Source organism: Clupea harengus, chromosome 25 (assembly GCF_900700415.2).
Source record: "Clupea harengus chromosome 25, Ch_v2.0.2, whole genome shotgun sequence".
In the NCBI taxonomy this organism is placed as follows: Eukaryota; Metazoa; Chordata; class Actinopteri; order Clupeiformes; family Clupeidae; genus Clupea; species Clupea harengus.
The window spans coordinates 10,315,220-10,603,577 of record NC_045176.1 but is presented as its reverse complement, the minus strand read 5'-3'; the positions used below and the strand labels follow the sequence as shown (position 1 = coordinate 10,603,577).

The window sequence follows — 288,358 nt, the reverse complement described above, 5'->3', positions numbered from 1 at the left end:
TGAATACCTGGTCTGCTCGCTGAACATAGGAGACCTCTGTTACTGTTTAACAATAAATCTCGATGAGAAGTTGCCCGGATGGGAGTATTTCACAACAGGGTGCAAGATTATGATGCTCTTATTAAAGGAGGGAGGTTTTTAGTCTTGACTTAAATATGGAAAGGGTGTACGCATTTTGGATTGATATGGAAAGAATACTTCAAAAAAGAGGGGCGCATGGCAAAAAGCTCTGCATCCTATTGTCATTTTTGATACTCTTGGAATTACAAGAAGACCTGCTCTCTGGGAATGAGGAGGTCTTGGTGAGCAGTAGGGGGAAATTCATTCCTTGAGGTAATTTGGAGCGACATGGAGCCAGTGTAGAGAGGCAAGTACAGGTAAAATGTGTTGATATTTTGCAGTTCTTGTGCGAGCAGCAGCATTTTGTCTCAGTTGGAGGCTCTGTAGGTAGCTGTTGCTACATCCAGACAGTGTTGTGAGTCGTGAAGTGATAGACGAGATTAGTTTTCCTGCATCTTGAAGGGATAGGACTTTTCTGATTTTGAATGAAATAATGATGTCTTTGAGATCTGTTATATGTGCGATGTCAATAGTTACATCAAGATCTTTGACACTTGTGTTGGATGTTAGTGACATGCCATCAAGTGTGAGTAGATGGCTGAGTAGTGTCATTCTCAAATGTTTGGGGCCTACAATCATAACCTCAGTTTCATCTATGTCATGGAACAGGAAACTGTTGCTTCAATGTTGCATCCATGCTTTGACCTCTTTAAGGCAGGCTTCTGGGCGCTTTGACCTCTTTAAGGCAGGCTTCTAGGCGCTTTGACCTCTTTAAGGCAGGCTTCTGGGCGCTTTGACCTCTTTAAGGCAGGCTTCTGGGCGCTTTGACCTCTTTAAGGCAGGCTTCTGGGCGCTTTGACCTCTTTAAGGCAGGCTTCTGGGCGCTTTGACCCCTTTAAGGCAGGCTTCTGGGCGCTTTGACCCCTTTAAGGCAGACTTCTAGGTGCTTACTCTTGTATGACTGGATGATTTATTGTGAACACGTACAAACAGAAGAGAGGTATGACCTAAGCCAGACTAGGGCACAGCCTTTGATACCTACATGGTGTTCAGATTGGTCTCTGAAGTCAAATATGATGATCTATAGTGTTGATAGAAGCGCTAAGGTCTAAAAGAGCCAGTACTGAAATGTATCCATTATCAGATGCAATGGGAAGATCTTTCAGAACTTTGACTAAGGCCGTCTCAGTGCTGTAAAGTTAGATTATAGTTCCATATTTTAAAATGTAAAGATTTCTACCTAGGGCTTTTATTGCTGAGCTTGTATGCCATACCCCCATTTAATGGGCACTCCCCTGCAACTTGCAGGACAATATGTGGGTGAGACTTGTGGACTGCAGGACAAACTATATTTTTTCAGCAGCATATGTTCTGTTGAAGAATTTCTGAGATCCCACTTGTGGAATATATTATGTCCCTTAGAAGGCCTTTTCTCATGTCTATTTCGGCAGCCATTTTGATTTTCTTCTATATCTCACTTTCAATTTGTTTCAGCACGTCCAGTAGTGTGTCTAAGGATGGCTTGAGGAGCCCGAGGTGCCAAGCGGCCATTACATTTTTTTTTTTTTAATTCACTTCCTGTTTAAGGTAGTTTGGACAGCCTATGTGCGATATCTTATGGTCACTACAGGGACATGTCTACCAATTTTCACACTTTTATGAGGTTCTTTAGATGTCCTTTGAATCAGCCACCAATTGTATTGGTGGTCATTTTGAATGTATCCAAAAGCTCACTTGCTGGTTGGTTTTCTGGCCATCCCTCCTGGGATGTCTTGGGATCACCCAAGGTACATATATTCACATGTTTGTTCTCCAGGGCTCTCTTTTCCACTCTTTGAACTACTCACCCCATTGTAACCACTCTCAGTAAAAAAAAAAAGCCGTTCATCAGAGCACAAATACAATGAGATTTCACATACTTTGAGTAGGAAAAATGTGTTCCTCTAAAGAAAAAAAAAGTTCCACTACTTCATGCTAGAGTGCGTAGACTTTTGCATTTTGGATGCCAAGTTAGGCTCATAAATTCAAATACAAAGCTGAAGGCACATCCTGCAGCAGTGGGTAGTGCCGAGGAGCATTCATTAGTGAAGATGCGGTGCTGAGAAAGTACGGGATCTTCTCACAGCATCCATCCCCAGGGAAATGGAAGACTCTTTTTTCCCCCATGCTATGGCCATCACCAAGCTTATCATGGGAAGGAAACAATCTGAAAGCTGCTTCCCTCAATTGTATGTTCTTTTTTTTCTCTCCAAAAGGCAAAGCAGGTCTCCGTCTCTCAACAGAAATACTTAACATGCGTGAGGGTAGCTGGTGGTGTGCACCCAAGTCCAGGCACACTTTTGAGCAGAAAAAAATAAACAAACATCCAATTGCATTTAAGCAAATTGATGATTAGTTACCTAGGCAAATCACTTTGATGACAGGATGCAGTGCACGTTTTGGGTGTGTAAATCACAACATAAATCCAGTTTAGGGTGCAGGGAAGGTCCAAGATCTCATTACAATTTAATGATTGTGGCAAATAAAACAAGACCAGAATAGCAAAATGTAGCATTTATATAGTTAACGTTGAAATTTAGGCTAATTCCTACCCACAAGAAACTCTACAGACTATGGGCACATCTACTGCACAGGTCCACAGTTGTGTGTCTTGGCTGAGCTCCATTATGAAAGACAAATTTGTCTCTGTGTAAAAGCTGTGCCTATTCATACAACTTGGCAGTCAACCTTGACGGGAACTGCCAAGCCAAGTAGGAACTTCCGCATGTGTTCCAACAGCTAATGGACATTCTACAGGCACTCTGGGCACGACTAGGGTGAGAAAGAGGTAGCTGAAATATCCTGTCACAGTTCCTTTTGTGACAGGATGAATCTGTGTACTACAGTAGTACTAAGTAGCATTATTTATTATTGTAAGATTGAATGGCAATAAAGCCCCCAAAATATATAAATCTAGAAAAGTTGGCAATATTGAATTATATGTATTAAATGTATTTTAAGGCAGTGCAATATTTCCTCAAATTGATTAAGCTTTGATTTTGTATTATTCTTTCATTCAGTACTTATCAAACTTCAGTAACTGATATAACTGTTTGCTTTTTACAGGTTAATTACAATTCAATACAATTCTAGTTGAAGTCCAGCACACTGAGAGGGAGTTTCAGTTGCTCTGGGAGGATAGCTCTTTTTCCGAGATACAAAAACACAGTTGGAGTCTAACAATCCTGCAGGAAAGCTCCTTTATTGGATTAGACCCTCTTTAGTAAAGGCACGGCACTGCCCTCCCCTGGAAGAGGTGAAGAGCAATACAGCAATTGAGGTGCCAGTCTTGAAATGAATGAATTAATTCATTACAGTTTTTCTCGATTGATTACATTCAAAAACTGGAACTTATGGCACAATGACCACAACCTGTAACTCATGTGCCAACTCCTTAAACCAGTTCTGCTAAACTATTAGCACAATTATGTGCTTTAGACACAAATTTCAATTGTTAACCGCACTTTCTTCAAAACACAACACACAATTATGTGCTTTAGACACAAATTTCAATTGTTAACCACACTTTCTTCAAAACACTAAACACCATCCTCTCTACTTTGCACACTTCATCAATGCCAAAACCTCCTTGTGTTCAGACAGAACACACTGCTATTCAATTGGCAAAACTTCCATTTCAAAGGCTGTTGTGCAATTTGAAATCAAAGCTTTAGCAATATGATGGCCACAGGTTAGCTCCTGGTTTGGAGAACAATTGATGGCAACATTGAAGTGAGAGGTGATCAGAAAGGCAGAGAGTGAGAGTAAGAGGAGGAGGAGGAGGAGGAGGAAGAGGATGAAGAGAAAGAGCAAGAAGGAGAGCCATTATCTCTGATGAGATTCGGGCCACTGTGGTCAACCATATGGTCAACCATGGTTTGACCATGCAGGAGGCTGGCCAGAGGGTTCAACCAAATACAAGCCGCTTCTCAGTTGCATCCATTCTCTGGACATTCAGAAGAGGGAATAGGTAAGAAACACTACTATGACAGGAAAACACTAGTTTGAATGCCTTATCAGGAGCATAGTATTCTTGTATTTTCCATTGTACTGTATCTGTAAAATTACGTAAACAAATACAAAGTGCAACCATTGATGACCAAGACTAATTCCTAAACATCAATACAGTGAGCCTAGCCACGGTGGACTGTGTTCTAAGGCGGAACACTTTGAGAATAAAGCAGGTGTACAGGGTGCCTTTTGTTAGAAACTCCGACAGTCAAACAGTTATGCTATGACTATGTGCAAGTAAGTCATATACATTTCCACAACTGATTGCGTCCTATCAGCACTGACACATTACTGTACTGTATTGCAATCCAATCCAATGTTACAGTTTTTCTCGATTGCTTACACACATGAAGCATGCCTCGTTTTCTCAAAACTCTAAACACAAATCCCTAAACCACTCACACAAAATGCAACAACATTCACAACACTGTGTAGGTCTATTTCTGATAGCACATTGTCAATATTGTCTTGAGCTAGAACAGGATGCAGTAGTTTTTTGTCCTTTTTTATTTTACATTTTTCTTTCTTTTTTTTGTTGACTGTACTGGTCTATATCCTATTGTCTGTTCTGTGCAAATCATTTACACATTCATTTGTGTTTGCTGTGATGTATAGGCTACAGCACTTTTGGAAAAAATAAAGAAATATTTTAGTTGTTACTGTATGTTTGTGTGTTGTCTTATATTTGCGTAAAAACATTATACAGTTATATTTTACTACAGGAGTAAGCGTATAGTAACATAATGTTCCTGATAAGGCCTTCATACTGGTGTTTTCCCATTTCATAGTAGTGTTTTCCATTGAGCACATCAGTGTTCAATCGATGCTTAGAATGTCTACTCATATAATGGGCTGTGTTTGTCATTAGAAAACAAAGTACCCTTTTGAGGTGACATAACACTGTTTTGAAAGCAAAGTTGCCTTTTGCAGGATGTATAAAGGGTTTTGCATTTTGTGTGAGTGGTTTTGGGATTTGTGTTTAGAGTTTTGAGGAAACGAGGCATGCTTTCAAAAAATGTGTGTTAGCAATTGAGAAAAACTGTAATGAATGGAGACTCTATTTACAGGATGGAGTTCTTAAGTTTGGACATTTTGGTCCAACTACATTGTACTCTGCAATTAATGAAACACTGTGTACTTGTTACCCAGGGATTCACTCCTTGCCCAGTTACTTTGTTGTCAATGTCCACCTCTGTTTGTAGCGTATTTCCTGAGTAACTGTGGCTAGCACCACAAAATGATCAGCACAGGACATACTGCTTTCACCAATACCCAAAGCCTGTTTTAGACCTCATAGTGGAAACATCTCATCTCCACCAAGGTGTGCCACCCAGATGAATGATGCAAAGCATCCCCTGTGTGCCAGTAAGCTCACAAAACATTTGGCCTTCAGCAAGAGAGCAGGTGTGCGTCGTTGAAAAAGCCCCGACTTCAAATTCTGCGATGCTTAAAAAAAAGGCTCTGGAACTTGCCCATAGGATTGTGGGTGCTTTAAGAACGCAGAAGTTACTCCATCTGCATCCTTGACAATTCTCTGAACGAAGGACTCGTAGAATTCGGTGGGATTCAATGACGTAGCATCCTTGAAATGCAGACGTCATTGACCCGTCCTTGACTTTGAGAAACACCCATTGACTCAATACCACTTCCTGAGGTGGTGCAAAAATGTTGCCTCATTTCACAACTGAGAAGTGCTGCGATGAGCAAAAACTTTTCTTTTTTTTGCCTATGCGCGGCGAAATAAAAAGGTTGCAAAAAGGTTCCAATCCATATCAAATATTTCGAAATGTTCCAAATACAGTGAACAATATTTGTTTTTATTTCTAAAATAAAAAAAATGTGTTCAATCAATTGCCATAAAGGCTTGATGTATCAATATCAATATTGGGCGTGTCAGTCTTTAAGTCAGTTAAATTACAGATATATATAAATAAACATATCTTTTTATATATATGTTTTTTTTCCTAGTTTAATTTCATTCTTGTTCATTCTCTCACTTTATGTGGTGGTCATATTAGTTCATCTAGTTCAGTTACCTTTTTACCACATATTACAGACAATATCTCAGTAAAAATCTATTTACTCACACAATTCATTCCTCTGTTCCCTACTTTTAACAAGAAAAGTAAGAGACATGTCATAAAACAGAAGCTAGTAACTGTCCCTGAATGAACTCAGGACTTCATGTCCATCATGTATCCCTGTGGCTCACAATGATGTAATGTGTTATTAAGGGATAGTGTCTTATCTAGTTTTTTTGTGTCAGAGGTCAGTCATTAATTAAAATCCCATAAGCATTAAACAAGGTGCAGGAGTACGAGCAAGGTTCAGACATAGTTGCAATAACTTGATTAGAAGCTGCATGTATGTCCCCCAAGTCAAATGACAGGGATGGCACAAACAGACAAATGATGCATTTGAAAACATGGTATTGGCCTCAAAAGGCTTGTGGTATTGGAATCTTTATTTGTTTTTTCAGCCCCATATCAGCATGGTTGCATACGCATGCTGGAGTTCAGACCTTGGGGTTTGTCAAGCGTTTTGAGGCAACATATATAGTTTGCACTATATATAAATCAATCAAATATAATTGTATTTAATCTGTCTCACTTTGTATATGACACACATCTTGGGTTCAGCATTGCAATGATCCATTATCATGGTAAGAATACGAAAGGTTCCCTAAATATTGTTTCTGCTCATTGCCATATGGTGTCGTCACACTGAGCTCACTTGTGAATTTTGTGAATTAAAACTACTGATAGTGAGTAATCTAGTCAGGAGTAAATACTTCACATATAACATACCTGATTGATTAAAAAACGAATCACAATTCAAACAAATCGTCTTTCACAGCTACACACAATGAGGGAGGCCCACAACAGTATAATAATTGGTCTGCTATTTATCATCAACAGTGTCAAACTAACTATACAATATTCAGCAACTATAGTCAGACCCGTTCCGAAGATATAATGTTTGTTTAATCAGAACCTCCATGACATTATACTGACACGAGAGGAAACACAGCAGGAAAAAAAAACAGAGGAAACTCTACTTTTGACAAAATGGCTTGTATAAACTTTACCATGTATTGGAGCTGAACTGAAAATAAGGAGGGTATGCAACATGAATGTTTCTATAACCTTGCATCCTGTCATTGTAAGACACGGCCCAGTGGAAGAAAAGCAAATGCACCATCCACAAATTTCGTTGGGCCTTGTCAAAATAGATTAGAGATTAGCAGGCTGAGCCTCAAATTTAACCTCACGTTCTCATGTAACGCGGTTCCTGATGATGATGGCTACGGTTCGCCGTCTGATCTACGGCGGCTACCTGTCAGCCTGTTGTCAAATGAATCCCTGGCTTTCATGATGTCTTCAGTTCAGACAACCAGTGTGCTTCATGTAAGATCTGCATGGGCCTCCCAAACCTGGGAGTATGGGCCTCTGAGTGCAATTAAGTGTAAATGTATAGCACAGCATATCTTCCGTGATTATGAGAGCAGCCTTTATATGCTGACTCCAAGAAAAGAATGTCCTTAGATAACCAGATCATAGACCACCACCGCCTTTATCACGGTACCAGAACATGCATATGTGTTCTATTCACAAGAGGCCACCCAAGAAGAGTCTTACCATGTGCTTTTCCATTTGAGATATTGGGAGCAATTCATTCTCATTTGCCATTCAGAGTTATAGTTCTGGAAAAGCATGTGTTGGATTCTCTGTGTTTGTTTCAGCCAAACCCATCCTCCGCTAAAGGTCTTGTCAAACGAAAGGTTATGATCTTTGTTCAGATACTGATCAGCCATGGATTTGGACATGAGTGAAGAGCAGACACACTCACTTTCCATTGTTTTAACAACCCACCGAGACAGAGGTTGTTTTCATTACGTCAAACCATGTTAGCACGTCAACAAACATGTCATCAATCAATAGTGTCAGCCAACAGAAATGTCCTTACAGTGCAAGTGTATGGAATGAATTTGCCTTGGGAAATGTTAGCAAGTCAAGCATACTGTTCTGATTACACTAATTTACTGTTGAATACATAATTACTTAATTAAATAATTAATGTAACCACGAGATGCATATATAGCGTGTGTGTGGTATGAAGGGTTACGCAAAATAAACAACTAAATCACACATTACGTAAAAATGGTTTTGCACAGATGTTTATTGTGGCATTAATCCCTATCTCAGTATATACACTGGTAACATTCAGAGAGGTCTTGCCATTAGCATTTTTTACCTCAGCAGTTTGGGTCATCATGACACAACACAAGTATGCCAGCTATTTCAAGCATGCTTAATGTTGACATAAAACATTTCTCGATGACTTGTAAATAAGGAGTGTACCGTGTAGAATCTTGTATCGTAACAACAGGAGTTCTTTTCCAGGATTATGTTTAGCAATAACCCTATGTGCATAAAGATCAGGCAGATGACTACTATGAAACAGGGGTCACTGATCTTTGGCTGCTGCTAAAGTAATTAAAAATGAGAAAGAATCGGTTAGCAATTACTGCCCTCCTGAATTCCTGATTGTTATCTGGGTAGTGATGCTGTACAGTGTTCTCGGCCCCCGCCCGTCTCGGACCCCCGTCTCCCCCTTCCCCACACAGCTGGGGGATAAGAATGAGAAGGAGCAGATTCATTGAAAAAGAACATCTTTTTTTAACCCTCCTCTAGGAAATGCATAAAGCTTTGACCTTAACGAAACAGCACAATTGGGAGTTGCCGTGGGGAACTTGCTCTCCCCACCTACAACAGATGGCTAGGCCATTCTGTGGTGTAAGACATTCACAGCAGTGCTTAAGGAGGATAGGCCTAGTGGACACAACACGCTTGAAAATGTATGTCTCTTTTTCACTTCAGTAGATCTTTCAGTTACCGTAGTAACTAAAGGAGGGAGAAATACTATGGGCTCTGCCTTGTGGTGAAATTAGGTGTGTCAAAATGTCAATAACACAGAAGCATGTAGTGACATACTGCCATGTATCATTGTTTCAGGCAGGTGAGGGGGATTCAGAGTAGGAAATTACACATATGCTGACTAACAAAAAAAAAGGTATGTTTATATTAAAAGCCAATAACTCACCTTGTTATGTAATTTGTCAATAACTCACTTGTAAGTGCCAAATGACTTGCTGCCAAATGACCTTCCCCTCAAGGGACCCTTGCTCCTTCTTTCTTCACTTATGTATGCACTTAAGTTAGTAACAGTCCCCTGTCCTGGTGAAGGAACACCGTAAATTAAGGGTTACACTATATTCCATATGATACTACACTTTCCATAATCCACTTTAGAAATATTTCAATGGTTATTTTATTGACTCACTCAGAAATATGTATATAGAAATAAGACACAAGAGCATTCAAAGCCTTAGAGTAATCTTACAGTGATGTATCACAGTTGATTCTAGATGCGACAGTTTGAGCTAAGGCTCCATCTACTGGCCATACACGCCATCCTCCTCATGTTACCAATATGACCGGCCTAACAGCTGGACATAAATGGCATAAACACAGACTTAGACAAAAACGGTTCACACGTTAAAGACAAGAATACATATTTCGGTAACAGTAATAGATGGCCATTGAGATTTTTACTATTCACTGACCTCCCCTTTGTGAAGAGGCAGGCTAATGGTTCTCATTGGGCATCTCATGACATATCTGGCAACAGCAGTCGTTCCAGTGTAACACTGGCACTGAAATGTAAGTAATGTGTGAGGCCATGTTGATGAAATTGCTCAAATTCAGCATGTATTCACTAGTATGGAGAAGAGAGACTATTTGAAGCGCATGAATGCATTCATTTGCCACCCTCTGGGCTGTACCAACAGTGCATCTCTATCGCAGGGCCTGCATGCTGCGAGAGGGTTTATTTTGTGTTCAAAGTCAGACACATCCTGTTCTCTTTTTTTCAGATTGCACATAGCCATTCCGCTTGTGTTGATTATTATTATTTGTGTTGGGATAAGAGAACAAAAACTGCAGCATTCCTGAGGACACTGATAAAAAGGGCAGGGCATCATTGTTCAAATGCAAATATGGGCTTGGGAGTAAATTAAAACAATTTCCTTGCTGTTGCAGATAGGATCTATATGGCAATGCTTGCAAAATCAAATAAGAACTCCTTTTCAACTCCAAGCCATTTCCATTCTATTAGGAAACTTTTCATTAAAGTGATTATTTTCATAAATACCCACTAGGTTTCTGATTTCGTCAGCAGAGGGCAATGATGGACTGCACGGATAAGTATGACCAGTCACATATTAAACATTTCCACATGGAATAAATATGTAATTACCTGTACTGAGTCAGACTCTCAATCTACATTCTTTTTAACAACTGTTAAAAATGACACATTTCATCATGAAATAATACATTTCATACAATCTATATGCTCACAGCAGTGGCACACAGACATTAATGGAAAAGACAAATAACATGTGTAAGATCAAAATCTGAGATGAAAATATTTGTGCCGTTATTTTCTTTGCTTTAAATGTGATTGGCATTCAGCCCTCAGAATAGCAGAGATGTTCCAAACAACAAAAGGAGCAAAAGTAAGACATTTGGAGGTAAGAAAGAGATTTGCCATCGGCAAATAATATTACTCTCTTGCCTTCGTTCAAAGCTCACCGGGGGACACATTTTTCCCCCCCTTTTTTCTCCTCGTACTCCTCTCTGTATTTGTTACTTTTTAAGATGTGCTGCTGTCTCTACCGGAAGTAGGAGACGAAGATGATTTAACTCTAACTAGCTCAGGTGTCAGCTTTCAGCCTCTCATCAAAGAGAAAAGATCACACGAGAGGAAGTAACAGAAATACTGCCTACGTCTTCCCTTTCAAAAAGAATTTCTCTCCCCCATGGCCCATGGAGGAGACCCAAAGACGCCTTCAAGCAAAGGAGCAGGAATCCACACATCTGAAATGTAATGTAGTAACTAACTTCTTGAGCTCGGGGATACGAGTGTTGGGCTTGTGCAATAGCCTTTGTTGTTCATTCAAATCAAATACGATTTTTTTTCAAACAATAAAATGTTTTTTTTTTTGCGTTGCTAATTATCGGGTGGTCTGTGTTGTTTTGCATGGTCCCTCATGGTGCCACTGAGCCCTGGTATGTGCAGCACAGTCTAAAAACCCAGGGCAGATGGTGATGAACAAAAAAAGTCTTTCCACCAAGGAATAATATGAGATGAGAGAAAATGAGTGAACAGATAAAACGTCTTCGCATTACACATCACTCTATAAGTGATACATTAGCAAAGAATGGTTGTATTGTTTCTAGATTGTATTTTATTATACCACTACCAAACCATGTGGAAGATGCGATCAGATTCACAGGTATTTCAGCATGTAATTTGGGCGCAGTCTCAATCAGCATAACACATAAAACCTTAAAAGAAAATGTTAATTCAACCCTGCTCTTTCCACACAGAAACACCAATGTATCACTCTGCTGAAGTGACTTTGAGAAAGGTTTTTATCCAAAACATCAACTGGTTCAAAAATTATTCATTGATTTATATATAGAGCCAAAATGTTACAACCTGCTGCTGTAGACCACACGGATGTCTAAAAGGCCAGTTCACCTGGCCTTTTTTTTCTATTTCAAAAGATCAAAAGCCCAGGTTGTTCACTATTTCAATGCACATCAATAGCAGTCACTGTTTGGCTTTGTTGAACAAAATTCTGTTTATGTTGAATATAGACCAAACTGCAACACCCCTGCTTCCTTGAAGGTCACTGCATACTTCTGGAGAGAGAGAGTTTCCAGGGTTTGGCTTTGTCAGATCCAATAAAGGACACAAATATAGAAATTACTTCAACAGCAGTGGACATTCCATTGTTGGTGAACATAGTCCAACACTCCAATCCACTGATACAGACGTCTACAGTTTTAAAGGGCCAGTACCACGTGTTAGCGTCAGACTCCAATTCATGTATTTCCAAAGTTTGTCTGACACTGCTTTAGTTTCTTTAACACTGTAATCCCTATAATTACGCATGTATGTATATACGGAAAATGTATATCTAGACCTAACTGAAAGTCACAAATGTAGATGAATGAATGTAGATGTAAAAATACACGGTCAGAAATTTGTGTGAAATATGCACTTTTTACTGTGATTTTTAAAGTATATCATTGTGTAACTGATTTATAGTACATCACTGTGAATCATAAATGCATTAAATGGAAATTGTACCTAAATAAAACAGTATCTTACTGTAGAAGAGATGTCCTGAACAGTACTGTACAAATGCATTGGGGGAAATGATAGCCTTTTACTGTAAAAAGCTTGCTTGAGGGGGATAGGCCTCTATAAAGTTATTTGGGACAATGTCCATTGTGAATGGTGCTATATATTTAAACAAATGCAATACATTTTAATTGAAATTGACCAGCAGGAAAATAGCAAAAGTGACAATTAAGCTATTTATGTTAATAAATAAGGTCATAACTTGACCTATGACCCTTGTGCAAAGGTAGCAAAAGTGCAAAAGCAGAATAGCACTCAAATATGCACACATATTAAGCTGTGTGTCTGATTATGGTGCAATACAGGTGTTTTTGAATGCCACATACAGTATGTCGTTAAATGAGCATATATATCTCAGTACATGACAGCACAGTAGATGAAGAGATAAAGCTGTCCAGGTGCCGGTCGGTTTACAGATGTAGGATATGTAGAGCTTACCTCCCAAAGAACCCCTGCAGTGTGGTTTACAGGTGTAGGATATGTAGAGCTTACCTCCCAAAGAAGCCAAAAGCGCTCACATTTCCACTACTTAGCCATAACTTAGCATGCTATCTTGGGTTCTATGAAGTGAAAGTAGCATACAGACTTTATCATTATGCATCTCTCAGGAATCAGACTGACTCATGCTGTGGCTAACATGCTGCTTTATTAACTGCCCAACCTGTTGTATGTATGTATGTATGTATGCATGTATGCACACATATATGCATGTACGTATGTACTGTAGGTGTGTATTGTATATATGTATTTGTGTATGCAAGTATATACTGTATGTATGTGTGAATGTATGTATGTCTGTAAAAGTCTTTCACTGTCTGAGAGTGATCTAACAGCTGTGGTGTGTTGTGATACAACAGCTAATAGTTATCAGCATGGGAACCACTGAGTCATGAATAGGTAATAAAGGTAAAGTAAAGGTGTGAGGGACCGGACGGTCACCCCACGTTCTTTTAGGGATGTGGCAACTGGAATTGGTGGTGTAGGGGAAATACAGTGCAGGAGATGGTGGTTTTGATATAAAAAATATATATATATTTATTTACAGGGGGGACTGTCAACCCCAACACAGTGCACACAACATAAACACATATAAATCAAATAGATAACAGATACAGGCCGTACTCACCCGGGACTGAAGTAACCTGGCACCCTAGGCACCTGCTTGGCCGATTAGGCCCAAATATCGGCACCCTCTCAAGGCCCAAGCCAGGCCCAATTTAGGCCCAGGCACTCAGCCCGAAGCTAAGTACATAGCTAGCCGTACCAACCAAACCAAACAAAACAAGCACACAAAAACAGGCACAATATACAAGACACAAAGACAAAGCCACCGTGTCCACACAACTAGACACCAAAAACACTTCCTTCACTCCGGTAAACAGGGAAGTGTTTTTGTCTTAATACCTCTGTCCGTGCTCTCATGCCTCTCATAGACAGTCTCTCCCTCTCTACACATGAGGCACCCTTTAAATAGGGCACAGCCACTTGGGCTTAATTATATCCAACATCTGACTCAGGTGAGCCAGGACCCAACCATTATGGGGGAGGAGTTCATGAGTCTTAAAGGGCACCATCCCTTTTTGCCACGGTGAGGAGGGGGAGAATTCACCTTCTCACAAAAGGTCATACAGCATCTCTAAATATAGAATTAACAATACACTTCAGTCTGTTATGCAATGATTGTTCTCCAAAATTCAGCAATGAAATATGGTTTTAGATACACTGCAGAGCCAAGAGACTTGTCCCCCATGACAACTGCTACGAGTGCATTCAAAGTTCAACACAAGGTTGTAGACAGTTGACCTTGATGTGTTAATCTAGTCTGATTCCTAGTCTAGTCTCTCAAAAGCATCTAATTTTCTTCAGTTCATCCAAGGGGTGTTTTTATCCCCACCCATCACATCACAGCAGCTGCAACCAAAGCATGACATCCACCCAGCCCCCTGTCCTCACTCCTCAGCTCTCCCACAGTCCTCTACTCCATCATGGATGCACATGGATGAGGCACTTCACGCACTTCAGAGGGTGGGGAACTGATGCACATGAGGAGGCTGTGGTAAATATCTAGCTGGACTGCTTGTTTTGAGTCTTAGAAGATGGTGGAGTAGCATAGGTAAATGCATGCATGCGGATGAAAGCATGGTATTCATTTGGATGCAGCCGTGGGGTAATTGGGCTTTAATGTGGATGGGGACGATTAGACTGAACTTAGCTGAACTTGAAATTTAAATATCTAAATCAACCCCATCCAGAGCCTCGTGAAATCAGTGCTGGAAGTAGTGGCAGTACTTCAAATAGAAAAAGTGCAATTGTGCTCTTGTGAAGTTGTGGGCTGGTTTTAGGAGACGAGCCTGAGGGAACTGATTTGCCAGTAATGAATTTTGCCAGACCCTACTACCAAAATGTATACAGGTTAACTGAAGGCCCATACTTTCATCCCGGAGAGACAGAGTCACGTCTGGACCTACGAGACAAGGGGGCGTACTATAAATACTGGCCGTAGACAGATCATGCTGACAGATTCAACACCCTCAAAATGTAATGTTTATGTTATTTTGCACGTTATTTGTTTGTCTAAGGGCCAGGTCATTGCAATGCAATAAACTAAAAGTAGATAACACTTGCCCAAAAATACTTCCATTCCAACTTCATATGTAAACACTGACAGCCTTCGGGTTTGTATTAGTTCTGGTTCCTCCCTCAGACTGCCTTACACAGCCTTATGCCTCACACAGTCTGAATAAAGACATGCTGATAGAATCTGATAGTCAGACTCATTCACAGAAGCCTTACTGCAGCAGGCCCGACTGGGAAGTGTTTCAGACGAAATGTACAACAGGTCAGGCGTCTGTATGACTGAATGCACAACTAATCTAGTGAGATAACAACTCCCTGCATCACGTGAGTAGAATCAGACATCTCCTGACTTCACACAATACCTAAAAATAATTGATGAATGTGAAATGAATGTTTTCACGCTGACAAACACAGCATGTTTACCCCAAACTGCATCCATTAAACCAAAAATGGGTGTGTGTTTTTGTGGACAAACTCTTTAGATCCAGTGCCTTCAGAATAAGACAATGTAGACAAAAATATCAGGAAAAGGGTTGTACAGCTTCCAAGAAGACACAGGCAGTTGTTACTAGTGCTACTGAAGTAATGGGTTCTTTTGATCAGATCATCAAATATGTCTCACATTAAGGTACCATACCTCTGATTGGTGGGCATTGAGTTTGGGATTTTACTTTTACTTAACACAAAAACACTGAAATACATCAGTAATTATGCGTCTTCTAGACGTCCTTCCCCTGAGCTGCAGTTGATTGATAGTACCACTGTCTTTCAGCCACCCCCTAGCTATGGCAGGGATCGGACCGATCAAAGGCATATCTGATGCCAAGCAAATCATTATCTGACAGGGATACGATCCCAGCAGAAGGGGTGAAAATGCAGAAAGCACATTGGCAGTGGAGAGCCGTTGGCAGTGGAAATCCAAAGTAACATTAAATGCAATGCTCAGGCAAACTAAATATAGTCAAGAGAGTATATTATATTATATTATATTATATATTTTAAATGTGTCCCCTGCAATACATAAATAGAATGACAATTCTTTTTTATATTTAGGGTGCTATTTCAATCCCATTAAGGCACAGGGCTCAGGGCACAAACACAGCCACAGTCTTATCGCAAGGCAAATGAGGGTGGGGAAGGGAAATTGCCATTTCGATTCAAGTGTGCAGGGCATAAAATGATTGGATGAAGTGAAAAAGTCAGTGGGAGGATGTAGTGGAGGATTTTCTTTGTCAATCTTATAACTTGATAGAAAACCAGAATTATGACCACAGTGAAACAAAAGTAAGGGGACATTCTAATGTGTGTTCAGTGATGAACCATGAACCAAACCTGCTGTGACAAAACAGACAAGATTGACTATTAGTACATTCAACTTTTGTCATCATGAATGACAATAAATGAATGATATATTTTTTAGCCTACAAATGTAATAATCCAATCATCATAATTACTTTAAAACATATAATAATAATAATCAAAATTTTATTATATGATTGATATTCATTCATGTTGAGAGTGCTCTCGAACACTTGAAAAATGTTCTCTTGCCTAAGAAAAGAGCAAAAATAAGAAAATATTGGTGGATCCCAGAAATCAATGGGTACTAACAAAACAGAACATATCTAGCCTGGGTGCCAGCCGAACTTAGCCCCGCCCACAACATTTAAGGTCAGGAAGTTCGGTCTGGCATTGCTCCGTGGGGACCAGAGCTGTTCGTACCAATCAAATTGTCAGGGCGGGCTTTATGCGATGATGGACAGATGATCAACAGTAACGTAATCAACCACGTCACCAAAGAGCGCTTGGGTTGAATTCGCATTCACCTTTACTGTTTCTCTCAAAAATGCTGATCGTGTTGGTAAGTACTCCGTGTCTCCTTGAATTCTTTTTACAACACCGGCAAAAATCGTTTATACTCATCGTCTTCTTCTACTTCTTCCAGCGTGCGTGCAGTTGAGTTCTGTTGACAACAACTATGAGTCGCTTAACATACAGTACGTCACATACTACGTTGGTCTGATTGGTTGTAGGTCTATCCAATTGAGCAAGCATTTTTTTTCCTGGTTCGGTTGAAACACGCCCCATAATCACAGCCCAATGGAGCAGTATCAGACTCATATTCTGACTAGAATTATGAGTATGACAACGTCAGGCTAGAACATATCATGAATACGAACAGAAATATGAGGACATTTGTTTATATCACTTCTGCACAAGGCCCATTGTATTATATATTATATATTATAATAAATACATAATGTCTATCTTAAAGGGAGTATTTTATACAAGAGAACATGGGATAGAGTGTGTTATCAGAAGTTGTGTCATGGGTGCTAGTTTAAACGTACTTACAGTACATAAGCTGTGCCAACAGTTCTGTACATAAACAACAAAAACTCAACCTCATCAAGGTTCAATGTTCATAAAAAGAGAGCGGAACAGAACTAAACTCAGGACAGGAAACAACCAACACAAAACTAAAGAGGAAGCATTTAGAGTGGAACATAACATGACATCACATCATAACATGACATCACATCACATAACAACAAATGCAATATGTGACATAAAACATGCTGTTATGCCACATGAAAAACGTACCGATATTAGTGCTGTGACACCATCATGTCATTGGCACTGAGAGTTCAAATATCGTGTTTTTCAGAAACGCCAGAGGTCCCGGAGGCTGTCAGGTCCTTGGAGTTTTGGGAGCTGAGATCAAAATGCCTAGCCCTTCCTTATGTTTAATTAGGTCTTCAGCAAAAATGCAGACACTGAATTCAAATAAGAGAATAAATTGCAGTTACAGTTGGATCTGTTGGATGACACGGCCCTTCTGGTGCACTGATTAATCACTCACAGATGAAGCTGCGCCCAAGTGAGTAAAATATGCTGGATGAATTCTGTTAATGACATCCTGTAAAATGCTGCTTTTCAAACATAAAGGTTAGCGCACCCTGAGATAAACACCTGTTGCTACCACCTGCTATTCATAATATTGTTTTAAGGTGTGTGCATTAAACTCCCCAAAAAGGTGAAAACTACTTTTATAGCATGACACCCCCATATGTAGCAAATATAGCAAACGTATTTGTCGGGCTGTTACTCCGGCATGCTGTGTTTATGCAGAGACAAAGACTGACCAGAATAGTGGTGTGAGTAGCATAAGCTACTCAGTGTGGCCTAGTCTACAAGGCTGTGCAAAACACATGAAATACTGGTCTGTGGGAAGGAACTGTGACAATAGCTATGTACAGTATGCCTTCGTATAATTAGTCCCTTTATAGTTGTTCAACAGGTTATTATAGGGACTTGCCATTTTAACATTCTGTGTTTGATGTAGCTCTATTTCAAACTAATACAAAACAACATATATAAATGAATGTATTTATTGTTGTGTCTACCCTTATTACAGAACTCTGCCAAAGCGCATCGGTTGGCATGAGTGATGTTGCTGGATGGGATCTCGACAATGACAACTAATTCTCCCATGTAATCCCAAGTATTTGTTTCTTGGCAATGATCTTCATGACCTGCACGTCTGCACTGCAGAGTTCATATCCCCACACATTTCCAGAAATACAGTTTTTCAGTTTTTATCCAGTTAATATTTTCTAATAATTACCCACTCTCCAGAAGCTTATCTATGTCTATATAGGTGTTTTGAGGCTATGTATAGAGGGTGCGGGAGAGTGCGGAAATGTAAATTTTTCTCATTGATAAGTCTTTCTCAATTATACTTTTCTCTGGCTTGTATAAAACGTGAAGGTATGATAATGATAATTATATGAACATTATACCCTAGTAATTACGTATTTATTTACAAAGACTCATGAAAAAGAAAATGTATGGTTTTGTATTAAATTAGACCCACAGGGATACATTATTTCTAAAGGGTTGTGTGTATACAACAAAATCCTTAAAATAGAAGCAATAATTTGCTTCTTCTTTCTAATCGAATTAAAATATTTTCCTACTACAAAGTTAATATTTGATGAGTGAATCAGCAGTGTATATGATGTCTCAAATGTTTATTTATTTATGACAGTTAAAAGGCACAGTCTGCAATTTTGGTGAATGGTTGTTTGTGACGGACCGAGCCTCGGGTTGCCGTCAAAATGTTGGTGTGTGCATCTTTGTGTGTTTGTGTGTGGATGTGTATGCAAATCCGGGTGTGCGCTAGCAGTTGCAAATATGGGGCAGGAATGTGTCGTTCATGTGCGGTCGCACCACGGCCGTCACATTGTTGATAGTTGAGCTCAACAACACAGTCAAATAACACCCTCCCTTGCATGTTCCTGAAGCAACATGTGGACTGGCTGGGATTGTGTATGGCTTGGTCCAATACACTTTGTTTGTTTCTCATTTACAGAGCCAGGACTGTGTACGAACACCAGCGTTTTTCTTTTTTTTTTGAGAGCACACACCAAATGGACAGCTAGAGGACTGTGAGGAGTAACTCGCTGAAGTGTATTGGATTAGAATAACTGATAGCGTTTTTAATTAAACAATGTAATTGATATATGTATTTGCTGTTACAAGGGATTTCTCTCTGAATTTTTTAAAAAAGATTAATAAAAAAGATAAGATAAACAGGTACGTTTCTGAATTTGTTCAAACTGGCTACCTATTTAAATATATACCATTAAATTAGCACAGGCATCAACCTCACTGTTCCCTTTGATTGACATGGTGTAGCCCTAAGGAGGAAGTAAGGTGAATTACCAACTGTTATAAAACGCTTCAATTATGGATTTAGCATATTTGAGGATAAGCTTTTAATTCAATTGTCAGGCCTGAGCATTGCTGTGCATACATGATTGGTTGTACTGATTTCAAGGGCATTCATTGTGAAAGGATTAGCTTTGGCCCTGTTTATTGATGTTTCTTCATGCAAAGTATAAGTATGCTATGTGCAGCCTGCCAATAGAAGCTATTTGTCTTGACATCTGTGAGGTCACTGAGTACTGCAATTACAATTTGTACAGCCTGACCTACCATGTTGACTCAGCAGTGTTAATATATAATTGGAGTACATTGTTGAAAAGGGATGTCATTGCATCTCCCTTCCTAATGTCCCCCCCCCCCCCCATCTCCATTGCTGCATGCCAGAGTCTGTGCATGCCTGGTTTACCTGAAGTAAACCTCAGTGGTAGCAATTTCACTCGTTTGGCTCATTATGCATAGAGCATTATGTTTTAGAGATCTGCGATAATCCCAGAGGACTTTTAGAAGAAATCCGTTTTTAAGGACAGACTACAATTCCAGAGGAAAATGTAGGTGTGGTTAAAAAGCAAAGTGCACACAGATTGGTTATTTGCTATCAGTCCTGAAAAACGTTTGAGTTTTGTTGTTAATATATATATATATATATATATGTGTCCCATTGACCATGGATTCTTTCAGTAATGTACAATTATATGGGTCCAGTTTAATTGTAATGATCACAACTGCTCTAGCAGGAGCATGCACATGGTTTATTATTTCATAGTCCTGCTCTATTTACTCGCTGAATATGGCAAAACATAGCTATTTGAACAAAATATTCTGTGCTGCAGTATTTATATTAGATAAACTACCAATTCATTTTTAATTCTGTGTGAAGGGTTTGGATTGACAGAGAAACCAGCTAAATCTCGGCTATATACGCAGTACCAAACTGATGTGATAACTCGCGTCTGTTTCAGTTTGTGTCAGATGTCTTCCCAAATGTATACTAAATCAATCTTGACAGGGTCTTGGTTTTTCTGTAGAGAAGGTCATCTGTGGGTGAGTTTTACCCTTTAATTTCCTCTCCTGCTTATTTCCCAAGATGTTCCGCAGTGCTGTTTTTCAAATCATCCATACCGACAAGCATTTAGGCTTCTCTTTTTCCAAGATCCACACAGAGTCTTTCTCAAGTGAATGGATAACATTCTGATTCAGCAAAGACAATAAAAACAACGTTAAGGTCTGAACTCTCTTTCTGGTCATTTAGCCTCATGTCCCCTTGAAGTGGGTTTATGGGTACAAAATTAAAGTAAGTATGAAATTTAAATATCTGAGAGAATAGATCGAAGTGGGATGTAGGGAGCACTTAAAATGGCATGTAATGTGTTTGAACTGAAACCATATTCATAAAATGTGCTAGGTGGATATAAAAAAAAAAATTGGTCAATCCAATGAGGGGGAAAAAACAAGTTCTAGGGTTATATCGCCGTATCTGTAACTTCCAATGTAGAGACTGCTGTCCTTTTCAGGAATGAGAAGGTATACCGAAACGAGTGTTTTTTTTTTTTCACAGCAGGAATATTCCACAGAGTTAGCGTGCAACATTCATTCATCTTCAACAGAGAATGGGCCGAGGTCATCCAACCGGCTGTGCCTCAGATTTGGAGCAGTCCCAAGCTGCTACAGACGCACAGTCCTCACCTCTGGTGTCCTGAGACGCACAGTCCTCACCTCTGGTGTCCTGAGACGCCGGGGGTGGCTCAAGGGCTGGCTGACCTGTCTGGCCCCACCCCATGCTCAGGCTCTGTCCTGGTGAAAGGAGGATAAACCAGGAAGTAATGTGTTTTTTTTACAAGACCTGCTGTCAATTCACTGCTCCTTTTTTTTTAGCTCACTGAAGCACAAAGCTTTTTGCGCTGAGAGGGCGAAGAGCATTGTAGCTGAATGCTGCTTCGTACTACAGGGCTGCACATTAGAGCTAAGGAGGGAGTTATGTCTGGCCAGGAGCTCTATGTGGTGGCTGAGGTGCATTGTATTACAGTGTACACAGGGGTGTACCATCTTCAAATGGGGAAGACCAGATCCCCCGCGGTGCAGCGGACCACAAGAAGAGGTAAATGGTAATGTGCACAGCGTGGTTTAAAGCACTTGCAACCTGTCATAATACCTTCTTTTGTTGTCTGTTCTTGTATTCCCATCCTTCTCCACTAGAATCTCAGCTCAGCTCCTTGTGTGCCATCTCATGAAGCGTCTAATATTTCGACAACTCTCTCCCACAATTTTAAACACACCCACAGGCCAAAGAATTGCAAGACACTGGGTCCTCTTCTTTGGAAGCCTTCATTATAGGCCCATAAGGATTCTAACCCTTGCTCAGTGTCACTGGACCACTCTACTGGCTACCCGGGCCTCATCAACCACAAACCTCTACACCTCGAGGCCTCTTCAGTTTTAGTCCTCTCCAGTGGCACTGGGTCAGTAACTGTTAATGGATGTCACCCCGATGCAACTTGATACTATAATTGTTAGGTGAAAATGAACTGCCAAGAGCCTATCCTATAGTTATAGCTTGACTATACACAATATTTAGCATCATTACATCAGGCTGCAGGGAGGCTTTCTCTGGTGTATGTGAGAACTGGCTTAAGGCCATCATGTAACCTATATATGAACCACGAAACCCATAGCTCCTACTCACGGCTCAATTTTTTTCAATTATTAGTCTTCATCTACATTCATTTACATTCTCTATATATCAGCCATGCGCTATTCATTGAATTATACATTGCTCCAAGCTGTTCTGACCCAAAGGCCTTCCCTCCTGTGCAACGAGGCCTTGCTCCTCTGCCACTGGTGACAGTTATGGACGGTCAGCAGACATCTCCCCGAGCTGCTCATACCTCACCCCTGACCTTTGACTTGCGAATCAGAAAAGTCCAGATGCTCGACAGCTGAAAGGCAGTTAAACTGCCTCGGTGAGAATCATTTCCTTTCCCATGCCCTTATTGACATGTTTTATTGATACTATGCTCAGTGGACAGGGCTAAACGTAGCTAAACGTAGCTGACTTTCTTGACATGGAGATTTGGTTAAAGAAGAGGTGCAAGAATTGTTAGCAGTTCGAATAATTTACTATTTCTTTTATAGAGATTCTGTCATTCAGTAACACCCCTTTCAATTGCTATTGAAAGAATAGAGATTTTTTATCAAAATTACACATACAAACACTACATACATAGTTGCTATTACCTGTTGCTATTTCCAAGACCTCTTGATTATTGACTGACGTATTTTTTTTTTACACAGGTGATGTGTTTAGGGGTTTGAGTTTGCATAGCGGTTTGAAAGTAATCTGCACATGTTACATTGACGCCTTTTCAGTTAAACGCTGACTGGGTGGGGCAACTACAGAATATAGTGATTTCTTTTCAATAATTTGTTGTAAATTCAACAACTACATAGTAAAGTCATATGTTGCAAACAGAATGGGCATTTTCATCTTGTGGTATATGATGATATGATTCGAGCTGATGTATGTCAGTCAGTAGCTGACTTTTTTTTTGCCTAATAACGTGCACCTTTGGGTAGAAGACATCAAATTATCTGTGCTTTCCTGAATAACGTATTATATCTTTTATCCCTAATACAAATACATTTCCACTACACACACAAGGGAAACATAAACGGAACCATAATAGTCTAGGGCTAAGCAACTACACGTCCATTACCCAAGGCATGCTGGGAACCCCCCCAACATTCTACAATATAGCTGGTATATCTCAGTGAAGAGAAGCATTTAGAGAATCAGACAAAAGACTCATCACAACCCAATCAGTTTTTGTTCAAATGTCTTCTGAACTCATATTTTTTAATATGAGTTCAACGGTCTCGGAAGAATAATCCTGGCTAAATCTTTCCACACTCTGGGAATATAAACACTGACTGCATTGCATATTAAACGTATTATGTTTTCAATATGTGCATCTAAGGAAATAATGAAATAAATAGAAACGTCCTGAAATGTCCTCTGGGATACTAAATCCCTGCTAATGGACATAAAATTGACACGGTTTATGAGATTTCAGCAGAATACGATTGTTTCTCTGCACTTACACACCGGTGTCCAATCCTGATCGAGCTCTCCAACTATTACACACGCAACTTTCCACGCTTCTTTGGTCACTAGTTCAGTTTGGTTTAGTTCTTGTAACTAAAGTTACTCCAAAATGCCACGATTCCACCAAACTCATGAGTGGCACACCTAAAGGTGAGAAACAGGCCTCAGCTCACACTGATTTGCTAACTAATTGTGAGCCTTAAAGTAACATTAAGCTACAATTTTACCTTAAAATACCAGCTTCAAAATCATTTTGGTTGTACACTGACTTGTAATTCAGAGAATGGCGTCTGTGCCACTGCCACAGCATGCCTGTAACTTGTAACTTTGGGGTACAGGGCATGGGAACTCTCGCGAGAACTATGTAATGCTGTATGGCACCACCTCACAAGACCCATGCGCTTGCTATAAGAGAAAGCTAGCGCAGTATTCTCTGTGTGGACATCATGGCAGAGGCGACAGAGAAACCGAGGAAGATGTTGTCAGAGGATATGAAGAGAAAACGAGAGAGTAACCCAGGAAGAGACCGAACAAGTAACTGAGCAAGTCAGATGCCGAGCTGGCCTTCTTTCTGTTGGACTTGTCAGTAATAACTTATTAGCTGTCTTGTTATGTCTTGTGTTGCGCTTGCTTGATGTTTGGCTGTGTTAGGAAAGTTGTTGACTTGCTAGTTTTCATCATAAACATCCCTGCCAATGTTATTCATGAAATAATTTGACTAAGGCTGTAACCTTATTGGGGTCCTATCCTGGCTCACAGAAATGTGTTGTTTTTCCAGATGCCCACAGTCATCGCCCTGTTTTGTCTCAGGATAGCATTAGAATAAATTCATCTCACGTACAAAAGTTTGATCAGCCTTTGTCAATCTCATGCCAATAAGCCTTGGAAGTTTGCAACCTTGAAAACCCAAGTAGGCTATCTTAAATGTCCTTCTGTCTCTGTGCCTTGATCACTGTTAACAATGGTAAGCCATCCAATTCATTCTTTTGCCCTGATTTTGTCTCTGCTATCATCTCCTGATTCTCTTCCCTCAACAGTATATCCACTCTGATACATTTGCTTTCTCTGTAACCCTGACAACGGAATCCCCTCTGGCATTAAGGGTACTGCCACTAATCTCGGCACTGTCTCATTTCGGGACTTGTGGCCACTCTGGCAGGCTTACTCTTCTGTTTACTGCCTCCAGATCTGAAGTAGTGCCATTTTTCATGCTTTATTCTTCCCAGTGTTTTCTAGGATTTGTGTGTTGTGTGTCTCTAGTCATTTGTGAGGTGAGTGACTAAGGTTTTGTTTGAGGCTGTGACACTGGACACTGGACAAGACTAATCAAGAGTGTAATCATGTCTGACAGGAAATGATCATGGACAAAAGAGCAGGTGGAAATACTATGATTGGTTTTCAGCAAACATAGAGGCCATTTGAATTGAGAACTTTTCATAAACCAGTTGTATGTCTGTGAAAGCAAATATATGAATAAACAAATAGTTTTCCAAATTAAAGTTGGGAACAATATTAAATACATATTTTGTATTCATGTCCACAATCCCCAAAAGTGGTTTCCAAAAAGAGGGATGCTTCAAAACAACAACAAAAGGCAGTAATACAATGGTATATCTTTGTAAAGGGTATTACAAATGTTATTGGATGTTATTGGATGAAATGTTATTGATGAAAACAATCTATGCAGGTTTTAATTATGTCTTTATAAAAGAACATTCATTGGAGGCAATATGCATGGTAAAACTGCCCATAGTATGTTTTGGCTATCAGTAACAAGTCTTTGTTTGGTCAATCAGTTTTTAACAAAAGAAATGGAAATTGAATCTGCACAACAGGTGGTCAATTCAACACAAAGTTTTCCATTTCTGCACTGCAGCCAGAAAGCTCTCCCCTTTTATTTTTAAGTCATCAGACAAAATAAATGCTTCCTTTTGTGTTACTTTAAATGACCAACTGCAAACAAGGTGATGATCAATGTGTTAGACGTGACACAGCCACTGGGGCCCTCCTAGGTCAGAACAACCACACATCCTCCAATGTCTCTTGGCCTTGCTTAAAAACTCACTTATTCACTTTCAACTGAGGGCCAATATCAGTAAAGCAACCATGTTCCCCTGTTTTCTCCTGATCTACCATGCTGCTTTACAAAAACCTTTTTCATCTGAGAAGAAGAAAGAACCAAAAACCTGAAAAATGAAATACCTCGGTACATCTTTAAAGGCCAAGAGCACAGACTATTGTCCTCTTCTTTCACGGGAACCTGAGGCCACTGGAAAGGACCTCATTACAATCTGAGCAATCATCCCTGACCTTTGCCTTTCCCTCTTTCTGTCCATACAAAAAGAGTCAGGCAGAGAGAGAATATACAGATCATCATTCTCGTCCTCCTTTCAAACTCTTGTTTACAACCTAGAGTGATCCTTATTTTTGTGGACTCCTGTTGGGTGATTCACATGATTTGTGTTGACGTATCACAGTTTCCCATGCACGAGGCCTCCAGCACCCCGGTTTTCTCACTAAAGAGGATACACATGCTTTTGTGCCTGACACATTCATTATACCCAAATGGGTTTGCTTAGCACAGCCCCAGCTGTAGAAGTTCAGCTTCAGTGTCTATGCATGCAGTCATAGCAGCTCATATAAAAGTCACAACCTGGATGTAAATTTGAGAGGCACGCGATTATCCTCACCCGTCTGCATAACTACAGTTTTGTGTGATTCGGGCAAAATGAGACGCAAAACCCTGTTACAGCTGAAAAGAGAGATAAAACATGATATAATGGTATTTTTGTGGTGCTGAATTATTTTAATTCTATTCAAGTTCGGCTTACAGGAAGAGTAATGCTGGAATGCTGTTGGAGTTGTAAATAGATGGGAAGTGACACCAGACACATTCAGAAAAGTAAAACTGGTAGAGCAATGAATAAGTTATACTATTCTACATTCTTTGCTCCCTTGTAAGGCGCACATTTTGTATCACATTCTTTTTGTAGTCATACTTCCATGTTGCATCAGTCCCACCACAATAGAAGGCTGATGTCAAAGTCATTTTACACCTTCACAAAACGGCAAATTTCATTAAATCTCATGTTGAATGACTGAACTAAGGCTATGAAGCCAATACATTAATTATAGTGTGATCACTAAATAGATGTCAAAGCATCTCCTGGAGACCATGGTCTGATCACTTTCAATTTGAAAACAATTTTACTGCTCAGCCACACAAGTAATTTGCTCTTTACCCAGCCATCTCTGTTTACACATGGAACACCTTACAATGTGTCCAACAACACGAGACAATGAAATAGTCAAATTTTTCAGAGGAAGATAGCATCTTCATTCCTGTTGCAAACATGAACCCACAAGGAACTATGCTGGCAAAATGTCTCTACTTGCCATGGAACAGTTGACTCATAATATAATCAGTGTCTGTTATCCTGTCACCCCTTCCGTCCTTCCACATAACCTACATTACCTACAGGTGTAGACTGTTTCCCCAGATGTGAACATAGTCACACACTGATACAGAATAATAACTATGCCACACAATTGCTGAATTCAGGCCATTTTTGATACTTCAGAGAGTATTCAAAGCGACATCCAGGTTCCGTATAAATAACCTCCAGACACCTCCTTTGACGAGAGCATACAACATTTATTTTGGAAACGTCTGAACATTGTAATGGCCCCTTAGGGGGACTGCAGTATTTGTAAGGTCATGATACGTTCCTCAAATATAGCTACTATTTTTTTCTGTACAAAATGTCTTATGATTCCATTGAGGACTACCTAAAGGTCAGATGGAGGGAAAATCAATCTGGGTTTAATTCAGCATCCAGTGCCCCAGAGGACTGATGTCAAGAGATGCATGATGTTCAGATGCTCATACAAAGTCAGTACTGTTACAAGAACAGAAATGTGTACTTCAATGAATGTGAAAAATGTTGCTGCTTCACAATGACTCCTGTTTTTCTTCCTTTATATGTTACATTTAAAAATTCATGTTAACCTTTTCAATTTTGTTCTCAGTTTTGAACATTGTAAAACTGTTCTGTTTCTGTATTTATCAATATCTAAAAAAACATCTTATATTTAGTCATTTGTATGGGAATCCAGCCATCACAAGCAGTACTGATAGAAACCCATATTTGTCTATAGCATTATGTTTTGACTGGCACTAACACCAGATAAATGTGTTTTCATTTGACCTAGGTAAACACCACAGGCATCTTGAGATTCCGTGGCTGATTAATACTGAAATAAGACAGAGAGAAAGGGGCTTTGGTATAAAGTATATATTATTTGTTTTTAAATATTCGATATACAGACCATGTGTTGGATTGCTAGAAAACATTTTTATGTTCTGTTATACAGAGTCAAACTCAGGAAGGAATTTGTCATTTGCCAAGTACATTTTATATTTCAATTTCAGAAACGACCTTTTCTATAACTCACTGCAGTGCCACAGTGTGAAGAACCATCAAGTGTGAAGTATCATCACTTCATCTTGAACATTTGGACTGGATTACTGAGCTAGTTTTGCTATTACCCCACCGAATTATACATATTTATACATACAGACAATTGCATGACACTGTATTTATGCATCCAAAAATGTACACATCCACACCCCCCTAAACCAAATCTAAATCTGTCATATATTTAACTGTCTAAAGATTCAGTAACAAGAATGACCCAGTATAATAGGACTCAAATGTTCTGACCGCATCCCAACGTCCTTCGTCGTTAGGAAAGGCTCAGTGCATGTGACACAGCGTGTGTATCTTCTGTGAACATGAAATCACACTTGTTTTGCTTACAGTGACCTACTGAACTGTGGTGCAGTTGCATTTTTTACAGCGACAATCACATGAGCAACTTTGCATGGATCATCCAATGTTGACCGCATTCGGTAGATGAGAGGTTTGGTGACTGTAAGGCTTCTGAGTAAGTGCTAGGGGTGGTGGTGGTGGTGGTTTAGTGGTTAAGGATCTGGGCTTCCAAATGGAACACCGGAAGGTTGTGAGTTCTGCACTGTGCCCCTGAGCAAGGCACCTATCCCCATGTTACTCCAGGGGGCCCGCCCCTGTAGTTAAGTCGCTGGATAAGAGTGTCTGCTAAATGACACGTAACCCACGTAACAAATATTTATCCTCAAGTAAAATATTCCATTATTATGTGTGAGCAATACAGGCTCATACAGTAGTTCCTGCCCAGATGCTGTTCGTGATATGCATTATCTTCATTCTTGCAATTGACCCCCCATCCTCCAAAAAATGAAGACTCAGGCAAAGAGAGCACCTCACTTTCAGTCTCCCCGCAGCGCTTTCTTGTCAAGGAGTCATGGGCGTCAGTCAGCACTGGCACCTTTGGGAGCAAGTGCTGATTTGCTGTGATGGATGTGGTATCAAAGAGCGTGCCGAGCCTCTCAGGCTTCTTTCTGATGGGATCTGACTGCAGGTGACAGGCTGCTTGGTAGCGTGTAGCAAGGCGAGAGGGGTGTGTGTGTGTGTGTGTGTGTGTGTGTGTGTGTGTGTGTGTGTGTGTGTGTGTGTGTGTGTGTGTGTGTGTCAGGAGGATGGGGGGCTGTGCAAGCACACACAGATGGAAGAACGGATGATCTCTACCGACCAGATGCTCTCCACCCACCCACAGCATACTGGGCCTGTACTGGTTGCACGTCTTCCTTGTTGTTTCTTTCTTTTTTCCTCTCTCTCTCTCTCTTTCCCTTTCCCTCTCTCTCTCTCTTTCTGGCTCTTTGATCATGGCAGCTCCACAGCTCAGACACCCTCATCATCTCAGCACTGATAGTCCTCATTAGTGTTGCCATTTTAGCAAAAGAGAACACAGCGGAGTCTTTGACTCTTTAAAGCCTTATGCAATGCAATGGGTGCTAACGTGAGACAAACGCGTATTTTTAGAGGTTGTCTACAGTGAAGATCGATGCTTTATTGTGTTTTTTTTTTGTTGTTGTGACTGCAATAGCTTGAAATGCTTTCAAAAACAGAATGATCAAATAATCTAATCAAAATGTGGTGATGTGTGAAAAATTTAAATATGGCTTTCGCTGTGTCTCAAAATGTAATATCTGAACAAATTAAAAAGTTGTTATATAGAGATCCTTATACTTTACTTTAATTAATTAAATCCCTCAACAAAAACGTTTAGAGTTGGAATTTGTTTTATTTGATCAAAAACAAGACATTTCTCTGTGATATCCAACCAACTTAATATGATCTAAGTGATGTGTCATGCCCCAATGTAGATCTGCTGTATATGGATTAGAATGGACACTCCATATAGCATACGGGTAATAGGAGGAGGCACTGTTGTTTCCTTGGGCGCTCCGACTGTCCCACTCATAGGAAGTAATGTGATGAAAACCGCATGGCTGTGTCCAAAGGAGACAAATCTACTGTGAGATCATCAGCCAATCTCTCATTGCACGGAACGGCGTGCCTAGCAAGCTCTATGACAACACCGAGCACAGGCGCTGAGCGTCAATTCCGACTCGTAAACAGAGGGACCTGCCACAAGAACTTAGCATAATCATTAGATTCCAACATCCACTTTCACTAAGCACTGCACCCAAAGCCTTTGTGTACACAAAAGCTCTGTGAAACAGCTCCTCAAGATTTCCTCCTGTCTGAGACTCGGATGTTGGATGAATGTATGATAATTAGCACATCACTTTTCCCTATGCTGCATCTTTTGTTTGACTTAGACGTGGCAAATATCCTCATTTTCAGCAGCTTTGCGGACAATGAATCGTTCTGGGCGACTGATGTAAACGTGTCTGTCTGTAAAATGGTGTGCTTCAGAAGTGTTTTTTTTTCTTCTTTTTTTTTCAGCACGGCTATTTTCTTCTGTGTTTGCTGAAATACTGCGAGAGAACTGCAGGCTAGTTTGTCATTAGTGACACAGAGGGCTGCACTGCCTCTGGTCAGCCTGGATGTAGCAGCGGACACTAAAGTAAAGGATAATCACTCTGTGGATTTGTCATGCCTCGGTGGGTCGAGCCGTGCTGCCAGGCTTTACACAGTCCCGAGCTTTAGCTTGGAAACACGGTGTATAGTCATGCCCTGTGTGGACACAATCACTATGAACTCTTCAGAGTTTCCACACAACAAGGAACAAATCGAATAATTGTATCTAATAACATGCTGATCTAATCTAATTACAAGCTGAAAATCTGGAAACATGCCAATCTAAAACTCCCTTTTCCTTTTACTGGTAGAACCAAGTGGGAACTAAAACATCTAACTTTATATTGTATAACACACTTTGTGATTAAAATGATAACATAATGAATCTTTAATTAATCTCCAAAAATAACATTTCGTCTCAAAAGGGGAGAAACATACAACACAGTCCATACAAAGATCTATGAGATCATTATTATAAAGGGACACATGTATTATCCAGCTATAGTCTTATGAGATCTTTTTACAGTTAATATGATGTAACCCAAATTTTTAGGATGTAAGCTACAAATGCTTCTCCCTCCAAAGCAACGTTTCAGACCAGTGTTCTGTATGCTAAAATTACAAACCCACATGAGCATGCATTTGTAACAGTATACCAGCTCGAGTCAGAGAACAATATACTGCTAACAAAATACCAAGAGATGCTGAATATTTCTAGCGCAGGTCAACTCAATTCAGATAATTAGCTTAGACACCCAATTTATTCAGTGATTTCCATTCAGATCTAAACAGGGTTAGTCCCAGCTGAAACAGTGAATGGAGGGACATCTGAAGCCATGGACTGATGAAGCACCTGGGTCCTTACTTCAGTGCAGCAGTGCAGAATACTCTTAGCTTTGGCTGGGCAGAGGGATGGCAAAGAGGTAAACCCACACTGACACGTTTTCTGTCTTCTTGGGGTAATAAGCATGTCTGCTGTTTCACAGATTTGGATATGCCATTTGTGACGGATAAATATTCATAGCAAATACTTGCAATGTGCAGAAATATTTAAATGTATTGTACTATATATGTCAATTGTGATTGTGTTTCTTTGGGATAAGATGTTTTTCTTTTGCAATCTCCGAGACTCACAATCTACTCTGTCCGTCACTCATTGTGAAATGCTGTCCTCATGAAGGTTGTGCTAGCATTGAGTGCCTCTTGCATGCAAAACATTTCTAATGTCTAAAATGATAGACTAGTCACAGTGTGACTTTAGTAAGCACAGAATTGGATCAGTGGAATTCTCTGTGTGGCACTACTAAACCGTCTCTTCATTAGCCCAATACCGTTCTACCAACATCAGACACCCGCTTCCAATGACCTGAAAGTTAACTGGCAGCCTAACGTGCTGCCGTCTTCGTAAATACTGCATGTTTGACAAAATGACAAAAAGGGACCGGGATGGAGGGTTGTACCTTTACATGATAGTGTGTTTCTGGGCAGTGAAATCTCCTCTAATCTACTTGGTTATGAGTGAGTAGTTTGCAGAGGTTAGCTTTAAGTTCTTGCCTGCGGATGTTACAGAATTAGCCCTGTCAACGATGAACAACAAGTGTAATTCTAACAGAAACAAGAATGTTCCAATGTAGACAAGGAAAACATCAGATAGAAGTGCATGTTCCTTCAGAGGACACAGACAAATAGTGTGGTTTTAACATATGGTGGATAACAGTCAGTGAAATTAAGCACAGCAGAAATTCTGAATACATTCTGCCTTGGAACACCACACAAGTAGTTTTTGGCAGGGATAAGATAATATACAGCAAACTAGGAATCTCAAGGCATTTCAAGTGCTTTGAGAGTTTTAACATAGTCTACTGACCTGGGTCACATTGGAACATTTTCTTTTCACCGCATAGGATTTTTTAACCAATGAGAAATTCATGTTTAAAACAAACATGAACACAGGCAGGAGGAAAATTATCTTTAAAACAACATGGAGAGGACTGGCTGGTTGGTCATTTTTCTAATACCACAGATAAGTGGAGACACGGAGAATGATCAATCAGTAAACAGGACTTATTCTTGCAATGATGCGCATCTAGGGAGAGTGGAAGGTTTCACCTAGAAGATTCACCTATGTCTCTGATTAGATATTTGAAACAGTCCAAGTTTAAGTATCCTAAACAGAAGAATGATCCAGGATCCAGCTGTGAGCAAATGTTTCAGAGGCCTGTATCATGGGGGTAGGGGTATAAGGAATGCAATGATATTGATATTAATATAACCTAAAATGAGAGGTTGTAAAAGACACCTATTCTATCATACCTCCTGCTATCCATCAAACACAGTATTCCAAAAGGCAAGACACTTACAGAGACCAGAGACCCTTACATTCCAACCTACATTCCAAGTCTAATTAAGGGGTAAAATACAAATGAATATGAGATTCATTGGATTACTGATTATTGTCAATCATTATTAATTTTCATCTTTAATCCAGGTTTGCAGCACCTTCAGGCCTTACTACAAAAAAAGAAAGAAGTTCAAATATAAGACAATTCCATAGATGTGTGTGAATGTTACTCTGAGCATGTTAATATAAACACAACATTTCAGCTTGTTTTGATTGTCAGTAGTTTTTCCCCTGATTATGTTACTTCAGAGCCCGGAATCTCCCACAGGTTGCTGTGAATCTGTGCACAGCAAATATCGCTCAAAGTCCTCAAAGGTCTGAAGATAGCGGTGCACAAACACTGCATGAGCAATAAAAAAAAACATGCTGGACTTGGAATGCAGTCGTTGGAAGACAGGCTGATCAACCAGCTGACCAACTGTCTGACCAGCCCTAAATGTGAAAGAAGAGGCTATCCAGAAGTCAATGGTCCTCAACTGAGGCTCAGTCTGTAACTGCCATTACTGTATATATAAATATTTGTTTTTCTTCAGAAGCCAAGGATATATGAGATGTGCATGTGGTCTTATTTCCAAAGGAAACACAGGCTTTGCTCTTGCTGAGATGTGTTGGGCAGAGTTTTACTGAACTTAATGAGCACAGCTGCTGTTACTTTTGTTTTTCTTTGAGTTGACGTTTGCCCATGACAGGCAAGTGCGGACAGGCATTTTTTATTCATTTTGCATCTTTTTAATAAATGAGGATATTCTTCAAAACCAACTTGACAGATTTCACGAGTACTTTAAGACACACTGGAAAGACCTTTTTTTTGTCTTGTTCGTGAAAATGTGAGCAAAGCCTAATTGGAGTCTGACCTGGGACGGCAACGCAATGAATATATCAAAAATCTTGATGTGCCTTCTTCTTTTCTACGTAAGTACATATCTACACTATACATCATGAATCTGTATGTGCATATCCACACGACACTTAAAATTCTTATATTATTTAGTCTATCTTGGCAGCTTCTGAATAATTACTAATAAGCAAACAGAAAAGGTTTGAAATGTATTGGCGGTCCTACAATTTGTGTGGTGTATCAGTGCGTATGCTGATGAGAATGAAACTTCAAAGGAGTATATTCTTGGTATTTCCCTAGATCTGTTTTTACAGTGTAATTATATTATGTATGCACATTAGACAACCAGTTAGATTTAGAAATGCAAAATGACTCATGGAATCATAACGGACATGGAGCATATTCTTTTAACGGCATGGTCAAGCTAAAAGCAGCTTGCACACAGTAAATCTCAACACATATGCACGTCATGGAAAAGCAAATGGAGGTCCCCCAAGGACATGTGTGTGGGAATGATCTGCTCTGAAAGCTACTACGGGCTGCACAATGACATAAACATGGATTTTCAAGTAAAAAATGTGTCAGTTAGTCAGCATGAAAATGTGTCAGTTAGTCAGCATGGTTGGTTCTGAAATACCCTGAAATACCTGAATAGCATGGTTGCTTCTGAAATACCCTGAAATACCTGAATATTATGCTTTTCAATAGTTGACTTGTTTATTCTCATTCAAGTATACACACAGAGGGTGCGAAAATGGTAAACATGAAAATGTGTCAGTTAGTCAGCATGGTTGGTTCTGAAATACCCTGAAATATCCTGCCAGAGCCAAGAGGACAGTCCCCATCCCCTCCCTGACCCAGAAGAGCCTTTCAGACCCCTCCCTGACCCTCTTCAGACCCCATCTTCCCCCAGCAACCCTGCACTGAGACTGGCTCTGCTCAGCTGTCCCATGCACAAGCCTTCCTGTCTGGCCCATCCGTGCCCTCGTCCTCAAGAGAATTTCCCTGCTACCACAGCTGCTCTCTCTCTCTCTCTCTCTCTCTCTCTCTCTCCCTCTCTCTCTCTCTCTCTCTCTCTCTCTCTCCCTGAGAGTAAGACAGGGTGCCGCTGGGCTGCCCTTGCCTAGTGAAATGCCGTGTGAGATACTGGCCTAAGCTCCTCTTTTAGTCAGTCTGCACTCCGGCTGTTCTCTGCCGAAAGTTGCTATCGTCCACCATAACTCTTGATGGGAAAGGCTAAGGCCTTGGGGTGTCCAGTGACCCAGGGGATAATGTCAATGGACTGGACAAAGTTCTGGTCCCCACTAGACCAATTAGCCCACTGAGGGGACCATAGATATAGTACAGAAGTCTCCTGAGGAGAGGACAGACATATGGTCCACTGCTCACACAAACTGACACGCAAGCCAGGTTCCTGCCCATTCAGACACACAGTATAGCAACTGAAATGCTGCAAAAAAAGACATATGATATTTAGTATGCACATGGTATCATTCAACAGCTTTGATATTGAGATGAGCACTCTTAAATGCTTGAGACCAATTGAGAATGAGAATTTGCTCATTTGAAACCTTGGAGTGTATTGTGATTGGTCTTAGAAAAAAAAATCATCGATTGCTTGTGATCCGCTTGTTTCACATGAAGTGGCCAATGTATATACAGACATGCACAGTATGTCCACCACCATTTTACCATTTGGCTATCAATAATAATACTTCATCATTACTGATGCGAAGTTCAACACTTTCTTCCTTATTTCTCTATTTTGTATGTCTATCTGGCTGTTTTCTTTCCTTTGATTTTTTCTTTCTTTTATTTTAGTGCAGCCACCATTCTCAATTCCTGCAGTGCCCGGGTGATAATAATCATTAAATACAGAAACTGAATTAGCTGTTTTTCGTAGCCCCACACCTCCCCTGTTCTCAGTGTCTATGGTATTTCTCATCGCACTGCACCCTAGTGGCATAATCATGCACAGAATTCCTTTACAGTAATACTTATAATTAGCAGAATTAAGCATGTGTGGATATGCCAGTGTTAACTTGATAGTCATGTACAGATTGCATATCATGGTACTGCTTCACCTGTCCTCGAATGTTGCCATTAATAATCTGCAAATGTCATCTTACAACAGTATGCTTGTCCTTCCACTCACAGCGAAACTGTCTTTGCGAGCTGTCTCTATCAGTGTTACTTCAGAGGTACTGTGAAGCTCTTTCCTCTCTCTACAATGTTACAGGTAAGTGTTCCTGTACTAGTTTTACTAAAATGTTTTAAATGCAGTAACATAACATGCTTGTTTTCATTTGTAGAAAGAGGCAGAAGTAAAGATTTTGATGTGCAAAGTCATTGTTTGTGGAGCCATGGAGATGGAGGGAATTAGTTAGGCTTTCCCTTCAGGAAGATAAATGAAAAAAAAATTTAAAAAAAATAAATTAAAAAACAGCGAATTAATTAAACTGACCCCCAGTCAGGTTGCCGGTACAGATTGAATTTGGTAACATTTGGTTGATTGGATAATAATTTGTTAAATAACTATTTAACAAATGTGCATGGTTTCAACATACTACTAAATACTTCAAGCAAACCAACTATCTGTCCAGTAACCTAAACCATAATCAGAACAAGCAGTCAGTGAAAGTAGTCACCAGAAAGTGACATAAAGAGCTGTGGTAGCTGTACTGACTTGTCTATCCTCTGAACGCCCCAATTATATTTCAAGGATTTTCATTTTTCCTATGACTTGACCACTACCTAATCATCAATTAGCACACAGTTCCAGCTCTCTAACTAGCTGTATAGCCTTCCAGATGTGACTTGAACATCTTGGCGAAACAATTCAATATCTGCTAAATCTTACTACTGCATCATTACCAGAGCCATCAGCAGGTTACAACTTTCATGGTATCTGCTGTATGTATGTAAAATGTGTGTGTGTTTTGAATTCCACTGGGAGCCACAGATGTCCAATCCCTGACTGACTTTGGTGCACGTAATGAGAAATCCACAAGGGTTTGTTTGTGAGACTGAGGTGAATTGGATCGCGGAGAGTTGTAGCCATGTAATTGGAAGTCTTTGTTCATGCATACATGCATTCATTCACTCACTCATTCATTCATTCGTGACAGTTGTGCCATTTCTGCTCAAGCTGCCGGTTGTTTCCAGGTTCCCCACTATTTGTGTATGGAGATAAAAACATCAGCCTCATCACATTACTCAGTAGTGATGAATGAATGTGAGCATCAGCATCAGGACAAGGTCATAGAGTGATGGTGTTATCAGCTCATTAAAATGCTTAGGCAGATGTGTAGTCCAATGACACCAGCCTGCCAGGCATCTGTGCAACAGTAATTGAGCAAAAAGAATCAATACATTTCAATTAACATTTGAAACATTATAGAAATGCACAAAATGCTTAACACCCACAGATTTCAGGTATACTATCCTGTCAATAAATACAGCTCTAATCATACACAATTTGCCAACATACAACTCATGTCTGCAGACATGTTTTGTGAATACAATACTATCGGTTAGCATTGATTAGTGTGGGTAAGTCAGTATATAAAGTCTAAATAAAAAGTGCCCGTATACAATAATCATCTGACATGGCTAGTGTGGTCTGTCATAGACCATACAAAACCCTCAATACACCACTGATCTCATTACTTGATGGCTGAGTGAGTCTGAAAAGACATAGTAGCTATGGGGTCTTATGGTCAATGCTAATATGATAGCTAAGTGAAGAAACCAGATAGGTACAAAGAGCAAATATGTTCATACAATAATGAATTGCTTTCCAAATGTACAACACAACTTTATTTTTGTTTAAAATTGTTGTTTAAAATGTATTTCCAAGCAATATGATACTCTGTTATACAATAATATGTTTAAGCTTACTGTTCTTGAGTGGAACTGATGTATTGCCCATAAAGATGTTCTAGGCAAACAACCCTCCTCAACACTTATTATATTTCTGTCACATATCCTGGTTCCAACTGAAGAAACCTTGTCCTTGGTGTCGACTACCTTTCAGGGCCTTTTGATTTCTTCTCTTAAATGGAGACGGTTCACAGCTAAAAAGAAAGACCAAACAAAACAGAGCTAAAGATAATGTGATGTGGCTGTGAGCCTTTTACCGTCATGAGTGAAGGACATAGTGGGTGGTTTAGAGGTCATGGAAAGCCAGTCAGGCTGTTCGATATTCAGATTTTAAGACCATCATGAAAGCTTTGATGAATGTTTGATTTTTTAATCACACTAAAATGGTGAATTGCATGCCTCGGGTGGAGTTGATGAAGTTATATGTAGCAGTGTGGTCAACATTTTATTTCTGTACCTATATTTGTATTACCATGTGGCTGAAGGAAACAGCCAAATGATCAATTTAAGTGGAGGAACGAAATGGATAATGCTTTAAAGCCCTCAATTACCCAGTTTAAACATGTACTGCACGGATTAAGAATATATTTATATTTTTCAATTATGTATTTGTTATTTCATGTTTAGTTTTCTATTCTACATGGACCTACGAGTATGCAGTAGTGCATATTTTTCATTTAGCAGTGCTATTTGTATTTCAGTGTAAATTTACAGCTCAGATTAAAAAAAAAAAAAACACATTACAACTCAGCTTGTCCTTCTGTTTTTTTTTATTGTCCTCAACTCATATGGCTTAGTGTGTGTGGACTTAATGGAAGTTGGTGTTCATCAAAGACAATGAAAGAAGTGCTTTTTCAACTGGATGAACTAAACTGCACAGAGAAATCAGTTTACTGTTTGCAGTGTTCTATTCTACAGTTGACTGGACACTTGTCTGTTCGTCACTTACTTGCTTTGAAGAGTACAATAGAATATACTTTATTTGTCATTGTGCATTAGATACACAACGGAATTTGTTAATGTGTTAAACAATGAGGACATTGTCAATTATAAACACGGCCTAATCCACTGGCTCACTGCCTTCTCGTTTCATGTAGCACTTGTTCCCAAATGGGGCTGTTTTTTTTAGCCCCCTTTATTTGATGCCTTGCATTTGAGAGGGATCCAGCAGAACAGTCATATCAGGTAATCTCACTGACACTCATTGACCACGGAACCAGTCGTAGTGAATCCATCAGCAGCCACATATGTTACACACTGCTTCCTTTTTGTCAGAGCATGGGAACAGACAGTAAGGGGAGTTTCGTAATGTCAGATACATCAGCCAATCAAATTGTTCTCTATTGTTGACCAATTAGAGATTTAGAAGATTCATCTCGTCTCTGGCTGTAGGCTGTTACTTGAGTAAGAAATAGGGTTATCTGTTTCAAAACTCATTAGCAAGACTTTAAGGGGTCCTAGGCCGTTTACGCCCAAAAATGTTAAAAAAAAAAACCCTATCTGGTTTTAGTACCACAAAAGAAAATTGATGACCAACTTAATTTCTCTGAGCATGTAGCTTCGGTCTTGAGGTCTTGTCGGTTAACACTATAATATTTGGAAGATAAGACCTTATCTCACACAATATGCTACGCAACTTCTTGTGCGGGTCCTGGTTCTAAACTAGACTATTGCAATTCAATTTTATCAGGCCTGCATGTGTTGAGACTATTGCAGATGATTCAGAATGCAGAATGCGTTTGGTCTTTCATCTGCCAAAGAGGATACCTGTTACTCCTTTGCTGGTCACCCTTCACTAGCTCCCTGTAGCTGCTAGAATTAAACGTACATTTTCTAATTTTCGCCAATAGAACAGCCACTGGATCGGCACCAGCTTATTTAAATGCCATAATAACAGCGCTATTCACCTTCTCGACCACTTCGCTCCTCTGATGAGCATCTGTTGTCTTTACCTTCTCTCAGCAGCAATAGATTGCAATCAAGACTCTTTTTTGTTAGTGGTACCTCGGTGGTGGAATGATCTACATAGTGCTGTCCGTTCCAGTGACAGCTTTGGTATATTTAAAAAGCGTTTCAAATCTCACATTTTGAAACTTCATCAGGTGAATTAGTTATAATTAGTTATACTTCATAATTTCAATAATAGTTTACATATGTAAATTAATAATTATGAATAACAATAATTGATTGTTTAAAATTAGAATTTGTATTTAAAATTGATACTTTTGTTGTGTGTAATGTTTTGTAAGTCGCTTTGGACAAAAGTGTCTGCTAAATACTTTAACCATAACCATGAAAACATGTATGGTAATGTATGACATCAGCACACCGCAAGAACGTTAGACTAGCTAATGTAAGCTAACATGCTAACATTATATAGTTGGCTTATAGATACCTTGCAAATCACATCAAACCTTATTGTTTGTTACAATAATGGTGTTATCAGATAGTACAGGGTCTATTTCTGTGTAACTTTTAAAAACTATAAGCAAAACAAAGTCAAACAAATTACATATACAAACATCTTTGTTGTTTGTTGAGAGCTGCCACACAGATTTATGGGTAATTTCACTGTTATAGAAGGCAGGATCATCTTCATCATGTATCCTCAATGCTGCCTTCAATACTGATCGTTACGGGGGCATTTTGAAGGCACCTTAGCAGACGGGAAAGAGAGTTATATCAGTTTGCCTCGCTGTCATGTTAGACACCCTGCCGAGATAGTATTTTACCCTGATTGGAACAGACCTGATGTGTGACCTGAAACACACGCTTGGTTTGCCTCTTGCATATGGCCCAGAACCTCTCAGGAAAATCCTACAGTGCAAGCTTGTGAAATCTTTGCAGACTCTAGTTCACAGCCACAGGGTCTCAGGACTGCTCTGTGATCAGTCATATATTTGCAAGCTTTTGATCTTCTAAACCGTGCAACTCTGATGTAACATTCTTTTTTCTGTAATTCCAAGACCCGAGTGGCCCAGACTGGATTTTACAGTTCTGACCTCTGAACAGTCAGCCAATTGAAGTGAAAGTACACTCGCAGTATTTAAGTGACAGTGATATTATGACTACAATGTTGCGCTACTTAACTTTGCTTATTCTACAAATGAGGCAAAAGGATAGAGAGCATGTATAGTGCCCCCTGCCATGTAAAGGGATCATTCAAACAAACTATAAATATAAAATGTAGGTGCTCTTTATCTAACATGACCATTGCATGTTTATGTTTCACATGTAGGCCTATCACAAGGTCTATGCCTGGCACATTCCATGCACATTTATAATAGCCTACTGAATCATAATTTCAATGACAAATTCTATACCAAAATTCTACATACTATTTGCACTAGTTTCAGAGCTTGCTTCTAGTAAATAGATTGACAGCTCTTGACCTAGACTTCTACTAGGAAATAACATTAAAGCATTCTGAAATGTGCCAAAATGCTATTACCTAGGCTTGTGAATAATAGGGACAGTGATTGGGCAATTGATAATTAGCACTGATCTCAATGAGTATCCAATCTATGAACTCTGCTGGGTTTTTTAGAGCTCTTCCCTGCACACAACTCAGCTGAATGCATTAACATTTAGCTATGCTATTAATAGTTCTAGGTAGGCAATTACAGCATCCCACATTATTAGGAATATTCAACATGCTCGCTAGCTCAATGTTTACTGACATTTCTCCCTTTTGAAAGCCAATATATGGAGCTAAAATTAGATATTTTTTTTCATTGGAAGTAAACCATAATCCTCGAATATGATAGCTGAAGAATTTATTTTTGCTTGTTAGTTCGCAATTGCAGTTGTGTCGAAAATTAACTGTGTTTCTTTAAGTGTAAATGGGACGTTTTGTCGATTCGGTTATTTCATTTACAGTATCCATGCCTTGGCTATGGGTAGGTTCACCATTCTCACCATCTCTGTCTTGCTAACCACCTTCACGAACCGAAAAGCAGTTTGCTGTACGTCTTCCAGAGTCACTCCTAACATCGAACAATCTAAGAATATAATCGATTCATTCGCTTGGGTTTGCTGCCTTGCTGTGATTTTTCAAGAAAGTTGAAACTATGTCTGACACATATAAAACCAATAGCCGCTGTCAGCCGAAAGTGTTACATTTTCAGCGTGTTTGAAAACTGAAAATAAAAAGGACACAGACTCACTGCGGACAGTGACTCCTCTAAACGACCGATTCGGTTGTCGTCCTCTAACCATCAACTCTAACTCTAATTTGTAGATCCAGTGTGTGAAAAATTCCGTCATACTAGAGCTCCGTTGTGAGCGTTTCAATTGGACGAATGGATAACCCGCGCGCGCACTGAGCGCGGCTGCCATCAGGGCATGCATTAAACTGATTCAAATGCCACATTGAGAGAGAAGACCGCAGACCACTACTTAAGATAGCAGTTTGTTCAGCTCAGTTTTTTGAAACATGGATGCCACGATTTTTCAAATCTTCATTGGGGAGTTTGGTGATCCCAACTGTAGTCTCATGGACGCTTTTCAGGACACCCTTTATGAGAATGTATCTTTCTCCTTAATGAATTTTGATGGTACGGTTCTGGGGTACTTTATCACTATACTCACGAACACATTCGTGTCAGTACACAAGGATATTACTTCTACTGATGTTTCATTCTTCTTTCTTTTGTTTATTAAAGGTCTTTATTGTAATGCCACAACCGATGAGATAGGAACTTGCTGGCCAAGGAGCAACTCGGGTCGAATTGTGGAGCGACCATGTCCGGAGTACATCAACGGGGTGAAATACAACACAACAAGTAAGTGGACATTGATAATAGTATTTCTTGGCGTTGTCTTATTGACTCTTCGGTTATGTATTGGTTACTAGGTCATAGAATATATTCAAGCAGTAGTACGGTCACACGAGTTGAGTAGATTGCATCCAAGTAGCTGCTTCTCATGTTATAGATGTGTCTTGGGAACGATGGGGTACAATAATGGATCATTTATATCTATCGCTATGTAGGCTACGCTATGTAGTTCATCTGTGTAACATGTCTTAGGTAGTTGTATAGTATTTCTCTATAAAAGCGTATTGGCTAGTGCAAGCTTTCCAATGTGTCAGGTTGAGGAGCATGACCTGAATGTGTTAGTCTGCAAAGCTGCCAAAGTCCTTCCTATCCACCCACACTTCTCTTCATTTTCCTGTCATGTTTGGATATTATCTCACCTCTGAAAATGCTGGAGTATAGTGATTCAGTTTGTTGCCTGGGTAAAGAGAGCTTATGCCCTCACAGGTGCCTGAGTGAGTGTCTGTGCACTGGAACTAATGCAGGTGTTTGCAGATAAAAGGTGGAACAATAAGTGCAAAATGGCAACTGACTGGAGTGTGATGGTACACGTCCTTAAATAAGAATAGATCGTATCTGTCAATGTCAGTTTATAAAGGGCACAGACCTAAATTACTTACAGAGGATACAAGGCAGCCTCAGAATCATTTCATGAGAACAAAAAAAAAAGGATTTGTTTATTCCAATTGTCATAGTTTTCTTGTTGTAAGCAATAGTAGCATTTTAGGTAACCTCCACCAGGCATAGCCTTCACAGGAATCTGCTTCTATCCCAGCAATGTGTAGTGCACACGCAAAATAATTGGCTGGCAAGCAGGGATACCCTTTGCTTTGAAAGTTTACTAAATATAGCACACATTTTTCATAACTGATTACAGGGATCAGGGGAGTCCTGGAGACAATCTTTTCTTAATGCATGTCGTTTTTCAGGATATAAAGTCACCTAGCGTAAATGTTTACTTTCAGGAACTACATTTGCAAAATAAAAGGATGACAAGACAAAGAATAGTCAATGGGCTATTTTATGTAGATGCTAGATACCCATAGACCATATACACTCAATCACCTAACTTAACCCTAATCTGAAAATGTATTACTTGCTGACCTTCGTGCGGCGTTTGAAATTCTGGAAATTCCTCTAAAAGGCCAATGATGACAAAAGTCATAGTGATTGTGTTATATATGCAGCACTGACAAAATATACATTTTACGAATCTTAGAGATTAATTTGTCAATCCTGGTTTTAAATAGCTGTCTAAAAAAGTTATTTGTTTTAAAACTTTATCTTGATGTAATTGACAGTAAGCTGCCACAGGCAATAACCGTGTTCCTGTGTCTCATGTGCCCTGTACTGTGTACAACAGAGTGTGATTTAGTGGACATTTATTTTTACTCTTATAGTACAGCTAAACAGGGCCAACCTTTGCGTCAAACACATTTTGCATTACTAGTTGTACTACCATCACTTATCTGTGTCAGAAATGCTTGTGGATTTAGAAGTATACCTGCATAAATTGTTTTTTCAAAGACGTGACTACTTATTTAGAAGTGTAAATCCGTGATTGCAGTGAGGTTGTATGTTATATCCTATTCCCAGCAATAGCTGTGTTTCTATTATCGGGCCAAATTAGGCTGAGCTAGTGTGTGCCAAGGCCTGTTGCGTTTCCACTGTCACTTCTGGGGCTTGATTGTGCCTCCACTGGGTTTACGGCCAGGGGTTTTGGGCCAAGCAGGACTTACTGGTGCTTGAGGCGGTGTCAAGGTGAAAGGCAGGATTAGTGGAGTCAGGTAAGAGAGGTTCAGCGCCAAAAGAAGATAAGTAGTCACAATCAAACAACCTTCACGCTACCAAATAACCTTAACAGATAATAAAAAATGGAAAATTGTTGGAGCTGGTCAGCATGCAAAATCAGGTCTCTGCTTAATATTTGGGTTAATACAAATGTGCAATGGTAGCTTGATCAAGTAGGGGAGACTGAACAACCAACACGTTTGATATACTTTAGATAGGTGTCCATTCTGACTCAGCTGATGGGCATAAAAGCTAAGACATTTCGAGTTGCACGACTACCAGGGTACGCATCAATAGGAACCCAAGTCTGCAAACCCAAAAACTGTGAACTTGCCCTTGCAGTGTTACATGATGCAGGCTGGCTATAGACACGGTTCACAACACTAGTGGATCAAATCTCAATATATTTCAATACCAAACACACGCACGATATGTATGGATGTTGAATCAAATTCACTTATGTAAACATTTGTAACTATCTTGCTATCTAACGGGAACTATGCCTGTAGCTGGCTTATATTTGAGCCACGTCTTCATGCTACCTGTGATATGGATTGAATTACTAAAATATTCAGTTTTAAGGGATAGAGGAATCTGATATCATTATATTCCTTTTTAAACGTATTCTGTTGTAGGTCGTAGGTGCCTGGCATCCAGTCTTCATCGCATGATATCTCAACTTCCCACTCGCTTCTGAAATGAGCGGTTGGATGATCAGGTTGTTATGGCTAGGTTTTAGGGCAATACTGCGATAGTAGAAGCGCAAATGTTTTTTTTCCTCTTGGCTTGAGGCCCCAAGCAAGAAGATAGCCCTAGCTTCCACTGGCCGATAGTGGAATCAAAGCTATTGAAAACTGTGATTTTGCCGGCGACATGCTGTGCTGGTAGCCTGGATGCCAGGCGAACTTAGCCCCGCCCACAACATTTTAGGTTGGGAAGTTCGGTCTGGCATTGCTCCGTTGGGGAGAAACTATCTCCTCACAAAAGTCTGTGAGGAGATAAATAGACCAATGAAATTGTCAGGGCGGGCTTTATACGATGATGGACAGATGATCAACAGTAACGTTATCCACCACGTCATAAAAGAGCGCTCGGTTTGAATTCGTTTTCACAAACATGGCTGCCGTTGGAGAGCTGAGATGTTTTGATTCAGTTTTCTAGTCTGTTTTGGAAGACATCGACAGCGCATTCATTTTGAAAGAGGAACAGAGAAACGCGATCAAGGCATTTGTAGATCGAAAAGATGTTTTTGCCGTCCTTCCTACGGGATTCGGAAAAAGTTTAATATATCAGCTGGCCCCGATGATGACTACGTTGCTCTGATTGGTTGTAGCTCTATCCAATTGAGCGAAGAGGCATTTTTTTTCTGGTTCGGTTGAAACACGCCCCATAATCACAGCCCAATGGAGCAGTATAACACTCATATTCTGACTAGAATTATGAGTATGACATCGTCAGGCTACTGTGTCGGCATTATGTAGGAATAGGAGCTGTAGTCAAAATGGTGGCAAAGTCGTTCCGGCATTCTATCCACTTTTGACCAAAACGTATTCTCCTTCATATACTATGTTCATACCAGAGCACTTGCCCCATTGATGCCACATTATTTCTCTCAGGATTCTATCAATAATTATGTGGAGCCATTTACCATTATCAAGTAGTTGTGTAGTAGTTGTGATCACTTTGAGGCCAAGACTGTCTTTTTTTTAGCAGGGCTCCAGACAAAAAAATATTTGGAGCCAAATCAAAGTTGCAGGAGCCAAAATTTCCATCCAACGTGAAGTAAGAATTTAGGCCTACTCCACAATGCGAAGTAGAGTTTCCTTGCGCCTTATCCAACCACCAGATTAACACAAAACAGTTAACTGAGGTAAGAAAATCCGATGCCTGCTTTTGAGGTTGTTTGTTACTAAACATGCGAAACGCCTTTTGACAGGTGAATAATGAATTGCCTATCGTCACATTATAGACATCGTCATATATCGCACAGCCATAACGGGAGGTCAGCAAATTATCATATTCCACTGAAGCATGGTTACATAAATGTTTTTGTGCTAACTAACTAATGGGACGATAGCATGCCTCAGGATGCATTTAAACTTTTCATAGTCAATAGGGTGCATCACTAGCCATGTCTTGTCTCCAGTCATGCCTGTGTTTAAAACCGTCATGGATATGGCAGCATTCTTTAAATCAGGCTTTGGGAGATGATCTATTTCTGTTTGACTGCCTGCATTATTCCCATAATGATATTCATCAAGTGGTTGACGTGGTTATACATAGGAGGGCTGAGGGTATTTATAACTGAAACACGTGAATAATTTATTCATTGCTATTTGATCCATCATCTTTATATGAAGCATCAGTTTTCTAAATTCCACATCTTTCCATTTAGAACTTTAGTGTATCCTCCTCAGGATATGTGCTGTCATGTAATATTTTCTTGATCCTAGCGTAGGTGTTGGCAATATTTTGGGATATGTTTTTTTTTTTGGTCAAGTAGAATGTTTTTATTCTCCAGTGGCATGATGAATTAATTAACAATTAAGTACCTGCATATCAGCTAACATATTAGTCTTTCACACACAGTCTAACGGCAGTGTAAAGATTTTCCTTCTCTTTTGCATTTAGTCGAAGTTGAGACCTGCACGAAAGGTGTACATTTCTGGAGCTTAAGTTAAAACTGTTTCTCAGACCGGCAAGTTGTGACAAAACCTGTTAAGATATCAACTATATCTGCCTTGGTTGAGCGTCTCTTCAGGCTCCATTTTTCATGGTTGCGAACCCACTGCAGCATTGCGCTTGAGGTTGCCCTTATCAAGTTGTCGTAGCCCCCCCTCCCTCCTAGAAGGCATTAATCACTCAGCCATCTTCAATTACTCAGTCCTAATCTTCAGCCTTCAGTGGTAGAACAGGGTCTCTAAGGAGCCAGACGGGACAGCAAGCCATCTGTTTTGCATGCAAAATGACTGACAGCTAACCTCTACAAACCGCATTTCGGCATTCGAAAGTCAGGGCTTTTCCCTTTATGTCTTTTAGTTATCATTGTGTTGTGTTGTATATTTTCCCGTAGTATTCATTGCTTAATGTAGCGTGTAATGACACTGCATTTTGATCCAGACTATTCATTTTCAAAACTTTGTTTATTTTGAGTCAGTTATTGGTGTTTAATTCAGAAACCCACAAATTACCTCTCCCTCTATCTCTTTCTCATTATTGTTATCATTTTCTCTCTCTCACTCTCTCATTCTCTTGCTGTGCATGTGTGGGTGTGTGTTTGTGCAGAAGCATACACATTTGACAAATCATTAAGAACATGTAGCGTTTTAGAGTAAAATGACTGTTCTAATTTTTTAATTTTCGGACCACCCTCTGTAGCTTGTGTTAGATTGTTGGATTCTCTTCAGTGAAGGATCAGGGGAACATGTGATCGCTGTGTGTCTGTCAACACATCCCTGGAAGATTTTAAGGTCATAGGAATCATTGTGCACAGAATGGTCTATAATCCTTGACTGGCTGGCCCCAGCAGGGTGGAACATAGCGGGGTCGCCCAGGCCGGCTCCTCAGAGGGTAGGGGGCTGATGTGCTGCTGTGTGACCCCGGCGACCCCTTGCTGTCATCCCCATTTGACTCAGGGGGGTGGGCAGATACAGCTGAGCTTCACTCCACTATCTGTGCCCCATCATGCTTTGCGGTTGTGTGTTTCACATCCGCCTTGAGGGAGGTACACTAGACGTTTCCTGCAGGCTGCTAGGTCTCTCGTTCCAGTTCCTGAAATGGCATCTTGGTGTAAATTTGGAACGTCTTCATTTAAGGTGCGAAACTCTGGAGGTTTTCTAAAATAAGCACCCTGCAATCCCCAATCTGCTGCTGAGAAAGTACTCTCTGATGAAGGAGCTACATTCATCAGCTTCTAAAATGTCTTTAATTATCCCTCCACTAAAATTGAAATATTTTTTAACTAGCCTTTGGATCTCTATTCAATTATATAATCCTTTTGACCGGGTACTGTTGAAGCTGCTCACATTGAGAAAGGACAGACATTAGATAACCTCTGACACTTTTCACCGTTTTCAGAAAGATCTACATTATCTAGCCTAATCTGAATGTATCTGTCAACACTGGTGACAGTGTCTTTTGCATTTAGGCAAGATATGTCCAACCAGTAATTGACTTGCAGAATGCAAGAGGAGGACCAGGCACTCCTCACAGTCATCTTTCTGGAAGATGGAAATTGCACCTCTCAGCTCTTAATGAAATGGAGATTGAGCAATCTCTGTCCAGGGTCTTAGATAAGGGTTAGTCACGTAAACTGATTGAAATTTTCTCATCTGTAATGATGGCGTCATTGAGCTGTTGAGACCCTCAACAAAAATCGAAGGTCTCCCTCAAGTACACAACCTTTCGGGTAAACCATTGTATACTACCACTTGCCATCCCTCCTGAAAGCATCAATATTACAAAGGCCTCAAAGAGGTTCCTTAAGAGCTCCATGTATTTTTAAAGACACGGCCCGTCCTTTTTTTTTGCCTTGTGTTTATCCTCTCCTATGCTTTATTCAGAGTCCGTTTTACTCTGTGTGGATGAGTTCTTACGTTCTTATGTCACGCAAGGTCCTTCTTTGTCTGTCCCTGTTATGGCCGTAGCTATGTCATTCAGTGGCTCTGTAGCCTATGGGGAGGCAGGCAAGCCCAGTCCTGCTTTGGCCAAAATATTAACACCTCTCCCTGGAACACCCGGGAGTCTGCATTCGCAAATACCACACAGTTACGGTTCAATATCTCCCGAGGCCTTCTCATGTCCTTTGTGGTAATTCAGTGGGCTGATGAAAGCATTGCCAAAAGGGATTCTATCTGATTGATCATCGTAAATTGTCAGCACTCCCATCCACCTCATGGGAGGTTGTGGATTGGACCTGTCACTTGTGTTTCTCGTTACGTACGAGGGCGAAATGAAGAGAAAGACAAACAGCACACTGATTTGTGTCAGTGCTTTTGAGAGCACTGCCTAGTCATGAAAACTTAAGGCGATGCCCACAGCATGTTAGCTATTCATAGCCAAGTAAGGGAGAAGGGTAACCACTCTAGTTACTTAGAACAGCTTTCTATGTATTCTGTATTCCACCAGTAATGCTAATATATATATATATATATATATTTATTTTGTCTTGTGTTAAGTACCTCATATTCATTATGTTGTTTATCATTTCCTCATTTTCTTGCTTGCTTCAGGAAGGTTATAAAAGAGTCTTATTTGACAACACGTGTTTGACAAGTTGACGTGGCTGTTATCCACTGTCATCAAGTTAATTGCCGCTAATGAAGTACAGAAGATGGTGGACAGTGATGATTCCGCATTGTCACATATTCTATTGCATGAATTGAAAGCAACACATGAGGCTATTATGCTAATGAAATGGTATGCCACAGGCTTAGGACAGTGAGTTTGTACACATTGATATAGAAGGCCCCAGCTTGAAAACACAGTGCCTTGGGAATTTAACATATCTCTAACTCCTTTGAATGTTTTGACAAATTCTTCAGGGCAGATTTTGCCTCTGTCCATGATAATTGAAGTCAACCAAGACACATGACAACAATGGCACCCTGATATGAAGCAAACTGACCTTGATGAAAAAGTGGTAAAAATGACCACACTAAATACATGTTTTACCTTTCCATGATTCAGAGAGCACACATACCAGGTGCATGGTTGAATGATGCCACTTACCTAGCTGTTCTGCCTATTGAAGTGTAACACTTCGAACCTCCCACCCACCACATTCTCTTGTAATGAAAGACACACCGTGAGTAGGCGTTGGTCATTAAAGCAAGTTTCAGACCGCACTGTCATGAGACAACCTCTCACTGCTCTCAGCGATCCAAGAAATATTATGCATGTTAGAGTATGAGAAGTTCACATCTGTGGCCAGAGGCCAGAGAGAGGGAGCGAAGGTCTCTACATCACGGCTCAATTAAAAAGTTGAATATTGCATGAAATATAGGTCACAAATCATCTACTGATCTATATTTATATATATACACTCCGTAGATTATAAGATGACTGGTAGCTTAGGTAGGAACTGTGAGAGTATTGTAGTGCTGTTCTTCAGTCACTTTAACTTGGGAGCAGGACTGGGCTTGCCTTCCTCTCCAGAGGATCCCAAGTTCTTCAAAGATTTTACCTTACAGTGACACCAACTTGTGCTTTCTCTGTTTCAGCTGTCTATACAGTATATAGTGTACTGCTGTGAATGCTATGAATCTTTGGCCACCTAATGCTTTCAAGATAGCACACATGGTGATAGCCTAATGTTTACAAAAAAGATGCAAATTATGTCCAAATATGCCACACTGTTTGCATTGCTTTTCTGCTGCATAATTCATCAATGAGCACCGAAACAGCGCTCAAAACTCGCCCTTTCGTGATATCAAAATGGGTCGCTGTTTTTACTCGTAGCACATTCTGTTTCTTTTCTTGAATACTTTTCACTCAGTGTGTGATCTGTACTCATGACAGGCAGAGACACAAATGAACACAAGGGTTGTTTGTATGTCCAATTGCTAGCATGGCTATAGCAAAACCATCATTCCCATCTTTCATATCCAGCATAGGCTTTCTTTAAATTGGATTGTTGTGTGTCATGCTATTATGTTGCCAGTCCTCCTGATGAAATGTGATTTGTGTTACCACTCCTTTCACCAACTGCAAAAACGTCAAGAGTATGTAGTCTGATGATTAATATAAAACAGTCCACAGTATTCTGCGCAGCAAAGCTGTGGTATTACAAGCACCACACAACAATATAAGCAAATTGTTATCTATTTAAAGCAGCAATAAGTAGTTCTGTTCCAAAACAAGGAAGCTAACTACCTAAAAGGCATCCAAAAATCTTGCAAACACCATCAACAGACCAGTTGGCACTGATAGAAGCTTGCCAACACACTAACTGGTGTCTTCTGGCAGTATAGTTGGCAATGTCATGCTGTGAAAGCTTTTATGCCATTTTTGCAGGGTGTTCCAGCCTGGAACACATAACTAAATAGTGCATATTCTGGATGTCTAGTGGGAAAGGTGTTTATCTGTGGGAGAGGTGTTTATCTGTCCTTCACATGACCATATGCTATCAAAATTAATTTGAGGATGGTACCAAAACTAGTTGCCTATAAAACCATACCTCAAAAAGTGTCAAATTGTTGCATAATGTTGCTTTAACTTCACAGAAATGGTTTACAGAAACCTGAAGAATGCCTTGGATTCAAAACAAACTCCATACCTTAGAACATGAAGCCTACTCCTCTTTGGAATGTTTAGTAAATAATTAACTTGTTTGAAAATGAAGTTGCAGGCCGTGTTTGTAATCCAACACGCTTTTTGTCAAATTCAGCGAATTGCTCCTCACGGTTCTTTGTAAATTGGAAGCAAACATAGTGGTTTGGATCAAGCCATACACTATTCCAGCCAATCAATACGTTGCTTCAGGAGAATGGATGAGAGGGATGTAGATTTGATTAGCTGTTGAGCTCAAATGTCAACAACCTGTCACCAGAATCGCAGACTGTACCTTTAAATTAAGTGACATAATAGAATGGACAGTATAATACATTTGTTGAAAAAGATTTGTACCTTTATTTAATTGGTAAAAATGGCTTAAAATTGAAGTGGACAATTAATGAATGACTATCATCTCTGCTCAGTATTCTTTTTTAGCGAAGTTCAGTGTTGGCCAAAACGTTTCATTCCAGTTTTCCCTTTTACAAAAACATCAGTGGATGTTGTTAGAGAAACGACATATAGTTTCTTTCAGCAGGCCTATTTTTGTCTGATTTGTGAGAATATATTTTCATCATTTAGTCATCATTTAGCCTTTCCAAAATAATAATTGAATATTTGACCCCTCAACACCCTCAAAGAAAATGTGAGATTGACTGCGTTCATTGTCAGCGTTGAGCAATTTGAGTCCTTCGTGAGTACATTTGTGCTGAAGAGAGCTGTGAAGGCTTCACTTGCTGTCAGACTGAGAGCCGTGAGGGCACTGCCTAATCACCAGCAGCGAGTGTCGGCGTGTTCAGCTGCTGGGGACTGACTGCAGAGAGACCCTTAGTCTATAGAAATATAATAAGCAGGATAATGTATAGTCCGGCGGTCATTATCTAAAAATAAACCCCTTCATATATCCCTTCACTATACATTATCCCTTACATATTCCATGTCACTTACCCTTTCCCATTTTTAAGATTACAAGACCATGCATCTTCAGAACCAACCAGCATGCATGGTTCATCATCCTGGCCTCAAACATGTGTGCTCAAATGTGTTCTTACCACAGAATGCATTCAGCATCTATAAAGCAGTTTTCTAAATACGATGTAAACCCTGAGACCTGCCCTTGATTGAACCTTGACACCTGGCTGGCTTGTCTGGTTGGTCAAACTGGGCAGTATCCACATACAGTATGGGGCTGGGTCCTGACAAATCTTGTCAAAGATGAGGTCCAACAGTTCATCCCCGTAATCTGTTATACAATACAACAACAAGAAAATTAGATAGATTAAATAGAAATAGATAAACAAAATCCAGTGACCCTCTTGTAGTGTTGCACATTTTTCACTTTTGAGTATTTATATTATTTGTATTATTCTATTTATTATGTCGCCCATTTAAAGACAAAAGTTATTTTATATGTTATTTATTTTTTGCTTGTTGTATAATGGCTGTCAATACATTGTTTGAGTTCAATAAAGCCTGTGACACCCACAGAAGGTTGGATAATGTTTTCACTGGCTTTGCTGTGCATTCTCCCTTCTTGTCTTATGGGAAGTTCCCTCTAAATAGTGGCTCATCGGCCGATGTTCTTGCTTGGGGACCCTTAGTACTTTCGTTGAAGTGTAGGGCTGCCAGATAGAGTCTTTAGAGGAGAAATAATACTTACATGGTAAAGAGCTTGTCTGTATATTTGTTTTTTTAAATAAATTATATGTAGACTCCATATTGTACATTAAAAAACATCTGACAGACCATTATCCTTGCACTTCAATGCATACAACATGGAGTAAAAACAAATAAATCTCTCATAAGCATTTGAAGAAATGTATCCCATTTGACCTACTATCATACTGTTTCACAACACAGTGGTCCCAGAGTCACGTTTATTTGAATTCTGCACAAGTTGAAGTACAATAACATTGACATACTATGCTGCCCCACTTGCATTTTTCACAGAAATCCCTATCAAATAATCATACAGTAAGAAGTATTTTTGCTGGAATATGTCCAAAACCTTAAACTTACCCACAGTGACAGTGAAGTGAAGTTTTGGTAACTTCAGGTGAGTCTTTAGACTATGTTCAGACTGAATGGCTCGCTGAATCACATCTTTTTTGACATATACAGCCTAGCCTTAACAAACTGGCTGAGTCGTCTTTTTTTTGGCTGGTAGGCACACCAGATACTCAAATCTATGTGCAGAAGCACTACAAAAGTGTCCTTGTCATAATATGGCCCCTTCAATGCACAGTTTGCTTGATATTATTTACTTTTTTCACAGCACAGTGTAGTTCGTCCATCCAATACACAGGCAGGAGGCAGAATATCACTGCACACTATAATGTTTAGCATATTGACACCCCCCCAAAAATATTTCATACATCAGAGGAAATGCATTCCTTAGAAAAACTCATTTTTTTTAGGTATTTTTTGAGTCCATCCTTGTATGTGTCAGTGTGGACAGTGTGAAAGGTAATCACAGGGATCTTGTGCAGTGTGAGGTTGGGCAGGACAAATCTAATCTGCCAGCCTACAGCTTACTGCTGACCAAACAGAAAAGCACACATTGTAATGCCATGGTAAGAAACTGATTGTTGTCTGGCGGGTGATGATCTTAATTTTGGCAGCGATAACTTTTAACCAAAATCCATGCCTGCTTGTTGATGATTTTAGTTTTTCATGATAATGGTGCTGTGAAGTTATCGACAAGTAGTCAAAAAAAAAAGTCGACAGAAAAGACCATGACAAAATATCTTTATTTTTCCTTTATTTTTTACTTAACTCCAGTAGGAATGTCTGAATTACAGTACCCTTATGATGAAATGACATGTCGCTAACCGGTGACAAATGTGCGTAACTTAACGCTAGACTAAAAATATGGTTACATTAATAGAGCCTCACATACACAGCCTGTGATTTGTCATGTAATTATGGACTCTTTCGTCCCACCTTGCCATTAGGACAAAGATGTCACAGCGTCAGGCTAGGAGTAGCTAAAAGCCTCCACCCACCTCTGGACTGCACAGAATACCTAACCCTAACCCCTAAGAAATGCACAGCTCTCTCTCTTGCTCTTGAGTTGTGTTGTGTCCGTCATGCTCTGTATGTCTGTGTGGATGGAATGGCTTCCTGACTTGACTGGGCAGAGTAGGAATTTCACCAACAGCACTAACCCTAGGAGTGAAAAAAATATTGACCTACCTGCCCAATTGTCATTATTTGGATGTTACGGCAAACTACCATATTTGTATGGATGGCTTCAGTTTCAGTAACCTCTACATGCATTTATGAGTCATATGGTTTGTGTAGGATGTAGGTGAAGTGAAAACATTTACATTTCATTTACATTTAGTCATTTAACAGACGCTTTTGTCCAAAGCGACGTACAAGGGACAGAACAGTCTAGCTAAGAGCAATAAAAACCTGGTGTAACAATAAATACTACTTTACATAAGAAATAGAAAAACGACATAGAAAGAAAAAGAAGTGCAGGAATGTAACTGCTGAAGTGCAAGTTAAGCACTAGTCAAGGTGCCAGTTAGGAAGGGAGGTGCTCTCTGAAGAGTTGGGTCTTCAAAAGCTTCTTGAAGGTAGAGAGGGACGCCCCTGCTCTGGTAGTGCTAGGCAGTTCGTTCGTGGAACTACAAATAAGAATAGTCTGGATTGCCGTGCTTGCACAGACGGCAGTGCCAAACGACGCTCACTAGATGAGTGCTGCGTCCTGTGTGTAACATTTGCCCTCACAAGAGCATTTAGGTAGGTGGGAGCAGAACCAGCAAGCACTCTGTAGGCAAGCATAAGTGACTTGAACTTATGGTGAAAAGTGGAAAGTGAAAAGATGGACATTGCCTCCAAATATACACTTAAAGCATATGGCCTTGTTCTTAAATGTCAAAAAATGTCAGAAATCTAATTAAAGACTTTTGAGCCCCAAAGCTACATCAGTGCCGAATAGCATTGCAAGTATTGAGGGTTTGAAGGGTTTGTTGAGTAATTTGAGTCACTTCTGGTTTGCACTCATGCTAGAAAGGCCATGACATGAAATAACAGAACTGAGTGCTATGGGCTGTAATTCATTTATGCACAATGCATCCCAAATGACACATATTTTCACATTGAAAGAATAATCATAACATATCATTCAAAGGAGTTTGAGTTCATTCTGTGTGGCATGACAAACTTGGTTGCAGACAGAAAGGCCTTTGCAAGGAGGCTACATTTAATTGTTTTTCAGTCCAGTTAACACTTTCAATCTCTTGGCACATAGGACGCCAACAGTGTGTCACTGATGACTCGTCTTTTAATGAGACAGATCATTGTAATTCAGAATAGCTGCGGTTAATACATTATTCATTATTTTCCCTTCTGTCATGGCTGCCATTTTTATTAGAATGAATTACTTTCACAGAGTGATTAAAGAGAAAAAGAAAGCTTGACAACTGCCATTTTTCCCTCAGCACATTTCTCATTGATTGCTTCTTGTGATGTGGGAGGTGTTTGCCATTGTTCTGGTGAGAAGTTCAGTAGAAGGTCTGAAGGTCTGCATTGACTCATATAGTCAATAACATCAGTGTCTGCTAAAGGCTTCAGGGATTCTGCTGGCTATGCTAACATCGATTTGACTGCCACCCAAAGCTCAGCATCCTAGAAGTATGTTCTTCAAGTTAGAATGAAGGTGTCTTAGGACAATACAAAAAAAAAGATGGCAATTGTTTGGCGAATATGCTGATAGAGAAGCTTGATTTTTTTTTCATGATGCAGCTCCTTGGCACTTATTGTGAACGCTTGATTCAAAGAGAACAGGAAGCTGTTTGATATGATTTAGTTGGGATCAGAACACCTCCCTCCCATCAAAGACCCTAGCCTTCGAGTGAAAGCATGTTTCTAGATTGCAATCGTTCACCAAGGCCTCATGATATTGGGAGGATGTGATTTATTCAGGTCAGTAACAGCATAGTTCTACCACTAATTTAAATCGCCCTCAGCAGGGTACTGCAGGAATAGCTGTAGAGTAGACTATATAAATAATGCTTGAATTATTTACAATTGAAGAGGGAACGAATCAAACAGGTTTGTCTTTTGTTAATGCTCCACTGAATAGATGGCGCAGAATGTTGGAACAGCAGATGCAAGACAGAAAAAACAGTTGTTTCTGAAATGCATTTTGTTTGTTTGAGAGAAAGCAAAAAAGTTCCCGAAGTGGAAGATCTTGATGCTTTGTGATTTCTTCAGAGTACAGTAATCTACTGTTTTGTAGATTTTGTGTTTGTAGTGAATGCAAATTGAAATCATTTAGACCCAGTAAAACGTGAAAAAAACTGTAATCAAGCATTTCAATGGCAAATGTTGTGACTGAAATACCAGTAGTGTTAGACGTCATCTAGTTAAAAGTTTAGTGTAGATTTTGTAAAACGTTATAGCTTATTCATTTGCAAATTTAGGAAGCATTACAACAGTATCTAGACTGCTGTGAATCAAGACCTAGTTCAGATCTATTTTCACTGTTTGTAGTGCACATGAGTCGATACATTTGGTACCATTCAAGCATCTCAGCAGGACTATTAAATGACATTCAGTGTTTTAATGCTGTGAAAAAAACACAAAGAAAAAAATAGGAATTTGAACAAGACTCCCCTGAGGTGGGTAGATGCTGTGGGACACTGAATGGTCTGCAAGCATACAGATTAGTGCTGTCAATCGATACAAAAAAACAATTAATTGCACAATTTGCTGTGTTTAATTGCGATTAATCACTTTTTTTCTTCTTAAGACTGAAGCTGGTAATATTGGATTTTTAATGTCAAATCACAGAATTAGTGTAGAATGAATACAAAGGAAGAATAGTTAAGCAGAGAAGAAAAAGATGGACTTTTGGGAAGGGAGATACTTTAGAGGGAGCTAGTGACTATGTCAGCCGGTCTGTAATTTGAATGTGGCGTGCAGCCCGTTGTGTTCGTTGTAAGTTGAAATGCTCAATGTCAGTGAAGATGATGACATGATGATTATGAGTTTAACAGCAGAGATTAAAAATAATTTTCAATTTCTTACTGAAGCACTTAGGTACTCGCATGCTTCTCTTTCGAGTGCAAGGAGGAACAGTTTATCCCATTATCAGCCATCAATCAATTTGACTCTTAAGCAGAGATTTAGTTGGCATTGCTAAACAGAGGAAGCCAATTTATAATTTGCTATTTTAGTGAGGTTGCTGAATCGCAACCAGTGAAATACCCTTCCCTTTACAAGTTTATACAAGCACTTACAGTGGCCGTCAAATGCCACAAAAACGCGAAAAGCCCTATCTCTAGCCGGTGTTTTGGTTTGTCTGTTCTGGTTTACTGTAGAAACATGGTGGCGCAACATGGTGGATTCCGTGGAAGAGGACCCATTCCCCACGTAGATACAAAGAGCTAAGAAAAACACGATTTAGTTAGTTAGTTAGTTACAGGTAATTAACACTAAAGATAACATAATTATGAAAACTATATTCCATTTCTACTAATAGATGCCACTAAAAACTACACACTGTACCTTTAAAAGTTGTTGAGTTGAGTTGAGTTGAGTTGAGTTGAGTTGAGTTGAGTTGAGTTGAGTTGAGTTGAGTTGAGTTGAGTTGAGTTGATCGGAACTTGTTATAGTGAAGTGTGTATTCATGTAATTGTGTGTTATCTTGCCCATCCATGGCCGACAAAGGTTTATAGAATATCTCTGGCTTTGTTTCAGAGCATAGAATTCTTTGTTTTTGTGACTTTAAACAGCTGTTAACCCTGGAACCAAGCTAAGAGGGAACACTATGATGAGTATGGGACATGTTTGTGCTGACAGGTAGGGCAGCAATTTCAGGATAATGCCCCAGACTATGAGGCCAGATAATGACATTTTAGCTGTCCAGGTCAGTCGAAGTTGAATACAGACATTCTTGGTCTCCAGGGCTGATGTTTCCGAGTACTAGGTGACTGCAGTATGTACATTTCATTGAATTAAAAGGCACGCTTTTTTCAGTATTACCCAGTTTTACCCTCCCCTTTGTCACACATAGACATGCGCTCAGTCAAATCACAGTTGCCGGGATACTTTAAGCCCTGAAAAGAATGTTACAAGAAAGGCCTCATAATCAGAAGACAATGACCTTTGCAGTAGATTTAACTGAGGCTATTCTGTGTCATGAATTAAATAATTTATTTAACAAAATAGGTAACCACGTTAGTATTAATTAAAACAGAAATTAACAGCTGTTCTTACACTGTCATTTTCCCTATAGAACATATACAGTGTAAAGGATATACAGTATAGAGTATACAAATGTACCGTCTCCAACCGCTAAATTGAATTGTTGTTGAAGTCTGGGATTTTTTGCTTTGACACAACCTATGCTAAACATCTTTTCCCAACTTGAAACAGATGTCAGGGGAGTTGTAAGGCTTTTTCTTTGACAGCAGTTCACTGGGAGAACATTTATGGGGTTTGAATATTTAATTATTGATGGAATACTCTGTTTTTTTTTCTGTGTTGCCAAACAACTTCTACGACCCACGGAAAGGAACATCTTAATTGGTCTGCATGCTGCCATCATGGAAACAGTGGATGCGATCTATGGTATTCATCCAATTACAGGACAAATGTCACAGCTTCTCTCCTCCACACTCAATTGAGCAGAACAGTGAGATTTGTCCACACACTCATTCTGTCACACGCTCCTGTGATGTTTCATCGTTCCCATGGTTTTTGAACGCTTCCACATGAAGGCATTGAATTTTTATGACACACATTACTGGCCCTATGTGCACACAGGCAAAGTAGGTCATTTGCGAGGTGTGTGCACTCTTCACTTCTCAGTAGGTTGCCCTCCTTCTTCAAAACATGGATTCCCTGAGTGCTCTCTTAAAACTATAATATTAGTCTTTGCCTAAAACCAATCCAGTGTGCATAATATTAAGTGGATATGCATTAATGTCTTACTTCAGCAAATCATGTAGTACAAAATGATTTATGAAAACCATGGAGCGCTGAGTGATTTTAAATGCATTCAAATACACCTAGGAGATCATTGGCAATGATGTGAAACCAGTCAGATGTTTACTCTTACCAAAAGCCGAAGTCCCTGTCGGAAATGTTTACGGCTGTGGTTGCCAGGAAAAGTGAGTTTGGCTCATTTAGGGCTGTATTTTCTTGGCGGCACACAAGGAACACCTGAGCATGTCCCCAGTCAGACTGATCAAATTACATCCACCACACTGGCACAGGCTGTTTATCGTGGCAGATACTCATTGAGACAAATTCAAGAAGTTGTGTGTGTGTGTTTATTTGTGTATGTGTGGGTGGGTGAACCTGTGTGTGTGAGTGCCTGTGTGTGTGATCAAGATGGTGCAGCAGGCCAAAGTGATTCTGAGAAAGACCTTGGGCGATGTCAGCATGCCCCGATGTTTACGCCTCGCATCCATTGGCCTAATCAGGGAGATAATTGTTTGTTATCTCACAGCAGTTGCTAAACATAAAGAAATGAAAGTGCTGGCCAGAATCAGATGGTTGAGTAATTGACCACAACCTCAAAAGTAGCTCGACGTCTTCAAAAAACTGCAAGCGCACAGGCAGGCACTAACTGACATCCTTTGTGCCTTCCAGATACAGTGTGTGCACAGAAGCCACAAATGCCATCCATTAGATCAGGCACCTTAGAGGCATGAAAAATGTCACTTTTGATTTTGCGCTCCCTGACTTTCTTACACACTGTGCTTAAAACCGGGCCGCTCAAGGGGATAGCCGTTAGCAGGCCATTCTTGTATACTGTCCTTTGAGCCCCTGCAACATGACTTTAGCCTCACCAAGCCCAGAGAGTATACTGCAGGGTCAAGGCTATGGGAGGAAAAACAAAGTCCCTGGTGGTCCTGATAGAGAAAACACACACACACACACACACACACACACACACACACACACACACACACACACACACACACACACACACACACACACACACATAAGTGGCAATGACCTTGGATCTAGTTAAGGTCACTGGCTGTTACATGAGCACAGTTCACCCTTTTGGCTCATACAGTTCATCCCCCCTTTTTTAAGGCCATTCAAATTAGCCGTGAGTCATGGCAGATTACACAAAATGTAGGTAGTGTCCGTGATGATGCAAACATTTCCCTGCATATACATTTAACACTGCACTATGGAAATGATGAGTTAGACACAGCGCACATTCCAAAACAGTACAAAATCACACAGGGAGTTAGGTGGCTTAAGGTGATTGTATTTTCATGGATTTTGTGATCTGTTTCAATGAATCCATTCATTGTATAAATGGACAATGAAACAGTTTGCATGGTACTGATATAAGTGCTGTGTAAACCCAAGAGAACCTCTTCATGATGACACTGAGAAGATAAAACCATCCTAGCGTTATGCTAAGTGAGCACTGAGAGCTAACAGCTGGCCCAATTTCAATGGCATGCCAGCTAAGCCTTTTCATTCTTCTGCAAACTGAGTCAATTAAATTGTTATCCAAATTATTTTTTGCCAAAGGAAAACAAATGTCCTGCTCAGTGACCTAAATAAGTAAGGGATAATGTACACAGCCAGCTGGTCATTATCACAAAGTAAACTCAGGCAATCAGGACTCGTGTTGTGCGATGATGACCCACTACATGTACTTTGTGACTTATATTACACTGTTTTATTATGTATTATGTTAATAGTTTTGCATTGTGCTGTCAAACTGCATAGTAAGCAATGAAGGAAACACTGGATGCCTGTGGAGTTATACAGATCACTGGCCTGTGCAGTTATACAGATCACTGGTCATTATTTAGAAATAATTGACTGCCACATCCCTCAATTGACCAATCAAATTGAATATTTCTTAAAGCTGTGTTATATAGCTGATTACAATAATAGCCTGAAACTCATACTGTAAATCTTTCTTCATGTGTTCCATGTGTTCTTCATACAAGCAAGATGTAATTTAAGTGTGCTTATTCAGCATTTTGGTTTTTAGGCCCTGTATCTTCCGGTCTGAAATTAATTTTTGTTGAAGATTCATGTTTATGAACCCTCTAGAGAACATTTATTCTCATGATTAATTGGAGGCACAAGTTGGATTTAACCTTCAATGTGCACAGTGAAATGGTTTCCATATTTAGAATACAATATGATGTGTTGTGGTTTTGAAGGATGGGTTCACATAGTACAATGACAGTTATTTTCGATAGCCACTGCCTTACACTGGCTTATACGCTGCTGACTATATCAGCTGCAATGAGAGACATCTGTGGCAGTGACTTTACATTAATTCACATTTGTAACACAAAAGTGTCTAAGCCCTTTCTGAGAGTCAGCTCTTTCCATCATTTACATGCACAAAACACCCAGTATTTAGAAAAGCAGCTGTGAAATACTTGTACTTATCATTTAGCCTGAAAGTCGTGTTCAGCGTTTTCTCGAACCTACATCATCACCTCATTTGCTTCATTTGAAGGTACAATCAGTATTAAATAGATCAGAAGAAGGGACAACATTCAAAAGACCACAACATGTATAGCCGGTCAAAGAGCTATTAGTAATAACCTAGAGACTTAAAGAAAACTATATTAGTTTAGAACAGAAGATACATACTGACACAGATCTTCTGTTGAACTGTTGTACTGCTGAGAGTTCTGTGAAGCTTATTGAATATCCTCGGCTTCAAGGCTTTTCTTTGCAGTTAAACTTTTACTTTAAGGCTTGTTTCACAGTGACAAAAAGGCTAACACATCTGCAGCGTTTTATTTTGATGCTAAAAGAGGAGGTTTTGAAAGGCTTTTTTTGAACAGAGACCTTTTAAAGTGAGTCCCCTGATGGATGAGTAACAAAGGCTTTCCCTTGATGTTTTGCCCCCCCCCCCCCCACACACACACACACCTAGCCCCCATTGAAAAAGAGCCTAACTTGCCATGTTAAATGAGTATGCTGCCATTCTCTGACTTGTAGGAAAACATCAAAGCAGCAATCAACATGTCTTATTTGTGTCATCTGTTTTTTCGTACATCCATGTTTTGGGATTTTCTGTTTGACCCCCTGGACTAGCAGGGGCTTGATCTGGTGGAGACACACACTCGGTGTGTCTTCGTATTGTCCATGTGTATGTTCGAATTGCCATCATGATGACAGCTGTGCCCTGATTCATTGCTGTCTTGAAAAGACATGCCAAAGTCACTTAAGCAGTGCGTTATCTCCAGTACATTTCAGTGAGTTGTCCCACTTTCCTCCACTTTCCCATAACTTTAATTCCAAATGTCTGGAAAGCAAGGATAGCAAATCCGACTCAGGTGCGTGACTCCTGAGGAGAGGAATGTTCAGTCCAAACATTTAGCAGGTGTATGTCACAGTTTGAGTATTGATGATAAACTATGTTGTCAAGGCACATGTTCATTCTCTAAACAATAACATAAAAAGACGTACACTTACCTTAAAAAAGAGAAACAGACAGAGAAAGAGAGGATCGATGAAAAACAGCCATACTGATTCCCTGAGGGGGTCAGTATGTACTCAAGGTAGATTATGTCTCATTTCGGTAGTTGTGTTTTGTGACTTACTGTACATGCTCAGTGTGAAAGGGAAAACAGTGGAATTCTCTCATTGTTCAGTTATACAGCTTGTGGATTACCCAAAGAAGATGATTAAATGACAATGTGTCAGCCTTTTTCTAAGGCTTACAGATAGTGACAAATTCCAAGCTTGTGTTCCTCACAACTGTGTATTAAATTAGTCATGGCAATGCAGAGAAGGTCACAACAGAAGCAACGTGCTCTTTTTGCTACAGGTTCGGGATCTTTCAAGAGAGCTCCTCAAACCAAGAGCTTCTGCAGGAGTTTTAATGCCAGAGAAGGAGGGTCAGTTTGCTGACCTACGGTGGATCACATTTAGAAACATTTATTGAATTGTTACTTTATATATTTTATTACCTCGTATATAAAATATTTAATCTGAAATGAAGTGCCTTTAAAAAGACCTCAGCGACATTTAGCAAGAGTTTTTTTGACTGCTTGCTATACTTCATCAGCAACATACATCTCAACTGATGTGGACTTTGTGCTCTAGGAGGAAAACATCTTCATCAGCAAGAGTCTGTAGTCAGTGGAGCTGTAGAGCTGCCATAAGTGTTTATCCTTGAGAAAAGAATGCGTGTCCATGCTATATGGTCGGATGAATCATCATTCCCACAGAGACTGGATTTTTTTGTAAATATACCACACAATCACAAAGCTCAGAATGCAGAGGGACCAATTCCAACAGTAAAGGAAGCTTCTGGTTCCATAATAATGTTTTGTGCCACCTTTTCACAGACACCTTTCAAAAGACATCAGTGTAGGAACATTAGGTCCTTATACAGGGGTACCAAAATAATATAGGTACATTAGCTCTGTGGACAGGCAACAAATACATGTGGGTGGTATTGTGCATTAATGTTAATACTTTCCCCACAAAGGCCATGAAGATATAAGATATATATTTTAGATTTTAAACTATCAATTTGGAACTAGGATTAATTATTAACTTAATAACTACAACCAAATTACCGTATCAATAACTAGTAAAGGTTGAAAGTCTTTGGAGTTCTGAATTGACCGATTGTAAGTCTTACTCTAAGGGCTAGGTCGGGCAAGCTTGGTCGAACAAGTTTGACAGAAACACGGCGACACCAGTTCCGTTTAGCCGGGAGCCACAGTGTGTATTAAATCGTTTCTGGGCGTCAGGCAATATAACTTCAAGAAGCCGGCAAGGACTACAGTATGCGATGATTTATCTCATCTTAGAAATATGTCAGAATCTGTCCTTTTGTTAATCTCTTACGTTACCACAGAAATAAGGAGGTGGCAAACCTTGCCGATGTTGGTGATCTTCCTCTTGACGTTAGCTATAATTTAGACATTAGCTACCTTAAGATGTGACTATATACAATGTAATGTGACTTTACATAGTAATATGACCTTTGAACAGATGTAGGTGTCCTTGTTGATGGTGTTTATGTTAAGCTGATGATGAGGTCTAACGCACAGCTTAATCCACTCTTTACATCGATCAAACTTTTCAAACTGTTTTCGGTTTTGGAAATAGAATTAACACAACGCTTTCCACATGGTCAGGGTATCAAATGTTGCTTTTTTTACAGGTCCCCCAGAGACGTCTTTTAACCAGGTTTAAAATGTCCTTTTTTTTTTATTTCAACACAGACGAGTGAGCCTAGCACATAGCATAACAGGAAAGGGGAAAGTTGACTAAGATTCTGCCGGAGTCCAAACTTGCTCAGCTGTTATTGGAGGACAGAATGAACGAAGGCGGGGCTTAGGAAGGGTCAATAGTAGAGGTTTGCAGCATTCACTCTTGTGCAACATTAAACAGACCAGCATATACAATGAAAAGTATTTACAAAACTATCAAAGTTATACGCATAATATGGTATCTAACTAAATATACCTAACTAATGAGCTAAAGGGGAGTGTGTGTGTGTATGTGAATGAGAGAGAGTGTGTGTGTCGGGTGCGCGCCAGGAAGAATATGTGTTTTTTGTTTTGCCTTAATATTTTCCACGTGCTTGTATGTGCACGGTCGTGAACACACAGGGGAGGTCAGAAACAAAGGAGTGTGTGAAGCAGGAGCTTTGAGTTTCCTCTCTGGGTGCGGGCCTGTGTTTAAGGCCAATGTATGTGTATGTGATTCGTGTAGGACAATGGTGCCAGATTAGTAAAGAGGATGGTTAGTCTGCATTCAAGACCCTGTGTCTGTGTGAACCACAACTAACATCAATAGCAACTAACAGCTACCCAACACCTAACAGCTACCCAATACCTTACCATGAAAATATATCACAACATTAATGGTCAGTGAACCAACCAAATCAATAAATGAACATTGGCAAAAGTTAAGCAGTCCCATGTTTAGCCATGTAAATGATTATACTATGCATAGCTAGATATGCTCAGTTATTATGTTTCCAGTCCTTGGGGGAAAGATGTTGCTTGGTGTGCTGCTTTATTAGCCGATGATTCCGTCGGTCATTGATGAGGTTAGGAAGAGTTGTGGTTCTGATGTCGAATGTTGTGCGGTGTTCTGTGGTCGGAGGAAACCGGTTGCTCTTTGTTCTCTTTGCAGAGTTAACAGTCATCTCTGACTTCTTCGTTACTCCCGTTGCCAAAAAAGATAGCTGGCAGGCTTTGTGTTATTTAGCTGCTGGCGCTAAATAAACTCGTTTACTCTTGGTTAATGATGCCTACTGACACAAAATCTTGGGTAGATTCTTGCATTGCTGCCAGGTCAGGGCTGTGGTTCTGGTGAATTAGTGATTGATTATAATTGAAGCCTCTGCTCTGTTGTTTTCATACATCTAGGAGATAAAAGACTAAATGTAAATAAAAGTGTCACATAACCTTTTTTCAGTTGTCTCATTAATTCATTTCAGTGAAATGTACATTTAATGGTGGATGCTTTTTTGTATGATCCATCACAAGGATGCACAGGGTGACACATGTCAAATGAACACGGTGCCATGGTGTTGTGGCACACTATCAGTGCTGGCTTAACTGGGTTGAACAAATGCCTCCAGCATCTAGCTCCATTGTTTAACTTCACCCAGCATACTAAGTTCATTTCAGTCCATTGAATTGAAATTGTGGCAAGATTAGGGTTAGGCAAGAGACATTTTTAGCTCTATTAAATTAACCTGCTGGATCTGCCCCGAGAGGGTTTGAAATACTGTAATGACCTAAAAATAGGCCTGGACATGGTTTTGCATAGGATAAGGCAGAGTCATGTCAGGTCTTGTTTTTGTGGGTTGAGTTTTAGAAATGTGCCAATTCTAGCTGTTTAATCTAAATAGATCTGGTTGACAGAATTATTCTTTTGCCACTCTGCCCATGTCAACTGAACTGAAGAAGTATGTGTTTAATTGCAGTCTCTTAAAGTGTATTGAGTGATATGGACATAATAACCAAATGCAGAAATGTAGAGGATTTGTGGGGAAATCTAATTTATTACATTTTGCAAAGACTCTCTAAGACGCCGATAAATTGGGCCGTGAAATGAAGAAAATGGAAAAGGAGAACACTCCAGTTCAAAGCTGATGACAGACAGAGGTATTAAAAGAAATGCAAATAACTCCAGGAATAAGAAGCTTTCCAAATCCTCTTTCATGAATGTTTTTCTCCCCTCAAAAATGTTATACGACGTGATAGAATTGGTAAACTCTGAACCTGCTGAGCTTAGTGTAGAATGCAGTTCCTGCCCCAACGCCATGCTCCAAGTGAATGAGTGTTACATAAGTGAAGTTCTTGTAGCTCACTAGTGTAGTGGCAGTGACCACTGCATCCTGTACGTTCTCACAGCTGTGACGGGATGTGAGGTGAAGCACTCTTGTGATGCCAGCCTGACACCTCCGTGCTCCTCTCTGCCACTCCATCAATCTCCCACTGCTGGGATGCATGATGGGCACAGCTGGGGTCGGGAGCTCAGACTTCATCCCTCAAGGCTGGCACATATACATGGGAATTAGTTGCTTTAGGTTTATTAATGTAAAGGTTTTACATTCTTTAGAATATTCAGAATAAATGAGCTCATATTACAATGTTCTCTTGTTCATTATGAAAAAGTACTGCTAAGCTTGTGCTATCCCTTGTTAAGCCCATTAAATTAGTCTGAATTGCTATTGTATTTTTAACAGTAATTAGATTGTTTATTTTATAGAATGACTTTGACCTTTCAGTTGGCAGTGACAGTAAAACATTTTAGCATAACCTCAGGCGTACTGATAGCGGTCTCCACTCAACTTCACTATTGTAGAATTTCTTATGCCACTGTTGCATTTCTAAAATGTGATTTTAATGCTCAGCCTAGTGGGAAGTCATAACAAGCTCAGCAACCAATAACTTATACTCTCAACTTAGACATTACAATTGGTTCATTGATCCTTTTGTCTTTTTATCCCAATGTGTATTATCTTGCTTGGAGATGTTTCTACATGTGCCCTATTTTTGTCTACATCAGATTAGTTCTCTTCACACACAATGTTGCACTCCCTGTTACAAAGGGACTAAAAGCTGACTGTGGAATTCTTTTTAGATCACACTTAGGCATATTATCAGCCGTTCACTCATCCTGTTTGCAACTGAATAGCATAAACCTTAGGGCTGCAAACTTTCATTTCATTACAAAGCTTGTTGTCTATGCCTTTTCACTGGAGGTCCTTTTCAGATACATCTGACTCCGACTCTTGACACAATGAAAAGCACAAAAAAAGCACTCTTTAATCCTAGCTGGCAGCAGAAAACCACTGGAACTAGCAGGTTCCACCAAGGTTAGCAAGCTTTTCTGTTGATCATGTCTTGTTATTCTGACTGCCGCTGTGCACAGCAAAGCGGTCATATGGTTTGTCAGTCTTTTCTTCTTCTTCCCACCAATTTTTGCTTGATGATTTCATATACTGAGACTTCACCAATCCACATGAAACTTGGTATGCTTGTAGCCCCACATGTCTGATATGGAATACACGGTTTGTATCCGTGGGTGTGCATTGCCCTTTGCCCCCTGAAGCGGGGTCGGGTCAAAGCACTTTTTGGGCAATAGTTCGAAAAAACCGTTTTGCCAAAATTCTCAAATGTTTATGGCAAGCTCACCTCTGGGAAGTGCATTACCCTAGCTCATTACGATTCATTTGTGGAGTAGCACCACCTAGTGAATGATGGTCAAAACAAATGTCTGGCATTTCACTAGCCAATATCTTGTGATGTGAAGGTTCAAGCTTCAGAATATTTGGCACCCTGCATCGCTACCACATTCTTTGGATGCACTCCAAATTTCGTGACATTTTCTCCATAGGGGGTGCTGCAACTGACACATTTCAATATCTGAAAAACCACTTAAGCTAAAATGTTGAAATATGGTATGCTTATACTTGGCTACATTTGCTCATATTTTCTGAAGTTCCATTCGGCTGGCTCAAATAATGGCTGTCAATGGCCAGTCACAATGTAGCAGCCAATACATTCTGTCACCTAGTGAAGTAGTCAAATTGTTCAGCCTTTCGCTATATTCTATACCCCTGTCCTGTTATACATGTCAAAGCATTTACTCAAGATTTGCTGTTGTAGTCACAACATACTCTTGATAATAATCTCACATTTTATATATTCATGCATATTTTTCAAAACTGTGAATAAATTCCAAGTACAGTTATACAATGAAGCGTGTATTGTATGTTTATGTATACATGTGCATTTCACAAAATGCTCATATTTAGCTCAAGAATATATCTGTTTTAAAGTCATACTCATCCTCATATTCACTAGTCAGATAGAGATACAAAATCGCAAGATAACACACTTTTCTTGGAACTCAACATAATTTGTTAATTCACTCAATTCTTGCTCATTTTCTCACTTTATGCGGCAGTCATATTACGCAATGCTATGTGCTATGTCTATTTTTTTTGCGACAGTTCTGTATCAGTTACTTGTTACTTGCGAGGTCACTTAAAGGAGTTATAGAATGGACTCCACCTCCAGATGAGGTAGGTGGTAAAGGCTATATTTGTATGACAGGCAGCCAAGGTTGCATTCGAGGAGAAAGGAGAGAGAGGTATGGGACAGCTGGTCGACAATACTGCTTCTATAAAATCTGCTGCTCACCACTGATATGAAGTAAATAATGGAGAGAGGCAAAGCTTACTTCACATTCAGTTCATACACTGATAAATACCACAAGCTCTATAGGAAAACCATTAAAGGCCAGCTGGAACATTATCAACATTATAACCAATTTAGTATACTGTCTACTAAGATGGATCGTGATAACAAGGTCAGGCACACCTTAATCATCTGAATGTAACGATTCGATATAGGCTGAACGATTTGGGAAAATAATCTAATTGCGGTTTTTTACCAAAATATTGCGATTGCGATTTAATATGCGATTTTTTTTTATCCTCTTTTTTTCCCAACAAAACGTAATGAATGATTTAAATATGACCAACACAATATTAAATACATTTAGTGTAAAATATTCTTTCCCACATTTTACATTTTTATTTAACTGCTCATTACAGAAACAAGAACAACAAATCGGGGCTTTGTCACTGTGCATTTAAGTAATTTAAACAAAGTCATTGTAAGTATAAACACTGGGCATGCACTTTTTAAACACTGTGTGCAAGATTTACCATCTTAAAAAAAAAAAAAAAACATTTTATTTATTATTTTTTTTTTTTTAGACCACGTTTTAATCGCGGACGTTGCGGTTAGAAAATCGCGTTTTACCATATCGTGATTTAATCGCAAATGCAATTAATAGTTCAGCCCTAGTTCGATGTGAGATTTTGCTTCATGCTTATTTTCTGTCTTCAAGGAAAGAAGAGTTAAGGGTTATTGCTATTTACTAGGGCTGTCAATAGATAAAAAAAAATTAACTAATTAATCGCACATTTTGAAATTAATGAATCGCGATTAATCGCGATTAAAAGTTTTTTTTCTTCTTAAGACTAAATCTTATAAATTAACGAGTAATCACTTCATACAGCATGTATTTTAGACACTGCTGTTTAATTGTAGCTTTTTTTTTAAACACAATGGTGCCCCTCGACGGTAAATCGTTAGAATTTCCCCTGAAGCAATTCAAATCACCTCAATCAGCCCACTGTCCTCAACTATGTTGATGGGCCGACAGTCACCGGCAACCCAAATGGCAACCTTTTCACGGACTCGTCTAGTTATTTTCCTAGAGAAGTCATGGAGTGTGGGTTGGTGATCATCTAACCTGGGACTGCTTTCTGTCAGGTGCTTTGCATTAAGGTGATAACTTCAAGACGAGCTGCTTCTGTGATAGCTAAATTCAGCTTGACAAATGCTACATACAACTTTAGTTTTGTCGATTGTTCCGTCATTTTGGCTCTTAAACAGAGACTTTCCGCCCCAACAATCCCTCAGCTCTCTCCATGTTCAACTACCACAGTGGTTCACAAACTTTTTCTGTCTTTCCCCACTTTGAACAAGGGGGGCTATTCAAGCCCCACCTGTCCCTCATCGCTCCCATAAAATGGTAGGCCAAGTCTGGCCTGATGTATTTCCCAATCCTCTCCCCACCTCTTCTCCGCCTCGCTTCCTGTCATAACTTCATGTCCTATCCAAATAAAGGCATAAAAAAAAAAAAATTATAATTTTTTTCTTTTTTTTTAAGTTGTGTTAATTGCGTTAAAATATTTTATCGCGTTAATCGCGGCCGCATTAATCGCATAGATTAACGCGTTAACGCTGACAGCCCTACTATTTACATGAAAGGTGCGGTAAAATGCCATAAGGTTAACAACAAAGGTGCCATTCTAAAATCTTGTGTGTCTGTGTCAAGAATTTGATTTGATTTGATGACTTTACTTTTTTCAGGCCCTGGAATATGTAAACAAATGTATAAGTAACAACTGACACAAACAAGCAGAGACAAACATGCAAATAGTAGGAAACACTGGGAAGCTGATCAATGTGATGCTGACATACAGCACCACACACGTGTTAGAACTAAAACTCTAACAAAAAACACGTGTTTTAGGGACACATGAAAAATATGCCTTTAGAGGACTGTATGCCTTGTGTTACAAGAGGAATAGCGACCTTTGAGGCAGAGGTAACTCAAGCTTTGTGCCCTGCCTCTTCTATTATTTTCATATGTCAGGACACCTCAGCAGCCGTCACTTCTCAAATAAAGCCCAGCAGGGTGACTGTCCTGATAAGAAGCGGATCCTGAATGTGCGTTATTCATTATACGACCTCTCTGACAAAAGTAAAATAAAAAAAAGAAAATAGTTGAAGCAATTCAGGCAAATGTCATGGCATAAAACACTTCTTCAGTAATATTCCCCTTAATGAATATGCTTGGAGGTACTCTGGGAAGGCAGAGGAGAAAATGAGACTCTCCTTGTTTTCTGTTACAGGAAGTGCATACAGGGAATGCATGGAGAATGGAACCTGGGCTTTCAGAAGTAATTATTCAAATTGCGAGCCGATTTTGGAAGAGAAGGTGGGTTATGCTTTATGTTTTTTTAATCATGAGCTTCTCACTTATGGCCATCCTCACTAAATAGTTTACCAAAAGAAAAGCCAGTCCAGCATGTTTTAACTTCTGTGGACACATATGTTGTACCAGCGCATAAGGGATCCCCGTACTCGAGTCACCATCTGGGTAGCATGTGACTGATGAGAATTAAAAGTGCATTCATTTTGACTGTAAATAAACCAGATTTGATGTAGTATAAAAGAAAATGCAGAAGGCTATTCCCAGTAATATGCACGAATTACATCACTGTTATAAGCTGCTCATGCAGCCATTACGACAAACCCCAGGCCAAATGATCTGGCTTGCAAATATAATTAGTTTTAGCCTACTTATCACACCATAACCTGGGATTATAGTATATTTATAGCATGTGCTCTATTTATAGATGCTGTTTTTTTCAGAAATGGCCTGTCAGCATCATCTGAATTTAATCTGCATTTAAGTCTAGTCAGGTCAAATCAGTGTATGAGCTGTGTAGCACATACAGCTGTCAGAACCACACTGATACGAAGCTAAAATGTCTATGTGTTTATCTGGAAGAAAGGATCTGTGTGAATTAGTGCTGTTAATCGAAAAAAAAAAATCTAAATAAAAAAAATTTAAAAGAATGAATCGCATAATTTGCTGATTAATTGCAATTAATCGCTTTTTTTCTTCTAAGACTGAAGCCTGTCATAATGGATATTTAAATCTAAAATCACAGAATGAATGTAGAATCGACACAAAGGAAGTATATTTAAATTCAGATACTATTGTTTAATAGCATCTTTTTAACTCTTAACACTGATACTTTAATGTGAACTATAGATTTCCAATAAAACTGTCAAGACCATCCAAATTGACTGTCAGCTTTAAAGGCATATTTAGAGTATGTGTAGCACCTTAAGTGTGCAGGGACCTTTGTTTTGAAATATGGATTGAGACAAAGATGCAGAGAAGAAGGGAGATACTCAAGGGTGTAATCGAGCGTTCGAAATGCGTGCCAGGTATGGGAGCGCCTCTCAGCGTGAGAAGCCCACCTAGCATTAGCCTTCCATTGACACCCATTCATTTAGGCTTTTGTTGACGTCAAATACAGTAACTTGGCTTCTGAAGCGTTCTGTCCCTTTATATAGTTCTTGTTATTTTCTAAAGAAACATAACACTGCATCACTTTCTGACCTCGTAATACAATTTTTTTCTCTCCAATTATATGAAAAATTACATCACGAACTTGTGACATCCAGTTACAAAGGAGAGAGGTAACCATATTGTTTGGATAAGAAGCTCTCGGGGAATCTGAAAAATGTATTTGGCCATCAGTGACATTTTGTTGGATTGTGTTCAATCAATCAATGTGGGCTAATTAAACAGAGCTAGACTGCCGTTTATGTAAAATAACATTTAGCCACAAAAGTAAATATACTTCAAACTGTTAGTCGGGGAAAATGTGTCAAACACTTAGAATCCATACTACTATATCAACCTGATGAAATTACATCTTAATCCATAATCAATCGCGGCTATTCTTTTGGAATCACAAAAATGAACACGTTATTTTGACAGCACTAGTGAAAACACAATGTTAATGATGTAATTGCATATAAATAAAGGCACAATTATATTTTGTTATCCAAGTTAATAGATGATTATGTGAATGAATTAAGTGTTTTTTGTTTTTTTTCATTCAATCTCATTATAATTACTATGCGATAATGAATGACATTGGAATTGTGCCTAGTGCATACTGCCAACTATACAACATAGCTTCTCGGGCCCCAGCCTCTGATTAGGTAGTCTTTTCTTTTTTCTCAGCCTGAATGATTTTGTTTGTGCACGTTGAGAGAACCACCCACAGGGAATCAGAGGAAAATGATCTAGTCTATGTTCATATTTGTATGTCACCTGTTATAATAACAGGTTGTGAAAATGTAACAGTGTGTGAATGTGTAAGTTAACCTCAGTTTTTATATGACATGGACTTTTGGTACTTTGCTCTGGGATCAATTTAGGGTCAATAATATTTTGAGCTGCAGACATATAATTTGCACATGTGTGTTGGGCAGACACACACATTTCCTACCCTATGCGACACTGGAGTTACAAGCTTGCGACACTTGTAAAGGTCCAGTATTTAGCAGACTCTTTTATCCAAAGTGACTTACGTAGGCATTCGGCCGTGGCCAGGAGCTGATGGCTTATAATTTGAGCTCACACATTTAGATGTGTGCATGCATTCGTTTTTCACAGGCACACAAAAGGTGAAGGCTTTGAAATGATCTCTGAACATAATTTTACAAGCTCACAATATTATTGAGCCTAATTTGATCCAATACTTTGCTAGCAATGTGGATATTAATCTACCTTTGAAATTGTGGAAGAAGCCTGAGCTCTTGGTAGCATATTTTTCTCACTTTTTTAAGATGACCTGTGTTATTCCTGCAGCTGTCTCTCGAATTTCTAATTGCATGTTGAGATCAAAAAATAGTAAATAGATGTACATCCTGCCCTATGTTTCTTCTACCCTCAGAGAAAGTATCCCATGCACTACAAGATTGCTTTAATCATTAACTACCTTGGTCATTGTATATCTGTGGGAGCTTTAGTCGTGGCCTTCATACTGTTCCTCTGCTTAAGGCAAGTTTATATCTGTTTTTTTTTATGTTTACTGATTCTGGAAGATGATACAAATATTCAATTATTGTAATGAAGACAATTATCCAACATCTTAAGTATTTCTAGATTCATTCATGTACCCAGTTAGTGACATAATACATCTGCTATTAGTTTGTAAAATGTATTTGCATGTCTTATATTCATATAAGTATGTTTGATGCATGACAGATATTACTGCTCTTGTTTCTGAGATAGTCGTTCATTACACATTACTCAAGCTCCAGAGCGTTTATTTGGACTTGGGCTGTTTTCCTTCTTGCATTTATGCATATTCTTAACTCATTTCAGGAATGCAAAAGAGGAAACTGACTCATCATATGCATAGCTGAATGTTCTATTTTCTTTTCATCTCTAACTCCAGGAGTATTAGATGCCTTCGCAACATAATCCACTGGAATCTAATCACCACCTTCATATTAAGGAATGTTATGTGGTTTCTGCTCCAGCTGATTGATCATAATATTCATGAAAGCAATGAGGTAACAGTTTGTATGCTGTTAGTATTTGTTATTCTGTTGTGGAATGTATCTTCTCATAACACCTCTACCTTAACACTGCTCAATTTCATAGGAGTATATTATCTTTTCTAAAGCTAAGCCTCAGAAAGCCAAGAGTCAGATTTTCTAAGCTTTCACCTTGTCCTGAAGATAATACCACGATAAGTAGTTATACTTCAATCCAATGAAATGTATTGAGGATGTGTATCTAGTAACATTGAAGCAGTACAGTTATGAGTTAGGTTTATATCTAGTATAAATCAATCACAGTTAATTAATGTTATGACTGTATGTATTCCTTCTTCCAGCCATGGTGCCGTCTTATAACAACAATCTATAACTACTTTGTGGTGACCAACTTCTTCTGGATGTTTGTTGAAGGCTGTTACCTCCACACTGCAATAGTGATGACTTACTCCACAGATAAGCTCAAGAAGTGGGTGTTCCTGTTTATTGGCTGGTGTAAGTAGGCAGCATGTTTATACCTTTGTGGTTGATTGCTGTTTTTAATGGTCCACCCAAAAATAGACACATACACACACACACACACACACACACACACACACACACACACACACACACACACACACACACACACACACACACACGCACACACACACGCACACACACACACAGACATATCCATAAACCTATAGTGATGCAGCCAATCAAAAGAAATGTTATTGCCCAGTGATCTCCATGACATGGATGAAGCTGTCCTCAGCATCATTGTTGCATTATTGAGTAGGAGGCAGGGGGACAAAGCTAACCAGAGTCATTGGAATGCATTGCCCACTGCACACTAAATGTAATAATTACGCTGAAAAGGTGTTCCATTACCAACCCTAAGGAATTAGTGGTATCAGACTTTTTTAATTAATTATATGAATTGTTGCATTTTTTCAGTTGAATGCTGCAAATAGGGATGCTTAATTGCTATTGAGTTCAGTGAACCTGGAATTGTAAAAAAACAAAGTGTCAAATTAATGATGACACCCAGGTCACAGTAATTATAATAATAGCATAAAAGCTTTGGTGTCTCCGCCGCTGTGATACTCGTTCGCGTCAGTTTGTGCAACAGAGTGTGGCTGAATGCTCTTCAGTACAGACAGTGTAGCTGTTCTGAATGTGGCCTTATGAAATTAAATATTGTGTTTGGAGACATTGATTATTCATTATGAAATGAAGTACAGCATTGTGAAATAAAAGTACATTGTGCAACGAAATGTAAACCAACATTTTACCAACCAACACAAGTTTTAATCATTTATGTTATGTAATTTCATGTTGACTCTTTTATTTATTGAAATTTCACAGAGGTTGCGTTCTATACTTCAGAAACCACCAGTGAAATGTGAAAGCGACTACACTCATGCGCTATCAGAGAGATATGGCACAAAACTCAATTAAATATAGATGTTTTAAAGAAAGTGAATCATTCCCAGGCTAGGCTGCATTGCAAGGTGATAAAAATCAGTAGCTTTCTGGCTGGTGTTGTGGTTTGGACACCCCATCCGAGAGGTTTATTTCTGGCTCCTGTTGTGTTTTTACATCTGAGGTTGTAGCTACAGCTCTAAAAAAGCCACAGATGCCCACAACCCTCCCACCAATGCATTATACATGCCCATCTTGGGCAGATGTGTTTGGGGGAAGTCAAGACTCTTATGTTGTTGGTTGTCCTGCCAAAGGATAGAAGTTGAAGGGCAGTCATGTAGCTAAACTACAGATGACTGTCACTGATGTTTTTTCTCCGCTTCAGTGTTTCAGTGCTAAAATGACGCATAACATAGGCCAGAGTGGATTGAGTCACTTGTGTGCTGTGGGACATGACTGCAGGACTGTCTTTCCTTATGATGAGATATATAGGGGGAAATGCATTAAATATGTCAGATCCGTTCAGATAATGGAATTTACGGGTACTTACTCAGTCTAAAGTCTAAAGAGTTTCATGTATATAAGGCCATTGGTTCCATTATCATCATAATGTGTTCTGAACATTTTCAAAGTGACAGGTCTCTAAAAAGCCATTTTTTTGAAAAAGGACAAGCAAAACACACACACACACACACACACACACACACACACACACACACACAAACAGACACACACTCAGTTTGCTTATCCTACATGTAATGAAATATTTCCACCAAATGACCTGATGCAGAAATAGAACATCTGTGTCAGTCCAAAGATAATCCCAGATGAAATGAACTTTGCCTTCCACAGTCGTGGATGGGGCATGAAGGTCACAGAGTGCTGGGGTTGAATTACATGTGTGGGTAAATCCTCTCAGTTCAGGTGTCTCTTACTAGCCCTTTTTTCCCTTTCCCCTCTCATTTAATTACTTTTCCGAGGGTATTAATTCATACATGCTTCTTTTTAATCAATTGTTTTTTATTTAAACAGAAAGGCCCGAGCGCCCCAGCTGAAAACAGTTCTAAGCAAATTTACGCTTCACTCAATGAGCAGCCATGGCTGTTTTTAGCTGGGCTTTCTTTTGCAACATATCCCCAGGCTCTAGAGCATTGTTGCTTTCAGAAAATGCAATGTTAGCAGCATTCATGCTTGTTTGATGTACAAAAGATACACTGTAGGTATTTTCCTCCATCAAAATGACCTTAACAATGGTGCTGTTTTCCTTAGTGGCTACTGATTATATTTTGCCTGATATAAGTCATGCAAGGGTAAACAGTTGGGCAGCTAGATCCTTTAAATTTGTAAGCCAGACAGCTGAAAGGTAGTCGCTATTGTAGCGAACTAATACGAACTGTATATGAACTAGCCTGCTAGTGCTAGCCAAATACATGTTTGAACCAGTCAAATTTCTCATAGTGCATAACTGCAGTGACATTTGAGCACAGGATAAAGCCAAAAATGGTCAAAATAAAAACACAAAAATGTGGGTGGGCTGTAAGGTTTGGTGGTCAAGGTAAGGTATTGGATATAGGTCTACTGTCTATAGGTCTATAGTGGTGACAAACATCATCATTATTATTTTTAGGAAATATCAGGACGGTTCAGCCAGTTGGATTGAAGAATTGAATTGAATCAGATTTTCATGAATGTTTAATATTAAATATTAAACAACGCCTCATGTGAATGTTTTCTGATGATAGTGTCTGACGCGTGACTTTTGAAAAGGCTTGACTGTAGTTTTTAAATGTGAAAACAGCCCAAAAATAGGGAATGATTATGGTGTTAAAGGCTCCGTTGATCCTCTTAACACATCGCCTATTTCTTATTTCTCTCGACCGGTCAAAGTGAAATAATCACTGCCCCGGCCTAGGACCTGGCATCAGAGGCACCAGGCCGCGGCTTATCTTAGCGGGACTCAATGGAGAAGGGCTGAGCTAATGTAGTCAGCCACATAGGAGCTCATGATTAGCGCTTACTCAGCATGATCAAAGGGGACTTAATCACACACTCAACAGCCTCTGTGCAGCCCATGGGTTCAGTGGATTTGCTCAGTTTGAGTCTCCACTCCTTTATGCTGCTGCTGGCTGCTCACGGGCGTCAGGAGGGGTGTTTTGTCTTATGAGGGGCAAAGGACGCATTCAAAGCTGCATTGATTTTCTGTCCACCACAAGCAACCAAATGTTTGGTCTTACTTGAAGTCTCCTTCAAAAACTCCCCCCACCCTCCCTGCAACATACTGGGTGTTTACTGAATCAGTTTCCTTGTGTGCTTTTGTTTAAAACATAGTTGTTTCCTCTCTTCTCTCCAGGTATTCCATGTCCAATAATTGTGGCGTGGGCCATAGGAAAGCTGTACAATGAAAATGAACAGTAAGTGCCTGATTTTAGTGAAGAACACCAAAATGGCTCTAAGCTATCCTATGAAAGACAGCAGAAGCAGTCAACATTTACCAAACTTTCTTTGAGGGGGTCTGAGTCAGGCTTACGCAGATGATGACTCACTGTTTTCATTTAACACAGATTTCCTTTCCCGAATCCATGAATAGGGCTTAATCCATCCACTGACCATTTAAAGCTGAATTATGGAGATGTGGCCACACAAAGTGTCATCAAAATTACTTGAATCCGTTTTGCACTGAATTTGGTGATTTCAGAAGCTGTAGAATTGACTAGTTTTCTTTCAAATAAAAACAAAATACAAAGTAAGGGTTTCAAGAACAGGGACCCCCAAAATATCACAAAATGAGCATAAGTCTACCTGATACCAGTAATATGGACAAATCACTTATCTAATGAGTGGAGTTTGGTGTGAGTGGAGAGCGCACTGCCACTCTGGCCAGTTCTGGCTATGATTAGACACACCTGTATAGAAGGGTCATTCCATGTCATTACAACTAAATTGGGATAATCTTTCCACCAAACCATCTCAGAATTAGCTAATATTTTTTTCCCTTGACAAATACACTCTCAGATGACATCCAAAATTATAGCTTCCTACTTGCAAAACTTTTCTGTTTAGAATGTATTTCCTGTTCTTGAAAGCTACCTTTAAAGTAAGCATTTTTGAAAGCATCTTGAAAGGTAGTTTTCACAAGTACTAAATACATTCTAAACAGAAAAGTTTTGGGAGTAGGAAGTTACATTTTGAGATATGTCATCTAAGAGTGTTTTTGTCAAGACAAAAGATTATCAGCCAATTGTGGTGTGGTGGATTACCCCTAGCTACCTAAATGACATGGGATGACCCATAATTGATCTGGGTTGATGGTCAGACTTTGGCTCAGTTGAATGTTGTGTGATAAAGCAACCCCCCTGAGCCTCCACATTCAAAGCATGTACAATCATCCCCACCATGTGCTGTAAGCAGGCCCAGAGGAATGATGGCCTCTGACAGCTCCACAGGCCTTTTTTAACTATAACTAGGTAAGACATTGTTGTTGATGATGACATTGACCTGAGCAGGAGACGATTGCGAGCATGTCTAGTCTGCCAAGATCCAAGAGCTTCTTGTTCCTGCAGATAGTGGAGTTAGACCTGGACTCAGCTGGTGGAGTTAGACCAGGACTCAGATAGTGGAGTTAGACCAGGACTCAGATAGTGGAGTTAGACCAGGACTCAGTTGAATGCTGATGAATACTCTACCAACTAGGAATACAGTTGCCCACCACGGGGATACAAAACATGCAGCATCTGCACTTTTGTGAATACGTCTTAACTGTCCTTTTATCATATTATTGCCTTGAAAGCTGTTTGATTTAAAATTAAGAAGCCAAGCCCAGAGGAGCTGTTAGAACGATTCTTAACCGTTTTAAAAGCATACTCTGTTACACCGCCCCCTTCACCACCCCCCTTCCTCTGCTCTCCCACACATACTTCAGCTCTAATTGAATAAGGGAATAAAGAGAATTTCTTAAAATATAACAAGTGCTGAACCATGTGGGACTCCTCCACAAAGTGTGTGTTTTCTGTGTGTATTGGTGAGCAAGTGTGTGTGTGTGTGTCAATGTGTTTCTCTGTCTGTGTGTGTGTGTGTGTGTGTGTGTGTGTGTGTGTGAGAGAGAAAGAAAGAGAGAGAGAGAGTGAGAGAGAGAGAGAGAGAGAAATTGTACACTTTCTCTGAATGAATACCCTTGAATAAAGTGGCACAGCAAGGGCATTCTCCTGGAAATGAGACCCGTTAGTGTAGGCTTCCACCACTTAGAGTGGACTACTTTCTGACCAGTTGGGAACAGCCTGTGCTTGGTGGAGGAGTAATCTAGAGGGCAGTTATCCAATATTAATGCATATGAATGTGCTCTAACTGAATGTCTTAATAGAAAGTATGGGGCATATCAACATGTATCACTATTGCAACGTCCATCATGACCATAATGGCCATGTGTGAATATGGAGAAAAATGAAATACAAGCATTTGCATTGATTACAGTGTGTGCTCTTCTAATGCATATTATTCCTTTACCTATGCAATGTCCAAATACCGCCTCAGTCGTAGCACTGTAATACATCTATATCTATATCTATACATCTGCAACACAGTTTGACACAACATGCAGAGACAGCATGTACAAATGGCTATATCTTATGACTGTATTGTGGTTCGTGACTTGAATTTTATTACATGCAGATGCTGGTTTGGGAAGGAACCTGGAAAATACATAGACTATATTTATCAAGGGCCTGTGATCCTTGTTCTACTGGTGAGTGAAACACATCTGAAACTCTCCGTACTTCAATTCTGTGATATTTTTTAGAAAGCAGTTTGTCTATAATTTCTCCACTTCCTTCGTCACCGAATAAAAAAAAAATCATGTGACTCAGTCCTGCTGCGTGTTAGCATGCAGTCAGTGGAGGAAGCAAACCGCACGTGGAAGTGCTGCATGCGCACAATCTGAGCACAAACCAATTTCTGAATTGGCTGCTGAGGCAGATAACAGAGGCAGAAATGTGGCGGTGCTAAGTGGAGGCCCAGAGGATTGGCGGACCTCGAAATAGTTTCATTCTCATTTATCTGTTTGTTTTGCCAGCAGCCCTCTCGTGTTTTGCCTCATCAGCATACATGTAGGTCACGCATATCAGAGTACATGTAGGTCACACAGATGCATCGATTTGGTTTAGACTAGTGCTGTCAGTTTAACGCGTTATTAACGGCGTTAACGCAAACCCATTTTAACGCCGTTCATTTTTTTATCGCGAGATTAACGCGATTTTTTTTTTTATTATTATTATTTTTTTTTTTTTAGATTAACATTCTTTTTGGCCTCGCAAACTGTGTAGTAGGCTAACGTTACGGTTTGAGTGAATGGTGAGCGCGATACGGCGAAATGGATGATAAAAAGCTTCTGAATGGAAAGTTTACTTTTAAAAGTTGTGTTGTGCAAAAGAAGCGAGCTTCACTGTTGTCTGAAAATGCATGCAGGCAGCTGGCTGAAAGCAAAGAAGTAGTAGGCTTACCTTTTATTGGTAACCTAACTGTTACGGTTCATTGTTTCTGAAATAAGAGGCCTGACTGCTATGTTCCCGGCAAACTTGAAAAAAATAAAATATTAAGCCATGGTTTAACTGCACTATAGGCTGAGTCCTTGTTTACCTGAAATGTGCACTTTATAATTTTATTTTGTACCGCCCTGTTTGGCAATGTTGGTTTTCAATAAAATAAAACATTTGCTTAAAGCAAGCCAATCCACTTTTCCATGTTGATAAGGGCATCAAAATAAAAATAAAATGATGGAAAAAATAAATAAACGAATGGACATTTAGAATAGATACAAATTTGCGATTAATCGCGATTAATTTTGAGTTAACTATGACATAAATGCGATTAATCGCGATTAAATATTTTAATCGTTTGACAGCACTAGTTTAGACTTTATTTATTTATCTTTATTTAATTATCTTTAACTCTAGTCCTCCTTTGTTTGCTTCTCTAAATCATTGTCTTGTTCCTCTGCATTGGCAGACTGCTGTTCAGACGTCACAGTGCAACAGCATCTTAGCATTAGTAGATGGTCATATGCAATCCATTCCAAGATTTCGTTAGTTAAGTTGATTATACACTGTCATGTTAACAGCATTTTGTAGATGTTTTTCTGACAGTATATTCAGTAAGTACTACTTCTAGGCTACATATTACTTCCTTCCATTTTCTGTTATGTCTTTTCTCTATATTAATCAATGATATGCATTAATGATTCTCCTGCAAATCACCTTTGTTTTTCTTTGCCTTTTCCTGTGCTAGATCAATTTTGTATTCCTTTTCAACATTGTGAGAATTCTCATGACCAAACTGAGAGCTTCCACTACATCTGAAACTATACAGTACAGGTAAGATAGATTTAACCATTTCTGCTAAATAATTGTTATTTTCATTTAGTTAAAAACACTTTCACTTTGAAGAATGTTGAGATCTTTCAAAGATGATATCATGTACACACTGATGCTTCCATTCAGATGTTTTTGCAGATGGAAACATTAATTCTGGGTAATTGATCTGTAGGACCCTTGAGTCATGCATTAATTGATCTGTAGGACCCTTGAGTCGTGCATTAATTGTCATTAGTCCTAATGAAGCAAATCTGTTTACTGGAGACCGGGTTGCTCTTGATTAATTTTGAGCACATCACATCAGAGAGGTTTTGGAAATATATCTAGTTTTATCACCATAAATAATTAAAAACAAGTGTTTTAATGCGCTCTTGTTAGATGTGAAAATGAAGTATATCAAAGTGTCTTCACTCCCATAAATGAGGCAGAACATAAGGCCACCGTCATGTGTCTTACACACAGTACATGTCATTTACACAAAGAGAATGGGATATTTTAAGTGCAGTGGACTGTCATTGCTTATGTTGAAAGCATTAACGCTTTTTAACATCTTCAAGGAATCTAACATAAAACAAAAAAATAATTAGGCCATCTGCCTGCATTAACTCGAAAACATCTTCATCAGTTGGCCAAGCAAAGCTGAAAGACACTGAAAGTGTGGTTTTGGTTTGCACCTACATGACAATCTCTATAGAGGAGCCATCACGTATCAGAGACAGACTGTATTATAAATCATTGTATGGCATTCACCTGCACTGTAGATTGGGTGGTCATTAAAGATGTGCACGTAATACTAACCATTTCCTTTGGCTCAGCCTTTGGCTGTGTGTTAACATGGTACAGCTAGTGTCCCTTTAATTATTAGAGGAGAGACAGTGAGAGTCTTTAAGTGTTGTTAGATTCTGTTTTGGGTTCATAGTGAATGGCAGATAACAGAACGTACTGTTGTGCGTCTCACTGCTCTTTGCATCGCTGCACACAGGCGTGTTTTGCCAGGTGTAATAAGTGGGCTGTGCTCAGCAGTGGCTCCAACATGTCCTGGATAGAGGAATCCCTGAAGGACCATCTGTTTCCATTTGACTTTGTGCCTCTGTGATAAGCTCCAGAGACAAGTGTCTTCCCTTGCAGCTTTAGCCGTTTTTAGCTGTCTGTTAATAATGATTTTGACCTTTCCAGAACTACCCAGTGCCACTCATGTAATACCAGTTGCATAGCATACGCACAGTAGTCCTTCTAATACTGCAGCCTGCGTATGCTAATGTGCTGTAGTTTTTCAACCACATACGTCAGTATGTATCAGTATGACTGTTATTCCAAATCTGGACTTTACTGCACCACCTCATTCATTCTGTTCAGTGGAAAGCTCTTCACGTTAATAGCAATTACACTTTGATAGTGTGTGCAATATTCCTTTCCTGATGATTCGCCATTCCCCATTTACATAAGCTCAAGGAGTGCTTAGGAGTGCAGGAAGATTATGGCCATTTGTGTGATGGGTGCCACTCTCAGCAACTCAGTCTTCAGACTCAAACAGATTTGATTCTCTGTGTTATAGTGCAATACTGTACAGTATCTCCAAAGGCCAGTTTAGGGTTTGGGCAGTCTAGCTTTTTATGTACAGCAGACTTCCACTCCAACCTTGATTAAGTTACATTGTACAAGTACAAGTCCTTTGTATATGTTACCTTTTTGTTGGAGATGTGGGGCAGGAGCAAGCTTCTGTCTCTGTGAAATAATCAAACTCATGCTGCCATGGATGAATAACCCAATAAATGAAAGGATAACTGATGTTTATAGATTACTTACAGTTTTTCTCGATTGTTTTCACACATTTAGCGAATCATGGGTCAACTTCATCTAATGCTCACATCTACTTTGCACAGCAAGAGTCTTTTCTGGCGAATGGGTTAACTATTTCTCATTGCTTTCACACAAATTTCTTTGAGTTTTAACACACTTTTCAAAACAGTTAACACACTTCTCAGAGAAAGACACAAAACCTTATTGAATAACCATGTCAACACATTGCAGACACTTAGTAGCAGCCTACTGAAACTGCTCTCTATATTCTAAATATCGTCAGCACCTGTGTGAACTCGCTGTGCAAAACTAATCAAGTAGTTCTCAACCTCTAAAAGAGGTCAACAGATTTAAGTTGATACCAAGCATGTTTCGAGGAGGTCGCCACCAACAACCTCAGCAAAGACTAGGACGAGGACAAGGAAGAGGTCGTGGTAGAGGTAGAGGGGCCCCTGTCAGGGACGTGGCATTCGTGTAAGATGCTCTAATGAAATTAGGGCAAGAGTCATTGATCACGTAGTCAATCATGAGAGAGGCTGGCCAAAGGGTTCAGCCAAACCTGAGCCGTCATATCAATTGCATCAAATGACAATGACACTTTGCTGGCCTTTACAGTCAATGTACCGTACTGTATTTCACTGTATTTGCACTCTTGGCAACAACCATTTCTATACTTTTGTAAAGTGTGTTGCCACAATACAATGTATACTGTAGTTTCACTAAAGTAATTTACAATGAATTCTGATTACTTTATATTTACAGTATTTATAGCCTATTACACTATTTTTACAGAATCAACACACTGGCCCACACTGGTGGCAGGGGAGAATGTTCACTGCAGAACAGATTTGACCTTTTTACTGTATATTGAAACCTGTCATTTTGACTTCTTACAGAATATACATGCACTGCAATAAATAGTTTTGTGTCAGAATGTTTGCCATTTTGTACACAGTAGAGCAAATGTAAATCAATGGTCCTTGTTTAGAATATATTTTATAGTGTTTAGCAATACAAAAACAGAACTACAATATTTTACTGTATACAAATTTTCAGATTTCAAATACTTTCTGACAGTATATTCCCTAAGTAAGAGTGCTCAGTGCAAAACCCAAATTGTAGTATGTTGGCAGTGGTAAAATGTTCAATACTGTGAGGGTGTTGCACAAAAGTTGAAGTGATGGTTACAGAGGTTGATATTGATAGCTGTAGTTTGAATTTTGTTATCCATTGTTAAATAAATGAAAAAACATACATTTTCAATTGAGCACAAATTGTAGGTTTTGATGGAAATCTTCGGTTTTGATGGGTGTGTAATGAGTTTTGAGAAGGTGGTGTCATTCTGCAAACATCATATAGTGTTTTGGTCATTTCAGCTTCTGTTAAGGGCTGTGTGTGAGCTGTTTTGAAAAAGTAAACAGTGAATGGAAAAATGTGCCAAAGCAATCGAGAAAAACTGTAAGATTTCTTTAGTTTATGCCAGTGGTGATTGTATTAGTCGATTAACTGCAGATATTACCAGATGTTTCAGAGGAGCTAGATTTTATAATCATTGCAAATAGAGATCTGATGTACATAGAAATAGAATGGGTTTGTTCATCATTTTAAAGCATATTTGAATATATAAATGCTAAGGAGTGGCAAGGAGCTATCCTGTACCATAGAGGGCAGGACTGTGTCTGTTGGCAGTATTGAGGGAACCGAGTGATTAGTCACCCTGAGATTAGTGGCCTGTCCATGGTCACAGTGTGGCATCCGCTAGGGCCGGAAGACTTGACACTTTGAGACTGCGGATGTTCAGTCGGTACATCACCGTGTCACAAACCTAAAAATGCAGCTTCGGCAGGGGTTTGACCTCATGCAATCCCTCTTAAAAATGAATAAATATATATTTTAGATTGAAAAATTCATTAGTCTCTGCTGGTATACTTCAGATCGTCCAAATCCATCCTGGTTTAATCCCAAATCCCTATTGGTGTATTAACATCCATATCTTGTGCTTGGAGCAAGGCAGTAGTGGGGGAAGTCTTACTCCATGGCGGTTTTGTTCCGCAATATTCTATTTTTCTCCATTTCTCCATTTGCTTCAGTTTGTCTCACTACAATCCTGCAATGTTCAAGTAGTTGTACCTCCACTGAAGTATCTACCTAAACTGTTAGAATTTTATCAAATAACATTTCCTCCCTGTTTTGTTGTTTTCAGGAAAGCTGTGAAGGCCACCCTAGTTCTCCTGCCCTTACTTGGAATCACTTATATGTTGTTCTTTGTGAACCCGGGTGAAGATGACATTTCCCAAATAGTGTTTATTTATTTCAATTCATTTTTACAGTCATTTCAGGTAAGGATGTGTCTTTTTTTACCAATCCACCTATGATCTTTATGTGGTGACCACTGTAAACTATAAACATTTGAAATACATTTTGATACATGTTTCATGATAACAGGTATAATACACGTGCACATTAGCACTGGGTCGTATCAGGGTGTTACGTTATACCGGGGTGTTTAGAAGTCCCGAGGGGTATGATTTTCAAAACCGTCAAAAGTACACTCCACTCCACTTTCTACTATCAGTCGCAAGCAGGGCTAATATTTAATATAACTCACGCAATCTCACCTATGTTCTTATGTGCTCACACTCACGTTACTGTAGATTAGTTAACTACATTTTCCATATACCCTTTGGGTGAATCCGTTGTGTGTTCTGCGACGATGAAGTGCTGAAATAAATGAAGGGTGATCTTTTGAACTCTTCAACAAGGAGATGTCTCCACATTTCCCTAGCACTCAACTTCCACACTGATGACCCCGTTTAGTCTCAGACGAATCCGGAGTTTACAGTGCATGATGGGTAACGCTGACTTGTCGGTATCTGCGGAAGTGTCCTCAGGTCCTCCAGCAAGGTCTGCTGAATCTATGGAAGAAGGGCATCTCATCTATTCATTATTCTATGGCCCATAAGTATTTAAACCCAGCAAGACTGGTCTAAGTAGGCTAATTGCTTATTAGACACACAGCATTGTAGGCTAGACAATGTCATACATGCCACAATGACTTCTGTCACCAGCAGCTTAAAAAAAAAAAAAAAATGTATGAATGCCGTCATGTACCTTATATCCTGCTGAAATGTCAGGAAGATATGAAGGTATGAAAAAATAGATACTGCCCAAGCCTAGTGCTCAGTACACTTGCTCTATTTGCACAATGTCAGTTTTAAAGAGAGGCAGTCATGCTGCATGGCGCACTTGTGATCACAAGGTTAATGCTGATCAGAACTCATTGTGAGCACACATGTGGAGGTGGGCGCTAGTGGAGTGGGCTAGTCTTGTGACAGGTAAAAAGCAATCAGCACGCATTACAGTTAGCTTCCACCACATGTGGGAGGTAAACTATTCTCCATTTTTATTTTTTATTTTTTTGAAAGAGAGAGAGAGAACAAGAGACAGAGTGAGTGTGTGTGTGTGTGATAGAGAGAGAAAGAGAGAGAGAGTGTGTGTGTGAGAGAGAGCGAGCAAAAGAGAGAGAGAGAGAGAGAAAGAGGGAGAGTGTGTGTGTGTGTGTGAGAGAGAGAGAAACGGGGGGAGAGATATCATCATTCATGCACCATGCGTAGGATAAGGGTCTGTGCAGAGTGTTGGGTACATTACCAAAATTATGATGTACGTAATTGCTGTTAAAAACTCTCCAACATGTTGAATCATCCACACGCCAGTTGAGGACATGTTAGAGAGTACACAAGTGGCAGTTGCATGGAAAATACTCCAGTCTGGTTAATTGAGAATTGTGAACTTAAAAGGTGGGCAGTTTACGCCATTAATATGTAAATGCACTGCATCAGTGCAAGCACTCCTATTTTTTGAGGATCGAATGCGAGTAGAATGGGTTTGAGGCCTGACGTAATACATCTGTGTTGCAAAGCAGTTTGAAGAAGTGCTGAGTACTTGTGTTCGCGTGTGCTGTGTGCTAGTTCCCCAGGCGATAGTGACAAAGCCGGACAACAGCAGCGAGATCATCTCTTTCTTACTAAAGTCGACTCAGAGGGTTGGTGCTTTTGCCAAAACACTTCACATGTCTTTAAATGCCAACTAAAAAATAACCTTTGACGCTTCTCAGACTTTTGCTTTTCTGATTTGTTATATCTGTCTTGATCTTCTTACGCTGTTGCGTTTTCGCCTTTGTCATGAAGTAAATTCGCTTTCCCTAAAGACCTGTGGTTGGCTTGCCATCTGCTCTGTTTACTAGACTAAGACAAAGGGCCTGCTTAAAAATCTGCTTTTGGTGGACTAGAATGCCCTGTACACAGTTCAAGTGAATCATCTATCATGTTACATTAATGATGTACAATATACCATGACTAAGTTAGAGAGTGTGGTCTTTCATTTTCCCCCTTCAGATCAGCAAATCGGAGATTTTAACAAGACAACTCGTTCATCTGGAGCATGCTATACACGTCCAAATCATTCAGGCAGTTATCAGTACATTTGCATAAGTCATATTTTCTTGCTGTCCATGGCTCTCTTTTCTGAACTGGATTAACCACCTCATTAATATTTCCTTTTATAACTCAGTTAATCTTTCAGGCCTGTAATGCTATAATTGGTCTCTGCTGATGCTCTTTTTTCCAAATCTTCCAATTCCTTTTCTCAAATTTCGACAATAGTGTCTCCACAAAAACAAGTAGGGTAGCCTGATGATCTTATGAACGAATCCCAACATTTCTAATCCCAGTTCTTTTTTTAAGGGGGTAGGGGAGCACTTCAGGCTGCCCACATCCTGTTGGTGAAGTGCCTCAGTGCAGCCTGGTGTTCTTGCTTCAGTATGGTTTACAGTCATGGTTATTTGCATAATTCTCCACCAAAATATGTTATTTGCAAAGCAGATCCCGACTCCATTAAGCTCAATGCCCTTTATCCGCTTCCTTTGTCAGACCGTTTTAATTTTCTTCCCCCCTAAAGGCGCATCTGGTGTCATATGACCAGTGAGCAAAAGAGACTAATTTGTCTTATTCTCCTTTGTGAGCGCAGTCTTTGCTGCAGTGGGCATGGGATGTGTTATAGGCTACTCCTCACTTCCAGCATCACAACCCCCAACCTTATTCAGGTCGAGATGCAGCATTATTTAAACCAAAATACAGCTCGGTGCAAAGAGTTTTGTTTTCCCCTCAAAACATTTGATAGGAGCTGCCTTTGATGGTTTGCTGAAAGCCCCCCACAGCTAGCTGACACCTCAGTTTCAGGATTTGCCAATTATTTATGGCTTGGCGTTGTCGTGTGTCCGGATGCGTTTGCCTTCACCTCATTCGCACGCCCGAGCAGAGCTGAAAGAAATAAATCTCTCTTTTCAGCCACGCCATGTCAGAGGTCTGCACCGCAGTGCCCCGCTTGCATTATGACTGTTAATGCAGCATACAGGGAATACTTCAGCCTGGTTTGGAGAACTGTTCATACTGAATTAAACATAGTACAATAGCACAGATGTTGATGAATACATCTACATTTCAGTCTGTTTTTCAGGACGTTACGTCATGTATGAAGAAGTGTGTCGGAATGTATGATTTAACTTGATACAGTTTTAGAAATATGTGGGTACATTGGAGTGATGTGCTAATGTGTGTGTTTTTTTCCTACAGTGGTAATGAGAGACCTATAGTTCCATGGCGGCTGTGTTGAGTGTTGAGATTGGATGGGCAATAATCTTTTGTTATTGTTTTCCAGGGCTTCTTTGTGTCAGTATTTTACTGCTTCCTTAATGGAGAGGTAGGTAAACACTGAGTGTAATTTCATGCATGAGTTCACTGGGTGGCAGGTCTGTCAATAAGCATGGCCAAGAGGCCATTTGGAACACATAAAGCCTCCTTACCCACAATCCCTCACTGCCTCAGATGGAGCAGGGCAACCCATTATTATCCCAGAAGCCATTTACACTAAACACAAGAGTGCAGATTAACAGTTACCAGTCCCATCCCCATCTCCTTTATAGGCACATTAGCCAAGAGAAGACATTTCATGTTTTTGTTTGTTTGTTGGTTTGTTAATTCATTTCATTTAGGATATTATCATCTCTATTGCCTTGTGCTATCATTCTTGTGTGTGTGTTCGTGTTGGTATGTATACAATACAAGATATAAGGCCACATGTATCAACACCACACATGCTGAACACTTATCTACGCATTAAAACGATATTTATGTAAAGATACTTGCTGGGAAAACATGCATAACTCATGGTCTCGAGGTGACGTACGCATAATATTTGTGATGTGCAGATTGGCGATACCAAGAGGAATTAACGATAATGCGCGTAGGCTAAATGGTCTGAGTTTCACTCAATTCTGCAGACAGTCTCATGCACGTATTGTTTTAATTGTGTTGCCTATTACTGCTGTAACTAAATTGTCAGCATAGCTATCATGGCAGGGAAAAGGATTGTGCGGTTATCTTCAAGGTATATTTAACAATACGAAGGCCATTATTGAAATGCATTCAGGTGTCAGGTTTTCCTAATGGAATCAGTGTAATTGACTGTACTCCAGAGAAAATGATCAGTTTGATAATCGAAAAAAAGTCAAAGTAATGTTAAAGTAAGTCTGTTAAAGTAATACCCAAATTATTTAAGTTTCCAGTATGACACCATGCAACCTCCTGGATGATTAATTCATTCTTTGTTAAAGCACTGTACAGCACAAATCGCAAAAAGAAGTTTGTGATATCAGTAAGAATACGTTGTCAATACATCAATTTATCTGTCACTTTATTTAGCATATTAATCCTAATTTGACTTTGAACCCATACAGTATGTGAACCACATGTCAGCTGATTACCCTAATTAATTCGCAGGATGCGCAGCAAGATAATTTAAAGTTAATTTATAGGCGCCCGTCAACCCATATAAGGACAATAATGGCAGTGGACGTTAAGTGCGTCCATGATTTATACTGATTTTACTCATGTTCAGATTATGAGGAGTTGTGCGTACATTGTGTTTCATAAGTCTGACCAAAAACCTATGAACACAAGTCATGGGATTTGTGCATACACATGTTGTACGCACAGATTGATACATTTGGCCCAAAAAATTATATTTTAGAAATGCCATTGAGTGGGGATGAAACAGCTGGATGTTAGAGGCCTGATGTTATGTCCATTAAATGTATCCCATCATATATGCATTAGGCAGGAATTATCATCTGGGAATGGCTTAATGCCCCATTCCTCATTTCTGTTGGCTGTTGTGACATGACAGGAATACAACAGAATGGCTCTCCTGAGGAGTGCTATAGGGGACAATAAACCTTCAACTGTGTAGTTGCATAATAAATTATGTATATACATACCATCTTGATGGAACTTTGTTGTTCTTTGACCATTATTTGTGGCCATAAGGCATCATAAGTACTTATTAATGAGGACTTAACTGTCAGGATCAATTTGAATCAGTAAAGACAGTATGTACTTCATTATTACCTAGATTGCAATTTAATGCAATTAAGGGCTCATTCAAGAAGAGAAAAAAATAGTCTGTATTTGATTTGAAGATGAAAGACTTCCCTTGCAAACGCTCAGGAAAAGGAGTTTTCAGGGCAGCCCTGTTTAAATCCAGATGGAATCTTCTTTTGTATTGCTCTTAAAGCTCCGGCGCCCGCAGCAACTCTCTGTGTGGAGCCGTCTCCCCCCCTGTCTGTGGGAGAGATCCGCTCAGCCGCTGATCATTCGGTTAGAGGCCGCTTTGTCATGCTGCATTAAAGTCGCATTGCTAAGAAAGGGATCATGAATCAAGCAAGGGTTAAAGGGCCACCTACAGACCTAAGGGCCATACAGCAGCAAAGCAGATGTGCCCACTTCACCAGAGCGGAATGAAGGAGGCTGTCCCCAGAACAGAGATGCTTTGGTTGAATCTGTCCATCGTCTGTGGTTTGTTTTCAGCCCGACGGTGTCTCAGCCTTTGACTAGACCCAATAGGAGGAGGAACCGGTCATCAGACGTTTTGTCTTCTCAGAGTGTAACACCTGTACTGATGCGGAGCAGGAGCTCATCTGTTTTCCCCTCTCATTTTTTTTTCTCTGTTGCATTTCTGTTTTCATGTCACAGGTTCGCTCGGCTGCCAGGAAAAGGTGGCACCGCTGGCAAGACAACCACCAGTTGCGTGTGCGGGTGGCACGTGCCATGTCCATCCCCACTTCCCCTACGCGCATGAGCTTCCACAGTATTAAGCAGACCACTGCGGTGTGACCTCTGCGGGCCCCGGCCGGCTGTCTCTTTTCATGCAGATTTGCTGTAAGCGATTACACCAACCGTGAGTGAGTGAGAGACCGGCTGAAAGTGTCCATGCCAGCAGTCCATACTGCAGATTGGTTGGGAAATGCCACTGTACTGTGTGTATGCATCTGAGGCTGTGAGATTAAGAATGAACTGAACATTAAGGACTAGGAATCACACACTGGTCTTTTTATCCTACGGTTGTCTGTGTCTCTGTGTGCTATTTCATACCGTCCAATCCAGCATAGTTCCTGCTGCAGCATATAGTTTTGAGAAAAAAAGCAGCTGGAAGTCAATACACATTTGATTTCGCAACAGACCCGCCACCCTTCATCAGATAAATGTTGGTATTACGATATTTATCCATTTTCTGCTGTTTTTCACTCACAAATAGCTTCAACAGAAAGCTAAGGAAATTTTACGAAAGCTGTTTGCCTTATTGAGGATTATCTTGTCAGTGTATAATGCTCCATTGTCAGATTAATATTACATCCCATGTCCTGATCTCGTAAGGACAATACTGATACCGTAAGATATTGAAGCTACAGCGGGTTGGCTTTGCACACTGACTGAGAATTAATGCGGGGAGAAAACAATGTGTCTGGCCTATTCATATGCTCTATCATCAGCAACTAAAATGCCAGTCTGTACAAACGGAAAGCCTTCACAGAGACAGATCCTTGGCACCTCTGTAGTGATATAATATTGAGCCGAAAAATATTGCGATACTACAGTGAATCGATTTCGTCTCCGTTAGTTCACCTCTAGTTCATGTGCACATTGAAAGCAGGTGGTGGTGGAGTGGTGTGACGGATAGCCAAGTCCAGGGAAATATAGCAAGAAACTGCCAACGTCACCTGCAGCAGCTTTTAGATGTCCTAAACTTTTAACAGCTGCCTTTTATATCACTTTTTTGTCCTCATTGTCAAAACTGTGGCAGGGTTACATAAGCCCAGTGGCGGGGAGTTCATGGAAAGTGTTACCTGAGTTCTGTGCTGCCTGTCTCATTTGATGTTCCACTTTGTTGTCAAAGCCCCAGGGCAAGATGGACGTGGATAACTGATTTCCCTCTGTGTGAATCAGGCTCCCCTTGGTTTCTATTATTTCCATTATTCTGGACAAACGTTTCTTGGGATCTGATTGGACAGCCCAGGCCGCATCCTCCACAAACCAGTTTTGTTTTTTAAGTCGTCTTTGATATCGAAGAGGGACAGAGTAGATTAAAGGCTTTTCAGTTTTCGAATCCATCAGTTCCGACTTTAATCAGTGGCAAGTTAAGCTCTGTGATTCAGGAGAGACATCTTTATGCAAGTGATCTCTGGTATTAAGGAAGGCCCTTGTCCTCAGCAGGGCAGAGTGCCCTTTTGCAGACATTAGAATTCCATTGCAAGTGAAATGTTTTAGTAGTGAGCTCATCAGTACAATAGGACATTACTTTAAGTGTTTGTTGCAAAATATTAAAAAATGGCATGATTTCAGTTGTAAGTTATATACAATACAAGAAGCAACACCAATTTTCACTATCGTATTTCCCAAAGAAAATGGATATATGGATCACCCTTTCTTTGATTTAGCTGTTGTGTGGCATGTCTAGTTGACATGTTTTTCTTTTTTCATTTCATTGCTTTCATATTTGTATGCCACTCACGTTTAAAAGATTTTGTCATGTACAATGTTGACATTGTTTTCTGATTGTTGGCCATGGACTGCTATGATACAACACATTCAACCAACTACATACAGTAAATGGTGCAACTCGTTTAAGCTTTTAATTGATGAATGAACTAGCAACTAGTTGTATTCATTGTGTTGTCATACTGTTTAGTGTCTGTAGCTTTATTTCTTCTTACAATTCAGCATTTTAAAGGAAAGAAATATAGACATCAGAACAAAGCATACTTGGAGTTTGTCCAAGCAAGTCTAATGACCCTTCAGTTAGTGTATTTAGCCTCCGCAGTGCTTTCATAGGAAATGTATGTTTTGGTCCTATTCATGTTGATATTCTAGGTGGAGATTTAGCCAAAATTTGTCAACAGCCAAACATGACAGTTTTGTAGACATTGCCCTTTTTTGTCTAAATGGTGTAGTCATGGCACTATATTGCGTCATTACTCCTGGAATTATTCAGTGAGTCATAGATCATTTATTTTAATTTAATTTAATTGGATTGGATTTGTTTTTGTATACCATTTGTCTTGGGTCTTTGACATGGTATGTTTACATTGTTTATGAACATAAACGTTCTTCTTAATTATTGTTAAACCAATGTTTCATTTCCTCAAAACCTGTTATTTAATATATTGCAAGTGCATTCATTGCAAACTTAGACACCACAGAATGTTCCCAATTATAAACACAAGTACTGTTTTACCTGCAGTGGGCTGCTTTGTGGCTGAATGGATTGACTACATCCCTCCGCCCATAGGTCCATTCACACGTACGTTGCCAGTAGGAAAATAGGTACTGTAGGTTGTACATATGTAATGATAACTCTCTGGTTTTACATTAAAAATGAAATACTGTGAAGTGAATTGTGAAGTCTCTTTGATTTATCAAACGAAAGAGATTTGGGGTATGGGAATCTCCAATATCAGAATTGTTTATTTTTTTCATTTTTTTCTTAACTCAGATCACTATTACTGTACATAAATACACTTGTATTGCTCCTTATAGATACTGAATAATTAACTATTCAGCCTATTTGGTTTGTCTAGATCCTGCAGGTGCCTGAGGATGCTCAACACAACATCATTAGACAGGTGAATAAAGCTGACAACATTGACCCACGTGACATTAACTTTAACAGAAAGAAAAGTCTGAAAACACAGCAAGATTGAAGATAGTTCAATGCAATGCAAGTTACTCCACAACAGCCACCACCCAGCACTTATATTCTCAAACCTTTTTTTCTGCTTTAATGCTATTGTGTTGGGCAGCCTTAGGTCACCATTCAGTCCCAGCTGAAGACTAATTGGACCAAAGATGTTCAGTATACCAGAATATATTGGATTTTGTATTTGTATTGTGTTGTACACTTTGAGAGTTCCATGTTCTTTTTATGGTACCACACAGTGATACTTAACTATCTGTGTCTCGGTCGTTTTTCTGAGATGAAAGTATGTGCAATGTTAATATTTGTCAGTGAGTAGATGTGTGTAAAACTGCCATTGATGCCTTAAGTACGACAGTGTAAATAGAATGTTTGTTAATAGTGTATTCCAGTGATTGTGTTGCATTTCTACAAGGATGTAAGTTAACATCAACATTTAACTAAATAAATAAATTATGGTCAACGATGTTTTGTGTTGTTTTTGCATATAGTTCCATTTTTTAGGCCACGGGTGAAATCCAGGGCATTACATTTCGAGGTTTCTGAGAAATGAATATTTGTTTCTGAGAAATCATGTGAGCAAATAGATAAATACGGTCGATGATGTTTTGTGTTTGTTTTTAGTTCCAATTTTTTTGTCATGTAGATATATTAGGCCACGGGTGAAATCCGGGGCCATTACATTTCGAGGTTTCTGAGAAATGAATATTTGTTTCATGTGAACAAATACCTCTTTATACATTAATGGTGACACATTGGTACAGAGGAATACAAGCCAAACCTCATTCTGCAGCATGTATACACTTGAAGTAAACAGGGGGAAGAGATTTGCGCATTTACTAATTTAAGAATCCGCTTTATTAATCCAATTTTATTCCTCGTCATTGCTCCTGTACATCTAGATGACCTTAAGTTAACATGAGTGAAAGAAAATTACATTTCATGGCAGCACTCAGCTCCATGACATTGTGGCAATGCTTGCATGAGTGCAGATGTTGGTCACGGATGTGTCTTAAGACGGCCCTGGGAGGAGGAGACCCAGGTTATGTAATGCCTATGCAGATTCAGTTTCATGCCATGTCTTCTGGGAAGGGGGAAGTGGAGCAGAAAAAGCTCCCAGTGTCCAGTGTACTTAGTCCTCTCAATGATCTACTTCCCCCCCAACAATTAAGAGGATCTTTGGGGCAAATCAGTATGAAGTTGGATGTGTGTGTGTGTGTTTGTTTATGGATGTTCATGTATGTGTGCACTGCATGCAAAAGTCCTCCAGGCTTCCCTTCTCCATCCAACTTGTCATCGCTGAGTTTAACCCCTTTGATTTTCTTATTTTGCTGTGAGCATGTTAATACTCGCATTTCCTCATTTTGTGGGCTGCGTATGATCTCATATGATTTTTTTTGTGTATGTGTGTTGGTGTGTTTTCTGGAGAGCACAAGACACTGACCAGAGTATCTTGCTTGTTGTTCTTGTGTCACCTTTGCCTTTTAAGTCAGTGGCCTACAGGACACAAGGCTCTGTCAAGACACAATGTCTGAGTTTTTTTTACCTTAGAAATTTGGCTGTAGAAGAATCCTGCACCCTCTGTGACAGCTGGCCAGTTCCAGTGTGGTAAAATGTGCCTACATCTACCAGAAATTGGTAGTGGTCAGGAATAAAAGTACAAAATACTCCCAAAAGCGGCTGTTGGTGTGAAGTGAGCACATTTTGCCATAATTACAAGTGCTGATTCTTTTCTTTATTTTGATGTCAAGGTTGTGTGATTGTCATCTATAGTATGTGTGCTGACTAATCATTTTCTTTAAGGTAAGCACCACATGAGGACACTTTGCTCTTTCATAACTAGGGGACAATGGACAAACGCATGTCCTCACTAGAACCTTTGGTAAGTTCTCAGTAAGAGGATTTACTTAGAACCGGATGAAGAGAACTTAGTAGAAAAGTAGAACAGTTAAACTCGACTGGTCGCTCAAGAATTTAACAATAGATCTAGAATTTGACTGTACTGCAGTAATACGTTGGACCACATGATGCTAGCATACCCTTCATACAAGCAGGATCTACTTGAGAGACCACATACATACTGTACATCTGTGTAAAGCAAACTTTACCTTCAACTCTAGATGGCAGTAAAATCCACTCGAATATCTCAAATTAGTAAAAGTAAGTTTCCCTTCAGTGCAGCCACATTACTGGTCACCATCCTCACATCCCCCTTTGTGTACTGTGATTTTTTTTTAACTTTAATTGCCCATATTACTATAGTCGGATCTTTGTGTCCCTAATGAAAAGGAAAAGAGCTACTTTATAATTTTTTATCTGGATGTGCTAGCGTGCCTTAATCCTGAAGATGAATCTATGCCTTACATTACTGTCAGACTTAGTCATTTTCGTACGTGTGCATTCCACACCACAGACTAAAACACATGACACATTTAGACTAGTGTTCATGAAATGATGCATTCATGGCAAATTAGGCAGGCTGTCAGCTGGAAGAGAAAACAACGCATAGAATGTATCCGTTTGGATCTGAGGAAGGTTCAGCTGGTATACTGATCACTTCCCTCAACAGCAACACCAGTTTTAGGTTGCGATGCACCCAACACCATGACTCCGTCACGCGGTGCTGTAACTGGTGTGTGAATACAATGTTTTTGCCAGGGTATTTCAGCCCTCTTAAACCACATATATTACAACTCAATAGAATTCAATGACTCAGTGCAGTTAGGCTGTCCATCTCTGTTCCACAGATTTCTTTCAGAGATTCTTTTCCTTTTCTAAAGAGGCATTCAGGTGGAACCATCTGAGTCACTGGGGACGCATCTGCACTACACACCTCATTAGCTGTGGACACCCTTTTCAGGAATCCAAATTTCCCTCCAAATAAATACATTTCATTCCTCTAACACCAGAATCACAAAAAAACAAGACACATCCATGTACAGGTTTTTAGGACAACAATTAATTATTCAAAGAAATGTTAGCTCTCGACATCAGCTATCAACGTTAGAAGAAGTAGCTGGTATAACCATATGTAGAAAATCCAAAGTCATAATTTGTCTTGTTCCGCAATCAACACTTGATAGAATGCCATATTTTTATGAAGGTCTGAAAATTATACAGCTTTCAATAATATATGTGTGTGTACATATCTTATGTTGCTGTGGCATACTTATTCTGTGCTAGTTTCAACTATATGTATACTGTGTAGTTTGAAGTACTTTGGGGAAAAGTATTTTTCTTCTATGTTTTCTTTTTAACTAGTTTATTGTAGCTCGAGGTCAATCCTCAGCAGAAGACTCCATAAAGCACGAGAGAACTTTCCGATGTCAACATTCTCTTCCCCTCAAACTCAAACACAAATTGTGTCAATCAGCAGAGGTGACAATGAATGAGGCCTGAAGAGGAATTAGTACAGATTGCATTGTCAGGCTAGCCACATTCCCAATAAAAGTCAGGTCTAATAACCATAACGGTATGAAACATTGTCCAGTATATTGTCATCTTTCGTCCAAGCTCACATACAAGTTAACCTGGTTCACCATGGGCTTTTGGAGTGCTGCTGGAGAGAAAGCAAGGTGAGGTGACTTGCCTCATATGGCCCAAAGCACAAAATACTTCAATGAGTCCATCAACCTATTGGGGGATGGAGCTGTGGTGGTTGCTATGAATGTGTGATCGGTCCATAAATCAGAATCATATTTACATTCCCTTCATGAAAACCAAATACATCCCCAACCAAACTGCTGACTGCTGAACAGTCACAGTAATTGGACCTCTAGAATGGTTTCATTTATTAAAAAACTTTTGATGTGTCTGTTTATTCTGAGCTATAAATAATGTAATAATATAGCAGATAATGTCTCCTGGGCACGGTTCAATACAGTTCATGTTAACCAATGAGGAAATGTTTCTGAGAACCATTATTTTGTTTTTATACACTACACTGAAGGGAGTGTCTACATGGTCCAATGGTGGCTGGCAAAACTTAGCAAGAAATGTTAATATTACTTTCTGGTAAAAGGTTGAAGGAACCCCTAAATTCTCCACAAGGAAGTGTGCCACCACTTCGGTAGTTTGCAAGAACATTTCTACATCCTGCAGTGTGCATTACATCCCACCCGGTCATTTGTGTCGAGCACTCCTCTAGTTTTCATAAAAAACGATTGTGGGCGTAGGGCTTGTAAGAGCTGTGGGACCACGCCTGTACCCAGGAACAGCCACATGGTCAGTGGCCATTCCCCCAGGGAATCAAGATGTGTCAATAACTATCGAGCGCGAGTTAAAATGACTTGTTTGCTTCCATGGGTGTCCTGGGCTGAACCTGATGCCAAAAACACAAAGGGCACTGAGGATAGTACTGGGCTGGAGTGTAATTATGATCATTCTGCAACATCACACGTTGTCACACATGCTGGTTGTTGTGTCCCAGGGCAGATTTTGTGTTCAATGATATCCTTCCTCAGACGTGTTCGTAAAATATGTGCTTTTGCTTTTAATGGTCTTCTCTGCCATGTCTGAGACCACTGACACATTTCAGGCATTCGCAAAAAAAATGTCAGAGCTGACGTTTGACTGACTTGCTCATATTGAACTTGCTTACATAACCTCAAGAGTCCGCCTCTTTTCCTAGCTATCTGATGACGCGGTTTTCCTTCTCAGTGTAATCAATTTCTTGTTTGTTTGATTGTTTTTGTGCTAGTTGTGTTCTATTTGTTCAACTAGAATAAGGACACTCTGCCACCCACTCCATCTCACTCACCCTGTTTGTGTGGCCTATAATTATAAAAAGGAAGAGGATCTGTAGTTATTAAAATAAACAGCTATCAGGTATGGTAATTGGCACCAAAACATTGTGACTGTGCATGAAAATACGGCACCCTGGCATCAGCCTATTTTACCCTATACCAATCTCTACAATCCAACTCTAAAAGTATATAAACGTAACCCACAGGAAGGCAAGTTACTTACCTTATTGACAATATCTGGTCCACTAACTGTGCTTTGAGTGTGCCATCAGCATTCAAGGGGATGCTATCTCTACATGACACAGAGCAGAGGTGGACTGCCAGGCCAGTGAGCGTGTTCAAAGGTCATGCTGTCGTGAAAAGAGATTTCACCACACATCGTGGAAAGAGGCTTCCACTTCAGAGGCAGATGTTCCGTGCTGAAACAGACAGACTGGTTCACACCTCCATGAGCTCAGAGACTCTCTCTGGTGTCAGAACACTTCAGAAGACCTGGGCAGAACAGGCAGACACAGCGCTGTTTTTTCCCCTCCAAGGAGTCAGAAATGATCACTCAACAGAGTGACTGCATGAGTTTTCTGACACACAAAATGTTACAGGCCACACTTTTCAGGAACCAAATAAAGGATGACACACAAAAAATGTCTCTTATTATTATTATACTATTACTACTACTACTACTACTACTACTACTACTACTGCTACTACCACTACTACTACTGCTGCTATTATTACTACTGCTACTATTACCACTACCACTACTACTACTACTACTACTGCAACTACCACCACTACTACTGCAACTACTACTACTACTACTTCCACTACTACTACTACTACTGCTACTGCTTCTACCACTACCACTACAAGTACTACTACTACTACTACCACTACTACTACTACTGCTGCTACTACTACTACTGCTACTACTACTACTACTACTAGTACTGCTACTACAACTACCACTACTACTACTACTACTACTGCTGCTGCTGCTACTACTGCTACTACTACTACTACCACTATTACTACTACTTCCACTACTACTACTACTACTGCTACTGCTTCTACCACTACCACTACAAGTACTACTACTACTACTACCACTACTACTACTACTGCTGCTACTACTACTACTGCTACTACTACTACTACTACTAGTACTGCTACTACAACTACCACTACTACTACTACTACTACTGCTGCTGCTGCTACTACTGCTACTACTACTACTACCACTATTACTACTACTACCACTACTACTACTACTGCTACTGCTTCTACCACTACCACTACAAGTACTACTACTACTACTACCACTACTACTACTACTGCTGCTACTACTACTACTGCTACTACTACTACTACTACTAGTACTGCTACTACAACTACCACTACTACTACTACTACTACTGCTGCTGCTGCTACTACTGCTACTACTACTACTACCACTATTACTACTACTACCACTACTACTACTGCTGCTACTACTACTACTACCACTACTACTACTACTACTACTACTGCTGCTGCTACTACTACTGCTACTAGTCAAACAAACACGAGGGGAATCCCAAAATGTGGAGACACCAACACAACAGAAAACCTCATCAAAACACAGTGAAGAAGAGAGAGTGAAAAACATTCAATAGTGTAGGCATGAAGAGAGTCTTATCTTATCTGATAAGTGAGATTAGTGCATGTTTTAAAGAGCCATTTGTGAGCTCATGTGAATATATCAATGTGAATATATCAGAGTCTTGTAGCCTGTGTTTGAAGATACATGGCAGCAGGGTGAAGTTGCATAAATACATAAAGGGATTTGCTGAACTATGAATGAATGTGGAACTTTTCTTGTTTTCAAGCTATATGCTCTGTCTGCCGAAACAAGAATTGTTGTGTGCTTTACTTCTGCCATCTAGTGGTCATATTGGGGAGCAGTTCTAACGATGACCCTTAAGTTCAGAGTTCAAAAGCCTTGCTCCAAAATCTTTACAATGTGTTTTTTGTACAAAGTCTGAGCACCTCTGAAAGTATGTTTTTGTAAGGGTTTGTTTAGATTTGATTTAAATTAAACCTTTTTTTTACTACATTCCTTTTACTCCCATGTTATTATTGCTGAGGTATTCTAGAATATAATCATACATGCCACTTTTGCCTCAATGTTTGTAGTTAGGTGAAATAAACGTAAATATCAAGGCATGGCAGACTACCTAAGAGAGTGAAAAACAGGCTCGGACTCAGTAGTGTTAAAAAGTCCTTCTGATAATTGTTTGACTCATTCCTGAGTCCTCAGGGGTAGAGCAGCTAAACAAATGACGTCAGAAGACAGAAGCCAGTGTACCCATCTCTGGTATATTTACAGCCTGTGTAGAACATCATCGATATCTAAGAAAAATGCTTCCTGTCAAGAAAGGTGTTGTAGTTATCTTATTACATCTCACACTAAGACACTCTCAGTAATATTTGCATTATTGTTATTGTTATTGTTATTAACTAATATTGTATGCTGTGTTGCTTACAGAATTGTGTCATGTTGTCTGGATTGTGATCATTATTATGTGGCAAGTTAATTTCCTGTTCTGAGAAGTAGCCTAGGCATTCTCCCATGACGGCCATGCTGATTAAATTGGATGTAGACTCAGGATTACGGCACACAGTCTCTGAGGTGGATTCAGACAAAGGTTATTTGTTGATCACACCAGCCACGTAAGCTTGAACATTTGTCTTTGGACATCTGAGTGGTTGGAAACGCAAAGTTTCAGTTTGTTCAGGTGTTCAGTATAATTTCCTTTTCTTTAACTTTCACAGTTATGTCTGTGTTCATTAAATGTTTCTGTAGTCTTCTGGTATTTTCTGATACTTCTTGATATATGGCTCCATCTGCTGGTGAATGAGGAGAAATATTTTTTTTTTGTTAACTGCACATTTCAAGGTGTCCTGCAAGATTTTAATCAGGTGGAATCATGTAGTGGAGATGTTTGTCATTTGCTCTTACAAACAACTGCATTTTGGGTTAAGCACATCTTTGAGCTTGGAACTTGGGTTTGGGGATTATGACAGTCAATTAAACTTCGAACGAGGCGTGGTGCAAAAAACGCTTTTATTTTTAGATATCACATGAAAGAATGAACATGTCTATGTTATACAGTTACTTATTTTGTTTAAACAGGTGTGTAGATTTACAAAAACAACTGGAAGTTGTCAAGTGGAGGGAAAAGGGACCTTACACATGAGTAACCAGAGGACTGCACATATGCCAAGGGTTTCATGTAAAAAAGGAAAGCATGTTTGTCTTTTGCCAATTGCAAGGTGTCTTGATCATCTGCAGACTGAAGAGGAACAGCATAAGTAACATTTCTTTACACATATGAATTAGGGATGATACTGATGTTGGTGGTTGTGAGTATATATGTTCAGTCGTTCTCAGACTCACCTTTCTAGCTGGCCATGATGTGTTTTACAAAAGCTGTAAAGTAAACACGACATGTTATTAATGTGTGCAGACAATCAAACAAAAACTTAATTTTGAAGAATGAGTGGGATGATGCATAAAGCGCAAGCATTTTGCTGTCCAAGTAGGAAAAGTTGATATCGTATCCCCTAAACGCCTTGACCAGTGACATCACTGACGGGTACTTTTCTAGCAAGACAGATTATTTACATCTTAAACTCAGCTCCTGATCTAATGATCTTTATCCTGTCCTTACCCTCATAGTTGATGCATCCGTTGGCATCCTCTTGTCCTGCCATCAGCTGCTCCACCTCGTCCTCCTTCAGCTTCTCACCTGTTTCACACACAAACACACACACAAACACACACACACACACACACACACACACACACACACACACACACACACACACACACACACACACACACACACACACAGAGAGAGAGAAAAGGGACAAATATCATTAGCACATCCATCAGACCTCTCCCTGCACTCTCATGACAGTGAGTCAGTCCACTGATAAACAGCATGCTGATGGCAATGGCAACCCGCTGTGTACATTTAACACTAAAGTTAATTAAGTTCACACATTTAAAGTGCACTAGACACTTCATTCAGTTCGCTCCCGCCTTTGACAAACACGCCAGCCCGGGCTGGAATAGAAATGAGCTGCCCACTACCACAGGAAAACCCTGCAGGCAAGCTTCACTCGAATCAAAAGTGACAGCCTCGAACCTAGGTTAAATCTGTCATGCAAGTCTACAGCACCGCTCTGTCAGCCACAGCGAAAGGATCAGCCAGTCTGCCTGGCAACATCTACAAAAAGAGAGGGCTCTTGAATTCTAACATGGCTGATCAGGCACTGCAGTGAGAATATGCAAACAGAAATCTCAGTCCTGCTTAATTCACAGTGAGGGTACATATTAATCCTGGGGCATAGCCAGTGGGGATTGGGAAGATCGCTCTGGATAACGTAAAATGGTCCCCTTTTGGGGAGAACACCCTCCCCCCTCTACTGAGCTGGCCACGTCCCTGTAATAACAACACGCCTGAGCGCAATGGCAGATAGTGAGATAAAGCACCAACAGCACGGGCAGTGTTTGCACACGGGTGTCGTGAGCGTCTGCTTGCCAGCTTACCCAGCGTTTGCAGAACGTGTCTGAGCTCAGCGCCCATGACTGTGCCGTTGCCCTCTTTGTCGAACACCCTCAGACCCTCCACAAAGTCCTCAAATGTGCCACGGTCCTTGGCCTTGCAGATGTGCTGATGAATGGGCAGGAAGCTGTCGAAGTCCAACATCTTGGTCGCCATGTCTGTCAGTACAACATACTGTCAAATGATCTAGCATGGACATGAATGCTTCATTTCATATGAGCAACTATGGTAGCTTACGACATTAGAGATGTCTATGAAGGAGAACATCATTGTAGCCAACTACTATTATGTGACTCTGCAGTACATTTGAAGAGGAGGCGTGTGGTGTGGTCTGTCTGTTCTGTAACACAGCAACTGCAGCGCATACCATTAAGATGCAACAAAGCCAATTTCGCATGGCTCCATGCATCTGATGGGGGAACCTAATCCATCTGTGTAGGGAACTCACCATCTGGCTTTGGCTTTCCCAGGACGTACATCACCTCCGCATTGGTGGGGTTCTGTCCCAAGGCCCGGATCAAATCGCCGCACTGACCATATGTGATTTTCATCTCATTGAGTGGCGTTCTGTCAAACAGCTGGAACGCATCCTTGAAATCTGAAAATGAGACCGGGAGAAAGGCAGAGAGAGGGGATTAGAGACAGAGAGAAGGAGAGAAGGAGAGAGAGAGAGAGAGAGAGAGAGAGAGAGAGAGAGAGAGAGAGAGAGAGAGAGAGAGAGAGAGAGAGAGAGCCTGTTGCACTGTTTTTTATTCGGTGTCTCCCCCTATCTAACTCCCCCACAGCATGCCTGTTGATTAGCCTGTGCAATGCCACCTCCCGTGGAGCCTGAGCAGGATGGGTCTGCATGAAAAGGAGCGGGAATCAAAGACCAAGTTTGGAAACTTCACACCCCTGCTTCTCGTCCTCCTCTTCAAAAATCAATTTTCATTAACTTAAATCACAATTCATGGCAATGCCATGCTACCAAGGGAAATAAATGTATTACGGACGTGTAGTGTCTTCAATTACAACCAAGAAATTTGCTACGGTGAGCCATTCGATTAAATAGATTTTTGACTACATTGTTAAGTTGTTTTAGTGTTGTTTTTTATTACAGAGCTACACAAAAGTAGTAAATGACCACACCACTAATAATTTCATAATTTAGAAATTAAAGGCAAGTAAATTAGCAGTTAATTGCATCTGCGGTAATTCTTTGAAAGCATATGGATAGCTTCATATGTCCTTTTGAAGTCCTTTTGAATTGCTGTTTGAACTGAAAGTAACTATGCATCTCTTCCACAAACAGGATGTATGCTCCTAGCCTTTCACAAACAGGTAGTATGCTCCTAGTCTTTTTGAACTATTCTTCTGAAGGATCCACTTTTTTTCCCGTTTGATTCTGAAAGCTTTTCATTAAAGGCTTTGCCTTTGTCACATATACCAAAAGTAAAAAAAACAACCAGTGCAATCATCTGCTGCCATGACTACAACTGTCTGTTCTAGTGATGTGTGTGCTTGAGAAATATGCAGACAATGTACCGCTGTCTTCACCCTGGTTGGTGAAGCTGTGACCATTTTGTCTCAAGAACAACTCAGTCAGATATCTGACATCCTGTTTGTGTGGAGAGCTACACAATGTGAAAAAACCCTACCTTTTGCTTAGTAGACGTCTTGTTCCACCCAAATAAATCATGCTCTTAAACAATGTGGTTTGACTCATTTAACAACCTTATTTGGCCATAGCAGAGTTATTCCCATAATAAATAAAATTAGTGCATTTCACAAAGACATTTGGTGCTATTATAAACATTCAGTAATAAGTACACACATGAGTTTACAGATATGGCTTACCCTCAATCTGCTCAGCTGTGAATTCAATCTGCAACAAGACAAAAACAATTTCCTTAATTAAGTATGCCCCCCCCCACACACCCCTTTTAGAACCAGGCTTAACCACAAACAGTCACTTTCTATCTGGCCGACACAATACATGTGGAAATGCTTAGGAGCCTCAGCTTCTGCTCTGTGTGTTTGTGTGTGTGACCTCGGGGCTGGGGGGTGTGGAGAGTGTGGCAATCGAGGAGCAGTTGTCCTCGCACATCTGAGAGTCCCCAGGCTCAGGTTACACGCCGCTAATTCACATGGACTGACTTGTGCCTGGTGGCCAGGGGTGGTTTCTGGGTGACCTTCAGTCAAGCAGCCCATTCACACCCACCTCGAGCTTTTGTGGGCGTGAGCCCCATAACCGACACCAGCTCTGTTATTTCATCGCGCCGGGTGGGTCAGGGATGTGCCTGTCACCAAAGATTAAGTGACCCGTGCACGCTTGAAAGCAGTTAGGGAGCTACAGACTGTTTTTAAAGCTAATCTCTTAAACTGCGGAGGATAAAACATGATACCAAAAGGGTAGGGAGGCCTTCCTAATCATAGCAATAGAAACATTGATTTTCCTGTTTTCATTGTAACTTCCCTGGGATAGCTGAAATAAAATTTGAAGCAGAGCGAAACCTTCAGACTCTGGGGAAGTCTAATCTGATGGTCTTGGAGAGTCCTAACTGATTTGCTATTTGGATGGTAAACCCCGTGATTAACAAAGAAAGAAATGGTACTCTCCACAAATGTTTTTCCGTCCCCAACAAGGACATCCACAGGTCAATCAGAGCATATATTTTTATCAAAATGAATGTTTTTCTGCTGTGACAGTGCTACTATGCTTCTATACACATCTTGGCTATTGATGAGAGCGCAAACAACCTATATACTCTAGATATATTTAGATACACAGTAATATAAATATGACAAAAAAAAAGTCTGTTTCAGCAGTTTTTCTTCAGCAAGCAGTTCCGTGAGTGGGTGGTCCTCTGTGGAACGGCATAATGAAAATCACATTGTGTGGCTTTAACCTCATAGCACTGGAATAGCTATGGCGGCTTCCTAACCCAAGGAAAATTCCAGCCCATGGAAAAGGGGGAAAGGCAGGGAAAAAATACAACCACGAGAATATCTTTTGTTGCACTGGCCTCCAGAAACATACACCATGTGGCATACCTTTCTTGCCCTAACCATAAAACAAAACATTAATTTTGAGGAAAAAAATCATATCAGATAGAATAGCTTTGTAAAAACATACGTGGCTGCTTGAAGTATTCCAATATGGTTCTAATTAGCCTGGCCCTTTCGATGGTAAAATGCTGAAATTTAAGAATATCTCTCCCTGTCTGGATGGAACTGCCCAGTCCATGCGTAGATTTGTATCTCTGCAGACGCGGCTTATGTGCTTGCGCTGCATGGGTCATGACACATGGTGTCTCTGATGTTCCTTCAAAAGGTGCTCACCTCAAAGGCCATTCCCAGCCCAAGGTAACAGTAAGAAGAATACAAGTGCCAGTACACTCAAAACCTTTTCATCAAACAAAAGCCGTGGGACTCTAAGATAAAAATACATTTTTCTCTTTTCAACATGACTAACACAACCTGGTAGAGGATATACAAGTCCTCATTCCCAGAACAAAAGAAAAGAAAATTAATAATTGTCCTTAATAGTGGAGTATGTAAGAACTCTCCCTCTCGAATCCACACTACACTGTACAACCCCCGATTGCAATGACACAGACTGGAACAACTGATACCTGCACTTCTTTGGGATCAAACTCGGGCTCCTTGACGGGCTCAGGCTCTGGGGCCTTGGGGGCGGCAGGTTTGGGTTCTTCCTTCTTCTTGGGTGCCATGGCAATGAGCTAGAGTAAACTACAGAGGGCGGGAAAAGCTCGACACTCCTGGGACTCAGACAAGCTCTGGGTGGAGGTGTGCGGGCGGCGCGCTGTGCCCTTTATCACCGCCCGCACAGGTGTCATGCCACCCCCCCGTCGGCCCAGCCTCTGCCAGCAACAATGGGAGGGCTATAAAAGGACATGCTCTTTGTTTCTATTTGAGACCGAGGTTCGCAGGCAGACTCTGGAGGAGCACTGTCCTGATGGGCAGCTAATATGGGTAGACATCCAAACCCAGGGTCAATGGCGAACTCAATCATTCAGCACCTACTCTACATGACAATCACACGCATCCAAACCTCACGCCTGATACACCTGCTCTCTCAGTGAGAGCTCTGAGAGTCCAGAGTCCAGATGGCATTTTGACTTTCAAGGGATTCAGAACTAGCCTTATCATATATATATATATATATATATAAATATACATAAACTGTATAAGCCCTGTTATTACAACTTAGGGTACTGAAAAAAAGTTTCACACAGTGTTGGCGAAGCTACTCTGAAAGCATAGCTTTGCTAGCTACCTATTACTTCACACTGGAAGATATTGAACTGTACAGCAAAGCTACCTTAGTGAGAAATCTAGTTTGGTTAACTAAAGTTACTCAGAAAAAGTAGTTCAAACCACTTTGTAAAATCATTATCAAATTGACAATCAAATCAAATCAAACTTTATTTATGCGGCGCATTTCATTCCAGGAGGTAACACAATGCGCTTCACAGAATGTAACCCATGTACTACAGAGCCACTACAGACCACTGAGAACAGATAGGCCTACATGAAGTTCTGCAGCCGTAATACTATTTTAAAAATATACATATTTCCTTCGGAGGGGCAACTCCAGTTGAGGAGGGCAAACAGGCAGTTGCCCGAGCAACCTTAGCCCCCTCCTGTGCACGTCCCTGGATCTCCATAATGTATGTCTATAAGAACCTTGTAAAAGTTTTCTTTATTATCAGTGCAAGTTTAAGGGTAACCTTTGGCAATGTCCACGTCCCTTGTCAGTGTGACCTAGCATGAAAGTGTTTTCATGTAGACAAGCAGTATTGTATAGTGGATGGGGTAATGTTCATGTGAATCAGACAGATGACAGGCCCTGCATGCCAGGGGCTGTCTTTGGCTGTCTGTTTCTGTCTCAAACTGCATGGAAATGGTGCACTTAGCTGTCAGAATAGATGCCCCCTACCAACCTACAGGTCTGGGTTAAGCCCAGTAATGCACCCACTGCCACCCCCTAATAGCCAATTCAAGACACTTACTTCATCAACATGTGCTGACCTGCTGAAGCATAATGGCCCACTCGAAGCAAGATGTAGCAACATGTGATCCATAGAATTCTATCTTTGGGCCATTGGCTGTAGAAACACTCAAATCCTGAATCAGGCACACTAAATCTGCTAATGGTGCCTTGTTCATGAGTGCGCCCTTAACGAGAGAAGAAGAGAAAGAAAAAAGACGCTGAGCGTGAAGGAATATATTTAGGGAGAAGAAAGGATATTTGTCCTCATTATACATTATTGTAGTGTGCAGGGGGTTGTGCGCTTCCGCAGATGTTGTGTGTGTGCGTATAGTTCACCCCATAATGCTGTGCGGGGGATAAGGGTTAATGTCCCATTCTGTGTTTAATGTTCCATGTTTCCATGCTTGTGTTAATGCCAAGCGTGTATTGCTCTTATCAGTTTTAGTCCGTGTGTGTTATGCTATGGTCTAGTGCAGGGGTCTACAACCTGCAGTGTGTGTTATGTTATGGTCTAGTGTAGGGGTCTACAACCTGCAACTCCTTGGTCCTCCTGCATGCGTCTCTTTAGCCTCTCCCTAGTGGCTCCCTGGCTTTGTCAAAAACATATGGAAATGAATAATAATTCAATTCCAATTGTAAAAATATGTAGCCTGTACACTGAAATACTGCCTTGAAGGGCTTGATGGAGAGAGTGGTGGCATGCGTGTCACATGCCATGGCCTGCTTAGGTACGAAGGTCACTAGTACACACTAGAAAGTGGTCTGCTGTCAGACTCTGGGCCACCCTGGGTCAGTACCGTTTAGTTGTGCCTGCTGTCACATTACAGCCATTTTATCACGGTTGACACCATTACAAGTTTACTACACCACATTACGGCAAAAGGCGAAAATGACACGGACATTGGAGTGCAGCAAATCCAGTGCCACTGCTTTTGACTGACGTTGTGCAGCGCTCCACTCGGTGAGGCTCCTGTCCAGGTTCATGTGGACACGCAACAACGGCCGCTCATACTGGACACGGCACCCGTGAGATGAGGTGAGCATTGAGCAGCCCTCAGAGACTGCTGAGGGCATGTCTGTGAGTGGGGGGGGGGTGGCCCTCTACTTCTACCACCCTCCTTGACCATGGGACCTTCACCTGGCCTTAGAGTCTTATGGAGCCAGAGGGTTAGGTGGCTCATTGGATGAAGCTGCAGTTGGACGACGAGTCTTAAGCGCAGCTCAGCGTAGTAAAGCACTTCGGAGGCCCTCCCTCTGCGTCGGAAAAGGAAAATAAACGGACCGCACAGCGTGACTGACCTTTTCTTTCTATTATATTATCGCCCCACACAGACGTTTCGTACAAGAGCCCTTCTTCAAGCATGTTTGCCGTTCAGTGTAATGTCCCTCTGTGGGCGATACACAAAGAAAACTAAGGTGTCTCTCTGTCCGTCACTGTCTCATCCTGCCCCTGAGATGGAGAGTTGTCATGGCCAGCAACAAGAAGAGCATGGCAGGACATGCCAGGTGGCTACTCTTTAGACTGCAGAGCGCAAACTGATGAAGTGATGCTTACAGCTGCTGAAGGACCAGGCGGAGAAGCCTGTGTGCCTGCACATCAGAGGCTCTAGCTGGGAGCAGGGCGTTGGCCACAGTGGCCCGGGGAGTTGGCTTTGGACCCAGATGTGAAGGCATACCACGCACAAATAGAAACCATGGAGCAGTCGGGCAGGGACAGGGGTATCAGTGATGGAAGTGACTGTGACAATCACGTGTCTGGCTGCAGCTGTTTCTGCGGTGAAACTTCTGTCATATGTTGCATAATTCAATGGGGATGGGGCACTCGCAGTAAACAGAAATGCTGCAAGGCCTTTGACGTAGACACAGCGGAATGGGTAACTGCTGTCTAGTTTAGCCATCTATTGCACAGTGACACCTGCACCGTGCAGAGAAAAGGAAATGCAGCATAATTCCCATGCACGTACTGCATGCAGCTATTCCCAGTGCAACCATCCACGGATGAAGTGAGGGTAGATGCCCTAGCTCCTGGGCATCCTGCCCCCTGTCTAGAGGAACTGATCATCACACAACCAGCCTGGGCAGAGCGGCCTCTGAGGAACACCAGTCACCTGTGTCATAAGTGGGCAAGGAGGCTTTAGCGACCCCTACTGAGCCAGACCACCAGAGACCAGGGCGCCAGCGACAGGTGCCCGGGGCAGATAGTCTCTGGGTGGGGGCGATCTCTTCCGGGGAGTGGCATATCAATCCTGCTTTGGGTCGTCCTTAAGGATCACATCAACACTGCACGATGCTCCTCCGTGTCAGGCTGATTTGAGCTGACAGCCAACATTAGTACATTCTCTGAGCTCGAACATAAATTCTCTCCACAGCCTCATAGCAAGCCAAAGTGGTTTATATGATGTTACAAATCACCTTAGGCTACAGTGAATGTAACAGAGGCCTTTTTGAAGCCTAAAAATCCTGATTCTGCTGAACCTCATTAATTAGTAACTCTAAGAGCTGGTGCAAACCACCAAGTCAGTAAACGTAGACTGCAACAAAGTGTTTCATGCCCATGAATGTTAAAACAAGAAAATTAGAAGGATGAATAGCGAACACACCAGGACTGGATTGAGGGCCATGACGAGGATCCGGGTAGAATGATGTTAATGCTGGGGAATCTGAAGCCGTAATTATCTCTGTCTCTGTCTCTCTGGAAGAATGTTAATAAAGATCACAGTGGAGCTAAGGGGTCCTGGCAGCATGTGTGGGAGAAATGTTTTTTAATAAGTAAACTACAACATTCAAATAAAATGCATAGAAAAGTACAAATGTAACTATTCCTAATACTGGATATATTGGGTAGATCTTTAAACAATGGGCTTGACTGCTGTGTATTTCAAAGGTCTAAGACTGCTTTTTCAGTCATTGCCAAAAAAGGATTGTTCTGTCATTTCCTCCAACTGATGAAACACTCATGATATTATATGAAGGGTTCATATTAAGTGATCTAATGGTCTCAAAGATGCCCCTGGGGTTTTACTCCCCTGCAGTCTGCAGTAAGGACAAAAGGGATTTAATCTTCCCCTGAATATCACACGCACGGTCAGCCCATCAAGAAACAGATGGAAAAATCATATGTGCCAAGAAGGGTATATATGGCTCAGGCCTTGCATAACGAATGTGCTGTACTAAGACTATATCAGGGGACTGGCATTGAATACTCCATCAGAAATATCTGTGCCATGAGCTCCTGAAAGGGATGCCCATAAACCACGTGCAACCTGCCCAGTTTGCTATTTTGGAGCCTGCCTGTTGTTCACTTGCTATGTGCCAGCTGATTTATAATGCCAATTGTTATGAGGGCCCTTTGAAGTGACCTTCACAGCACAAACACAGCTGAAGCACCGTGGCTCAGTGAACGATTTACACGGACTGGATCAAGTGGGTAGCCACCTAATTGAACTCTGAATCCTGCATGGCTTTGTGTCTTATGACAGCTCAATTCCTCTTTGTGAATGTGTCAGAAATATGTTGGCAGAGACATGAATGTAAACAGTTTCTGTGATAGGATAAGAAAAAGCGTCCAATCATCCAAAAACTCTAGCAGTGAGAGTCAGCCAAGTGCTGCTTATAGGCCTGAAATAGTCACGCTGTATGTGAACCTTTGTTGGAGTTGTTACAGTATTGTCAGTGATAGAACAACTGTATAGTTAAGTGAACTACAGAAATATTATATAAATTATTGCCTGAAAATCCCAATTGTTTTGCTCTCCCTAAAGAACTAGGTTAGGGTGCAGGAGCTTCAGATTCTTCACATTATTTCAAGCAGAAGAAAGTGGGGTGACCTTGTCCACTCAACACCCGACTCCTTCGCAATGATTTAACTCGGCGTGACTTCATGGGTGTCCGTCTGGTTTTCTTAAATTTAGAAATGTTGAAACCAGAAACCATATTTGTTTGATATTCTAAATCCATTTCACTTGAACCATTTCACTGGTTGTGGAACTAGATGACAATGCAAAGGTTTTACCTGTAAATAATTACAGTGGCAAAAGGTATCTCAAAGGTTTGTTAGAGAATGTGTGAACTAATATCTTTTTTCAATTTCAATTACGATATGTCACCAATGTAGTTTGTAATGCTATTTCAAGGCAAATCCAAGTGTAAAAAGGGAGCATTTTAAGTTAGCTTAACCAGATAAGATGCATTACTTTGGAAAAGTTTTTACTTATGTGGTCTTCAGTTATTATTATAAGGAAGAACTTGCTTTTCAGGGAAAAGCCGCTTTATCTCGGGCTTGTTAAACACAGACATGTAGTGCAACGGCCAGAAAACCAGTGAGTAAATACCTAATAGCCCTTCATTGCGTCAAACATTCCTTCAATGCTGCCTCTTATATTAAACGGAGCAATCACTTTACATACTAAATGATGGAAATTTGTATACACTAAGGGGATGAAGGGAAAGTGAGGGCAATTCACAAAGGCTTGCTCATCTTGAATCTACAAAGTCTTTTTTTATTCTTGGTTGATTGCACAGCAGCATGTGTACAAAACAAACAAAACAACATCCAAGAATACAACTACTTGTGGTTTAGTGCGGGGCTGTCAGATCAGTGCAGCTCCAGCTCAGTCAGTCTACCATCACATTCTAGAAGCAACAGCCTCTCGTCCTTCTGAATGTGAATTACCACAAGGAGTCTAACTGGTGGGGGATGTACTCATGGGACATTGAGCCATGGTAGAGGTGGAAACAGTGCTCATGCCTACTGATTTCCCCTGTTGCTTGATAAGAAAGAAGGAGATGCAGTGTGATTTTGAGATGAGTTTGAAAACATATATCATACAGCTACCAGGCTTTGTTGATATTGTGGCGTAATTGCAGTGGGATTTTGACGTGACAATACACACAGAGTTCCACATGGATATGTTTCTGTCATTTGTTGTTTATTTTGTTAATGGCAATGCTGTGCAATCCAGCACTATAAGGTGCTTGGCCACAGCAAGCCATTTTCTCAGTTTCTGTCATTTCACCTTTCTGATTAGACCACAACAGTTTGGCTGTCAATAAACCCATGTGTAATGTAGGACTTAATTAAATTAATGAAACTGTAAGAGATGTTATTGTTCTGGCGCAATATAAATACATTGAATTGAATTGAATCATACTCAGCAATGGATTTGAAAATGCCTGTCGAAACATATATGACCATAAACAAAAATCTATTTTCGAGTTTTATCCCTTATAGCATAAATGGCAACCACCTCACATTCCACCCATTCTGGTGAGTACAGTACCTCAGATGTGAGCTGTGTAAAATGTGACACACCCAGTATTCCATCCATTCTGGTGAGTACCGTACCTCAGATGTGAGCTGTGTAAAATGTGACACACCCAGTATTTTCACCAGAGCCATTGGGGAGTGGAAGCATATGTGGCTGTGTTGTGAGTCTGTTACCATGAGTCGTATCAGGTGGAAAGAGTGTCACCTACTGGCCCATCCGAACCTCTTCACACTCGGTCCACATAGCACTTAAAACAAAATCTCTGATGCCACTTTCATTTGGTGCAAAGTCCCTTGAACAGTGTATGTGCATGTGTGTTTGTGTGCGTGCGTGTGCGTGTGCGTGCACGTGCGTGCGTGTGTGTGCGTGTGTGTGTGTGCGTGTGTGTGTGTGTGTGTGCGTGTGTGTGCGTGTGTGTGTGTGTGTGTGTGTGTGTGTGTGTGTGTGTGACGGACCGAGCCTCGGGTTGCCATCCCAAAAAGCTCAGAGAGAGAGTGAGGGATATATGCTTTTATTCGTCTTCAATGATGCCTAGTAAACCTGCTAAGCCTCTATATGAGCAGAGGACAATAATCAGCAGCCTCAAGAACAGGAAACCTGCTAAGCCTCTCTATCAGCAGAGGACAACTATCAGCAGTCTCCATTAGATAGATAGATGGATACTTTATTGATCCCGAGGGAAATTTGTTCAAACAAACCTGCTAAGCTTCTATATGAGCAGAGGACAATAATCAGCAGTTCAAAATCTCCATGAAATATCTGCTAAGCCTCTCATTTTCCAGAGGATAATAATCAGCAGTAACAAGGTCTACATAGATGCACATACCTGACAAGACTCAAACTCTAGACAGAACAATGAACATCCATACGAGGTGGCCAGCAACATTTCTAAAAAAGGGGGTAGACACAAAAATCAAATACACAGGTGACGAGACAGACCCTGAAACATAAACATAGTATTCCTCTGTAGGCTAAAACAACAAAGAAATAACTATGAAAATCTGCTAACACAGACACATTGTAAAGTTTGAAAATGATGTTAATTCTTTTGTTCAGGGTATCAGGCAGCTGAAGATTGCGTCTACCCTTTGCCATTGTGTCAATTGATTTTTCCCATCTTCCTCTCCATTTCTTTTTTTTCAGTGTGCCTTCATGACAAGGGATGTAATACACCTGAGGCTTACTTAGAATATTCCCGAGTCCTCAATCAACTGAACATTTGATCTCGATCGTGTGTGTCAAAAGACAAGAATTTTATTTTCATGTATTCGTGTTCACGTCATTAATCCCCATTCAGTCAGGAGTTCAGTCTCCCTTTTCTTTTAGCAGGCTTTAGAAGATGTGCAACCATTTTTATTCTATTCACGATGAAAAATGAGGGTCATAACATTTAAGGGAGTTTAAATAGGTTAAGACAGTAGATGGAAGACAATTTTACTGAAAATGACAACCTTTCTGCCAGACACACATATTGTCCACAATGCGTTGACAATGATCTATCAAACTGTTTCCCTCTTGCACTCTATTATTTCCTCTCCTCTCCCCTCCCCTCCCCTGCCTCTCCCTTTCTGTTGCCCTCCTTCTATCCCTCCATACACACACACACATATACACACACACACACACATATATTGAGAGAACAAATTCCACCCAATAGTTTGGCTGAGAACAGATAATATCTGGGCCCAAACATTTCCACAGATTATGATATGATTATATATATATCCTTATGACTTCTCACAGAAACACTTTACTTCAACATAAGATTAACTTTGTACTTCAATCATAAGATTCACCATAATATGGCATGACCATATCATAAAAGGTGCACTATCCTTATCCTATCATTAGTCACAGGGAATGTCCAATGAAACGACTGTGTTCTTGTGTCATTATTGTTAATTGTTTTGACATCATGACACTAAGAATGCAAGCTGTCATGTGTCACAGTCTGTCTGAGCATGTTTATGGCATGGTTAGTGTTGTCACGGAAGGTCCAGCTAAAATGTTCCCCTACACTCCCACTCCTCAAGGACGTCTCAGAAACCATATAAAACCACATAAGACTCCAACCCAGTACTGGAGACCTGCGCAGCATCTGGTGAATTTGAACAGATATTGGCTGACTGTTCATGCCAAAGGAAAAGCCAGGCATTGAGATGCAAATTAACCCATCGATGCGTAACCCACCCTAGACAGAATTACCACCGCAGACCTGGGGGACCTAAAATTAGGTCATAAGTAGGCGTGCAGTGGAGATTAATTATTTAAATATCATAAGAATTCAGTGGTGGAAAGTAACTAAGTACATTTACTCAAGTACTGTAATATTGTACTTTCTACTTCACAGCATTTATTTTACAGCTTTAGTTAGTAGTTACTTTTAAGATGAAGATTTTACACAATGGATAATATAGCAAGCTTTTAAAATACAACTCAATGTTAAAGATTATACCAGTGGTTTCCAACCTTTTTGGCCTCTAATGTCTTACAAAAAACAGTGTGTAGTCAGGGTTACATTTCAGATATCTATGAGTATTTTTACACTGATGTATTGGTACTTTACTGAAGTAAAGGATCTGAATACTTTATTGTCATCAATGTAGGGGAAATGGTTACATCACTTTGACCCACTGGTTCTAGGGCTATATGAAGAGTACTGACATTAGCATACAACAACATTTGAAATGGTTGATTTAAATGGCTGTCAGTTGTCAAAAGGGCTGCCTTTGTCATCTGTGATGCTGAGTTGACATAGCACCTCTATCAAATGAAATGTAAATGTTAACATACATAAGGTTACCACACTTCCTGTGTTAAAATCACTTGGCATGATCTGAGAACTGCTGAGCGCTTTGATATTGTCACGGAATGGCAGAATGATTGTAGAGTGATGGGAGTTTTCATGATCCAGCCAGTACAGGGTTAACAGGGAAAACACGAGCAAAAACAACTCAGTATTCAAACGCACAGAAAATATGTCCAAAAAGAGAATTCACAAAAGTTAGACAGAGGACTGTGGGGAAAACAAGAACGCACAAAAGATACAGGGAAAAACTAAGAATATTCTATTACAACGTGTTAGGTGAAAATTCACTCAAGTTACTTCAGGACTCCGGAGTTGCATATAAGTATATTTATTAAACAACAACAACAAGCTCGTTGGGCTCACCCACGTCCCAGCAGGTCGGAGAGAAGCACAGGCCCTCTCTCAGAGAGAGAGAGGGAGCCCGGGCCTACTCCCAGACTGCAGCAGACGAGAGAGAAGCAATATTAAAACACATCGCACAAGGTTTATATAGATAGAAGTTTATTTAATGCTGACGCCATAAATGTTAAACATCTCAGTCATTCTAGGTCCTCGACTGAGCTTCTTGTCTTCAAAGGATCTCTGTTCTTCCCAGGGTCACCACTGAGCTCACCCAAACATGCTCCTGCACATATGCAGACTAAGTGGCACCTAATAATCTCACACACACACACACACACACACACACACACACACACCATATTCCTGCTTACATAAGCACATGATTCATACAAGGTATATATTAATACAAGGCTCTTGATTAATATATTCTGAAGTCATTAACAGTGTTTCGAAATGATCTCCATCACAACGAAAATCAACTGCGCCGTTGCACAGGATTAAACGGGGACTAATTCGACTTGGAAGTCGTGGTACATACAGAATTTAGCAGCGTCTTAGCGCGGGACTGGACTAGGGCTCGAACGACCTGGAAGTCATGGTAATCACTAACTATGATTGAGCGACCTTGACGTCGCGGTGAACACTGGCGTGGCAGCAGAGGTCGGGGATCCAGAACTCGTGTCATCTTTTACAGACAGCTCCAGCGTACAACGAGCGTGATGCAAGAACCGACAGGGAGTGAAGGCAGTGAGGAGGTTATATGGGTGAATAACAGGTGCTTGGGATGATTAATCAACTGCTATGGAAAGTGAGTGCCAGGTGTGTGGGATCAGTGATGATTGTGATTACGGATGACGTGCAGCTGGGAATGTGAACGTGACTGTGTGATTGAGCTGTAGCGGAGGTGTAGAAAGGGTAAGAAAGGGGGCGAGTCCGGAGCTCAGTTCAGCACAGACGTGACATATATGGGCCATTCTACCGAATTGGTGCAAAGTGTGGTCCCACAACAAGAAAAACTATTTATAAAACAATTAAGTATTCAGACATATATATTTACTAAGAACATGTTATGGTCTATTTAAACCCAAGACATTAAATGAGATAGGGATAAGCTAAATATATACAAAATCATCATTTATAGGGTACTTTCTATTGGGAAGTAGCTGTCCACAACCCTGACATCTAAATTTCAGTTATCAAAAATAACACTTTTTACATTTTTTAGATTTTTTTGAATGATCTAATTTCAAAGATCTTTATGATTAAGTTTAAACAGAACTTGGAAGATTTAGATTTATTGTGGGTTTAATTTAAAAAAAAAATAAACTATACTCAAAAAATCATGTCCATAGTTTTCATGTCACTACCGAAACACAGGAGTTTTAGTCCGTTGGCTGAGCCTGTTTTTTAGCCACACCCCTGCATTTATAACCAGGCAGTGATACTGCATCCCTGTCCCTCATGGCTGAATGGTAAGTAGCTAGATCCCATACTTTTGATAAATGTGTTCCAAAGTCTGAAAATCAGTGTGTAACCTTAAGAATTGTCACTACCGAACACCTTTTTTTCTTCAATTAAGTAAACTTTTTGGGGTTCTATGCAAAGTATTATGTTTGTTTGTGTGTACACCTCTTCAAAGATTTGTTTGCTAGCCATGTGCTTGCTAGAATTATTTATTTATGCTCAAATTTAGCTAGAATTGTCACTACCGAAACAGTCACTACCGAAACAGTCGCTACCAAAACATATGGTAAAGTTTCGGTAGTGACATGATCGTTTCGGTAGTGACAAAATGGAATGGTAAGTAGTTCAATCCCATCATTTTGAAATAAATGTGTTATGTGGACTAAATGGTAAAGATGTAGATAATGCTGATTTCTATCTGAAATTGTTCAGGAGAGAAAGAATCATAAGACACCAAAATGCCAAAAGGAAAAAGTGTAGCAGAGAGGCTGAGAGAATACCGACAAAGAGTGAGGGATGACCCAGTGAAACACCAAGAATATTTAAGGAAGGAAAGAGAAAGAAATAAGAAACGAAAGGAAGAAGGAAAGTTGAAATGTATCAGTGATTTATCCAACAGGGAGCAAAAGAAGGTCAGAAAATCATGGAGGAAAAGACAGCAAAAGCACAAAACATTTGTGTTTTTAATATTCCCAACCTAAAGCATGGTATGAGTTAAGATTAAGCAATAAGGTTGAGGAAATATGATACAACCTTGCAAACAAAATACTGGATGTTTTGTAAAAAATAAAGTATATTGAGTTATCAACTAAAATGTTATGATACTGATTGGTTTAATGTATGTTCAATTTCATCAATCATCAACTCTGGAATCAATATGATCAGTATTTTGCATTTTACAAAGAAATATTGCACTTAGATTTTGATGAATTGTATAAATTGAACTTTGAAATTTGGTAAAAATTTCATTTTTATTGATTTCACTGTGAAAACCTTCAAGAAATATTTGTAAAAATACTCTTCAGAGAAGGGAAGGAAACACAATCTGAACAGGTTAATAATAATACATTTTTACTATAGTTTATTACCATGTTTCGGTAGTGACAATTTTAGGGAGAGGAAAAACATTCCAACACATTCTGAAAATACAATATAAAAATTGACGGTTCATTTACTAGATATGTGTACTTTAGATATGGTACAATATATATACGGACAAAGTTTGGGGAATAAAACATAAACATTTTCAAAATATTTCCAACCTGACTTTGCACCAATTCGGTAGAATGACCCATATATATCAACATTAAACCAACCTCTCATGGTGTAAGTACTAAGGCAATTGCCATAGGATTTTATGCCATTTCAAAAAACAATAATACCATATTGCCACATTTCTGTGAGAAGTGTGTGTGTCAGATAAGTCAGATACAAAAGTGATTTTATTTGGTACAAAAGGCATTTTGATGGTAATTGTGTGTCTGGGCCATACAGGCACCCAACAAACACATGCCCCCTTGACAAAAGTGTCACATCAAAATTACATACAAAGCTGGTAATGGCCACCTGTTAAGTCAGTCTACATTTATTATGTGTAAGTCTACATTTGTTTATGTGTAAGTCTACATTTGTTTATGTGTAAGTCTACATTTGTTTATGTGTAAGTCTATATTTGTTTATGTGTAAGTCTATATTTGTTTATGTGTAAGTCTACATTTGTTTATGTGTAAGTCTATATTTGTTTATGTGTAAGTCTATATTTGTTTATGTGTAAGTCTACATTTGTTTATGTGTAAGTCTATATTTGTTTATGTGTAAGTCTATATTTGTTTATGTGTAAGTCTACATTTGTTTATGTGTAAGTCTATATCGGTCATGAGAGGGTGATGTAGGCGGCTGTAGGTCCCCTGTCGAGATGTTAACTATATTATAAAATGTTACACAAGGCAGGAAATGCAGAGGTCACCCTCAGTATTGCATTCAGGCCTACATTATATCAACATTAGGCATTACCAGTTTTCTCTCAATGCAAGGTTATTCATTTACACATTGAACTGATTTCATATAACACAAGTACAAAGTAAAAAGGAGGACCTCTACCATGCTAAGATTCACTGTGAACCATACTCAGGTAATGAATGAAAACAGTTACTTCACATTTTTTTCCCACCTGGCAAAAAAGTAACTTGAAATCACAAGAAGCACCAGGCAGGAAAATGAAGAGCTCACGTTTTTTCATACAGTGTGATTGGACAGGCCTTTCTAGGGCCTCATCCCCTGATAGATGTCTAGCTGAGCCTGCTGTGCTGTGATTGCACCGGCCTGCAATTCAAACCGCGGCCTCAGTGCTCCCTCTATAGTCTATAGCCTTCAATTCCTCAATCTGCAGGCTGCTGTCAGACGCTCAATGAATGCTCAATGAATAACGCATGTTTAATTTTCAACGAATGAGCATCATTAAAATTTCAATCAATGTGATGGGTATATTCTTGGGTATATTCTCAACAAGAGTATAAATGATTGTACACATTTGATATTAAGTTATACAAATATGTGTGTATGAATCCTGGACTGGTGATGCCATGTGAATAGGCATTACAATGTTATTCTTCTGTCTTACCTTCCCTTGGGGTTTTTAACTATGTTAAAATGAGTTTTTAAACATTTTGACTATTTATGATAGAACAAATAATCACTGAAAGCAATTTTCAAAGCACAATACTAAACATGAAACGAATTGCTGTTGTAATTATTTGCTATCTCACTTCTGACAATTAAATCAAAGCTCCATATTTGGATTTAAAGGCCACTTGTAAAACTGATCATTATCAGATAGTGTTTTCCCCCAACATTTCCCTCCCAAACCTGAAAGCAAGTTTACGCATGTAAATAGGCAGCCCTTGCTACATTTTTGTGTCATTTGTTTATATGCCACGTATAGTGGACTGAATAACGAAAAAAATTCTAATGCATCTCACTTGTGTCGCTCCTTCCACTACCTATACTGGCACAGCAACACTTTTAAGACTTTAAAAATGCCTAGAGCATAATCGCACTGTTTGAAGTGACACTCAAACCGTGACATCAACACGGACCTGACATTACCTTTTCTCTCACTTCAGAGCTTGACCAGAATCTGTGAGCTATTGACCTGACGCCATGTGTCTGTCTGATTGCACAGGAGGGTGCTCTGGCTCTACTACCGTATGTGACTGCTCACAGGGCCACAGTGTGTCATTTCTATCTCATCAGAGGCATGAAATTTGATTACGTATGAGGCTTACCATGGACACTTCAATTAATTTTGTGTCTTTTTTGTAAGCTCAAGTTTATTTAACTGAGCATGTCTGTGTGCGCTTTTGTTTCTGCCATGGCATTTCTTTGACATTTGAAAAACAGCACATCTATCACCAAAATTGATATTGAAAACCGCATTTCAATTTGTGATTGTTTGTGTAAATGGGAGTTTTTTTCCTTTTTTATTTCATGTGATGGGAAGATTAAAGCTGTAATGCAGGTGTTCCACAAATAGTCTACGTTTGTGCCACTGGAAACTGCAGTCAAGTATAAGGCCAAAGTACTTTCAAAAGGGAACTGTCATCGGCAGTTTTAGGACTCCCTGGAGGTTCATCTGTGGGGACCCGATAATGAACTTTTATAGTTGTAAGCTTTGTCCTTTTCTCTGAGTATGCAGTGCTTATCAGCCAGTTATCCAACCGGCAAATTCATGTTACCTCTCTTGGAAATGTTGGGTGCTGCAGCAATGAAAAAAACAGCTGTTATGGCATTTTAAATACCCCTTACTCCTTCCTGAGTCCGTGTGTGCTCTGCTCACGCCAGCAAAACGTCTCTTTCCTGTGATCTCAAAAACATGTCTGAAACTAATACACAGTGAGGGTTTTCCTCATTGTACATTAATAAAGTGAACCAAGTCTATGAATGAGAGTGGCTGACACCATTTTCTCCCCTGCTGAATCCACCTTAATGATTTTAAATGACTGAATGTGATGCTGTTGTACGGGTATGCCATGGATCATTTGCTGCAAAAGCTCATACAGTTTCAAAGACACAAGACATAACGCTGGAGACAGAAGAGGATGAAATGGAAAAAGTGTGGGAAGAAAAAGCTGTAACACATCTAGAGGTTCCAAGAGCTTATTGATCACTCTCTGTGGTCATTGTTTCAAGTAGCTGCGCTGTACCCCCATGCGCTGGAAAAGCAGCAGCAGCAGCCCAGAGTGTTGTCGAGGCTCATCTTAAGGTTATCACACCTTAGGCTCCTGAGATCCCTCTCTTCTGCACCACTGGATGATGAGAGGGAGAGAGACCCTCAGTTCCCAACACACTTCTCCCCAGCAGGTCGAATTACAGTGCCTCATCCACCACACTGCAACGAGGTGCCGCCTGTCTGATATGTGTCGTGACAAATCAATATTATCAGCTCTGCGGCAATGAACACAAATCCAGGTGAGCATCCTGAGCACCGGAGCTTTTAAACTGAGACTGAAACTGAAATGAAGTGCGTTACCAAAATCCACAGGAGCCATTTTCTGAGTACAACACAGTTAATCAGATGTGTTCAGCAGTCCATGAAATACTTAACATATTTACATGCAGACATTGCACATACACATTCTTCCACATTAATGGACTAAATTAATGCATATTTCCTTCTGTTACTTTCCAGGTCAAAGGAAGAAAAACGGTCTGTTGCATCATAGCTGTGAAGCCATGGGCATGAACCTGGGCCCCACTTTTAGTTTCCGTCTCAGTGATCATTGATCTCATGCTGAGGGCATCTCACAGCAGTGAGAAGTAGACTTGTACCAGGCAGCTGACATTCATGAACCCCCAACCCCCACCTCCCACTCTTTCTCCTGTCACTCCCCACCCTCCTGAAGTAAGCATTTCCACTTGAAGAGGGATGTGCTCTTTCCAGTTGAAGAGATATGATGTTTCATTAACATGTAATTGTCCCATTTTCATCAAATGCTTCTTCACCTCACTGGGTGACTTTCTGACTTTTGCAATGAATATGTATAGATATCAAACTCTTCAAAGTTTACTCAATATTTCTTTTTGGGTTTATATTAGGTGGGTATGTGAGAATTTCATGTTATTGTAGCCAGTATGATGGAGGTCTGCCTTGTAAGGCTGATTAAAATGTCTTATTTTAATGGTATTTCATATTTTCAACATGTCTCGCATGTGATTTAGCGGTGGTGATTTGTGCTATTTTAAACTTCATTGAGTTTCTTCCACCATCAAGAAAAGCAGCATCAACTGCTTTGATGATGCTGTAAGCACCTGTATCTTCCGAGTGTGCAGAAGCACAGGATCCAGGATAGATGGGGAAAATGCACCTACATTTGACACAAAAGTGTGTCAACATGGGTAAACGCAAAGCAAGTCAACAAACACAACAAGGTAGAGTAAACAAGCTTAATACACTTTAGTCCCCACACAGTCAAAACGCAATACAAACTGAACCAAAATGTCAGGATTTTATTGTTGGGATTAGTGTGCATTTCATTTCCCAGTATGCCTCTTAACAGCAAAGGGCTATCTGTGAGTCATTCTGTTTGATTCCATTATTGCCTCTATTTTAAAAAGGAACAGCTCCCATAAAGAGGATTAAACCTGGCATCATACGAGATTCCCTCGTCTGTTTTTTTGTTGCTGAAGCATGGCGATGTTTTCTCTCTGCTTAGCGGGAGCTTTGCCGAAGGTCGATTGTAATATTGCCAGATGGCGGGTGGATATCGCAAGTGATGGGAATCCCTGGTACACCAGAACCTAATGGGCAGTTGTGGGGACGGTGGCTCAGACTGAACAAAATTGTGATTGCCAGTCCTCTGTGCAAGATGATGATAGCCATGACCAGCAAGCTCAACCATACCTCTCACAAAAATACTCTCAGAGTATTTCAGAGAGTGAATGAGAGACTAGAGGTCTAGAGGTCATTACTCATGCTTCATTTTATGTGCTCTTTTTTCATAGCTTCAAAACAGTGTTTTCCATTCTGTGATGTCTTAGGCGTTATCCCCTTGAAAACATGCTACAAGAGAGAAGGATAAACTCCCGCTGGGCTCTCGTAGAAGAAGTGCAGTTTTTCCGTATATGGGGAACCTCAGTGTGAATCGGGTGTCTCACAGCTTCCCTAAACTGTGTGCTTCATGTTCTCACTTCTCACTCTTTTCCTGCTTCCCATTCTCCTCGTGATTCATGTCATTTAATCATGTCTTCAGAGGAAGTGCAGAATACTACCATATGTGATGTGCTTAACCACACCAAATCAGAAGTGTTCATATGATTGGAGTAACTACCGTTGGCGCAAGACCTGTCGGGTCTCTTTCATACCCATTATGGCCAGCTGAATCATCACTGCAGTCTTTCTTTTTCCAGTGATTAATGAGTGGCTATTCTTTGCTGTGGTTCGGTTTTGTCATGATAGGATTCATGACAACCCTTCAAAGGATGTTGCCTGGTTGTACAGTGGTGGTAAAGAAATGCCAAGTGAGGTTTAAGCCAGAAAATTTGACAGCCGGTATTCTGTGGTCAAGTGCATGATATCGTGCCCTTCTGTGATTGTCATGCTCCATGGGTTGATTCCCCAATATACTGCAATTGGTCTGTTTGAACTGGTCCAGAATACCAATAGTTTTGAGCCTTGGTCTTTAAAATTAAACAGAAAAGAAAATAAGTCTTATCAGTATATCTGGGCAAGGACCACATAGCCTATACTACCAAATGTCCAAACTACCTACCAACATCTGTGTGACTTGAATTATTCCTAATTATTTATTTTCGTCATAATTAAGAATGTATAATAATTCCTCTTTTGTACCATTTACTGTTGGGAAATAGCTGTACCTCGTCTTAATTTTAGTGAGTCCTCAGCCACGTCTGCAGTTTACCAACTTTCCTCTGTCTACCAGGCCAATTCCTGCCTTCTAAGGTACCAAAGATATGGGTCATAGTGCCACGTAATATTTGAGCCTTACAGCAAAAAAGTCACAGTTACAGATAGTTGTTACCATGGAAACACCAAATACACTTCTAAGTGCGCTTTTCTGTCACTACAGATGTCATTTCATACCAAGGTATCAGTCACCCCTCAAACAAAAAACACAATGCCTGGGGTACAAAGCAAACAGGAAGAACTAAGGATCCAGGTTGTGCCTTTGTGTATGAAGTTGCACTATCATAAAAGAGAACGCTGAATAGTAGTCATAAGGGGAAATACTGACATTTTATTATGTCTTCCTGATTCTTAAAGAACATGTATCATGATAATATTTTTCTTCAGTATGTCTTGATGTTCCCATATTTGCAGGGTTTTGGACATAACAAAATGCTAAGAAGATTACTTCATTCCCATCACATCACATAGCAGGTGTAATTTGATCGAGCTGAGTGAAACTTTACAAACCTTGGGTCATGGGCTGACTCAAACCTACTGTCTCCCACTTGAGGGATTCAGTCACAAAATACTTTATTTTCATTTGACCTATGAGTGACAGATGACAGATGTTTCCAGAACACAGAAACTGTAAATGCCCCTTGTGATAGCACACAAATTAGGCGCCTGACTCTGGGGAAGATAGATCCTTTAATCTCTTTTTTTTTGCACCAAGCCTTCTTTGATGAAAACAAACATTGTGTAATATCTTGTTTTTGGCCTCTGAAATAAAATGTTGCCACATACACAGAGACACCTAAATCGATTATCATCTAAATCTAAGGCATCTGTCACACGTTATTTCATGTAATTCCTGTAATAAATATCCCCCTCTACTGACATCCTTAGCATTTTGGGGAAGAAAAATGTTCTTTGAAAACCACTTGAGAGATGACTTGCTGATAATACCTGTGATAAAGATTTCTTTCAAGATATGGTGAGAATCCCACTGGACAGGCGTCCCATAGGACACTGGACATGCTGAGAAGAAACTGAAATGAAATAAGGCATTGGGATTTGTCTTGGATGCTGTCATTAACAATAAGATATGAACCTGACTGAAAAGGGGGGAAATGAGCTATAATTACACTCTTGTCCTTGCAAACACTCTACACAGCAAACCTGTCAAATATCTTGAGATGGCAAATCAGGACAGAGCAAGGTACACCTGGCCTTCCGCCAAACCTTTGTGTCATTTCTTGAGAGATGAATCACCTCTGTAGACCTCCTTTCAAAAATGATGAATGAACAGTTTGAATGAATGACGAAGAATAAGCCCCTCTGTGGTCTTTAACCATAGGCTAATGGGCCACTCCAAACCATGTATGGGTGCTATTTCCAGAAAAGAATCTTCTGATCTACAATGGAAAGATTTCTGTGAAATTGAAGGTTGTTCGCTCGGCAATACCCAGTGGTTATGAGCATATAGAGAGTTTCACCAGGGGGTCAGGTTCAAGAAGAGGTTTTATTGAGCATGACAGCTCAGTTTCCCACTGAATAAATATAAGGTTTCAATTAATTCATTAACACAAGAAAACTACAGAGAGGGAGATTTTGATGTGTAGTACTTCATGGGCTTAATTCAGAGTTCACTGGGTTGAAGTGAAATATCTAGTAGAATAACTGTAGAATGTCTCAGACCACAGAGTGTCTACTTCTTCTCACTGAATGTGTTCTGCAAAGATAGCAATGTGACTGTGGATGCTGTACTGCCCCAGTCTCAAATCATGCAGAATAATAATGTGTATATTTCAAGAGGAGAAAAAACTATGAAGCACAAGTATCTGTTGGGGTTTGAAAGCTCAGGTAGAGAATCTTTTCTGCCATTCTGCCATGAAACATATCTAAAGTGATGGGAATCGAGAACCGGTTCTTGTTGAGAACAGGTTCTTGTTGAGAACTGGTTCCCATTGGATCGATTCCTTGGAATCGTTAGCCAAAGTCCTTAACGGTCCCGCAATCAATTCCAGTGCCGTCACACGCTTGCAGCCTTGTTTGTTTAGACCGCAGCCAACATGGCGTCTAGGCAGAGGTGTTCAAAAGTGTGGTTATATTTCACGCGAAAAGATGACCACAGGGCCACTTGCACTGCTTGCAAAACGTCTATTTCGTCAAAGGGCGGAAATACTACCAATATGCAGAAACATTTGTCCACACAGCATGCAATAACTTTGCAGGAATGTCACGTTTTTGATGCGCTACGGAGTGACGATAACGTTAATGAATCTCAACCAAGCAACAGCAGTGCAGCTAACGTTAGCGCTTCATATGTTAATATCGTAGGTAAACTCCTCCAGACCCTGTCTATTGTGCTAGTGCCATTGGTTTCATTGTGTAAACCAGCTTTCACTATTTGTTTGTGTCAGTTTTATTTTTAGTTCAAGGTGAATACACTTTAAAAAAAATTGTAATTGGCATGTTCAAATATTATTTAGCGCAGCGGTTCTCAAAATCTTGTATATCAAGGACCCCTAAACTGCCACAAATTAGACCAGGGAGGGATCCCCATTTGATAAGATTATTTTCCAGGCTCCCCCATCTGATACGATTTTTGAGTTTAAATGTTTTATTACAAAAATTGTATGAAACCCATTACCAAATCATACATTCTGTTACTTATGGTTGGAATTATAGTAAAAATCCCTGGCACCCCATCAAGGCAAAGGAACCCTGGGCTATGGGTCTCTGGACCTCACTTTGAGAGTTTGTTGACCTATTCTTAGGTTTGTTTTTGGTTATTTAAAATATGTAAATGTATACATACATACTGTATATGCTGTGCATCATCTAATCAGAGAATATTATATAAAAGAAAATGAATGTTAATAAACCCGTTTGTACTCTTTTTTGTCTCCCTTGCCCAATGAGAATCGATAAGGAATCCGATCTGATCGATAAGCAGAATCGAAATCTTATCAAATCTTATCATATAGTCTGTATATTCAGGACAGAACAGCTGTGATGGTTTCATCATGTCCTGCACATCCAGTGAAGCCTGTGTGGAAATGCAAGAGCTCTGTTTTGTTACAGTAAGTGGTCCAGGATGGTCTCAAGTAATTTCACTTTCAATCAAAATTGTAGTGCTTGTGCAGCTCAAATGGAAATGCTTCAGATACCGTAACAACATAAAGCTTGTGGACATTGTTTCTGGTGAATGGGTCTGGGCCTTGCCTTGCCTTATATTAGTGCCAGGCAAAAGAAACCTGAGTGATGAGCCTGAGTGGGACCATCAATATATGACTAAATGATCCTCAGTTTGGTTGGTTAATTATTATTATTATAATTATTGATTTATTGTTTTAATTATTATTTGCTATAAAGGAACCCTTTTATATAAGCATTATGGTAGCTTAATGGAAGCACCATTATCTGTAGAATGTACTGTTCAGTGCTACTACATAGGTATGGGTGAATTAGTTAATCTCCTGAACTGGCCCTACAGCAAGGGCTGCAAAACCATTTGTTCAAAATGTGTGTGACAGTTAGAGATGCATATTTCATAGATGACCTTTGTTGTTGCTGATGGTGGTTTGTTTGTTTACATTTGTCTTTCCCCTTCTCCATTAACCTCCATTTGTTTCACAACCAAGGCTTAGAGCACACTTTATTTAAACTGAAACTGGACTGATTTTTTTTTATTTTTTCAGTTGAAGTATGCCTTTGACTTTTGAAACAAATTGAAGTCAGTGGAGAGAACAGACAAAGAACATGAACGCTGTGATGTGTCATTAAATAATTTTTTTTTCAGCAATTAGCCTACAACAGTTGTTTGATAAACCTACAACTCACAGTTAAATCAGCAGACGAAATATCTTTTTTCTTATTTAACCTGTACATTGTGAGAAGTTATTATTGAACCGCACCAAATATGTTGCCAGATTGTAAGGAACTGCCAAAAACACTGTAAGTAGTGAATGTGGAGATTGTGTGAAAGGGGTGGGTAAACGTATCCTTTTGAGTCGTGGTTTAATCAAACGCAAGAGAGCGTTAGCCAATCAGAGTTTTTCACGGTCCCCAGTACATGCCCCTGTTCATCCGCTACAGCGAGACCACTGAAGAGCAGAAGTGGTGCCACGGCTACTGACGTGCACATCTGGAGGCGTTTTGAAAATGAGTACAACGCAAAACTTTAAATGTTAATTTGATCGTGACTGTACGCTTACTTTTTAGCCATGACGACTTGACATAACTGTACAGCAATAGAAAAGCGGTTCTTTGTCGCTGTAACAGCGTAAGTGCGATTCTTTGTATAGATAGCTAGTTATCGTTTTCCTTGGTGTGTTAAGCTATCCTCACTGTAGTGTGTGTTTTGAGAGGTGGTAGGATACGTGCGGAGAGCCATGAGGTTAAGCTTCCTAAGTAAAGATTTTTAGTTGAGAAGAAACACGCTTCTATGAGGTGCAGCTCGTTTAGTTTTAGTCCGCTCAAGTGCTATGGAAAGCCAGCAGTTGAAGGTAAAACAAAAAGATTAATTTGTGTGCAGAAAATGTGTTGGAATATTTGTGAATGAAAACGCATCGCCTTGAATACTGTACTCTGTAAAACTTCTCCTTCGTAGTAACAGGCAAAGCAGATAGGAAAATGACAACATAAATGACAATTGATATTGGCAAAATGTGTAGTACAATTTCAAGGCTTTGGGTTTATGCATAATCTACAGGAGCTTTTCAAAACAAAACCCCCAACAGATGATACTGTAGGCTAGATGTTGGTGCTTTTGAGAAGCCGTCTTTCCCTGTACTTTGTGAACGTTTTATGGCACTAACCAAATAGTGTTTGATCTGCCTTGAAAGAGAACATTTGGGGTTGAGCTTAAAGAACTCAGCTTTATTATGTCATTTTTTTCTAGTTAAGCTGAGGGGAAATTTAAAAGACCTAAAAATAAAGTCCTGGTTTCACAAAGAATCATTTGAACTTCCTACCGCAGAACGAGAGACATAAATAGTTCAGACATGTGGATGTAATTTCTGAAAAAGCAGACAGATGCAGAGAAATAACACGAGAGCGGGCGACAGACTATGAGCTCAGTTCGAACGTGGTAGACTACAACTCTGAAAAGAGACAGCGCCAAGAGATTATATTTGTGATTTTACAAGTCACCATCAATGATGTTACAGGGAAGCAGATGGTGGACAATGACGGAATCTTAGGCCATGTTCAAGAGGACGAACACGTAAGCGAAATCCCGTTAAAGCGACCATCCGTCTACGTGAAGTTTATTTCTTGAGAGGACTCCTGGACGTTCCTTTGGGCGTGTGAAGGGATGGGATACACGCGGCTGGTCCACAGTCTGGGCATTCTCCTCTGTGGCTCCGTCTTAACTGTTGTCTACGGTCTGGTAAGTTCTGTTCACTTTTCACTGAGAACTCACTATGTTTTCTGTCAGGGTTTGTAGTTTGTGAAATGACTCAGCGGAGTTGTGCAAATAGTTAGACATAAAAGGCAATGCGTGGAAAATGCTGCATGTAGGGTGCCTCCATAGATTGAAGAAAACGTTTTGGAATTAACCTTTGAGTATTTACCATACATACAGCCAAGACAGTCCTGTTTTTATGTATGGCAGAATTGTTCAGCAATATTAATTCAGCAAGCTGGACAAATGAAGTACCCTGTGTCCCATCTGTTTGATTGCTCGTGGGTAATTAGGAAACACTGTTACATTGGGTTGTCTGATGCTGTGTTCGGTTCAAAGGAGACTAAAAGCACACAGGTATTGACCAAGGCCATGTTCTCTATTAGCAGCCAAGCACTTCAGCATCACCACTGATATTGTATTCTAAATTACCTAATGATGGTTTATTACGAAGTGCCTAGGGAAAGCTGACCCAGATCCATTTATTAAGATCATAGATTGGTGCATCCTTTGATCATTACCAGGGAAGGACATATGCAGGTCTGAGTTTGTTTCAGTCTTGTTCCTCAAATGGTTAGGACCTCACGAGGGAATTAACCAAACAGTTTTGCATCTCTTTGCTGACAATACGGGCATCTTAACAATGCAATCCAGTATTGTTAAGATCCCTGTGTTCATGGTGATGTTAATGTGGAATGTTATGGTTGATGACCTTGTTCAGTAGGCAATGAGGACATACGTACATGCACAGTGAGCCATACATCCCCAGTGATGGAGGACGTCAGGGATGTGTCACAGTGGTATTTCACTCTTGGCTGATGGGTGTGTGAATGATAGCAGCTAAACACAGGCATACATTTTCGCCTACTCAATTGGAGTGGTTAATATCATTTTGTGTCTGTGAAGAGGGACATTATTTTGATAGGTTTCAATGCATTCATCAAAATCCGATGGAGCTATTGTTATCGCTACTTAACTGACAGGCTTTTGTTCTGTGTTGTTGTTCTCACATTGTTTTTCATCTCAGGAGCCATCTGTTCCATAGTGCGGAACCCTACTACTATCTCTACCACTGTCGTGCGCATATTATATTGATTAAGTGAGAGCTAAATATTCTGCCTGGGCCCTGACCTTACAGTCTGATATTCACAGCGACATTTACCTTTTAATTCCAAGTCAATGTTTCTACCAAATGCATCACACCATATATCATTTTTCAATATGGCATGCATAAAAGCCACATGAATGATCCAAACCAATAACCATACCTTATTCATTAAACCAGTCATATAGTCTATGTAGTGTACAGTAGTCTGTGTAGCATAGTTGTGTAGTAGAAGAGAGAGTTGTAAGCATGCATACTGGTGATTTGGGTTCATTTTCCCCACCGCGTCGACTCATTTATGAAACTGAAAGGCCAAAATTCCCTTTTCAGTATTTTGCCTTGAATACACAACAACTTGTCGACTGTGCCCAACCCATAAAACCCATGGCATCTCTGCAAACTGAGCAACACAGCGCTTCTTTTACGTGTAACCCATGACTATTCACGCCAAATAGGAGCATACCCTAATGAAGACCGCGCTAAATTGTGCTTCATGCATCTGTTTGGTGGCAGCATTCTGACGTTAGTCCTTCAGCTCCCTCTGTCATTCATGTATTGTCACCATCATAGCCTGTTTGTAAGCCATTTTATTCTCAGTGCTCTAGTACTGAAATATACCTGCACTATGTCTTGTATTTTGTTCTTTCTTTTTTATTTCACAATGGTAATGATATACAGTAGTGTCATAATTCAGATTCTCCTGCAGTGAGCGCAACAGAGCAAAGGCAATATGTGCTGAGTGACTCACCCTGTTCCCTCTGTCAGGGCAGTATTCTACTTCTGTGTGAACAGAATTTCTGCTTAATGATTCAGTCTGTCTCTTAGATCCTTATAGGATCATTCTGTCCTCGGTTTCCAATAACAGAATAAGTCTGTAGATTTTGATTCAGTGTCAGAAATCTAAACACAGGATGACAATAAGTACCCTGAGTCCAGTGTTTGAGTTTCATTAGTCTTTCTTGACATGTCAGCTATACTTTTTACCGCAATTAAGTGAGCAAGTAGGATAATGAGTGTAATCATTTAGCAAAATGCTTTTATTCCTTCGATATGCCACATGTGTTGGTCCAACAATTGCTGTACAAAAGAAATATTGGGATATTCATGCTGTCTACAGATAATGTGATAATTACATGGTTCATGTGCTGATGTGATAACATAATCTCATGTACAATAGTCTTATGTATCATATGTATCACACACACACACACACACACACACACACACACACACACACACACACACACACACACACACACACACACATCCTTACGCCCTGAATATTATAAATTCTAGTTGTTTGTTCTAAGGGCTTGTCATCAAATGCAGCTGTTTCATATCTTATGAAAGGATATGTTGGTAATATTCTCAGAGTTTATACATTAAGCATAGTGTGCATTACTGCAGGCTTTCGTTTGTCTTATTGCTATGGTATCTGATGTCTGTCTGACACCTTTAATATTTATGAAGAGATGATTTGTATTATGTAGTTCAGAGTTTGCAACAGGTACTTTGTACAGAGGTGCAGGGGTTCAGTCAGAATACAGACTCTCTCAAAGGAGATTGCATTGATTTTACAGCACTAATTTACAGTGATGTGATTTAGCCACCTTAATTTGCACATTAGTAACTATTATTGTATTGATATAGCTGTATATGCCTTTAATCCATGATGCCTGTATTGGATTGAGATTGTTTTATTGTCCACCCAGAGACCTAGACTTACCTATTGAGTATGTCTCTCTGTTGTTACCCTGACAGCTTGACCCTTTGTAAAAAAAAAGAAAAAACTCCACTCTGATTGGCTTACCGTGTGTGTGTGTGTGTGTGTGTGTGTGTGTGTGTGTGTGTGTGTGTGTGTGTGTGTTAACTGCTACACTTAAATTGTCATGATTGCAATCAGGTTTGCATGCCTAGTAACACTGCAGACACTTCAAAGGACCTCTGTGTCAGCTGTACAGTAATCACCATCATGACAGTGCTCGAGCTGGAAATACTTTTCTGTGCTTGTAACAAATGTCCATTTCTCTACAGTCATGTGCAAACACCAGACACAGAAAAATAAATATTGTTGCAATAATCCAAATGATGAGATGAGATTACATAATGTCTCTAGCTCATCAAAACTAGAAACCTTTTTGATAGTGACAACATGCCAAACATCTCTGTACTGCATACTCTTAAGCCAATTACATTACACCTATTCATTTGGCAGATACTTTTATCCAAAGCATCTTGCAAGCGAGGAACATCAATCAAGCGTCAGTTAATTAGAGACCTTGGAGTAAGCACTAAGTAATAATTGTACTCAGTTTGACAAAGTGCAAGGAGATCAGGCAAATAAGTGCACAGAAATGGCGGGTTAGGATGTTGGAGATATTATTAATATTTCTTTTTTCTATTATGATAATAACCTTTTATAATTGAACAGGAGAACCCCCCTAATTATGATGTTCACTGAGAACACTTTAAAAAGGTTAACTTAGGGAAAGGTCTGATATCAAACAGGAGTAATTCTGATTTGTGTTGATGGGATTAATGGATAACGATGGAGGAATGATAGGACTGTCCAGAGGCGTCAGTCTTCCACATACTTTCTGAGAAAAGGTCAGCGCCTTGAAGTGCTTCGGGGGAATGTGTACGCCTGAAATTTCCTGGAATTATGTAATGATGTCTGCATCAAAGAAGACCTGTTTCCACTGTGATTACAACCCTGTGGTTGAAACATGTATTATCAAACAGACGTCTTCAACTGTGCCTTTCCAACGATGCCAGTTGACTGCAACGCAGCCTATACCCTCAACTGGCTGGTGGCTGGTTAGTTGTTGACTTATCGCAGGCTTTTGAGAAAGTTCATGACTCAGACTCCTAGTTGGCCTGTTAATAGTGGCGGCTTCAGTTTCATTGGCATGGCAAGGCTATACCATGGCTGTGTTTGACTCAGGAAAATGTTGTTTACTTGACTCCCTGTGACCTTTGGTTTTTTTCCCACATTTTTCCACCCAAAGACTCTGAAAGTGTGAGTAATTCAATGCCAGTTTTACAGCAGGCTCTATAGGTAACACACAAACACAGATATCTTTAATGCAAAATGCTCTTTCTGTCAGAGTGGTGTTGGTATTATTTTAATGTTAAACTATCAAACTTAATTGTAATTAACTACGAGCAGAATTTTTTTTTTGATTATCTCAGAGTGAAACAGCACTTACAAGTTAAACTGTATGACATTTAGTCAACATGCGTAATAACCCCCCCCCCCCCCCCCTACACACACATCTTTTCTTTCTCTCTCTCTTTCTCTGTATGGTGTGAGGGGAGGTGGTGGATGGTTGTACATAGAAAGAACTTTGAAGGAGATTAAGTGAGAGAACAATAAAGACAAGTACTCATGTACTGGAAAGCTTAACAGAACCTTAAAGAACTGCTGTAGCCATTCAGCACTTTGAAAGCGCCAACAATTGGTGGAGTGAGTGAGACTTGGTCTGATGGACACACTATAAAAAAGCATTAGCTCGTTGCTCTATCTTACCTTTGGATCCGTTGAATGTTCACAATTGGGCTTTCCGCATGTGGGTGCTTGACAAGGCAGTCTGTAGGAGCAAGGTTATCTCTGACAGTATCACTGGTTAACAGCATTTCTTGACAGAGCTCTGGGAAAAGTCTTTCAGAGACCTCCACCTCATTGTGTTTCCCTCTAAGGTGTTTACATTTGAACTGCTTCAAATGGTCGTCATGTCTGTGACAGGGATTTGTGAGTGGTCTTTGTGCCAGATGTACTACTAAAATGAAAATATGTATGTATGTATTTATTTAATCTCTTGATTGGTCTAATTGTTTATAAGTGATATATTTAATCATGGCTTTTATTCTTTATTTAACTTTAACAGTCCAAAGGTACAGAGCCCTTAAAGTGCATAGAAATGATGGTGAATTATGTTTCTGACAGAAGAATGAATTCCCTCTCATTGATATTGGTTTCTTCACAATACTTAGCTTAGTGCTCCCATGAAATCTATTTCTGATTCATTGTAATAGTCTATGTATTTTATGGGAAAGCAAAAGTTTTGTAAGAGAACATGGTGCTTTTTGTAACAAAACACTATTGTTATTGTGTGGGAATACAGAACTGTTCAACCAATAGCACTTCAGAAAAAAAAATCCCCTTGTGTCTATGTTAGCGGTTCCGTACGAAGGAGTACCAGCAGACAGCTCTTTAAGTAACTGTGTCTGCAGATAAGTCTTCGTTGCCTTGTCTCCTCTCCTAACTCTTGCCAATCAATCTTGTGGGCCACAAATTCCAAGAAGCTCTGCATTCCTTAACTCCCAGCCCGACTAAATTGCGTTGACATGTGAAAGTTCTCAGCTATATAGCCTCCCTGTGCAAGGACCTTCCCCCAATGTGGGCATTTTAGGAAAAGATGACTTCTGTTTTTGCATTAATCGAGCAATCTAAAATAATTGTCTACATAAGGGGCCCATACTACTTTTTACTTTCTCAGTCACTTTGATTTATTTCTCAGAATAAAAATTCTCAAAACTGTTTTTAAAACTTCACATCATCTAGTCACTTGACTACATCATAAAAGCAATTTGTCATTTATAACATTTTGCAAATGCTTTTGCCCATTCATGCACAAGGGTATGTACAATCATCTGCTGTTTAGTCCTACTCTCAAAACATCTAGGTATCTGTGCATTGTCTAAGTTTCATGTGGACAATCAAGGATTGAATGACAAGTAATTCAGCAAACATTCCAAAAAACTGCTTTGTGTCATTTTGAGTCAATCATATGCTTCATCAGTTTCGGTGACATGGTATTTTTGGAATGTTTGCTAAATTACTTGTCATTCAATCCTTGATTGTTTACATGTGATTGATAAGCATTGATTCAATTTGTTCAAACACAAAAAATGGGCTATCAAGCCATAGTGGATGTGCCATGCCAGCATGAGGGAAAGTCCAGTAACAATCAGACAACAATGTGTTTAGTCATATCTTCACCATTGGGCTTACAGAATCGTACCTTCCTTGCGTAAAACCATCCACAGGAATTTCTTTCATGAGAGGGGTTTTGTAAGAAGCAGCATGCCAAATAACATGCTGTAAGTGATAATTTGGGTCAGCATTAGGGAATGGATGGTGGACTCAAAAGAATGCTGATTACTATTCTATCTATTTTACTCAATACTTTATCCAAAAGCAAAGTTCTTTTCTGAGCGAAGGTGGAATGTGTATGAGTGTATGTGTATTGGTTCTCAAACTATTTATGTGGCACGCAAGATTGTCCCATTGTTTCTCAACCCATTAACTGCTATGATGAAAGAGAACTAAAGAGCAAATTTGGAAATAAAGAATACACTTTCAGGATATAATTTTATATTAACAACATGGCTAAGTATTGTTAATTTTCTTGAGAAGTTCATTTCTATTTTCAAAAACTGTAATGGCAGTCAGGCATTCTGTGTTATGCTATTTGTTTGGTAATTGAGGTGATATAGCTTTGCGTATGAGCGGGACTGAACTCTTGGCAGAGGCCTTATTGCAGTGAGCAGGGAGGATTTCTTAAAAGGACCTTTATTAGTTTCATTGCAAACCTCTGGGGCTTATGGGTTTGTAAGTATGCAGTTCACAGCTCCAGATTTTTCCAGCGAGAGTAAGAAATCCTCTGTACAGACAAAATACTAGCCAATTCAAATCCAGATAACAGCAACAACTTTGCCACAGAGCGAAAATGACTTTGCAACACTGCTTTAACAACACTGACAGTCATTACAAACACACAAAACTGGTGTTGGTTTACAAGATGGCAGGTTTTCCTTAAACATCAACAAGGATTTTCCAAACGCAAATTACCGTTTAAGCTAAACTCAATCAGCGTGTCAACAAGGACAGGTGAGAATCTGAGAGTCTTTTTCTTTTTGTTTTTCACCTTCCATGGTCCCGTGATAACTGCCTCAGTGCAGTGCTCTCTCTTCACACGCTCCCTATGAAAGCGGGAGATTTCAGTGAGTGAGTCATTGACTGTGAACACCACCTCAGTGACGCTGTAGGAAAACACTGGGCCTCATTTATCCAGAGCAGCTCGAGCCTTCATGCCTGAACATTAATGTATGCAAGGACCATGCACTGTAAACGCATGCTATCAACTGCTTAACGTTCATATTCCTGTACATGGTCGCCCATTGACATGGGCTCTGCTCTTTCTCCGCTCCAGAAACCTCAGACATCTCTGGAAAAGATAAACACCAGCCTTAAAGGACTTCAGTGGCATTTTCTGGCCTATCCGTAGAAAGCCCTATGTTGAAAGGCCATGAGCAGGACATGCATTAAAATGTATAGGTGCTCTTAGCCAGGGTGTTTTGGATGAGGGCAGAAGTTGGCAGCATGTATTATTTATATATTGATATATTGTCGCAACATGGCCTTTGACACTGCATTTTTAGGGTAAGTGTCAAGTAGGTACAACATTCAAAGTCCTTGTTTAGTAATGAACCATATTTATTAGGCCTATCGCAGTATTGTAGTACTAAAATGTTTAGTTTATGGCATCCATTTTCATAGACCACCCTTGAGAAGATGTTCTACTGATCTCAGTGATTGCACCAGAAATTAAATTGATTACATGATATTGCATCATCCTTAGTCACTTTTTAATTGCCAATCACCCACGAAACTCTTCATTACGTTGCATTTTGCTGTGTTTTGCCTTTTTCTAAAATTCCAAGTTCAGAGGGCACAAAATGTGGTTCTTCATCAGGAGGGATATTCTGACCAAGCGATTAGTGAGAAGTTAAAAACTGGCGTTCACAATGCAGTCATGGAATTTGCGAATTCAGGGACTTATTCAGACCCAAAGTACGAAAGACCACACGGAGGGACGACCAAGATTAGGAGGAAAACTGTTCAGTCTCCAATGAGTTCCTCGCAGAATAGTGAGTTGACATTTGATCATAGAATTTGGCTTGAAATCGTGCAAACCAGCGGAAAAAAAACTGGTTCACACTGGCTATAATGATTAAATGCCTAGCCTTTGAAAAATATTCGGACAAACCTACCATCCAGTAGCTCGCCGCATTAGATTAGATTAGATTCAACTTTATTGTCATTGCACAGAGTACAAGTACTGAGGCAACGAAATGCAGTTAGCATCTAACCAGAAGTGCAAAGCAGCATGCTATTAAGCTCCAATGCTACTATGTCCAGAGGTCCGGCAACAGAACGTTTGGACTCTTTTTCTTACCATCCGGGACGACCATGAATGGCAAAAAGGTTGATTTGCTGAAAGACGTATTGGAGCTGCACATGGCTGAACATAAGTTTTCAATGCAGGATGGTGCACCTTGCCATCAAGATTGTGCCTGAGCTCTTAAAGAAGAAGAATATCAAAGTCCTTGACTAGCGAGGAAACAGTAGTGATTTGAGCCCCATAGAGAATGTCTGGGTTGTTTTCATGGACAGAGCTGCAGATATAGAGCCAAATAGTGCCAAAGCATTGGATACACGTTTGTTTGGATACACAAAATCTCAGTTGAGTATTGAGTCCTGTCAAGCACATGAGCAGATTTGATGAATGTGAAAATATTAAATGATCTGGTATCAGTATTGATCTGTCTGTATCGACCAGAAATGTTCAAACAGCACAATCACCAGTCTGCCAGTGGTTGGACAAACAGAAATCCCCTGAGGTCACTTCAGCATCATTGGGTTCAGTACCCACTCCCAACTGAAAAAGTAGAGGAATGTTGATGCTGAGCGCTTTCTGACATGCTGAAAAAGAGCGTTAAATGGAGGAAATCGTGCAGACCGAGAGTGCCTGAGAAGAGCGTTTATGAAAGCCGTTGTGATTCTGCTGTGAAAGTGAGCTGAGGTTAACATTTAGGGTTGCGCAAACAGGTACTTTTTAAGATGTAAAGGTGCAGGTTTTTTTTTTTTGGTTAAATGTTTAAACGCTATAGGCTATAAAATAGGCTAAATAAAAATAGGCTACTGCCGCCAAAGTTGGCCTTTTATTGGGTGCTGAATCTCTTGACCAAAGGGCCTTCTTGCCCATAACATGCATCTAGACAAGAGAGGAAGCATTCACTCGTATTTACTGTTTTTAAAATACGGCTAGAACGAAAGCATACGCACAATCATATTCTTCATTTCAAATATGTTTTAGGAAAATGTAGCAGTTAGATTTATGTGAAAGGTCTGTCTCCTGCTGAACATAATTTCACATGTGTCCGAAATCTGTGAACCTTTTCCTCGAGGCTGGATAGGTCACGCTCTATTTTTGTTTCTCCCCATAGTAATGCCATTGGGCTTCATATGCAAATCAAGTGTTAGAGATGGAGTGGAAAAATCCTCATATTTCTTTAGATCAGCAGTGAAATATGGTCTGTGCACGTGGAATATGATGGCATAAATCAACGAGGCTCACCTCTGTAATGGAGTTTATCAGCGGAAAGATTGATCTGGGGCTTATTTTAAGCCCCACCGTATCTATTAAAGTGTTTGATTTTTTTGTGCCCTGATCTATCACACCCTTCTATCCTGTTCCATGCATAATGGTTGTGATGTCCTCTGCCAACCTCATTTTGAGTCTGCGAATCACTGCTCCAAGCAAGCAGAGGTCAAAACAAACTGAGAAATGGATTGGTGTTCTACCTCACCGACAGTGAGCCTGAAGATACTTCATTTGGGGACACTTCGAGCTTGTGAAAAAAAAAAAAAGGCCTGACCTAGTTAACAATCACGACGTGTTTGACCTTCTCATCAAGGTCCACTCACAATGGACCTTTTAATAAGCTAATCAGTGGGGTTGGGATGTTTTGGGGAACGAGAGACACCTCTGGTAATTACACGACTCCTGATTATCTGCTAGTGGGCTGGCTGGCCCCATCGTTTAAGCAGCCATAATCAGCTGCTGGTACACAAACGTTTTGCATGGCGACAACAGTGCAATCTTGTGGTAGGCCTTGTCTTTGGCACATGCTGTGGTAACTAGAAGAAGAAGAAAAAAAAATGATTTGATCTGGCTAATAGGAATCTGTCTCTTCAAGTACAACATTGACAGTGGTGACATTGCGCTAGTGGTGTGTGTGATCCTGCCTGAGTTTGCCAGTTTTCTGTTTGTTCAGAGACTAGGCTTGAAGAGATGGAAGCAGCTTCAGTAACTCCTGAACTCAGTGACAAAGAGATGGAAGCAGCTTCAGTAACTCCTGAACTCAGTGACAAAGAGGGGGCAGCTTCAGTAACTCCTGAACTCATTGACAAAGAGGGGGCATAGTGGAGATATTTCAGCTCTAAAGTGGACGAAAAGGACGAGCCCCCAAATGCAGCAGCACCACTGTGCAAGCGCTGTTTCAGAGTGGGTCTCGCAAAGGGAGGCAACACATCAAACCCGACCAGACATTTGACAGAGAAACATCCTGACCTTTTCAGTGAATTCAAAGGCCGACAGGTGATAGTTGACTAGTACATACACCTGTTATATCCATGAAAGAAAGTGATCAGAGTGATCAAAAAGACTTTCTGCAGTTGTAATAAATATATTCGTACATAGCACACATATGTTTGTAGTGCTGAAGGTGTGGTCAATTAATGTTACCCCATTCCCTCTCACACTGAAAGCCATTTATTTATCGCTATTATAATGGTGTCGTGTGGGAGTGGGAACTAAACGGTAAAGTTGAACTGTTAATCTATCCCCTGGCGAGCAAGTAACATATAATAATATATAACGATTTATATAACAATACTTTTCTGCCACAGCTCCAGTGTAAATGCGAAACACAAGATTCGAGAATGTTTAAAGGTTAACAAAAAAAATGTCGTCTTCTTTACTTAGTACATTTAGATAGTTCACTGCAACTAGCATCACCTGCTCTCTGCTCATTCTCCAGACTCCAGACAATGCTGTTTTGCACACTATATGCAATGTATTTTGCACACTAGCGCTCCTTTTCTGCACCACACGAGTTTCCTCTTTCACTGCATGTTTCGACAACGAATTTCCCGAGGGCAAAATCCCTCATTGCTGTTAGAGGTTGCACCAGTCGTTTGCAACCCGGTGGTTTTACACAACTTGACCGTTTTTTTTATTTTATTTATTTTTGCAATTTGTTATTTATTCTGTGTTGTTGTGATCTGATACATTAACTGATTTCATTGGTGAAAGGGGCTCTATATCAAAAACAGTGTCGGAGACGGTCACTTAACTGCAGAGAGACTTTTCGATCATGCATATGCCCCAAGGTAGCAAGCAAGTCATCCCTACATCCCCTCCCTGCACCCGCAACTGCAATGAATTCATACACACATGCATCTCTTTACAACAGTCACAAATATGATTTTATACAGAGAGATTAGACCATTGCCCATTTAATGTTTCACATATACTGTATAATATATATATATATATATATATATATATAATACTTGTTTGTCCCTACAATATGATATACTGTAACCTATTCCTTGATTATGATATATCTAATCAGTCTCATCAAAATGTTTTCTAGTTAAAACATTTTTGTTGCCGTGACAACACTTGTGGTAACAGTGTGAAAATAGTTTTTACTGAGCATCCTAGAGTGTATGGAGCCTCCATGGCCTCTGCTGATTTGTGCAATTGTTCCCCCTGAGCACTCCCTGGGAGCATGGACTGGGGGCAGCTTGGGAGAACAGACAGAGGGTAATGATCACTGTTGCACACCAGTTTACACAGTCCCTAGTGCGTGCTTCTGTTTAACTGGCCAAAACATTTTCTGTCTCCTCCTCAGCTCTTGTGATGTATAAGTGAGTGAATGTTGTGAAGGATGTCACAGTGTCATATCAAGTGACAGGTGTCACAACAAAACAAGATGAAAAAAAAAGCAGAGAGGGGTATTGAAGGGATTGTTCGGTGTTGCCTCTGATTGATCAGGCCATGCAGAACAGACCCAATCTTTCTTGAATGGAGTACTCCAACAACTGCTTCCCTCCTATGCAGACTAGAGATGTATCGTCACTCAGCTGAATTATTCAGATGTGTGTTTTAGGAATTCAATCCATTATTGGCATTGTGCGTAGCATAGGCAGCAGCCTCTTTTTCCATAGTCATTGCTGTCAGCATTCTTAATGGCCAGTCAAGGTAACAAAATAAATGCCCTAGATGACTTCCTTGAATTTTAGAGGAGAGCTCTCTCTTGAATCCGGCTGTGTACCTTCAGTTTATCTTCTGAGTAGATACAATGATCTAGGGGTAAAGCAGAGGACCTCTTGTTTATCTAATCTATGGAATCTCAAGTAGTTTAATTTATGGTCGAATTGCAATTTACTAACAAGTGCAATGGGATAGAGGGTGGGTGGGTGTGTCATTGTTATAAGTGGTACATTGCTGTTCTTTTATCTCTGTATCCTTCAGGTAGAATTAAATGATAGTTGATGTACTTTAGGTCCTAAAAACTAATGAGGTCGGTGAGCACTGAAGCAGCAATGCTACCAGATTCGTTTGCAATTATTTTGAGTCCACGATTTGATATTCCCATGGGAAAGTAAGATAGCACTTTAAAATGTCTCTGGTATCGAACCCCCTCCTATAAAAGACACCCATAAAATGGACTATTTATCTGAATGTGCCAAGCGGTTATGAAAGTCTCAGCAGAAGAGCCAGAATTATACCACCATTATATTTGACAAGCTTGAGGACCCTGCTTTGTGCTTTATTGAGGCCTGGAGAGTTTTTACACCGTCTCCACCCACTTTTGGTAGTGGGTGGAGACAGGGTAACACATGAAATCAGTGTCATCTGGCTTTGTTGAGAGGTAAAGCTGCATGTTGCTACACTGTCACTGAACTGGCCTTTTAAGGCCAATCCATAGTTCACAATCCAATACCCTTTTTAGAAAAAACATACAGGGAGAACACACACTAATGAAATTACTAATGAGAACGTAAAAATGACTGAGGCGGTGTGTAAACTCTGGGCATTTGAAACTCCTAACTACAGTCACTACTATCCGTCCTTTAAGCAGTCGGTCCTAATAGGTTGAACAAATGAAGGTTTTCCAGCACAAATGTTTTTTGTTTTTGTCCTGTTCATAAGACATCAGAAGCATGAACTGACCAACACAAATGAATGAACAGGGCAATGCGAGCATCTTTATTAGCTCTTTAGTTTAATATGAAAATTGAATACAATAATAATAGAGATAATAACACAATTGACTGAGTATCATATTTAGCAATAATTAGTTATGATTTAGGTGGAATTAATGTAGAGAGACAAACACAGTTACATTATGGCTCTACTAGGAATTATTATTTTGGGCCCATAAATGATGTCATAATAGGCTCAAAAGGATGAAAATGAAATGTTAGATAATATTTGAACAACCGTGCGTTAGGTGTATACTCATTTAGAGCGTTTACTTTTACCAGGAAGGAAATCTTTGGCTCTGTGCGTTGCTGGCTGTCCACTAAAGATTGACAGTAGCATCTCCAGTCATCATTAATGTATGGTACTTGTCACATGACATCTTAAAGGAGAGAGCTTTCAGACATTTTCTGCCTCAGTTTGTTTGCAGAAATCCTCGCAACCTCTTATGGAAAGTCTTAAATATTGAATTAGTCCATTAGGGTTTTACCTGAAGTAGGTGGAAAAGAAAAAAGGCCAGTCTGTTCTCTAGACACCTACCTGCTTTTGGCGGTGGGGTCAAAGCGGTCACATGTGCTGTCTGATGGATCCCTGGTGATTGTCTCTGAACTCAATTTCATATGTGCTAAATGACTTGCACACAGTGTCTTGGGAACAGAGCTCTGAATGACTACGTGTGGAATCGAAAGACAGTTGCATTTGTAGTGTATTGTAGAGTACTAGTGTATGGGCCCTTTGCATCATATTCAATTTCATTTCATTTCAATTTAACTTATATAGTGCCAAAACAATCAAATTGTCTCAAGGCACTTTACAGAGCCCAGGGTCTGAACCCCCTTAGAGCAAGCACAATGGCGACAGGGGCATGAAAAAAACCTCACAGCAGGAAAAAACCTTAAGCAGAACCTCAGCTCATAAGGTGGAGCCCATCTGCTTGGAGCAAGCCGGGTAGAGATAGAAAAAGAAGGGGGGAGGGGGCTTAAGGCTTGTAAGGTTACTGTTACAAGGGTAAGGAATGGTACATAAAACGATGTAGATGGTGGCAATTATTTACATTGCAGGTAAATGCTGGGACAGCGGGTAGAACAAGTGCATGACAGTGTGGTGGAGGTGGGTAGGAGTAAGCTGAGGGTTTCTAGACTAGGAGGGGAAAAGAGACAAAGTGAGTGGGTAGAGTTTGCTGTCAATACGCGTATGTACTTAATGGATATGGTGATCAGCATTTGCAAGCAAAAGTCACGCTATAAGAGCGAGAAAATTGAGTTAGTAGACATCAATTTGATAAACAAATGAGGAGATCAATGTAGGTAAACAATTAACAGTAGGTAATATGGCCACTTCCACTAGCAGTATCAGTATTAGCATAGATGGAGAGGCTGCCTGGCAAGGTGTATTGGAATTTTGTTTATGTTTAGTTATGGTTGACCGGATATCTTATCTCTGGCATACAGCGTCTGTTCGGAAAGGTCATATTTGAGGCTGGTATTTTTTATAGCCGTGGGATGATTCTTAGTTTCACATGAGCAACAATAAACAATCCCCATGTGTCGCTGGGTTAGATGATGATGATGATACTGGGCTCACGCTTTTACTCTCAGCTTTCTTTTGCGTTTTAGGCTCCATTACAATAACCCGAGCTGAGAGCTGAACATCTGCAATATCTGAAAATAGAAAGCTCTTAAGCAACACTTTCAAAATGTATATGTAATCCCTAGTGAGGGCTCCAGATTATCACCCGGGTCTTAGAGGCTGACATGCTTTGTACGTTCTCCAAATAGATGTTAATATGTCATGTTGGTATTTAAAACTGTGGCCACTCCTCTCCCACCCCCACTCCCAGTCTGTCCGATATACTACCCCCCAAGGTCCATTAGGATATTATGAAACCATGGGTGTGGCCTGATGGTTATATAACCATTAGTAGTTTTTAATCTTTCTGTGAAAATGAAAATGCTGCTTTAGCTCGGTTCTGCTGAGGAAGAAACAAAACATGCACTCTATATTCAAGTCTTTATATAACATGAGAAATAAATGCTCTCTTTTCAATTAGAGGCAACAACATTGGGAGAGGCCACTTTTGGCCCCCCTGGTATGTGTGCTTACTAAGGCAACACACAATGTTTCCATACGAAACAAACTGCTGTTCTTCAGCCCTATCTGGCTTGGACAGGGTATAATTAGGAGCTGAATGCTGCTCTAAGTCAGAATGTGGTTTCGCGAGCATTTCCAAGGGACAACCAGTCTTGTGGTTTGTGGTTTTTATCATCAAATGCAAATTGCACAGTTGAAGAGGAGTGGCACTGACTCATAGAGTTTATAATATCCAGGAACCCAGTCCGCTAAAACATTCATGTGGTGTAATATGTCAAAAGTAACATATTCATGTTTTTTTCCAGATTGTGGACATGCCATTAAAAACAAGATTTGGTGGAGCTATAATTTACAAGATCCCCCCCCTCATTTTTTTGAAAAGGAGAAAAAAACAAGGGGGAGCAAGCCCCATGGATAGCATTTTGAAAACAAGCCAACAACAAGGAAGTAAATGTTAGGCCGTGGTGCAATGGAGGGTAAATGACCAGCTAAAGGAGAAAATGAATAAATTAGGAAGTCATCACCATTCTGAAAATACAGTGGCCTTACAGTAAGAAATGTAAATATTAGTGGTGTATTATTTATCATCCTCGTGATGAAGTGTGATATGCAAAGGTAAGACTCACTTAATGCGGTTTACCTGAGGAAAATCCTCATTCAGTGTAATGTATACAGGCGAGTGAAGGACATTTTTCACGGGTACCCTGCAGCAGTCTGAGCATCCAATACAGAGGGACATTCAGGAGAAATACGATTCACGAAAGGATGCAACACTTCAATGTCAATGAATAGTTTTTTTCCTGCAATAAAAGTGATTTAATGTGCGGTTGCTGTATCCCTGAATGACCCAGCGGCCTAAGAGGCATGTAGAATTAGCTAAAGAAGGAGTATAAATTCCTCTCAGTGTGTTCAAAGCTCCCGGATCTGTACATAAACCTGACATCACAAAACAAGTCTTGCTTAAGAAAACTGCCAAACAAAAGAATTGACTGAGAAAGGCAACCATAGGCTGTCTACTGCGGCGCCTCTGAAATGTAATTACATGCCCAATTCAAAGCAGACAGAGCAAATAGGAGAGGGCATGGCATGACCTAGTACTATGCTTTCCTGTTTTGAGGACTTCTGTCACATTGTATGCAGTTCACTAATCTTCAGCTTTCTGAATTCAAGTTTAATCCGCTTGGAGTACAGCAGTGATTCCCAAAGTTTGGGCCAGGCACCCCAGGGGGGCGCAAGGGCACTGCAAGAGGGGCGTGGGCTGAGGGCTGAGGGCTGAGGGCGTAAAAATGGAATGAGAACCCTAAAGGGTTAGGGCCTAAACAACCAACTACTGGTCAAATGAAGTATGGCAGTGCTCTTATGTCAGGGCCTACTGTTTAGTTTATTTTTTGCCTGATTATTTATGCAACGAAACAGTCATAAAACTGTATTTTATCTAGCCTGATTTGATCCGTTTTAAACAAAAGTTCTGATAAAAAAAAAGAGTTTAACTAATAAAATAATAAAGTTTAACTGATTGACAAAATTACATTGAAAATATTAGCTGTTCAAATGTAAAAACAATGTTGAAGAAAAACTACGCTAGCTGATTTTGTAACTTTATAATAGATAATCGGCCATGTGATCATCTCAATCGCTGCGCCAAGATGGTGTGGGTCGGGGGAGGCTGCAATTTTTTCCATGAAAAGTTTGTTTATGTGTAGACAGGAAATTAATATTTTGAACAACAGACACAGAACAGTAAATACTATCTCAGGAAATAGTGTGGTACGCCACAACTGTTCCAAAGTGGTCGTATTGTGCCGAGTATAGCAAGACAAGAAGTGCTGACCACAGCTAGGCGGTAATCCACTGCAAACCAGATCTTTCCTGCTGCTCACTCCCAGTGGGAGAAGCAGAGAAGAAACCACCACTAAAACAAAACCGGTCAAGGATATTAGTTTACAAAAAAGTGCGCTGTGATTTTGTCTGATCACAGCTCAGCTAATGGAGGTTTGTTTTTTTGTCTGATCACAGCTCAGCTAATGGAGGTTTGTTTTTTTGTGTGATTCTGGACAAATTCCAGTTTACATCGGAAGAACTTGCCTGGCTGAGCTGATTTGGTTTTGATTATCTGTTCTGAGTCGTGTATGCACTTTCAATCACCGTTATTGTCACTCAAGGACTGTTTCACTGTGTTCACACATACTTTTTGCAAAAAAAGAAATCTGAAATGTATTTCTTCCAACTACCCCAGGAAGTAGCTGGTTCATATTTAATCTATGAAGAGGCTGTGGGCTGTGGAGCATTTGGGTTAAGTATGTATTTTTCCCCTGCTGGTGAAATACCTATGAATGTTGATGAAAATCCTGAGTGCTTCATGGAGAAGGTCGATGGGTAGTGTTTTGGATATTTTTAGTAATGTACCTTTATGTAGCACAGTAGTACATGCTGTGGCTGGCAAGGGTGAAATGAGATTCGTAAAGGTTGAATTTCTGTCCTACTGTTTACAGAATAATTATGTAAGACCTGTATCAGTCTAACTGTAATCTGCACACCACCCTCACTGCTGGTAAGAAATGGCTAGTTCAATATTGGTTGAGGTATTTCCTCGAAATAAGAGATTCATGTCAATCCTCAAGACACTCCTCTTGAGAACAAGCAGAGACATGATGTTCATTCAAGTGTGGGATGGCCAAAACTTATACATATATTTATATTTTGTGTATTTTTCTCATTTTACTCCTGGCCTCCTGCCAGACAGTTTCAACAAAAAAGACACTGTATTTTTAATGAAATGCCATAAAGAAGAATATGCACGCCAAACCCCGTGAAAAGCTGTGTTTACTTTGGTGGCTGGGAGTTCAGCCAGTGGAGAAGGAATACGTTTCTAAAATAATTGTGAGGCGCAGACTAATTACCCATGATCCTCGTCTTGGGACAGCTCAATCCGAAATTACACTTCATATCTAGATGGAAGGGGAGACTTGTTTTACCTCACTGGCTGCCAGGCATGGAACTCCTCTGCCATGTCAGAGATGATTTTCTGGACAGAAGCTGGTGTTGTGGACAAGTGGGGCTCGTCACAGACAGTGGTTTGTTTTCTAACCATGGGCAGTGGAGCATTGTGCCTCGCCTTAATTTAATATTCATTGAGTGCTTTAGGCATCCCTGGCGCTCACCCAAGATGATATGAATCTGATGTAATTAAGTCCAGGTATGTCACTGACCAGACAAACAGACACAAGTCCTGCTTGTGCTCTGTGGTGCTACGGGTAAACAGCCGAGGCTCCATATGCTCTCCCTGTTTACCAGTACCCCCTCACAGACACATCTTCTCCTGATCACCAGTTCCAAAGTTAGTGACATAGATTTCACTCTGCTTGAAAAGAATGAAAGCTAGACTTTGGGGGGGGGGGGGTCACTTCCTGCCACCGCTTTCTGAGGAGAAGCGTGGGCAGCACTCAGAGCTGAAATTAGAGGCATTCATTCTCTCAGATAACTGTTGCTTTGGAAGCGGAGATGTTTCTCCTCCTGCCTGTTCCCCTCGCAGTAGGTGACACGAAGTCGACTTGAGATATTTTTCTCACACCCCGAGTGCCCTGGCTTCCACTGAGCGTTGACCGCAGAACCATCCATCTGGAGATCAGACTCATGCTCACGCTCATGTCTAATGCTTTCACATTCTTCAGTGAGTGCCCTGACACAGTGTTACTAATCCAATGAAATGTAGAAATCGGGAATTAATTCTACCTTCAGCCAGAAAATACTGAAGAAATGTATAACTGTGTCATTGCTATCAGATATACAATGAATATGATATGAAACAGCTGGATTTGATGACAAGCCCTTACAACAAACAACTAGAATTTATAATATTCAGGGCGTAAGGATGTGTGTGTGTGTGTGTGTGTGTGTGTGTGTGTGTGTGTGTGTGTGTGTGTGTGAGAGAGAGAGAGAGAGAGAGAGAGAGAGAGAGAGAGAGAAAGAGAATGAAAGAGAGTGAAAAAGTTCTGAGATGTTGACTAGTTAACAGTAATTGCTCTCAACATCAAGTTACACTTGTCGGTGACTTGACGACATTTATATTCTCTCTTTGGAATAGCTCTTGGAATATTCTATATTGGTGTAGCCAACACAGCAAACCAGTTGTATCCTATTTGCTTGTGGTAAAATGTTGTTCCACCTGTGGTTCCTTACTATGCGTAGCCATAAATGTCTTCCCTCTGTGCTTCCTTTCACTGCACAGAATGTGCTTCCTTCTTTCAAACCTGAAAGTAGAGAAAATATTGAAGGATGAAGTATTATGGTTTCAGGTGCTGTGGTTCTTTGGCAGTTATATATTTGTAAGTTCAATATTATTCTTTAGAAATATACTGCAGGAAAGAGACAAAGTCTCCAAGTTTACTGACATGGGGGGATGCTCTCCAGCGCTAATTGGGAGCCCATTCTGTAAGGCCTTTTGGTGATTGTCACTGGACATGCACGGATTAATCAATTCATGAGTAATGAAAGTGATTAAGGAACTTGCATTTTCTTCAGAAGCCCATCGGGGGTAAGGAAGAAGCCCAGACTCTGAAGAAAGAACAAATGAGTCATCTAATTACTCAGAAATCTTTTGAAATATTTCGAGTCTCTACGCTGTTTAGTGAGGGAAACGGGCGCAACGTCCAGTCGAGACTGGGTTTTTTTTTTGTTTTGTTTTTACCAGTGTGTTCTGGATGGCCTCCTGGAAGAGGAAACAGCAGTGTTACGGGTGTTTTCCCTGTCATGGTGGTCCCACGGGGGGCACAGAGTTGCCATAGAATGAACGACCCAAGGCAAGACACGGCTTGCCACTCTGCTGCGCGACACATCAGAGCTGTCCTGTGTAGAGCTCGGCTCAAAGGCGTGAGTGTGTTTGACAACTGGTTGACACGCGCTTGACATCACACCTCCGCCGAGCAGCGACTGGTGCGGTCCGGAATGAAGTCAGGTTGACTTGTTGTGGACAGCACTGTGGTCACTCTGTGAAGCATGGCACGCCACACGGGCTTTGGAGAATTTACAAAGGGATCAGAGTGTTATCTCAGCAGGTGGAACATGGCGTCAGGAGAGGGTGACAGTTTTTGGTGGGAGATAAGCGGGCTAGCATCGGTAAATGTGTAACATAAGTAAATGCACAAACCACAAATGTGTGTGTTATGACACTTTGAATGTAAATGAAATGTTCTCAGTATTGTAGTTAGTATTTGTCTTATATCTTGTCATCCACGGTGACATGAAGCACAGATAATATATGTCATTGGTATGTCTTCATGCTGGAAAGAACCCATGGCCCAGTGCTATTCTGTAGCAGATAAGCATCATATGAACTTTTTTATCATAACGTGTATTTACAAACAATAGAAAGTTATCCAAGCAGTAGAAAGGTATCACATCAGTATAAACGACCATATGTATTACTCTGTGAGGCCAGGGCTAAAGCATGTGATTAAAAAAAGCCTATAAACAGCATTATCTTTCTTCTGTGTCTTGGATGCTTTCCTATTGAGCAAATAATATGTGAGGAACTTTGTAAACCGTTTTTTCTTAATCCCGTGATTGATACAGGGCAATGTTCCCGGGGCTGATGCAAAGCTGGCCATTTTATGTCCGAGGTTTATCAGCACAGCGCTCCCCTTTTAAAACGGTGGAAATTATGAATTATAAATTCCGCTGTGAAACTCTGTTCTCATTATCATATACAAACACGGCCCTGCACAGTCCAGTTGAGCGTCACTCGACCGTTCAAGCAGTAAAATAAAAGGGAGGCTATTCATTGCGTTCGTTTTGGTGTGGTGGAGCGAAATATCCTATTTACATTTCATCAAATAGACATGTGACCTGACTCAAATTAGTAGAACTCAATACTTGTTGCTGACAGATGCATGGAATGGCAGCTAGAGTTCAGTTGCAAAATATTGATTTGAACAAACAGGCCGAGGGGCAGAGAGCACGTCACAGCAGAGGCAAGTGAGGGGCTGTGCGGTCACATTTGTTGTCATATTCAGTTGACATTTGAAATGACTGCATGCTTCACGAGATGAATGGAGATGTTGTACGGGGCTTTTATCTGTTGCCCCCGGGGCTGGCCACGATAAGATGAGTTATCACACGGAGATGCTTTTGTGTCCTCTAATGACTTAAAACAAACAAAAAAACACAAAACAAAACACTATTTACCTTTTAAGCAAGCGTCTCCAGAGTGACACGATCGAGTTAGGACATGAAGAGACTTTTCTAGCGCCGTCAAGCGAATGCAGATTCGTCTCGTGAAATTGCTTATTTCCCCCCTTGTTTTGGAGTCGGGTCAGATTGGTGTTGAAGGAATCTTTCCTGCTGAGTTGCTCAGATCACAGAAACTCCAACTGTGACTATCAACAAAGACTGTAAGTGATACTGTTTGCCCAAGAGCAGTACCTGACCACACAGTCCTTTAAAGCCCCACTTTGACAGGAATATAAATTTGTTACCAACTTAACAGTTTACATAAATCGTGCCGACTGGAGAGAGCATGGAGTCCATTAGGTATCCCAAGTCACTTTGCAGGTTATTTCCTTCAAGAGCGGTGGGGATGAATAAAGCATTTTAAAACATCCGTCTTTGTAAAGATAGACAATTTGTTTGAAGCAATGTGTTATACATTTTTCTCGTTTTATCAGGTATACAAGTGCTTTATGTCTTTGTAAGCTCTATCAGGACGAGAATGGAAAATATGCAAATACCCACTGCGAGAAGCATTTTTCATTCTTGGTTTTTGACAATCGACATGTTTGGCAATAAGAATTTGCTGTTATGACTGATGAAAACAGAATGTTGCTTGTCTTCATCATCAAAACACCAGCACATTCTAGATAACTACGTTACTGTAGTAGTGAATAGCTGCCTCAAACTGATCTCATTTTTTCTCTCTCTCCATATAGGTGGATGCCGATGACGTCCTTACCAAGGAAGAGCAGATGTATCTATTGTTCAACGCTAGGAGAAAATGTGAACGAGTCATCAAGTCCAAACACAAGATTGCTGGTCAGTCCTTATGTCAATATTAATACACTGACGTGTGGTACTTAAATAAACATACATAGGTGGAAAGAGCGCTGTCCCTTTCACTCTCTTGTTTGATACACTGCATTATACTGATATGCCTTCGGTCTAAGAATAGAGAATGTTTTAAGAATTTCCTTTCATGTTAAACCAACACTCTTCACGACTTACAGCATTACCTATTGTCTGGCTGCATTGTCGTGATGGCACAGGGCAGGCAGGTCTGTGTGACACACTTAGAAAAATACACACATGTAAACAGAGTTACGTAAGATGTCAAGGCATTTGAGCCACACATTGGGCTCAGTTCCTGGAGTGTTATCACTTCCCACTGTAACAGCACTAGTGGTCCCAAAGCAGTATGGAGGCAGTGAACAGAGGAGATGGACTCTGACATGTCACATAAACTTCAGCCAGGGATTAACTGACATTGATTGAGGCTGAGGATTCTTGGGTGGAGAGTTTTTTGTTGCTGCGGTGTGGTGCTGATGGCGGTTAGGGGAGAAGCAAGGATGAAGACACTGAAGGGTGTCGTTTAAAAAAACGAGATAATGATACACATAGGCTCTATGCCACCATTCTACACAAGCACACACACACACACACATGCACACACACACACACACACACACACACACACACACACACACACACACACACACAGACACACACGCACTGTCTTCTTACTGTAATGAAATGGGGAAGAACCCAATTCAATTCAATTTTATTTATATAGCGCCAAAACAATCTATGCACAGGGGAGCTGGAGAGGCAGAGAGAGAGGCAGAGAGAGAGGGATGGAAAGAAGGAAGGAGAGAGGTAGAGAGCGGGAGGGAGGGAGATGTGTAGTACACAAGCAGATAACATGCACACACACTAGCTCTCACACACACATACACATGTATACAAGGATTCTTTTAATTGATCTTGTGGGGTTTTGTAAAAACATCGGTGCACCATATTGATAAAATGAAAAATGAATGGTGAACAATGCACTATTTCCATTATTGTTCTATTATTCTTCCCAGCCCAGAGTTACAAAATGATCTACAAACGCAGCAAAAAGTAGTACCTTATATCTGATTAATTATGTCATGCTATTTTGTATTGCATTGTATTGTGCATTCTGGCTAAGTACTAGGCAGTTGAACATTGATTGAGATTTAGCTGTTTTATTTCATGTTTGATTTTAACTTTGGGCCTCAAACTATTGTATTTAAAGACATAGTTTAGCAACGTAGGAGTTTTTTTAGGCTATTCTGTTTCCTCTCGCAGCGGTCAACTTTTTTTCACCCACAGTTGTTCCAAATTGTTTTGAAATAACCCGTGTTTAGTGGGTAATTGTACAATCCTGACTGTTATTATTTTCTCTTTAGCTTTGGTTTATTCCATTTCAATTAAATTTGAACGGATTCCTCTCTCATCTGAGGGAAACCTTGACAGCTCTGAAACAAACCATTAGTAATGTTTGTTTCTAAAAACCTGAGGGCATCACTGTGGGGAAATGCAGACTCAATGGCTGCCTTGCACAAAACCCGTCCTCATTACCCCTGCCCACCCACAACTCCCACCTCCTCGGCTTCTTTCCTCTGACGCAAAAGATATGTGTTGTGTTGTGTTTCAAAGGCTCCGTACAAAAGGCAAGGGTGTCATCCCCCAATGTAAAAGCCAAGCTGATCAGTGGGGAAAACACACTTTCATGGGCTACATCAAGCCGTATTGATTTGAATGGTGGTGGACACTAACGCTGCGCAGAGCCGCCTCCCACACATTAGGCCCTTTTTGCGATGGCAGTCCAGTCAGTGGCCTCGTCTGAACACTGTCACCCCTAATGCTTCCTGACATGACATTGCGTGTCGCCACAGAGACAGCCACTCTGTGTTTTTCAGGCCATGCCACGCCATGTCTTCATCAGCTGCTACAAAGAAGTGATCTAATGAAAAATTGATCATGTTCCACAAGTTTCTTTGAAGTGGGATTTTTAAGATTTTCAAGAGATATTCCCTTCACTTCTTCACTTTGTTCCATGGTACACTGCACTGACTAATCACTGACTAATTCAAGTCATCAAGCTGTCCATAATAGGAACAGTCACCGGGAGAGAGCACATGTATATCTATTAATGCACAATTGAATTTGAGAATACGAGATATTAATTTGATGGAAGCCAACCTGTTGGCTCAATGTTAAATGTTCCCTAAAGGGAAGCCTTTCTAAACATATCATGATTCCTCCAACTCCATCAGAGAGGGCTAAATATAATTTCAGGAGAGACGAAATGTGCGATTGCATTAACACATTAGCGTGGCTATGTCAGTTATCGGACAGTTTGTTAAACATCGGCCATTCTAACAATCGATATGCACAAGTATACTGTACATAATTTTAATAATGGATTAACATGACAACGCAAACGTTTGCCGATAACACACGCATGCCGGTAATTAACACCTTACGATAACATCTTTATCATACTGCTTTTTTATTTCTCACATATCATTCTGTAGATTTGAATTTGTATCCAGGTAGGCTGTTTCTTCTCCTAATGTTTCTTTTGACAATACATACAGACAATATTTTATGCATTAACCATTTCTAAAGCACTTAACCAATGAAACTTGTGATTTAACAGTGGATGAACTTGTGTTCATAACATGTGTAGCCGATTATTATTTTGGTAGGAAGGACTGAATAGAAAACTGGATTGCTGGATTTTGATTCTGTAAGATACAACATATGACCATGTGTATATATAACTACTTACTGGTCTGATTATTGAAGTGCACTCTATAAAGAGATGTTGCATTATTTTTCACAAATAACATCATCTGAGGCACTATTCCTCACAAAGATTATTTGACATTACTCCTTACGAGGTTATTGTCATGCATGTGGTCACTACTTTTGCAGAAACAAATCTTTTAAACAATTTGATACTGTTGCCATTTTTGGTAAATGTGTTGCCTGGCCGCTCCCAGTAGAGGGATTGGCTTGGCTGTTGTGCCATTAATGGGATGATGATTGTGGAGTGGTGCCAGAGTGAAGGCAGGACAGGTGCGCTCAGCAGGGTACGTGCCGTTGGTCGGTCCGCAGGTGGAACACAGCAGAGCAGAGCAGAGCACTTACAGGCTGAGGAGAAGGTGAAGGAGAAGCAGGGATGTGAGCGTTAGAGCGCTGCTATTCTCAAACACACTCTCAGAGGCTGAAGGAGGCTATTTGGAGGAAAAATAGTCTTTACCTAAGTCAGCCTCACAGTTGGTGTTTATTTTTGGGGGGATGGGGAGGGGGGTATCACAGCTAACCCCCCTGAGACCCGATGACGCCGGGCTCTTATCTAGTGGCTGTTTTCTGACCCCTTTTGGAAGGGTGCACATGTCTGCCTGATCACGCCACATTTTGAGGAACACGAGGGAGGCTTTTCCTCTTCCATAAAAATGGGGAACAGAGGAACCACAGACTGAGCTCTCACAGATGGGAGCTGAGGTTTCAGTTGAGAGCCAGCCATTTTGTCAACTTAAATGCTCTTTGAAATGAATTGTGTGTGTATTGTAAACAAAAAAAAAGAACAAAAGACTCTTTGCCTAAACAGTACATTTGCTCTCACTTGCAATATGGCCATAATTACGATGGATGTCTTTTCATAGCTGCAATATATATCAAAATAAGTCTTACAATACATTATAATATGGTTTTGTTTTATTATTTATTAAGGCATATTTAGTTTCTATGTGTAGTTTTGACTGTTATATTCTGATACTATATTCTGACTGGTATGTATATTCTGATAACCCTGTTTTTTCAGATTGCCATAAAAATCACCTTGAAACATTAGGTCTTTATTTTAAATCTTAAAAAAATACTGTATGTGTTTTGCTTATTCAAATCCTTATGGTTTATTCCTTTTTTCATATTGTTGCATTTTGTGTTATTATAATACATTCATTAGTGTCAGTGTTTTATTCCACTCCACTGTATGGAGTTTTATAAATAGCCTGAGGTGAACAGGATTAAAACTCTCTCTCTCTCTCTCTCTCTCTCTCTCTCTCTCTCTCTCTTTGTGGACAATGTGCGGCTGGATGCAATTTTTTTTTATATCTTTGGCTTCTTCTCTTTGTTGTTTGTGCCTTTGCAGCGCCAGGCCACCCCTTATGTTGTGTGTCTCTCAAGCTGCGGTTAGCCCCACTATTATTAGAAATGTCGAGCTATGATGGATATTTCAAATCGTTTGCACTGTGTGGTATGAAATTAGCAAATAGTTGTGAGTTGATTTAAGCTATTCTTGTCATTTTGGGGGGGAGGGGTGGGGAGGTGGCCCAGACCTCAGCCAAGGCCAGGAGCCTACTTCTGCTGCTGTGCGCTCCAGTGAAGTCCACTTATTTATTATTCGAGTTTGTGCCTTGGTCGGGTGCAGTGAGTCTCCCTTACTTTCCTGAAACAAGGTTTCCATTGAGAGAGACACTGAGGTTTGCACGGGTCAGACAGTGGAGGGATGTGGGTTTCAGGCCCAAGACTCTGCCGTGTGTGAAAATAGCTCGGCGCTCAAACTCTGTGGTCTGGCCGTAAAATAACACCAGCAATCACCATAAAAGCTTGCATATATCAAAACGCCACACAATATGTGTTATGACATCTGCAGTTCTGAATCAAATGTGAGTACAGCAAGGAAAAACATTATTAAAAACCCAAATGACATCATCAATAGCCACGTCCCCCCACCCCAGGCACGGTTATATTTAAATCGTGGCCATGGATTTTACAGGAAATGACATGCAGTATATACGTTTAGAGCTACATTTGAAGGCCATAGTGCAGTAGGTGGTCCAAGTATATGGCAAGTTGAGAGCCCTTTAGAGTACGGTTATTGTTGTAATAACATAAGAAAGTGTTGTGTTAAATTTGCACGGAGAGGCATCTTTCCCGACTGTTGAATCCCGCCGGTTCACTCTTTAATTAGGCCAGATCTGCTAAGTGACAGGACGTTTGGATTGCATACAGACAGCATAGCGTCATCTCCTTTGATTTCCCCTTTGAGATCTGTTATTATAGGCATGAGAAAATAATGGATCTGCAGCAAAGACTGCATGGTTAAGTTTTATCCTTAACTGGTTATTTGTGGTGAGTCTGGGGCAGCTGGTTTCAATAACAGCCATGGCAAAGCCAGAAATCAGGCTTGGCAAGCAACTCTGGAGATAAAAGCTTCTCACTCCCATCATCAAGGGTATGGCATCTCTAAATGTACAATGGGAATTACTAAATGTGAGCACTTTTAAGATATAATAGAAGTGTTAAACCCTGTCGTATTTATAGAACTATGAAACATTTTAGAATGATAATTGTGTCCAATATGGGCTGCACATGTTTTGTTACAAGAACAGTTAAAAAACCCAAACAATGCATTGAAACGTATTTAAGTTTTAAAAGTCTAAAGAGATTTGAAGCTGTTGGTGCACATTGCCTCCCTTTGTCTTGCTGTTCATTCTTCCCTTGCCTTGCCTTGCCTTTCCATTTGGAACGGAGAAATAGAGTTTTCATGTTGCCTGTTGTGTGTATGGAGTGTCACACACTTGATTGCTGGAGAAATTAGGGCTGGGGAAAAAAAAGGCTGTCAGATTGCTAATTGGATGTTGTGGTCCCCTAGTAGGGTTGCAACAGTCTCATTACCTCTGTTTTGAACCGCAAACAGAGATGGCTGCATCCTTCACCCTTCAGCTCTTTTATGTGGAATGATGCACTGAAAAGGTTTGGCCAAGTACTTGAAGGAAACTTGAAGGCGTCTGTGGAGGGATATTGTTTCATGCTTTGTCAGTAGCTTCCCTTTGCTGTGATGTAAAATGCAGTCCTATAGTAGGACTTTGAAGTGCAGAAGAGCAGTAAGTGTAAATTGGCTATTGTGATAATTATATGGGTATTGACAGAACCGGTCTGATTATACATTTATTGTCACAACAGGTGTGGCAGAACAGTGGGGGGGGGAGGCAGGTTTCTGACCTGGGTGATGTTATTACTGACTTCACAGGCAATGGCGAATAATTTAGTTCAGTCTGTCACATAGGTTCAGGTGGTTTTATAACCACTACTATTACATTTGCCATCAGGTTAAACTATACTAGAAGCTTATCCAGATGTTCTTATACAGTTTTGGGGCTTGATGAAAGCTTGATACACAGGGAGTAATTTGTTTTACCTTGACATGACATACAAATCAGCACTGCTCTATCCTGTTTAGTTCAAGCTATTGTTTGGCTTGGGTTTTCATATGTCCTTCCTGTCAATATGAGACAAAATGTTCTACTCGTGCAATCACTGAGAAAGACCTTGGTGTCTCAAGCTATTGCGTATACATCTCTATTCAAAATCTAATGATCGGACAGACATAAGATAATGCTGGTTGTTTGTTTTGTAGGCAACTGATGTAAACAATATAAATGGGTTAGCCTTGATCCCTTCAAAAATTGTCTTTGAAGATCTCAGCACCTCTGCACTGTCTCCTCTCTTTGTGATGTCCCATTGTTTTTGTTTGGAAAGCCAAAGGCTGGTGTGAGCAGTACCCCTATAAATCCCATTGTTGCATCTGTCTGGATAATGATCTGATGCCCTCAGCTGTACCCGCCTACCTGCAGTCAGAAGTATGGTTGCCTGTGTGCTGGAAATGAAACTATCCCTTGCCTTGTTTCTTTTGCTGCTGCAGACAAGGTGTGTTGTGATGTGGTAGCACTGACCCGTGGAGCCACGCAAGGCACTCCTCTTCTAAATGTAAATCTTTGTCCCTTTCTATAGAGGGCTTCTGCTTACCAGAGTGGGATGGAATTGTATGTTGGCCAGAGGGACCTCCTGGGAGACTGGTGTCTACTTCTTGTCCTGAGTATGTCTACGATTTTAACCACAAAGGTAACTCACCGCTAACTCGTATGTCCTTGCAATGTCATTGTTCCTAGACTAACCTGCAGCTGTAGACATAATGGCTCCAGAGAGGCCTATTTTAAGGTCACTGTAAAGTAGGGCAGGTCTTCTTGTTTTCTTAACATTGCTTTAGGTTTATTAATGACACTTTCAATGCCTTTGCAACTTTCAGGAACTAAAGGTTTCATTTTGGTGTTTGGTGTTCATCATAATGTATAATGACTGTAATCCACTACGACACTATGCATCTCTTTCATTCAGTCTGATAATGGTGACAAAGGTTAAAGGTCATGTTGCCTTCCCTGTAGGGGTGCTTCTCTGTTAACTATGTCAAGGTCGTTGCTAGGCAGAGGTGAAAGCTGAAGTAGGCAGCATTGCCTTCTAGGAAACATTTCTCAAATTGTTTACCGCAAATTTTGTCTAAAGAATGGTTTAAGGCAAATCTGTTTTTATGATAAACATTACATATTGTGGCTTTTGAAATATTCCAACACTAATTAAAGGCAATGCTACCTACTTCACTGCTAAATTCTCTGGATGGATGTATGAATTTGCTGTCTGTATGAACTCTATATTAATTAATTAACATGGCCACTGAATAGCAGTCAGGCATTTCCCTCATCCCGAAGCTGGGAAATGATCGTTCCAAGAACAGAAAGGTGCATTCTTTATGCACACCTCACTTGGTGTAACACACAGGCATCATGGGTTTGACCTTAGATGGTTTGAATTCATTTGTCACCACCAGTCTGTCTTTGATACACGGTGCATACACAAGAAGACATTCCTAGTTAGCTGCACATGCATAAGAGGTCACTGTTTCTCTCTCCTTAGGTCATGCGTATCGCCGCTGTGACCTAAATGGAACATGGGAGCTGGCCACCACCAACAATAAGACGTGGGCTAATTATAGCGAATGTGCCAAATTCCTCAGCCATTACAACCAGAACCAAGAGAGGGTACGATTTATTATTCAGTTATATCAGTTTCCCTTTTTAGATTCCCAGTTTGTCTTTGTGATTTTAACATCCATTTTCAGTCATGCCTATCGCACTCATGTTCAATTAGTGGCACGTTTTACTATTTAAATCAATGGTAGATGTGATAGTTAAGAGGATTTTTCAATTTGTTCAGTGCATGTTGTGCAGTGGTCTCAGTATGTGCATAATGGACTATCGATGTATTTACAACATGGAAGTAAATCTTTAGGGATGTGGTTTTTGTCAGGGTTCTGTCTGTTGAAAGACTGTAATTATCCGATTCCCAGATAATTACTCTGCCCCCCTGCCACTCCATAGCAAGCCTTAATTGAGTGTTTGCTCTTTTGTGAGGCACTGACACTGGTTAAGTTCTGCTTCCCCTGATGATTCTCTTATTGATTTTGGAGAGCAGAACTGGGCAAAAAAAGGCTGCTCTGTATGAGGAATGTCAAAAAATCCCACTTCAAATGGAAACCAAAATGACAGTGAGGTTACCACAGCTCTATCAGCAGTCCTCAGGCATGAAGCGTACAGCTACATTTGATGAAAATTACAGTATGGGAGAAAATAAATTCTAGTTTCTTTGACAGGATGAAATTGGTTTTCAGTCATAAAAAATAAAGTTAAAATCAAAAATTAAGCGTTGACAGTTAAAAATGTTACGAAGAATGTTCAATTCAAAACTTTTGACTGTTAAATAGGACTGCTGCAGCCCTTTGTGAAGTCTCAGTCCTGAAGTCTGGAACATGTAATATGTAAATGTCTGCAAATGTGCCGTATTCCTCTATAGCTCCTCTTGGACTAAACAGGCCTTTCATCACGGCCTGACAAATTGCAATCTTTGGTCAAGCACAAAGAATTCCTAGAATTATGTGATAAGCTTCCCAGAAATCTCTGTGTGATAGACCTTCAAAGGTGTGTATAATGTGAAGCACTGTGTATTAGAGACACAATTCAATCTGGCATAGATTATGTTAATGTGATGGTAACACGTCCTGTAGTAAACATGTCAAACATTTAAGCATTTTGATAAAACTACTGCAATGTGTTTGCACACATAAAAAAACACATTTAAAATGATAAACCAGAAACAAGTGATGGCAATCTGAAAGTCTTTCATGTTACTGGCTGCGGGGCAATCATAGAAGCTCATAGGAGAAGGACACAGGAGGAGGTTAAAGGAGGGACATTTTGCTCTTCTTTTGGAATTCCTTGTGTTTCTTTCAAATGGTCTTTGAAAATATGTATGCAGTATGCAGAAAATAAGACTTAAATCCAAATTCTATGGTTCACATTGTCATTTTTCTTCACTGTGAAGTGAAGCCATTTGAGGGTGTTCATTTCACATGCTAACAAACCTTTGTTCTAACTGACCACTTCATAAGAGGGCTTTGTGAAGGCGGAGCTCAGCAATCATTTTGTTAATGCAGATTTTGGCCTCTCTTCAAATAGTGAAACTGTACTATTTAGAGGAACCCGGCAACCAATGATGTTCACATCGTGTTGTAGCAGCACATTTCTGAATGTTAAAACTTTAATGTAAAGTTAACAGTCATTTGTTTTTCTCAACATTAGAGCAGCCAGGCTGTGCCTTATGATACGGATCATCTCTGCTGTTACTTTTATTATTTAGTTTCAGTTGCAAAGGTCACTTTCTTGAAATAGATCTACAGATCTTCAAAAAAGACCATCTCTAATGCAGCAGAATACAGAGAGTAATGATCAGTAACACATGATTACATAGCCTTTAAGAACATTCAAATGCCTACCCAAATAATGGAGTCCTAAGCAAGAACTATCTACCAAATTGAACCCGTCCAATACACATTGGCTGAACATCAGTCTGTAATGATTGACAGGTGAGTAAAGTACTTTTTGCAAATTATATATAGCAAAATGAGAAACCTCATATGACCCAGTTATCAGAGGATTCTCATACAATCCTGAAGTGTGGATTGGGCCCTAGATTTCAGTTCCTGAGAGGAAAGAGCGTGTAGCTCTCCGATGGTATCATACCATACTAAAGGGACATTTAAAAAGCAACAATTTGATAAACTTAGATTTAGCACTAATAAATCGGCATCCATGCAGTTCCCTCATTTTTACAAGTATTGAAACATCTTTATTTACATCTACCTATTCAAAAGCTTCTTCAAAACAAGTCATTGTGATAAATGTTTCACAAATGCAACAGCCTAGATGTGCATCAATTGCAAGCAGCTTTTCTTAACGGTTCTTTATTTTCCACTAAAACGGTCCATATGGAGGGAGCCCTTGTCAGTGATGACAGTGTTCCTTTTCAGTGTCGTCTGATTGTGTTTTTGCAGTAAACCATTCTTTTAACAAGAGTCTAGAGACACTCTGACTGTGTGGGTCAGTGATTATGGCTGCTTTCCTTGTGAATTTGCTTAAATTTTGATTAAAGCACATCATCAATCATCATCATTATTTTGCATGGATTGTTTCATAGAACGATAATCATGTTCATGGGGCACATATTGTGAATAGGTTGCTCTGACCTAGACTTCACCTCTCTACCAAGCTGAACGTAATCAATTGTGAAAAGTGGATATTAGGCACAAGAAAGGAACGAGAGAGTCCTGCAGTGGTCTTCGGAGCTACTGGTGCCTAGGCAACCAACAAGTGCATGTTGCATTTTGGGTCCATCATTTGATGTCTTTTTTTGCTTGCCCTCAGTCGAACCTCATCAAAATCTATCAGTTGAGATAAAGTAGGGAGCAGGAGGGACTGTTCTCCCGAGATAAGTGGATGGAAATCCTGTGTGACCGGGGAGGTGAATCAATACCCTTGTGGATTCACAAAATCTTCTTAAAATGGAAACTGTGGCACAGCATTTCTTTCGTTACTGATAATTACACTGCAAAAACATATATAAATAGATTGCCAAGGAAGAACACTAAATACAAAATACTAAAATTACTATATCACTTTCAGGTGTCAAAAGAAGATTAGTTGATCTTGCATGACATCAAGGGTCTGTGATAATCTCTCTCTATTTCTCTCTGTCTCTCTCACACACAAAGAGGCACACACACACTCACACACACACATAATACACGCACGCGCTCACACACACACAGAAGTATGCTAATTAGAGCAGAAAAAGACTGCAGAAGCACCATTGTACCTGGTAACCTTTATCAGTGACTCATGTAGTCTGTTCAGACACTTAGATAAATAACTAAATTCAGTTATCTACTGTACTTGAGGAAGAGACTAGTGAATGTGCTCACAGATTTGAGCATGAAGTTAGAACATCATCCTTAATAAATATGACATGGATGAACAACACAGGATTATGGAGAACCACGGGGGGAAATGGGACAGCTGTTTGATTTGAACTCTGGAGAGCTGGGTTAATTTGCATTTACTAAAAATACTCAGACTGATTTGAGATGGAAAATACTAATGAGACATGAATCATACACAATACTAGTCTTTTGTCAGCTCTGTTTCCAAAGTCTTAACCTAACATCTCTATCACTTTTCTATTTTATTCATTAACTTGTGAATTGCACTTACCCTGCTTAAGAATGGTGACATGTATTCAATGAATGAGCTTTTATTTCTCAACATGCAACAAGTCGTGTCATTTTATAAAACTGCAAGCCTTCCCTTTTAGGTTTCTTCCCTTCATTTCCCCTTTCATTTTCATTCCCTTTTTGTAAACAAATCAGACCAAACCGAAAGTCAGTGGGCAGATATCTCAATATTTTCTGACCCTTAGTCTGACACTGTCTATTTACATTGATGGGATCCCAAGAGTCGTGGTGGCAGCCATTGAAGAAACATTCATATGCACACATGAAAATCTTTATGGTGCTATCTGTGTGCAGTCCACAGCTCCACTCTGGCCAGGGCCTCTGCACCACAGGCTAAATGATAACAGCCCTCTGAGTTCTGGTTACATCAGCCTTAGATGGGCCTCATGCAGTACAGAGGCCATCCAGCTAGCATGGTTAGTGTGGTCTCCACACAGAATGTCCTCTGGCTGCCTGTTGCTTGAAGTAATCTCTTTTGGAAATGGTGCATTCCCCACCCTGATTTCCCCCCCTTTTTTTTCCCTTTTTCTTTTCTTTTATTCGGCCTCGGTGCTTGAAACAAAATGTTTTCGTAAGAAACGAATGCTATTCAAGCCACCTCAGTTGCTGGGTGTCAGTTTGCTGTCAAAGCAAACGTTCACGTTTCACTGTGGAGCACAATGCAAGTTTGAGATTCTTACTCTAATTAAAACTGCTTGAATGTGTACGGAGTTTTTTTTTATGAGGCTGTTTCCTCTGCCTCAGTACCACAGATCTAGTTTTAGACGTGAACCTCCACACCACACACACTTAGCATCTGAGACACATTGTGTTCTTTCAGCTGTCCATGAAGCCTTTAAAAGATCAGAGAATTTCTATTCATACTTAAAAACTAAGATTGTGGTCACAACAATATATTTGTGTTTTTTTCTGGGTCCTTATCATGGTTGAAGTTTTGGTGAAATAAAGAAAATGTATTACAACTTAGCCAGACCCAGTACGTGGTATCACTGTTTGCAGAGGCTAGCTCTGAATAATTGTAATGTTAAACCTATTAACTGAACACAACACTGAATTAAATCATGGTTTCAGAGCTTTTCGTGGGAGACACTCATCTGTCTGTGTTGTTTTGACCAACAGGAGGTGTTTGATCGACTCTATCTAATTTACACGGTGGGCTACTCCATCTCACTGGGATCCCTCATGGTGGCCGTGGTGATCCTGGGATATTTCCGGTACGTTCTCCAGTCCTGACGGATTTTAAATTACTATTTTGTCTCAATCTGCCTGGGTAGATTCACTTTGATTTTCTGCTGCCAGGAGGATTTCAAAATCAGTTCCCCACTGGCTCGTTAATTAAGCTAGGATGTTTTAGAGGAATAGACACAAGTTTCTTATTGCTAAGAACCACTTATGAACTGTTTCAGAATTCAGAATCGAAACTGAGATACAAAATATAAAGTTTCCTGACCTGACCTTTCTCTCTTACGAAAGTGTTAAACTGAACAGTTTGAAACTGACTTTGCTAATGCATAAACATTGCTTGTAGAACACTTAAAACAATTTGCTCATGGTGTTTTATGTCAGATTGAATGGACGTCAAACATGTAAGGGCATTAGTGGCTGCCTGTTACCATTAAGGAAGAAATGATAAGATGGCATGATAGGTGCTGATTGTGACTAATTCTCCTCTCATTAGTTATATTCAATCAAATATAACATGAAGATGTGGCAAGCATGTCATTTTTCTAAAAAACATTTTATACAAAAAAAAAAACGGTGGCTTTTCCTCCAAAAGAAGAAATAGATACGTCCAGGCCTGGTGGCGTGCCAACATGCATGTAACACATCACATGGGAAGGAACAAAGTCAAAAGGATATTTCTGTTCAGAGCAGGCCTTTTGCCTTTTACACTTTGACTTTTAGAAGAGTTCTGCCCTCAGGTTAGATTGTAATTCCTGCTCCTTCTTGTTGACATTTATGTTTCATTTCCACTCATATTGGTATGAGATTACAGGGATACATGCAGCATGAATGCTTTTTCTTCAGTCAACTTCAATTACTTATATATATATATATATATATATATATATATATATATATATATATATATAAAGCTGTATATATACAGGTTTCAGCTGACTGAGAAAAAGCGTTCATATATATATATATATATATACAGATGCTCACAGGTTGAGAAAGAATCACTGATGGAATACATACACTTAAAAAAATGATATGCTGGAAATACCCGAAAAAAGCAAGGCATCATTTTTACACGGAATTATATTGAGCAAATTCACAATCACTGTTGTTTTAGACCATACCCTCAAATAGATCATGTAAAATGAAACCAAAACATTTAAGTCATTTTTACACAGATCCTTAGGAATTCAAGCATATTTTCTTGACTTTGCTTAAGAAATGCTGATAATTTTACACAATTTCTTTGAGTGTTTTCACTCATTCATTGCCTCACTTTTTAAAACTCAACCCCCCACTACTTTCCATAGCAGGGAAGATACACAGATAAACTCTCACTTTTTAAAACTCAAACCCCCACTACCTTCCATAGCAGGGAAGATACACAGATAAACTCTCACTTTTTAAAACTCAAACCCCCACTACCTTCCATAGCAGGGAAGATACACAGATAAACTCTCACTTTTTAAAACTCAAACCCCCACTACCTTCCATAGCAGGGAAGATACACAGATAAACTCTCACTTTTTAAAACTCAAACCCCCACTACCTTCCATAGCAGGGAAGATACACAGATAAACTCTCACTTTTTAAAACTCAAACCCCCACTACTTTCCATAGCAGGGAAGCTACACAGATAAACACCATGGGCCACATTCCCCCACTCACGCTTAAGTCCTTTTTTGCACACCTCCAGTTCCGCACTTTTCAGTTCTGTGTATTGTCCCCTATACGCTTCGATCACACCCACAGTGCTTAACTTCAGAATGAAGGCAGGCTCATGAAAATGGCATGATTTATTTAAAATAGAAGTAAACTAAGTCACAACCTAATTTATGTTGGTTGTCAGGAAATCGTGGAGCGTGGAGTTTCGCATTAACCGTGAAAAATCCATGGAAAACATAAAACCTGTGGCAGAAAATGAAAAGGAAGGGGAGAGAAGTGTATTACAAACAACCTCACATTTAAACACTTGTTTCTATCTATCACATGAACCTAACAAAGAAATAAATTAACTAAATTACACGTTTGCGAGGCCAATTTATAAAGAGGTGTTGAGATTCATGATTTTAAAACTCACCGTTGAGGAGAAGGTAGGCTACATCAGATTGCAGGTTTCAATATCCTACCTTGTTGCGTTTCGCCTATTATTAAACACTCAATAATCAAATAATCAAACACCTTACCACCAATGACTAAAAAGAAAGATATGTGAAAAGATATGGGCATCATACCAGCTACCCTCTGAAACAAACCAGATGCAAGGACAGACATAACACTAATTATTTTGATTTTGAATAATATGAGGACTGGCAGGGAATGTGGATGGTGTCTGCACAAGTGTAGTGGATTGTGGCTTCATGGTAAAGTCCAAACAAGGTCGGAATACTCGCGGACAACTTCTTTGCACTTGGCAAGCTCTGTCGTTAATTGATATTTCTGAGTTTTACTGCAATTGAAGGGGAGAATACGTATATATATATATATTTCCCTTAGATTTGGCCAATTTTAAACATTACATTATATGGTTATGTACCCATAATCCCTAGAACCAGGAAGTCATTGAACAAACTCACCACTGCAGTAGACAGGGCATTAATGGCTCCTTAGCATAATCAACAACCTCACAAGGATCTTTAAATATCTTCATCTTTCAACACTAAATTCTGCTTCAGCTTGTTTCTGGTTAGAGCAGGTGTTTATCAGTCAGGTGTTGAGCATTGCCATCATGTCCAGTTTAAGACCATACTAGAGTATTTATATTCTTTCTTTTAGGGTATACCCTGAAAAGAATTTGATTGTGAATTTGTTCAATATAATCTGAGATTATGCATGGCCTTTGAAGACCCACCTACCTACAAAATAGTTAAAATATTCTAACTATGCGCCAGGCTCCAAGCCAGTTTGAGAAACTAATTCAATTAAAGTGAAAACTAGCAAGACATAAAAACAAACTTGAAAACAATGATTCTTAACTGGCCTTGAGCAGAGACCATGTGAGGTACCAATTAATAATGTTTGTTGTCATTCCATACCACCTAGCAAGAATTGAGATAAACCTATAGTTTATTTATTTACTCCAAACTCCTAAATGTCTTTGTCAACTCTGGGGCTTGTTTGATTTAATTTAATTCAGCTCATCTTGAGCGATGTTGAGTGTCTGTCAATAGCTGCAGGAGGTAACCTGCTACTCAGTAATAGCTTTTAGTCTTTCTTGTCTGGTTGTCAGAGAACTGCATATGGCACTGTTCATTTAAATGCATTTCAATTATGAGCTAAAGCATATTACGATATAACAAGTGTGAAATGCATGACAATAGCATTAAAAGAGGCATATAAAATGGCCTGTATCAGTAGGCCAAGACAGTAGCTACATCAAATGTCTAATGCACAGTGTGCTGCCAGTGAGTCAACTTTCCTGGAATGATGCACAGCTTGCTAGCTGACTGCACGATGGACCCACTCCATACACAGCTGCTGTCTGAGCATTTCTTTAGACCAGAGAGGTTTTCTTGTATTTAGGTTAGAGCATTTGAATTGTGTTGCACTGCAAAAAGAATGTCACATTTGGGTGACATCACTGTGAAAAGTTTGGTTTGAAACCTACTAATTGACAGAAAGATATAGAAATCTGAGTGTAGGGTCAGCAAATGTTTGGATCCAGCAATGGAATGGATTTCAGTGGATTTCAACGTTCCCTATGTTTCATTTATTCAGTTTCTGTCTTAAAACATAAACTGCGAGACAAAAACTATAGACCTATCCCTTCTGTAAATCAGTTAGGTCTTCGGATATCATTTCCATTAATAGGTAATAACCACAAACCTCTGAGTAGGATATAAAATAAGCATCTGTGGTTTTAAGACATTTAAATTATTGTTCCGTAAAAACACAAGCTACTCCAATATAGGTCTTCGTTCTTATGGATTGATATTCCAAAACTCAAGATTCAAGAACTATGTCTATGATTGGGTGAGTTTGGCACCACGCTGAATGGTTTTCATTTTCCTTGCTAATTAATGCAGCGAACGTCCTCTGATATTTGTTCAACTGGCTTATTTAAATAGAGGGTCAGGACGTGCTAAAAAAGACTTGTTGACAAACGCTTTACTCGGCTTGACTTGGGTCCAGCCGCTGCCGAGGCCTGACGTTTTAAGACGGCACCTCAGCTGGCACCAGGAAACCCATCGGAGGGAAATGAGTTTAATAAGGCCTCTCGTGGCTTCCCCCCATGTTCCGACGACCTTTCCAGGCCACTTTAGTCATGCCTCGTGTTCAACATGTAAGCGCTCGCAGTCTCAGGTGCATGGGCTCCAAGATGTTAGCGGAGAACGTCCAGGGAGTTTCATACATTAGCGGCAGTGTTCAGCCGCGTGCGGTGCCGGTATTCTGTACATGCTCGCATCAGCTCTCCAACACGTTGAATACAAATCAATGCTCCCTGAATGCTCCCTCAATGCTCCAAATTAGCTGGGCAAACTAATGAGCCTGAGCAAAGAGGGGTCCGCATCAATGCTGTCACCTGCCAGGAAGCCCATGCAGACCTGCTGATTGCAGTAGATTGCACATGGGGATGGCCAATTTCAGATAGTTAAGTCTATACCTGGCATGCGCATTTCCTAACATAAATAATCCCTTAACTGTATCACCCACTGTTTATTTAAATCATTATGGAGGGGATGGATTGAAGGCCTTTAGATTCTTTTTTTTGTTGCCGTTTTCTCAGCAGATAGATGAATGATGTCATGGAGCACATTGCTGCATCTGCGGTTGGACAGCGCTGTGATGGGTGTCCTTAAAGTTTTTTAGTTTTTTTTAAAACATCATTTTTTATGACCACTTCTGTCATAGCCTTTCCCCATGTCGTATTGAAGGGATATATGTGCCTGCTGTCTAAACTTGAAATTATGGCCATTGTGGATAAACACCAGATGTCTTTTGACAAATTCATGTGAGCGTGTATTTCCTTCCTACACAGACATCACAGCTTTTTCACCACATTTTATCCTGAGCCTATTCCTATATTTGAATGAGTGCTTTTTGCCAAGACAACCCAGTGGGAACATCTAGACCAAAGCCAGCAACACACAGGGGCTGTTGACAAATGGGCCATTGGGCTTTGCATCCATTTGCTGAATTGCAGTGTGATCTCTGTTCACATTCAAGCACTGTATTTCACAAAGCAATAGGAATTTATTTGTTTGTTTGTTAGTTTCTCAGTGCAATAATGGATGTCCAATTGTACCAAATAGCTGCAGCTGTGAAAATTACTTCTGTGTGTTGACATTTTTTGCCTAGAGTGTCCGGAAATGAAGACTGTTGTATCCATTTATAAAAACTTAAGTGGCGATAAGGAAGGGTATTTACAAAAATAAGCTTTCCCTCTGCTGAATTAGCCTTGGAGGAGATAGACATGCCTTTGGCTCTTAGCAACACATGCTTGCAATTTTGTTTTTACAGCTCACTTTGAGCCCCGCATTTCAATATTTGTGCTTTTCAAGCTCCTAAATCTGAAGAATGTGTTACAGTCAGCGTGCCGCTCATCTGGCTTCAATTAGGATGAGTATTGTTCTTTAAGCAGGGCAGAGGGCATGTGGAGTCGTGTGAGAATGCTGCTACACGCTCCTCCGTACAAGGAACAGCCTCAGTTCACATCGAGCCACCTCCAAATGTCTATGGAATTCTTGATTAATATTCAGCTGCTGTTCATGCTGTAATGAGATGTTGTGCTTTGTTTGTGCTTGTTGTTGGGGGTTTTTCCCCAGCCATTTTGTTGCCTGGCATTTGAGTTGTAACTATACCTGCTTCATTGTGTGAGGAAAAATATCTTAAAATCCATATTCCTGTAAGAAAATCACTGTTGTCAACTATGTCACCTCTCTTCTCCACACTCTCTCCTCTTCTGCAGTCGATTGCATTGCACCAGGAACTACATCCACATGCACCTGTTTGTGTCCTTCATGCTGCGAGCCATCAGCATCTTCGTGAAAGACATGGCACTGTATTCTGGAGATGTTTTTGGGGAGTTGGAGCGAGTCAGTGTGGAGGACCTGAAGTCCATTACAGAAGCACCCCCGGGCAACAAAACCCAGTTTGTGAGTCAAGCTCCTTTGAGGATTGCCTGGGCTTTTTTTTCTTTGCTTTTAAAGAGGGATCTCTACTTGATATCTCTGTCTTTATTCTGCTCACAGATTGGCTGTAAAGTGGCTGTGACACTCTTCTTGTACTTCCTGGCTACAAATTACTACTGGATCCTGGTGGAGGGCCTCTATTTACATAGCCTCATCTTCATGACCTTCTTCTCCGACAGGAAGTATCTTTGGGGATTCACTCTGATTGGCTGGGGTATGTTTCTGTAGAGCTGTCTCATTGGCTATAGTCTATGTATTGAACAATAGATACTCTGTGACATTTTTTTATTGATTTATTGAACTCTGATATGTCTGTGTTGAAAATGTTAGTATAGTGCCTGATTTTCCCAATCCATATATCTTAAGAAAATATGGCGGCGTGGCAGATTCTATTCAATAATCAACCCTGGGCCCTACAGTTCCTGCATTGTACACACTGTGTGTAGTAGTTGTGTCGCACAGCGCATACAATGTGGATGCTGTATTGCCAAATCACCACATACATCTGTCATCATAAGACACACTGCATCTGGAGAAAAATGTGTTTTATTGTCTTGGATCTTGTGCAAAGAAGATATGTTTGCGTGCCAAGATATGCTTGTGCCAAGCTTACAGGCGTGTGTCATGAGTGTTGTACTCTGTCCCTCAGGTGTCCCTGCCATGTTTGTGACGGTGTGGGCAAGCGTCAGAGCCACCCTGGCAGACACAGAGTAAGTCATTGTGCCACGCTAGGCAAAGCCTGAAAAGATGTCATTTGTAAGACGCATGGTTCATGTAAAGTATCTATATGTTCGGGTGCTTGAATTACAAGACTAATAGAGTGATCCATTAAATTCAAGATTGCAGTTGTAATTGTTAACAGTCATTGATCAAACGAATGAGATTTATTGGCAGAACTGAAGTAAGATAAATGAAAAAAGAAGAAAAAGACTCTATTTTGAGAATCTTTGTTCAGGCAAGAGAGAGGTGCATATATGTTCTAATCTTTGATATAAGTAGACAGGACTTCACAGTATGTATGCAGGTTTGTAAGGAGGTGTATGCTGCTTTCCAGACATATAGTGGTATATGGTGGTTTATATTAGGTATCTTATCTGTATCTGACAGGTGTTGGGATTTAAGCGCAGGAAGTATGAAATGGATTATACAAATTCCTATATTAACAGCTGTTGTGGTAAGTAAGAAATGCAACGTGCATTTAATTACAATTCTTGCTGTTTTACATATGACTTAAGGAGTAATTGAGTTATCTCAATTTAATCTTAGATTTGGATTGCACTTAGAGTAAGATGACTCTGTGTGAGTGACCCTGTGTGTAGTCAAACTTTTTTTCTTTTTTTCCCCCAGATCAATTTTGTGTTGTTTTTAAACATAATCAGAGTCCTGGCAACAAAATTAAGAGAAACCAATGCAGGAAGATGTGACACCAGACAGCAATACAGGTGTGAGCCTACTTTATTTATTATTTATTATCACACACAGCACGTAGGGACCAGCTGTAAGAGTGTGAGCCTACTTTATTTCCTTACGGTAACACACACAGCATGTAGGGACCAGCTGTAAGAGTGTGAGCCTACTTTATTTCCTTACGATAACACACACAGCATGTAGGGACCAGCTGTAAGAGTTTTTTGTTTTTAAACTGTTGCTTCCCCTGCAGAAAATTGTTAAAATCCACACTGGTCCTCATGCCCCTGTTTGGAGTTCACTACATCATCTTCATGGCAATGCCCTACACTGAGGTGTCAGGGGTGCCATGGCAGATACAGATGCACTACGAGATGCTCGTCAATTCATTCCAGGTAACGTTCACACTGCATCGTGCCCGTCACCTGTGTGTGTGTGTGTAGCTTTAGCAGTGGGTGCATGTCAATAGGCTGTTTGAGGATACTATGTGCATGTTGCTTTCTCTCTTTCACTGTGCTGTTTAATCACGAAATGCTTTGACTAAATCACAAACTGAGAAAACCCTTTTCATGTTTTATGTATTTGCGGTTGCATATTACAGTACAGTGTCATTCACATTCTAGAATTCAAAACTGTGATTGGCATGGATCTGTTTAGTCACAACGTTTTTTTTTTACTTGAAGTTGAAGGTTGTGGGTCGTGTTCAGTTCATGAGGGACTTACGATGGCTTTTGTGATTTTTTTTCTCTTACAGGGATTCTTTGTTGCCATCATATATTGCTTCTGCAATGGAGAGGTGAGAACATGCAGTTCATGGCTACTTTCCAATAGCACTTGAGATCAAGGTGGCAGAACAGAATGTTATGTGCATAGCTGAAATTGTAAAAGGTGGTATTTGCGAGAAAGCTAAAACGTGTGGATATCAGTGCTTTATGTGATCTGGTGAAATCCTCATTACCTTAGGGTCAGAGTCTGCACTTTTTGTGTCAGTGTGCAGGAAAAAGCCTGCTTGGGAAACAAAATTGTATGTGCGGTTGCCAGGTCAGTAGAAATGTCTTACACAAACAAGAAGGGGACAAACAAATGTGTGAGAGTTAAATCCGAGGGACTGTTCAGTCTTTAGTGTTTATCCTTAACCTTGTTATTCAAAAATAGTACATTATTCTCATAGCACACTAGGAACATGTGGAACAACCAACAATGCACTAAAAATTCCCCTAGTCACAATATTGTTGTCTGATTTACGGAAATTACAAAGCAGAATGTCAATCACTGGAATGTTAACATTGGGAAAACCCCCAAACATTAGTTACATGACATGATTTTAAGTATGTATTTAAGTAAGTATTTACCATAGTTAGAGTGGAAAAGGGTTAATAGGGGAATTCAGTCAAGCAATCAACCCATTTAACAGAAAAGTACCATTGAGTTGTAATGGAATTTAAAATGTAAAATGTGCTGTGAGCTGAAGAATGGGGGCTGTTTCTATTCTCTCTCTTTCTCTCTCTCTCTCTTTGTGTGTGTGACAGAGAGACTCTGTGCACTTGCCCAACAGCATACTCTAAGCTAAAGGTTGAGAGTGCTCTTAAGGCAGAGGATGTAGTACGCAGTATGCTGAGAAGCATGTGCGCCTAACATTGGTTTGTCTCTTTGGTGCTCTAGTATCTGTCACATCTGCAGCCATTATTTCAGTCAGTCAAAACATTTGAGGTAGGCTCTATGACATGATTGCTGTAAAGGTAAACCCTATCCACAGGTCAGATCAATTAAAGGGATTCAATAAGAGATCTGTGTCAATATTGATAATGCAGATGCAATGGCAGATTGATATTGATGCAGATGCAATGGCTGATTGATATTGATGCAGATGAAATGGCAGGAGTTGAGGCAATCTGCCTCTAAGTGTGTCCCACACCTCATCATTCTCTCCTTTCAGTTGCTGCATGAACTGAACTAAACAGGAGGCCAGCAGATAATATTCGGCAGGCAGACTTATTGGATGAACACAAAGCTAAAAGCTAGATGGGAGAGACTGGAACACATATATAGTCGAGCAACCTCAGAAAGCTGGAGGGGAAAAAAACACCAAAACACAGATGTAATTCGAAAATACCCCCAAAACAGATAGAAGCTATTTATGATGTGCCCTTCTTCAATGTGTTCTGGCCAAAGGCATTTGCAATTATTAGTTTTGCTTCGTGTTATTTGAAAGTTTTAGTGCAATTTCAGTGTTCAGTGTGTTGCTTTGCTGCAACATTACATAGAGTGAGTCTTGGATAAGGTTAGCCTGTTTGCCATTTCCCATTTTGATGGTGATTGCCTTGTACTGCCATCTACGTGTTTATTTGTGCATCAGTATAGACTTTAAGTTCTCTTCAGGGGTTAAAAAAAAAGGCAGAAGGTTTTTCTTTACGGTAAAATAGTGATCAATGAAAACCAGAGCACAGACAAAAAAAAATGTAGGAACTGATAAATGAACCAACCCAAAATCATATATATTGTAATTACTGAATAAATGCCACACAGTGCAATTGAAATATAATTAAGAACTCATTTTGCACCAATTTTGCACATCAGCACCTTTTCCTTATTCACAGTTCACAGGAAAAGTACTTACTAATGTCTCTATCTTCAGTATTAACTTATTTTACTATTAACACCCTTGCCCTAAGCCCTAAGTGTACATCTGCTGCTAGAGCAAAAATGTGAAATTCTGTAAAATTCTACCAATAAGTTTAACGCATTATAATAACTTGTTGGTGCTGTGTGATAGGATTATTAAAACTCCCTCTTGCTTCCTCAGGTCCAGGCTGAAATCAAGAAGTCCTGGAGCAGGCGGACACTGGCCCTGGATTTCAAGAGGAAGGCCAGGAGTGGCAGTAACACATACAGTTACGGACCCATGGTGTCACACACCAGTGTGACAAACGTGACGGCCCGGGGCCCTCTGGCCCTGCACCTCACCACGCGCCTTGGGCCAGTCACCGTCAACGGCCACCGGAACCTCCCGGGTTACGTGAAGAACGGTTCCGTCTCGGAGAACTCCGTACCGTCCTCGGGACATGAGCTACACATTCCAGAGGAGGAGCCTTCAAACAGTACACGGCCCAACCTGGAGGACAAACCCCCACCCGTGGTGGAGGAGGAACGGGAGACTGTCATGTGAATCATAGCACTGAGGAAGTGCACAAAGACATTTTATTTTAATAAATGAAGGATACTTTTCATATTCTCAAAGGTCTTTTTTTCAGGAGGATGGCTGCAGTATCTCTGGCATGTTTTAAAATCCTGTGAGTCACAAATGTGGACTTTGTAAACCAAAGCCAGGAGCTCAAAGTGCATGTTATACGTTGGACATGCTGAGTATCGCCCTGGAGATCCCAGACTTCTGGTGGAGTGATTTCAGATTTCGGATTGGAGTGCATTTTCCTCAAAGGTCACACACAATGCATAGTGACAGCCTAGATGTCAGGGTCAGAATCTGAAGGCGGAAATGTCAGAATGGAGATGAAAGGAAAATGTACCAGAAAGACCTCAGAGCTTCTGCAAGCCCAGTCTTACTCTGTCACAGGAAATGGTCATCCTGTCATACCCATGCGGTCGGGGGGGGGATGCCCTTGCTTGCCCTAAAGCAGAACTCCAATAAGCATAATGAGAATCTACTGTAATTTTACTGTATCAGGTATCTGGAATATCAATGTCATGAAATGAGCAACAGTCTAAGGCCCTATGAGAGATGGTCCATTTTAATTACAAGGGGCATTTTTCTGTTTTGGCTGATTGTCATGAAAAGTGATTAACCATGTCCATAATGATCTTAAAGTTTGAATGGTACTGACATCATCACCTTCTGGAAAAGAGTCCATTATCAATAATGATATACATTTATCTATGATATAATGGATATTAAGCGACTGTACAATAAGACTAAATATACATATTCTTGGAGCTAATTTCTACACCGCCTTCATTAGTCACTATTCAGCCCTGTTTTTCTATTTTCTTTATAATCCCAGCAGTGTAAAAGCCTTCTGACACAATAACATGTTATTCAGTAATGTCAGGGATTGTACATTCCACCAAGATAATGTAGTTCACAATATGCAACACTGTTGTGTAAGTGAATGAATCTTGTGTGTTTTAGTCATATTCCAAGGGCCTCATGCAAAGAGTCTTGCATACTCTTCTTTTTTTAGCTAGGCTCATACTAGGCTCAAGTGTGCCATGACAAATTCAGCAAACTCTTTGGGACTTCAGAGAAGTGCCAAAAATGATTTGCGCAATACCCCGAAATATGTACGTGTTCACGAGAATTGTAAATTAGAACAATTGGAGCCCACGGATACCATGTTGAGATGTCCCACCCAATTTGTGAGGAAGCTTCACTCAATGCCTCTAAATAATCTGACAGGTTGCAGACTAATGTACTGTACTTCTTCCCGCGTTTGGGAAAAGATCATATATACTGTTACAATGTTTCAAAAGGGAATTGAGAGAGATGCAAAAGTCAAACAGTAGGATAACATTTCTAGGGTCATTTACACTGTCACTTGATGGTAGCATCACTGAAGTCCCCAAAAGTCAGACAGCAAATTAGAAATTGAAACATGACATGACAGAGCCAGGCAGCCTACAACTGCAACAGAAGTCTAGGAGGTCACGGGAAAGTGACCATCAGAGAGGCTACAAGCCTTTTCTAAAAATAAATGTTATACTCACACATTTTTTGATTATGTCATTTAATTGTAGATATGAAAATATCATTGTACGGTTGAATACTTTAATTTCTGCAGGCAACAAAAATGTCCTCCAAGTAATGAAATCGATGGTATCCAATCTACTGTGTATAACTCAATAATATGACAGGTCTGGACGGCTTGTGATTTTTGGAAAAAAAATAAATAAATGGTAACTGGTGAAGGTGTCAAAGACTACAACACAGTTGCACCCGTTACTGAAAATCAAGTATGATTGTACAAATGGTTCTTGCATGAGGCCCAGTGTGCTTTGTTTCTAAACATTTGTCACAGGTAATTAAGCTGTTGCTGAAATGAATGTACTCATCTAGTTTAAGTCCCCAGTTCAAAATACTAACAGAGTTGGTGTATGGAGAGTAGAGATGTCAGCACCAACTCCGATGTGCATTTAATTGAGTTTGGCTTCCATGGTGTAGGAAATTGAATTCCGAATGAAAAATAAACATATGTCAGACTCAAATATCAACTGCTCTAATTACACATGATAGAAAGTAATTTTGGCTTTGAACAACGTTTTTGGTATTCCTGAATGCTACAATGTGTTTTGTCAGAAAATAGCATAAAAAGGTTAAATCCAGACTGTAACTTTTATTATTTCCTAACTGAACATAATTGTAAGCTTAGGTTCAAGCAAAATCAGAGGAATCATGATGAATCTGCTCAAGGTTGTGCTTTTAAATTCTGTGTGCAAACATCTCTTCATGTTAAGAATTGTCTCAATTGCAGTCCCTTGTTATGTTTGGTGTAAAGAATTTGTCATAATTTAATGTAACATAATTTAAAATGAATCATAAATTTAAAAAATGATGTAATTTAGCTCACATACTGTTGAATATGGTTCAGTATTATTGCTGCTTATCTCATGTATGTATGTATGTATAGATATTCAGTATATATGTGTACACAGAAGTCACAATGTTTACAAAGGCTAGTTTTGAGCTAAATGAGCATCAGTGTTCTGCAAACATTTTGTAATGTGATGTAACTATGAAGGGACAGTATTTAGTTTTGTATCAGGGATGTGCTTCAACATGCTTTTGAGACTTTGGTCAACTTCTTGATTGAGTTTCTTGAAATCGTGTTAAGGTGCTACAACCATCATTTAGGCAACAGAGAGAATATCATATTGAATCTCCTGTCTCTTACTTTTGATGGGTGTGACACTACTTCTTTTGGAAACCTGGCCCTAGATTTCCATGTAAATGACATTTTACTGCATTTTGTTTTGTTGAATCCCATTGTATCATTGCTTTACCATCTTTTACTATATTTGCCATGCTCTTTAACTTTTTTATATTTAAGATATTTATACGAATGTCCTCTCCTTGGCTTACTGAAAATGTTTGATAGGCTTAGAGGTAGTGTACATTCCACTGCAGCATAGGCAGGATCACAGAAGAAACGCTAGTTTCACCTAAGTGTTGACAAAATGCCATTGTTACTACGATGGTTTGGGCTCAGTAGTGCATAGCAATTCATCCCGACAGAACTGTGTCCAAATACAAAACAGTGTCATTACCAAAGTTTATGGACATCGTCTTCATCTAATGTCTCATGGCTAACACCTTACCTTACCTGAAACTTGCTAATTAAAAAGTGGAATTGTCCAGGACATTTTACCATTAGCCATATAAGCACTTTAAAATTCATACTTGTTCTTTTTTTATCAGTATTTACTTTCCAACACAGATGATTGACACATTCCCCATCATGCTGATTTGTCCAGGTATCTAAAAGCTGATGCTTGCATTTCCTTCACAAAGATCCCTCACCTGCAATCATGAATCTCTTGACAAACGTAAATCAAACATGTATGATTTTTCCAGTTTTTCAGAAATGGTTTATTTTGTATTATTCGTTAATGAAGAGATACAGCATACGCTGTTCCTCCAACTGTCCTTATTGCTTGTTGATATGCCAATGTAAACATGTGGTGGAAATCAGCCAAGCAGACATTGCTGCAAAGAAAACTCTAGAGCTTAGCTGCCATGTGGTTTGATTGAAGTCCACTGTCTGGTTTTATAAGAATATATTGACATATAAAGTGTACATCATTGTATTGTGAATAATGAAATAAATGAAAATTAACCTGAATACCTTAAATGTCATATTGTCATCTTACTTGTGTAGAATTTATTATGCTAATTCTGAATGTAGTATACATAAAGGCATCAACCATGAAATGCCCCTTTTCCTCTTTACTCTAAACTAAATGCCCCTCCCCCTCTTTACTCTAAACTAAATGCCCCTCTTCCTCTTTACTCTAAACTAAATGCCCCTCTTCCTCTTTACTCTAAACTAAATGCCCCTCTTCCTCTTTACTCTAAACTAAACTGAACTGTGGACAAGCACACCAGTAATGCTCCCAATGCCCCTAACATTCTGAAAATGAGTACATCACTCTTGATACAGATGCTCTGTAATATAGCAACAATTTGATTTGAAATGGAAGAGGTTTATTATTGTCATACAATAAAATACAAATTTCTTTATAAAAAATTAAAAATATGATCATATAAAATGTTTACTAAAAGTTTAGCACATTTTGTGACGGTGAGGGTCAGTTCACTTTTTTGCCGGCGGTTTCTTCCCTCCGCCCTTAGCTCCGCCTTTAGCCTCGCCCCCTTTCTCTCCAGATTTCTTTGCCTTTCCTTCATCCCCACCTTCTTTCTTTGCTCCAGATTTGTCGCCTTTTTTCTTGCCCGATTCTTCTTGCTCTTCACCTTTCCCCTCTTTTGCAGCTTTCCCCTCTTTATCTTTTTCCTTTTTCTTGTCCCCCTTCTTGCCGTCCACTTTCCCAGCCACTGTGGGCACCTCTTTTTTGACTTCAGCTACTGCCACTACAAAAAAATAAGAGAAGAATGTGTTATTTTTTGCCCTCCTGTATACTCTTAATTTTATCATATACATTTAATGTGTATTCATTGTACGTTTATATCTATATATTTGATGTCACACAGATCATGCCTAAAAGAGACAGACTAGGTTTACATGAATATCTCAGGACTCAGGATGAAGTAGTCAAGCTTAGCTATCTGTTCCCACTGGCATGCTAAACCTGCAGCTAAACATCACTCCTGTGAAAAACAATACATCTCTCCTAGTATATTTATTCACTCCTGTGAAAAACAATACATCTCTCCTAGTATATTTATTCACTCCTGTGAAAAACAATACATCTCTCCTAGTATATTTATTCACTCCTGTGAAAAACAATACATCTCTCCTAGTATATTTATTCACTCCTGTGAAAAACAATACATCTCTCCTAGTATATTTATTCACTCCTGTGAAAAACAATACATCTCTCCTAGTATATTTATTCACTCCTGTGAAAAACAATACATCTCTCCTAGTATATTTATTCACTCCTGTGAAAAACAATACATCTCTCCTAGTATATTTATTCACTCCTGTGAAAAACAATACATCTCTCCTAGTATATTTATTCACTCCTGTGAAAAACAATACATCTCTCCTAGTATATTTATTCACTCCTGTGAAAAACAATACATCTCTCCTAGTATATTTATTCACTCCTGTGAAAAACAATACATCTCTCCTAGTATATTTATTCACTCCTGTGAAAAACAATACACCTCTCCTAGTATATTTATTCACTCCTGTGAAAAACAATACATCTCTCCTAGTATATTTATTCACTCCTGTGAAAAACAATACATCTCTCCTAGTATATTTATTCACTCCTGTGAAAAACAATACATCTCTCCTAGTATATTTATTCACTCCTGTGAAAAACAATACATCTCTCCTAGTATATTTAATCTGTGGAAATGTCTTGTCGATATATAAGAATGTAATGGTGGCTTCTGTCAGCTTCTGTCAAGTGTCTTTTCTGAAACATAGAATCATAATTTTAGCATCTTGATCATGAGTATGTAATAATAATATAATAATAAAACTTTATTTATATAGCACCTTTCATGCAAAAGAATGCAGCTCAAAGTGCGTTAAATGTAGAAAGATTAATAACACCATACATACATGCCATAGGAAGGGACATTCATGCATAATGAATGCTTTCTAATTAGTTAGTTTAAACCCAGTTTACACAGTTAACAGTCCCATATTCACATCATGCTTATACATAAGAGAATGATTGTTCATGTTGGTATGCATAGCTGCCTGCACCATGTGCTTTCAATCTTTTCAATGCAGGCGGATGAAACATACATGGCATTTCAGGCTTAGAGGCACTCCATCAGAGAACATATACCGTATGCACGTGTGACGCAGAAAAAGAACAGGATGTACACAAACATTCTACTACTCATCATTGGTACCAAAAAAATAAAACATGTTCACTTGATTGGGTCTCCAGCTGCAACAAGGACCTATTTTTATTCTATTCACTTGTGCACAAGACATGTACTCATGGTCACACCAATAGCAACTGGTGTGTAATTAGATTAATGCTATTCTATAATATCACAAATGCAGCATAATAACAGCTGTGCGTCAACAGCACTTTCCTTCTTGGCACTGAATCAATGACATGTAGTCTTTTATTCAATTCTAAATTGGGAATCGCTGTGTAAAATGTAATATCAGGGGGGCAGCAGATGTAATTTGGACCACCTGTTCTCTGGAGTGAGGCAGTTTTTCTTGTCTCTTGAGGTCATAGCCAGTTGACACAGGCCCCACACTTTAAGGCCAGATGAACAATTTATTGTATTCATGTGGACATAATCGCCCTAAAGCTATGATTTCACACGTTTTTTCATGTGATTGTTTCCCACAAAGAAGTGGATAACTACAACAACAGCAACAACCATTTTTTTGCACTTCAGCCCATCTGTCTCACATAAGCCCACTTCAGCTGCCACTTCAGATCATTGAAATATTACTACATTTATTTTTAATTGTCAATCCACTGCAAACATGAAACTGTTTCTGTTTTTGTTTGTTTGTTTGTTTGTTTGTTTTTGACAACTGACTATTTATTTCAATTCAATTGAGTACTATATTCCTTTCAGAATCATTTCTGAGAACCTTTTTAAATGAGACAAGATGAAGTCAAACCAACCATTTGTCCTTTCTATCCCTGGACTGCATTATTGTGCTCGGTGCAGTTTTATAAGTAGACTGTGATGTCAGCAGGACGATGATTTCTACACGTACGCGTCACTCTTCCACCGCACTGATCACATCCTTGCCACACTCTCATTACGCTTGTAATGCTGTTTTCCATGCCCAGCCTGCTTCCTCAAGCATATAGCCTACAGAGAATAATGAGACCATAAATATGGTTCAACTCTTTAAATGTGTGTGACAATCTGATTCAATCTCACGACTGACTGACTGGCCAAAATACTATTATTGAAAGCTCAGTAAAGTTACGCCAACCCCCACATATACTGAACTGTTGGCTCTGTCCGTTAGGCACTGAGATTGTAGTCACTTGTCACATTTGCATGGAAGTGGTTGTGCTGCCAACATGTGTGTATGCAGAGCTGTCCTTGCATAGGAGGGCAGAAACATAAACCCAGATAGAGATCTAAAAATGTGCTTCGTTCATAAGACTTTAATGGAAATTCTCTACCACAGGGTCCTTGTGTTACAGAAATGACCATGTGAATGCAAAGATGTGTGTCTATATCAACTATAAATGTTGATTCAAGCAAGGAGAAAAGAGAAGAGAAGAGAAAATAATTGAAGAGACGAGAAGAGGAGAGAGCAGAGCAGAAGAAGACCATGCAAGCATAAATTACGTTTTCATACATGCCTCAAAGCTTATAGAAGGTATAAATGTATAAATTGAACTCTTAAACACATATCAAATACATAATTAACAGACAGGTATATGTCTAGTCATTATATCTCATATATGTATGCATATATATATATTATATATCATTATACTTTGAGGTATGTTTTTCCATATTTCAAAAGCATTTCAGACCTCCTAAAAGCTATTCATGCTGTGTGGGGCTTGATTTTAAATATAAAACTGCAAAAAATGGCAAACATTTCATCTCTCTTACAGACACGAGGCAAGATGAGGCAAGGAAGGGCAAACCCACCTAATGGCAATGCTACATTACTGACAGAGAAGCCTCTTAAAGGCACATCACTTGTGGCTGAGACTTCAAAGGTAGGGATTTAGGTAGGGCGTACATTCTGTCATGTTAATTCAAAGACATGAAATGAGATAGCAGAACAATTCCACTAAAGTCTGTACAGGCTAGTTCCGAGCAGAGGTGCACACACGAGCAGATGTCATTTTAGGGAGACGACTCCCACGCTACCGGGAGACTGCACAGACAGTGTTGTGACAGAGGAAGAGCAGGAAAGAGACAGCCACAGCGGGGGAAAGTGCTATCCCATCTCCGCTTGGTTGATGGGATTAGTAATTTCGTCCTCCTCCTCTCTGACCACAGGTAGCTGGCTGGCACTCCGAGCCTGTACCTGCTCAGAGACGGTGGAGAGAGCAGGAGCATCCGAGGTGGCAGCTAGAAAGACAGGAGGAAGAAAAAGGAGGAGGAGGAGGAGGTAGAAGATGAGGAAAGGGTAAAGGAAGGACAGCTGCCAGAAACGATAACACTCAGGAGAAGACAGATTACAGAGGAAGTGAGAAGGACCAGGGAGATTTCCTCCACCACGAAAGAGAAAAAGATTATTTGTGTGCTGTCACTAAAAGAAGATGCTTATCAGTGATATACACTATAATTACTATTATGTTTAATTTCTACATACTCATTTAGTTATGACTACCTATCAGTTCACATCAGTAGTTCTAGTGACCCTTCACTGGAAGGTTCACTTTTGCAAGACATTAACTACAATTTATGTTAACATACAATCATCTCACTGTACACTGATGTTCCCAAGAATCTATCAATCTTTAACATGGATTGCATGATATCGGTATTGGTGATTGGAATAAATATATAAGGGATAATGTCTAGTCTGCCAGTCAGTATAGGAAAATAAATCCAGACAGGATGAACAGGACCCTGACACGCAGCGGACTACACAATATCCTCTTATTATTATACGGTTACTTGCCCTTCCTAGGCTTGCGCTGAAAAATAAATAGTTTTTCAAGCAAATAGAACTTTAAAGATTCTAGTGTTACGTAGCAATGTATTACTTTGTTGACTCCAAGTTTTGAATTTCTGTTACGAAAAACAAACAGACAAAACCCATTGTCAGTGGCAGCGGCCAGACATTTCTTGCAGCAGTCAATATAAAGAAATATCAGGCCTCATGTTGGGATAACCCATTCAACTCAATGGAACTGGACCAACACAATTTTGAGGAGCCATATAGTAAATAAATAAATAATAAAGAGTGCAAAACAACATTCACAAAAATTGCATTTCAGAAAGTGAATGCATTAAAATCGGCTCTGTCAAGAATTTGAAGAAAACATTTGCACTTCTAAATAATGTTTCCTGTGTGGGGAAAAGGTCCAAGTGATGAAGTTTCAACCTTCCTGGGTAACAGAACATTTTTTTTTTTTTAAATAACTCTCCATCTTTATATCTGCGAGCATCTTTTTCCAATTGTGCAAAACCACCATCGGCCTTTCATCACTACAAAACAACTGGACAATATAATGTCAGTTGACTGTATACACAGTATTTGTGCACCCACTGGTCCAGTCAGTAGTCACTTTCCCCTATGGGGGTGGGTGTTGGATGGTACTCAAACCTACGAGTGGCAAATGTCTGGCACTCCAGATATTTCAAGAGTTAATCAGTTTACAAGCTTAGAAGAATAGGCCAAATGCACCAAATTCATGTTAGTATAAGGCCATGAGATTTATTTTGGTCCTAAAGGCAGGTTTTCATGTCAAAGAGCCCAAACTCACTGATGCATCTCTTTAACTCATTTCATCTCCTCCAAATGATGTTTGAGGATGCTTTCATGGTAGTGTGTCTGAGTAAATTAATTAAAGTACCACTTGCTGAAATGCAAGTCTCCAAACTCATTGTTAAAGTTAAACTGCTCTTCAGTCTTGTCAGATATAAATATTTAGTAAGAAACTGAGTAATAAGTATTACTAAGTATTTTGGGAGGATCATTCATGTTGAACAAACTTGTGATGGAGTGTAAAACCCAATAGTATTTGAAAAATACAATTGAAAAAAAAAACATATGACAAGGAACCTTGAGAAGTATTATGCTGACTCGGCAACAAAGTGAGACAATGTGAGAGCACTTACTGGTTGGTATCTCTGTGAGATCGCTGAGCGGAGGAACTGTCTCCAGTGTGTCGGCGTAGGACTTCGCCGCTTCTCTTTGGGCACTTCGCGCCTCAATCTCTTTTTTCGTGCGAGGAATTCGACATTTGAAGATGCAGCAGAGTGTGATCACTGGGAAAAAAAACAACGTCTCAAAATGACAAGTGTCAAATTTTAAATATTTTCTGTGGGGAACATCTCATCTGAGAATGCTATGCATCAATGTTGCAAATATCATAACGAGAACTGTAAGATGCTGACAGAATTTTGTGAGACTGTAAAATGCTGACTGAATATTTTAGAGAGTGTAAGATGCTGTCAGAATTGTTAAAGTTAGAATGGCGTCTACAGTCTAAATCAAGAGCAGAATCACATCAGAGCACTAAAAAGAGAGGTTGCTAGGGAAAACAGCATGGGAAATTACATTACCAATGGCAAGGATGAACATGGAAAAGATCCCAATAACCTGCCATAACCGTAGACCCCAGAACACTACAGTCTCTGATGTGAGGGGATCTGGTTTCGGAGGTGGATCTGTAGGTAAAAGCTGTGGAAGAAAATGTGTCATGTGTGAAGAGGCGAAATCTAGCAATGACTTCAGAGCAAGAACAGGGTTTGTTGAGAGAGCTTGTTTGACAGGCATAGCATGATAATAAAGTATTAAGACTGGCTGTACCCCTATGAAGTGGTTTCAGTGCACCAAATGTATATGAACAGTCTCTGATAGCACTATCTGAATGAGCTCATAGCAATCCTATGTGATTCCCTTAGTTGCACTCGTGAAGTCATGACAGAGGGAGTGAAGAGTGATATGAACACCTTGTCCCCCTAATATTGAGATGATAAAGCAAGGTGTCCCGGTGGACTGAAGTGTACAAAGAGACTAGTCTCGCAGATGCACTTTAATCCGTATATTCAGATCTGTAGGATTACTTATGGAGCATCACTCATTAGGTGGCTTTGTGTAATAAGCAGTAAACATAAGTATTGCATTGACATGGTTTGTGGACATATTTATGTAAGGTAAGGATTGATTCATTGTGTTTGAGTTCTGTTTGAAAAAAAGGAGGGATCTAAAAGTGAGGTCCTCAAGTACCTGGGAAACTTTTAATCAATACACTTAATTGTCATTATACAGAGCACATTTAAAGACAATAAACAAATCCCATCACAACTAAAAGCAAAATTTCGAAGCAGTTTTTTGTCAAAAATGTATCAACATACTTGATGCAGTATTTTGTATACTGTGAGTATGGTGTAGGAAAATAACTAAAGTATACATGTTTTATTTTGCCTAAGTCAAAAGACAATATGACTTGAAGGTTTAAAATAGCTTAAGTCACAAAGGCATGTTAAAAAATGGGCCTAAGTCATTTATTCCTCTTATGTTACATAATTGACATACATTGTTATTAGTATGTCGAAAGTCATCTTTTGTCCTAACCTTTTTGAGTGAAATTATCAATAAATATCATATATTCAATTTTTGGTTAAGTTTTTTGTGTTTTCTGAAAAACCTGAAAAAATGACTTAGGCCGTGTTCACACTTGACTTATTTTTTTCAACTGCCAGCGCCTTTTTTTAAATGCAACTCTATGGGAAAAGGAAAAAGGCGGACGCTTTTTAAAAACGCTTTAAAAAGCGCAGCGCCCGACGCCTTTTTGAGTTCAATTTTCTCAACTTTTCAGAAAAGCGCTGGGTGACGTCAAGCGCCTATCTGACAGCTTACCAATCAGGACGAGGAGAGTAGGTACGCGAGTACCTTCCCTAGTAACCTACTACCTTAGTTACCGGTGCCCCCAAAATAGACCAAGATGGAGAAGGTACCAGTAGAACAACTTGTGATTGTCGTTTTCACACTACACGGCAGGGCAACTGCCCGTCTGCCCTCCTCGACTCAAGTTGCCCCACCGAAGGACATATTTATTTTTTTGAAATAGTATAACGGCTGCAGAATTTCATGTAGGCCTAGATAAAAAAAATCGCGGAATATGTGCGCGGGGGCGGGGAGGGGGCGTGGTGGCGGCGGTTAGTGATCGACCCTGACAATTTCACAGTTTCAAGTGCGTACCAGTAGAACAACTTGTGATTGCCGTTTTCACACTACACGGCAGGGACGTGCACAGGAGGGGGCTAGGGTTGCCCGGGCAGCTGCCCATCTGCCCTCCTCGACTCAAGTTGCCCCTCCGAAGGACATATATATTTTTTGAAACAGTATAATGGCTGCAGAATTTCATGTAGGCCTAGATAAAAAAAATCACGGAATATGCGTGCAGGGGGAGGGGGCATGGTGACAGCGGTTACAAAAATGAACGTGTTGCCCTTTTTTTCCAGGGCAGAGCAAAGGCCCTTCAAAATTCCTGTGCACGTCCCTCCTACACAGAGTTATATGACATTAGTCACAAAAGGTACAGCTAACAATGAGTAGTCGATAACCAACGGATAATAATGTATCGCTACAATGTATTATTCCTGTTGTTAAGGTTACAGAAGTCTCGTGCTGAAGAGTTCAAAAGGCGCTGAAAGCAGCGCTTTTTTCTAAAAAAAGAAGTCAAGTGTGAACACGGCCTTAGGCAATTATTTTAGAAAGGTGAAGATATATAACACACTTTTTGTTGAACATGTGGCCACATATGTGTCAGTTTCCATGGCTGGTTGTCATGGTTACGGCATTTTTAAGTTGGCTACTCCAGGTTTAGCTTGAAAATGTTTTGAAACTGTCCTGAAAAAACTGATGGAGCTGATTTAAGTCCAACATAGGTTCCTTCCTTCCAGATTTCTGGTTCATGGATGTGCTAATATGAACCAGTCATCAGCCAGGAAGTAAAACTAATGTGGAATAAATCCACTGGATAAAAGTGATCTGTAAAATCTATAAGTTAAATTCTTAAAACTTTAAGTGAATCTGAAATTAGATGAGAAGTAATTGAACCCATTTCTTGCATCATTTTATTCCCTTATCGTGTGAGTAACTTTCCCCTCTGCTTGCTTCTTTGTGGAAAAAATAGATCCACTCTTGGGTAAGATGCTAACTGAGTCACCCATCTGTTGGTGGTTTAAAATGCTCTGCTGTTGTGGAGAAACCATGGTTCACACAGAGAACCACGCTGAGTTGATGGGTCACACCTGTGTTAAGAAGAACCCTACAATCCTGTCAGCACAGGTGTGTGTGTGAAATGAGCACATTTACATCTAGAGGTCCCCGCTAAGGCCTTGACACCTGTTGTGAAACGTACTTGCTGCCAGCTTGCTCAGAGCTCTATGTGCAGCCCTTTGGAGAGGGGGCGTTTCTCCATTATAAACAGGAAGTTATTGGAATATGATTCAGTGGGTACATTGGTGGTTCAGGCCCCAGGTAATAATGTTGGGAAAGTTGTTATGGAGTTTTGCAATTTTTTGGTTGTTACGCAAGCATAAAAAGTAGGCTTGTTTTTCTTTCTTTTTCTTTGCATTTTCATCAGTGGTGATACAATTAATTTAAAGTGCTATGAATGATGAACATTTTTAAACGCCCCATTACTAATAATATGGATTTTTATCAAGAACAGTATTATTTTTCAGAATCCATACTTACATTCTCTCATACTCACACCCATACTCAACTCATACTATGACTTACTATGGTAAGACCATAGAAATACAGTTACCATAGATGATATATTGTTACGACACAAAACCGTTCATGAGCATTTTGTTTATGCACATTATGAAGCATTATTGAAGAATGCAAATAATCACAAATGCCTCGATATTGGGTAAGAGGCTGAGGTACACAATGCTGCTCTGTGTCCACAACACACGCGCTTATTCTTTTCAGCCAGTTCATTGTTACACGTAAGCCATTTGCCGTCTTTAATGGGCTATCAGCACTTCACCTCGCTATCCCCACCCACCCCTCCATCTTGCATGTCGCTAGCATAATTGTCACCACGTTCACACACTAGGCTGAGCCTGTTGGCTGTGAGGGTATTCACCATGTAGAGCTGCAAGTAAAGCCACGCGTTCTCCTACCTCCGGGTCGGGGATCTGGGAAGCCACATCAAGGATGTAATGGGAGAGCAGCACAGCCACTGCGCCCAGCAGCAACAGCACCGGGGGAGGGCACGTAGCCCGATCTGTCGCCATTCTTTCCCTGCCCGTGCTCCTTCCCTCTCTCCTTCTCTCTGTCCCTCCTATCCCACCCTGCCCCCCCCACTCTTGTGCACTAAAACAGACAGGACTAGCAATGGTCCAGGTGATTGATGGCCTAGAGCACGGTCAGCCTCACAGCTCCCTCACATTCGCTTTACTGGGATCATACTCTCTGCCTCTGCCTGTTGTCCTCTCCCCACAGCACAGCGCTCCCTCTCTGCAGAGCACAGGCAGAAGCCAGCCTATGGGTTAGGGGCCATTAATTAATTAAGGGTCGGGTGTCGCTTACAGCCTAGCCTGCCAGGAATACCAGCACCAACAACATGGAGGGGTATGGACACCTCATCCTGATTGGTTCCCTTCAGGGATTACGCAACTGACTGTAAAAATGCTGACTGGCCTTGTGAATCCTTCAGTTTCTAGGGTGTATGATAAGTGTATGATTGTCTTACATTTGTTGTGAGGGATACCATGAAAGAGTTCTGCTTGTTTAATTTTGTGTTTGAAATCCACAGACTACGTACAAATCCTCATGATAAACTCACTATGTACTCCTGTGGCATATCTGTCTCTTTTCTTTGAATAGAGTTAATAAAATGAACACAAACAATCCCAGTGTGGCCTTGAGCTTTGAATGGTTAACAGCGTTGCTAATAGAGAGCTGCACTATCCAAATCAAAAGAAAAGGAAACGTGTAGGAGGTGTAAAGATCCCATAACACCCCTTTCTTTAAGCGCACACGTACTAATCCCAGAGGTTTGCTCTACCACTGGCTCTCAGTCTCAAGGTCTCAAAACTGTCTCTATATAACAAAACCGTTAGTTATGTCCCCACTCGCATCGCCTCCAGACAGTGGAGGTATGAGGGGAATACTGACACTCTCTCTGCCTGCTGTTCCATCATCCGTGTGATTGCTTCATGGGGGTGAGAGGAGGAATCCCCTTAGACTATGGTCGGGGTGTCTAAGAAAGAATTGTGTCAGTGGAACCATTCAGTTGGTCATTTTTTTGTGCCGGTGCTCTTTTAATAAATAACATAGCATAACATAGCATTCCATGATTAATGCCCTTTTACACTTTCAATTGACATTAGAACGTTTAGATCATTTAGAATGGAAAGAAGAAGTAGATTGTCCTTGGTCAGTTTTGTGGCATAATTTAAAATTCTTCCTTTTCATGTGACATTTCATATGCTGTTCGCATGTCAACCCTGTGTGGGCATAATCATTGCTCATCATTTCAACAAGAAATAGCTATCCCACTGTTCCATGAAATATGGTACACTGAGCTAGAAACGTTGTGCAACGGTGATCCGAGGAGAGTGAGAGCCATCAGTAGCAATGGGAAACTGTTCTTCACAAAAATTCTATAAAATTCACTTTTCATCACTGGCCTTTTCAATCATGCAGGGCAACTGCCTTTTCACCCAGAAGGAAGTGTGGTTGGTTTCATGGTGACATGGTGGCACGTAATTTGTCTTGTCATGAGTAAAAACATACATCTGACGAAGTGATTTTTTTTTTAATGCAGTTGCACTGGAAACAGTTTCTGAAGTAATGCTACTGGACAGCATTGGCAATCTATCGAACCATGTTATTTTTCTCCCTCTGTTTTCTTTCTCTTTTTTTTTTTTTTGCTTTAGTCTTGCAGGATTCCACCAAAGAAGAAATGGCATTTTCTGTGTTTGCGGGGCATTCTATTTCCAGACAAATCAATATCTCAAGAGTAACAGTTTCTTTGAGTCACACCGGCAAATTTCTGGGTCATTGGTTTACCTGGAATTTGTCTCAGTCTACACCACAAAGACGGCCTTTCTGCTACAGGAACACATATCTCACTGCCATTTCCAGGTAATGGCACAGTTCAGTTTAACTAAGCAATACTATGAAAAGCTTCCCTTAAATAAGCTAAATAGTGTGTATATGGGGGGTGTATGAGATATATATATATAGGAGTTATTTTTTTCATTTGTATAACTAGTAAGTTATTTATATTTTTTCATCATTACATTCCTTAATTAACACATTCATGCATTGCATAGGCTACTACACATATCACTGTAATAAGCTCATGTATTAAGACATGGCCTACTTAAAGAGAGGTGGTGACAGACGCCCGGACCGTGCACCTGCTTTTCAGGCTGTGATATTGATGGTGGACATTTATCTATTTTTCCCAGAGACAAGACAAGACAAAAGCAGGTTTTCGCGGCTCTTTTGTGGCTCTTTCCCTCATTATCTCATTATCCGAATGGTAATTCTCATCTCAGGTAAAGCCCAATCATCTGTATTCCTGGCACACAGCCTCAGTTCCTATTCCACAAAGGCTGTTTGTCAGTTGTGGGGCACTGTCCTGTTGGTCACAGCTAAGGTATTAAGGTATCTGGCCATTTTGTCAGGTAGGTCACAGCTAACCCTGGCTTTAAGGTATCTGGCCTTTTTGTCAGGTTGGTCACAGCTAACCCTAGCTTTAAGGTGTCTAGCCATTTTGTCCTGTTGGTTACGACTAACCCTGGCTTTAAGGTATCCAGCCATTTTGTCCTGTTGGTCACAGCTAACCCTGGCTTTAAGGTATCCAGCCATTTTGTCAGGTTGAGCAGGTGGCTGGCACAGTTGTAATGTAGCAGAGATACCATATCAGTACACTTTCCTTGAATATTTGATAAAACCATCATGACCTTGTTTCCCTATTTTGGCAGAGTGCTGTTGCAAGGCTATTGATAGCTCTGCTTTTGTTTCCTTCTTTATAAATATCAGGTGCTTCAAGGATTTTCCATCCACGGAATCCCACCCTCTGCATATTTCTTAGTGGCTGTTTAAAGAAAGGCTGATAGCAAATCATTTAGCAATTAAGATAATAAAAAAAAATCTCCAATTAATTGCTGCTGTGATCCCTATATCGTCAAGGGATCTAACATTCTGTGATGTGATCCTCGCGCCCTTTCTTTAAACAGGATCGCATTGGTGAAGCATATCATGAGCGTAAACCTCTGGATTCTTTGAGGATAAGCCTCACTCAAGACTCCTGGATGCTCATGCGACGTCAAGGACACAGGGGATGTCTGCATCAGTGCCCATGTCAAATAGTCATTGATTCATACTTCCAGATTCGATTCCACCTTACACCCTCCAAGTGCCCCCTCTGAGACACACAATTACAAATAGATCACAACAGCACAATCTTACATGACATAAATCAGGAGTCACACACACGCACCTATATATGTTTTTTTTATTGAAAAGAAACCAGCATACTCTTCACCTTTAACCCTGGACTCATGCTGTGACCTTTAGAAACATTGGCTTTCCTATCATTATGACATGTAATGCTCTATGGTCTGCCTCTTGAGAACCCATGAATAAAAGCAAAGAAATAAACTACACGTGTGTATACGACTACATTCTATTTCACCCATCAGTTCCTGAGCTGGGTGGCTTCTCAAGCATGTGACGATGATTTGAAAACCTTGAAATAAGGATAGGAATCTTAACTTCTGCTTTTCACTTGTGAAGATGTCACTGAAGGCAGTGCACTCTGGCAGTGGTGACAGCGTATCTTAATACATGATGTGTTGGGGACTGAAATTCAATAGATCATCTGAAAAATGCCACTGTCAGGGCCAGCTTACACCATCAGAATGACAGAATCCCATATACCCATACCTTTGGCTCATTAATACATCAGAAATCCAATGAGATTACTACGTCCTGTCATACAGTATACACCAAAAAGAAGACACCAGACTGTAGTCCACAAGTGACAAGATTTCATTGCCAAACAAATATGATCCCCTGCAGCTACATGAGTACTGCATCTACAACGCTAAAAGAACCAGTGTGGGCTGAAATGAATAAGGTTACAGACAACAACGCACGTCATATAGGCCAGGCAAATTAACCCTTTTTGGAGCCAGCATAGATAATTTCTATGAGGTGTCCAGAACAACATAATAAAAGTCCTAAGAAATCCTAGTTGAGGAAATATGTTTAATTCTCATCAATCTGAGATGTGTGCTAATAATGCATGGCAAAAATACACCTCAACATTTTTTTTTTTCTTTACTCCTATCAAAATGAAACTTTACACAATGAAAGTACCCATGAAAAGTAAATTTTTTTGTATTACAAGTTTCTTTGAAAATTAATTTTAATATGCAAATGAGCTATACACTAATCGAATATGCCCAAAATACATCCAAGTAGGCTTATTTTTTTCCTTTACTCCTACCACAATAAAACTTTACATAGTAAAAGTATACATGAAAAGTAACTTTTTTTGTATTACAAGTTTCTTTTGAAATTAATTTAAATATGCACATGAGCGTCACACTTATTGAATATGTCCTAATTGCATAGGCAGAAACACCATACCCCTGGCAGGTACTACCAAGCCAGGCAGTTTTCTGGTTAGAGGCCAGTCTAAAAGCAGCATTGCCATCTACCATTGGCAGTAGGATGATTGGGCCGATGTATTTGTCATACATGTGAAGGTGTTTCTGCCTATGGACATATTCAATAAGTATGGAGCTCATGTGCATATTCAAATTAATTTCAAAAGAAACTTGTAATACAAAAACAATTACTTTTCATGGGTACTTTCGTTGTGTAAAGTTTCATTTTGATAGGAGTAAAGGAAAATGTTTAATTTTTAGGTGTATTTTTGCCATGCATTATTAGCACACATCTCAGATTGATGAGAATTTAACATATTTCCTCAACTAGGATTTCTTAGGACTTTTAGTATGTTGTTCTGGACACCTCATAGAAATGATCTATGCTGAAATTTTTTTTTTTACAATTAGTCTGTCGTAAAACGCTATTTTGCCTGGACTAATAAGTGTCCTTGTACATGCCTTATGGAAGCATTACTGAGTTTTGGTTGCAAGCTACCTACCTGAAAGCATGCAAACACCACCAGCAGCCCTTGCTAAAATGTTAACTGGAGTCTTTTGGAAACATTGTTGCCAGTGTTGTGCTGTGAAGGCTTTTCTTACATTTTTATTATCGTCTTATGGTCCGACCTGAACCACAGAACTACACAGTACATAGCGTGGATGGCTAGTGGGATCGATAGGGTGTGTGTGTGTGTCCTTCACATGACCATATTCCTTCAAAGTTAATTTGAAGATGACACTAAATGAGTTGCTCATAAAAAACATAGGCCTACTTTAAAAAGTGGCAAATTATTGCAGCGTTGCTTTAAGGGCAGATCTGCACAACTCTCTTCACATTAGTTTTCATTTGTGAATGTATTGTTACTTTACCCCCTTTCTGTAGTAAGAAAAATAGGATTTACCACATACTGCCATCTAGTGATGGGCACCTACTGTTTCATTAAAACCCTAAAAGTGTCCAGACTGCAGTACAATGGGTCAATTTGGCTGTCATCTCAGCCAACTGATTGCACAAAACAAATTGCATATGACAAAAAAGTCATACATTCAGCTGGTAGCTCAAGGCTCAGTTCAATCCAGAAATATTTGTTATACCATGAATGCTACCCCCCATGTCTTAACCACAATACAAAAAGGGGGAAGTAAACGTGATAAGCAGTTAGCATGGCACTGACTGTTACGGCCTATGGGCCCCAAGCAGGGCTCCATTGGCTACTGATCAGAGCCTTGGAATATCAGTAAATTCTAGAGTGATTGCACAAAATTTCCAGTGTTCCAGTTTTGATGGTGAGTACAGGACACAGCTTTATGACACACATGTTTGAAATAAAATATTTTACTGCACATCATAAACAACCCAAAGCCTCACGTTTGCAGATAAATGGCCCTGTTTGTGTTTTTTCCATTGCATGCAAATGAGAGGTTTCTCCGCCGCTGGATGAATGAGCTCATTGAGACCCTCGGCACTTCAGGTCAACACATTTTCACAACTCCGTCAAACTCACATGGCAAACTTTAACCTCTGCCTTCACAGCGGGACCTGTTTACTTAAGTCCCTGGATACAGTCAATGGTGTGGAGGAAGCACTGGTCCAGAACGAGGGAATACCTCTGAGGAGAGGGATGGAGAAAGAACTCATTCAAACCTGGAATGACAAATAGGTGAGGCTGTTTACGTACGCTATGTTTACACAAGTTTCTGTTTGGCCTAGATGGTTATTGCGAAGCATTTTTAGAATAAATCTTCACCTTTCTGAGCAGCATGGCATCAGAAGACAATACTAATCTGTATAGTTAAGCTTAATTTATATGGATCTGACAAAGTCCCTAATTGCTCTGTCAGTCAAAAGGTCACTGAAAGACAGCAATGTTTGCTATAGGAATCCATGGAAGCCAAGATACAAGCAACACATGAAGGACCGTTCCTGATATCCTTTACTCTGGTATACAAGCACACACATGTGTAACAGATGAAGACTGTTTGCAGTAAGCCTAGTAGAAAGTGGAACAAGGAATATTTTATTTCAATCACATACAGATATTTTTTTTTTAACATTAACATTATAGGAATATCAGCTATGCCTTGTATGTTCATTTTACCCAGAGGCTTACTGTGTGTGACTGTGGCTCTGTACTTGATTTAACAACTTCATTGTAAATGTAGCCAGGTGGGTCTCAGTGTAGTTGCTCTGATGCCATAGCATAACTAAGTTATCACACAGTCAACATTTACTTTTGTCATACTTCACTTCAGTGATTCCAGAGAAGACATGCTGCAACCACTGCAAACTGTAGCAAAACCTACGTAGCTGCCTAGCACCTGGGTTAAGTCTGCATCTCTCAAAAGCACAACCAAAACACCCAAGACATTTTAAATAATTTGTATTATTATTATTACATTTGCATGCAATTGAAAAGCACAATAAGAAGATTTTCCATATTTTAGAAATGTGGGCTTGAAAACATGTTCTAGTTATTAAGGTTAATCTAGTTACTAAGTTGAAGGAACAATAAATTGCTATATAATAGTTATACTATTATATTTATACAAATATTTATGGTTGTTAATACACATCAATGTAGAATAAACAGTTTAGTAAAGGAATAGCTCAGACATAGCGCTGTCTGTTTACACATCATTGTGGACTTGTGTACAAATAGTATGTTGGTCTAATTTAGACATCCAAATGACACTGGGAAGCAAAGATGGATTCAAAAACATTTATTCAGTGTGACAACTATTTGCTCAATCAACCGCAAGAGGAAACTGGACTCCCCTTGAACGGATTTACCGTGCGTATGCCAAAAGGCTGTTGGTAGAAATCCCATGCCACTGCCCCCTCCCTATCATCTCCGTCTCGTCAAAAAGTCACTTTGCGCTCTCTACCGAAGCATTCCCCATCGTCACCCATCCCTGAAGCTGCTTTCGGTGTAAGCCGAGTTCCCGGTGTAGAGAGGCCTATTTTCCATCATATCCAAGACATCTCTGTGACATTTTTGTACTTGTGGTACCTTTGCTCGCGGGAGCCTAGGGGCTTGCCAGTGTCCCCTAGGGGTTCTGGGAAAGAAGAAATAGTGCCGTATTTCAAGCTGTACACAGTACCTCAGCCACAGGCTTAAATTAAGCGTACTGGAGCAGCGCTGGGAGGGCGGGGTGGCGACTGCTGAAATCCCTTCTGCCAAGTCGGAAGAACATTTCTTGTGTACGCGAGTATGAAAGAGGCCGATCCAGCTAGGCAACACAGGGGACTGGGCTCCAGACGGCTGGGGTGGCTCAGCTAATGTACTGTGCGCATTTGCCAAGGCTCGGGGGGAATGTATACGGGGGGGCTAAGTACAGACTTGTGCAGTTTCGTCGCATTTTTATGTCCACAGATCCTCTACAGCTGGTTTGCAACTTTGCAAGTCAGTGATGATTTAATTTCATCACAAGAGATGTTTTATGTATATAGCCTACGTGTATGTCTGTGTGGTTCTTCTGTTTTTGAAAGGTGGTGGGGGTGGGGGACGGTTGCTCTCTTGTTTTTACATTACACACTGTGCTAATATTTATCTTTGGACTGGACGAAATGGGTTTCACTGGTCGATTGTGTCCATTTTAGAGCTGGTGTTTACATCAAAAACATTTATATATTTGTATCACTTAGAGTATCATTGCAGCAATTCACAACAGTCTGGATAGTATTCCAGTACATTTAAACAATATTTAAACTGTAGGCCAGTGTATATTTTGTAAGGTCTAGCCCATTCTACAACCAACCGCTGATTTTCTGGACTTGTTTTTTTCCACTGGGCAGTATTAAGCATGCTTTTAACGGGTGCAGTAGATTGACAAAGGTATGAGTTCCAGGTTTTAACAGTATAACTGTTATATATTTTTTTTTCATCTGAACTACACAAAGCAAAAGACAAAAGAGTCTCCTGACCTCACAAGCATGAAACAAGTCTTTGACGTGTCAGTCTAACCCGTGCACACTATCTCAATAACATTTCCCATTCTGACATTTCCAATATCTTCCAACAGCATACCTATTGTTTTTTAATCACATTTTCTGCACAGGGGGAAAAGCAAGGACCCTGATTATGTTTGTTAAGCCCATGTAATCAGGCATGAAAAGAGATACCATGCATCATTACTGCCACTGTCCTGTTGTAAGGCCGCGCTCTGCCTCTAACCAGACTGCCTTCCGTGGTGACAGCTCGGAGGGGGGGGGGGGATGCCATAACGTCCTGCTAGCCCTCGTGGCTCGCGTCTTGCTTGTGCTGTCGCAGGGCGTGCAGAAACACCTGCTTGACTTGGCTCATCATGTCGTTGTAGAGCTGCAGGTCCTCCGCTTTGGCCTGCAGAGTGGCCTTCAGAGTGGCTCTCAGGGCTTCCATCTCCTCCATCTGAGTGGCCAGCCTGCAGCGCACACAACTCATGTCACTCACACACTCTCACCGCAGCACTCAGTAAGGGACAGCTGAAGCATGTCAGTCAACATAAAGACAACCAACTCAGCTCGAGCTGGAATTTACCAGATTAATTTGATCCTTTTAACAGGTCTGTCTGTGAGTGTTAAGTGCCAATTGTAAGCCTGGTATAAACACACCCAATGTTGTTAAGTAAAGCATTTTTACTCGCGCCACATTTGTGGGAAAAACAAGACAACATGGTTAAGCATTTCCCCATCCCTTTCTTTGATTGATATCATTAAACCTTCTCTCTTAACTGTATTTTGTATGAACCAACAGAGAGACCAGCATATTCTAACAGGTGTAGGCTGCCACATAACATGAGATACACAGATTTCAGAAGCCACTTTTGCTCTGATTGCTTTGGTAACCGTTTGCTTACTTACACTGCAATTACTTTAATTGGGTGCCACCCACAGGTGTTGTGACTCGGGGTTCTAAGTTGGCAGTGATAACATTTTGGTAATGGCTTATACCAGGTGCAATGTATATTCTCCTCCTTTGACACTGGCGGTAAGGCAATCTCCCTTTGCCAAAACGTTCAGACATTTTAAAAGGTCCACACATGCAAACGCTGGTGTGGGGATTGTTCCCCCGCCACAGCCTCATCTAACCAGAACATCTGTAGCCACATGTAGAGAAATGTGTCAAACTAATTAAAAGAGCTATTTCGTCCTAAGCCAGCGCTCTGGTGGTAGATTGACTCCGCGATCATTAAAATAGCAGCATTAGAACATGAGCCCAAAAAAAGACCAATTAGGCATTAAAGGAGACAGCTGTATTACATGTTACAGGTGCAACCACATCCTGTTCAGAAGAACTAGCGGGTGGACTATGTCGATGTCTCCATATAAATTAGATTCAGAGTCAACTGCCTGCAAATCTGTGACAGCTACAAAACAGCTTGTCATTTCCAGTACACGTGAGTGGCACTGACTGTTATAAAAGATGGATTCAGTTGTAGTTAACCATGATTTAAAATAATTGTGCTGTAGAATGCATGCTATGCTGGACTTCAGAAAATCCCATTTCATATGTTAGATGCATATGTACTTGCCTAAACAAAAACATAGAGAACCCAATGACTATTCCATACAGGAAATGCTCACATATCTTTGCGGGTAGAGCTTCAGAGCTAACTCTGAGCTAATGACTTTTGATTAGGCCAACACTTTCGTGTCTACAGCACCACCCTTTCTGATCAGGAATATGTGGGACAAATCTGAACATGGGCTGACTGTGCCTGATCTTATGGCCAGCCTTTACTTCCATGAAATACACAACCCCACTAATGTTACAGTAGCTTTCTAAGCGTCTTTTCACTGTAAATCAAAGATTCCAGGACATGGATAAGAAATCCTCTTGGAGACATTTCTGTAAATCTGTAAACAAATGTAAAATACAGCATAGACACAAAAACCACCAGGATTAGAGGCTCAGTGTCCCATCTAAATAATGTATGCTCTCGATGTACTGAAACTTCTCTCAGACACTCAGTAAGGCTGACATACAGTCATTGTTTTTTCACCCCGCGGTTCCAACAGACACGTGTAATTAAAGAGGACCAGAGTGACGTACTGTATGGTTAGCTCATTGACTTGGGCCTCCTGGCTTAAGTTTGCAGCACTTTTGGGGGAGACGTTTTCTTGTCTGTCTGGTAGGCCTATGATGCTTGAGGAAAGTCCTGGGTCAACACAAGGACATCAGACACATTTTCATTACAAAATCCTAGCATTAGCTAAGTTAAAGTAATTTAAAAGCAATACGAGATTTCTAATCTGAATGAGATATACATCTATGTGGTAGACTGGCAGATTAATAGAAACATTAGAAAAAAAGGAGAGGATGTAAGAATTATTATTGTGACCTTACACAAGAAGAAAAACTATAGACTATATGACATTAGAACATAGTACAAGTACAGATCATCATAGTGAAATGAAGTGCATTCCTCTAACAATGCCTAAAACAAACACACACACACACACACACACACACACACACACACACACACACACACACACACACACACACACACACACACACACACACACACACACACACACTGTGTAACCTCCTCCAGTCACAGTGGCATCACTCACCACCCCTGCCCCTGCTGGGGAGTTTGTGCTGGCTGGACGCCGTTCTCCCCTGATCGAGCTTCGTCTTCTCCAGCTGCTGCTCGAGGACGACGGCTCGGCGGCGCTCCTCACGGAGCTTCAGTTCTACCTCCTCGCACCTCTGCTTCAAGCCCCCCTCTCTGGCACAGGAGAGAACTCTCAGCCCCACAATCACCCCCAAACCCCTGCAGTTTCACAGTCTCATAAGGAGAGCTAGACTGGATAGTCTCTTATCTGTGCCACATGTAGCTTTTCCTACCTGTTCTGCTGCACCTTGGCAAGCTCCAAAAGCCTGTCTCTCTCCACGCCAGCGGCCTGGCTGAGTGCCTTGTACTCAGTACACTGAGCCAGTAAGGATTTGATCCTGGCAGAGAAGTCAGGATAATAGCTAAGAGGTTGTGACTCTCTTATGGGGGGGGGGAAAAACAGAATAGCATTATATTAGCAGTGGTGTTCCATCAGGGCAAGCAAGGCTAAATAGACATGCATTTGATTTTGTTTTGGTAAATATCTCTGTAGCATAGTCTCTCCATTTACAATCTAATATTACCTGCTTGAATTTACTGCCCTCTTGTGGCCATTGAGCTGGCCTGCAAGCTTGCCAAGCAGCTTGTTTAATCCAATGGCGTGAGTGTATTTTACTTTTAATGACGTGATGGGTCTCATTGATTGGGTCACAGTTGGCTTGTCAAGCTAGTGGGAGATCAACTTGTTTTGGATGTTTGTGCATGCATATTTTATACAGTAAAGTACTGGTAACAACCGATTTCAAAGGGAGGCTAGCTAAGGCTAGATAGAACCACATAAGCTATGTTCGGAACACCCACTCACCCACTATACAGTCCACTACACAGCGAATCAGGCATTTTGTACAGCTGTTTGAATTCTCAACTGTACATTTTATTCACTATATGATGCCCTGATAAAATGACAATGTACAACAGAGCCCTTTTTTCTCAAGTATATCACAATTTATTGCCAGGTGAACAAACTGAGGAAGACCAGACGTTCCTGAGTTTACACGTTAGTCACCAGCTGGATATGCCTAAATGATGCCGGAACTTTTTAAGTTATATAATTAAGCAGTCTGAGAACCTTTCTAATAGAGTCCACCGCAAATGGTGTTGGTTTAATTTGACATTTTATTGAACTTCCTATAGGCTATCTTAATTTGGGTACAGTAAAGGAAATCAAGATGATGAAACTAAAGTCACATTAGACATTGGAAAATATAGACAGCATTTAAGCTAAATATCTAATTTGTTGCCCTGTAACAGCATTTTATTCATTATAGGTAAGCAGTTCTGCTGCCATTTTAGCATTACTTTACCGATATGGAATCTTCTGGAATGTAGTGGTCAGAATTAGTTTGAGACGTTGTTTTAACGTCTGGTTCCCTACATAGTGAACTCGGTCAAATGTTTTATATAGTGAATGAGTGAGTGGACAAGTGGACAACCCAAACACAGCTGCAGTTACAACCGGTTAGCAAACTGCTTATGCTGATATGGAATCAGTTATGATACTGCACGTGTTATACACATGCACATAAATGTGTGTGAAAAAAATACTTTTTAAGTATTCTCCTGTCTTTTCTCCTGTCAGCTCATACACTGTAAAAGGAAGGAGTCAACAAGCAGAATAGATTTTACTGTTTTTTTTATTCTACAAGAGGTTTATTATTTACGGCCATGGTCAGAAAAAAATTGTGACAAGGAGGTTGATTGTATTGTGAAACAACGTTAAGCAATCTACTTTGCAAGAGGTGAGTTTCATGGCCAGGTCTCAAGCCTACAGTAGGCATAGGTCATCCCGATGCTTTCAAGTTTTATGGACTACTTTAAAGCTTGTGACGGTAGTACTAAGATATTACTTAGTAGAACAGAGTTGGAGATTGCAGTTATATCCGGTGAGCTGATGTTTGAAAGCCAGACAAATACCCATGTGTAACTTCTGTGCGTTATGGTTTGACATTTTAAATCCCCTCACATAGAGATGCAATGAGAACAAACGCTGCGTCACCGGATGCCACTGCATTACAGTGTGGAACTGATCAAAGGTTATTTGAAGCAAACACGAGTCAAGACATCGCCTATTGATTATTACTGACTAGGCCACTGCTCCACTGTTCTACCGTGTGTTAGCTCCTTCCTCCTATTTGAATGCAATGAAGGAGCACTGCAACTCCTGAGAGAATCAGTTCATCTGCAGACTGTCTATCAGTGTGTATTAACAATATACAACAGTCTGTCATAAGTTGTTTATTGTACTATTGTTATTGTATATTTGACTGTACCGTGACCCTCAACTTGCATGGGACACAGAGTGTGGAAAGGGGATGACTGCAACATAGTCACTCACCTTACTTCAACACTGCCCCCTACTGGTACACTGGCTGCAGATTCAACCAATTTATGTCCAAGTGTGGAGAAAGAACTGAAGAGAAAAATATACATTACAGTAAAGGCAACTTTTAACAGGAAATCTGAAACATAATGGCATTGACACAACTCTTGATAAACTTAAATGAATGCGTCACTGTTTCAACTGATATTGATTTGTATTGAACCTATGCTTTCTGTTGTGCAGACTGACTTCTTGCAGTGGTGCTGGCAAAACCACCATCCACTCAACCATCCAGTAACACTTCTTACACTCTTGAAAAAGGTGGGAGATATTTTGAAACAACTTCAAGTATGCTGCCAAGGTCTTCTATGTAACAAAAGCTATTCTAGATGAACAGATTTCAAGTTCGATCATGTTATTGTAGTAATGAAGTTGAATTCTCTCTCACCGTGCTGACCTTGATCTGCAAACACTCTCTCCTCTCAACGAAACAGCAGCCTTGGGCTCTGAGCTCACGTCTTCTCTTTTCTGTTGACGCATTAAGAAAAAGGCTTTTAGCTGCGGCCACTGCACGTCTGCAGAGTTATGCACAGCAAATACCAAGAGCCACAAACAAAGCCACCAGGTGAAGACACGAACATGAACAGGGCATGCTCTCACCTTTAGGGCCAGTGTCTGGATCTCCTGCTCCAGCTCCATGACTTTGGTCTCCCTCTCAGACACCATTTGCTGCAGTTGCTGCACCAGGGAGCCGTGTCTCTGGGCCTCGCTGTGCAGCTGCTTCCCCAGGCTCTGCTGGGACTCCGCTTGCTGCTTGTCTTGCTGACTGAGGCGGCTCAGCACCTCCTGCAGCTGCGCCTGCTGCTTCTGTCAGGGGCCAGGCAGACAGAGAGATAGAGAGAGATAGAGAGAGAGAGAGAGAGAGAGAGAGAGAGAGAGAGAGAGAGTGAGAGAGAAAGAAAGAGAGAGAGAGTGAGAGAGAGAGTGTGTGTGTATTTGGGTGAAAGAGTACAATACAGAGAGAGTGTGTGTGTGATAGAGTAAAAGACAGAGAGTGTGTGTGTGTGTGTGTGTGTGTGTGTGTATTTGTGTGGAAGAGTAAGAGAGAGAGTGTGTGTATGAGCGAAAGACAGAGAGAGAGTGTGTGTGTTTGTATGTGTTTGAAAGAGTAAGAGAGCGAGAGTGTGTGTGTGTGTGAGTGAAAGAGAGAGAGAGAGAGAGAGAGAGAGTGTGTGTGTGTGAGTGAAAGAGAGAGAGTGAGTGTGTGTGAGTGAAAGAGAGAGAGAGTGTGTGTGTGTATTAGTGAAAGAGAGAGTGAGTGTGTGTGAGTGAAAGAGAGAGAGTGTGTGTGTGTGAGTATGAGTGAAAGAGAGAGAGAGTGTGTGTGTGTATGAGTGAAAGAGAGAAAGAGAGTGTATGTGTGCATGAGTGAAAGAGAGAGAGAGTGTGAGTGTGTGTGTGAAAGAGAGAGAGAGTGAGTGTGTGTGAGTGAAAGAGAGAGAGAGTGTGAGTGTGTGTGTGTGTATTAGTGAAAGAGAGAGTGAGAGAGAGTGTGTGTGTATGAGTGAAAGAGAGAGAGAGAGTGTGTGTGTGTGTGTGAAAGAGAGAGAGAGTGTGTGTGTGTGTATGAGTGAAAGAGAGAGTGTGTGTGTATGGTGAAAGAGAGAAAGAGAGTGTGTGTGTATGAGTGAAAGAGAGAGAGAGTGTGTGTATGAGTGAAAGAGAGTGTGTGTGTGTGTGTGTGTGTGTGTGTGTGTGAAAGAGAGAGAGACAGTGTGTATGTGTATGAGTGAAAGAGAGAGAGAGAGAGAGTGTGTGTGTATGGTGAAAGAGAGAGAGAGGGTGTGTGAGAGAGAATGAAAGACAGAGAGGGAGAGGTTGCTGGATCTTAATCAAAACATATCTCAAATGATACGGTCTAATTTAAAGTGCTTTACGGGATTACGTTCCTCCCTCTCTCAGAAAATGTCAGTCTTGATTGCAAGTGAGAAAATAGACTGTTTGAGAGACCTAGGTTTCCATCTAATCGCTTGCCTGTTTAACTAAGCATTAGGACACAGTTAAAACATGGCAGACACATGGGTAACATACACAACATCACAGAGACAGCAGCACAGTTTCTCACCAATAAGGCATCCACCAGTTCATCGTCATGTTTGCCTTTTTCCACAAGGGTGGAGATCTGGTGTTTGAGTGTCTTCACCTCCATGCTAAGCACTCGGTTTCTGGCTCTTGAGGCCTCCAGTTTCTTCTTTGTGTCTTCCTGGTCTCTGAGAAGCACCTCGTAGTCCTCAGTGATCCTCTGCCAAGACCACATGTAACACACAGCTGGAACTCATTGACCCATTTGATGGCACAAGCTTTTGTACTTATTTCAACATTTTGAGATGAGCCAACAGATGTATCAACCACTGGATTGGCAAAAAAGTACACAGACATTTACCTCTCCTGAATTTGACTGTATTGATGTACTGTATTGCTTTTTTCAATTACACTCTTCAATTACAATTTCTCTCATCTGTTGATCCTACAAATGTACCTCTAAAGTTTCCTTTCTCTCCTTCTCCATGGAGCGGATGTGGCTGAAGTTTCTCTCTAGCACCCCCTGCTGGCCCTTGAGACCCAGCATCTCCTCCTCCAGGGTAAGGGTATCTGGCTGCTTCCTCTGGCCCAGCTGCTGTTCCAGATCCCGCACCTACAAGGTCATTTAGAGGGGTTACACCTTTTTCCTTGGATCACACGTCTGCTTGTTTTAGGCAGCGTGGTGAAGAACACTGATTGTTTGTGTGTGCGTGTGAGAGTGTGTGTATTGTGTGTGTGTGAGTATCTGGTCTTTTTTTCTGTTTTTTTCAGACCACTCCAACATCAGCTTGGCAAGGAAACAAATCAGACCACTCCAACATCAGCTTGGCAAGGAAACGAATAAAAATATCTAAACACTGGTCACGCGCTGTGTAGGGCACCAAGTGTACTGAGGCGCACCAAAAAGTAAACACATAAAAATAAATTTAAATAGATTGTAATAATACTACATTTATTTATTTTTTTGGTGTAGGCGGGAGCCCCACAAAACGGTTCCGCTTAGGGCCTGGTGGCAAGCAAGACTAGGCAGTATAGGGCTTGATTTTCATATTGAATCTCATTAGTCCATGTGCCTTTCTTGGGCCTCAGTGACACAAAATACTGAAAACCCATTTGGCACTGAGTCACTCACTAGTATACCAGTATAGTATAGTATAGTATAGTAGTATAGTATAGACTTACTTTGTTTTGTAAGGCCAGTATCTGTTGAGCACGTCCTCTCCAGCTACTTGGGTTACTAAGCAACTGCTGGATGTTAACATCTGTAAGTAGACGATGGGTTGACTCAAAAACGATCCGCATACGGATGTAATTCTAGAATGTTGATTGGTTAAGATTAGTTACCAGGCAGGAACTGGCTAATAGCAGGACCTCTATTTTTTCGCTGAGCTTCAACGTCGTTTGCCTGACTTTTAAACGATCGTTTTATTTTAATTCTGTGAAGTTATACGTTTTAATACACAGCTGTTTTGTTAACCGAATTTTTAAGAAGTCATACGGCTAAACAAACAACCGACTTGTTCACCGAACTTTTCAACCGTGGAAAATACATAGCAGTAAGCTAACGTAGCCAAACGATGCGTTAGCTTAGCCTGGTAGTCAACCTGTTGACATCATATCTTGGTCGCATCGGTTTAATTAATTAATTAATTAATTAATAAATAAATAAATAAATAAACACGTCTCTTACCTTGAACATCTACTCCTCATGTCACGAAGTTGCTACACTAACTGTCTGTAACACTATGCACAAATGCACAATATATCCAAAACAATATAGCACATCAATGCAGCAACCTAGAAATGCTAAGCCCCCTGAACTCCTATGCATACTACAGGTTATTGAAATCAGTTTCCGAGAATGGCAAACAAAAAATATGTTTGCGAAGAAAAGAGCAACCTTCCTTGCAATTTGTTTGTAATGTTAGTTACAAACAGTCAACAGTTTTACAGAGGTATAGAAAACATTGGTGATAGAAACTAGGTTCTAAAAAAGGTTCCCAATTAATGTCTTTGAAACCAATCTATTTATTCAGTGACATAATCTTGACAGTGACACATAACTGCTCTGAACTTTGACTGACAGTTGAGTACTTACACATTACAGCCATCAGTAGAGCTAGCAATAAATACATTTTCCAAACCAAGTGCAGTAATTACACTAGGGTGCAGATGTATATGCACACATGATAAACAACATCTGAACGAATTTAAATACAATTCAATAGCAAACATTGAAAAAACTATGACAGTGTATGTTTTTTTTTAATTTGATGCAAGACATTCAGTGTCGGGTGATTGCAGGGAGATAGGTGCCTGTCTTCAGGTGCAGTGTCTTGCTGTGGTCAGTCTAAATTAATTGAGTCTTGATGTGTTCCATTGAGTAGACCTGTGGAAATATACTGCAAAGCATATACTTGTTTAAAAAACATGATTACTAACACCATTCAAAGCAAGACCTGTTTAGGATAGCCTCCACACAAGGTTAATGAAAAATAAAAGGATGCTTAGATACTTTTAAATAACAAATGTGTATAACAGACATGTGTGACAGACATACAAACTTCACAGGGACATACATAGAACATGGTATACATATAACATACATTTAAAGGGGAAAATGGAGAGACAACCAAACTTACCTGTCCCCTTACAAAAAACAGTAAATACAACCTGTGGAAGTGCGTACGTCTAACCCCAGGTGTGCGCTGACAGATTGCACGCCGCACTTGGGAACCGTAAAGGACTTCCTACAAGCGCAACACACGCACTGCTCGCTGACCACACCTGTAAGACAGTAAAAACAAGGCACATCTTTCTAACCCCAGGTGTGCGCTAACCACACCTGTAAGACAAAGTCTAACCCATGTGACCGGTGACAGAAGCAAGGCACGTCTAACTCCAAGTGACTGGCATTGACTAGGGAACGCCAGCAGCAGGGCACAACTTCACCTTATCTAACCGAACCTGTAAAGCTACAGTACAACGCATTTAACCCCAGGTGTCCGCTGACCGAACCTGTAAAGCTACAGTACAACGCATTTAACCCCAGGTGTCCGCTGACCAAACCTGTAAAGCTTTATTTTAACGCAGACCTACGAGACGGGGCAGTAGCACCACGCCATCTGGCTTAATGCCATTGATACAGCTTAAAGTTCTTTCCGTAACACAACTATGTGCTGTCCAGTCACGACACCACAACGTGTATGCGTCTGTGGTAAGGGCGTGGACTACAGAGAAAATAGAAACTACTTACAGTGGAACGTTGTTTGTGATCTGCAGCAATCACTGCAACGCGCGTATTCACAATCTACAAGAAAGAAAAAGAAATTTGACGACAACATGATAGGAAAAAAGTAAAATAAAAATGTATTTCTAAGTTTTACTTACATCATCGGTCAGCCAGTTGAACTCTGGGCCTGCCAGACTGTCTACGTCGCGCAACGTGGCACGACAACTTCCAATGCTGATCAAGACGCGTATTTGTCCACATCATTGCGGATCTGTTGCGTCAGTACCTGATGGATTGGAAGCATGTGTATAGAAGTTACACATAATGTCCACCCCAAACTACTACTAAATGGAAAAGATGGTTCACCATGGTAGACTATAGACCATTTTACCTTTGCAGAAAAACAGTGAATGAGTTAAATAACCAACAGATCAAAAGAAGAAAGCAGAAGAAACTAATACATTGAAACGAACACTAATACATTTTAGAAAATGTACCTCGTCCTCTGAACTTATTTAGAGAATAGGAATATCTGAAATTGGGAAAAACACACACACAAACACAAACCATTCAGCATCTACTATACATATACATCTATGTATGTACAAATATGTTTGTTCTCTGTACAAGGTTGTGCCCTCACCTGTGTCTGCTGCCTTGCTGTGTGTGTGATCAACATCTGCACCTTTTAGGAAAAAGGAACATGAAACACATTCAACACTCTACATTGAACTTGACATGACAGTACATATGTGGAGATGTATAAATGAAGAAATACCTACATTCAGCACCTACAGCTTCCATCGAGATGTCGCACAATACACTCAATTCCTGGACATCAGAAGCGATGCCGACATCTTGGGCGTGTCTGTTCGACGAACATATGGCTTCAAATGGCAAAACATTTGGCAAAACGAACATTCACCATCTGACTTCACTTTGAAAGACCCTCACTGTCAACAGATCTGGACACTCTTTTGGCTGTCATGGACTCCACCTTAAACGGTCCAGCCCAACGTTCATTCATCGCATTTCCTAACTTCACCGCTTTCTTGGTCTGCCACGAGGACCTCATCGCCCTCCTTGACATCAAAGCATTTAACATTACGCCTCTGCTGGGTTTCAAACTGCAATTTCTGTCTACCCTGGGCAATTGCAATGTTCTCCTGAACCTTGGCATGAACTTTGGCAAGTGAGTCTGCCCTCCTCTGCAGCGTCTCTTCACTGTTCGCGATCTCAGTCATCTACATTTGGATCGGCGCTGCTGCCGGGATGAACCCGTTAAATTGCAAAATATGGGCTTACCTTTGTGGAACGCTGCTTCGAGGTGTTTATCGAATAAACAGCGTGTTGCAGATAGACGTCCCAGTCATTCTGCTCCTCATTACAGTACTTTGCAAGATGGCGCTTAATGTTCTGGTTTGAGCGCTCATCTTGCCCATTGCTCTGCGGGTGGTAGGCTAAAGTTACAGCATGCTCTATCCCAAAGGTTTCAAAAAGAGCTTTGTTACAGTCATTAACAAACTCTCTTCCCATATCAGTGATAATCTTTTTGACACCACCCTGTGCCAAAACAGTTTGTGTCACCATAAGTCCTACCCCTGGACCGTTCTTGCCTCTCAGAGGCCTAGCCATGACCCACTTGGAGAACAAATCAGTAAAACTTATGATATGGGTGTAACCCTTGGATGTCGTTTGAGCGGCCCAATTAAATCAACTCCCATGACCTGCCAGGGACCCTGGACCTTAATAGGGTGTAGCGTAGGTGCTACAGTCTTAATTCTGTCATGGCTCACAGGCACCAACCCAATCCTCTACATCCTTTTTCAAAGTCAGCCAATAAAAATTCTGCACTGCCTTCTGTGTGGGTGCTCTCCAGTGGCTGCACTGTCATGGCACTCATACAGTACCCTGTCCCTCTCCTCAGGAGTACGTACAACTAGACGTCTCTTACCTGAATTAACATAGTACAACTTACCCATATCTAACACATACTGCTTTGCTGCTCTACCGACAGAAGACATCTGTATCCTACTACTCCCTAGTTGGTGGGAACCATTTGCAAGGTAATAAAATATAGCGTCCAGACGTGCAAAACTCTCCATCTCTCAAGGATGTCTAAATAAAACACAATATGTCACTTACTCTTCACAAACACACAAAACACAACGTAGCACACTGTCACAAACGAGAAGAGGGAGAGAGAACATGACAGCATTAGTTTGGTGAACACATAGAAAGTCTGTAAATGTTCATGTATATGTCTGTAAATGTACATGTATATAAAAACATGAGATTTAAATCCCTGATCGCTGCATTTAACGTGCTAAATGTCATCCATAAAGTTTTGGCGCGCAGCGCAACCTAGCGCTTTATTTTCCCTCAGGTAAGGTAAGGCACTGCCCACAGCCGTTTGACAGCAGGCTATGCTACAATGTACAATGTACAATGTCATTAACACATCGTGAAAAAAGAGCAAAAACATCGAAACTATTGCAATAGCACCGGGAGATTTAAATCCCTGATCGCTGCATTTAACGTGACTGATTCGTGCCAAATGTCATCCATGCGCACTGACCAGAAGCGTTTGACAGCAGGCTATGCTACTGTGGGCTAACATTACTTGTAAGAAAAATTTCACGAAATTAAAAGTGAAGGTCCTCTATTTAATAGCATGGGCAACTAAGCATATAGCACTACTAAAGGGAAGGCTTGCTGTTGGCGACTTGTAACATTACCTGAGATTATTTGTAATGCAAGTAAATCAATTTACCTTAGCTGGATGGGGATGTGTAATCTGCTGATGAAGTTTAGGTAACTTCAACAGAGGCTTTTGTCTTCAAAAAGGATCTTTTGTCTTCAGGTCTTCATCTTCAGGTCTGGAAGTTTTCAAGTCTTCCAAACTTAGTCAGCTTGCATAAATGACTGTCATTTAAGCTAACCAATGAACTATTTTTTTTACAAAAACCTATCGATTGTGTATGTATGTGTGTTTGTAAGAGTGCTAGCTTGAGCTAACCAAACACAGTACAGTAGCTAGTTAGCTATCGTAGCCATGTCAGCCTATGTAAGATACTGTAATTTAAGCTAACCAATTAAATAACTTTCACACAAAAAACCCATCGATTATGTGTGTTTGTGATGTGTAACATATCCTTTATCAATCACTCTCAGTTTATGTTATTTAACGCTACAGATTACACCTAACACACGTGTAATTCAGTTGCTATTAATGTTGAACAGCAACGTTAAACGTGACACCACATTAAATGTCAGGCAAACGACGTTGCAGCTCAGAGGGAAAAGTAGAGGTCCTGGTATTAGCCAATCAAATAAATGGTGTTTTCCGTTCCTGCCTGGTAACTAATCTTAACCAATCAACATTCTAGAATTACATCCGTATGCGGATCGTTTTTGAGTCAACCCTTCGTCTACTTACAACATCTTCTCCCAACTCACTGCTTAAAACCTACAATTCCAGGAATTGGAAACAATAGGGACAAAAGCTGAACTTGACAGTTCCATGCATCACACACATACACATTTGTCATGCAAGCACCACTAGTGCAGACTGTAATGGAAATGCAGAAAAAACACACACAGGAAGCGTGTGGAGATAAACACGTAAGTGCACTGCTACCTCAATTTACTTGCCAATAATTATGCTCATGAATGAAAGATGATGCATGGACGAAACCTTGATGTATTGGACATGTCATGTGTGCATGGTCACATACAGACTTAAATAAATATGTATTCAGGTCAGTATGCAGTATGGATCCAATCTACACACCTATCTGGTTAAAATGGGGACAGATGGAGCTGACTGTAGCTAAATTAATGTCAGCTCGTTATATCATTCAAGTTCTGACTTAAATTGACAGAAACACAAACCTTTTGTGCTACTTTCAGATCTTGTTTGACAGCTTGGATCTGATTGCGATATTCAGTCATTTTGAACTGGGCAGCTGAGAGCTTGTCCTGTAGGGATCTGACTAATGGGTTCACCTGTTTTGGCAGAGGTTAACATATAACGTAAACAGTATATATGATATGATGTTTGATATATGATGCATTCTGTTAAGTTAACAAAATGTAACAAAAACTAGGAGTCTCATGTCTAGGTGTTGGAATTTCTTTTGAACACTTTAGATGTACACCAGCATCATTCAGTGTAAAATGTATTACCTCATGGGTTTCCTCTGTAGTTCTTGGCTTATTACTTGTATTTGTCTTCATTTGAGGTGCAGCTTGTAACTGCAGGGGGGCACATGATATCCATGGTAAATGACTATGATCTATTCTATTTTATGTACTTTGTATACTCTTTTAAATGTATTTTTATCTTTCAGTTGTCTTTATCTTTCCTTGATTATTGACATTAAACCTACCTAGTACCAAATTATGGCATATATTCCATAATTTCTATATATAGCAAAAGTACCTCAGTCTCCAGCTCCTTCACACGGTTGTTAACTTGCTTTGTTTTGGCTCTTTCTCGCTCAACTTCAACCGTAAGCGCCCTGTTCTTTTTTGACAGCTCCACGATCTTGGTAGCTGCAGCATCACCAGCCAAACCAGCCGTACCTGAAGGTGATGGGAAGATTACAGACAAAACACATTTTCATGAGGAGTTTGACGGTACTAATCTAACCTGAAACACATGCTTAATACACTGTTTATGAACATGTTGTCAGTTCAACTACAGCATGCTATGACCTACCTGCCAGTGCTAGTCTCTCTTCCTCTCTCTTCTTTCTTAGAAACTGTATTTCAAAGTCTTTCTCATTTAATAACTTGTGGAGTCTTCCGTTTTCATCTTTGACCTCTCTGAGTTGGTTCTGCAGTAGTTCGTTTTCATTCTGCAATACTCTATAGAAGTGTTTTGCAAAAATGCTCAATACATTTGCCAGGAGATAAATTAAGGTCACTGCCTGCATCTTAATCAGATCTTGAACAGGGATAAACATTTTAAAAACGTTGACAACACCTGAGCTTTAAGGACTTTAGGAGTAATTATGAGACTATAAACAGCGAAATGTAAAGGCATAAGCAAAATACTTAGGTTTGGAGAGTTTCGAAAATTATAACTACTATTTTAACCACCTTAGGTCGAGATCATTATTTTGATCTGTGCCCAATCCTGACAGACTTAATTCCTCCTGATTTTGCAAAGTCTCTGTAGAAGAACAAGCAGTTACACTGTCCGTATCCTTCCTTTTTTTCACAAGCCTTCGCTGGAGTCGTCTTTCTTGCTGCTCCTGCAATGCTTGGAACTGCAGCCTCAGGTGCTCCTTAATTCCATCGTGGTCACCCTCCATCGCTGTAACATTAATTACATACCTATGTAGTGATGCGATTCAATAACGCTATTATATGGAGTTAAGATTGAAACTTTGTGCAACTCAGTGACACCATTTACCAGTGACAGACTTAGTTGCTGTTGTTCAAAAAACAGTTGTAGAACGATGTACAAGGGTATCTGTAAAACACCTGCAAACAACAGCTGTGCAGTGCATCTCATGCATCGATTCCTAGCTCGCTAGCAACTTTAAGTGTACCATACCTTGATAATAACGTATGTGGTGTGATTTAACTTTTCAACATAGGCTATCTTAAGGATAACGTTAGCTATGCAACCTATAGATACCATATAGTTAGCTATCCTAGCTATCATAGCAGCCTAAAGTTAAGCTAAAAAGCACCAGTTGCTTGTTTGTAGACTGAACTCGACACATTTTACAGAAAAGAGTCTCAACCTTACCACAGATCTGGAATGTACAGAAGCTAAAAACAGACAGTTTGCATTATTTGCTAGAAAATAGGCTACTTCCAACTGCATATCACAAGCTACCGTTTTGTTTTTGTATTCGAGTTGTCACCTCCCCCAGAGACGCCGTATCCATGACAGCAACATCTCGCTGACTGTGCTTGCTGACTTTTGACACCATGGTGGTTTTGCGAAAATACCAGCCGGCCTGTAGTTCTCTTCTAGGCAGAATTACGTGAGGGCGCAGTACCTCAATTTTCCCGTAAATTCCGAAAACATTCTAAATGACAACTCACCAACTTAATTGCGTAATTGTATGTACTTGCTCCCTCTCGTCGCCGCCGACCCAAAGTAAACCCACCAATAATCATAGCTTTTATTGCATCATCTTCGAGTAGCCTATACAGTGCACCTTAATTCATAAAAGTCCATAACTGTGTCACATCTGCATTCAAAACTTTCTGAGACGTGTTGAGATAAGGGTGGCATAATACAAACAATTACATTTCCTAAACTCACTTGAATTTGTAGAATGCACCATAACTTACTTTTACTAGCAATTATTGGTTTCTAAGCTAGAATAGATTGTAGTGGCAAAACTCGGGTTTTTCCTATAACCCTACTGATGTTACCACCTTGAGAGTGTGGGTGCAGACCTGTCTGACTCGCAGCCAGTTCCCTTGAATAAATTCAAAAAGTCGTGTTCCCGCTGTGTTTCTGAACCATTTATTGCAACAAAAAATAAACATGAAACATAACTCCATTCAGTCCGCACTAGGGTCAAGAGGCCAATGCTCACAGTTGAGTAGGCCGTAGTAGACCGTGACTGAGTATGACCGAACTGGCTGAGGTCAATAACGGTATGGCTTGATCACCCGCCTTCTCCCCGCCATGCGCAAATCAGACCAATTTATAGGGCAGCACCCACCCTCACCACCTGTAGAGGGTGCACACTTGCCAAACACAAATACGAAAAATGAATAGATTCGGAAAATTAAATTAAACTTAAATGCGGCTCCTAGAGATCAACTACTGCTTCAGATACCTGTTTACAAGATTACCTGCAATGTAATGCAACCATACAAAGATGACATTTTACTTACTTTTCCTAGGGAAGTAGAATACATTATTTTCCATAAGCAACCATTTCAGTGATGGCTGTCAGAAGACAAGAGACAGCAATAAAACAGAACCTTTCCTTTCATAGTTTTAATAGAGGAGCAGAGAATAAGGTGCATTAACATCATGAAATAAATAAGACTAAATACAGCTCAAGGCTCTTAGAAATAAAACAGTTGGTATTGCTTAAAGTAATCTAGTGCTTTCCCAGGGGCGAGTGGAGTCCTCCACAAGTAGCAAACCTGGATTTTTTCCCCACTTTCATGTAGCCTACCTACAGAGACAAGCAGGACTATATGCCTGCCAGGTGTGTTCACAGCTTTTCACTCTTTTCTTTAGTAAAGAAAGTAACAATACAGGGTTGTTTTCCCCTTGATAAGGCACAACGATACAGTATGATGACCCCAGAAATCTGAGGCACAGCAAATATGAAATGGAATAAGATTCCCATCACTTAAAAACTACTACTTGAGTCCATTAATAACACCATGTCAAAAACAAATGAGGTTCAAATTAATAAAAAATAAATAACAAAATTCATTTGCTCTTCAGGGCTTTCTGTTCTGCCATGGGCTTCACCACGTAGTCTTGGTACATTGAGTAGAGGACACCTACAGAGAAAGAGAAAACTTTGAAGCATACGTTTATTTAAATGACAAGAGGCAGATACAGACAGCCAGATACAAGTCAGAACCATACCTATGGTCATTGCTCCAACAATAAAACCCTGGGCTCCTACACGCATGTGAATAAGGTGCACTGACATCTTTGTGTTTCCACGGCTTTTCAGTTTGAAGAGCCCATAGGCAACAATAGCTACACATCCAGCCATTCCTGTTGAGAAAGAAAAAAATAATTTTGTGGTATTTTTTTAATCTTATGGTAAGTTTCAGGTTTCTTTATCTTATAGTAAGTTTCAGGTTTCATTTGTCTGTAGTTTAGTTTATTATATGTTACTATATGTGTATTATATGTTATATGTATATATGTTAGTATTATATGTATAGGTTGGTATATGTTTTAGCATATTGTATTGTATATTTAGTAAGGTTATTATATGTTATTACATGTAAATTATGTTCAGAGTACTTGTACAGAGTGTATGTCATGTTATGTTATGTTATATTATGTTTGCTATGTTATGCTATGGTAAGTTGTTGTGTGGTGCCTTGTCCTAAGAATTTCAGTGCCCAGTCTGACCCTGTGTCACTCTGTGCATCTGACAATAAAAGACTTGTGACTTGTGAATAATATGAGAACTAGATCTACTGTATGCCATAGCAATACAAATGTCAAACAGGGATGGTGTTGGTTTGATACAACAGTACAGCTAGTTCACATTATAAATGAAAATGTTTATTATTTACCTGCAGGAACAAATGGATTTTCTTTAGCTTTACGCATAAACTTGGACTCATGTTCATCATATTCCACTGCAGACATCTTGACTGTAGGATGAATTCCAAGATCTTGAAAGAAGGAAAAGTAAGATTTAATCACAATAGACCTCAAGTAGAATAAAAAGGCGAGACCATTGTACAAGTGGCATTTCAATGCAGTGTTTCTTTCATTAAGATAATACCATTCAAATGACAACCGTTCTAGTTGTGCAAGTCCTTCACTTATATAACGAGGAAGTGGCATCATCCATGTAGACCATAAATAAACCATTTCGCATAACATGACGTGTTAATGGAAGATCTAGGTAGGCTACTGGTCTAAATTCGCTGCAAAAGGCTGGTACAGTGTAGACTACTGATTAGAACCAACATCTAACAAAACACTATTCAAGTCAAACAAACGACTTTGACAACTTCGTCACAAAATTAGCTCACCACTTTTCGGATTATCCATACAACCATACTAAGAGAGCCATAGCCTACGCCTCATTTATGGTGGCCTTAAGTTAACAGACATAACAATACTTTTCAAAAACAACATGTATCAGCCTATTCCACAGACAGAACTATTAAAACGTAAGCTAATGCTAATGCAAGTGAGCCCCGCCCCCCCACTCACTCATTCTTAGAACGCCGGGTAGCCTCCTTCCTCCGGTTAAATAAACTTAAATATTGTTACAATATTCAACTATACCGAATCCTTGGCAGGGCTAAACGTGTGATAACTTACAACATGACTTTTAGGAAACATTCTTAAAACAACGCAGTACTCACCAGCTATGAATGTATCTCTGTTCACGTGGGAGAGCAGCGGACACGGCAAGTGTAGGTCGTTCCTAGTGACGAAGAGTGACGTTTTACTGACGTAGGGGCGGAAGAAAGAGATTTGCTACGAGTTTTCTTTTCTTCTTATATCACTCTCATAAAAGAAACCCAAAACAACACAGCTCACTGTAATACGACCCTATTCATATTCCATGGAATCTTTGTTCAGATTAACTGAATTCAACATTTGACTTATCTCTGTAAATATTAAATGCTCACACTACTCTGAGTTAACTCAGTTGTCCAGAATGCCACGTGAGCACGAGCACAAAAAAGTTGATGTAACCTCGGAGACTGCTCTGATGTAACCAGTGACGGTGATCTCAGCCGTGTCCTGTAGAACAGTATGTGCCTGTCGGACGGACCTTGACTATAACGCGATCATGCCCGATCAGCTGAATTGTGCAATACTTTAACAGTTTATCAGTAGCTGGGTTTCCAAATCATTTGCATATTTTCAGAGCATTTATGAAAATTCGCTAGTCTATGGGTGTTCCCATCCACTGTGTTATGCGAATTAAAAATGGACACTCCACAACCGTTTCCATCCAGGATTTCCTATTCGAAAGGTAAAAGTTTGCATCAGCGATTCACTTTTGCAGATTCACTGTCAGCAAACTGACCAGTAGGCTATACCACCCATGATCAAATATGTTCTGTTTTTGGATTCTGAGTAAAGCCAAGAAGGAAGTTTGCTTCATGTGGTCCTATAAAGAAGCCTTATTTGCAAGGATGTTGAGCAGGTAATATGGTGACTCAATGAAGATGGAAAACAGCTTCACTCCCTTTAGGTCATGGTCAGATGACATTTCCTTTTATCAAAGGAGTCAGTGTTTTGTGCAAGCTCTGAACATGTATGAGGACTACAAGACTACAATGCATGAAATAATCTCGTGAAGTTGTTCATTCATCAGCAGTCACTTTTTTTCAGGTCAAGTTGCTTTTTAATCTGGGACACAATTTTGTTAGAGTTAAAAACCTGTTACATCAGAGTTCATTGTCATTATCATTTCTTTTACAGTTGACTGTGTGTAAATGTATCTGTGAAATGAAACCGGAACCAGTTGACTGTAGGCCACAATTTACGGGTCTTTACATGGCACTTTCAAATAAAATAACATTAACACACATAAAATTATGACCAATGATTCCAACTGGAGTTGGGGTTCATCAGAATCAGAATCAGAATAGTATTTATTGCCAAGTAGGTTTACACCTACCTCGAATTTGTTCTGGTGTGTAGGTGCATACAGTGAACATAAAAACATACAAACACAATAAGTACTACACATAACATAAAAACACACTAAGTACTACACATGAGAGAAGTACTTCAGATGAAATACAGTATATAGGATACAATATATATAAAAAAATGTATATAAAAAAGTATATTAGAGGTCAAATGCAAAGAGGAAGGTAGGAGTGCAAAAGTGAATCCGCAATGTGCAGTGAGCAATGTAGTGTGTGTTAACATAACACAGACTTGAGGTGTGGGGGCGGGATAAGAGTCCACGTCAGGTGGGGGTCCCGGGCCTTGTTAATAAGGCCAACGGCAGCCAGGAAGAAGCTGGTTTTGTGGCGTGAGGTTTTGGTCCTGATGGACCGCAGCCTCCTGCATTAGTGGCCGGGGCGGCTTTTGTCAATGTCAGTCAATCAATGTCAACTAATAGCTTTTATGTTGCTACGTCAGTCACAATTTTACAAAACCACATAGTCACATAGTCTGTTTCTGGTGTGCCAGACTGGCATCGTGCTGATTACAAAGCCTCAAAATGGAATTTGGTTGGATAACTAGGTGTTACAGAGTTGAACATTTAGTTTGACAATAATATGAATTACAGTGAATGTATTGTAGTTTATTGAAGTTATTGCAAGAAAGTAAATGCTAGTTATACAGCTGTATGGAATTAGAGGTCATTAATATTTACAGTTGATGTGAACTAGCTTTGATTGAATGGTATCTTACATCTGCTCATGAATATAATTTCAAAGTAAGAAGCATGTTTCCTCATGAATCTATGGACTGCCCCATAAAGCTTACATTTAGCCTAATTTAACCTCTTAGTTCCAGCCATCTACTCACCTTTTCTCCTTGTCACCCAGCATTAGGAAGTATGCTCTTATCTCTCAAAGACCTGACATAGCTGACAGTTGACTTCTGCCTATTGACCAGTGACTAGTGTACAGTTGTTATATGATTGTGCAAGCAATCACATATTATTATTATTATTATTATTGTTATTGGATAGTGATATGAAAATAATAATAATAATAATTAAATATATATATGAAAGGTCATTGACATTGGTTGTAATGTTGTAAAATAATATTTTACCTGAACAATATTTCACCTGATGGGTGTGCTTTACTGTAGAATGTTAAAGGTGACAGACATTTTGTGGTTACTGTTGTCTAATCATTAACTGCGACATCCTTTGTTATCAATAGCATGGCCTCATTGATTTGTGTCAGTGACTGTTATCTTCACGTGTGCATGTGAACACTGACTTTGGGGATTGAACTTCTGCCAGGGAATTCCTTCCAAAAGGGGAAGAGCAAAAAGGGGAGGAGCACAAGCTCTGTTTCTAGGGCAAAGCAGTTACCACAAAGCTCAGTGTTACTCAGAGACTGAGCAAGACAACAACTATGAACCTGATTCTATCCGTTTTGCTTGCTCTTTTCCTTTCTGTTCTCGGTGGGCTGTATCTCCTGGGAGCCTTCCGCAGACGCCGTCCCGGTGAGCCTCCACTTGATAGAGGCCTTCTGCCATGGTTGGGACATGTTCTTGAGTTCAGGAGAGATACTGCAAAGTTTTTAGAGCGAATGAAAGAAAAACATGGAGATATTTTCACAGTGCAGCTGGGCGGTTTTTATTTCACATTCATCATGGACCCTTTGTCATTTGGATCAGTTGTGAAAGAGGCCAGAGCAAAACTAGATTTCAATGAGTTTGCAAAAAAACTTGTTGAAAGAGTATTTGGATATTACTCTATGGAAGGTGACCACAAGTTCCTCCAAATGTACAGCAACAAGCATCTAATGGGTGATGGGCTAGTTGTAATGACCCAGGCTATGATGAGCAACCTCCAGAATCTTATGCTGCACAGTGTTGGTTCAGGAGACCATCAAAATGGCTGGCAGGAAGATGGACTTTTCAAATACAGCTACAACATTGTTTTTCGAGCAGGATATCTGGCATTGTTTGGCAATGAGACAGCCACAAAGTCAGGGAGCCTGGAGAAAGCCTGCAAAGCAGATCGCCTGGAATCAGATGAACTTTTTTATGAGTTCCGCAAGTATGATCAGCTTTTCCCTAATCTGGCATATGGCGTCCTTGGCCCTAGTCAGAAGATGGAGGCAGAGCGTCTGAAAAAGATTTTCTGGGATATGCTGTCAGTACAGAAAATGAATAACAGAGATAACATCAGTGGTTGGGTCCTGGACCAGCAGCAAGTCAGAGCTGAAAACGGAATGGAGGAATACATGCAGAACCGGTTTATGTTTCTTCTCCTTTGGGCATCGCAAGGAAACACAGGCCCTTCTGCCTTTTGGCTGCTTCTCTTTCTGATGAAGCATCCTGAAGCCATGAAGGCGGTGCGAGCTGAGGTGGAACAGGTACTGCTCGAGAGTGGGCAGGAGGTGAAGCGTGGAGGACCCCTCGTTGACCTGACCAGGGACATGCTCCTGAAGACACCAGTTCTTGACAGCACTGTGGAGGAGACCTTACGTTTAACAGCCGCACCTGTCCTCACCCGTGCTGTACTGCAAGACTTATCCTTGAAGATGGCTGATGGTTGTGAGTATAGCATCCGGGAGGGAGACAGAGTGGCTCTTTTCCCCTACACAGCTGTGCAAATGGATCCAGAAGTTCACCCTGATCCAACCACTTTCAAATATGACCGTTTCCTCACTTCAAATGGTGAAAGATTGACAGATTTCTACAAAAAAGGGAAAAAAGTGAAATACTACACCATGCCCTGGGGGGCTGGTGTGTCCATGTGTCCAGGGCGCTTTTTTGCCACCAATGAGTTGAAGCAGTTTATCTTTCTACTGCTGTCATACTTTGACTTTGAGCTGAAAAACCCTGAGGTGAAGATTCCTGATATTGATGTAAGGCGTTGGGGATTTGGGTCAATGCAGCCCACGCAAGACATTCCCTTCAAATATAGGCTTAAATTCTGATATAATGAGATTTGTGTGTTTTGTGTTGTGTGTAAACAATGTATGCATACATCTTCAATAACTACAACATTTACTGTATATGATTTATACTTTTATAGGTTTATGAAATGAATGCCAATGAAATCACATATACTTCCCAATATATCTTGATCAGTCACCATTAGTTTTATATTCAAAAGACGAAGTGAATCAATTTGACTTAAACAGATCATTGTGGTAATTTTTTAGTTTTGCTTGGAAAGAAATGTTAATAACTAATAAAAAAGGCTTGGAATAAAATGGATATTTTAAAAAACACTTTTGCAGACTTTCATTCTCTCTGTCTTCCCTGTAAAAAATGATATGCTGGACTCAACACTACCACTCAAAAGGAGTGAGGCAACATTATTCATTATTATACGCTTTTATATTGAGCAAATTCACAATCAAATCTTTTTCAGGGCGTACCCTTATTGAAATCATGTGAGGTGACCAAAATAATTTAAGTGAATTTTACTGTGTCCTACATATTTTTTTTATTTCACTTAAAGAATGTTGTTAATTTTAATTTATTTCTGTGTATGTTTTCGCTCATTCATACTCAGTGTAACAAACTATTATTTTATTCAAAACCCCACTACCTTCCATAGCAGGAAAGATACACAAATAAGCACTAAGTACCAACTCTGTGCCACCTTCAAGTGTGCTGATTAATGCTACTTGACAGATATCAACTTCACATTAAGCTCAAAGACAATATTCTTTTCTTTCCATAATGTTAATCCTGACCATACTCTAAAAATCACCTACACAGTTATCACGTTATTATGCTCACAAACTGCTCTACCATGCACAGATCTTAAGAAGCCAGAATAAATACTTAAGAAGAAAATAAAATCTTAGAACAAGATGGTGGCATTTACCCTAGAACTAGGAACTAATCGATGTAACTCACCACTGCAATTTATCGGCATTAATGGCACCTTAGGCTGTAAAGTTAACTTTAAATTGTGCCTAGTTAAGTCTGCGTGGTTAATTGTGCATAGTCTGATTCTGCTAAGTGAATTGTGCCTAGTTTGATTCTGCAAAGGAAATGGTGCCTAGTTAAATGTAGCACTGTGAGTGCGTTTTGTCTCTGTGATTTATGTTTGTTTATTTTGTGTGCACTGGTTTGGGGTTGATGTAGAGAATCCCCCAGGTGAATAAATAAGAAATATATTTTTATATGAAAGCCACCATCTCCTGCACCCTTCTTCCCAACTACCACCCAGTCCAGTCGCGACCTCCCAGAACAACGTGGGGTGACCGCCCGGTCCCTCACATTTGGTGGCAGTGGTGGGATGGTACGCTAACGGAGACACTGGGTGGAAGCAAGCAGAAAGGAGACTGGCACGGGCAGGAGAGAGCCTACCACCGGTGGCTCAGCTGGAGCTGGAGCAGCAGGTGGAGCCAGAACGGGGTGGCCGACTTGTCCCGCCACTCATGTGGCGAGACTCCAGAAGGGGAGGGAAGTGAGAGAATCTCAATGAGCACGCTTAAGTTGAAGAAGGGACCGGAGGACGAAGTCAGGTCTCTGGAGTTTATTTCGGCGTGGAGACCCCCTTTCAGCTGGTGCTTAGAGAAAGGCCTACCTGATAGCAGAATTAGTTGGCATTTATACATTTCAGTCAGGTAGAATACAATAGGGGAGGGGATGACCACACCCTTTAGGTGAGACAGTGGGGTGAGGGGTTCACCTATGGGCGGAGGGGGGTAATACCAGGGTACAAAGAGTTTTAGCAGGAAGGAGGCTATCTGGGGGGGAAGGGGTTCACATGCCTTTTGTTCAGGTCTCAGTGAGACAGACAGAGTACACATCCAAAATGAGTTGCAGATACAAAATAAGGAGTTAATGTCTTACAACAACAGAATAGCAATATTTCAAGTTCCATCAGTCCCCTATATGAGCATTTATATGCTCACACAATAACCACCATGCAACAGCCAATCAGAGCAGGAAACATCAATATATGTTAAAGATACAAATGATACAGAATAACAGTAGAATAGCTATTTTGCAGTTCCATCAGTCCCCTATATGAGCATTTATATGCTCACACAAGAACCACCATGCAACAACAAATCAGGCCAGGAAAACATCAATATGCGGTTCCATCAGTCCCCTATATGAGCATTTCTATGCTCACACAAGGATTATCATGTAAACACCCAGAACCCATATGCAGAGTCCTTCTGCCATGTATGTGAGTATTCTGGGTGGGTAGTCTCTACCATGACAAGAAGTGCTGAATCAGGAACACGAAGCATGTGGATGGCCGGTTGAAGAGTACAGGTGTCCATTGTGGTCATAGGGTTGTCAATAGTCCTTCAGTTTAGGGTGAGTGTGTGTATCTCTGGGGAAAGGTGGACAGCCCATCACCTCAGCCTGGGCCCACCGCTCCAGGAGGCCAAAAAGTCCCAGGACACACAGAAACAGGGAGGTGTTAGATGCGGTGTGTTGGTGGCAGCTGATGCTGTTTCCCCTTGCTCCTGTTGGGCAGGGGAGGGTTAATCTTCTGCTCTGACTGGACGTGAAGTGTTGGGTGACCTCAGGGTCCGAATTCTTGGCTGCGGGTACTCATCAGATTTCCAACAACAACAGTATGAGGGTTTAACAGAAAGCATTTGATTGTGAGAGAGGGGGAGGGGGGTTTGGTAACAGGAATGTGCAAGAGTACTTGACAACAGTCAAGGCACACGGCTTGGGCAAAATTACAGGGATAAGGGTGGAACAAACAAAGAGAAAAGGCACAAACTTCGACAAAATAAAAGGACAACATAAAATAGTGTAAGCACTGTCAGTAGATAAGTCACAAAGAGCCTTTAACTCCCCCATATGATAGCTTGGATGCTATCACCATTGAAAAGTATATACAGGGTAAAGCAAGGCATTGTCAGACTTAAATCATACCAGACAATAAACAAAACGAAGTCAGTGGTCAAAAGTATGTCCTGGTATATTCTCACTCAGTCGGTGAGTGGAATTGAGTCGTGTTAAGTCCATTCATACAACGGCTGGCCAGCCCATTTACACACACGCACTCGTTCGCTCAGGACACGCGTTGATTGACTCGAGGGGAAACAAAGACAAGAGATATTAATTTAGATTACAACACGTGTGCAACACACAACACAAAGAGTTAGCAGATGTCTGCCTCCTCACTATTCAATGGTGTGATTTGACTATCAGACAGCGGCCGGTCACTTGAACAATGAGCATGGGATGCTTTTTTAAAAGGGGCATCCCAACCTATTGTGGGCCCATACTCGTAATTGTAACACAACATACAATGATCTTATCTCAGAGTAAAAAATCATGTAGGCCCATCTTATAAAAGTCACAGATCGACGCACATAGGCTTACACAATGAACATAAAACATGGGACAGACAAACACATATCACGCCGAAACAAACCTCAGAAACTGACTCGTCCTGGTCCTTTCAATGAACAATAAAGTAAATTGTAGTGAACGGGACTTTTCTATGTGCAGAAGTTTTCAACTGAGCTCTCTATACTGCGGCCAGCTTGAACTATGAGTTTAAATGCCTTTGACGGCAATTTTAATTCTCCACGCTCTGATCAAGATTACCCTTACCACGCAACTCACTATAACCCATACAATTGTTGCAATTATTACAGTTTACTCGGATATCAAATCAAACCGCCTCGCTCTGATAAGCAAATGCCTGCACTCGGTCAGCTAAAATTGCGAGTTTGAAAAGTTTTTCACCCTGTAAAAGTTCGACACTGTAAGTAGTCCTATTTAAATCCCGGAACTCAAATAATGTATCCAACCTTTGTTCACAGCCTACACCCTTATGTACTCTGGTCAAAACAATTCTGCACATAGAATGAGCGTAAATAGCTTACCTGTCCCATTCACAATGTATGAAGCGTCGGCTCGGATTCTCTGCTCTTTCGGGGAGATGTAGATCTCCCCCGGCTCGAAGGACCATCTGAGAGAATCTCAATGAGCACGCTTAAGTTGAAGAAGGGGCCGGAGGACGAAGTCAGATCTCTGGAGTTTATTTCGGCGTGGAGACCCCCTCTCAGCTGGTGCTTAGAGAAAGGCCTACCTGATAGCAGAATGAGTTGGCATTTATACATTTCAGTCAGGTAGAATACAATAGGGGAGGGGATCACCACACCCTTTAGGTGAGACAGTGGGGTGAGGGGTTCACCTATGGGGGGAGTGGGTGATACCAGGGTACAAAGAGTTTTAGCAGGAAGGAGGCTATCTGGGGGGGGAAGGGGTTCACATGCCTTTTGTTCAGGTCTCAGTGAGACAGACAGAGTACACATCCAAAATGAGTTGCAGATACAAAATAAGGAGTTAATGTCTTACAACAACAGAATAGCAATATTTCCAGTTCCATCAGTCCCCTATATGAGCATGTATATGCTCACACAATAACCACCATGCAACAGCCAATCAGAGCAGGAAACATCAATATATGTTAAAGATACAAATGATACAGAATAACAGTAGAATAGCTATTTTGCAGTTCCATCAGAAGTGTGAAAAGGTGAACTCCCTCCCCCTCTCACTGTGGTCCACGAGGGGAGAAAAGCTGGACTCCCCCACCGTAATGGTTGGGTCTGGGTTCCCCTGCACCTGTGGATGCTGGCCAATTGGGACTGATTGGGTCAAATTAGCCCCATGGGCTGCCTTATTAAAAGGCATACCTCATTGTAGTTCGAGAGACAGACTGGACAGGCTGCAAGAAGCTGAGGCAGGTACATAGACGAAACCTGTCAAGAGTACAGAGTTGTACCTGGCCTGTTTTAAAAGGTTTAGTTTTGTTCAGTGTATGTTTCTCTGTTTGTGGGGTTGTGAATACCCTGTTTTTTGTATATATGTTTTTGGGGTTCGAGTCCCTGTGTTTTTGTAAATAAATATATCTGTATTTTTATAAGAAAGCCACTGTCTCCTGCGCTGTGTGTTCTCCTGCCTACCTGGAACCACGATCCAGAAGCCTACATCCCACATCGTGAGATGGCCGGCTCGGGCCATTCTCACAGGGTGTCAGGGGCAGAATGTGGTATTATGGTATTTGTTTGTGGCAAATGCATGGCAATAGTCTTGAGGTATAAAACAAGACATTTAGAATGTTTGGGGTTAACCTCTTCTTCTGTCTCTGGTCTCTTCTTTTCCTGGCTCATCTTTAGTGGAGAGGGATACTGTCTTCCTCTGCTTGTCTGTCCCTCCTTCATTGTCTTTCTCTCACTCACTCATTCATCTCAGATTTTGATTATGTTATCTTCATCTCATGCATTCAGGTTTATTTGGTCATTCATATATTTGGTCTAATTGGCCTTTTTTCGGTTTATTCAATTGTTATTATTTACACTTTAACTTTTTTTACTAACATTTAAGTTTACCATTAAATGTATAAACTGTTCATTCATTAACCATTCATATAACTATGACATACAGTAATTAAGATGTAAACTAATTAAGAGTCAGCTTATTTTTTCCATAAACTTTACCACTCTACTGTGTCATCAAGTTCTGACACGTCAAGTTCTGACTCATCTATTAACGTTCGTCATTGGTAGCATTTTGGCTGTCCTGACAGTACACCAGTCATCAGGTTCTCTTTAACAGCCTCTTAAGGACACAGAACATGACGTCAATCACTTCATCATGTTGCAATACTCCGGCTTTGAGCAAGCTGATTAGAAGTTGCTCCAACTATTAAAGTTGTATAGATAAATGAGAGGTAAGACACTGCCACCAGGAAAGGCACTTATCAGATTCACTATACTAGTTGAATGACTTTTGGACTTATTTGCTTATGGTTGCGGGATTATACTGGGAGTTTTCCATACCACTGAGGGTGGTAGACATTAACAGAGGATGGAGACTGAGGGAGAGATAAATACAGTCTGGGATAAATAGAACATGGGATGACTGGGCAAAGACATTAACTGTAGAGGGAATCATGCCCAAATTGAGATTTAGGGGCAACTCACTTCTGAACACAAGGGTGATGCATCACACCACTAGACAGAGAATGTTAGGTATTTTATTTACTGTTCTGCTGAATAGGGGAGGTCGACATGTTTTGTGGCTTACCTCTGATCTAGATAGACATCTCATCAAGTGAGCGAGGCTGGTGTGTCAACCCAGACATATGGTTTCTCCATACCAGACCATATCTCATGCTGGGACAAGTTCAGAGGGCATTCTTCCAGCTCAGAAAGTACTGTTTTTTATGCAAAGGTGGATGTCTAATTCAAATCAGTGAGGAATGATTTCAAGGTAGACTAGTACAATACTGTAGTGGAGTAGGCAGTAAAGAGGCAAGCACATCATGTATTAGATGGAAGACAACTGATACATAATGGCAGCAGAGCAGGAATCTTATATGCAGACACAACACAGTGAGCAATGGTGACAGAGCAAAGAACAAGAACAAGAACAAACACAGTGAGTAATGGTGCCAGAACAAAGGACAGGCTACAGGCACTGCATTATGGGCGAGCTATTACACCCTGTTTTACGCACAGAAATACGCACAAGAGCATGCAACTCCACAGCACACTACAATACTTTGTGCAAAACTTAACAACACTTTGTCCTCCATATTACATTGGTTGTCTGGCACCTGGTGGCTTTTATGGCTTGGTATATAGCTCAGTATAATAGGCGTTAATCAGTGAACCCTGACCTTGTCCTTGAACATGTGACACACATTCTTTCAAGGTTTCCTGAGAAGGGTAAAAGTGAACTATGAAGCACGGCGCATTGAAAAGCTTATGTTTAAAGTGATAGCTACTGATGATTACATTTGAAGTGCTTATTCATTGAGCACACATTTTTATTCAGAGCATTTAACAGTAGAGTATTGTTTTTATTGTTATAACAGAGCAAGTTAACTCCAGACCCTTCTAAATCAAATGACTTCTCATAAAGACAGAGTATAATCACCTTATCATTGAATGATTTTGTAAATGTTCCATAGGCATTTAAAGTCAAAATGAATTTTGAAGATAGACCCTGTCAGAGGAACAGAGGAAAACGTGGTATAACTTGTTGTAGCGACATCTTATGGATGATTTGTTTGAAATTGGGTGAATAGCTTCTTAATCTATATGACATTATTAATGAGCCCACTAAATTGCAAAAATAAATAGGTAACCATTTTGTTGAGCGAGCCAAATGGAACTTTAGGAGATGTGAGTAAATGTAGCCAATAGGGGTGTAAAAAATAACCGATACGTATCGATATCCGTTTTTAGCGTGTAAGATACAACTACATCGATGCGTGAAGTCCTGTTTTGGTATTAAAATGACATGACCCGGTCGTTGCCTCGGTTTAAAAGTTATGAACCGGTTCACTAGCGGTTGACTCTCCGTTAAGTTGCTATGCAAAACACTCACTCACTGACCTGGTGTATTTGATCTCAGTCAGAACAATGACAACCTGTCATTGGCCAAAGCCTGCATAGCATAAGCCAACCAGGCTGTATTCTCACATATAACGCCCCGAGGTACATGGAAGAATTATACATAGACCTGGAGAGAATGACAGATTACAACTCCCATTCATTTCAATGGCCAATACTATGCTAGCTACCCCATTCATTTCAATGGCCAATGCTATGCTAGCTACTTCAGCCAAGGAAGAGAAATCGTTATTGATTGCGTTCACATCAATTCTACAGACATCCTCGGATTTAAATAATTATATTAATAATAAATAGGAGAATATTTGTATCATTAACAATTATGTTTAACATTTATAATCATGATTCCGAGACAGAGGCATCGTGATGCTTTCGCGTTGCCTGTGGAGTGTGCACACATTGCAATTACATGCCCTTATAAGGAGCTGGCGGGGCGTTTCTGTATGCAAGTTCAGGTGCATGAGAAAGGGCGTTCAATTTAAGAATCAGTGCACAGCTAAGAACACTTTGACGGTTTAAGAACACATTTCCAGGCGTTCATGAATCCGGTGGAGATCTTTTCTTAGGTTGGTCTTTCGAAGTTGGTAAGAAGATATTTAAGAAGACACTTAAGAAAATGTTCGAGAATGAGGTCCATTGTTTCCTCACAACGCAGTGTTTTCAATTATTGAACTGCATCGAATCACATTGAATCGCATGCATCGAATCGCACTGAATCGTTTTTTATCAACATGCATCTTTTCTTGTATCGTATCGTGCCCATGTATCGAGATACGAATCGGATCGTCTTTTTCATGAGAGTTTAACTTGAGCTTGAGCCATTCTTGATATATTGAAATTTCAGTTGCAGCACCCCTCTGAAAGAAATTCACAAAATTGGGCATGCATCCAAAGAATGTGGTAGTGATGCAGCATATCAATTTTCGTGAACTTTCAACCTTTACATTATTTTTGCATTGAATATTATTCACTAGGTGGCACTACTCCACAAATGTGTCGTAATAAGCTAGGGTCATGCACCTCCTAGATGCCAGCTTGCCATAAAATGGAATTCTTCGTGACAGTTGACAAGCGATGGCCCAAAAAGTGCTTTGAGCATACCACACTTCAGGGGGGGCTAGCATGAAGGGACGCACCCACCTTGGGACACAAACCTTATATTCTGCATCAGCCACGTGGGGCTATAATCATGGCAAGTTTCTTTTAGATTCGTGAAGTCTAGGTATCTACTCCTAGATCTCCTTCGTTACTTGGATTCCGACTCCAGGTCCCAACATCTACTCCTACGATCTCATTCGTTCCGCCCAGACATCTACTCCTCCGAGATCTATTCCGACTCCTGGTCCACCATGAATCTCCTCGTTCTGTTCCGCGCCCCTGTCTCACCGACAAGTGGTTATCTCCTTAGTTTGTGCTAATTTCTACTTATTTCTAGCTCATATCTCCTGAGTTCGTGTTTCTCCAGAGTTTGATCTCTGTGTATTTAGTTTTGGTTTTTCGTGAAGACTCCAGTGTTTTGGTTGATTTGAATTATTAATATTTCTGAGCATTCGCCCCGTTAGTGTGTTGTTCCCTATTTGTTTCCCATTTTCCCCCGTTCCCTGGCTGAGTCTCAATAAACTCTGTTGAAATTCCATTCTCTGCGTCCTGATGTCCGTGCCGATGGTCTGTTACACCCATAGATTACACTCTACATTACTTCTAAATTATGAACCAAACATTACCTAATATTATTATAATATTACTAAAGAAGAGATTGGTACATTCACATTTTGGTAAAGAGTCACCACTAACACCACAGAAACTGAAGATGATCAATGAGTTATCATTTACTTGTGTAAGAAAAAAGGATGTTTCTTTTGTGGTTGATGAAGAAATCAGTCTTTATTCCAGTAAAGTGCAGTAACAAAGCACGTGAAACATACTCTGGATTCAGCTGTGCAGATCTGAACAACAGGCATCTCCAACTCTAGCCATATATACTGTTTAAGGGCCCGTCCACACGGAACCTGGATTGCCTGAATCCAGAAAGAAATGTTGTCGGATCTTCCGTCAACACGAACCCAGCGGATTGGGTCCCTGAATCCGCAATCTTTTGAATCCGGTCTCCAGATTGGAAAGATTCCAACCCGCCAGCGGATCCGTGTTCGTGTGGACACCCGATCCGCACATTTTCTAACCCGAGGACGTGAACGCCCCACGCGCCACCTCGCAACCTCAGCCTGAACCCTTATTAACCCCGCTGCGTCACTTCATAACAGCAACAACATAAACTAAATCGATGTTGTTGAGAAACTGGTTAGGAAAGGGATGACATTAACTTTAATCTATCAGTTTAATCTATTTGCATCGGACCATTGTTCAAAACCGGTTTGTAAAAGTGTCAGCAATAGCCTATATGAGCTGACGTGAATTACAGTGTTTTCAGGTGGTAGAGAAGTCGTTCAGTAATTAGGAAGATTGCTAGTTGGATCTCGACTTCTGTCTTCTGTCACTTAATGCGCATGCTCCATGACGTCTTTACAGCGTTTTCAACCACCCTGCTCTGCTCCAGCGTTTCCATGTGGACGAAGATTTTTCTTGACACGGCTTTGTGTGGACGCGATTAAAAAAAGTACCGGATCCAAAGATCCGGTACTCCGGTAATGGCTTCTAATGCAAACAGGTCTGGCAACCTTTTGTTGTTCTGTATGATAATCAAGTTTGCCTAACCTGCTGCAAGAGATGGTTCTTCATGGCCTACCCCCATTCCCATACTATAATTGGTTGCAGTCACTCACTCCTCAGTTAGCTCCCTGACCCCAGGTGTCTGAGCCAATCCAGGGGACCTTTCCTTTGTTACCATTTTGGAGATTATACTGGCCAGCTTTTGGTGGTTACAGCAGCTACTTTATCATGAATGGATGAACGAATGAACGGATATACTGTCATTTCTTACACTTGTTAAATAGGCTAACTGACACCACTTTAGTTCTGTAGCCTAACTAACTAGCTTACAGTTGCTGGTTATAAATGGCCAGCACAAACCAGTAAATATTCACAAAATCTGACATCATGTGTTGGTAGTAAGCAGTGTTGTATATTAACGAAGTAGAAATACTTCGTTACTGTACTTAAGTCATTTTTTTTGGATATCTGTACTTTACTTTACTACTTATATTTCTGTTTACTTTTACTTTTACTTCGCTACATTTAGCAAAGAAAACTGATACTTTTACTCCGATACATTTCCCCTGAAACCTTCGTTACTCGTTACAAAATCAAATCATCTTTAGTGAGAGTGACGAGACCAACGTCGGGGACTGTGGTAGAACACAGACTGCAAGCAGGTTTGGCGAATCAGTGGTCCTAGCTCACGTTAATGCGCTATTGACCGTTCGCAAAAGCCCCGTCCTCTTAGTTACTGTTGCTACGTCTTTTTAACTCGTTAATGCACCATACTGTCTGTCAGTGTCAGTGATTCTTTTTGGAGTAATAACTCCGCCATATCCTCCAGATCAAGGCAAAATGGACTGCAATATGCAGTGGAAGGATATATCCAAAACATTAAGATCAACAACGAAGGGGACACAACAATAATCGAAGCAAAAGCACACAGGTCTCAATCAAAAAATGAGAAACCCCATGACCTCTTCATTAAATGCCACCAGCACAACCTTGTAGACTAGTCATGTTCTTTCACCGCTGGGTAAGATCTGTATATAATATTTCAAGCTAGCTAATAACCTACAAAGATTATTTATTCCATCTCTGGCGAGGTATCTAGCTAGCTAGCTAGGATGGTGTCAATCTACAGTACAGTAACGTAGCAGTGTGGAGCAAAATAGCTGCTAGTAACGTTATTGTTCAAGGGATGTGTGTGCATGTTGCTGAAAGTATTTCACAGTCACTGTACCGATAACTTGCTTGTAAAACTGATGATCCTGATGTAATGCTATGGCTTTGTATCAGATCGCCAGGTTTATGGCTCTCAGGTTGTGCCTTGGGATACTCAGCAGCCCATTCACAAAATGTTACAAAGATTAAAATTTAAAAAAATCATAATGGCTTTTTGGGACGTTTTGTTTGAAGATGAACAAAAAAAAATTCAGTTTCAAGTAATGACTGGGTTGTTACTTTCGGTGCTGCTTTAGTATTGCCTATTGTGTTAAAATTGTGTTCAATTAAGGCCCAGTTTATAAGTATGCTCATTCTAGTCGGAATAAACTGCATAATTCTCAAAATTCTGACCCTTTGCTTTTTTATTAACATCATTTACTTGTACTTTTACTTTCAATACTTAAGTACATTTAATATCAGAAAATTACTTTTGATACTTAAGTACAGTAAAGATCAGATACTTTAAGACTTTTACTCAAGTAGTATTCTAAAAGTTTACTTTTACTTTTACTTGAGTCATTTTCCAGTAAGGTATCTTTACTTTTACTCAAGTATGGCTTTTGGGTACTTTATACACCACTGGTAGTAAGGGTTATCAATGTTATATTATTACCGGTATAAATCGCTGACTGTAAATGGCAGGACCAGTTGCATGAACAAATAACGGACCTATTCTAAATCTAGATCCTAAATCTTCTTTAACTGACACTTTAAGGAATGATTTTGTTCTTTTCCCTTTCCATTTTCATGCTTTCAAACAAACAGCATTGGAAAGATATGGATGAGCTACAGGCAAGGAAGTGTGTTAAGATAGAGCAGATGAGTATTCCTCAGTAACCACTGGAGGAAGACGTAAATACCGTGACTAACATGTTTAATTGTTCACAGAGGCATCATTTCCTGGCACTATTTACATTTTTGTTGATTTGCGTCAAAGGGTTACTTCACCCTGGCAGCTTCCCTGTGTGTGATTTCCTGATCAAGTTGGTGGTTTTTGTCAGAAGTTGAAAAGAGGTTTCCCCAAAAGCTCAGTGTAGCTCAGAGACTGAGTCAGAAAACCTATGAACTTACGAACTTGATTCTACCAGTTTTGCTTGCTTTTTTCCTTTCTGTTCTAGGTGGGCTCTATCTTCTGGGAACTTTCCGCGGTCGCTGTTCTGGTAAGCTTCCGCTTGCTAAAGGCCTTCTGCCATGGGTTCCTGTCCATTTAAGTGAGATTCATGTGCAGGGAGTGACAGGCTTCCCAGCTTTTTTCCCAGCTTTTTTTACTAATTCACATACCCCGCCTGTTATCTTTAGGGTTTTACAGACCCAAGGCTTGAAAATATAGTTATTTATGTTTTATTGGCTTCATGCTTTATGACTTTACCAAATTCCACACATGCACAAACACACACACATACACACATTGGGTAGGGTTTCTTCAGCAAAAAAACTCTTGTTCATAGAAAAGGGGGTAGTTATAGGTTGGGTTGGTGCAAGTATATGAAAGGAAGAAGAAAGAGATAAGACAGAAGGATGAGGGAAGTGAAGTCATTTTGAGAATGACAGGAAGGAGACTGCCTTACTATGTACCACACTTAACTATAAACATGCAAACAGGTATTGTGATGCTGATGTTGCAGATTGACATTGGTAAACAGGATGTAAAGAATTAGAATGTTTGTGTGTGTGTGTGTGTCTCTGTCTGTCTGTCTGTCTGTCTGTCTGTCTGTCTGTCTGTCTGTCTGTCTGTCTGTCTGTCTGTCTGTCTGTCTGTCTGTCTGTTTGTCTGGCTGTCTGTCTGTCTGTCTGTCTGTCTGTCTGTCTGTCTGTGTGAGAGAAACAGTATGATGTGTGTGTATGTCTGTGTCTTCCTGTGCATGGTGAGAAGGTGCATTATTATGATGTTTTTTCATATCTGTTTGAACTTGCACCTGGTATGTTTAATCTCAGGCAGGCGCAGGCACATCACCGGACAAATCAAGAGACAAGACAAGAGAAGCAGGCACACCTAAGGAATATGAGAGGAGAAAAGGACTAATACAGATGAGATGAGGGGACATTATTTGTTATTATTATTATGTCTCATTCAGATGCATGGTGCTGTTAACAACTCAGATCTTTTAAATATTTTTGAAGAATGATTTGAATAAACGAGCACAAAATCCCACTCTCAATTTACCATGTGTATGATTGTGAGATAAATAACACGAAGCAAAAACAATATATTAACAAAGCAAAAACAATTATGGACAGTATACAGAAAACCAAGGTATAGAAATTCAATTTAATTACATTTTAGTTATATAGCAAAACAAATAAAATTGAATGAACAGAATGTGACTTGACATGCCACAGAATATGCTGTAGCTTTTTTTTTAAAGGACAAACTTGTTCCCTTGGAGACTGATAAAGGCCATGCACAAAACACAGAAGTAAATATGGGCCTGGAGAAAAAAATCACTGAACATTGTCCAGGGGAAAGCCTTTGGAAAGGAGACTTTCTGATGGCTTCTGAGAGCACAAAACAAGCAAGTAATATGGTTAGACTGAGTAGTCGTTTTGCATCAAGCTTTTCATTATTTCAGCCAAGTTCACCGTGACACCAAAATACACAGCCAGGATGCCTTGCGTGAGGCAGTATATGGAGCATACAAGATACAGTATTGCAGATTATATCTCATTGTGTTGTGTGAGTATGTATTTACTTCAAATCTATATGACTATTAGTTATTTTATTGTATTAGCAATGCTGAATAAACAAGTACACAAAATATTAATTCCACGTCTAGCACACAGTACTGCAAAATGTAAACATCTACGCTTTAGGGATGTTTACTTCCTTGCTATTTTTGCCATTGCATATGGGAACTCTCACAAACACGTTATTTATCAAAATGTTCCTTTGTGTGTGATAGATGAAATGGAGGGTAGGCAAGCCGGCTGCTCGACTCGTGAGAATTCATGTGCAGTGATGTGCCTCAAGAGGTGTAGTACTCTGTACAGTAACCTCATTCACATTTTGGTGTGTGCAGGAGGCTTGATGGATCCCGGGCTGCCAGGATGGAGGTTCAGCACTGAATGGATTTGTAGTTATGAAAGTCCTGACTGATGAAATGCAATCAAGAGAGCCTCATTCACAGATGCAACACCCCACAGAACAATGGGGCTATTGGCCGGAGGTCGGATCCCTGAGTGTCCCTCCCTGTACTTGGTGGTGAGGGGTTTTGAAGAAAAATGACCCATTGTCTCAGTCTTCATCCTGCCATGGAGCCTTAGTTGTGGACAGTAGCCTGAAAGCCATCCCTGGATGCTCTGTGCTTGTGCATTGGGAAAGCGTTCTTCGTCCCCCCCACCAACAGCCATGGAGAGGTATGTATTTCAGTTTCCGTGTCCGTCATATGCTTCAAGCTCTTTTTTTGTACACTGGACTCTGACATCATTTGAGATGTGACATTTTGGTTTCCTTCTTTTATTGATCTTGTTTGTATCTTAATATTAATTTGAACGTATTAAACACCATGTATGATATAAATAACAGACAATTGTTTTGTGCAGTGTTAAATATGAAGTGGTTAACATCATGTACACATGTAGTTTGTGAATCATTACATTACGTAGAGAATAGATATTTTGAGGCATTCAGCTGTGCTTTGCTTTGTGGTAATGAAGATGTCTTCTGATGGTTCTGGCTTATTTGTTTATGAACATACAGTATATATTTGCCTGAACTTAAGTGCACTTGTATCGCCCTAGGCTGTGGAGCTTTCCACAAGCGAGCTGCCCTCTGCCCACAGGCATCTGTTTACTCCACAGAGAAACAGGTTTCACGGCTTATGCAATAGTTTTCTTGTTTTCACTGAAAATGAATTCTTGTGTTACAGACTTAACTACAGAATCCTTCCAAAATTTGGATATTGTATCCAAATGACACAAATATATATATATTTTTTAAATTGAACACTTATGTTCAATCATTATGCTTTTCCCCCGTTTTGTTTTTTTATTGTTTATCTGAGGTAATTTTGTTATTTACCTTTGAACAAACACTGCAGGTCGAACATTGTGTCATTGGTCCTGTGGTGGCTGGTCACTGTCTGTTTTAGGTCTCATGTTACGTCACATCTGGGCAAATATATGAGACATCGGTGGCAGAAGGTAGTGAAGCCCCTCAGGTTCACAAGTCCATTGTGTTCCTGGTCAGTCGCCCTCTATCCCAGGTCGTTGTAGCTGCATTTGTTTCCTTCTGCAAAGAGTGTTTTTACAGGAGTATTAGATTCTGTAATACCGATTATATTAATTCTTCATTGATCATCCCTATACTTTTCACTTACATATACTAGAGCTAATGTGAAAATTAGAGTAAGGGTCAGTCGCCCTCTATCCCAGGTTGTTTTTTTGTTGTTGTTGCTGTTGTACCTGCATTTGTTTCCTTCTGCAAATGGTGTATTAGATTCTGTAATACCAATGATATTAATTCTTCCTTATACTTTCCACTTACATCTACTATGGTTAATGTGAGAATTAGAGTAAGGGTGTTTTAAGCAGTGATGATCAGTGTGCCATGACATAATGGAGATCACTTCCATCCCCTCCCCCCCTTCCTTCCCAGTGCAGTTAGACTCTAACTGTTAGAGTGTGGCAGAAAGCGTTAGTGCAAGATCTATAGAAGAGACTGATATCTAATACATTTGTCGCAATCAATTCTTTGCCAATATTCATATTGGAGGATGTCTTTTTTGCATGCATCATAGTCATTTTTAAAATGATGTGACGTACTAAGCAGGATTTAAGTCATTTTCTGGCAGCATACAGCCCAACAAGGCATTGGTTCTTGCCCTTCAATGAATTTCCCTTAGTTTGCTGTTGCCCTGCGCTTCAAAAACTGACTAAGCTGGATGGATGCACAGGGAGTATGTGTGCCCAAACCTCAGGCAGAACACCTGATGCCTTCCTCTGAAAACATGTCTGCAGCAGAATTTTTTTTAAAGTATATTCCAGACTACACGCATAATGCGAAATAACTTGAGATAAAAAAATATTTGTCTTTGATCTTTCAATTTTATAGGTGCTGAAGATAACAGTTTTAATGTTGGTAGGGATTGCTGTTATATAGTAAAGAAACGGCATAGAGGGGCTGGGACTAAATATTCCACAGCATATACACACTGCGGTATAAGAGCATATGGACTATGGAACTCATCCTATCTAAAGATCAACATTTCACAAACCAGTGCAAGTTTCTATCTTAGAGTAGCAGCTGTTAAACTTTGGTTCGTGTAATCTTGTGGTATCTGTGCATGTTCAGCCATTGGCCTGAAATCTATGCCAAGGACATAAAATGCCACCCTCATTTGATGATCATGTGATCTAGCTAATTCTTTGTGACCCTGAAAATCTTTTGATTATAGGCAAATGCCCTTCTCCACACAGGTAATAATTAGTAACTCTTTACTGTGTGGCAACACCTGGCAATGGGGGTTATGTGCCTGCCACTGCCTGTTAATGTTAACATAAGGTGACGACACGCAGATACACGCAGATGCTGGGTTCATTTGGATTTCTTTGGCCTTTGAGCCCGTGGAAGGTACACAGATAAACACTGAGGGCTGCACATCCTGATCTTAGAGGCCAGTGCATTGCCCAAGAGTTAACTCCAGGGTACTTGGGTATTTAAACTCATGGTTTTGTGGGCTGGCAACTTTGTAGCCATCTGAGCTGGGTTTTGTTGTACCTTTTGTCTCTGTTACACTGCTTTAAGATGCTATAGTAAAGCAGTGTGTCTGTTCTTGTTCTGTTCTTGACAGTAGAAGCTTTGTCTCTGCTCTGTAACATACAGCATCATGCGAGAAGCCATCATTGTGTCATTCAAATGACTGCCATCTAGTGGTTCAAGTTGAACAAAGAACCGTTCATTTGGACCTACTCTCCCAATGAGTAATATGTTTCACCTACTGGCCTTTTCTCATTCAGGAAAAAGAACATAGACAGTAGTTATTGATTTCAAGAAATTATTTATGTCGACTTTGATTGACAAGTCAGTTTGATGAGCAGGTCAGTTTGGTTGTGTTGCTTGATTTCTGATGTGTTGAAAAAAAGGTATGTTATCCATGTCATGACATGTTCACCCGCTGGCATTCTGTTTGTTTTTGGTGTACAGTTAAGTCTGACTAGTGTTTCAAAATGTCGGCATCAGCGCAAAGAAAGAGTGTGAGGAGAGTGGCTCTCACGCCTATTCCCAACACACAAACAATAGGAAATCTGAGAGTTTGATTCGATTTCTTCAAAATGTGACAGATGCTGAGGAATACGAATGGATGTTGTCTGACGTGTTGGTGGCTAAGTCTGTGAAAAGTGAAAGTGTATGCCATTCAGGGGCGTAACTGTCTTGGGGGCCCGTAGCCGGGGGGTTTTTGTGCCCAAGAAAAATATCTGCGCAGGGGGAGTGGCGGCGGCGGCTAGTGACATACCCTGACAATTTCACAGTTTCAAGTGATATAGGCAGAATATGCGCGCAGGGGGAGGGGACGTGGCGGCGGCGGTTACAAACATGGGGTACGGGACTGTAAAATGTTTGGGAACCACTGCCTTACGCCATTGACTAGGGCACATTTCGTTCCCTGCAAAAAACTAATTTTTAAAATTTCAGAGACCTTGAAGTCCCTGAATAGGACAGTGTCTACAACTCCATTTGGAATAGTGTGACACCATAAAAAAAGCTACTACATATTCACAAATCGAAGGATCCTGATGGTTACGTTCATATGTGTAGTAGTGAACACTCCATCGCTTGTAAAGAGATTGATGTTGAGAAGATCATGCATGACCTGAAAGTTATGTCTCTCTGGAAAGACATTGCTGTTCTATGTGATGTTTTTCAAAAAAAGAAACAGAATTGATTGTAAATGGTGTGTATCTTTGGATAGATACCAGGACATCAAAGTAAAACGTTTACAGAACCTGGGTCTGACTTGGAGTGTGTGACTGTGGGGCAGCCCGTTTGGAATCACAACGCTCTCCAATATTTTGAATTTGGAATGCAGTACTGATTTTAAACGCTTGATGTCTACATATTGCTCCTTTAAATTTACTATCACTGGTTATGCAACACTGGTGTTATAATTGCATACATTTTATCAACGGTTATATTATGTAAAAGACCATGGAAAAGTCAAATATAGACAAATGAATATAGTCAAAATCTTCTCTTGGCAAAAAGCCTGTGGCAGGGTGACACTGGGTCATGGCATCCAAGAGTAACGCATCAACACTTTAAGCTCTACTCCTCTGAACAAACAAGTGACCCTGAAAACAAAGACATTTCTTCAGGCCTTTCCTGGGCCTACAATTGACTTAGACAGGCAGAAAGACGGAACCCTTTCTGACTGTCTTATTCACTACGATTAAAGGGGATCAGAGGATCCTATAGTCAGTGGTGTGACCTCTGTGCATTAGGTCACTTTTTTAACTACTCAATGACTACTGAAATATATTTTCATTACACATCACTACTGGGTTCTGTCTAATTAGGTTAGTGTAATTGCACTTGCTAGAAGCAAAAAAGCTACCCTCAAGATCTCTGAGGGCAGATTACAAGTGTTTGGGCACTCTAGAGGAATGAGTGGCTGCTGATGGAGCTGGGGTCGATGTCTTGTCATAAGCACAGGGCCCAGCTGATGTCAGTGACGGTGAGACTGTTTGCCAGTATTCTCCAGCATCTACAAATGGCTGTTCTAGACACATACGGTATAGGCGCATGGTCTCTACTGACATTTGCATCATGATACCTCTGGGCCTATAGGAAATCTTCACCATATGACCACCATATGTGCCGTATGCTTGTGTTATGGCCACTTAAAGAGAGAAAACCATGTCTGTCTCCTGCAGATGATGTCAAGCCCAGAGGCAATGTTTGTACTGAACTTGGTAGCCATGTCTCCTGCCCTTCATACTAGGAGGATAAAGATATGATATGAACATGCCCTTTTTTCTCATTCATCCAAACACTATTAAAAATTCACTCTAAACTGTGATTGATCATAGTTGTACATCACTCATGAATGCCAATATTATTACAATTTCTGTATTTTGGTATTTCAATTCAAAATACTGTAAATATAGAGGTATTCCATCTATTTATATTAATGGCTGCATAACCTTTGCTGCCTCTGTACTCAGTACAGATGGGTCTCAGTATGTACAAATTTACATTTGGGGACGTCTACATACCTGTTCTTTCCCACCATCCGTTTCATGGCAAAACCACGTGCTGTGCGGTGGGGTGGTGTAAGTTGAACTCATAGTCGGCCTTCAAATCAGACACACTTTATTGCACTTGATTTCCAAAGAGAGCCAACGCTCTGGTGTTTGCAGATCATGCACTGCCCCTGTCGTAGTTGATGCAAGTGTTAGTTGACTCTGAGACTCATGCTTGGATGAGGGAAGGTTGCGGGGAATGTTGGCATCCGCCTCTGGGCTCCTGTTCCAAATCGCTTCAGTGGACTCCAGTATCCATCAAAACCGGACGAGGGGCCACTGACCCGAGGCTGGCAAAGGCCTGGCCGATCCAGAGGAGATGTGCACAAATGAGACTGCCACCTCTCTGAGGCTGCCCACAGGATAGCCCCTCTGTTGATATGATGGCTCCATTGCTTGTCTGAGTGTGTTTGTGAGTGTGTTTGTGTGTGGCTGAGAGGGGGAGAGATAGAGGGAAAAGTAGATGGAAGATGAGGGTTTGGGGTTGCATGGTTGTTTTGCTGGTGCCTTGTGTCACTCTTTCTCCAGGGCTCATCTTAGTCACATGGCAGTGCCTGATCTGTTACATAAACAAGGCCCTGGATGGCCAAAGTCCACTTTAATCAACTTTATTTCACAAGAACAACTGTAAGGATGACATTGGGTAAATAACAGACAAGCTGGTGGATGCTCACTTCACTACGCAGCATACTATGTTAAAGCATAGCCCGTCTGTCTGGTAACACAAAAAAAAGAATGTATTCAGTAAATGATTAGCTTTTGATATTCAAAATGACATGTTGTATATTAAAATAATTTGAATATAAATGATTAATTATAAAATTATAAATTACATTTGTTACATTCTTGTGAAGCAAAGTTGATGAAAGTGGCCTTTGGCTATACTGGATGGCCAAAGTCCACTTTCATCAACTTTATTTCACAAGAACAACCGTAAGGATGACATTGGGTAAATAACAGACAAGCTGGTGGATGCTCACTTCACTACGCAGCATACTATGTTGCAGCATAGCCCGTTCTATAGCACTCTTTCAGTATTCAGTGCTCTTTCAACGTTCTGTCTGGTAACACACAAAAAGAATGTATTCAGTAAATCATTAGCTTTTGATATTCAAAATGACATGTTGTATATTAAAATAATTTTAATATAAATGATTAATTATAAAATTATAAATTACATCTGTTACATTCTTGTGAAGCAAAGTTGATGAAAGTGGCCTTTGGCCATACTGGATGGCCAAAGTCCACTTTCATCAACTTTATTTCACAAGAACAACCGTAAGGATGACATTGGGTAAATAACAGACAAGCTGGTGGATGCTCACTTCACTACGCAGCATACTATGTTAAAGCATAGCCCGTCTGTCTGGTAACACAAAAAAAAAGAATGTATTCAGTAAATGATTAGCTTTTGATATTCAAAATTACATGTTGTATATTCAAATCTAAATTTAACTAACGTGCCTTAAGGGTTGTTGATCATTGATCCACCATAAAAAATGTGGGCCTGTCAGAGGTGATTAAGATGCTTAAGGACCTGTGGTTTCTGTTTAAAAGACATGTTTCCTCTCAAATCCACACACACTTGGAGTAAACACACTCAGAGCTTGTCAAGCGACCATCTGCCTCTTTGGGTGGCTGGGAGATTTTGGAGAAATATGCGTGATCCCACTTGGGCAACACGTGCTAGCCTGACTCCCATCACACCCTTAAGGAAGAGCACATGGTTGGGCAGCAGACACCCAAATGCTACTGTGCTTCCCACGACGCTCTTGCTCTGCGGGGCCAACCAGGGGGGCATGCCATGCTGAATGTATCCTTTTCGACATGCTGACATTAAGGCAAGGCCTTCGGATCCTGGACATCTCGGGCCAAGAGGGGTGGAGCCCGCACAGCCTTCAATGCAAAAGGCAGCAATCCTTTGCAACCGACTTACTGCTTCCTGCTCAGTGAGCATGCAACACTCTCTCATGCCTCTCAAGCTGAGGGTGGGGATGACCCCTCCAGTCAATGAGGGCGAGTCCTTTACTCTGATGGTTGGGGGGTGGGGGGAATAAAAAGGATTACATAAGGAACTGGCTGGTTTGAACTTACATTTCCCTCTCAAATTTCTGGATGTTGTGTTTTTTTTTTTTTTTTGTTTTTTTTTATATCCCTGTCTAATGCTAAAATAACTGCTAAGCAAAGGTAGACAGAGAGAAATTCGTGAGAGTCACAGAGAACCTATACAATTTACAAAAGGATTACTTACTGCACATGCATTACAGGCTGTTATAGATTATCTCAAGTGACACTGTTTAGCATGAAGCTCGGAAGCTACATGTTAATGGCTGTTCTGTAACATATCTGAGGGTTCCACAAGTGAATGTGCTATCTGGATGGGAAGATGGGCAGCAAGGAGTTCACAATGCAGAGTAGTAAAACAAAAAATGCGGAAAATTGTGGGTCTATCATTGCCATATATGACAGACCAGGCTTCTTGATTTCCAATATATTGGATTTAATTCGTAACTCCAAGCTTCATAGAGGCAGAGGTAGATGTGTGGGAACAGCCCTAGGGTTTTAAATCTGCCAAGACGAAAAGCAGATATCTTATTTCAACATAAGCCAGGTACATTTTCTTTCCTACAAGGGAACATAAAAGGTGTTTTAATCACTTAGATGACATGAAAGGTTCGTGTCACTTGCCAAATTTTATCTTAGGTTACACAAAAAGGGAACACATTATTTGAAAAACTGTCTCTAAATAAGACTGAGGTATTCCAGGACAAGAGAGTTTACATTTTCAGTGAGGAAGTAAAAGTCATTTAAGCTTTGCCATTTGTACGTCCACTTGAATAACAATTCATATTTTTGCAAACGATCATACCCAGCACTGGTGAGCTTGCAGGCATGCACCCAGCTTTTAGTAGTTTCTATGCCCCCAGCCTTTGGAATACTCTGCCAGAATTCCTAAGAATGGCTGAAACGGTGGAAACCTTTAAACGTGCACTTAAGACATACCTCTTTAATCTCGCATATCACTCACTGTAATATTTATCGGTTCATTTATCTCTGGAAAATCTGTTTGTAACCCCCCCCCCATTTTTCTTCTATGAGGCGCCTTGTGTTACCTCCTGGTATGAAATGCGCCGTACAAATAAAGTTTGATTTGATTTGATTTGATGATATATATGCCCTCTGCCCTGGAGCTGTTCCTGACCCTGCCATATCTGCTCCTGATCCCACTCCAGTCCGGGCATTGTTAATTGTATCCTCTTAAATACAGTACTTTCAGCTAATGGCCAGGCCCTACCCATATGCAGAGCGCAGAGTTATTTTTGAGAGCCAGGCTTGCCACAGCCACTATGTTATCGTGTGTTACAGTGGTTCCCCTGCTTAACAAAGAGCCTTCAGTGTAAACACACAAGCCATATGTCAGAAAAGACAGCGCAACGCAGACCACAACCTTCTTCAGACTCCTATCTCTGGCTCTCTGCCTAGATGGAACGTCTAAATATTATGACGCTGGACATGACTGAATGTATCTGTGGGGCACACTCTAGCAGATCTGCAGTGTGTGACAGTATGTTCCATCTCTGCTTTACATGTCCCTACAAAGCCAGCCTCAATCAACGTGGTCACTCTCTGCAATAAACTCTGAAAGATGCTCTTTGCAAAATCATTGGCTTATTGTCTTGTGAGTTAATAGCTGTGCATGTGTGTGTGTGTGTGAATGAGTGAAATGCAAGCTTTGTGTGTGTACATTTGGGTGTGCATGTGTGTATGTTTTGTTTTCATGTTCACACAGTTGCTCGTAGATTAGAGCGAGAGAGAGCGAGAGAGAGAGAGAGAGAGAGCGCAGCTCAAGCCCACAACAGCTGCCACAACAATTCTGTTTCTGCAGAGATCCACAGCGAGTTTGCACCTATGACACTAGGGTAGGAGAGCCATCTACATGTACAAAATAAATAAATAACAACTCCTGAGTGGACCACAGCTAATGAGCTCACCCAGCTGGGTGCTCGTTTCTGCCCAGTGTCAAACGTCCTCATGCTTGACCCTTAGAATCAGGGGTTGCTAGCCAGAGGAGAAATCCCCCCCGGCTTTCTCTCCCCCCCCCCCCCCTTTTTTTTTCCCTTTCACGCTTCCTACTTGGGCAGAAGGCTGGCGTAATACAAACCAGACTTGGTGCAGAATGTGAGGCATTCCCGAGGAGGAAAGTGGCTCAGTTCCTCTGAGGAAGAGGCTGAGCGTAGAGCCACGTCCTCAGTCTAATGCACCGCCGCCTGGGCTCCTGCCATGCACACGTCCAGTGGCTAGCTAGCGGGAGGCGAGAGCATCACCATGGACCAAGGGCCATGTCAGAGAAGACACTCAGCTGGTGATACTTAGAGGGCACTGCAACCATGCAGGGAAAGTTGTGGCTGGACTGGCTGTATGGGTGCAATTCCTCAAGGTGGGTTAGATTCTTCTTGACATCTCACAAGTCTTTCACCTGATGAATAGTTCAGTGCAACTGCTTGGTTTGATAAGGTTTTTTTTTTTTTATAGACTTTTAGATTTTTATTCATTTGGTATCGTTGGTATCAAATGATGGTGTGAGTTGGGAAATGTATGATGGGAAGAGTGTGTTTCCCAGTTTATGATGCAGCTATCACAGTTTGGGCGTTGCCAAATAACAGATCTGTTGTGAAACTGAATGGTATGAGTTATGGACACAAATTAATTGACTAAATTACCCAGGGTACAAAAAACCCAAATTTCATAATATGCAACTGATCACAGCAGTGTCCTTGCGACACGTTTTTACTAACCTTTGAACACTGACTGGCTCGTGGATATGCACGCAATCAAGTTTGATGTGAGGACTATGAGAGGGTTTTTATTCGTAAATGTCTAAGCTGAACTGGGTGTGGGAATACGTTGTGGGTTACAGTCTTCCAGACAGGGTTGTGTGTATTAAACTATCAACAACTTTAAAATTCATAATGCTTCTGGAAAATGCAGTGTTACATAAAAAATGACAAAAAGCACATATAATCATGTTTTCATCATCGTCATTGTGATTTTTCTGCTTGTTTTTGGTAAGGCAGCAGTACAGAAACACTGTATTTACAGGAAAGCTAGTAATTATTGCCACCTTTCTTAATTATCTGTCTTTTGCTTACCATACCTGTAAAATATACCTATAAACACAATTTCCAAATTTACAATACTCAACTATTGTACTATTTATATGTGGTACACAATGTTTACTGGCCACTGTAAAGGGGGACTCTATGAGGTAAAATATGGCCAGGTCATTGAAATCTTCTTGAAAAATCCTGCTTGAAATACTGTTGAACATGCGTTGCATCACAGTTGTGCCAAAGTGAAGGGTGAAGGGTGAGCTTTGATACTCTGCCCTCCCCGTGGCAGCACCCTGTCCACAAACAAAGCTCTCACATTTTCTTAGAAGTGGCTCCAGTGAAGCAAACACACCTCATGTCCCCAAGAACTCACGCAACTAGGAATTGCCCGCTGCCGTGCCATCTGTGGCCATGCACAGTTTTCTCCCCTCGGTGCAGACGCTAGGGCTTCACGCCTGGCGTCGGCCATTCCTTCCTCTTCACATGGCAGGGGAGACAGCATATTGCGCATCAGCAGAATGCAATGGTAAAGTCATGACAGCAAAATCCTATGCAGGCATCTACAGCAACTGCTTGACACGCAACAAAGTGGCACTTCTTTCCTGACCATAATTTTTTTTTGTTGGCTTTTGTTTTTGTTGTTTTTTGTGTGTACTGTATGTGGACACATCTAATCAGTCTTTCACTATACTGTGGTCTTAAGCTAACACTTACCATAAGAGAGCACTGGCTGATACAGGAGCATGTCCTCCGTCCCATGCACCGTCATGTACAATACAATAAAAAAACAATAAAAAAACAATTTAAACAATCAAAACTTCAAAATCTGTGACAACAAATAAGATTCAACAGTTTAAAAAACAAAGAACAATTATTGGATAACTGTATTCCATCTGTGAGTGGATGAGGACAAATGATTTGCTAACCTTACATGCTCTCAGGGGTGTGTGACCTAGTTTGCCCTTGTTCATTGCAACTACAGAGCAAAAGCAAACAATCAGGGAGCCATAGAATGTAGTCAGACCCACAACACCCCAGCACCTGTGCTCCCTGAGTGAACCTTCACACTGTAAGCTTTCTACCCGAGGCCAAATGTCACACTTCTCTGCCATATCTCTAATTGTTTTGCACATTTTGAATAACAGAAACAGCAGTAAAAAGTCCATCTGGAGTATTCTCTAACTCCGTCCTAAGCGTCTTAATCAAAGCAAATAATCACTCTTTTAACATTCTTTCAATTAACAATATTCCATGTCCGAAAGAGAGACAAATGAATATGTCTTCGCGATCTGCATTAAACTGGAATACATTCTCTTACTAATTGTTGTACTTGTGTTTGTTTTCTTTTTATAGACTGTAGTTGAAACGACTTGCTGACCACCATGAGTTGGAGTTTCCTTACACGTCTTCTGGAAGAGATCCACAACCACTCCACCTTTGTGGGGAAAGTGTGGCTGACTGTTCTTATCATCTTCCGCATTGTGCTGACTGCCGTTGGGGGCGAGTCCATCTATTCGGACGAGCAAACCAAGTTCACCTGCAACACCAAGCAGCCCGGCTGCGACAACGTGTGCTATGACTCATTTGCGCCGCTCTCGCACGTCCGGTTTTGGGTCTTTCAGATCATCATGATCTCTACGCCTTCTGTCATGTACCTCGGCTACGCCATCCACAAGATTGCTCGCTCGTCGGAGAACGACCGGCGGAAGTTCCGCAGGTGCCAAAGAAAGAGCCACCGCAGCCGTTGGCGAGACAGCCACCCACTGGAACAGGTGCTTGAGGAGGAAGACGACGATGACGCCGAGCCGATGATCTACGAAGATGCTTTGGAAGTGCAGGACGCAAAGCCCGATGTGACCAACTGTCCCATCAAGGATCCGCAGAAACACGACGGGCGGCGGAGGATCATGGAGGAGGGGCTGATGAAGATCTACGTGATCCAGCTCTTGTCCCGCGCCGTCTTTGAGATCGGCTTCCTCGTGGGTCAGTACCTCCTGTATGGCTTCCGCGTCAATCCGTCCTACGTGTGCAATAAGATCCCTTGTCCTCATAAGGTGGACTGCTTCATCTCGCGACCCACGGAGAAGACCATCTTCCTTCTCATCATGTACGTGGTCAGCTGCCTGTGTCTGGTGCTCAACGTGTGTGAGATGTTTCACCTGGGCATGGGCGCCTTCAGAGACACTCTCCGCAGACGGAGAAACAAAGGTCGACAGCCTCCTTACAGCTACTCTTACTCGAGGAACATCCCGGCATCACCCCCGGGGTACAACCTGGTCATTAAGTCAGACAAACCTGGAAGGATGCCCAACAGTCTCATATCACACGAGCAGAACATGGCCAACGGAGCTCAGGAGCAGCACTGTATAAGTCCTGATGAAAACATCCCCACTGATTTGGCCAGTTTGCATCGCCACCTACGGGTGGCCCAGGAGCAGCTGGATATGGCCTTTCAGACATACAACACCAAAACCAACCCCCAGACATCCAGAACCAGCAGCCCAGTTTCGGGGGGCACCATGGCGGAGCAGAACCGGGTCAACACAGCCCAGGAAAAACAAGGAGCGAGGCCCAAAGCCACCACTGAGAAAGCTGGAACAATAGTCAAAAATGGCAAGACATCTGTATGGATCTGAAAGTCACTGCAACAATGTAGACCTGCCAAAATGACTGGCCATTAGCGGGACCATGCAAGTATTTGATACTGTATTGGGTGGTTTTACTGACTAAAGATGAACTAACATCACACGATCCAGCACAATGTGCCTGATCCTAAATACCAGTGTTACAATAAGTATATCAAACCTTCTCATGAACATTGAAGGAACAAATCTTGTTGAAAAGAAATCTAAGTCTTTACCAGTCCGTATTCTTTTAAATGTGTGTTTCCCTTGTGCTACCCTTCTGTAGTTTACATGTATATTACTGGTCTAATTTTAGCATGTCGGAATCAGATTAGATATAAATCTCCTTAAATATACTGTATTCAACAGCCTGATATCGGTTTACAGTATTTCCTCATAATAATGTCTGACATCAGTTGTGTGATTATATTACAAGTAGGAATTTATTTCACAGAAAGGTTACATATCATAAGATGTGCTATTCAGTATGAATAAATCCAAGTCTTGTCACATGGACTTGGTAATAGATGTTTGCAGCTTTTTATTAACACTTATTTTCCAGAAGGATGGAAAGGTAAATCACTTTATTTACAGCAGAGTGGGTATTATCGATAAGTTTAATTATTTGAGATTGTGGGCTGAACTATTTTAACATGATCTGTTGATGGACTTCAGCATTTTGAAGTGCAAAAATACTGTTAGGCTTAAGTGGATTAACTGAGTTACATCTTTATTTTTTGATAATATTTTTTTGTCTTGTCTCAAAAATGTGCAATCACAATAATGGATAACGGTTCATTATGATTTCGGGTTTGAAAGATCTAAATATCTGTGTTTCCATCTGGACATTACATACTTGGTTTTCTGCATTACGTTATGAGTAATGCGAATTTAGTTTAAGCACACGAAAGAATCACTCAACATAGAACTGCTGACCATATAACGACTTTTATCCCTTCATCATTCATGTTTACAAATACAAGAGAGTTACCTCGTTTCTTTTTTGAAAATATTCTATTTGGGAATATTCATTACAAAGTATTCACAAGCACTGTCGAGTGACAGACCCACTGAGAGAGACAACACCATCACAAAGCTCCAAAACTTCTCTGTCAGAGAAACAATTAATTAATTAAAAATTAATGTTGATTTTACAACAGGGTTTGCTAGAGAAATTGCAGATCGACAACATATTTTGAATTTTCTACCAAAAAAGAATTGAATATTGAAATAATGTGACATTCCTTATTTGATTTGTGTTAATTACGCCGTTTTACTACATCTACCATTTTATATTCATATGACATAACTTAAAATCTATTTGATGACTCCATGGTTAGTACAGAGGCAAGACTCTCTCAAATTGTGTTTTTTTATTATTGTTGCTCTGCTCCATGGATCTCAAGCAGCTAACAAATAATGGAGGCCTGCTAAATAAGATGAGGTGAGATACACCCTAAAAACGATACAACTCAAACTGTGTGAAATTGTTAAACAGAATAAAATTTGCTCCTGCAGTTTTGTGTCCTGGCGACAGTCCTGTTAGCTATAAGAATGATGAAATGTTCGTTTCAATCCAGAAGCAATTTTCTTTGGTGTCACTTTGCACCAGTTTGAGTGTGTGAAAGTCATGATATCAGTATGAAATACTGAATCATGATTGTACACATGTGATTCTGATTTGATTGATATATTGACAATTTTTAATACTGCCTTTTAAATACGGAATTGTTTATGTACAAATTGTAGACTTATTGTATAGACAAACAATATTTGAGAGAGATACAATTATTTATGTCATGTAGTTTGTATTATGCTGATAGGCTGACCATATCCATCAAATACTTCATGCTGTTTTGAGCAACATCAATCTCAAAACATGTCCTCCTTTGTCAACTACACTTAAGGTGCTGAAAAAGGTGTGCGCATTTCTTATTTTACCAAAAAATACCTTGCATTGCTACTTGCATTTTCTTGTCTTATATCACTTAACAACCAGCCAGCGAAAATGTGAATATTAAAACATGTTAACTGAAGCCAAATGAATTCACTACAACACAGGTCTATGTCAAAGACACATAGGAGAATGTTGATTCAGTCAAATGCATCTGTGAGTTAATTGCAAGAATAGCACATTGCACATCAATTATTTCCTGTCCAAAAACAGAAAATAAAAGTCAGGTCAGTAGAGTACTGTTGCATTGGTGGATTTAGCTTTGAATGAAGGAATTTGTATGGTGAATTTTATTAGCTCAAAGTTTAAACATAGTAAGTAAACAAACTCTTATCTTGGCCCATGTGAACCATTAACATGACAGCCTGAACACTGCACCAATGCTACAGTGAATTGAAACAAAGGGACAGCTTAAGCTCCTTTGATGGGTACTGATTTATTATTATTATGATTATTATTATTATGATTATTATTATTGTACGATACAAGACATGGATTCCCCAAACATTGAAAAGACATGGGAAAGCACCTTTTAGAAATTATTTCACATGTTTGTGCCTTAAAAATAAAGACTGTTTGTGGGAAATAAATATTGGGGAAAACTTAACAGTGTGTTGTGTTACTTTTAGTTGTATTCATTTGACACTTTCATCCAAAGTAATATATTTTGCAATGTGCCGTGCAAAACATTACACAATTTTAGTAAAGGTATTTTGTTGTCAATGAATACAAATGCTTTTATACCTCCGATAATTACAAATGCATGAATGCAGTATTATTTATAATGTAAACAGAAGGTTTTTTTTCCGTTTTTAACAAGAAAAACTGAGGCTTTAACACAGGATTGAAGCATGCTACACATACCATATTTAATAAGAATGTAGTCTTTCCGTAGATAACTCCTATACAAAATAGGAATGAAAGCTATCATTTGAACTTCACCACATCTATGTAGTAGAACATTAATTGGTGATGGATTTATGTGAAACTTGCTAGCCTATACAATCAGCCAATGGAAAGTGCACATTAAATATACAGATACAGATATTATGCACTACTATTAAACTCAATTTTAAATTGTTCACTGACTGATACATTTTGTTTGTGGTATGCTAACTATGTGAAACTAATAATGCTAACTATTCCATCATAACCAATAATTTATCTCAATGCTAAGCACTTCACAACAATGCAAATAATTCACATTGCTTTTTGTTACTTGCAACATTTACAGTATTTGAAATATTGCATTTTTCATTCTGTGAAGATGTGTACAGGGTCATTTAGGATTACACAAGGTTCATCATGATACCACATCTCTCATTCTAATATAGGCCATTATATCTTTCATCATCAACCATTTCATTTGTATGTTATTGTAGCACTAAATATATCACCCTATTGACTTACACACATCTGTGCTAGTAGAGTTAATATTGTGCCTGCTATCCAAACATAAGAACGCAAATGTTGCCAGAAGTGCACCTATACAGCATAAAACATTTAAAATTACACTAACTTAAGTGACAGGATCTTGTTTTATAATTTGTTATCATCAAGATGAATGTTTATATTTGCTATACCAAGTTTGAGTATTTTGAGGAGCATGACACAAAGTCACTTTTTATTGTGTGCATTGCCGTTGACCAGAACCAAATTGAACCACCTAAACCAAACATAGTGGACATACGTTTTAATACACGTCTGTTTTTTGTGTAATAACCTATATCATAGCATTACCAGTAACTGGAGAGGAGCTAACTGTGGGGATAACCAGGGCTCCAGTCAGCAGAGGACATAAAAGCCTCCCTGTGCAAACTCAGCCATTTTCCTCATCTGTTTGCTCCGTTCGCCCTCTTCTGGCCGTTTGTCGCACATACACTCAGCGACCTTTGTAGAACATAATTTGCCTCTGGGCTTGGTGTTTGTGTTCTTTGTGGACAATCATGTCTTTTCTTTGTCATTGTGATAGCATGGATTCAAGGCACGTCTGTAAACCATGCTGGGAGCACTCTTAATGTCTCAAGGTTATGGGAATCTGTCATTAGGCCTATGCTAATGGCTTATGGCTTGTTTGGAAGAGGTCAGACTTCCTGTAAAATGTGAAATAGACGTGTAGTCAGACAGAATTAAACAGCTTTAGGCAATCCCATCTGTAAACAATCAGACACCATGAGACCAGATGGTCTAAAGGCACATTGTACACTCTGCTGTTTGGAAGCACTGGATAAACAAGTGTAGACTTTTGGGACCATGCATGCAGTCATACAAAAACAGCCATCAACGTCTTGGCTACATAACATAACCAATCTCTCTCTAATTCTGTAATCCTGTAAAAAAGGGGGATGTGACATAGGTTTCAAGACTATGTCATGTATCATCATGTAGGCCTATACTTTGTATCATGCAGCCTATCTGCAAAACAGAATTTTTGCAAGCTAAGACCAATATGTAATAAATGTACTGTAGTAAATCATAAAATAAACATGATATCTCATCAGAGAGAACGACACATGCTAACGACACACATGCTAACGACACAACTGAAATACTGGCTTCTCCGACAACAATGCTACAGCCATTTGCCCATTTCTCTAGTATAATTTTGACACCCTGGGTTGCCAGATCAGAATGCGAACACAGCGTGTGACCGCCATGGAAGTAAGCAAACCAACTGGACCAACAGAGATAATGTTTGATTCTACCCAACCAAAAAAGCCTCTGCATCCTTCTAAAGAGCTGCACAACCAGAGATGTGGTAAAATGCAGGTCAATATTGGAGTACATTTCAAAATGCCAAATTGGCAAATTTTCTCCAGAACAGGTAAGCATTGAGCTTCAGCTAAGATTAGCTACTAGTAGGGATGGCCATTTTAAGTAATTTCAACATTCTGGTGGTCACATTTATACTGTAGTCTTTGTACTTCGTGTGGCAGTGAGTATTTGAGACACACAGCCAGTAAAGTGATCCCAAGTAGAGCTGGCTAAGGCGTCATGCTAACACATGCTGCTATGTTAAATAAATGTTAATTTAAGTTTAGCAATTTGGTTTGTCATTTGTTATTATCATTATTTAATTGTTGTATTTTCAGATGCCAAAACCGCCCCCCAAAAAACCAACATGATATCGGTTTTATATATCGTCTATCGGCCGTCCTGTTCTCTAAATATCGGCATCGCCCCTTATCGGTCTATCACTAGTCTAGGCTACAGTATTTGCCTGGGGAAAAAATGAGCTTATATATATCGGTGCATCTCAAAAAATTTGAATATCGTGGAAAAGTTCATTTTTTTCTGTAATTTTATTAAAAAAGTAACAACCTCATATATTCTATAATCATTACACATAAAGTGGTATGTTCAAGCCTTTTTTGTTTTAATCTGGATGATCACGGTTTACAGCTCCTGGAAATCAAAAATCCAGTATCTCAAAATACTCTAATAAAACATTTACAATACAGAAATGTTGACCTGAGCGAGGAATACCAGGATCTCATTCTGAATGCTGTCAGACATCCAGTTGTCTCTTCACTGTAGCCACTCGCCGGATTTTGGCATTGCATATGTCCGCTCCATCATAAGTTTCCAAAGCACTCCATATCGATTGTTATGGCTTCTTAACGAAAGCCATTCACTGCCGAGGAATTTTATCGATCTGAATATCAGTTTTAAAACTGTTCTGGCAGTTTTTTGCTCTTTCTCAACAATGTCCGAGAGTAGAGCATTAATGGGAATATTGTTGAGCAAAGCAAGCATTCTCACTGATTCTGAATGTATGTCAGACAACTCGTGCTGGCTAAACTTTGTGGTTGCTTTATGCCAGTTACAAAAGCCTCCTACTATGAATGAGTTTGTCTTTCCATCATGATGTCTTAACCCCTTCTCTAGGGCTTTGCAGCAGGAGAAGCAAAGAACGGCGTCTCTCTCCGTAACATAATGCAACCATTTCCACCCGGTAAACCAGCTTGTCTGAAATGATCGCACGAAGGTCTCTGTTCCAATTTTCCTCCCAGGAAAACGTATATCTGGATGACACAGCTCGTCAAATCCATTGACGCTAGCTGGAGCACGCGGCTGCGGCTCCTCGTCTCTGTAGGCTAGCTCGTGTGTGTTAGTCGCATGGTTAGCCGCTGACCCGCTAGCTACACTGTCTGCAGTGTGGTGGTCATCGACTGTGGACAAAGTAGAAGAAGGTGCTGCAGCATCTCCATTTTCTTACTCGTCGGTCCTGAATGTTTTCGCATTTTTGTCGAAAAAAATCCGAGATGCGTTTTTTGTGCCATGATCGTTAACGTTCTCCTTCATCCGTTAGCCAGTAACAACGTCCGCACACCCCATGAAACCCCTAGCAAGATCTCGATGCATGCCTGTGATCACTAAAAACTAGCAAACACATTTTTTCTACGTCTAATTTCTACACCAAAGCAAAATTATTTATTATATCATTTTAATAGATATACAGTACCAGTCAAAAGTTTGGACACACCTTCTCATTTTCATCATCATTTCATCATTCCATATGTGTTCCTTTCTTCAGTATTAATCTACAATGTAGAAAATAAGTAAAGAAAACACTTCTCCAAAAAAATAAAGGTGTGTCCAAACTTTTGACTGGTACTGTATATATATTTGATATATAAAAATGACTAACACCTTAATTTATTTGTTCCTGCCTGCAGCTAACAGTATTGGCAGCCAATTGTTAGTATTGAACAGAAACACTGCAAATGTATACATTAGCTGATGTACTTATAGTGTACTTGCCATTGTCAAGGTTTAATGTTGAGCTGGTCTTTCGCTCCTTCATGTAGGTTCAGTGTCCTTAACCTGGCAACCCACAACCTGCTTCGAGTCTGGTTCAGTGTCCTCAACCTGGCAACCAACAACCTGCTTCGAGTCTGGAGAGGACATTCAAACATTTTGAATTTGAAATGCGATTGTAAATGCTTGGTTTTCCGATATGCAGATAGCTCCTTTAAGATTTATAGGTAAAGGCACACTTCATTGTACACTAGGCATTGGCAGGGGGCTTATGTTTTAAACGGCAAATTAATAAATGTGAATTTGTACAAATAACCGTTTATTTACTCACCTAATATAACAATTCTACAAGTGCACAATAAATCACTGGACACGTGAAATTGAATGTAGCCTATCGGTAGAAGATGGGAATATAGGTGATCGGTGTACCACGAAGTAATATTAATCAATGATTGGTGAAGACCAGTCACTTGACCAGAAGGGAGAAACTATCTAGGCCCTTTACTTCATACCAGGCCCTTTACTTTTTCGTTGAGAAATGTTGTTGATTGCCTGATTTTTAAACAATCATATTTTGTTTTGTATGTTTTCGCAAATATTACGGCCATTAAGTACAGACACTTCATGACATGATGTCCAAGGTAAGTGAGGTGTTGTCAGAATTAAACCTCATGTGAAATAACCCAAGATGCAATAGTTTGACTACCAACCTAACACTTAGTTTGCTCACGCTAGCTTGTAACTATTAACATTTTATTTCACGATTAACAAATTTGTTACTAGTACAACGTTGTCCTGGAAGAAAACTTGCTTCCTTCTGCTCTGACAATGTTCCCCAACTCTGAAGAGTGTTTTTTTCCCAGCAGGACAATGGTCCATGCCACACAGCCAGGTCAGTGAAGGTGTGGATGAAGGACCACCAGATCAGGACCCTGTCATGGCCAGCCCAATCCCCAGACCTGAATCCCATTGAAAACCTCTGGAATGTGATCAAGAGGAAGATGGATTGTAGCAAGCCATCAAACAAAGCCGAGCTGCTTGAATTTTTGCGCCAGGAGTGTCATAAAATCACTCAAAGGCAATGTGAAAGACTGCTGGAGAGCATGCCAAGAAGCAGAAAGCTGTGATTGTGCGCTCGCCTGCTCACCTCCACCCGCCGTTATGAACACATCACCCCGGTCCTCCGAAACCTCCACTGGCTCCCGGTCAAACACAGGATCAACTTTAAAATACTACTCATCACCTTCAAAGCTCTCAATAACCTGGCCCCTTCCTACCTCTCTGACCTCCTCCCCCTCCACGCCCCTACCCGTTGCCTCAGGTCCGCCGGCGCAAACACTCTCAAAACCATCAGGACTAAGCGCCGGACCTGGGGCGACAGGGCCTTTTCTGCCGCTGCACCCTCCCTCTGGAACGACCTCCCTCTCCCCATCCGCCTGGCTCCCAACATAGAACTATTTAAACACTCCCTCAAAACCCACCTGTTCAATCTCGCCTTCACCTGACCATCCTGTTCAACCTCGCCTTTACCTGACCATCCCCTGCTCCCTCCCCTCCACTAATAGACTAGTTGCTACTTTTCTTTTTTATATAATGTTCTGTTTGTCTGTTTGTCCGACCCTTTTTGTTATATTTTAGTGTTGTCTTGTCATGCTTGTCCTAAAATGTCAAAGCGACTTTGGGTATATAGAAAAGCGCTATAAAAAATTGAAGTATTATTATTATTATTGTAAATCAAGGTTATTTCACCAAATATTGATTTCTGAACTCTTCCTAAGTTAAAACATTAGCATTGTGTTGTTTAAAAATGAATATGAACTTGTTTTCTTTGATTTATTCGAGAACTGAAAAAGACTGCATCTTTTTTGTTATTTTGACCAGTTGTAATTTTTCTGCAAATAAATGCTCTAAATGACAATATTTTGATTTGAAATTTGGGAGAAATGTTGTCAGTAGTTTATAGAATAAAACAAATTTTAATTTTACTCAAACACATACCAATAAATAGTAAAACCAGAGAAACCGGTCATTTTGAAGTGGTCTCTTAATTTTTTCCAGAGCTGTATGTCTATGCTTCGGTTCGTTGCAGCGATATGTCAACGTCTCCATATTGGAGAGGTAAAGACTGTAAACAAACGCCAGTAAACTGTGGAGATGCGGTTATTCTGGATAAAAAGCACTGAAGTGTTTACATTTCTCAACCGATTTCAACTGAGTCGTTTTTATATTCAAGGGTTTATGATCTAAGTGAAGTACCAAATACAGTTTTGTTTCCATGTTACTTAGAATCTCGATAGTTAGGTTATAAATAATTAAATATAAAAACGACTCAGTGAAATCGGAGCATGTGGATGTATAGCGGCCTATATATTTGTCTATGATCATTGTAGCTAGCAGAACGGAACTCTTAACTTGTCATTAATTCATATTACTTCCGGGTATCCCGATCATATGAACCCGATCGTCTATTGCGCAATCAGCAAAGCATTGTGGGAAGTAAAATGGTGATCCGCATCGCTCCCTGAATGTGACGATGTCTGCACTGTAATTGTAATAGTGTTTTTCAATCTTAATATCTTTTTTTTATCACATACCGAATCTGTGAGTATTAAGGATACGCTATGCATAATTTAGGCCTCTTTTTAGGCGCCGTAAACACTGCGTTAATGAGAAAGCAGGCTCTAAAGACGTTCCTAACTCTCTCATCAGTCAGGAGGACCCTAGTTTGGACAAACGTTCAAAATTCACTACTCAGGACTTACAGTCAAGATAAGTCGAAAACCGGATCGTCTAACTTTGTTGTCTACAGTTTATTGCACAGGACTTTAGTTAAAATCCATGGCCATGAGACGAGTTCATTTCTTCAAGGTCTTGTTACAAATGACATGGAACAACTGGAGGACGAAAGGTGCATGTATGCACACATGCTGAATGTGCAGGGAAGGACACTCTATGACATAATCTTTTACAGGTAGGCTACTGTTTGAGTTACATACGTTGCAGTACTTTATGTAGGAATTACTATCCCAATAAGATAACTATTGTATCCTGTAGAAGCTGGTATGTAACAGTTAGCACATGTCTGCATTAGGGTGTGACACTTATCAACTCATATTGAGGTCTTGTGTCTACTGATAACACTAACATTGAAATTAAGAGGGAGGTCTGGTTTTAGTTGATATATGTAGCCTATGGTGGTCACTGTGCTAACAGTAGTAACATAACTCAAATATAGTAGTTTTTTCCCGGTTTTCATAATAGGTTGGGTACATGAGAGGGATTCAGAATCAACCACTAGCTATGCCTTGGTTGTTTGGCATTTGCTTAGTCCTAATAGAAGGATTAAGGTTTTTGATTGTGTGAACCAGATCCACCTCATCTGTCAATAGAGCCAGGCCTCTTAAACTATGTGTCATAGAATGTGTAGGCTATCACTTCTTAGAAAGTACAGATAGTAATGTGGCTGCAGTTTATGTGGTCAACTGCCAATCACCACCTTTTTTATGATTTGTTTAGTTTGAAAGAAAAATCCACAGAACCCAGTCTTTTACTTGAGTGTGACAGCACAGTGAAAGACGCCATCCTTAAGCATCTGAAGGTGTACAAAATCCGCCGTAAGGTAAGCATCACCCCTTGTCCTGAGCTTGCCATATGGGCTTTGTTACCTGTGGACAAGGATAGTGCACCAGACAAACCAGAAATCACTGACAACAAACAAGATATTGTGCTGGAGAGGGACCCAAGAACTGAACTCATGGGGTGGAGACTGATTGTGAACCGTGAAGTTAAACCAGAGGACATAATTGCTTCCGCTCTAGAGGGAAACCCAGAAGAATATCACAAGCATCGATATACAATTGGTATGTTTATCTTTTGTATTTTAGATGTGGCCTCACCTGAGTGCCAGTACTTTATCCTTGGGTGTACCTTGTCAGGGAATATGGTGTGATGCTATGAGATTTTCAGATAAAGTTGGTCCTCTGTCATATTTGACAGGCCTTTTGTGAATCTACTGACCATCTTCTCAGTATTTTTTTTTATTGTTGCTCTAAGATTTACCCATGTCTGATTGTAGGCTTGCCGGAGGGTGTGAACGATCTTCCTCCTGGTGTGGCCCTCCCACTGGAATCCAACCTGGTGTACATGAATGGAATCAACTTCAGCAAGGGCTGCTACATTGGCCAGGAGCTCACAGCCCGAACTCACCACACGGGTGTTGTGCGCAAGCGCCTGATGCCTGTGCGCCTGTCTGCTCCAGTTGATGGACTGCAGGAGGGAGTGGCACTGCAGACAAACTCTGAGAAACCCGCTGGAAAGTATAGAGCTGGGAAGGGAGAACATGGGCTGAGTCTCATCCGCTTGGCCCATGCCAAAGAACCACTAGCACTGAAGCCATCCCAGGCGGATGGTAGCTCTGTGACTCTGCAGGTCTCTGTACCTGAATGGTGGCCTAATGAAGCCAAGTAAACCAAAGGACAAATGCACAACGTCCAGTTAAAACAAACCATCAGAACCACATCACAGCATCAGAGTTTGGACTATGATCACATTTTTGTGTTAGCTGTTTAACCAGTTCTGTTCAACTCCAACAACAAGAAAAAAAAAGACCACACATGAAATATTTAATTTAATTTATTTAAGTTACGAAACTTGAAATATGCTTATACGCACAACAAATGTCCATTGTTAGTTTTCAACAGAAATAATTTATACTTTCTTGAATAATAAACATTGTAAGACAAAACTGTGAATGTTTCCAGGTGAGAAATGTTTTGTTTGGGTAATGACTGTCATACAGTAGACCTTGTTGCCTCTCGTATTTCTTGAAGCAGCGACTCTGGCTGAAACTTTAAAGTTGAAGGGTCAAGTCTCTTGAAGTCTTCATTATTTAGCATACTTTCAAGGATGTGAGTGACTCTTTGCAGATCAAACGTTGCATGATGAGGACCTAAAGATTCGAGTGCCTCAGCCAGATGTCGGGACTGAAGAGAGCTGCTCGCCGGATAAGAGTTCAAAAAAGATATCCGGTTGTTTGCTATTATCTTTAAGAATGTGGCAAACTCCCCATAGTCAATTCCAGTGCATGACTTCATGATTACCTGAAAACATTTATAAACTTTGAGTCAAAAAAATGTTTTTATTGTGACTGTGATATTAACTTTCATTATCACCCAGATTTTTCATACCTGGCAATGTTGATGCCAAGTGTCCATAGTTTCCCTCCATTCTTCAATCTCTCTTTGGACGGAGGCAAGCTCATCTTGTAAGAATTGCCACATGATGTCCAGATTAGAACCGTTTAACCAGTTATGGTTAATAGAAATAGTGTCCTCCTGCAAAAGAGGTGATTACTTAAATAATATTTTTCTCTGTAATAATTATACACCCCAGAATACAATACATACACCCCAGAATTGAACTGCTACATTAGTTCTCACCAGATTGTAAACCTGATGATGCCAGCCACTTGGCACAAAAATGATTTCCCCCGCTTCTTGAATGATCTCCAGAGGCTGGCAGGCTTTGTCTATGTGTGGGTACTGCCCCTTATCCTGAAGCGTGGGCGCTGTGACATCATAAGCCAGAGTGCCATGGCGGTCTCGCAGAAACTCTTCTTGGCCAGGAGGATATAGCAGCCATTTCTTCCTCCCACATATGTTGGCTGACCAGCTGTAGGAGCGGAACACATCGGCGTGGAAGGGAGTCCTGGCACCGAAAAAAGCAGGGAATGCATCGCATGAGCAGCACTGACAAACAGAAGGTTATAATCATACTAAAGTCATATACTCATCTATACATACCAGGAGCCTTTGGGACCCATGTAGATAAAGCGGTAGTCATCCACCTCAATTGAATCCCAGTATTCATTGAGCCAGTCCGAAGAGAAGAATATGGGTGTGCTATAGCTGTTGTGCTCAGGAAAGCTCCTGAGATGAACACAGAACAACACGCAGTGATGTCAAGAGGATTATTGGCACATCCCAGTGTATATGTCCACAATAATTGACTTAAGTAACTACATTTACAGTTATCACATGTTACCTATCCTGAATGCCATTTTATGTACAATGGTATACATACCTGTGCATGTGCCAGTCTTTTAGGTAAAGACATCCTTTTGGTGAGGAGTGGCCATTTTGAATATAGTCCCTCCAATACTGGATGAATTCTTTAAAAGCGATAATTTGCTTTGGATTTGCGTTATATTCCTTAACACTACAATTTGCCACAGGCACTGCTGTTTCCTCTGTTGGGGTGACATGGTAACAGCACAATTTCACACTAAAATCTTAGTACAAACTGCAGTATGTCATTTTTATGTTCTGTTTCCATTGACGTACCAAACTGTTGCAGAAGCCTGGAGAAATTAGGCTTCCCCTCCTCTGTGACCCAGTGTTTTCTACAATTCCAATCTTCTGTGAACTTCTTCGAAAAAACACAGGGGTGATTGGGAATCAAGTAATTTTTAAAGAATTTGGAATAGCTAATATTCTTTTCAATGTAGTCGACAAAATGGGAAGAACAACGCTGATGTGACTGTCTGGGTATTTTTATAAGACTGGAGGAGGTATGTAGAGTCTCCCTATCCATATTAGAGAATAATTTAACACTAACACAATCCCGAAGGTTGCAAAGGGTTTGTCAAATCACTGAATGCATTAGGCATTAGAGGTATGTCCATCTAGTTCTGCATATTCCATCAAAGCGGCTTTGTGGTAGATGCATTCTGTAGCTTATTTGGCTAGCACGGTGTCTTAAAGCCTATGACTTCAAAGATACACGTGAACATAATGCCAACGTGCAAGAATAACAAGGCGATGAACGAGCAGTAGCAACTGGTGATCTATACGTGCAAAATTCGTTACCAACGGACAGGCTAGAACGGTAACGAAGAAGCTGTGGAAACTATATTGATATCGTTTCGTCCATTAATTCTTTCCCTCATGTTCCTCTACGTGGATAATGCTGGGGTAGGCATAAGAGATGGCATCAGGCGCAGTGTTATGTTATGCTATGGGGGCGGTACTGATGTCAATACTGTGCGCCGAGCACAAAGCAAGCCTGCTGTAGTGGTCCTAGCTAATTTCTCATCAAGCCAGTGACATACATAAACGATGGCACTTAAACATTTTCAAATGTCCTGAAGTAGTTTTTTTAATTGTCTTTCTTTATGAATCCACTCCATTACTTTGATATAAGATGTGGTCAAATGAAGTCACCTAAATGTAGTTTTCAGTACGGACGGGAAATATGAGTGTTCCAGAGTAAAGACAACTTCCGGTTTCACAGTAACGCATTCGCAGTGTTTATGTTGTCAAAAGGCCGTGGTTGGCCGTGAGGCTGTAGTAGGTTACTCGTTGGCTAGTACTCACATACGCTTACTGGATTTACTGTAACGACTGGACTGTTCATGATTTGTTCAACAATGAAATGTGTTGTTGAGAAGGTATACGCCACAAAAACAGTGATTTCTTGTTTTTTAAATAACGATACCTACGTCATTAATGAGCCATCGTCTGTGCTGTTCAGAGCATCTCATGTCTACAAGGTAACGTTACTGTGAATCAGCAACTTGTTTCTCAGTGAATGCCTTTTTAGACACGCACAGCATGCTGACAGTTCTGCTTCATGTAAGGAGCTGAGTTAACCAGTCCAGTTGTCACGTCTGTCACGTCTGTCATGCTATTCATGCTGTCTTTGAATTCTAAAATTTAATAAATATTGAGATATGATGTGTTGTGCCACCAGTGGAGTATTCATTTGAAGCCAGTTTTACACTCCGAAGATGAGCCGTGACACCCCCATTCATAGTTGGCCTGGCTCCTATTATATTAATAGTGAGAAAAGATGGGTCAGTGGCACACTTTCCCTGAGCCGAACTACCCTTCGATTCACCACAGAGCAAAGCAAAGACAGTCTGGCCAGTGTTCGCCTCTCCCGCATCATGGAGATCAAGATGGAGTCTTCCAGCTTCATCTTTAGTACTCTCACCGTGTTAGAGGAAGGCAACATCAAACACTGGTTTGGGTCACTGCGCCCCAACCGTGTGGTGGTCTACAATGTTCTGGAGCACTTCTGGAGGGAACGCCTGTTGTCCCCCACACAGAGCTGTGGGGCAAATGCTCCACCCAGCAAAGGCAGGGAACTCATCAGCTTGGTGTCTGGAGCCCAGCGCAGACTGGAAGATACAGGGAAAGTGCTCAACCACCAAGGAGAGCAGTTTGACAATGTAATGCAAGACCTGGACAAGATTGACTCAAATTTGGGTGTTGCAGACAAGTAAATTCTTTATTTTGTACTCTATTAGGCTGTTAGAAATAATCACAGAGAATTTGCTATGTAGCCTATTGTTAGGTCATTATTCCATATGCAAGTGCATGGTACTTATTTAAGTTGATTGTATAAAGGCCAACTAAGGTACACATGCATAAAGAATTACACTAAGTTGATTACTGTTGTTGTACAGTAACCTTTAAGCATACTGAACACTATGCAAGGATTATCCAATTGTACAATTTCCCCATATTTTTTATTTCATGCACACATTTTATGTGGTTATAGCCTAACCTTTGTACTGTGTTTGCACTTTACACCAACTACGGAAGTGAATGCATGGTAACGACTTTGTTGCGTAAACACTGTCACAAACAACACTGCTTAACAAAGATGAATGTACTCAGAGACCTCAAATATTATTTCTGTGTGAGTGTACATCACAGTACACCCCATTAACTTAAGAATGTGTCAGGCTTTGTCTTACTTCTGACTTAACCTGTCGCCTCCATACCAAATTTTCACACAACTTGCTTACAGTGTGCGCTTGAATTCAGCATTGACTGACTTGCATAATTATGACACTTACAGGCCAATTAGCCTCCTTTTAACAATCTCCTTTTCTTTCTAATTTAATGTAGGCTACTTTCTGAATTGGAGTCACCCCCTTGGTGGCCATTTGGGAAGCTGCCATGGAAAAGCCAGCAAGAAGCTAAGAGTGAGCAGGCAGCAATGGCCGCTTCCGCAAAAGGCTCAGGCAAGGGGCCGAGGGTGATCACAAGCATCCCTGCTGTTGTCTCTAAAGGTGGCGAATCAGACTGGAAGCCTGGATGTCTGGTGATGTTGGTCTCGTCACTAGAAATAAGGGATGCAAATTCACTTCTGCTGCACCACTTTGAAAGGGACGAGGTGGATGACATAAGGGTCCACAACCCGTACGAAATCAGTGTACGGCAGCGGTTCATCGGTAAACCTGATATCAGCTACCGCCTCCTCTCAGTTAAAATGACAGAGGCCCTGTCTGTGCTGGAGATGCAGTACAAAAAGAAATTGGAGTTCACCCCTGACTTCACAGACTTCCGGGCCAGCCCCGCCACAACCCCTGGTGCCACTCAGGGAGAAGATTCAGTATGGAGTGCAGGTGCAGGTAGATGATTTCATAATATCCATGCATGATAATATTTGTCAATCTTGTATACTTGTGTGACAGTTGTGTTATTCTACTTGGGGGCTAAAGTGTGTGTCAGTTTAGGGAAAAAATGATTCCAGCATCTGGCCTTCCAGTTCAGTTTCCAAATTTATTAAATAGGTCTACACCTATGTCTAACAGAACAAGACCCAATTGGACAGCTGGAAATGTCTGGCCAGGAGCCTAGCCATCATGGTAACTCTACTCAAATGTGAATTCCAAAATAAGTGTGAAACCAGGGAAAAAACCTTGACCATTTGGGATATTATAGATGTAATAGAAAGTGTGCTTTATCAATTTACAAGTTGTGTTTCTTGGAGAATCGAGCACCACAAAAGACAAAATCCCCAGCCAGTTACATGAGGGACCACATTTTGCTTTGCAAGACATGAAAGGCTGCTTTTAAATGTATTACATGCTCTTCACCACATGGTGGCAGTTAAGTACCGTGAAGATGTGCTTCATGTGGCCACAGATGCTAAAATGATTCTTTTCCATTAGCAATATTTGCCCATATTTGTTTCAACTGACACTTTGATGCATGCATGGACTATATTTGAATCTGAAAGTATATCTCATTCACCCAATATAACTTGATGTTCAGGGTTCTATGAATTTTCTTTTTTTAATGCCTTAGTCTGCCAAAAAAAAGACTGAGTGTGAAGAAAAACCCCTTTAGACTCAGCAGTATTTTTCTTTAGCTGCAGGGCTCGTCCAGCACAGGCAGGAGACAGAGGTTCCTGTGGAGATCCCTGCTGGTGAACTTACTCAGGTCCAAGTTCAGGTCCTTCAGCCCATGGTCACTGATGCCGAGGCTCAGGAGCTGAAGCAGGTATGCGTGGAGAGGCCGCCCTGCCTGCCTTTCCATGAGCCCAAAAGGGTCACTCAAAGTGTGATGATTTTTCTTCCTTCAACAAAGTCTCATTGCTGTTGAAATTTCTGCCTTGCCAACAATGACTCCAGTGCTTCCTGCCATAGCTGGCAATGGATAATGGCTCTACCTCCAAGATACCAGTGCGCAGAGAGTTCAAAATGTCCAGTAATGTTTCACAGAGCCATTTCAAGTACAGGAAGTGCAAGCTTTTCTCATCGTGCGTGCTTATCTGATTGTATCCCTTTTTATTTAGTTTCGCTTATCCCTCTTGTTTGAAATGTGAGTGTAAGAAGACAAGTGAGGCTCTAATAAGGCTGCCACATAGCCGTATTTCTGTAACAGCATCGCCTAGGAGAACTTCCCACATAGTTATTTTTCAAAAGGAATTTACATTCAGCAATGGATACTAATTACTAGCAACTTGGCTGGACTTGACAAGTTGCACATCACCATGGTTTTCTGAAGATTAAAATCAGCAGCAAGTGCCCATCAAATCCCTCACTAATACCCCACATAGGCCTACTCTTTCTTGTTTGTGCAGGCTCAATGTGCTCTCTGGAAGTCACTCAGCAGGCATAGTTTACACTTCACCCAGATTATACCAGGGAGTGCAGCAACCACATTTGAGATCGGTAGGGTGGAGTATTTAGGGTCCGTGTAATCAAGGCTGTTCCTGGACAGCCACAGTGTTTGCAGCGTCTCTGCTGAACATCTGTGCTCTATTTATTTATCAAAGGAGTTGAAAGGAAGAGGGTTGAGAGGGATGTCAGTTCGATTTTCAGGGCTTTATTATAGGAGATCAGGTCTTAAAAACATGAATAATTTCTCAAAATGTAAGTAACATCATTGAGTTTTCAATTTAAAGTTGAGAATAAGATATAAAACCCCAATAATTCAGGCACATGGACGGCTATAGGCCACCAGTCAGTTGATGAGAACTGGTTTGTGAAAGCATGCAGTCTGTTCCTAGTGCATCTCACCTTGTCACCCTTATATTCAATTAAGATCTGTTAAAGGATACAGTAGCGTAACCAATGAGTAATACGAAGGGCAGTGTGTGAGTGTAAGGTGTTAATTGAGTGTATTGTAGAGCAGTGCAATTCTTAACTGGAATTCAGAATACAGTTCAGAATTCCATCCAATATTTGTTGCTAGCTTAAATTGTGTTGCAAATAACATTTTTTTTTGCACTGGCCCAAAGCAGTTGGTACAAGATGTCAATTTGTTTGGTTGATGTGTTTTAATTGGATCCTGGATAGCACACCGTATATCCCCAATAGATTCAAATTCGTTTATACCCCCCAAAAATCAGTGGAGATCCAAATTCGGGTAACTTGCTTAATGCCTACTCCACATATTTTGTTACATCTTGGTTTGGGTGTCATTGGGCAGTTGCGGTCTGCAGACTGTAGTCTCTCTGTGTTCGTGTCGATTCCGCGAGCTACTTGTAAAAGGGTTTTCCCTTCGTCCACACGCACACACACCCATTAATGTCATCATCTCTTTGCCCACTAAGCATTCAGTGTAGTAAGCGTCTGCTAAGGAGGGTCTTACTGGGAGCTGCATGGTCCATGGCAGCCAGACATAAACAGTGACGCATAATCACTCCATCATTCCGCCTTTAACACGTTATTATGGGTTGCAACAGAATGTTGCTCTGTATGTTAAAACCATTTCAAAACACAATATTATTGCTGCGACCAAAGATAATTTATGGTTGGTGAACCATTACAGGTATCATTTTCAGTTCAGGATGTGTTGGGGTTTGGAAATACAAGAAGCAGTAATATGTAAGAAAAAAAAGTGATGAGGTGGGGAAGAAAATTCCGAAGGCTGAGTTTTTAGGCATCATGTGATCTTGTTTTTAACCAAACATTCTGGTTTCTCATGGGATGCGACGTCTCTTAGGCAACTAAATGCGTTTTGACAACATGGCTGGTTTCATAGTCTTGGCCCATCAGTTCTCATTCTAAAATCAAGTCAGTCAAACACTGCACAAATCAGCCAAAATGTCTTCATATATACCTGTAAAACTAAAGGAGGATAATATGGCTAAATAACTACAACAGCATAGTAATTTGTTTTTGAACATACAGATTATGTTTTATTTCATGTAAAAGCTCAAGCTCAACTGATGCCATGATGCAGCTGTTATGAATGACGCCAGTTGGTATGGCCTTCCTGATACTGTGCAGTCTAAATACTTTCTTTCAGTAGCAGTCAATATAGATCATTTTCAAGGTAAATATATATACGTTGAAAGTCAGTTCTTTGAAAAAGCAAAGTCACAAAACTTTGGCACATAGAGGTGCCATTCAGAAAAAGTTCAAAGAGACTAGCTTACTTTAAGAGTGTACCGTTGTGAAATTAAAGCGTTAAGGAGACATGCAAGTGACTTTTGTTTTGCTATCAGTGATCAAACTAATTCATCATAACCTTGACATTTACAGAATAGAAAGCCTTTATTTTTCCCTATCTTTGGTCATTCATTTTACTGATAAGTAGTAATAATGGTCTTTTAAACTTCAGAAGTTGATGCTTACAGTTCATTAGTTTGGAACACTCCCATTTGTCAATAATTAGAGCGAATATCATTGAGAAGTACATGAAAGCCTTCAATATAATTTCCTTCTTTATTTAAGATAATCTTGTGATAATATGCAGTCTAACAACGTCAGAGTTGAATACATACTGTTTACACCTGTGTTCCCCTTTTTCGTTAAACTGCCCACTGTCGTTTTCACAATGGGCTCCTTGTTCTAGTTGTAGTATGGCTGCTCATTTACACTAATGGAATTTACTTTAATCGGAAGTAAATTGAAATAAGTTTTATTTTGCCTTTTGTTCACCCTTGTACCTTCAAACTTCAGTTATCAAAGCACACATTTCCACATCCAGGAGGGCACAGTCTCAATATAAGACTCTACAGCATGAAGTACAGATTTGTTTTACATCATGAATAAGGCTACGTCAATGCCTTTGTGTATAGACAGTGCTAAATATGGCCGTAAGTCAAAGCAATTGATTGGCTGCTTAAAACAAATTAATATTTATATCAATCATTTAATTCCCAGTAATCAGAATCAGAATTTGATTCATTACTTGAATCATGTTAAACCATAGTAAAAGTGGCGTATAAGTTTAATCTGAATAGTGCTTGATGAAAATGCAGCTAATTGCATTTATTCAAATTGGTCACTTAAATTTAGTTGGACAGACAGAAAGAAAGGTTTACCTTCCAAAACTGTTACAAAAGCACCCAAATGTATCTCATGTTTCGCTTGCTACCGTCTTGTCATCTGTTCAAGCGAAACATAATTTGACTTGACACATTTCCTTCTCCATGTAAAGTGAATCACTTTAATACAGTATATATATACTTTATTAATATAATATATAGACAGTTGAAACTTAATGAAAGGCAGTTATTTCGGTGTACTTAAAGGACTCCCTTGCCCTACTCTTGTTCCCACCCGAAGAACACGGCTCAGAGGGTGCTTCAGATCTTGGTGAATATTAAAACAATGGAAAACAAATACGGTTACCGTGGAAATCTTCTTTACAGCTCTGGTTCCAGTAGCCTGCCATCTTATGAGCTGTCCATTTCTCTTCCCCCACTCTCTGATATTTTGCTAATCTGCCTTCCAACGACTAAATACATCTGATACTGCTGAATAGACACTGTCAAGAGGCAGCTCTTACCTATCAGCTGTCATAGATATGAATAACATATGGAAAAGGTCAAAATCACTGTACACACATGTGTACAGGGAAGAATAGATATTAAATATTCATTATAAACTGGGCCCTAATCATTCTAGGCCTTAAACTCTTGGTGAGAATAGAATAGTCAGTTGCCACTGGTGCCTGTTAACACCTGCCCCTTAAGAGACTCATGTTGACCAGGGCCACAAAGCCTCAATGCAGTAAGCTAAAAACATGAATATCTCAGTAGGAACAAATCCATCAACATGTATAATAATTTATTAGAAGAATTATAAACATGTACTAGAACACTGTTAAATCATTTAGACATATCATGTGTGTGAAACACATTTACCCTGTATTTATTCTCATGATTATGTTCTCGTCTTAGAAGTGTGTCATGATTCCGTGGTGAATGTAATATCTTCAGCAATAAATAGGTTATTACCCATATTCAGTGTCTTATATACACCTAAACAAACAAAGCCCAATATATGCTGTTGTCACCAATCCTGTAAGGAAATAGCATCATTCTCCATGGCAGCCTGGCACAGTCCTGTGTGTCTATGTGTCTTGTTGGTTTGTCCATGACTGCTGATTGGTGAAAGCTGACATAATGTCATTGCATTTGTGTGTGTGTTGGACGGCATAATATTAGTTCAGAAACCACAGTGGTAGGGTTTGGAGTGAGTGTTTATTAGATTTTACTTGGCACATCGTGGTTTATTTGAGTTGTTCCATTGACCATAACATACACTGGCCGTTTTTGGAGCTCAGCAGATGGGGTTGTGTTCTTCACTGGACATGAGCACATATACTTACACACACACACACACACACACACACACACACACACACACACACACACACACACACACACACACACTGCTGTAAACTACTATATTTGGACTGCCGCTGTGTGCCAAGTGAGCACCGAGGTGGTGTGTTGAACACTGGCACACCTGTAGCAGTAAGGCAAAGCTGGCTCAGCACGGTTTGAGAGAGTACACCAGGGCGAGTGTTGTCATGGCAACATAAACCTAACATGGTGTAAGTACTGGGGTCTGGGTTGCTTTTTAAAGGCATTCTGTAAATTGAGTCAATGGCATAAACTGGATTTGCAGAGATTAACCATTCATGTAATGTTTCTCTGAGATTACATGTGAGATTTAATTATCTGCATAATTAAAAAAATTTGAATTGAACCTGAATCACACTTTCCATGAAATGTGTGTGTGTGTGTGTGTGTGTGTGTGTGTGTGTGTGTTTGCACATGTCTATGTTGCTGAGTGCAGATGCTGCTGCAGCTGAAGAACCTGGCTCTAGAGGCAGAAACAGAGCTGGAGCGTCAGGATGAGGCTCTGGACACCTTGGTGTCCTCCACCGATCGCACCACCATGACCATCCACAAACACTCTCGCCGCATGAGAAAGCTACTGTAACTTCTTCCTCCGTCACCCCCAAAAGCACCTTCAAATGTAAGTCAGCAGGTAGTCAACCACAGAAACATGGGTAATGTTTGAAAACTTTCACAACTTTAACAAAAATACTTCATAGGTCTCATTGCCTCATGCATAGTTACAGACCTATAGTTCATAATATACATCCATAACTGTATGTATTTGTTAAAACAATACTACCTGAATATATCATGGGTTTCTTTTCCTTTTTTTTTTTACTTCAATGCAGACCTTCTCCTGTGGCCCAAAATGATCTCCAAGCTCTATGTATTGCATGTCTAACATGAGCCCCTTTGCAGTGCTTTGAGTCGGAGCACTCTCAAAGTGGACTATGAAGAATGAATTCATTGTAGTTGATTTTAATTATTCAACCCTAACTACGAATCCACATCTGAACATCTCCCCAGCTCCATACACCTGTTAATATGAATCTTTACTGTACACTTGTTAAATGGCTGGGACAGGTCTGTGATGTAATTTTGTCCTGTCTGTGTTGTAATGGTTACCTTTGTGAACAAGTTCAATAAACTCCCAATTGCAATTGGCTTGCTATATTCAGATGACTAGTCACTGGACCTTTCTCTTTAGCAGCTTTCTGTATCTGTACCTAGTCACATGACAAGCCAGATGACTCAAGACAGGTCCAGACACCACCCGCCGTAAATGAGCATGCTTGTTATGAACTGACAAAAAGAATGTCAAAACACTGGTGGGCTGGATTCGGAAGCTATTTACCGTGGTGATGGCGGCAAGCAGTGCTGAATGAGAAAGGGATTGGCCTTTTGTAAACAGGCCTGCATACTTCCACAGGAACCCTGTCATTATAACATCCTGTTGGCACCGGGGGCTTCGCATCTGTTCGCCACCCTGGCGTGCGACTTTCACGAGCGGGACCACCGTGCGCCAGCGGGGCAGATTCAATTTCACTTGGCAGCCCCGCACAGCGCCCCGCAATTACTGCCGAGGAGGAAACCCCTCCTGAAACGAGGCGATACGCCGAGCCTCGGGAGTCCATGCGTCTCTCGTGTTCACAACAGACCCTCAATAAGTGTGAGGAGCACTGGTTTGGGATCACACAGAGGTGTAGGGGCTGGTGTTTGGATACGCTGATCCTGTTGAACCGGGACGTCATGGTTAATAGTCTCTGTTTTTGGTGGTTTTGTCTTCACAAAGAGGAGGGGGACGTGGACTGATGCTGGGAAGGCCGCTTGAAGGTTATGTTGATGTTGGATGAGGTTGCTGTGGCGGAGGTGACTTTATACCGCTCACAGTGTAGCAGCCTGTGCTGTGTGGCCACAACAAAGTACAGAAGACATGCAGTCTTGCCACCCTGCTACTAACCAGTCTACCTGTTTCCATGAATGTGACTTTCCTCCTTCGCCTGTTGCCATCATGGCCTTTGGAGTCCCTCTTCGTCTAAATCAGAGTTGTTGCTGTTATGAAGAATTCAGAGTTTAGCAAATCACTTCTACTGAGTCTTTCTGGTGTTGTCTGTTTTAGGTGGTGAGGATGGCAGAACCATTAATGTCAGGGCTGTTCTCTCGGCCGCCGGAAAGAATGTCTCTTACTGCAGCATGGAGAAATGCACCTCATGGTGAGGAGAATTCCACTGTCTAAAAACAGGGGCAGGACCGAATGAACACATAACTGGCGTGGTTAGGAGCAGCCATGCAATAAGAGGAAGTGGCGGCGGTCTCGTCTGACCACAGATACATGAGATCCGGCGTTGCCTTTCCAGCGGATGGTGCAGAGACACCAGGGATTTCACTGGCCTTGACTTACAAGTGTGTTTACACCATGGGCCTGTGGTGAGCGGCTCCTGCCTTGCAAGAGACATCTCCATTGATGGTAAATCAATCAACTGTCCTGGGAAAATCTGCTGCCGTTGTTGTGCCCAGAGGTTGAACTTCGGTTCTTAACAGTAGCATGTCAGCTCATCTCTGAGTTTCAACGTTTACATTATATAACATGTACCATAATTACTTTACCTTTCTCTTGTTAAGGAGCTTGCACATTTGCTGCTTTTTGATCGAAAACACAGAACTTTTTCCTACATACAGTATCAGTTAGTGGTTAGCTGCTCTCGTGATAAGAGAAAAACATTTCTCACACATGGAAACGCAAACCGTTCCTGTGAACAGTCCTCTTTCTTTCTTTTTTTTTTTGAGCCGAAGAAAAAGCACAGCTCGTCCATTATTTCAGCACCATTAGAACATGTCTGAATGCAAGAGCTCGGGCCTTTGACTCATGTCCTGGCTGGCCTCTCTCAACTGCAGGTGCTGCTTCCTCTCCCCTTTTCTGTGGGAGGTTTGAGTTTCAGGAAATAGGGCTTGTTGGTTAATGTTGGAGCCGGGAGGGAGAGAAAAAGGGGGATCTGAAGGGTGGAGTCTACATGGCAACCTGGGGGCCACACTGCACTTTACAGCAAGATAAGGCACTTCTGTGCTAATTGCCTTTGTTCTTATGGGATTTTCAAAAACAGACGCTTGGACACATTGCCTCATGCTGTGTCTTTATGCTGGTGTTTTTTTTTACACTTGATTGACAAAATCCAGTACATGCTTTTGGCCAGAGATCATGTCTCACTCCTTACATACGTTCTCGTCTATGAAAAATGAGTAGGATTTAGGCATGCTCAAGCAGTGAGCTTAACATCCAGAGTGCGTCCTCTTCGTGTTGAGGTGACGGTGGCCCCCACTGTACCGGAATGTGTTCAGGGTCCTTTTCCTGCTGCTGGGAAACCAAATGGAGATGAACATGATATCATCAGCCTCCTGCTCATATTATTGTTATCTTTTCTTCGGTACCAAATGTGCCTGTGTTGTTTTGTTTCAATTTATTCAAGAGAGGGCCTCTTTTCATCTCAGCTTGAGGGAGGCGCTGCACACGGCCCAGGCCAAGACAAACTCTCCCGAAAAGAGCTGTCCCTCTCACATTCGCTGAAAACAAGAAGGCACAGTTCAAGCTCTCAGATACAGCATCTATGTGCCCGTGCATTTGAATGATTATGTGGTATAGACATGCATGAGCGGAGATCAGGCAGGCTCTCTCCGTGTTTCATTCATCCACGTGTGTAAACACACTGCAGGCGCTTTTAGCCCGGAAAAGAACGCATGCGCTCGGTTCAGCGCAGGCCTCGACGGTTCAGCCCTGTGTGGTCTGTGGGCCATTACTTAACATAGAGCTGTTGACATATAATGAAATAGTGGCTGACGGCCAATATCTCTCAGCGCAGTGGATGTGGAGAGGTGCCCTGAGTGCTGTAGCTGCTTAGCTGTGAAAGCAAGGCCCCTGTTGGCACAGCAGGGGGCAGCAATGACTAAATCAAGGTAACACTTGTAATCAATACTCACACACCTCAGGTACAAGTGCATTCAGGCCTTATTGCTGTGCGAGATGGTCAGTATGTCACTCCACATTCAGTCAGCAATCGTTGTTATACACAACCCAAATGTTTCTACAGCAGTGGTAATCGGGGCAGGTTGTCACACCCTACTGTCCACACAGTAATACCGGTGAGCTGCGCCCTCGTTGAGGTGGCCCAAGAGTGTGTAGAGGTATGCAGCAAAATGCTCTCTGGCGAATAGGCTGAAGAGTGGAAGTCATTTATCTGGATAATCTCAAAGCCATTAGACTCGCACCACTCCATTAGGCCATCGCTATTGTTCCTCAGTTTCATTCCACTCTTGGGTTTATTTTTCTGTCTGGGTTATAATCTAAATTTAAAGAGGGGCTGAGTTTGGACCTTTCTGCTCTCTATTCTTGCACATGGAAATTCACAGAAGACACGGTAATGTTAACCTATTCTCTGCGTCGGATCTATATTTACTTTTTTTTTTTTCATAGACACTAAATGTCTCATGCTTCTCCATGATCGGTAAATGAAAACACAATGGTCAGGACCGGACCTTTGGCAAGTGCATGGGCTTTCTTTTTGTGTGATGACTGGATTATGTATTCATTAAAATCACATCTATACAGCTCCCCAAACAGGTTGTCAGGCGATGAGCCAGCTCCCACCGCATCAGTATTTTTACGAGTGGGCCCCCCAGAAACCTTCAACGAGACTGTTTTTAGTGGCCCTCGTGCAAATGGAAACACTTAGCTCCCACAATAAATTACTCACCGAGTGATGCCATACTCCTCAGGCCCCTCAGGTTCTGCCACTGGCTGAGTCATAAAAAAGACACTCTGGAGTGCACTCCTGTGTGTGAGCGAGTAGGGTGGAGTGGGGAGGTCTGTGGAGTTATCATTGCCAGGGTGGAGATAAGATTTTGAGGGCCCTGTTCGAGTGGAAGGGATGGAGGTGACAGTAAGAGCAGCGGACTGCCCTGGGTTTGCCCAGAGAAAGGGGCAACGCAGTGACAATGCCGTCGGGCAGGCAGTCCATCTCATCGAGATCAGTGTGGGTCAGTTATGTTAGCCTCTAAATGGCCTTTGGACTGGAGTTTAGGGTCATTACAGGATAACAGTGGATGTGTCAGTGACAATGTCAACAGGTATTGAGTACCTTGAAGGTAACTGACGTATACATCTCCAGTATTTCCCATGATTTTTATTTATTTTTTTACTTTTAATGGTATAAAAAGGGGAAAAACTACAAATCACTCCAGATGAGAAGTCTTCAGCAAGCTGTACAAGATGCAACTTAGTGGCCATGGGCTGTTGTATCAGTGATAGAGACTGGTTGGGTCAGAAGGTGTGTCAGAACTGAGTATGTAAAGTGCTAAAAATAACCTACTTATTGCCATGTCATGCTATCAGGTGATAACATTCATGCTATTCTTTTATACTTGATTTGTTCTATGAACTCACATTACACTATTTATCAACAAAGCTGTTTAAAGAATGGCCAAATCACTTCCTTTCTTGATATTTCTGTTTGATAAAAAAAAAAAAAAACAATACGGCAACTTCATAGGTTTACAAAGATTAGCATTAGGCATTGAGGTTGTACAGGAATAGATATGTCTATTGAAATAAATAAGAACTGTAATTTTTGCATATGACTACAGTTGTGAGTCAGGGAAATATACACTACATTTTTAAATTATTGTAATTCTTGGCATAATGCCGTAAGGACAACCCTTGCTATCTAGTTCATCACCAACCTGATCTTTCAACACGTTAATGCAATATATAGTGTATATTTATAAGTATGTTAGCTTTTCCTTAACCTTCAAATATTCATGGGTATTGCAGTGGCTGCAGCCCTCACCTTAACCTGAAAGCCATTGTGTTATGAGATTAATCATGACAGTTTAAAAGGTATTATTTCCCAACAAGGTTCCACTTGATAGCTGTATTAAAAGGCTCTCTGTTGTTCTTGGTCCATTTCCAGGCATTCCCGTTTTTGGAGCACACAGAGCATTAAAGTAGGTGAAAGCTGTCCAAGAAGCATTACCAAGTTTGTTATGCCCCTTGATATGGTAATGTGTATCATTAAGGATGAACTATCATATTTAACACTTATTATAATGATAATCATATGACCCATAAGTACAGGGAAGGCTTAATTTATTGATTACTTTAATTCATATATTGTGTGTCTGGATGCTTGATGTGCGGCTGGAAGTAGGAGGCTGCATTTGTTGGCAATGTTTATCAGAGCTACTGCAGTCTTTGTACCGGTAGTTTTGGGAGAGGCCTAGAGTAGCCTACTACTTTCCATGCCCATGGGAAATAGGTGGTTTGTAGAAAATGCTAAATAAGACCTGTCAAAAAAACAGTTGACCCTTCCAAAACCAAACAGTCAGCTGAGAAAGACTCTGAATTACTGAGCTGGGCTGCTATTATAGCTGTGTTTTGTTAGCATTGTGCACTAGTTGAGACTGGGGCAAGCGTACGTCTCCAAACACAGCTGACGGCAGAGTTTACATTTCAGCAGGATGACGGTGCACGCTTAGGTCGCTTAGGTGAGACTTGGGAAACTTCTGGAAGGCCCCAGGCCCACCGCCAGCAGGGTAAGCAACGCTCCCACCAGGTGATCTGTGAAGTCACTGCTCAGATACTCCTCCAAGCCCCAACACTGGACGGAACATTCCAGAGCACAGCGAGCAGGTACATTGGTTCCAGGGTGAGCAATGGCAGCGATCGCACTGCAGAGAATTCAGAAACTCAGAGATGCACTGTGTGTGGTGCGGGCCCACAGATCAGCTGCTGGGAAACACTCAAGCTCCACTAATTAGACTCATTACCATAGGTGGAGGTCGGTATTATGTCACACAAGCTAGTCAGTGTAGAGGTGTACTCAAGTGCTGTCTATGGTGGGCTTTAGCTGAAGAGGAGATAACTCTTCAAGTTTGGAGTTCGATCTGTCAGCTCTGGCCTAGTTAAGCGAAAGAGGTTTTGGTGAGGGCCACTTTCAGTAAGTTGTAAATGTAAATCAGCAGATCCAGGAATGGAGTGCCATGTTTGAATGAGGTCGACTGTGTGTCATCTAGCCACAAATCTTCTCCCAAAGTGTTAAAGCATTATACTCCATATGTTTTACAGATTAACTTTTGACTCACAATAATCAGTTCTTAATTCAATTAAATGTCCTGTTTTTACTGTGCTGGCAGCTAAATCACATGTTGGTTAGTTTGGCCCTCCACTTCTATGTATAGGGTTATGTTGTAGGTATTCTCAAGTATGCCATTGCTGTAGTATGCTTTGAAATATGTATATTAATGGGTAAGGGTTTTATTTGGAAAGGTCTTTTTCAACAGAAAAAGTGAAAGCATGCCAACAACCTTCAATACTGAAATAGTATGACTGTGGTTGATATCAAACCATCTGCCCTGAAGGCACCAATATAAAAACATTACGAACCGAGGACACTCAGTGATTCCATATGAAACTAGAGCCCATGAACAAAGTGCATAATAGGTGGTACACCCACACCCACACCCTCTGAAAGAGAGCGCGCGAGAGAGATACTGACTCAGTATGGCTTTATTTCAGTAAATGCTTGGAATTGTCAGGCAACACCTATTTTGTGGAAACTCCTGCTGTACTCCAGTGTGTTTATGAAAGCGGTGAAGCGAGAAGTTATCTGAGATGCACGGTGTGTGGTGCGGGCCCAGAGATCAGCTGCTGGGAAACACTCAAGCTCCACTAATTAGACTCATTACCATACGTCACTACAAAGGAGAGAGAGAGAGAGAGAGAGAGGAGAGAAAGAAAGGAAAAGGTTATGAACCTTTAAACTCATGTGTCTTGTGAGGCTGAGAGAAAAAAAAAGGAAAACACAGGCGATTGTTTCATGACTATTGCCTGTAATGAGTGGAAAACAATGACGTGCTCCGCGGCTCTCTCTCTCCCTGTTGAGGAAATGGAGTGTTCCTCGGGATATCACACAGGAATCCCCTTCGACTGAGGTAAACCATGGTGCCGTCAAAACACTGCTCTGTAATGGCGCTGGCTGGTTTCAATTAGGGTGTAGAATATCCAAGACAATCCCCTCCTCTTTTAATGTGCATTTTTTTATGTGCAAGTTTATTTGGATGGAACATTTGTAGGTGGGGCTCTCACTAATTAGTATGGAAAACTTGCACCTGTGGTTGACCAGTGTTTTGACAGAGTCAGGAATATTGCATATTTGTGTGTGGGTCCAATGAGGTTCAATTGATCTCAAACACGCTGGCAGGCCCCTCAGATATGTTGAAAAGATGGAGGAAAGGGACTGAGATGTTTCTCACGGATTCTCATGGATTCTCAAGGAGTGTTTTTATCACAATGACATGCTGAATCACAACAAGATCACATCTCAAATCATTGAAATACATCACAAATACTATATATAAATATACAATTTAGGACAATATTCAGATGATGTGTCTGGAAGAACATTTGTAAGAACACCTGTATTTGATTGTCTTCTGCAATAGATATAGCCTCATTGAATTATCCAAGCATAGTTTTGTCTGAAAGGAACAAAAAGAAGAAAGATAATTTACATCAAAAGGAATCACATGAATGACGCAAATCATTCCCATCATTCGGTGGAAGGAAAGCTAAATGAGTGAAGTTATAAGTGACACTGTGCGTCATTCTCCCTCCTCCTCCTCCTCCTCCTCCTCTGGCTCTGGGTTTCAGACCTTGACAAGTTTAGCCTGCGCACTGGAATTGCTTTCTGTGTTTTCTGGGATTTGTGGCGGCCTTTAATCTCCAAATTAGAGAGGGGAGTCATTAGGCAAATATTCCAGACATGTAAGCAGAAAGTAGAGGCCATTCCTCTCTGAATGGAAAAGGGGAATAGGAAAGAGAGATTAGCAGCTTGCTTGTGTATATGGGATTCTTTATGACCAAAGGGAAATGACGGATGGTGATATACAGTATGTTTAAAAGAAAGAAACATTTCAGCCCAATTTATGACCTTTCTTCTGGGATTTGATGTTATTTTAGCTGCTAAATATCAGGCAGTTAGGTAAATAAGAGCAAAACCCCAATCAGAATGAAAAATCTAAATCATATAATCATTTGAGACTCATCATCATAAAGCATTGCATTCCATGTTGGTGTAAATATGATTATTCTGATAACATTATAGGTTATTACTGGATATGTTTATGTATGGAAGAAGGAGAATCTTTGTATAATGCAGGTTAAGGGAGATGCTGTATCTTACATATGTCCAAGGTGCAGAGCCCACTGCAGTGATGCATGAGGAGGTCGATCCACTGTCTCCTGATGAGAAAATCTCTCAGCCAATGGATGGCCATGGCCGTTCGATGGTACCAAGTTAAAATGCAGATTATTCATAGTTTTCACAAACAGACCTAACAGTGTGTGTGTGTGTGTGTGTGTGTGTGTGTGTGTGTGTCTGTGTGTTTCATATGCACATCTGCTATAGAAATGTAGGGGGGAAACACCCTCACAGAGCAACATGGCTTCAGTTTAATATAATGCTCTCTCAACAACCATTTCCAATACCAAAATCGCAGAATCGCAAGTTTTACATTAGTTTGAGGTGTAGATCACCCTGGGGGCAAGCAACTAAAATATTCACTTGTACGGGGGAAAGATTTTCGATGTGAATCAATCAACACAAAAAGAAGAGACATAACAAAAAGGTACTACTAGGTAGCATCAACTGGCAGAAGATCACCCATGTTTGATTATAGTCATACTCTTCTTCACACTCACTCTACCCCTGCTGTTCCATCGGTCTCAGCAGTCTGAACCACCCATGATGTGCTGTGAAGTCAGTTCCAGCGAGTTGCAGGTGAAAAAAATCGAAGCCCTGCTTTTGGGGAAAAAAAACAATATGAGAGAGTGAACGTCACATGGACAGCTGACATGGAAAAGGGGAACAAACAATAAATGGTTCCGGACCAACCCTCCATATGCCAGTTTTTATTCCAGATGAGTTCATCACTTGGTAACTGCAATGTGACTCCTTTGGGCAAAATATCCGGTGACCAGCTCAGTTCCAGATCACACTGTTGCTTGTGAATGGAGGTTTATTATTTCCCTGTGTTGTACAGTGATCTTTGTCCTGCGAGCATAGAGATTGATTGCATAAAGAATGTTATGTGAAATATCATAACCAAACATCTATTAGCAGTTCCTCCATGTAACCAATGCTGTAATAGATAGGCCTTCTTTGAACCCTAATTATGCTTCACCAAACAACCTGGCATGATTCATCAGCTGCTTGGGAGTTAACGTTGCATGACTCAACAAGTCGTAAAGAGGGAAAAAAGGCAATAATCTATTAGCCTCCACTGCATTGCCTAATACATCACTCAGTTCATTAATGAAAACAGGAAGACTGTATAATGCTTCTCAAATGGTCTCTTTATTGTTAATTCTGCTGAATGCTCCATTAAGGTTAGGCAGGATTATCTGAATGATCGGTGGTTATACTGGGGTGTATGAGTTCATTGATTCCCACCTTGCTCTTCATAATTTCTGTTAAACATGCCCAGATATCACCTGGTTTGGATATTACTGTAAATGCATAATGTAACATATCATGTCATTTAAAATGTGTTACAGATTTATCTGTAGAAAGATACTAAAATAACTGTTAAATTGATTCTGCAATGCCTTACCGTGAAATGCTAACCATATCAAGATTGTAACATGGCTTTGAAAGGACATACTGAGGCCAACATGAGTCCCACACCAGGTCTTTAATTTACCATGCTACCTCTAAGGTCAACAAAGGTCCATTACATTTGCAGAATTGTCAAAACATCTCATTGTTAATGATTTATAATGTGTTCCCACTTAAGTTCAGACAGGAAAAAACAAAATGCAGGTTTAGGCTGTGATAAAAATGTCCAGCTGTTGCACAAGTCCCTGAGCTCTCTGCAGAAGTACTTTCACAAAACATCCCCTCTCCTCCGAACGGGGAACAGGGCATTTGCTCTGAGCACGACACTGGTGTAGCAGTGGCACTTGTAGCGGTGCCCGATGTGCATGTGTGCATCTGAGTGTGCATTCGGGGAGACTGGTCCCCCATGACTTATTTCCCAGCACGGCCACAATTGCTATGGGAGTTCATTCAAACTCATAAATGAAATAAACACACACAAAAAAAACTCCCCTGGAGAGCATTGGTGATTTTTAGACAGAACCTCCTAGAGGTTGACTTGATATGTTTTTTTTTCTTTTCTTTTGCTGAACGCACATCTGGGAATCTCTCTCTGTAGCAAATGGTGTCGGTAATTTATGACTTGTGACTGACTTTTGGAGGAGGCAGGGGTCTCTCTGGACTGGACCACACCGTAGCTCACACAGGCAGCTGAGGGCCAGAGAGGAGGGGAAGAACATATAACTGGCCCATCCTTCAGGAAAAACTAAGCATTTCCTCCCCATGAATCACGCTGGACACACTAAGTCTGCAGCCAGTGCATAGACGCTCAGGTTCAGATTTTCTCCAAATCCGACCTGAGACTATTACAAAACCCGTTTCCCGTCACCTTTTCTGATGTGCTTTGCGTTAACTCTCTAACGTTGCTCTATTCCTGCACACTTGAACTAGGAAGCAGAATGTGTTGGGGTATGTTGCAGCACCTACTCTCTAACTGGGCAGGTTTATTTCAGATATAAATATGCGGGGGGGGGGTGAAGTTCACGGAGTTCTCCTCCAGTGGGTGCCCCCAGAGACCCGCCTTTCCCTGAAACACCAGCACACCTGCACAGACAGACAGAGTGGATCTGAGGCCTGTGGCTCAACTACCTGGAGCTGCTAGGAGCCTATTCTTCTCTCATTCCCAGCGGGAGCAATTATCTCTAAACGGGGCTAGTTCGGGTGTGTGTGCTCCATGATCATGGTGATTAATTCGTTGGGAGTCCAGAGTGATCAAATCCCCAACAAATTGGTGCTTCAATTAAGTGTTGAAGAAATGTGAAAGAGTGACAAGAAAGAGTGAAAATATATAACTAATATAAAATTATTCTAATAATAATATACATTTCAGTTCTCTCAAAACTAAAACTGAAGTAACTAAACTTATTGTTGTTTTTTGATTTTGTAAAAACCCATTCATGACATATTGCACTGCATCTATAAGTCCAGTTATCTAAGTAGTTTCACCAACTCAGTGGAAGAAAAGTGAAATGAGTGCAGTTGAGGGTACTAAATACTGTACTAACACCCCTTTCAGACGTATGGGCCCACATCGCTCGCTCATTTTTGTCACGCTAGAAGCATGGGAATTTGGGTACGGGCATGTTTTTCCTGGATCAAAGCTAGACCTGGAAATATGTCAAGATGTTACCTGAACCTTTTTGCATTGATCTGTGTTTTTACAGTTGTTGTTACTTTATATAGGTCCAGTTATAAGTGATGGCCTATTCAGCTGCTGACGAAGTTATGCCCTTGCCACCACACTCATCAGCGTCACGTAAAAAAAAAAAAAACAATAATAATAATTCAGACAGTCCTGTCTGTATTTTGTATGTATTTATTGCATCATTCATGCACATGCTTTGTGCATTATTGTAGGCATAAAAATGTAAAAAAAAAAACTTGGAGGATCGCCACAATGCCAGTTTACGTCAGAAAGCCACAAAATTGGCATGTGCAAAATCAATCTAGATGGTTCCACCTCGTTTCAGTGCCTTTTCTGAGTATCAGTGGTGGATAAAAAATGTCAGTGCTCTGGCAGGCCATATTTCCAACGCAAACCCACAGGATGTGTTGGAACAATTCACCAAAAAGCATCTGGCCAGCCAACCCACGGGCTGTGTGTCACTGCTCGTCCAGCAGTGAAGGAGAGTGACCTCAAGTTTAGAGACCAGAGCACATGCGAGAGACCTTAAGGTCAACCTTCAGTTGCTTTTCTCTAGCCCTTTACTGCGAAGTTTATTCTGCTTCATTCCTGTCATATAGACCACATGTGGCCTGCTCCCAAAGTGATGCAGAGACATGGATGCTAGAAATACAATGCACATATGGAGCTGTTACATAATGGATGGCCATAGAAGACATCTTAAAATAGAATTAAATAATTTGCATCATACTTGCGTTATAGTAATAACTACTATTGCGCATAGCCAAAGATGTATACATTTTAGTCACTTTATAATAAAAACAAATTTACAATGAGAGTAGACATTACCTGTGATACATACCTAACATGGGGCATAAATACTATTTTCAGGGGGCAAAATACTTTTTTCCTGCAAATACACACATGCTTTCATGTACAGAGTTGTGATGCTCATAGCTGAAATAAAACTGTGTTGAAATAACCTCTGCACTGACACGAAAAAAAGACAGAAAATATTAGATTTCTTTGTGACTTTTCCCAGCAAAAACATCCGAACTCAGAGTACACTACAGACAGAACCACTTTAGATGGGAAAACAATGTGTTGAAGGGAGTGTGCTTAATATCGGGTTGCGTGCGTCATCTGAACAAGAGTGTACAAACGAAACAGCACAGCAGGTAACGCTGGTCATTAAATATGCCTCAGTTTTGGGTAACTGCAGACTGTTAAAGAAACACATGGGTTTTGGAATGAATGCATAGATAGATAGATTGATAAGTACAAACAGACAGACAGTTAGATCGATAGATAGATAGATAGATAGATAGATAGACAGTTAGTTAGATAGATAGACAGATAGACAGATAGACAAATAGATAGATAGATAGATAGATAGATAGATAGATAGATAGGTGGAGATAAGTAAATGAAACAAGATACATCTAGTAATGATAACGAAGGGATTTTGAAACCCCAGTTATTTTGTTTGCAATGAGAAAACCATGTTTCCTGACTGACCTTGAATGCGGTGTGAGGCCCTGATTGCTTCCAAGGCAAAGTATGACATCTGGTCGGGCCTGGCAGCGTCTCTTTGCACCCCCCACCCCCCGCCTCTACCTCTCCGCCGAAAACACAACGTATTAGTTTCTTCAACACCGCTGTCACGAGTATGGATGAGGATGGGGGGAGCTCCCCATTGATCAGGGCTGAGCTGAGGTCCAAACAGCTGTTGTGTTTCGCTGGGGAAGCCGTGCTTTTCTGCATGATGTCATCTCCCAATCACGCGCAGCAGGTTCTAATTATGCCAGACCCTTTTACGATAGGATGGATATGGATGGCTTCGGAGTGCTGATTGAGGAGCCAGGGCAGGCTTGCGCTCCCTGCTCAAATAAACACTACGATGAGAGGCAGGGAGGAGAGAGGTTTTACCCAGGCCATCCCACTGATACCAGTCTGGACAGAGCAGTGATTCAGCAGAAGCTGGACACTGTGCAAGGATGTTTGACTCATAGATAAACAATATAAGAGATGTTTGCCATGATGTGTAAGGATTTTGGATTGGTCATCATGATTAATCATCATGATGGGCATATGATCACTGCATAAAGTGGAACTCCTCCTCTACCTGTAGCACAAATTTGTCATGATAAGATGTTCATGTGAGACCTATGCTGTTGACACAAGGTGGTACAACTGTATCTAAGAGATGACAAAACATGGCATTTTCAGCTAACAGGTTGAGGACATTTTTTTGCCCTTTAGAGAAATGCCATTGTCCTGTGCTGGAATATATGCACCCCTTACATTTTGTTTAGGTTTAAAAAGTGTTCTGTCTGTTTAGTTTCAGCAAATAAGCTTTGAAAGCTCCATTTGGAGTTATTGATGTTCGTAGATTTTTTTTTATTATTATTAATGGGGCCAAGTTTCGGTTGAAATTGGATGGGATACTATTTCAAATGAACCCCTGGGGGTTGGGTAAGCTTTTTTTTAAAGTTACTACCATAAACAGCTTGCTGCCATGGTAACAAATCTGTACATATAAATGGAAATGGTCAGGAAGTACAACACGGCTCTTTAATTATTTCTAATTACCCCACTTAATTAGTGCAACTAATGCTATAGTACATTTGTTATTTCTCGAAGACATATTACTGTTTATATCACTACTGCACTAGGAATCAATTATATTTTCTCACTGTGTCCTGTGAATGACTTCCACTAATGCCACTGTTTCGGGTCCTCCAGTAGGGGACCATGTACTCAGAAAAGCTAGGGGTGAAAAAAATGTCATTAGAACCAACTCTGTATTTGAAGGTGAAAAAAGTCTGGCTAAGTGGGTCCACCTTAGAAATTGAGTGATGAAAGCTTAATGGCCTCCTTGCCTAGAGCACCACACCCTGCCTGCCAGTGTGAGGGACCCCATTTCAACCTAGCATACCTCGTCGTATAATTCGCAGGCTCCCTCTGAAGAGACTTGGACGAGAGCTGTGCTGTGTGTGTGATGTCAGGTGGCTGAGCCGGCGCTCCTTAACGGCAGTGTGTTCTTGGAACGTTAATTTACGGGGGGTGGGGGAGGGGGCGGAGGGGCGTAATTCCCACCGAGTGATGACATTAGTGTGCGTGACTGCAAAGGGAGCTCTCACCGTTCTCCATCTCTGCCACGGCTCCCAGCGCTACCATTCATTACTCATTTGTTTGTGCTAATCAGTAACAAATGTGTGTGTTGGTCTGAAAGCCTATTGAAAGAGCAGATGAGCTTCAACATGAAAATATATTGCGTTCCACGGAGGAGTAGGACCACGGTCTAATAAGGGTGCCATCACTCAGTGAGTGGCTTGTGTAAAAACGGAGTGCTACATTTTCCATGCCCGCCGTTACACAAATCGTTCACAGTGAGAAAAACCAGCAGTGCTCAGCCTCCCAGGCTGAGGACTATGTATTTGCATGTGAAACCTTTCTGCACAAAGTCTTTCTTCACTGCTTTAAAACTTTTGTTA

The 288,358-nt window shown here is 40.4% G+C and overlaps 11 protein-coding genes across 21 annotated transcripts; 6 read left to right on the top strand and 5 right to left on the bottom strand.

Moving 5' to 3' along the window:
* The first annotated feature begins 33,575 nt into the window (after positions 1-33,575).
* On the top strand, positions 33,576-96,021 carry LOC105900533 (corticotropin-releasing factor receptor 2). 3 transcript variants are annotated; one of them, XM_031562892.2, is made up of 13 exons: positions 33,576-34,030; positions 36,114-36,195; positions 42,503-42,622; positions 71,661-71,746; positions 74,292-74,398; positions 74,799-74,916; positions 75,243-75,396; positions 78,659-78,719; positions 80,974-81,046; positions 82,585-82,670; positions 86,674-86,809; positions 90,186-90,227; positions 92,558-96,021. In XM_031562892.2, the coding sequence occupies exons 1-13, from the start codon at positions 33,989-33,991 to the stop codon at positions 92,696-92,698; spliced, it is 1,248 nt and encodes a 415-aa protein (XP_031418752.1). In that variant the 5' UTR covers positions 33,576-33,988; the 3' UTR covers positions 92,699-96,021. The 3 variants fall into 3 exon arrangements, with proteins under 3 accessions (XP_031418752.1, XP_042559641.1, XP_012683308.1); XM_042703707.1 differs by lacking the exon at positions 33,576-34,030 and having other exon boundaries at positions 35,560-36,195; XM_012827854.2 differs by lacking the exons at positions 33,576-34,030; positions 36,114-36,195 and adding an exon at positions 41,758-42,394.
* Positions 96,022-103,388: 7,367 nt separating this feature from the next.
* Positions 103,389-108,716, bottom strand: myl13 (myosin, light chain 13). The gene is made up of 7 exons (XM_012827984.3): positions 108,525-108,716; positions 106,747-106,774; positions 105,359-105,508; positions 104,895-105,068; positions 104,011-104,088; positions 103,737-103,769; positions 103,389-103,632 (listed from the first exon to the last, which is right to left on the bottom strand). The coding sequence occupies exons 1-6, from the start codon at positions 108,621-108,623 to the stop codon at positions 103,741-103,743; spliced, it is 558 nt and encodes a 185-aa protein (XP_012683438.1). The 5' UTR covers positions 108,624-108,716; the 3' UTR covers positions 103,389-103,632; positions 103,737-103,740.
* A 21,593-nt stretch (positions 108,717-130,309) lies between these two features.
* Positions 130,310-182,389, top strand: pth1r (parathyroid hormone 1 receptor). 3 transcript variants are annotated; one of them, XM_031563122.2, is made up of 14 exons: positions 130,310-130,980; positions 131,867-132,087; positions 154,344-154,446; positions 161,242-161,352; positions 162,199-162,323; positions 167,027-167,121; positions 172,998-173,184; positions 173,281-173,434; positions 173,870-173,930; positions 174,328-174,394; positions 174,568-174,662; positions 174,881-175,022; positions 175,382-175,423; positions 177,431-182,389. In XM_031563122.2, the coding sequence occupies exons 2-14, from the start codon at positions 132,013-132,015 to the stop codon at positions 177,791-177,793; spliced, it is 1,620 nt and encodes a 539-aa protein (XP_031418982.1). In that variant the 5' UTR covers positions 130,310-130,980; positions 131,867-132,012; the 3' UTR covers positions 177,794-182,389. The 3 variants fall into 3 exon arrangements, with proteins under 3 accessions (XP_031418982.1, XP_012683336.2, XP_042559646.1); XM_012827882.3 differs by having other exon boundaries at positions 130,310-131,203; XM_042703712.1 differs by having other exon boundaries at positions 130,310-132,087.
* Positions 182,390-185,243: 2,854 nt separating this feature from the next.
* On the bottom strand, positions 185,244-191,952 carry tmie (transmembrane inner ear). Of its 2 annotated transcripts, XM_042703713.1 has the most exons (4): positions 191,606-191,952; positions 188,024-188,141; positions 187,577-187,726; positions 185,244-185,857 (listed from the first exon to the last, which is right to left on the bottom strand). In XM_042703713.1, the coding sequence occupies exons 1-4, from the start codon at positions 191,717-191,719 to the stop codon at positions 185,724-185,726; spliced, it is 516 nt and encodes a 171-aa protein (XP_042559647.1). In that variant the 5' UTR covers positions 191,720-191,952; the 3' UTR covers positions 185,244-185,723. The 2 variants fall into 2 exon arrangements, with proteins under 2 accessions (XP_042559647.1, XP_012683343.2); XM_012827889.3 differs by lacking the exon at positions 185,244-185,857 and having other exon boundaries at positions 187,181-187,726.
* Positions 191,953-198,865: 6,913 nt separating this feature from the next.
* On the bottom strand, positions 198,866-216,786 carry ccdc13 (coiled-coil domain containing 13). The gene is made up of 17 exons (XM_031563189.2): positions 216,116-216,786; positions 215,458-215,674; positions 215,075-215,223; positions 214,796-214,938; positions 214,540-214,608; positions 214,240-214,359; positions 210,989-211,007; positions 208,302-208,381; positions 207,577-207,732; positions 207,163-207,339; positions 205,698-205,904; positions 205,486-205,565; positions 205,053-205,127; positions 202,951-203,097; positions 202,674-202,831; positions 202,150-202,255; positions 198,866-200,518 (listed from the first exon to the last, which is right to left on the bottom strand). The coding sequence occupies exons 2-17, from the start codon at positions 215,670-215,672 to the stop codon at positions 200,350-200,352; spliced, it is 2,070 nt and encodes a 689-aa protein (XP_031419049.1). The 5' UTR covers positions 215,673-215,674; positions 216,116-216,786; the 3' UTR covers positions 198,866-200,349.
* Positions 216,787-216,831: 45 nt separating this feature from the next.
* higd1a (HIG1 hypoxia inducible domain family, member 1A) lies at positions 216,832-219,554 on the bottom strand. 3 transcript variants are annotated; one of them, XM_031563188.2, is made up of 4 exons: positions 219,415-219,554; positions 218,608-218,709; positions 217,940-218,074; positions 216,832-217,851 (listed from the first exon to the last, which is right to left on the bottom strand). In XM_031563188.2, the coding sequence occupies exons 2-4, from the start codon at positions 218,681-218,683 to the stop codon at positions 217,778-217,780; spliced, it is 285 nt and encodes a 94-aa protein (XP_031419048.1). In that variant the 5' UTR covers positions 218,684-218,709; positions 219,415-219,554; the 3' UTR covers positions 216,832-217,777. The 3 variants fall into 3 exon arrangements, with proteins under 3 accessions (XP_031419048.1, XP_012683371.1, XP_031419047.1); XM_012827917.2 differs by lacking the exon at positions 219,415-219,554 and adding an exon at positions 219,260-219,278; XM_031563187.2 differs by lacking the exon at positions 219,415-219,554 and adding an exon at positions 219,076-219,207.
* Positions 219,555-222,068: 2,514 nt separating this feature from the next.
* On the top strand, positions 222,069-223,908 carry LOC105900586 (5-beta-cholestane-3-alpha,7-alpha-diol 12-alpha-hydroxylase). The gene has a single exon (XM_012827915.3). It carries the CDS (start codon positions 222,115-222,117, stop codon positions 223,648-223,650), a length of 1,536 nt encoding a protein of 511 aa, XP_012683369.1. The 5' UTR covers positions 222,069-222,114; the 3' UTR covers positions 223,651-223,908.
* Positions 223,909-238,138: 14,230 nt separating this feature from the next.
* gjc2 (gap junction protein gamma 2) lies at positions 238,139-253,497 on the top strand. Of its 2 annotated transcripts, none has more exons than XM_031563185.2 (2): positions 238,139-238,317; positions 249,666-253,497. In XM_031563185.2, exon 2 carries the CDS (start codon positions 249,695-249,697, stop codon positions 250,946-250,948), a length of 1,254 nt encoding a protein of 417 aa, XP_031419045.1. In that variant the 5' UTR covers positions 238,139-238,317; positions 249,666-249,694; the 3' UTR covers positions 250,949-253,497. The 2 variants fall into 2 exon arrangements, with proteins under 2 accessions (XP_031419045.1, XP_031419046.1); XM_031563186.2 differs by lacking the exon at positions 238,139-238,317 and adding an exon at positions 246,296-247,639.
* A 6,618-nt stretch (positions 253,498-260,115) lies between these two features.
* iba57 (iron-sulfur cluster assembly factor IBA57) lies at positions 260,116-262,246 on the top strand. The gene is made up of 3 exons (XM_012827842.3): positions 260,116-260,622; positions 261,168-261,511; positions 261,727-262,246. Exons 1-3 carry the CDS (start codon positions 260,273-260,275, stop codon positions 262,116-262,118), a joined length of 1,086 nt encoding a protein of 361 aa, XP_012683296.2. The 5' UTR covers positions 260,116-260,272; the 3' UTR covers positions 262,119-262,246.
* Positions 262,247-262,267: 21 nt separating this feature from the next.
* jmjd4 (jumonji domain containing 4) lies at positions 262,268-264,653 on the bottom strand. The gene is made up of 6 exons (XM_012827839.3): positions 263,993-264,653; positions 263,733-263,898; positions 263,453-263,578; positions 263,090-263,357; positions 262,838-262,984; positions 262,268-262,750 (listed from the first exon to the last, which is right to left on the bottom strand). Exons 1-6 carry the CDS (start codon positions 264,240-264,242, stop codon positions 262,442-262,444), a joined length of 1,266 nt encoding a protein of 421 aa, XP_012683293.1. The 5' UTR covers positions 264,243-264,653; the 3' UTR covers positions 262,268-262,441.
* A 4-nt stretch (positions 264,654-264,657) lies between these two features.
* On the top strand, positions 264,658-273,711 carry snap47 (synaptosome associated protein 47). 3 transcript variants are annotated; one of them, XM_012827845.2, is made up of 7 exons: positions 264,658-265,200; positions 265,401-265,931; positions 266,567-267,072; positions 267,256-267,309; positions 267,816-267,946; positions 272,989-273,171; positions 273,383-273,711. In XM_012827845.2, the coding sequence occupies exons 2-6, from the start codon at positions 265,438-265,440 to the stop codon at positions 273,133-273,135; spliced, it is 1,332 nt and encodes a 443-aa protein (XP_012683299.2). In that variant the 5' UTR covers positions 264,658-265,200; positions 265,401-265,437; the 3' UTR covers positions 273,136-273,171; positions 273,383-273,711. The 3 variants fall into 3 exon arrangements, with proteins under 3 accessions (XP_012683299.2, XP_031418839.1, XP_012683300.2); XM_031562979.1 differs by lacking the exon at positions 264,658-265,200 and having other exon boundaries at positions 265,323-265,931; positions 266,567-267,066; XM_012827846.2 differs by lacking the exons at positions 264,658-265,200; positions 267,256-267,309 and having other exon boundaries at positions 265,323-265,931.
* The last annotated feature ends 14,647 nt before the right edge of the window (positions 273,712-288,358 follow it).

Bases quoted from the DNA above. Each gene is read 5' to 3' on its own strand.
- gjc2 (XM_031563185.2), top strand. From the start codon at position 249,695: ATGAGTTGGAGTTTCCTTACACGTCTTCTGGAAGAGATCCACAACCAC.
- LOC105900533 (XM_042703707.1), top strand. From the start codon at position 36,051: ATGTTGCCATTAATAATCTGCAAATGTCATCTTACAACAGTATGCTTG. The intron at 74,917-75,242 runs GTAACAGTTTGT...TCCTTCTTCCAG, and splicing joins ATATTCATGAAAGCAATGAG to CCATGGTGCCGTCTTATAAC. The intron at 81,047-82,584 runs GTGAGTGAAACA...TTCCTGTGCTAG, and splicing joins CTGTGATCCTTGTTCTACTG to ATCAATTTTGTATTCCTTTT.
- myl13 (XM_012827984.3), bottom strand. From the start codon at position 108,623: ATGGCACCCAAGAAGAAGGAAGAACCCAAACCTGCCGCCCCCAAGGCC. The intron at 106,775-108,524 runs GTATCAGTTGTT...GTCTTGTTGCAG, and splicing joins TTGATCCCAAAGAAGTGCAG to ATTGAATTCACAGCTGAGCA. The intron at 105,069-105,358 runs GTGAGTTCCCTA...TTGTACTGACAG, and splicing joins GGGAAAGCCAAAGCCAGATG to ACATGGCGACCAAGATGTTG.
- pth1r (XM_031563122.2), top strand. From the start codon at position 132,013: ATGGGATACACGCGGCTGGTCCACAGTCTGGGCATTCTCCTCTGTGGC. The intron at 132,088-154,343 runs GTAAGTTCTGTT...CTCTCCATATAG, and splicing joins TAACTGTTGTCTACGGTCTG to GTGGATGCCGATGACGTCCT. The intron at 175,023-175,381 runs GTAACGTTCACA...TTTCTCTTACAG, and splicing joins TGCTCGTCAATTCATTCCAG to GGATTCTTTGTTGCCATCAT.
- iba57 (XM_012827842.3), top strand. From the start codon at position 260,273: ATGCATAATTTAGGCCTCTTTTTAGGCGCCGTAAACACTGCGTTAATG. The intron at 260,623-261,167 runs GTAGGCTACTGT...TGATTTGTTTAG, and splicing joins TATGACATAATCTTTTACAG to TTTGAAAGAAAAATCCACAG. The intron at 261,512-261,726 runs GTATGTTTATCT...GTCTGATTGTAG, and splicing joins CAAGCATCGATATACAATTG to GCTTGCCGGAGGGTGTGAAC.
- higd1a (XM_031563187.2), bottom strand. The intron at 218,075-218,607 runs GTAAATAATAAA...CTTTCTCAACAG, and splicing joins AAATCCATTTGTTCCTGCAG to GAATGGCTGGATGTGTAGCT. The intron at 217,852-217,939 runs GTATGGTTCTGA...CTTTCTCTGTAG, and splicing joins TGTTGGAGCAATGACCATAG to GTGTCCTCTACTCAATGTAC.
- jmjd4 (XM_012827839.3), bottom strand. From the start codon at position 264,242: ATGGATAGGGAGACTCTACATACCTCCTCCAGTCTTATAAAAATACCC. The intron at 262,985-263,089 runs GTGAGAACTAAT...CCTCTTTTGCAG, and splicing joins ATCATCAGGTTTACAATCTG to GAGGACACTATTTCTATTAA. The intron at 262,751-262,837 runs GTATGAAAAATC...AAATGTTTTCAG, and splicing joins CTTGGCATCAACATTGCCAG to GTAATCATGAAGTCATGCAC.
- LOC105900586 (XM_012827915.3), top strand. From the start codon at position 222,115: ATGAACCTGATTCTATCCGTTTTGCTTGCTCTTTTCCTTTCTGTTCTC.
- ccdc13 (XM_031563189.2), bottom strand. From the start codon at position 215,672: ATGGAGGGTGACCACGATGGAATTAAGGAGCACCTGAGGCTGCAGTTC. The intron at 205,128-205,485 runs GTGAGAGAGAAT...TTTTCTCTTCAG, and splicing joins TGCAGATCAAGGTCAGCACG to TTCTTTCTCCACACTTGGAC. The intron at 200,519-202,149 runs GTACGTCACTCT...TGTGCGCTGCAG, and splicing joins GTCAATGAGCTAACCATACA to GCTGGCCACTCAGATGGAGG.
- tmie (XM_012827889.3), bottom strand. From the start codon at position 191,719: ATGGCGACAGATCGGGCTACGTGCCCTCCCCCGGTGCTGTTGCTGCTG. The intron at 188,142-191,605 runs GTAGGAGAACGC...TTTCTTCCACAG, and splicing joins CCCAGATCCCCGACCCGGAG to CTTTTACCTACAGATCCACC. The intron at 187,727-188,023 runs GTAATGTAATTT...TTTTTTTCCCAG, and splicing joins CATGTTCATCCTTGCCATTG to TGATCACACTCTGCTGCATC.
- snap47 (XM_012827845.2), top strand. From the start codon at position 265,438: ATGAGCCGTGACACCCCCATTCATAGTTGGCCTGGCTCCTATTATATT. The intron at 265,932-266,566 runs GTAAATTCTTTA...AATTTAATGTAG, and splicing joins AATTTGGGTGTTGCAGACAA to GCTACTTTCTGAATTGGAGT. The intron at 267,310-267,815 runs GTAACTCTACTC...ATTTTTCTTTAG, and splicing joins CCAGGAGCCTAGCCATCATG to CTGCAGGGCTCGTCCAGCAC.